Source organism: Heptranchias perlo, chromosome 19, assembly GCF_035084215.1.
Source record: "Heptranchias perlo isolate sHepPer1 chromosome 19, sHepPer1.hap1, whole genome shotgun sequence".
Lineage (NCBI taxonomy): Eukaryota > Metazoa > Chordata > Chondrichthyes > Hexanchiformes > Hexanchidae > Heptranchias > Heptranchias perlo.
Genome location: NC_090343.1, coordinates 8,672,936 through 8,903,502, shown reverse-complemented (window position 1 = coordinate 8,903,502; position 230,567 = coordinate 8,672,936). Strand labels below are relative to the sequence as shown.

The 230,567-nt window shown below is 44.0% G+C and overlaps 3 protein-coding genes and 1 long non-coding RNA gene across 6 annotated transcripts; all 4 read right to left on the bottom strand.

Moving 5' to 3' along the window:
- Positions 1–2,569: 2,569 nt before the first annotated feature.
- LOC137335420 (uncharacterized) lies at positions 2,570–36,958 on the bottom strand. Its single transcript, XR_010966407.1, has 3 exons — positions 36,847–36,958; positions 10,296–10,346; positions 2,570–2,919 (listed from the first exon to the last, which is right to left on the bottom strand). It is a non-coding gene; the product is annotated as an uncharacterized lncRNA (long non-coding RNA).
- A 1,666-nt stretch (positions 36,959–38,624) lies between these two features.
- Positions 38,625–47,878, bottom strand: LOC137335132 (dynein light chain roadblock-type 2-like). 3 transcript variants are annotated; one of them, XM_068000258.1, is made up of 4 exons: positions 47,803–47,878; positions 45,124–45,199; positions 42,645–42,812; positions 38,625–39,931 (listed from the first exon to the last, which is right to left on the bottom strand). In XM_068000258.1, the coding sequence occupies exons 1-4, from the start codon at positions 47,803–47,805 to the stop codon at positions 39,879–39,881; spliced, it is 300 nt and encodes a 99-aa protein (XP_067856359.1). In that variant the 5' UTR covers positions 47,806–47,878; the 3' UTR covers positions 38,625–39,878. The 3 variants fall into 3 exon arrangements, with proteins under 3 accessions (XP_067856359.1, XP_067856358.1, XP_067856357.1); XM_068000257.1 differs by lacking the exon at positions 47,803–47,878 and adding an exon at positions 47,323–47,374; XM_068000256.1 differs by lacking the exon at positions 47,803–47,878 and adding an exon at positions 45,788–45,982.
- Positions 47,879–51,950: 4,072 nt separating this feature from the next.
- LOC137335131 (E3 ubiquitin-protein ligase Itchy-like) lies at positions 51,951–141,131 on the bottom strand. The gene is made up of 25 exons (XM_068000255.1): positions 140,993–141,131; positions 103,773–103,863; positions 100,149–100,239; positions 98,066–98,207; positions 96,400–96,524; positions 94,031–94,168; positions 92,580–92,640; positions 90,630–90,805; positions 87,343–87,544; positions 85,488–85,583; positions 84,060–84,234; positions 81,989–82,049; positions 81,721–81,805; positions 77,431–77,559; positions 75,689–75,761; positions 75,360–75,431; positions 71,500–71,588; positions 70,411–70,570; positions 68,852–68,985; positions 68,279–68,419; positions 67,901–68,021; positions 66,658–66,762; positions 65,985–66,081; positions 60,082–60,154; positions 51,951–59,195 (listed from the first exon to the last, which is right to left on the bottom strand). The coding sequence occupies exons 3-25, from the start codon at positions 100,216–100,218 to the stop codon at positions 59,096–59,098; spliced, it is 2,625 nt and encodes an 874-aa protein (XP_067856356.1). The 5' UTR covers positions 100,219–100,239; positions 103,773–103,863; positions 140,993–141,131; the 3' UTR covers positions 51,951–59,095.
- Positions 141,132–145,829: 4,698 nt separating this feature from the next.
- gss (glutathione synthetase) lies at positions 145,830–222,597 on the bottom strand. The gene is made up of 13 exons (XM_068000253.1): positions 222,493–222,597; positions 205,334–205,471; positions 194,697–194,842; positions 192,344–192,419; positions 188,273–188,412; positions 179,408–179,524; positions 176,278–176,358; positions 173,303–173,380; positions 172,221–172,290; positions 167,343–167,537; positions 165,810–165,891; positions 163,667–163,856; positions 145,830–155,144 (listed from the first exon to the last, which is right to left on the bottom strand). The coding sequence occupies exons 1-13, from the start codon at positions 222,541–222,543 to the stop codon at positions 155,021–155,023; spliced, it is 1,488 nt and encodes a 495-aa protein (XP_067856354.1). The 5' UTR covers positions 222,544–222,597; the 3' UTR covers positions 145,830–155,020.
- Positions 222,598–230,567: the final 7,970 nt, after the last annotated feature.

Here is a 230,567-nt window from a genome sequence, read left to right as displayed (position 1 = left end):
CGCTCGCATTAATTTTTGGCCAGACATCTGGGACTGGTATAAATGCCATCTGTCAACCAGCAAATCCTTGTCCCATCTGGGCACAGCCCCATGTTACAGAGGAGTGTGGATATTTCCTCTGGAAAACAGGTCTTTGCACCTGTTGTGGTTAAGGTCCATGATACTATGCCTCTTGGGATCAGATGAGGCTCAGTGGGGAGCATTCTTGCCTCTGACTCAGAAGGTTGTGGGTTTGAGTCCCACTCCAGAGACTTGAACACAAAATCTAGGCTGATACTGCAGTGCAGTACTGAAGGAGTGCTGAACTGGCAAAGGTGCTGTCCTTCAGATGAGACGTTTAAACTGACGACCTGTCTTCCTTCTCAGGTGGACATAAAGATCCATCACATTATTTCAAAGAAGAGCAGGGCAGTTCTCCCTGGTGTCCTGGCCAATATTTATCCCTTAACTAACATCACTTAAAACAGATTACCTGGTCACTGTCACATTGCTGTTTGTGAGATCTTGCTGTGCACAAATTGGTTGTTGTGTTTCCTACATTACAACAATGACTACACTTCAAAGAAAGTGCTTTGGGACATCTTGAGGTTGTGACAGGTGCTATATATATCCAAATATAAGGACTTGCACAACACCAGGTTATAGTCCAACAGTTTTATTTTAAATCACAAGCTTTCGGAGCTTACCTCCTTCGTATCTCACCTGATGAAGGAGGTAAGCTCCGAAAGTTTGTGATTTAAAATAAAACTGTTGGACTATAATCTGGTGTTGTGCAAGCCCTTACATTTGTCCACCCCAGTCCATCACTGGCATCTCCACATCATATATATCCAAGTTCTTTCTTTCATTGGTGCATATTTGTGCCCATGTTTAGCTAGACTTGCATTAGCCAATAGTTTGACCTAGCTTCAGTAACTCAGGGTGGCATTTTTGCCTTGGCTCTGGGATAAACTCATCTTCTTCTGAAAGTGTTAAGAAAGAACTTGCATTTATATAGCACTTTTCACGACATCAGGACATCCCAAAGCGCTTTACATCCAATGAAGTACTTTTGAAGTGTAGTCACTGTTGTAATGTAGGAAACATCGACTCCTTGTTAGGTTAGGGCCTGCCATCCAGTACCTCACCTAAGAGGCTATTTTTTCATGAGCGGGCCTTGACAGTAACTTTTGTAAGGCAATCACCTAAAATACTCTTTGAACTACACCAAAGAGATAACCTAAGTTGCAGGTGAGGAGGTCACTGAGGTCCAAAACTTAGTGATCTCATTTGCGAATGAATAGCCTACAAAGAATAGTCATAAAAGGTTTTGAGTTGTCCATCTCTTTAATGATTTTTGACTTTGTATGGTAGTGCGGTTTACATTAGAACATAAGAAATAGGAGCAGGCGTAGGCCATATGGCCCCTCGAGCCTGTTCTGCCATTCAATAAGATCATGGCTGATCTTCTACTTCAACTCCACTTTCCCGTCCTATCCCCATATCCCTGCCAAGCTCAATCTTGCCATCATTATTGTGAATGTAAAGCAATGCTCATCATCATCATTATGTTTCAAAGAGGGGATAAAATTGGAACAAAATATATATTTTCATTTTTTTTTAGCAACTTGCCTCACGGACGGATGTTGCAATCTCGGACCCAGTACTGAGCCAACAAACAGCCTGGAGAGAACCTTTTACTGAATGTCAACAGACTCCCTCTAAAACAACTGAGATGTGTAGACGTTGTGCTAAAAGCTGTTGCAGTACTAGTGGCACAGAGCTCCCTTTGACAGCAGGCATTAAGAAGTCATGAGGTCCGTAAGTGTATTGATCTTATGACTAAAGGGATTGCCCCTCCTCCACCCCTGCCCCCGCTGGGTGGCCACCTGCTATCTCCCCCCAAACAGTAGTGCAGGCTGCCCGGCACACAGATGTTCACTAACAATAATAAATTAACACCCACTTACAAGGGCTATTACCTAAAGGCAGGACAAAAGTAAACCTATTAACAAAGTTTACCTATTGACGCCTGGCCTATGAATCTATCATGAGGCCTAGGGGTGGGCGAAGGGTTGAATTGAACCACAGGCAATTAGGAGTGATGGGAAAGAGCCTGAGTACTTGAACTCATTGAGAAATCCTAATTTGTTCGGTGTTTTGCATCTCTCCCATTTCCTCGCCTTCTCCTAAGGCCTCCCACTGCCTAAGCTATTCATCCCGTCTTTTGTTTCTTTCATTTCTTTAAAGCTTCTTTCCATTACTTGACTGAGGTGATCTGTTACGTCGCCCAACAATAATTCCACTGATACGTCCTCATTGTTGCCCCCACCCCCGTCTCCCTTTTACTCATTCTATTAATATGCTTGTTTATCTCTCACTATTCAGTTCTGACAAAATCTTGATTCTGTTTTCTCCGCAGATGCTGAGCGACCTGCATCGTGCTTCCATGTGTTTCTGTTTTTATGTTCAATAATGTCTTTCTTAAAAATAAAGGTATCTCCTGAACATTGACTGCAATTGACTCTAGCAGCACTTGCCACAGTACATCAGTAATGGGGCACTCACTAGGGGTACTCAAGGCTTGGGAATCCCCCATTACCACCGTTTAAATACAAACTTTAGCCATCAGTGCATCAGCAACGTGTGTGTGTGAGAGAGAGAGATAGAGAGAGAGGGAGGGAGAGAATCCATTTTATTAAAGGTTCAAATACTTAAATATGACATTATAATAACTGTTCCTGCTTTGCATTGATTGCGATCTGGTGCTCTCTGCCCAAAGGTGAATGCTGAGTGACAGCAAGGTTGTGATGCTTTCCACAGTCAGACAGCCTTCCAAATCTCACTGTAGGTTCACATATGAAGACAAAAAGTCCACTTTGGAGAGACGCTGGTGGGTACACAGCGCCCGGAGGATCGTACGTCAGCATGAATCACTGCCTTTAGGAGAGGATTGAGGGAGAGTAATTACATAACTAGTATTTCAACCAGATTTAACATCTCATCATCAGAGCCTTTGTGTCACAGTTTTTAAAAATCCCATTACTGTTCGTGGAGAGTGGCTACAGGACGCGAGCATCCAGAATGTGGTGATTAAGAAAAAACTATACATGCTGAAAATATGAAATTTGAACAAAAAGTGCTGGAAATACACCATAGGCCTGTCACTGTCTGAAATGAGGCTTCATCAGGACTGGGGACAGAAAGAGAAAATAGCCTCTTCATAGCACTGAACAAAAACAACGAGAAGGGGGGAAAACAGCAGGTAGAAGTGAAGAGTCAGGTTCGGTAACTGCTGCCACAGGGAATTGGAAAATGGCTTTAATAAAAGCCTGCATGTGGTTTGAGTTTGATCCCCAGAAACTATTTCCTCTGGTGGGGAGAGTCCAGAACAAGGGGGCATAACCTTAAAATTAGAGCTAGGCCGTTCAGGGGTGATGTCAGAGAGCACTTCTTCACACAAAGGGGAGTGGAAGTCTGGAACTCTCTCCCCCAAAAAGTTGTTGAGGCTGCGGGTCAACTGAAAGTTTCAAAACTGAGATTGATAAACTTTTGTTAGGTAAGGGTATTAAGGGTTATGGAACCAAGGCGGGTAGATGGAGTTAAGATACTGATTAGCCATGATCTAACTGAATGGGGCTGAATGGCCTACTCCTGTTTCTATGTTCCTAGCAAAAAATTGGCAAGAAAATAAAATGCAACCTAACTTTATAATGATATAATATTTAACGGACTGGGAAGGTCCAAAGTTTGATTCTTGGTCAGTGCTGTGTTTGCTGAGCCCTAGTTGAGACGACCGTAGGAGAGCCTTAACGCTCCTGGGTCAGGGAGGGGGAAATCAGCCAGGGTTCCTGCTCCTGCTTGTTACCAGCGACCCATGGGTCTGGGAAAAAAAATGACAAAATACACAAAACTTTTGGGTTTCAAAGATTACTCTATAAATAGACAAACGAAAAGCTCCACATACACCAAAACTGTCACAATACATCCTGATTGGTGAAATATGTATCAAACCAGATTGCACTCTGGAAGATGGCTGTTATTTGCCCATGACCTCTTTTGAGGTAATGCCACCAGGTATTGTCTTGTCCAATATTGTCTGGTGCAATAATATCATGTGCTTTTAATACTGCTGTTTACTGAGCTCCTTCCCTACGCCAGGTGTGCCTAATAGAGTAAATATGATAATTAACAAATGAAATGAAACACCCTTTCCAGATGGACTGCCATATGTCAGCTCTTGTGTCCTATTATCAGCCCTGATACAGCAGGATCATCTGCTGGCACAGATCAGCACCTCGAATGATCATTTCTTTCCCCCGCCAGTTTCCTCCCCTCCTCTTCTCCTGAAGACCCTGGTGTACAGGGGTAAGGATCAATGGGTGCTAGTCACCCTCCAATATCTCGCTCAAGGTCCATTATTCTATCTTGGGTGAGCATCACAGCTGAGCTTGAAGCCTGTCTTTACCTGACCCATTGCACGCGCACTCACTCACTCACAGTTGTACACACACACTCAAACTCGCACACTGGTGCACACACACACACACGCACACGCGTGCTCTCCATCACTAAATATTTAGCCTGGGAGCAATAAGGCCAGATTTAGTTTCCCAATCATTGCCCCAGCTGAGATCTACAAACTCAGCACAGAAAGGGAGACATACTTGCATTTATATAGCATCTTTCACAACCTCAGGATGTCCCAAAGCGCTTTACAGCCAATGAAGTACTTTTTGAAGTGTAGTTACTGTTGTAATGTAGGAAACGCGGCAGCCAATTTGCACACAGCAAGGTCCCAACAAACAGCAATGTGATAATGACCAGGTAATCTTTTCTTGTGATGTTGGTTGAGGGATGAATATTGGCCAGGACACCTGGGAGAAGTCCCTGCTCTTCTTTGAAATAGTGCCATGGCATCTTTTACATCCACCTGAGAGGTCAGACAGGGCCTCAGTTTCACATTTCAGCCAGTTTAACATTTAGGCTGGTAGTGTCAGCCTAAATTTTGTGCTTAAGTCTCCGGAGTTGGACTTGAACCCACGCCCTTCTGATTCAGAGGAGAGAGTGCTACCCACTGAGCCATGGCTAACACCTAGCCAGGATACACCTTCCTTGAGTAAGCCTCAGTTACATACTAAAGAATACATTTACCCACTGGGGTCATTTTCTGAAGTCATGGCCCTGGGGCAGAGTCTTGCCTGCTGAATGTATATTGGAATTTGGGGACGCGTTCCCCATGAGTTTCTGTCCTGAATTCCCAATATGCACCCACAGCAGTGAGTCTTTGTGCCAGGAGTGCATTTCATGAAGTTACCATTGATGGTCTATCCATGTGCCCACTGGATGCGAACCTTAGTGAACCTCATAACTTAATGCAAATTGATGGAAGGTGTCGTCGACAGTGCTATCAAGCGGCACTTACTCACCAATAACCTGCTCACTGATGCTCTATTTGGGTTCCGCCAGGACCACTCGACTCCAGACCTCATTACAGCCTTGGTCCAAACATGGACAAAAGAGCTGAATTCCAGAGGTGAGGTGAGAGTGACTGCCCTTGACATCAAGGCAGCATTTGACCGAGTGTGGCATCAAGGAGCCATAGTAAAATTGAAGTCAATGGAAATCAGGGGGAAAGCTCTCTAGTGGCTGGAGTCATACCTAGCACAAAGGAAGATGGTAGTGGTTGTTGGAGGCCAATCATCTCAGCCCCAGGACATTGCTACAGGAGTTCCTCAGGGCAGTGTCCTAGGCCCAACCATCTTCAGCTGCTTCATCAATGACCTTCCTTCTATCGTAAGGTCAGAAGTGGGGATATTCGCTGATGATTGCACAGTGTTCAATTCCATTCACAACCCCTCAGATAATGAAGCAGTCCATGCCCACATGCAGCAAGACCTGGACAACATCCAGGCTTGGGCTGTTAAGTGGCAAGTAACATTCGCACCAGATAAGTGCCAGGCAATGACCATCTCCAACAAGAGAGAGTCTAACCACCTCCCCTTGACATTCAACGACATTACCATCACCGAATCCCCCACCATCAACATCCTGGGGGTCACCAGTGAGCAGAAACTTAACTGGACCAGCCACATAAATACTGTGGCTACAAGAGCAGGTCAGAGGCTGGGTATTCGGCGGCGAGTGACTCACCTCCTGACTCCTCAAAGCCTTTCCACCATCTACAAGACACAAGTCAGGAGTGTGATAGAATACTTTCCACTTGCCTGGATGAGTGCAGCTCCAACAACACTCGAGAAGCTCGACACCATCCAGGACAAAGCAGCCCGCTTGATTGGCACCCCATCCACCACCTTAAACATTCATTCCCTCCATCATCAGCGTACCGTGGCTGCAGTGTGTACCATCTACAAGATGCACTGCAGCAACTCGCCAAGGCTTCTTCGACAGCATCTCCAAAACCCGTGACCTCTACCACCTAGAAGGACAAAGGCAGCAGGTGCATGGGAACAACACCACCTGTACGTTCCCCTCCAAGTCACACACCATCCCGACTTGGAAATATATCGCCGTTCCTTCATTGTCACTGGGTCAAAATCCTGGAACTCCCTTCCTAACAGCACTGTGGGAGAACCTTCACCACAAGGACTGCAGCGGTTCAAGAAGGCAGCTCACCACCACCTTCTCAAGGGCAATTAGGGATGGGCAATAAATGCTGGCCAGTGACACCCACATCCCATGAACGAATAAAAAAAAAATCTACCTCTCTCATCTTATGCAGCCCTGGAGACCTGACCCACCCGATCCCCTTTGGAGCTCGTCTCCCTGAAGAGAACCACTGCAAAACCTGAGTTGGTCTAATCATTTCTTTCTTTCTCTGACCTACTTATTCCCTTACTATCCCTCGATGTGTCTCTTTATCAAATATAGTCAACCCAAAACCCAGCAGAAGAGACTGTATACTGGTCAGGAGCAACAAATTCTTAATAAAGTAAACTGGATCGCTCACCAATATTTTCACTGTAAGTTCAAGTTCACCATGTAAGAAACGTTGAGACCTATGGTTTTTGACATGCTTCATTATCATCTATTTACTTGAAATCCGGATCGTGCTCTCTCATTGTTCCTCTCTCTGTTTCATTCATCCTTTCCTCCCTCATTCTCCATGTCTCACATTCCCTTCCAATCTCACAATCCCTCTCTCCTTCCTCCTCTCTCGTTCCTCCTTCTCACAATCTCTCTCTCACATTCCCTTCCCCTCTCACAATTCCTCACTCACATCCTTTCTATCAAATTTTCTGTTTCTCTCTATTTCTTTTTCGCTCTTTCTCCTTCCGTCCTTTTCTTTTTCCTGTCTCTCACAGATTCTCTCTGTCTCACATTCCCTCATTCCCCTTTTCCTCATTCTTTCCCTCACTCTTTAACTCTCTCATTCCCTTGTTCCCACTCCCTTTTTATTTTTCTCTTTGTCTTTCTCATTCTCTTTTCCTTTCTCTTTTTCATTCCCTTTTCCGTCCTTTCTCATCCCCACTCTCCTTGTCTCTCTCGTTTCCTCTCTACTTCTCTTCCTTGTTCTTTCTGTCCTCAGTCAGCCTTTGCCCTTCTCTTTCATTCTCCCTCTCCTTGCCTGTTTCACTCATTCCCTCTCCCCCCTCTATTCCCAATTCCTTCTATCCTTGCCTCAGTCACATTGTCTCCTTCTCTCTTATTCCATCTCTCTAACATGACTGTTAGCAGCTCTTTGTCTCATACACCCACTTCCGATAACACCATCTGGCTTCTTTTCTGCTGCGGAGGCTGGTAGCACATTGAAAGTTTCTCCTTGTGACAGTAGTGATCATACCGCTCACTTTAGCTGCTTTGCCGGGCTCCAAGACAATGTACACCATCGGCTCCAGCTGGATAGAATGGCACGTTCCAGCCAAAATTAATAAGCTTACATTGCAATTAATTCAAACTACATTGGTTAACCAAGTCAGAACACAAGGAAGTCTATCTGTTCCATTGTGGCTTATTGTGTCTGCCTTGTTATTCTCTGCATCTCTCATGTTGCCATTAAGTGCATGGACAAGCACTGAAACAGCTACATTTCAGCCTCGGAAGAGACATAAGGCCATACCCGATCTACAGGTTTGTCCGCCATGGCTCAGTGGGTAGCATTCTCGCCTCGGAGCCAGAAGGCTGTGGGTTCAAGTTCCACTCCAGAGATTTGTGCACATAATCTAAACTGACACTCAAAGTGCAGGACTGAGGCAGTGCTGCACAGTCGGAGGCACTGTCTTTCAGATGAGACATTAAACCCCATATGTCCTTTCGGGTAGGTGTTAAAGAGCCCATGGCATTATTTCGAAGAGGAGCAGCAGAGTTCTCCCTGGTGTCCTGGCCAATATTTATCCTTCAACCAACATCACTAAAACGGATTATCTGCTCATTATCACATTGCTGTTTATGGGATCTTGCTGTGCGCAAATTGGCTGCCGCATTTCCCACATCACAACAATAAACTTCAAAAGTACTTCATTGGCTGTAAAGCACTTTGGGACGTCCTAAGGTCATTAAAGATATTATATAAATGCGAGTCTTTCTTTCTTAATTGCTATCTTACGAAGACAGCTTGCACTTATATTGCCTGTAACATAGGAAAACATCCCAAGGTGCTTTTATGGGGTGGGTGGGAGGGAGGGGGCAGGCATCAAGCAGGAGTTAAGAGTTATTAGGGAAGGTGACCTGGAGAGGTAGGTTTGAGGAGGTTTTTGGAGGTGGATAGAGTTGTCGGAAGGTGGAGGGGTTTAGAAAGAGAGTTTCAGAGTGCAGGACATGATGTCTGCAGGCTCTGTCACTAGCGATGAAGGGGAGGACACAGCAGTTCGAAGAGTGAGAACTAGGACTTTAGGCTGGAGGAGATTGACTGGAGGATGAGGCCTTGGAGAAGGAAGCCTCTTCTCTACTTGCAATTCCAATTACGATTACCTTTAAGTGTCTCCATTTCAGTCATATCAATTGCTAGCATCTTTCTGCAGCTTGTTGGCACCGGTTAAATGAGAAAATTGATCGGAGAAAAGGGTGACTTGAGGTTCATTAGATAAAACTGTTGGAGCAGGAGATGGAGCCGCAGGCCAGCGAGTGCAGACATCTTGGAAACTGACCCCCTGCAGTTTCCCATATTGCACTTTCAATAGGAAATGTTTAATTGACCATGGCACCAAAATGACTCTTCTCTTAAAAACCCTAAGGCAGAAACATTAAGGGGTGCTTAAAACTAATTAAATGCCACATTCTGTAGATTAAGATAATCCATGTATGAACTTTGTCGTTACTCCCTCCCCCTCACCGAAGATATTAGTTTCAAAACACCACTTAAAGGGGCACTGTTGTCCTTTTCAAAACCAACTCAGAAGTCATTAAGTTGATAAGCAGAGGAACACGCAACAGTGCGATTGGCGTTGGGAGATATAATCATTTCATCGATGGTGTCTGCACTAACATGCTTTAGACTTGTAAGTTAACTTTTATCAAAGCTAGCACAGATTATCAGCTGAAGCTAATGGTCAGCTGTGGCTCAATGAGTAGCACACTTACCTCTGAATCAGAAGGTCATGGGTTCAGGTTCTGCCCCAAAGACTTGAGCACATAATCTATGCTGCCGCTCCTATGGAGTATTGAGGGTGTGCTACGCTGTTGGAGGTGCTGCCCTTCGGATGAGATGTTAAACTGTGTCTGCCCTCTCAGGTGGACGTAAAAGATCCCACAGCATTGTTTTGAAGAAGAGTAGGTGAGTTCTCCCCAATGTCCTGGCCAACATTTATCCCTCAACCAACATCACTAAAACAGATTATCTGCTCATTATCACATTGTTTGTTTGTGGGAGCTTGCTGTGCTCAAATTAGCTGCTGCGTTTCCTACATTACAGCAGTGACTACACTTCAACAAATAATTCATTGGCTGTAGAGTGGTTTGTGAAATCCTGAGGTTGTGAAAGGTGCTATATAAATGCATGTTTTTCTTTCTTCTTTTAATTAGCTGACCTCAGTGCTGCAGTGAAAGTCAGCCACCTCCCGATCTCTATACAAAAGAGCCTTCGCTGGTAATGCATGTGTGAGAGAGAATGCTGGATGAGGACAGGATTAGGCTGGGCTACAGTCACGTAGTACTCACTGTCACGGCTCACAAAGAACAACAGCCATGAGGTCCTGGAGAGCCCCTTGGCCCCCACCACCCCCCCCAAGCATCCTTGGGCTGTTCCGCAGTGAAGGGGTTAACGCCTTTACAGGAGGAGGAGAAGAGAGAAAATTGACAAGTAAAAAAACCTCAAAAATAAAACTGATACATTCCCTTATGTTGGGTTTGTCACTCACTGAGTATCTCCAGCATAGGGAGTTCACCACTTGTTGGCAGCCATTAGACTCCTGAAATGAAAAAGAGATAAACTATCAATGGAAACTATGTGAAGCGTAACTTTACGACCCCAACTCCCTTGCTTCCAGTTTTCTCTCCATCTCTCCTGGAGATAGTTACTGAGGGCAGCTCTGGCTGTTCTCCAGCACCTCATTCAAATGGTCATTCTTAATGTGTGAGCCACGATCGTGTCGGCGGGCTATTCGACTATGGAGAGCCTCACAGGAAAGCCAGTCTTTGTATTCAGAGGGTAGCACTCTCGCCTCTGAGTCAGAAAGTTGTGAGTTGAAGTCCCGCTCCAGAGACTTGAGCACAACATCTAGGCTAACACTCCAGTGCCGTACTGAGGGAATGCTTCACTGTCAGAGGTGCTGTCTTTTGGATGAGGCATTAAACCGAGGCCCCATCTGCCCTCTCAGATGGATGTAAAAGATCCCATGGCACGATTTTGAAGAAGAGCAGGGGAGTTCTCCCTGGTGTCCTGGCCAATATTTATCCCTCAACCAACATCACTAAAACAGATTATCTGGTCATTATCTCATTGCTGTTTGTAGGAGCTTGCTGTGTGCAAATTGGCTGCCACATTTCTACATTACAACAGTGACTACACTTCAAAAAATACTTCATTGGCTGTAAAGGGCTTTGGGATGTCCTGAGGTCATGAAAGACGCTATATAAATGCAAATCAAAAGCAGAAAAATGCGGATACTGGAAACCTGAAATAAAAACAGAAAATGCTGGAGAAGCTGAGCAAGTCAGGCAGCATCTGTGGAGAAAGAAACAGAGTTAACGTTTCAGGTCGAAGACCTTTCGTCAGTTCTGACCTGAAACATTAACTCCGTTTCTTCCTCCACAGATGCTGCCTGACTTGCTCAGCTTCTCCAGCATTTTCTGTTTTTATATGAATGCAAATCTTTCTTCCTTTAACGTAGTAAAACGTCTCAGGGTGTAATCAGCCAAAAATCGAAACTTCCTGATCGTAGCAGCTCAGCCCTGCCCTGGGGCAACGCATTTGAGCCGAGGGGGGAGGGGGGAAAAGCTTTAAAATGTCTCTTTAAAGGGGTAATGTCCAAGTCACCACCTATGGACTCAGCGGTTGGGAGAGGAAACACTTGATCAGATGGGTTGACTTGTCTGTTTGGCCATGTGAGCCCACCCTAGTCACTCATCAATTCCAAAGAAGATTCCCTTCCAGCGACTGCAGACAGCAGAGAGGAGCCAAAGGGGGCAGGTGGGGAGGGTCTTCCCCTGCAGACAGAGAGCCCGTCTTCCATCTGACCATGGGACAGGTGGGGACAGAGGAATGAAACAAAATAATAATAATAATAATAATAATAATACTACAACATGTTGCCTGGATTTGAACAGGTGCTGCACACAAAAGGGAAAACTCGTGGAGATACAGACTGGTAAAGCCTGGTGTTTCAACTCCACAGAGAATTAGCAGACTGCTGGGATCTTTCATTATACAGCAGCTCCGGCTGGGTGTGTGTGCAGAAGGTAATAAGATCGACAGAAGGATGTGGAACAAAAATATCTGTATCCATCTCGAACTCCGTTTGAATCAGAGCCTTGACAGGGAAGGTGAAAGGTCGCTTGCCTGCTGCCAGAATGAAACTGATATCTGAATTTTGTGATGAAGGAAATGTTTCTTTATTTTTTTTTTAAAAAAAAGAAGTTATTTTTTATGCTGCAGATGACACCGGTGTGTCAGTGAATATAAAAGTGAGATTGTTTTCCCCTGGTAAGATATTGTGAAAATTCTTAACTGGGTTATTTCACATTGAATTTACAGCACAGAAACAGGCCATTCGGCCCCAACTGGTCCAAGCTGCACACGAGCCTCCTCCCACCCCCACTTCATCTAACCCTATCCTTTTGCACAACTATTTTTAAGAACCCATTTTGTGTCAGGTGGCTGAGGCTGACTGACTATCAGTCGAAGTTTACATTGCCAAGTCCACACCTTCAGATCAAGTTTTTTTCCCCCCCCTCCCCACCCCACCTCTAGACTCTGACTCCATCTGGGTACAATTCCAAAAGGTACAACAGTCCTTTCACCCCAGACAAGTTATTCGACCATGACTTTGTCCTTATCTGGTATCCACACAGCATGGTCCGCTGTATCAGCTGAATTTTTTTAAAAACCCGACCCCACCTCCCTAGCCCAGTCTGGAGATCAACTAACACACTACAGGCAGAATCAAACTGTCTGATCTGCACACCTTAGTACTACACTGGCCAGTGCTATTACCCACTAGGCCATTGGTGAAGCCTTTTTTTTTATTCGACCTCTTCTCAATGCCCCCCTCCCCAAACACACTGATTTGAACAATTAGGGAAGAGTTACGGTATTGGTGAGTGAAAAACCCATTGCCTTACCAGGACGCGGAGGAGAGAGCAGGGCTTGGGATAGGTGGGTTGAGAGCAGTTTTTTGTTTTGGGTGCTGGTTTTTCTCTCTTGAAACGGCCCCGCCCTACAGACAAGGAGGTATTAACAGGAGGAGGGTGACGTGAATGTGTAAGAGCACCCGCATATGGATATTGGATGGGGGGGTGGCTCGGGCTTGACTGTCGCTGCTTTTATAATTGGCCTTGCACCGCTGGTTCCTGGCTGCTAGGACGAGCTGGTAAGATACAGACATTCCCCACGTCCAGTCTTAGTGAATCCATCAGATTCCACATGTTTGCTGACGACACCCAGCTCTACCTCACCATCACCTCTCTCGGCCCTTCTGTCTCTGATTTGTCATGCTGCTTGTCCGACATCCAGTCCTGCCACAAACTCCGTTCCCTCGCCACCGACTCCATCCCTCTCCCTGGCCACTGTCTCGGGCTGAACCAGACCGTTCACAACCTGGCCGTCCTATTTGACCCTGAGATGAGCTTCCAACCCAAGACCGCCTACTTCCACCTCCGTAACATCACCCGTCTCCGCCCCTGCCTCAGCTCATCTGTTGCTGAAACCCTCATCCGTGCCTTTGTTACCTCAAGACTCGACTATTCCAATGCTCTCCTGACCGGCCTCCCATCTTCCACCCTCCATAAACTTGAGCTCATCCAAAACTCTGCTGCCCCCTATCTTAACTCGCACCAAGTCCCGTTCACCCATCACCCCTGTGCTCGCTGACCTACATTGGCTCCCAGTCTCCGGGAATATCTCGATTTAAAAATTCTCATCTTTGTATTCAAATCCCTCCAGGGCCTCGCCCCTCCCTATCTCTGTAACCTCCTCCAGCCCTACAACCCTCTTAGATCTTCACGTTCCTCCAACTCTGACCTCCTGACCACCCCCTGTCCTTCGCACCACCATTGGCGGCCGTACCTTCAGCTGCCTAGGCCCTAAGCTCTGGAATTCCCTCCCTAAACCTCTCCACCTCTCTCTGCACTTTTAAGACCCCTCCTTAAAATCTCCCACTTTGACCAAGCGTTTGGTCACCTGTCCTAATGCTTTCTTCTTTGGCTCGGTGTCAATTTTTGTCTGATTACGCACTCGCGAAGTGCCTTGGGGACGTTTTACTACGTTAAAGGCGCTATATAAATGCAAGTAGTTGTTGTTTACGTTGGGGTTACCGCCATCTGCGCAAAACCTCCATGTCAGAAACAGACAGCGCGAACACCAATATAAACGCAGATTATATTAACGGAATGCAGTAGAATGACTCAGTCTCTCGGCTCACTTGGACAAAGTACACCCACAGCTTCATACCCCAGCAACACATTCAGGAGTGGGAAAGAGAAAATAGGTAGGGAACAACAAACATAATGTTCAAAATAACTCCTTCAAAAGCCTGTCTGAAGTATTCAGTTACATAAATAAATACTTCAAAACAAAATAAATAAATCCCAGGTCACTGAAGGTGAAATATTGAGAGTGAGGCTGACAGCAATCTGGATTCTGGATTTAATAATGATATCCTTTATTGATAAAAATATTAAGCAAATCCATAGCAGAGCTAAGTCAGCAACCAGCGAAAGGTCCCGTTCTCATGTCTGGGTCAAGTGGGGTTAGTTATTGCAGACGGTGGCTGAAACCACAGCCTCACCTCACTAATTGAACCATTCGCCTCCCCAATTCTGCGCTCCAAATTGACTATTGTTCTGTTGTAAATCTATTCAGAAAGGGGCAAATGACAATCATGAAGCAGTTCTCTCAGTGGCTCGGTTACGTTCACTGCAAGGCTCCGGGTCTGATCCTCCAGGATTGCGTTGAGTTAGCTAATGTCAGCCGGTTGGGCTGTTACGATCGGCCCCTCGATGCCCCCCCAACCCAAGCCAGGCAGGGGTTAAAAAAAAAATCAGCCATCGTTCCCACTCCTGATCGCAATCCATTGTCTGCTGCCGTGAAATGTGTACGGATATTAAGCAAGAGCTGGATCAAGCTCAGCTGTGATGCCTGCCCTCCCCCTTCCCCCTTCCCCCTTCCCCGGCCCCCCATGGTTGAACAGCTTGCACGCAATCACTGCCTAAGCTCACACTTGAAGAATGGCTGCTTCACGAGATGCTGAGGGGCTGCCAGCGTCCTCGGAACAGCATTCCCAGCTCGAGTCAAGGGAAGAGAAAAGAAGAAGAGCGATGGAATTCATAGGTTTTGGGGGATAATTTCAGCCAGCAGTGCCGAAAGCAGGTTCTGTGTCGAATTATTTTAAAAATTGACTGGTGTTGGGCAGTAAATTGTGGGGAAATGAAGAAATGGAGGTTGTTTGGCATCTAGAGATGAAAATGTGATATGGACTGACAAAACTTACAGTTAGACAGTCAGCCAAAGGCTCCATCACTACATGCACGGCCTGGTGTGGTATGTAGTCACACAAGCCAGAAAAGTGCCAGCTATGGTCCACGGTGTGCACTGAATCATCCCATCTCGGCCCAGATGGCGATGGGAGTGCTCCCGTACCTCTCAATGTTGCTCACTTCCAGGCTACTCACGAGCCTTCGGTCACAATCCCAGGCGACGGTTTGGTCGAAAACCGCTCCTGGATTGTCGCTTTTCCGCACAAGCCGTGCTCCCTCAGCGGTTAGGAGCTGAGCCGGGACTAGTCCGTGCGGAGTTAGCCCGCCTCAGCCGGGGGCAGCTACCTGGGCACTACCGTTGGCCACAGTGCTCTCAGGCTATGGAGAAGAAAACCAGGCAAGCTTCCTGCTCCTGACTGCCATCCAGCAAGCCCCACCTTGGAAAGTGTGGGCACCTGGTTGGAGAGAGAATCGGGCTCGGCTGTGATCCGCCTTGCATTCGAAAAGCCTGCCTGTGCTCACCATCAAAGCTCACACACGAGTAATGGGCCACTTGATACAATACCGGTGTTCTGTGGGACCGTATCACAGTGGGAAGTCAGCGCCTTCAGGAGATGGGGAAGCGAAACTATTGAGAGGAAAAACTCGGAACAGAAAGAAAGATCGATGTCTTGTCTGGCATCTGATTGCGGGAGAATTCACGTAGAATAGGCTGATACTGAGGGAGGGCTGCCTCGTCAGTGATCTCGTTCATAGAATGAGACTTTAAACCGAGGCCTCCGTCTGCCTGTTCCACAGCTTCAGGTGGACATTAGAGATCCCCTAGGACAATCTGGATTAGAGCGTGACATTCCTCCCCACGTCCTGGCCAACATTCTTCCCTCAACCAACACCACCAAGGAGCTCGCTGTGCACAAAATGGCTGCTGTGTTTGCCTACATAACAACAACTTGCCTTTATATAACACTTTGAGTGCAACAAACTTTCCCGCAGGGAAAGCCAGGGAGGGAGAAATTAGGAGATGTGGGGGAACTGAAAGCTTGGGTTGAAAAGATGGGTTTTGAGAAGGTTTTTAAAAGAGGACAGAGAAATGGAGAGGGGTTTCGGGAGGGAATTCCAAAGAGCGGGCCTGAGACAGCTGAAAGCTCGACCTACAGCGGTGGGGAGAAGGGAGGGCAAATCCACTGAGGAATTCAGGAGAAACATCTTTACCCAAAGAGTGGTAAGAATGTGGAACTCGCTACCACATGGACTGGTTGAGGCAAATAGCATAGATGCATTTAAGGGGAAGCTAGATAAACACATGAGGGAGAAAGGAATAGAAGGTTATATTGACGGGGTTAGATGAAGTAGGGAGGGAGGAGGCTCGTGTGGAGCACAAACACTGACATAGACCAGTTGAGCCGAATGGCCTGTTTCTGAGCTGTAAAATCTACGTAACACACAAAAGAACCAGAATCAAGGACCAAAAGCTGCGGAAGAGATAAAAGGCTAGAGGAAGTTGCAGAGATAGGGGTATGGCAAGACCATGGAGATGATGAGGAGGAGTTCAAATTTAAAATTTTGGGGGACAGGGAGCCAGCGTAGATCAAAATGGATGATGGTCGAGAGGAACTTAGTACAGGACAAGATAGGGGTGGCGTAGCCGAAACGACAGTCGCTGTACTTTAAAGTAATTCACTGCACGTCAAGCTCTTTGAGACGTTTCTAACACACACAATAAAGCGCGATATAAGCACAGGCCTTTTCTTTTCACTGCGGTAACCATGGTGCTCTTAGAAGATGTGGAAATAAAGCACAAGAACATCTCGACTGCAAAAATGTCCCGAGAAATCCCTCACGGCCCAGGAGCGTGCTCTCCTCACGCTGCACGTTTCCGTGCGAGAGAGCCACAGCGTCGGCGGTCACTGCGTGCAACCCACGTTGCAGGTGCTTGGCGATTGCACGGCTGCTGGTGGGACCCACCTGTGCATGCAAGGGAAGTTACAACCGTGCAGCCAAACGCTGCACACCTGTGCAGAGCCCACTTTGGACCAAGGGGCCGAAATGCACTTAGGAGGAGGAAAATAGTGTTTAAAACAAAAACCAAGAATATCACGGCCTGCTGCAGCTGGCTGTATAATGAATACTGCCGTCCAAAAGCTGCAGGGATGGGGTGAAGTCAGCCAGGGTTCCCACTCCTGATCGTTATCCAGTTATCCTAGCTGGATATCACACCAGAAACGCATCCAGACAGGGTTGGGCTTGGCTGTGATGCTCTCCATGGTCGAATAGCCAGCCAAGACCTGCCGTCTTGGCTCATGCAGGCAGTTGGCACCACACCCTAGCACGAGTGAGCAGGAGGCGAGGGTGGGGGGAATAAATAAAAGCCATACATTTGTGTAGATAAAATTAATTATAATTCAGCTAACAATAACACACCCCTTTATGTTCACAGTCAGCAGCAATCCTGGCAGTGAAGTGTCTCCTCAGCTGAGACTCTGTGGCTCTGCCAATGCCTGAGAGAGATGCCATCTGATTCGGTGCTAATTAATAGTGGTGCATTCTAAGCACCTTCCTTCTCCTCTGTTACCGAAACAATGCTGCATCTTAAATGCTATCACCTGCAACTGTCTGGTTTCCATAGCAACTGCAGATCTGTGAGGTCTCACTTCAGTATGAGGCCAGCTGGCAGCTATTTTGGAATTCACATACATGAAAGGATTCCTTGCCATCTTAAAGGGATATTTTCCCTCCCTAAAATAATAGTCCATTTATTATTATTATTTGAAACCAAAGCTTCGCTCACCAGGCCGTATGATCTGGCATCGCCATTACAGCAGGTATACAGCAGACTATGCTTTACATGCCAGGCATGGTTCAACAGTAAATTGGTGATATGATGAAGGTGGTACTCTCTCGCAGTGTCGGCCGCGGTTCAGTGGGTAGCGCACTCTTGCCCCCCGAGTCGGAGGGTCACGGATTCAATTCCCACTCCAGAGACTTGAGCGCATAAACCAGGCTGGCTCCCTGGTGTCCTGGCCCACACTTCTCCCTCAATTTAAAACAGAAATAGACAGTTTCCTAGAAGTAAAGGGAATTAGGGGTTACAGGGAGCGGGCAGGAAATTGGACATGAATTTAGATTTGAGGTTAGGATCAGATCAGCCATGATCTTATTGAATGGCGGAGCAGGCTCGAGGGGCCGATTGGCCTACTCCTGCTCCTATTTCTTATGTTCTTATGTTCTCAGTGCAGTACTGAGGGAGTGATGCACTGTCGGAGGCGCCGTATTTCGGACGCGACGTTAAGCCGAGATGTCGTCTCTCTCAGGTGGACGTAAAATATCCCATGGCACTATTCGAAGAAGAGTAGGGGAGTTCTCCCTGGTGTCCTGGCCCACACTTCTCCCTCAACCAACAGATTATCTGGTCATTATCTCGCTGCTGTTTGTGGGGCCTTGCTGTGCGCAAATTGGCTGCTGCGTTTTCTACATTGCAACAGTGACTACACTTCAAAAAGTGCTTCATTGGTTTTAAAGCGCTTCAGGATGACCTGAGGTTATGAAAGGCGCTGTATAAACACAAGCCTTTCATTTTCTGCCAAATCCACACTATAGGGAGTTACGTGGCTACGGAATTCACGTCCAGGATTAGTGGCTGAGGCAGAAATCATGTTAATAATCAAGATTAGATTGGATATAAATATATAAATGCAAGTTGTTGGAGAGGTGGATGAAGGAAAGAAAGACATGCATTTATATAGCGCCTTTCACAACCTCAGGATGTCCCAAAGGGTTTTGCAACCAATGAAGTACTTTTTTTGAAGTGTAGTCACTCTTGTAATGTAGGAAACGCAGCAGCCAATTTGCTCACAGCAAGGTCCCACAAACAGCAATGAGATAATGACCAGATAATCTGTTTTAGGCGTTGGTTGAGGGATAAATATTTGTCCAGGACACCAGGGAGAACTCCCCTGCTCTTCTTTGAAATAGTGGCCATGGGATCTTTTACGTCCACCTGAGAGGGCCTTGGTTTGATGTCCCATCCGAAAGACGGCACCTCCGACAGTGCAGCACTCCCCTCAGTGCTGCACTGGGTGTGTCGGCCTGGGTTATGTGCTCAAATCTCCGGAGTGGAGCTTGGACCCACGACACTCTCGACTCGGAGGCGAGGGTGCTTTCAATTGAGCCACGGCTGAATTAAAAACATTTGATAATCTCCCAGCCGGATCCTCAGGCCTGGCGAGCTGGGATTTTCAGTGTGCATTTTTTCTTCCTGCAGGAACTGAAAGCTCAGAATCAATTTGTTGTCGCCTCACCTACACTGGGAGTGCAGCTTTCCTGTTTGCTTTGATTCAAATGTTTACAGAGGTATAATTGAGTGCAAAGAGCCACAGTTTTACTGAAGTGGGGGGGGGGGGGCGGGGGGGACAAAAAAAATCATCCTTGTACCTTTAACAAGAAGCTCTGTTTGAGAATGTATTAAAGCTCATAAATTAGCAGCACCCAATTAAGCTTTCACAAAACGATGGACACATTTACATGTTTCATGTTCAGACTGCTTAAAATATGTTTTACTAGAAGATTAGTTTGATACTGTAACTAACACGGAGCATTGCCATGGTTACTGTGGCCGGTGGTGATTGTGACGACATAATCACCGTTCTCCACCTCATGGTGTCCATGGCAACAAAAGTCTTTTAGAAGCAGCGTGCGGAGGGTTGGGGGGGGCGAGCGCTAATTTGTGTTACAGAGGCTAGAACGGGGCCTTAAAGCCTCAGACTAGGCCCGCGCGCGCCAAGTAACCAAGTAAAGGCCAGGGATTAATTAACTTGTCCTGACAGGTGAAGAGGTATTGCTCGAACCAGTCGAGCAACTCTGCTTTGAGTGTGGTGGGAGTGGGCGGGCGGGAGGGAGGGGGGTGTGGGGGGCTGACGAAATTGGTGTTTTGTGGAACTGCAGGATCCTCAAACTACGCATGTACGCTGTGGGGAAAAAAAACCATACAGAGCGAATCTCTTCTCATCAGAGAGAGTGGGTACCTCAGCATAGCCTCTTCTCCAGTGGGTTAGTATAAAGGTCAGAGTACAGGATACATTGCCCCTGCGCCCCTATGTTATACAGATAATGTTGGTATTTTGACACCTCTTGCTGTTGGCAGTGCCCTCAGCAACAAATCCATTAGGAGAGTTACCCATCCCATAATTCTAGTAATAGTTACTCCTTAAATTATGTTTAGCTTGTGGCCCCCGTAACTGATAAGACATTTCTGCTAGTTTTCTCTTACTGGCTCAGTACAACATTACCTCTCCACATGTACCGAATCAACCACCTCTGTGATTGTGAAGACTTGACTTTCCCTCCCCTCATTTATTTTCTCCCCCAGTGAGAAAGAAAGAACTTGGATTTATCTAGCGTCTTTTAGGTTGTCCCAAGGTGCTTCACAGCCAATGTGTCACTGTTCTGTAGGGAAATATGGCAGCCAATTTGTGCACAGCAAGCTCCCACAAACAGCAATGACCAATTACATTCTTCTTGGTGGGGTTGAGTGAGGGATAAATGTTGGCCGGGGCATCAGGAGAACTCCCCTGCTCTTCTTCGAACTTCTATGTCCACCTGAGAAAGCAGACAGGACCTCGGCTTAATGTCTCATCCAAAAGACGGCACTTCCGACAGTGCGGCACTCCCTCAGTTCTGCACTGAAATGTCAGCTTATTTTATGTGGTCAAGTCTCTGGAGAGGGGCTTCAGCCGCAGCCTTCTGACTCAGAGGCAAGGGTGTTACCACTGAGACAAGCTGACTTGAACAGAACTGTCCGTTTAGAACTCAAAGACCCAGAACCATCTCATGGAGGAAGGAGAGGGGAGATAGAGGTTACACAATGTCATGGGTTTACATGTAGGGTCCAGGTCAAGGCCCATTGAACATTTATGAGAGAAATTTAATGATCCCAAGGAGAATTATAAATGTTTATGATGACGTCATGCCATCTGTGCCAAAATACGCAGGAATAGAGCAGAAACCTCAGATCAGCCTGTAAGACACAGAAGGATCTGGTAGGATGCAACTTAACTAATTGCAAGGAGTAAGGTCAATATGAGAGAGAACCTAGTTGGGTCATATTATTGGTAGCGAAATACCTGAAGGGGAAAAATTTGCATGGCTACGGGGAAAGAGCAGGGGAGTGGGACTGATTGGATAGCTCTTTCAAAGAGCCGGCACAGGCACGATGGGCCGAAAGGCATCCATCTGTGCTGTATCATTCTATAATTCTATATGACATCCAAGGGAGACTCAGACTAAAATGGTGCAGCTCTAACTAACACATAGATTCTGATACCGCACGGTTGTAATGAGCCATGTGGACCAGGAAGGGTCCTGGGTATGGTCAAAATATGGTCCTTTATTAGCCAAGGCACAGAATATAAGAGCAGGGATGTTATGCTGGAACTGTATAACACACTAGTTAGGCCACAGCTTGAGTACTGCTTACAGTTCTGGTCACCACATTACAGGAAAGATGTGATTGCACTAGAGAGGGTACAGAGGAGATTTACGAGGATGTTGCCAAGACTGAAGAATTTTAGCTATGAGGAAAGATTGGATAGGCTGGGGTTGTTTTCTTTGGCTGAGGGGAGATTTAATTGAGGTATATAAAATTATGAGGGGCCTAGATAGAGTGGATAGGGAGGACCTATTTCCCTTAGCAGAGAGGTCAATAACCAGGAGGCTTAGATTTAAATTAATTGGTAGAAGGATTAGAGGGGAGCTGAGGAGAAATGTTTTCACCCAGGGGGTGGTGGGGGTCTGGGACTCTCTGCCTGAAAGGGTGGTAGAGGCAGAAACCCTCAACTCATTTAAAAAGCACCTGGATGTGCACTTGATGTGCCCTGACCTACAGGGCTACGCACCAAGTGCTGGAAAATGGGATTAGACTGGGTGGCTCATTTTCGGCCGGCATGGACACAATGGGCCGAATGGCCTCCTTCTGTGCCCTAAATTTCTATGATTCTACGATCTATGAAATAGCCAATCACAGCTAGAGTGGCCTTTGAAGTGGGGATACAATTGGTTTCAGCCAACCTGAGCGAAGGGGAGAAACTGACTAGAGTTTACATTCCTGACTGCCCTCCTTCAATCCCTGGTGCAAATCACAAGACAGTACTGGATAAAGAAGGCCCTTCAGGCTGTTTGATTTCATCCTTACAAGAATACCAACCCCACTCTCTTCTCAGTACATCATCTAGTTGTTTCTTGAATGAGTTCATTGTCCTGGCCTCCTCCACTCTTCCTGTCGTTATGGCAGGATTCGGGCAGGAATGGTTGCCCCTTCCTGAAGGGGCATGATCCGAACAGGAGTTCAAAATCGGAACGAGGTTAGATTGGAATTTGCTGTGGTCACAACAGATGTGAGATCCAGTGCCCTCTGGTGGTGGAACAGTCAGGCTTCAAGTAGCATTAGCTATTTTATCCCCCAGCTCTTTTCTCACCAATTTGCTCTCCTAAAGGAGGTGTTGACTCCTTTCTGGGGTCTGGTGCCATGAGCTCTGGCCGTGTTCAATCACCTCACCAACCCCAAGTAGCCATTATTCTTGAATAATGGCTACTTGGGGTTGGTGAGGTGATTGAACACGGCCAGAGCTCATGGCACAGTGATCGTTGGCAAGCTATTTAACCATGGGTGCTTCTCGGCCAAGCTTCATCCTGCCCTCGCCTAATGTCCACACCTATGCACTTCCAACAGGGGTCATTAGGTAGCGCTCCTCTCCCGGGCATAGGGGTTCTCAGGCCAATTGTAGCTAACTCAGCACAGACTAGGGATCAAACGGGGATAGGGCAGGGGAGTGGGACTAGCTGGATTGCTCTTGCATAGAGCCGGCGCGGAGTCAATGGGACGAATGGCCTCCTTCCGTGCTGTAACCTTTCTATGATTCTATGAAACCTAGGACCTTTCTGGTCTATATTGCACTGCTACTCACTGGATAAATCTGCTGAAATATTGGCCGGCCACATGTAGCAAACATAAGAACATAAGAAATGGGGATGGGCCTTACCGCCCCTGGAGCCTGCACTGCAATTCGTTCAGATCACGGCTGATCTTTGGCTTCAACTCCACTTTCCCGCCTGATCCCCTAGAGTCCAAAAATCTATCTATCTCAGCCTTGAATATACTCAATGACTCAGCATCCACAGCCCTCTGGGGTAGAGAATTCCAAACATTCACAACCCTCTGAGTGAAGAAATTCCTCCTCATCTCAGTTTTAAATGGCTGACCCCTTGTCCTGAGACTATGCCCACTAGTTCTAGACTCACAGGCCAGGGGAAACAACCTCTCAGCATCTACCCTGTCAAGCCCCCTCAGAATCTTATATGTTTCAATGAGATCACCTCTCATTCTTCTAAACTCCAGAGAGTATAGGCCCATTGTACTTAATGGGCCTATATAGCGTTGATAACAACCACATGAGCGGTCATTGTTTAAGGTTGGGGAACTTCCACTCCTTGCAGAGGATCTTTGTTCTGACCCACTCCTCCACCCCCACCCCACCTCCCCTCAGCTTTCTCCTAGAAGGGAGTCAAAGGATACGAGGAAAAGGCGGGAAAGTGGAGTTGAGGTAAAAATCAGATCAGCCATGATCTCATTGAATGGCGGAGCAGGCTCGAGGGGCCGAATGGCCTACCCCTGCTCCTATCTCTTATGGTCTTATGGTCTAAGGTTCTAACTCATGCTGGAGTTTGGTCCATGGGCACCATCGGCAGCCTAGTCAACCAATGTCACCTGGCTATTCGACCATGGGGGGTAGCACTGCTGCACCTGAGCCAGTCCTCATGTGGTCCTGTCCACATATGCTGAGTTTCCAAAGGCGGGTGGAGTCACTGGACAGCGATTATAATTCATGCAGAGACATGCAAGGCCCTGTTACTACGCTGCCTGAGATCAACTAATCCACGTCAAGGATCAAATCCAGGGACTTGACTGTCCTGTAGGGATAAATACCACACCAGGCACTGAACAATGAAAACCATCGAGGAAGCAACGTTCACGTAACATTCTGAATGTGCAAGTAGATATTTGACAAAATTCTTTGCATTTTACCAAAATTAACAATCGTCCAGTTGACTCCTAACATCTGCTGCTCGTGGTCAGAAGTTTTTTCTGCAGGGGTGTTTTTTAAAAAAAAACATCCAGAGCGTTTGAACCCAGCTGCCCGTCAGCTCTCGTATGACGGGGATGGTGGGCGGTTTCTAGCCTCTTGCTCTGAGTCTCGGAGTTGTACCCTAACGGCAAAGATGGAATTCTGATTGACTAATTAGGTATTCATCTCACTGTTCATGCAGAAAAGGTCATGAAATTTCCAATTCGCTGCGGCAGTCTTTAACCCTTTCAGTTACTTCGCCAAGCTGCGTCCGCAAGCTGCAGCACATTTTGTGGGATGAGCGGGTTGATAGCGGGCAGCACATCGCCAAACCGGCTTCAAAGAATCTGCCCCATTTCTTTGACTCGCCTCGGAGTCAGAAGGTCATGGGTGCGAGCCCCACTCCAGAGACCTGAGCACAAAATCTAGGCTGGCACCCCCCCGTGCAGTATTGAGGGAGTGCAGCACTGTCGGGGATGCGGTCTTTTCGGATGAGACATTAAAAACCGAGGCCCCCGTCTGCCCTCTCAGGTGGACGTAAAAGATCCCATGGCACTATTTCGAAGAAGAGCAGGGGAGTTCTCCCGGGTCTCCTGGGCCAATATCTATCCCTCAACCAACATCACTAAAAACAGATTATCTGGTCATTATCACATTACTGTGTGTGGGATCTTGCTTTGCGCAAATTGGCTGCTGTGTTTTCTACACTACAATACTTTGAAAAATACTTCATTGGCTGTAAAGTGCTTTGAGACATTCTCAGGTCATGAAAGGCGCTATATAAATGCAAGTTCCTTCTTTTGTCTTTCTAGTCCCACCTGTGCTAATTTTTACCAGAAGGATGCTCGATGGAGCTGTCTACACCAGCTGGGTGTGATCTGTGTTCTGTCATACAGAAACCCCCAGGATCTGGCGTCCTAGAGATTGGCAGGTGACAAAATCACCGCGGCTTCACTTTAAATATAAATGCCCTAAGTTTAGAGGAGTGACGTAGATCCCAGTCGATGCCGACGGCTGAGCTGAGCTAAGGTCGAAGCGGGAGAACCTTAGCTGCCCTGGTCTAAGGAGCAGATCAAGCTATTCAAAAGATCCTGGTCCTGATTGCTATTCAGTGACCTCTCCTGGAATGACAGCACGGGGCAAAAGCAGCGGTGGAAACAGCCTCGAACTCTCAGCCTAGGCTCACACACAAAGAGCAGGGTGAGCTACAGGTGGGCACCAATAGAACTGTGTCCCGGCTCCGGAGAGCTTAATCCGTAAATAGAGTTGGCAGTGGGCACGTGTCCAGGTGCCCTCCTCTGAGGAGATGGCTACCTGTTTCCTCACCCGTGGCTGGTCAAGATGAACGGGTGACATACTCCAGGCCGCGAAGGTGTACAAGATCAACCTAGGGTGACGTTCCTTGCTAGCATTTCCCTTTCTCACGGATGCATCAAGACTCAGGCTTCTCGTCACGTAGATGATTAGAGAGGCCAAGACGCCCCGTCCTACCGTTCTGTAGAGGGACAGGCTCAAACACCAGGCACCTTGAACCTCAGGCTCTGCCCCAAGCGAATTTTGCCGCACTTCCAGTGACCGTGCAGCGAGACGACCTAAGCATCGTGAGGCAGGACGGATAAAGGTGTCTGCCGGTTTGACAAGATTGCATGCAATCAGTTAATGTTTGCGCGAGGCGAAGGTGCAGGTTCAAATGCCCTCGCTGCCTTCTCCTAACACACTCTGCCAAACAACTGGCGCACAGCTGCAAGTGCCATCTGCTGCGGAGCGCACTGGACAGTGAGACACCGTACACATCACACACCTAAGATGCTTTGGATGAGCACCAGTAGTAATCTGCCCAACACATACGTCAATCAATGTCAAGTCTCAGAAGGTAACACATGCACCGTCCAAAACACAGTCATTACTTGACTTCTGATGAGGATTTTGCTTTTGGCTACAGATGATAAAAAATAACTGATCCTCATCCCCTGTCACCCTCAGATAAACATGAACCTCCCCGAAGTATAGATTTCTGAGCCTCGATGAACCTTCTGTTCGATCCCACTGCCTGGGAATTCCTGAATTCTACACTTGTTCTGTTTTATCTGACTCCAATTTTCCCTTTGTCCCCTAAAGGGAGCAATCAGTACCAGGTGTGGGTCTGCAGTTGGCCCCTGACCTTAGCCAAGTGGCAGTTCTTCATGTACGAGCGTAGACAGCCAGTGTTGGCAGGCTATCAGACTGTGGGGGGGCATCGTAGCTGATGCCAATCCTGCACTTGCCCAATCTCCACCACACACCGACCTTCCATCATGGTGTACGGAAAGTCACCAGTAGCAGAACCTTGGCTGATTTCCTCCTTCCAGGCCCAGAGATTCTGTGGCCAACTGCTACCGTAGCTATGGCTGAAAATAGCCAACTCAGCACAGACCAAGAATCAAACCTGAGGCCTTCTGGCCTGCGGATCTCAGTTACATGTTGGCTTCACCAGGGGGACGGGAGTGGGGGAGCCCAAGAACCCCCAAGATTGAAGAAGAAAAAAAGAAGGAAGAAACAAAACTGCTGTTCCCATGGGCGGAAGGGTCGAGAACCAGAGGACACAGATTTATGCTGATTGGCAAAAGAACCAAAGGCGACATGAGCAAAAGCTTTTTTACGCAGCGAGTGGTTATGATCTGGAACGTGCTGCCTGAAAGGGCGGTGGAAGCAGATTCAATCGTGGCTCTCAAACAGGAATTGGATAAGTATTAAGGGGAAAAAATTGCAGGTCCACGGGGAAAGAGTGGGGGAACGGAACTAACTGGATTGCTCTTACAAAGAGCCGGCACGGGCTCGATGGGTCGAATGGAGTCCTTCTGTGCTGTAACCATGCTATGATTCTATGCCCCGTTTTCTGTGGATCTAGATACAGGCAGCAGTCAGCCACCGTGGCAGCAGGATACTCTAAACCTTGGCTCTGCTGAGTTAACTGCAGTGATTAAAGGGGTGTTACAATTGGCGTCAGGGCCCAAAGCTAGGGAAGGGAGGAAAGGTCAAGGCAGGATTCCCTCCCCCTAATTAATATCCAGTCACTCTGCCGGAAGAGGGCAAGTGTGGACGGCAGGTGAGGGCAGGATCCGGCTCCGCTGCGGCACTCTCCCCCCCCCCAGCACTGACTGAATAGACTGGCCTTCAGATTTCTGAGTCACTAGTGAAGAAGGAGCACTTTGGTGGTTACCAGGTGGCCAATGGCGCCTGTGGAAGTGTAACTCACGGTGAGTCAGCTCATTCTGGGGAGGAGGAGGAGGAGGGGAGGAGAGGAAAGAAAACCTTTTTAAGGTAATTGGCAAAAAAAAAACGACGGGGAGTTAAGGAAAGGTTTTTTTTTTACGCAGCGAGTTGTTATGATCTGGAATTCACTGCCTGAAAGGGTGGAGGAAGCAGATTCAGTAGTAACTTTCAAAAGGGAATTGGATAAATACTCGGAAAGGAAATATTTGCAGGGCTACGGGGAAAGAGCAGGGGAGTTGGGACTAATTGGATAGCTCTTTCAAAGAGCCGGCACAGGCACGAAGGGCCGAATGGCCTCCTGCTTTGTCCTATGATTCTATGAACTGTAAAAAAAAACTAGGCAGAAGAACGTCTGAAACTACTGTCAGAAGTGGAGACTATTCAGATGTTTGCTAAATTAACCTAACATGTCCAATCCAGATCACTTCAGTTCACGGCTTTCCCCAATAGCTCGGTGAGTTTAGCCAGTGACTACAGACCAGCAAGGTTCCAGATTCATTCTCCAGTCTGTGCTGCGTCAGATGATTTCAATTTGGGTGAGGGGGTGGGGAGATACAATTGGCCTGGGCTAGGGAGAGGGAAACCTGCCAGGGTTCCCACTTCTGACCATAGGATCAAAGGAACAGGAGGAGGCCATTTAGCCCCTCGAGCCTGTTCCGCCGTTCAATAAGATCATGGCTGACCGCCGTCTCTTGACCCCTGCCACATATGCGGGGTAGGATTGGACCCAGTTGTGATGTTCCCTGCAGTTGAATAGCCCGCTGGCACTTACCGTCAGGGGCCAAACGTGAAGAATGGCCGGTTTGGCAGGGCCATTTAGAAGGTGCCTGGTATCTGCAGAAACTGTATCCCAAGAAGTCAACATCTTCAGGGAGGGGAGAAAATGGACTAACGGAGATTTACTAGTCACAGGATGTATCGATCCATGTTACTGCAAATTCATTTGTTTTTTAAAAAGACTTTGATCCAGTGGGTTTATATTTGAAACGTAGACATGGACAGGAACATTTTGAGACACAACCTGTGACTCCAGCTCTGGTGAAAAATCATCGACCTGAAACGTTAACTCTGTTTCTCTCTCCACAGATGCTGCCTGACCCGCTGAGTGTTTTCCAGCATTTTCTGTTTTTTATTTCTGATTTCCAGCATCTGCTGGCTGATGCAAACGCACAGATGCAATCGTGCCCTCGTTACACACATTGTCATCCTAACCCACAGCACTCCACACTACAGAACTGAGACAGAAATAAAGTTTTACAAATGTCAGTTAAAAAGTTAGGACTATACGTAAGAAACCCTCAAATATTCCCTGTAATTCTTATTGCATACTGGGACAGGGGGAGATATTAGAAAAATAATTAGTTTCACTGATGCAGAATATCCAATTGATTCTCTAGAAAGAAAGAAAGACTTGCATTTATATAGCGCCTTTCATGACCAGAGGACGTCCCAAAGAGCTTTACAGCCAATGAAGCACTTTTGAAGTGTAGTCACTGTTGTAATGTAGGAAACATGGCAGCCAATTTGCACACAGCAAGATCCCACAAACAGCAATGTGATAATGACCAGATAATCTGGGGTTTTTTTGGTGATGTTGGTTGAGGAATAAATATTGGCCAGGACACCGAGGAGAACTCCCCTGCTCGTCTTCGAAATAGTGTCATGGGATCTTTTACATCCAACGTGAGAGGGCAGGCGGGGCCTCGGTTTAATTGCCAATTTTTTTTAACCTTATTTATGTCTCATTTCTATAGCGTGGAGTGCAACCCGAGAGGAAGACTCCAGCACCTTCTCCCTTCCCCCTCCCCTTTTTGCAAAGGTAAATCATGCCATGCTCCCGCCTGTCCCTATGTTCTACGTTCGTACATGATCTGTGGCAGGAATGAGCTCGGTGAACAAAATAGCCTCATCACATTTCATACCTCCCCGTGGGACAGGTTGAAGAGGCTGACATTTCATGAAAATGCAAACAGAAAAGGCTGGTAAGATCGGCAGACCTGTCATCACCTGAAGTGAGAATAAATAGGGTGGACACCCTTCACTGGAACAGTGCCCAGTTCTAACAATGGGTTTCTATCCAAAATGCTAACCTACCGTGTCTCATTTCAGACACTTACAGACTTGTATTTCCAGCATTTTCTGTTTTAATTTCAGATTTTTAGTGGCTTATTGCTCCCTTAACTAAAAGACGTCGTCCTGTTTTACGTTTGAATTTCACAGCAAAAAGATCCTCAAAAGGAGAGACTGGAGAAGCTGGGATTGTTCTCCTTAGAGCAGAGAAGGTTATGGGGAGATTTAATAGAGGTGTTCAAAATTATGAGGGGATTTGATAGGGTAGACAGGGAGAAACTGTTTCCACTGGCAGGAGGGTCGGTAACCAGAGGCCACAGATTTAAGGTAATTGGCAAAAGAACCAGGGGAGAGATGGGGAGAATTTTTTGTACGCAGCAAGTTGTAATGATTTGGAATTCACTGCCTGAAAGGGCGGTGGAAGCAGATTCAATAGGAACTTTCGAAAGGCAGTTGCATATATAATTGAAAAGGAGAAATTTGCGGGGCTATGGGGAAAGAGCAGGGCATTGGGACGTATTGGATAGCTGTTTCAAAGAGCCAGCACAGACACGATGGGCTGAATGGCTTCCTTCTGTGCTCTATGATTCTATGAACTGTAAAAAAAAAACAGTAGCCTGAGTGCTATTCCCTACAGAACGTATGTAAACACATTGTGAGTGTGCCGGAGGTTTTAAAATATTCTCCTTGGTGAATCTTTTATCTGCTTCGTGTCTGGGGATTAAACACGATCTGCTTTTATCAGAGGCGTTTGGGGAGAAAACGTTGGGGATTCTATTGACACACATTAAGCAGAACCTGGCACAAAGCAGCGACAGGAGACACCGGCAGATGGATGTTATAACACCTAGACGTGCCAGAACACAGGCCCCTTTTGGAGAAGATCGCACTCTTTCTCTCCGCATGAAACCCTGAACTACAATCTTTATCGAGATTTGCAATTTCTCGAGAAATGCTTTCAGAGAATCATGGAACCATGCAACACAGAAGGAGGCCATTCGGCCCATTGTGCCTGAGCCAGCTCTTTGAAAGAGCTATCGAATTAGTTCCGCTCCCCTGCCCTTTTCCCTATAGCCCTGCAAATTTTTCCTTTTTAAGAATATATCCAATTCTCTTTTGAACGTTGCTATTGAATCTGCTTCCTTTCAGGCGGCGCATTCCAGATCATAACAACTCGCTGTGTAAAAAAAACATTCTCCTCATCCCCCCTCTGGTTCTTTTGCCAATTACCTTAAATCTGTGTCCTTTGGTTACTGACCCTCCTGCCAGTAGAAACAATTTCTCCTTATGTATCAAAATCCGTCATAATTCTGATCACCTCTACTAAATCTCCTCTTAGCCTTCTTTGCTCCAATGGGAACAATCCCAGCTTCTCTACTCTCTCCACAGAACTGCACTCCCTCATCCTTGGTATCATTCTGGTAAATCTCTGCATCCTCCCCAAGGCAACTTCAGTAGTAATTTTTTTTTGATTGTGTAAGAATGGAACAGTCAAACACAGCTGGGGGTGTTGATATTAACTCTGGCTGATAGTCCCCATCCCTAACCAGGGAAGCTCTGAGGGCCTGGTCTGTTTCACTGGTTTAGATCAGGAATTGAACCAGTTGGGAGAGCTCTGTGGCTCAGTTCCCGCACTGGACAGTGACGTTACCATCAGAGAGCCATCAGGGGAATACAAACATACTTAGACAAGCTTAACACATTTGGACAACTAAGAAAGAAAGACTTGCATTTATATAGCGCCTTTCACAACCTCAGGACGTCCCAAAGAGCTTTACAGCCAATACAATACTTTTGAAGTGTAGTCACTGTTGTAATGTAGGAAATGCTGCAGCCAATTTGCGCACAGCAAGCTCCCACAAACAGCAATGAGATAATGACCAGATAACCTGTTTTAATTATGTTGATTGAGGGATAAATATTGGCCAGGACACCGGGGAGAACTCCCCTGCTCTTCTTCAAGATAGTGCCGTGGGATCTTTAATGCCCACCCGAGAGGGCAGACAGGGCCTGGGTTTAACATTTCATCCGAAAGACGGCACCTCCAACGGTGCAGCACTCCCTCAGTACTGCACTGGGAGCATCAGCATAGATTATGTGCTCAAGTCTCTGGAGTGGGACTTAAACCCACAACCTTCTGACTCAGAGGAGAGAGTGCAACCCCACTGAGCTGCAGCTGACACCTATCTGACTACAGTCTGTGTGTCATACAAAGTTAATATCACGCTCAAAGCCACTTACTGCTCCATTCACAACACCTCCTCAGCACTCTTGAACTGTAAGGTTTTGGAAGCGCAGTCACACAGTGTGAGAGCTGAGACTCAGGATAAAGCTGTCTTCAGCACAGAGGGAAGGGCCTCCAACACCAGTCAGAATCTTTTCCCCTGTCCAATTTTCTCCCTGTCCCAAGTTGCTGACTCTTGCTGGGAGAGGGCAGGATCAGGCTCGTCTGTACTCACTCCCTAGGCTGACACATGGGCCCTTCTGGGTGAGGTACACAAATACCATCAGCATCCATGAGACAGAAACACGCACCGTGTTACGTAGCAATGTAAGGAAATGCACTGGAAGCCTTTCTGCTTTAATATCTGTCATGTTATACCCATGACCTGCAATAACTTCTTAATCACAATCATTCTTGCCGAAGCTGATCATTATCGCAAAAGGAACAGTAGGACAATTGGGATTTCCCCATCCATTTTCCTTCCCTCCTGAAGGCATTGACTCATGACAGGTACGGTACGGTACAGTTCAATGGATGTTGCCAATTCTCCTGTAGCCTCGCCCGAATAGTCATTCTTCACGTGCGAACCTAGACAGGGAGGAGGGATTTTCCTTAAGGGCGGGTGTTGCCATCGGACTTCTGCCTGTACTTCCAAAATCACCGTGACTCTGGTGCACTTTCCTGAGTCGGGGTCAATGAAGTATATGCGGGGCAGACTTCGAATGGTACCCCCTGCTCTTCAGTAGGCGTCTGCCATTGCCAGAGAGGAGTGCGTCGTGGCGTTGGAGCGGGGCACTCGCTGCTGAGTCTGAAATGGGTGGGGCCCCGTGTTAGAGGGACCAGGAGCCCCCCTAAAAGTGCTGGGCTCGAAAAATGTTTTACTGCCTTTGAATGGGCCCGGTCAAAAAAAAGAGCTGACAGTTTGAGAGGGTTGGGGGAGGGAGAAGTGGCCTAATTTGAGCTGAATAAATCATTCAGCCTGCCTCCCCACTCTTTCCCCTCTGGCCTTTCCCCTCCATTGGGCGATACAGAGGCAGGAATGGAGGGAAATCAGCAGGAGTCCTAAGTCCTGCCCCCTTGGCATCACTTACATGAAGCGGGCACCTGACACTGGTGACAGTGTGGATGGAGGAAAATCTCAGTGGCCGATTTTATTGGCAGGAAGCCTCCCGACTCCTCGATTCTCCGCCCCAGAACCACCCGCTTATGGGCGTTGGTTCAGACAAAAATCCCCCCCTAAATGTTAATGGATATTCGACTGCCTGAGCCGTCACAACCAAGCCTGAACCTGTCTTCACCCAGTGTCCACACAGGTGCACTCCCCTGCCAAGGTCAGTTGATGGCAATCGGGAGTGGCGTCACTGGATGGTCCTCCAGAGCCAGATTCATTTTCAAGGTTCACACATTAGTAACCCATTGACCTGGCCATTTACATCATAGCTGGTTTTGGTGCTCGGATTGGGGTGCCGTGTTTCCTACATTACAATTGTGACTACTTCACAAAAAAAGTACTTTATTTTCTGTAAAGCGCTTTGGGTCATCGTGAGGTTGTGAAAAGTGTTATATAAATGCAAGGCAGTATGTAGGCAGTTGAGGGTTGAGAGACGTGGGAAGAGATAGAGCTCGGAATCATCAGTGTGGAAGCTGGGATAATATCACCAAGCCTGCGGATAATATCGCCAGAGCGCAGTTAAGGAAGAGAAGTGGCTCAGATCCTTGATGGACCCCAGAGGTGACAGTGCCAGGGAGGGAAGAGGCACCATTTCTGGAGATGTGCTCTGATTTGTTCAGATAGGCAAGGGCAGTGCAGCTGGATGCTGGCGGAGAGACGTTGGAGGAGGATGGTGCGGTTAACCGTACTGAATACGGTAGAAGTGTTGAGAAGGACACAAAGAGATCATGCACCGTGATGGCAGTCACAGAGGATGGTGTTGTCTTTGGCCAGGGCTGTTTCAGTGTTGTGAGAAGGCTGGCAGCTGGATTGGAGGGATTCGAACAGGGAGCATTGGTTTGGAACTGGGAGGACCCTAGAGAGGAAATAGAGGTTAAAGATGGAGCCTTCCGGAGGGGAGGGGCAAAAACTGGAGAGAAAATAAGAACTCAGATAAGCCATCACCTGTAACATAAGCTTAATGTACTGTTGGACATCTGTGATTGCAGAGCAGGATATTTCAGCAAACAAGTCTGCCCAACAGTTTCCTGACATGTGAACATGGCCCCTTTAACTATTGAGAGTAACCGAGAGACTGACTCACAATAACTGGTGATCTGATTCCAGCATGACTGGAAAAACCTGCCTTAAAGGGGCGGTGTCTCCTAATCAAGTGTGTCACAAGACATTTTATTGTCTTCACAAGCAGAGGTGCCAGCACTGGTGGGCCGATAAGGACAATAACATGATCATATCTGTTCTGACAGAACTAAAGAAGGAAAGAAAACTAAAAATTGTTGGATAAGAATGTGCAGTGACGCAACACGGGTAGAGGGTCGCCAACCCTCCAGGATTGCACTGGAGTCTCCAAGAATTGAAGATTAATCTCCCGCACACTGCTGCGAGCAACACCCCGGAGAAAAATCATAGGGGCAATAAAAAAATGTGTTTTTTTTATTTTCTTTGACCACGTGTGTTTATTAGTTATAAAAAACATTGGCAATGGGCTGTTTTGATTGATAGTCAAGAATCATCCAATCGGGTAATGAAGAGTCTTTTCGCTTTCCAATTGGCCGTGGGAAGGCGGTGCACAGTGAGGATGGACGTGTTGGCCGACCAATGGCGAGAGCGTAGGGGCGGGGCGGTTGGAGGCAGGAGGCCATGTGATGAATCCTCCAGGAAAACATTCAACCAGAGTTGGCAACCCTAAACATGAGGCTCCCCTCACGGCCAAAGTACTGAGACCTCATGTGCACACCCTGGGAACCACAGGCACTTCTACATCAATAATGCACTGCTGAGGGCAGGCATGTAGCTCTCCCCTCCCCTTAGAGCCACTCAGTAATATAAAGCTGGTGAACACCATGGCACCAATAGTGCCCCACCCTTCCATGGGTCCTGTGAGCAGAGACTGGAGGCACAGATGGAAGATACCACTTTAGGACCTCATGAAGAACTAGGAGAGATAGCAAAATGGGAGATCAGCTTTTGGGTCGCGGGTCTCATGTGAATAGTATTCTCCTGGACAGCACTAAAAAAAATGCCTTTAGTCTACCTCAGTACTCCTCCCCTTAAATTATTGCTCCTTGTCCACCATGGCTTAATTTATCCTCAGTTACAAGCTCGTGCTGCCACAGAAAGAGTCTTTCATGAAGAAGTCTGTGTGTTCTTGCACAACATCAAGTTTTTCTTTGTAACAAGATTGAGCTGCGTGCTGGTCAAGTTGAGGGATTTCACTGCCGGGAAACCCAAGGTTTTGACACTTTACGATCCAATATCGGGGGACATTTCCATTCTCATCTTGTAGGCTCCTTGGCGGTGAAATTCCTCCTGTTGATTAGTATAAAAACTTGATGCGAGTACAAAATGGGAAATCGCAGAAATTACCCATTGGGTGAATTTCGCTCCCTTTGTGTGAGACTGACCATTTAATGTCAATTAACGGAGAATTTTGCTGAATTTTTTTTTACTGTTTATCCAGGTGGATGTCGGACCTGGGAAAATGAATACATTTTTCTATTTCAGGCACCCAGTCAGTGCCAGCATTAACCATTCCCAGCTCAGCTATATTACTGACAATATATACCTGACCCAGAGTAAAAACTCACTCTGCTCTGCCCCAACAAACACATCCAAACCTCAAGCTCACCAAAGCACTTGTAGCCTTGTCTGAGCAAGACTACTGATTTAATGGCACTGCCTGGGCAGTTTTATGCTGTGAATCCACAAGCACTACAAACTCAGTCAACAACGGAGACAATTATTTCAAGTAGGGCAGTAACAACCAGATGGAGAGACAAAATGTTTGACCTTTACTCTGGGTTGGATTTGAAGTCAGGTCTCTAAAATGAAGAGTCAATTTGCTGGTTCCAGATTTATTCAAGGACACTTCACAAAATCAATGTGGGTGAGGGAGGCCATAAATGCACCAATGTTATCACAACCACTCCATGTGCCAATGAGTTCCACATTCTCCCCACTCTCTCTCTGTATAAAGAAATTCCTCCTGAACTCTTTATTTGATCTGTCAGTGGCTATCTTATATTCATGCCCCCTTGTTCTGGACTGACCCATAAACGGAAACACTTTCTCCAGGTCGCCTCTATCGAGCCTCATAATCATTTACCAGGAGGTGTCAGCCATGGCAGGAAGGTTGTGGGTTCAAGTCCCGATCCAGAGATTTGTGCACATAATCAAGGCTAACACTCCAGTGCAATACTGAGGGATTGCTGCACTGTCAGAGCTGCCATCTTTTGGATGAGACGTTAAACCGAGGCCCCGTCTGCCCTCTCAGGTGGAGGTAAAAGATTCCATGGCAATATTTCGAAAAGAGCAGGGGAGTTCTCCCTGGTGTCCTGGGCCAATATTTAGTCCTCAACCAACATCACTTAAATAAAAGAGGATCTGGTAATTATCACATTGCTGTTTGTGGGACCTTGCTGTGCGCATATGGGCTCTGCATTTTTCTACAACAGTGACTGCACTTCAAAAATACTTCATTGACTGTGAAGCACTTTGGGATGTCCTGAGGTTGTGAAAGGTGCTATACAAATGCAGGTTAATTCTTTCTTAAAATGATATCATATCACAACCAAAGCAGAAAATGGTGCCTGGCTCCTTCTGTTCCTTGAAATAAAACACAGACTTTGACTGCTGCGTTAATGTGCCAGATCATCCGGAAAAAATCAGCTGAGGAAAAATTATAGTGTTTCGAGACAGAAGTACACAAATGACCCCTCCGCCCAGTGAGTGAATTGCAAGCTTCTATTAAACATTTTAGAAACTTGTATTCAGAAACATTGACCTCCAGCAGAGGATCACCAGAGACTAATTTGAAGGACTGCCAGTTCAACCCTCTAAGCGGCTTTATCTTGTTAGCAATCCAGTCTGTTATTCTCCAACTACTTTGCATGGCCTGCATACACAGCCAGTACTGAAGCCTCCAGGCAGCTAAGCGGACTTACCTGTGGCGACAAAGCTACGTCGAGGGTCAACTGATACCACTCAAATGACTGACAAGAGGGCAAGTTAAACCAGCTATCGCTCAAGAAGGTGACGGCTGGCATGTCTGTGTACTGCCCTGCACAGATGTACAAGTATGTAGAGATCATGAGCCCCCTCTGCTGGAGGTACTCAGAATGCAGCATCAAGCACCCGAGAACAAAGTCGAGAGGTTAAAGTGGGAAAGAAAATTCAGATCCGGCTGATTTTTAAATTGGTGGAAATTACAGAATTGTTATGTTTTTTTTTTAACGTTCTTGATTATCGCAACACTGGAACAATTTTTCGAGTGACCTACATCGGCTCCTGGTTCAGGAACGCCTTGATTTTAAAATTCTCATCCTTGTTTTCAAATCCCTCCATGGCCTCGACCCTCCCTATCTCTGTAACCTCCTCCAGCCCTACAAGCCTCCGACATCTCTGTGCTCCTCCGATTCTGGCCTCTTGCGCATCCGAGATTTCCTTTGCTCCATCATTGCCTTCAGCTGCCTAGACCCTAAGCTCTGGAATTCCCTCCCTAACCCTCTCCTCCTTTAAAAGGTGCTCCATAAAACCTACTTCTTTGACCAAGCCTTTGGTCACCTGTCCCGATACCTCTTTATGTGGCTCAAATTTGGAAGCAAGCACCAGGATCTTAAAGTCAATTTGCTGTGGGACAGCGAGCAGGTGGGGTTTGGGGAGGACAGAAGTAATGGGCGATGTGAACAGTGCTGCAGTGTCTTGTACAGTTGCAGTTAGTGGAGGCAAGGGGACCAACACGGAGAAGTGTGATTGGAGTAACATAGCTGCGGATGAGCTTTTCAGTAGCGGAGAGGTAGGGGCAGAGGCAGGCAATGTTCTGGAGTTAAAGGAAAATGGACTTGGTGACGATTGGAAGCGGGGAGCTCCAGACCCTGGGGTACATCAAGTTTCCGCACCTTTGGACTTAGCTGGAAGTGACAGCTGGGTTGGTCGACAGGAGTCGAGGTCGGTGGTATGGATGCACTTATGGAAAGACTTTGATTTTGCCAACACTTACTTTGAAGTCCTGGTTCATCCAGGTCTTAACGACAGACAGGCAGTTAAGAGGGTGGCACAGGTTTGGGGTTGAGGAAGGCGGCAGATACGTGTTTCAGAGCAGTGTGATCCTCAGGGCTGTGAACTGGGCATTAGCCCTGCAGGGATGGCCTTGAACATGGAATGGTGAGGGAGGTGGGGGAATAAACATGAGGCAACAGCGCACTTCAGGACTCGAGAGAGAAGGGGAAGGGTGGAGACCGGGGTGGTAGTTGGTGAGAACGGCAGTGTCAAAAATAGGTTGTTTTGAAGAAGGGGCGATGACAGATGTTTTGAGGGACATACAGGACGTGCCAGAAAACAGAGACAGGTTGACGATCTGGACAAGCGGAGAGCAGTAACAGTGTAGGGAATGGTGAGCAGGAAACAGAGTTCCATCGCTCCATTTCATGGTGTGTTGATGTTCCAATACATTACACAATCCCTACATATCCTCCACTTCAAAACCAACCTCGTCAATTTTATTCTGTTAATGCAATAAACCATGTGTACTCACATACAATAGGTCAACCCTTCATTTAAGTCGCCCTCCCCCGGAAAAAAAATCATTCTTAACTTGCATACTTCCCAACTTCTGAGTTTTTTGCGTTAAAAAAAACACTGCCATACCATAAGCGTAAATATAGTACTTCAAGCAGACATACTGATAACAAGGGTGTTCGGTTAAATAAGCAAGGGACTAACCTTTGTCAAAGCAAGACATTTTATTTTCAATAAAACACATTAATCTTTCACAACCGTCTCTCGCTCTTTCCCCCTCCACCCAACCAACCAATATATCCAAACAACACATTGCAACCTGTTAACAATGACTCCTGCAGCCAATATGTGTTACAGCGCTGTTACGCATCTTTTCAACGAACATTTCTTTTTGGGGAAGAATGAAGAATTCGCAGACGGAGAAAGGTTAAATCCCTAGCACTCTGAGGCTTACTCATTTCAATTACCGTGTGCTCTAGGGTTGCCAACTCTGCTTGGACGCATTCCTGGAGGTTTCATCACATGACCGCCTGCCTCCAACCTCCCCCGATTGGTTGCCGAACATGTCCATCCTTGCGGTGCCTAGTCTTTCCACGCCAATCGGAAAGCAAATAGACTCTTCGTTACCTGATTGACAATCAGGAATCATCCAAACAACTTTTTTTCCCCCATGTCCAATATTTTTATAACTAGTAAACAAAGATGTTTAAAGAGAATTTTAAAAAGAAAGCGATTTATTTTTAAAAACGTCCCTATGATTTTTTTTCTCTCCTGGGTGTTGCTCGCAGCAGTGTCCTGGAGATTAGTCTTTAATTCCAGGGGACTCCAGGGCAATCCTGGAGGGTTGGCAACCCTAGCGTGTTCCAATCCAAAAATATCATTCTTCGTTTTATGAGTTCATTGCACTTCTCCTACCTCTACCCAAATACTTTAGTTATGATTTTAACCCAACCCCATGTGAATGTGAAAATAAAACTGGTTATATATTTATGATTTAAAGCAGTATAATTTTTAATAAGGAGACCATTACGTGCAACCTAGGCTGGGAATTAGTTCTAATTTTCCCAAAGAAAAAGCTGTGCGAGTAATTAATTTCAATACCGACAGGTAAATGTTTAAAATTCAGCTGGAGCTGGCCAATAAAAATGGAGACAGCTTCTCTTTAAGACTCGATTGGTAAAAGACATTAAGCATAAATGAGCAAACGCATGACCAGTTACTAGCAGCAAAGTGCCAGGCGATGCACAATGGACTCATTCAACCACTCGCAGAAGAGACAGGCCCCAGTCACTTGTTTCAGGAAAAACATCACGGAAGCACAGGAGTTATGCAACAGCGAGTGTGGTGGTGGTGGTGGTTGGAGCAGGGCATGCGAAGAATTCAGCGCTTCGAATCACTGTCACGTAAATGAGCGGTTCCTGTGGGCTCGAAACCGGTCAAAAGATTGTCCGTGGTGACATTAGAGAGAGCATTCACTGGGATTCTGGATGACAATCAGTAAATATTCCTTGTCTGTCCGGGAGCAAAAAAAAATACACAAATTAGTAGAATGTTCATCTTGACAGGCAATTCAAAAATAATGCAAGATCTCGGCTCGGAGAGTGTGGAAGTGGGCTGCAGATCATTCCATTCCTTTGTTGCTCTAGTGCTTTATGAGTGAGAACTGCTGATAACATGCACTCTGGATGAAAGTTTGGTCCAGTAAGACTCGATTTATCCAGATGGTCATCAAATCCCAAATCTGTGCCCATCTTTCCCGCAAATCCGTCTGAATCCCTCCAATCAGGTTTCCATCCCACAAACAGCAACGTAGCGGCCCTAACCAAAGTCGCGAACGACACTGTGCCTGTGACCGTGACCATGGTGCACTATCCCTTCTCATCCTCTTCAACCTTTCCACAGCCATTGATACAGTTGGCCACGCCATCCTCCTCCAATGCCTAGCTCGGTGGCATTGCCCCCACTTGGTTCCACTCTTACCTATCCGATTGTAGATATAGTATCTCCAGCAATGGCTTCTCTTCCAATCCCCTTGCCGTTATTTCATGGGTCCCCAAGGATCTAAATACTGCGGCTACAAGAGCAGGTCAGAGGCTGGGTATTCTGCGGCGAGTGACTCACCTCCTGACTCCCCAAAGCCTTTCCACCATCTACGAGGCACAAGTTAGGAGTGTGATGGAATACTCTCCACTTGCCTGGATGAGTGCAGCTCCAACAACACTCAAGAAGCTCGACACCATCCAGGACAAAGCAGCCCGCTTGATTGGCACCCCATCCACCACCCTAAACATTCACTCCCTTCACCACCGGCGCACTGTGGCTGCAGTGTGTACCATCCACAGGATGCACTGCAGCAACTCGCCAAGGCTTAATCGACAGCACCTCCCAAACCCGCGACCTCTACAACCTAGAAGGACAAGGGCAGCAGGCACATGGGAACACCACCACCTGCACGTTCCCCTCCAAGTCACACACCATCCCGACTTGGAAATATATCGCCGTTCCTTCATCGTCGCAGGGTCAAAAACCTGGAACTCCCTTCCTAACAGCACTGTGGGAGAACCTTCACCACACGGACTGCAGTGGTTCAAGAAGGCGGCTCACCACCACCTTCTCAAGGGCAATTAGGGATGGGCAATAAATGCTGGCCTTGCCAGTGACGCCCACATCCCATGAACAAATAATAAAAAAAAATCTATCTCTGGCCCCCTCATCTTCCTCGTCTACATGTTGTCTTTGGACGTTCTTGCCAAGAGACATGGGGTCAACTCCACATGTATGCCGTTGACATGCAATTCTATCCCTCCACCACCTCCTCTGTGCTGTCAGGCAGCAATTTCTTCCAGCTAAACATTGGTAAGACTGAAGCCATAGTATTCAGCCACCACCATAAAATCTGTTCCCTCACCACTGATTCCATCCCTCTCCCTGGCCAGTGTCTCAGGTTGAACCAGACTGTTCGCAATTTTGGCGTCCTATTAAACTCCATCACAAAGACTGCCTACTTCCACCTTCATATCGTCAACTGCTCTGCCCCTAACTCAGCCCATTTGCTGCCGAGATCTTCATCCGCGCTTCTGTCACCTCCAAAGTCGACTATTCCAATGCTCTCCTGGCTGGTCTCCCATCCTCAACCCTCCATAAAATTCAGCTCGTCTATGCCAGTATCCTATCCTGTACCAAGTCCCTCTTGCCCATCACCCCTGTTCTCACTGATTCCTGGTCGCCAACACCTCAAATTTAAAATTCTCATCCTTGTGTTTAACTCCCTTCATCACCTCACCCCTCTTTATTTCTGCAACTTCCTCCAGTCCTACAACACCCCCAACACCCCCTGAACTCATCATTCCTCAAACTCTGGCATGTTGTGCATGGCCCCCTTCTCCCTATCATTGGTGCCCGTACTATCAGCCGACTAGGCCCTACACTCTGGAATTCCCTCCCTAAATCTCTCCAGCACTCTCCCGTCCTTTAAAAGGGCCTCCTTAAAACACACCATCTTTGACCAAATTATTAGTCATCCCTCCTAATATTTCCTTCTTTGGATCGTTATTCCTTTTTTGATTACGCTTCTGTGTTTCTCTACGTTAAAGGCGCTATATGAATGCAAGTCGCTGTTGTTATATCCTGCACACTACCCCATCACTACAATGTCATTTTTTCCTCAATGCTTCCTCCCCTCTTTGGTCAAAGATGGTAGGTTTTAAGGAAGATGTTAAAGAAGAGGGAGGTGGTGAGGCGGAGGGTCTTATGAAAGCTGCTGCCCCATAGTTCCACAGGTGCTGGGAACCCTCAAGGTACCTCGCCTAATTGTTATTCTTCACGGGAGCCCGGACAATGAACATTGACCGGCTACTGGACCTCATACCCAATCCTGCCTCCCCCACGCAAAAGCACTTTCCAGCAGTGTTTGCCGATTAGCGATCAGGAGTGGGGAACCCTGGCTGATATTTATTTCTCCTCCTTACTCCAAGGGGGCATTGAGTCTATCTGCTGCACCCCTACTGCTGTACCAGCTGAGATCAGGTAACACGACGCAGACTGAGAATCAATTCTTGGAGCTTCCTGGTACGCACTGGTCAGCACCACACCAAGGGACGCATTCCCCTGCCAAGCCATTGGAGACCTGATAACATTGATTTAAGAGATAAATAACCGAGCTTTTATCCTGGAGGAAAGCAATTCAAAATATGCCCGAAGATCAGATCTTTAAAAGACGCATTACCGGGAGCAACCATTATTTCATTTTTCTTGCAGCGGATTCTCAGGAACGTGAGGTCATTCTGCGGATCAATATCCCGAATGGTGCTTCTAGCTTTCATGGACAGCTGGTGGATAAGCCCGGCGTACTGAGCTGTGGTCGAATTATCCATGGTTGTCCTGATGGGAATACCTTGGAAAGAGGAGGACAGTTTTCAATCAAATCAATGTACGAAATTGATGGGCAGCAAAAGACCAGCTAGTCCATCAATCCTGCCCATCGTGACTAAACACTTCCTCCCTCCTTCCTTCCTTCCCTCCCTCCCTCCCGTAGCCATGTAATCTCCTGGGAGAGGCATAAAACCAGAGAAAAAAATCCAGGGCCAATCAGGGAAAAAAAAATAATCTGGAAAATTCCTCTGAACCTCCTCCTCCCTCAGATGATCGAAACCAGTCCAGGAGATCACACCATGTTTACATTGCCAGTGTCACAAACGCTGCTTATTCAGAATAATGTTGAGTTCTGCTCGGGAAGTTACGACCAATGATTTGGGCCTTTGTTTCACTCCATGATATCCATGTGCAGCACCCTTGATCTCTTCTCCCCATCCCAATTTTCTTCCTTCTTATTCCCATCTCTCCCGAAGGCGGTGCCTTATCCCGTGATACAAAGACACCAACACTGCCACCTCACTCTAGTGGTCAATCTCCATGCATGAGCCCCAGTGAGCAATTTGACCTGGTGGATACAGGGGTGAATATTGCAACCTTGCCTTCACCCGACATCCATGCACTTTCCGCAAAAGGGATTGGTGGGGTGGGGGAAGTCACCGAAACCAATTTTAACCAAACTGCGCCATCAGGGAAGCCCAAAGTATTGCTACATTAAAAAGATCCCAACCAATAACCATTTCAACCTAGAGGAAGTGATGATGTGGAGATGCCGGTGATGGACTGGGGTTGACAATTGTAAACAATTTTACAACACCAAGTTATAGTCCAGCAATTTTATTTTAAATTCACAAGCTTTCGGAGGCTTCCTCCTTCCTCAGGTGAACGATGCACATCGTTCACCTGAGGAAGGAGGAAGCCTCCGAAAGCTTGTGAATTTAAAATAAAATTGCTGGACTATAACTTGGTGTTGTAAAATTGTTTACAATAGAGGAAGTGAAGCAGATATGAGATCATAGAACAATATCTTTGGAGCGTCTCTTGTTTACCAGTTCAACACCAACATGGAACATGTAAAAGGGCTCTCACCCTATAAAGGAAAAATCCAGGTTAAGACCCTAAAAGGCCTTTTCCTCAAATATTTGTCCAAAAATACCCTCTGCCTACATTTGATTTATAAAACAAACTTTTACAATGCAAAGATTGTCCTTCCAATCACAGTCATCACCTTTGTGCTGTTTCTGAGGCTTGTCACAAGATAGAGATGAGAGAGGAGCCCGTCCAACCATCCAGAAAAAAAAGCTATAGATCCCCCAAATTTTTAAAAGGATTCCAAAGTTTTTGTCTTCACTACCTTACCCGAAAGCCCATTGTCTTTGCATTTGTTCTTGGGATTGCCTATCCCTCGTTGTTCTGAGCTGGTGCGGCTTTTTCTTGAAGCAACTGTGTTACTACTGAATGTCTGGTGGGGCCGCCTCGCAGGGCATTAACACCTGGAATTTCCTCTCTCGATCGGCTGTTGTAACTTTGGTAGAAATCTTATTTACGCAGTGTATCAAGGGTTTCTACTGACCTTCCCGCGACCGATCGGGAAATTCCTGGCCTAAGAGGCAACACGTAGTGTTGGATTGGAATCACATGTAGGCCAGTCTGTGTAGGAGTGGCACGTTCCCCTCCCTTCCAATCCCTGAAGGACATTAATGAACTGGTTGGGCTTTAACCAAAGAACCCAGAGGATTTCATGGCCATTTATCTGGTGTCAACCCACAAATTACCAGATTTATTGAATTCAATTGTGCAACCTGCCATGGTGGGATTTCGAACTCACGGCCTCTGGGTTCCTAGCCCAGGATCTTAACCACTACACAACCATGAACACCAATGCTCCACGTGTTGGTCACTTTGTACAAAAGACTTCCAGATGTTAATTCTAAATTTGCACTTGTAAATATTTAGCATCTGTAACTTGACTCTGTGGAGTTCAGTATTGGTTTCCACCATCCTGCACTGCTGTCTCCCTTTCTCCATTCGAACCTCTTTACATTAAGGTTTAATAAGATTCAATTTATGTCCCGCTCGGCTTGTTATAGTAGACCCTAAAACTCAATAAGATCACGTACTATTTTAGATCCCAATGTTATCCAGTCCTGATGAGGTCACCTCACAACATTTTGACAAATTACCTAAAATGACACCATGACAGCCCAGAGGAAGAAAAAACAGCGTTAAATGTTTTGAAAATTAAATATTCAATCCTTGTTTAACTAAAAGGAATTGGTGCAATGATGAACCAGGAAGATTCAGTCCTATATACAAAAAAAAATTAAAAATACCTTCTGTATTGACAACAATAATTCCTACAACATCCTTCTGGCTCTGAATTCTCTTCAGAGTTTCTTCAACTTCAGCCTGAAACGAGAAGAAAAGTAAGCTAGTTAACACTGCTGAGCAGTGGTGCTGACGAGAGGGTCTTAATATTCTCCCCAGCACCACCCCACCCACCCCATTTTTCTCCTAAGGCTCCAGATAAGAGATTGAGTAGATGACTCAGACCCTTCCGATCAGTTGCTATTAGGACGATTACATGGAATTTACAGCATAGATACAGCTCCATACGAGCCTCCTCCCACCCTACTTCATCTCACTCTATCAGCATATCCTTCTGTTCTTTTCTCCCTCATGCGTTTATCTAGATTTCCTTTAAATGCATCTATGCTATTCGCCTCAACTACTCCTTGTGGTAGCGAGTTCTAACCACTCTCTGGGTAAAGAAGTTTCTCCTGAACGATGAGAGAGACTCAGGGTGTTCCATCTCCAATTTTCCCTCCCTCTGGGAGACGAACCTGCCCCCACCCCTCAGTATTTGGCAAGACATCAGGCCCATCCCTAGCATAGCACATTGGACCGCCAAGCTGTCTGTCCATAACACCACGTTAAATTGCCGCAGTCCTACTAAAAACTATCTTATGCACGCTCTGATTTGTTCATTTTGAATACCGAGGATTGCATCTCTTCTCGTCCTTCATCACCCCCATCCGCACTATTGCTGTGGGTTGAGATGGTTCAATTCTCACAAGTCTCCACTGATTGCTGCTCCTCTTTGAATGACCTCCACCACGCTCGAAAGATGGAGCAAGGCTCCTGCAAAGTGCTCACTCTCAATTCTCAGTTCAACGTCCTCCACACTGACACCACACACTCCTTTAAAAAAATTCATTTTTGTTCTGATTAGTTCTCCCCTATTTTTGGTCGGCCTGGTCGCGGCACCTTTACTGACGGTTGTTGACGCCAACCACAAACATTTATATAGTGCTTTTAATGTAGAAAAATGTCCCAAAGTGCTTCGCAGACACACGATCAAAAAAAAATCAAACCAATGAAGGAGATATTAGGAGGGGTGGCCCACAGAGGTGGGTTCTAAGGAGTGTTTTAAAGGACAAAAGGGAAGTGAGAAGACGGAGGGAATTCCAGAGCGTGGAGCATAGGCAGCTGAAGGCACGGCCGCCAACGGTGGAGTGAAGGGAGAGGGGGATGCACAAGAGGCAGAGGGGTGGAGAGTTTGGGGCAGGGGTTGTAGGGCTGGAAGAGGTTGCAGAAATAAGGAGGGGCAAGGCAACGAAGGGATTTAAAAAAATAATGAAAACTTTTAACCCATATTTATCCCTCACTCCCCCCAAGTCCTAAAGATACTGCTGCACGCTGGGCTGGTAGCCCACCAATATATTACCCAAATGGCCAGTCGTCTTTTCACCTGACATTCTCTCTCTCTCTGTGTCACACACACAGAAGGGCTGCTGATGAACTATCAGAAAAAGCTGTCTTTCCCTCTCCTCAGCTCAAGAACGCTCAGGACAGCTATCATGGAATCATACAGGGCCAAAGGAGGCACTCGACCTTCGTGCCTGCGCCGATTCTCTGAAAGAGCTACCAATTAGTCCCACTCCCCCGCTCTTTCCCCATAACCCTGCAATTTTTTTTTCTTTTTAAGTATTTATCCACTTCCCTTTTGAAAGTTACGATTGAATCTGCTTCCACCACCCTTTCAGGCAGCACATTACAGCGCTGAGTAACAACTCGCTGAGCAAGAAAAATTTCTCTCGGCTTTTTTGCCAATTATCTTAACTCTGTGTCTTCTGGTTACCCGACCCTCCTGCCAGATATTTACTCCATCAGAACCAATAAGCTGAATTGGCAAAAAGAACAAATCTTGGTTCTTCCTGACCTGTGTTAAGGTGTTTTTACATTAAGGTGCACAGCCACTGCTCTCCCTCAGCTGACTGCCCTCCTTGGAATAAACAACCCCATCTGCAGGATAGCATGACAGACCCAAAGAATTGTGGGCCTATGAATTTGCTGTTGAATCAAGCGTCACTCTTTGCACAGGCTAAACCCCAGCAGCTTACAATCGGACTGATGGAGAGCAGCACCTGATGAAAGCTCTAGACCAAAAGAACCTTGCGTGGAACTGACTATTCTGAAAACAGAACCGATAAAAGTGCCTAAACTCAGCACCACACTGACAGTGCATTTACCCAGTAAGCCATCAGCAGAACAGCTTACTCCAACACTACCCACCCCCGTCACACATATTCCTCCTGGTTAACCTCTGAATGTCTTGTGAAGCAATCTAGCAGATGACACAGCCCACTGTGGGTGTGTTCAGCATCACTGTTGATGCTTTTAATTTTCTGGCATCCAAGGTATGCAACCAGCTTTAATCCCTTCAGTGGCTCAGAAGAGCTTTTAACCTGGGGAAAGTCATTAATCGATATTAAAATATCAGCTCTGTAGCCAGTGACTCGAGCCTATTATTAAAGTTCATGTCTGTCTATCTCCCTGTCCGGTTCTCATCCGACAGTCCCTTTGTGCCAATTAATTGCAAACCACCGCCCAGGCCATAGTAACGCTGCAATAAAAAGAAATAAAGAGGTTCGGTTAATTATGCAAAGCAAATAGTTTTCCAGCTGCGATCGTTTTGCTCGCCGATTGCTGCTCCCTGCCCATTAACTCACCATGTCCCAGGTCACTCGCCAGCAGTATCAACCTCAGCCGACGCCTCTCCACCGCGCCTGCGCACTACCCTTCAGCTGGCAATGACATCACCCCCCCCCCGCCCGCCCCCGCACTGATTGACACCCAAATTGCACCAATCAACGTGCAGGAGAGCGCGATGACGCCGTGCCATTATTTTATGAATGGGGCAGAACCTGGTTGGTGCAGAGTTCGCCCAGTCAATCACCTTTGATTGACGTCTAGGGCTGCTTTGCTGGTTTATATTTAGCCACTTGTTTTAATGAATCTTTTAATGTGACAGATCTCAATAAAAGGGAGCACAGAGCATTACAAAAACTTCAGTTAGGTGGAGAGCCTGTGGTCGTTCTCCTTAGAACAGGGAATTTTAAGGAGAGATTTGATAGAGGTGTTCAAAATCATGAACTGTTTTGATAGAGTCAATAAGGAGAAACTGTTTCCAGCAGCAGAAGGGTCGGTAACCAGAGGACACAGATTTAAGGTGATCGGCAAAAAAAACCAGAGGCAACATGAGGAAACATTTTTTTGGGCAGCGAGTTGTTATGATCTGGAATGCACTGTCTAAAAGGGTGGTGGAAGCACATTCAATAGTAACTTTCAAAAGGGAATTGGATAAATACTTGAAGGGGAAAAATTTAGAGGGCTATGGGGAAAGAGCAGGTGAATGGGACTAGTTGGATAGCTCTTTCAAAGAGTCAGCACAGGCATGAGTGGCCTCCTCCTGTGCTGTAACTATGATACTATATACTATTTTCATAATGGGTATTTACATTTACTAATTAAATACATGGGTCACTACATATTTTACAGTAGATTTCACTTGTAGAACACCTTCAACATAGCAAAACGTCCTAAGATGCTTTAAAGAGACACCAAGCAAGATTTAGGACAGAGTTAAAGAAAGTGACTAAAGAAATGGTCGAAGTCTTGAAGCAGCTTCTGAAGATGAGAAGCAACATATCAAGGTGAAGAGGTGTGGGAAGAGAATTCAATTTTAAGGGCATTATGACTGATGGGAGAAAACTTGCATAGTGGACTGGAGATGGAGAAGCAGAACAGGTTATAGAGACAGGGTTAGGCAAATCCATGTAGAGATTTGTAAACAAGGTCCAATATTTTAAAATCAACGTGCTTGGAGCTAGCCAGTGAAGGTTAGCGAGGATAGAGATGACTGAGACTTCATATAGGTTAGGATTCAAGTAATGGAGTTTTGGATGTTGGAGTTTGTGCAGGATGGAGAGCACTGGTGAAGTTATGCCTGCACATTTATAAGATATGAATGAGAGTTTTAACAACAGCAAGGGTTAGGTAAAGACAGAAAGCAAGTGATGTTGGAGGTGTTGGGTTCATTCTGAGTGACCAGCCAGGGAGAATGATGGAATAAGGGGCTAAAGTGCAGACTTTTGGTTGGGAACCAGACAGGATTATTTTTAGGTTTTAGTCAGTATGTAGCACCAACATTATTAGTGATGCAGTGGTAGAATAGCGTAATTGTGCCCCGTTTAATACCCATTAGCATCCTAGCTTGTTGCTATGGCCTTGAAGAATGGTAAACATAGTGCATCTTGCAAGTTAATGGAGATTGAGCTGAGTCTGAACTCTACAATTCTCTTGGAACAGTGAAGTAGCAGAAAAAAAAAATCCAACTCCCCTCCCAGCTGTGGGACTATGCTCCATAGTACTTCATTGGCTGTGAAGCACTTTGGGACATCCTGGTGTCATGAAAGGTTCTATAAACTATAAAATTTCTTTTCTTTCTAAAAAATGTAATAAGCCTTCCTATATATTTATTAAGAATCCCTCCAATGTGATAAAAAGTAAAAGCCCTCAGAAGCTTGGGGTAGGTTTTGGAGATACAAGGATTTAGAAGCCTCGCTGGTAACAGTCTTTTAACTCCAAGTGGAGGTGGTTGCGTCATTCACTGGGTCATAAAATCCAATACATAATGCAATAGGCATCCTAATGTCATGATTTATTTGACAAGGAGCTAGCACGCAATGGAAACAACTAGAGACAAGAAAGAACCAGTCGTCTTGACAGTAATTTTGTCTGGATTTGAAGTCGTAATGGATTTGTGGTGTATAAGGGTGTTCAACCAGTCGTCTATCTGCACTCAGTCCCCCAACATAATTATTCTGTCATATTCAAGGTTCCAGATGCAATCAGATCTTGAATCAGATATGTCCATATTGTTTAATCATCAGTCGCATGCAACAGCTTCCTGAAGAGTGTAAAAGACATTTTACAACTTCTTTGCTTGCACCCTTTCATGGAATTGCACTGCACATTTGACATTGTCTCACTTGAGATGCCTTTTCAGAAATTAATAGTTTGAGGATCCCTACGGTAGAGACCAGATGCATCTGGTACAAGATGAAATACTCAGCCAAAGGTTTAACAGTCACTGGAAATCATCACTAGAGAGTTTCTCGTCCATTTATGTTGGAGGGAACCAAAGACTATTGGGAAATTTAGGTCTCAGCCAGGAAAAACAGGTGTAAGGAATCTTACAACACCAGGTTATAGTCCAACAATTTTATTTTAACCTGGACTATAACCTGGTGTTGTAAGATTCCTTACATTTGTCCACCCCAGTCCATCACCGGCATCTCCACATCAGGAAAAACAGGATCAGTGGAACACCTGAAGGAGTGCCGGTAAAATGCTGATCACTTGCGTATCTGATTAGTGGATGGCTCACGAGTGTTGGTGTTCAAAACTTCAGCGCTAAACAATTACCAAATCAAGGAGCCTGAACTGTATCAATATGCTAGAGGACAAGGGGCTCATATGGAGCATCATGACGTGAGTTTTGTATCCCTTTTCCACTATTGCATACTAATTTTTGGCAGTTCCCTGAAAGTGGAATTGCACTTACTTTCTGATGCCTTCTGCACTGGCAAAGATGCAGCTTTAGACTTCGAGATGACGACACTAAAGCAGATGCAGAATCTTCATTAGGTACAATTAAACATCGGGAAGACCAAAGCCGTTGACTTTGTCTTCCATTACAAACGCTGTACCCTTGTCAACGATTCCATCCCCTCTGGCCATTGTCTGAAATAATCTGTAAACAATCTGTGTGTTCTATTTGACCCTGAGCTGAGCTTCTGACCCCATAGCCTTACCGTCGCAAAGATTACCTATTGCCACTTCAGCCCATCAGCTGCTGAAACCCTCATTTATACTTTTGTCACCTCCGGACTTGACTATTCTAATGCTCTCCTGGCCAGCCTCCCATCCTCCACGCTCTGTAAACTTCAACCAATCCAAGACTCTGCCACCCGTATCCCAGCCCGATCATCCACACTCCTGCCCTTCCTGGCCCTGGCATCCCAACATCTCAGATTTAAAATTCTCATGTTTAAATCCCTTCATGACCTCGCCCCTCCCAATTTCTAACCTCTTCCAGCCCTACAACCCTTCCTCTCGCCCCCCCCACCCCCCCAAACTCTTGTTTCCTCTGATTCTGTCCTTTTGTGCATTTTCCTTCCCTCACCCCTCCACTGGCGGACGTGCCTTTAGCTGTCCAGGCACTTCGGTCTGGAGGTTCCTAAACCTCTATGCCTCCTTTAGGGCTCTCCTTAAAATCCATCTCTCTGACCAAGCTTTTGGTTGCCCCTCCTAATATCATCTCCTTTGGCTTGGCATCCAGTTTTTCTCTGATTACACCTCTGTGACGTGCCTATGGGACATAGGTGCTATATAAATGCAAGTAGTTGTTAACTTATCAATGAGAGCAAGTGATCTTAAACTTTCTGCTCTGATCTGTGCTTGGCATGCATGGAAAGGGGGCTAAAGAATTCATATTCTTCAAAAGCATACTTTAAAAGCTTTGAAGATAGGAAAATTCCTTAGTCCCACCAGCCAGCAGGTTTGTGAGCAAGGAACAACTGTTGAACTGGGCAAATCTCTGTTCAAGTCTCACATGTAAGTTCACCCACCTGCCCACTGAAAACAGGGGAGGAAATAATACAGATCTTTCAGTGAATTTAATTTTTATTGGAATTATGGAACTGGAACGAAGATCTGTGCCTCACTAGAATAGTGCATTAAAAAAATACTATTTGTCAACATAGAACCAGGGAAAGAACACCCAGACCCAAAAATGATCACACTCAGCAGCATGTTGTCTGTACAGTTTTAAGAGAAGCTTTTTATTTTTTTTACAATGTTAACTATTTTTACATAGGTAAACAGGATAAGAAGCTTGTGGCAAGAGGCCAGAATTACCTTATTAGCCTTAACCCATTTCTGAAACAATCAAATTCAGCTTTACAAAAGGATTAAACACAGAAATATTAACATGATTTACAATCCTTAGATATCATACAGTGGAAATTAGACACGATATAAGAAAGCTCAAAGTTCTGAGGAGGCAATTACCTGGATTTCTTTAAATTATGTTGCAGTTTCAGAAATGACATCCATTAAACTTCCTATAGAATTTACTTGGAAATATTTCTAATGCCACTTATTTAAAATACCAAGTATATTTTATTTTAAATCAAAGTAATATCAGTGCTATGTATATAACATTGGGTAACTTGCATGGTGGGCATGAGGTGAAAGGATGCTACACAGATGTTATCCAATGGATTTCTGGGTTCTTGATGGAGGCATAATGCCTAATGGGAAATTTTCTCCTCCTTAATAATGGGAGTTGGAATCGAAGGAAGATGTCAACAATATGCCAGGGACCAGAAGCATGCTACTCAACCACAGGCAGCTGGAGGTGCAAACTGGTTTGGTTTCTGGACGTGACTAGTCGCCCAATCTTAGCTGCCTCACTGGGGAGATGCGGGGCAGTGGTCAAGTACTTGCTAGGGGAGTGGGGAAAGAGAAACGAGGCTGTTCTCCTGCACCAACAGCTCAAGAGCGGAGCTTGGGGGAAGCTGCGGACAGCGCTCGAGGCCACAAAGTCAAGACTGGGGTACGGTATAATTAATTTTTTTGAAAATGAGCAAAAGCCCCGTTCCTTTGTATTAATACAAAATGTTTGGTTACAACTATGATTTAATGTCATCAACTTCAATATCAAGTGCATTTCACCAATAACGTGACAGATCTTGGATTTCACTCATCACACCAACAAAAAAGGATGGAGGGAGTAAAAATAGCACAACAGCACTAGCAATTGAAATATGTGGATGCACTGGGCACTGTACATGGCCCATCAAGACAGGATCAGAAACTTTCACTAATACTTGATGACTGGAATAAGGACTACACAAATTGGTACATGATGTGTGCTAGAGAGAAACAGATTTCCAAATTCTTTTGGATGCAATTTTTGCCTAAATTTTATGGTTTTATTAGTGGTGATTATAGTGGGGGCGAACACGAAACACGCCAGCTGCCGTCTTTCTATTCCCCCACTCTCTGGAAAAGGGAAAAAAAATTACCATGCGGCAAAAATCAAAAGATCAGATTAAAAAGAAAATGCAAGCCATTACCATTGGATAACTAGCTAGGTCTCATCTTTATCTTGCCCACAAAATCAGACTTCAAATCGTCATCAGATGTCAAAGCATCATGCAGATAGGATGAGAAACTGGTTTCCTCAATAATACATAACTTTAAACAAAGTGCAGTACCCGTGGCTTCAGTTTCCAGTTATTTCCTGAACAAAGTAGCGGACATTCAGATCATAATGGTGTTTTTCCCTTCCTCTCTCACGAATTGACACTAACATTTACTGTAAGCTCCAGATCTAATACATTGCTGCCTTTTGTCAATGTTCGCCCATCCTCCTCTTTAAGATGTTGACTCCCACCAGGGTACAGTTCCACAGACACCAGCTGCCCTCCAGCACCTTACCCAAGTGGCCATTGTTGGGGACCCAGTCCCCCATCAGATTTCCAACCAAAGCACTTTCAGCAGGGCTCACTGGATAGCAATCAAGTTTTAGCTTCTTGGGGCGAGTTTCCTTTTCCCCAGGCCAGGGTATGGAGGCATATGCTGCTACTGAACTAAGATCAGCAAACTTGGCATATACCAGGAATCAAATAGGTGACATTCTGGTCTCCATGATTCAGTTACATGCAACCTTTGCCAACTGAGCCATTGAGAGCTATATCCCCATCTCTTTACAAACTGACATCGATTTTATGGGGGAAAAAGCTGCAATCACAAGCCATTACCCTAATAGTTAGAAGGGGGAAAAGCATGAAAGTACCATATAAACACTGAATTTCACCATGTGCACATGTAGACCAACTCATTTAAAATGGGAAAAAATATTCTGCTTCAGCTGTGCAAGTTGAAAACGGATTACAATTTAACTAATTCTGCTGGAATGTACAAGGTTTTTGCTGTGTGTTTGACTAAGCTGTGTGGGTCTAAAACCCTGACAGATCAAACCTGCTTTTTCCCCACCGGAACAAAACCAAAGAAGCCCAGCTCCACTTTTAACCCCCGATATTCTACACTTTACATGCATCAGATTAACCGAGGAGTGGGTAGTATTTTATAAACATGTTTAATCCCTAGTGACAAGATCAATTAAAGTACTGCCTCCCACTAATCTGGCATAAAATTTAAACCAATACGTAGTCTAATCCATGACCAGCATTTCAGAAGCAACGTCAGCACATCCTGCTTCACAAGTAAAAAGAATACAGACAAGCAACACTGCCTTGTAGTGAATTGATCATTGAGGCTAATAGGGTTAACACACATCAATAAACTGTCCTACAGAAATGAATGGCAATTTGCAGAGTCTCCTGGTTAGGTTAAAGGAGGGAACACCTAGTTTGATAATCAAAACAGCCTAGTTAACACGAGCAGTAAATCTCTTACTCCTGAATGAAAGGCTAGGGGCCTGTATGTAACATCATTGAGATTTAACATTCAGTTTGTGGCTGGATAATAGAAAGCATCACAGACAAGCAAGGATGTTACATTTTTCAAAAGGAAGCAGAGAGAAGGGGTGGTGAGGAGTGAGATAGGCAAGCAGGGAGTGGAAAAATAAGCCCGTTTCCATCTTGCTTCACTGAAACTGTGCTGCCTGTTGGTCAGACGGGCCCAGAGGAATCAGCCACCAAGATCGCTGCTCTGTGCTAAGTGGAAGAGACTATGTTTGTAACAGGCAGGTGGCAAGGGACAGAGAAAAAAAATGGGAAGTGTTGTGTAGCACAGCACTTGCAGTCCAAAAATTTGAAGCGATTGTTTCACATTTAATGGGCATTTAATATATTAATTTTTAAGAATTAAACTATATCTCAATTGTGTTATCAGCATCCTAGCCATCATAATGCATATTACACAAGAGAACAGGGATAATTAAACATTAATCAGGATAGTTGGAGCAACAAAATTACCCCGAACAATTTTATTCCAGCCCTCTCCTAACCTTAAAAATATTCTTTCTGCTAAAGGGCTCATATTGAACCCAGCTGACTGGCATTTCTTAGAAACAGGTCTACTCTGTTGATAAAGGTGGAGTGCAAAACAGAGCACTCAAGAAACTCTGCCACTAGAAACTGGTTTCTTTCTGGCCAGTCAGGTGGCAATCATGCACTGAAATCCATGCTCAGTCACCAAACCAAATGACCGAGAAATCTATACAAGGAGAGACCCTGTTTGCCTGAAACAAGAGCGTACAGTCCCCAGTGCGAGTCACACCTAAGCCTAGACAACTTAGATGCAGGTTAGCAAGAGCCAAGGCTTGGGGACCCCAATCGCAAAGCAGTCTGTGCATAAGCCCTTTAATGGTTCCGCAGGCCTCCAGTATCTTGGCAATGTGGCCATTCTTTCTGTATGAGCCAAGACAACAAGTGTCGGCAGGTTCCTCAACAATGATGGAGGAGATTCTGATCTTGCTCTATCACCCGAAGTCCACACATGCGCTGTCCAGCACAGGGTTTACTGGATAACGATCAGGAACCCTGACTGAATTTTCCCTTCCCAGCATAGGGCCACTGAGGCCAACTGCTGTATTCCAATATGGATCAGCTAACCTGGGACTTTCCACTCTCCATAGCCCATCACACAGCAATGTGCAATTATCAACTGAGCCACCAGGACCCTCTAACCCAGCTGGAGACTCACTGATTATTTACAAATGCAAACTGAATTCAAAACTTGCTAAAATGGGCAGATTTTAACAAAAGAATCTATCTACCCTTTGATACCCTATATACATTTATAACTACTGATAAATCTTGAAAATATATCACAAGTATGTCCTCGTTTAAGAACTGGTTTTGTTAAAATTAAGACGACTGAGCTTCCCCACTTCCCCCATCCCAACGTTCTTTCATCCCGACCTGAAAGCGCCGACTTTCTTGCTGTGCTACAGTTCCACTGGCATCTGCAGTCGCTTTTCATATGAGCTTGGACAGTGAGTGTCCTGGGGCAATTCAAGCATGGAGGTTATCAAAACCGAGCTCAGTCTGGTCCTCAATAGATCTCATTACACACTTTTCAGCATGATTCACAGGATAGTGATCAAGAGCAGGAATCCGGGGTGAATTTCCCCTTCTGACCCCAGAGCTCTTGGGCCTATTGTTAGATATAACTACTACCCTCTCCCAGATTAACTAACGCAGCACAAACCAGCAACTTCTGGTCTGTATGGCTCAGTACTACACCATACAATACCTTTATAAAAAAACATTTGGAACGGGAAGAAAAAAAAGGGTTGAGCCTACTGAATTGCAAAAAAGGTAAACACTATTTTATAGAGCAGATGCTGATGGAATAACTTAAATTCTGAATTCAAAGCAAGTGCTTGACCTAAAACTCAAGCCAGAGAGATTATAAATAGCTGGGAAGTAAACTGCACTCAGACCTACTGAACCCCATTCTTCCCCACTAGCTGAATGCATGGTCATGCCGCCATTTTCTTATTCTTTTTAATTGGAAAAGGCCAGATCTTCCCAACTACCAAGAGTGGACAAGCTTAAAGAATCGTTAAGAGTTGCAATCAGCTTCTCAAATTAATATGTACCAAAGCCCTCTCAATAATCAGGGAGGTCCTTTCAGCTAATACAACACCAGAGGTACTGCTGATCCTGATCAGAACTGTGGTCATCGTCTGGTGTATTCCTACACACCACTGCCACATGCAATTTTTTTTCTTCCTCCTTTCCTCAAGCCGCTAACTTATGCTGGGGTATAGTCCCATGGGTGTCAACTGTCCTCGAGTGTCTTGCCTAAGTGGCAATGCACCTGTGGGCCTAGACAGTGAGTGATCACAGGAAACTCGCCTCCGGCGGCATCACAGCCCAGCTCGATTTTGTCCTCACCCAAATCCACATGCACACACTTTTCGGCAGGGCCACACTAGATAAGCAATCAGAAACAGTAACCTTGGCTGAGATTTTTTCATACCCTTACTGGTCCCAGCTGAAACCACCCAATGCAATTTAGATTATAAATAGAACCTGGGAATGCAAATACAGTCTGTATCCCAAACAGCTGGAGGTGATTTTTGGGATATTTATATCTCAGCTAAGTTCTACTTTTGTCCTCTTACACAAAAAATTTAAAACCTGAAAATGGCTCCCTAGAAATTCACTCAAATCTTTTTTTTGGGATTAGGATGGGGATGGGAGACTGAAAAGCGTGGGAAGGAAAGAGGAATGCCAGATCAATCAAAGCGAGTCTCCCATACAAATTGTATGGGGCTGGTTTAAAGCTTCTCATCCAGGGATCGGGGGGGGGGGGGGGGGGGGGAGGAATTCTAGAAAGGAGAAACCTTTTCACAAATGGATACACGAAGCAAACATTTCTGAGTAAAAGAGAATTGTTTAAACACGCTGTCGTGACAATCCTGGGCATTCGAGTACTTAGTCACAGAAAAGTTAGCACTGAATGTTACTATTATTTTAGAGAATGCTCTTTCCGCGCGCCCCCCACTCCATCGACCACCACCCTCGCACCCCACCAAAGCCCATTTCAGGAACTTCAAAACCAATTATACCCATCTCATTTGTAAAATGCTGTACACTGCTGCTGGTTTATGGTTTTAAAACAAACAAGACACAAAGTAGAAATGGAGGTCCAGCCAATGCTGCCTGGAGTGCTGCTTGCCCAAACTGAATGTAAAGGGAGTGTCAGTCACTTTAAAATGCCCTCAAAGAAGGTATTTGCAAAGTTGTGTTGGCAAAAAAAAGACAGCAAATGGGAAAAGCTCAACCTCTAACTGAAGACAACATATTATTTATTATACAGCAGCCCTTCCCGAATCAGAGGTGTCAGCACACATATACCACAAAAATATTTCCCAATCAAGCTCTATAAAACTAGAGCTATGATTGATCTACTTTACTCATTCCTTTAAAAATATAGGGCAAAAGCCTCTGCTTTCTAGCTAACCTTTATACAGAGGAGGAGGAACATATTTGGGATAACATTATGAGCACTACTGGTGCAAGGTGTTTTACAGAGACCCTCTTTTTAAAAAAAAAAATAATTCAATAAAAGGTGCAATGCTAGAGTAGACATCTGTTCACCAAACAGTGGCCTGCACCTATGCTTCAAGTATCAGCAGTGCTGGAAAAAATGTTTTAACAGGAATCTGTCATATGCAAAGGACTACCTCAATCTCACTGCACCTGCTTAAATTAAAATTTAAAACATTGATGCGAACTTAAATTAATCTTAAAATGAAATATAAATACATCTTTTGGCAAAGACAGAGACTGAATCGGGGGAGGGGGGAGAACCCGCTGTAATGGCCCACAAAGAATGTAATATAATCGGAAAGCAAAAGGGAAGAGAAATAAAATGAAAGGATGGGAGGGACATACACGATCTTGCTTTGTTTCTCAGCTCATCGATGGAACTTGCGCCTGGTTAGTTGGCAAGTCAAGTTTTCCAGCTCTGCTTCAGCGTCAATTGTAAGATGCTATTAATTCCAGGAAACCCTCTCCTGACCATCTCTTTAAATTACTGACAGCAGCCAATTGTATTCCTACGTGTAAGTGGGGAGGGAATCAGCTTGGCTGCTCCTTCACATACAACACAAATGAACACACTACAGTTTAAACTGTTTATCACAGCACATTAATTCTATTTAAGCATGTACAATTTCCTCATTATATTAGGTTCTTCAGCTTGTAAATACAGAGTGACAAAGCCAAGACAAAGCTTTTCAGCCATTTCCCACAGGGTTTCCAACACAAATAGACTGTCCTGACATGTCTGGATAAACAGATGTCTACTGGAAAGAAAAGCACGAGAAATGAAGTGCATTCCTCGTGTACAGAACCCCCTAAAACAACAGGCAGCACAATACCCTTTTCTGACAAGATTATTATACAGTAGTTACTCTTGTCCAAAACCTTCAGTTTCTTCTATTGCAAACAACAGCTTTTCCTTCAGTTGCTCAAAGCTCTTGTATGGTGGCAGATCCAAACGATTAAAACTATAGGGAAAAGATGTTAAAGAAAAAAAAAAATCAGAACCATGATGGTAAAACTTGAGATTAAACTCACTCAGTAAGATACTCAACCTGCCAGCTACAATTTACAGCTCATGGTTATAAAAGAGCTAGTTTTGTTTTCTACAGAAGAATTCTCTTCCCTTCTCCCCCAAAAGTTATTTTATTTCAGCCTCCTTAGGTCCAACTGCTCTCTGCCACAAGCAGCACTCCCCGACTTGAATTCAGATTTTTCTCCGAGAGAGAAAAAAAAGCACCTTACTGGTGTCCCACTCAGCCTGACTCACAGAAGAGAGCACGAGACAGGACATGAGCGTGCATGCTCGAGAAGGTTTCTCAAACTAATTATAGGCGCTCTCACACAACACCGCATTGTTGATTGTGTTTTGGGAGAGAAGCTGCCAGGCACCGCTCTTCCCCCTTTTATATTTGGAGTCAGGAGTTGCTCTTTATGGGCATGCTGAACTCTGTTGTACAATAAAGACCCAGATTGCAAATGGTTTACTGAAGTCGCTGGCCTTAACCAGGCAGCACAATCGTAGATCCACATTTTCATTTTCCAGAATGTTTACACTGTGGACCACAGCAAACGGGAAGAACTGTGTGCCTGCCATCAACTGCACCCCTAGAATATAAAAGCACCTGATCATTCAACGGCACTTGAGATTCCTAGGTTGCTTACTTCACAGGACATCACTACAAGATGCTAATGGGGCCAAAATGGAGAATAAGCACAAAGTAGGTAATATAATAAATTACTTCATCCAAGACATGAGCAACATGCACTCCCTAAATATAAAAAACGCATACTATATTTGGCCCACCAACAAAAAGCTGTTTTAGACTCATTTCATGAAATGTTTCAACTCACCAGGTATGGCTTCTTGGTAACCAGTTTTCCTTCCCCACTTTTTCAACACAGAATTTCTGAGGACCATTGCTCCCTATATCAAAACACAAAAAGGAATTGCCAGTTGGTACTTTTCATTTCAGTGAATAAAACAAGTGATTGTACAGAATGTTTATGGATAACAGAACTTTAGATTTATTTTTTAAAAAAAGAGAATGCACGAAAATATTTTGCGCTCCCAAACTGTGGCTGAAAATACCTTTATCACTTGAAAGAGAAGTGTCAGTCTCCCCAAATGGTAAGATGGTGTAGCAGAGCCAATTCTCGGGTTTGATTTCAATCTGTGCAAAGGTAACCAATTTAAGTTGGGCAGCAGTAGGGTACTACAGTTGGTCTCAGTACCCACACACACACAAAAACATTGAGGGTTTCTGATCACTATCCAACAACCCCTGCTTGAGCTATGCATATCAGATTGCATCCATAAGACTCCACAAATGACACATGTAAATTTTGGTTGGTGGGAAAGTGAGGCCACAGACAGTTTGCTTTTCCTACCCATTTTCACTCCTTCATCGTGCCCTCCCTCCGAGGGCACTGACTTCACATGCCATTGTCAGCTCCTCAGGTGCCCAGTGTTCTCCGGTATGTTACCTCAGTGGCTGATCCTCATGCTGGGCCGAGACGGTGAGTCAGTAATTCAACACTGAGTACGTTGCCTCAGTACTTTAGAACCATTATCGGTTCCGCCAACCTGGACAAGGAACCTTTATCATCTTTCATATCACTGCAGGTTTTGTTTTTAAATAAGCTTCAGGTAAGGAATCTGGTTAACTGTGATGACCCTGCTGAAACTCACCATCCAGGCCCACAAATGAGGAACAGCCACTGGGCACCTGAAGAACTGCACAACGGCAGCTGAAGTCATTGCCCTCGGAGGGAGGGCACGATGGAGGTGTGAAAATGGGTAGCAAAAGCAAGAAAAAAAAGCAAACTCTGTGGCTCCACTTTCTCACCAATTGAAATCCACATACTCCATTTGTCAGAAACCACTAATGCAAGTAATGCTGCCAAAGCTTCTTTTCCTTCATTTTCCCTTGTGAAAGGAATTGATAGACAAGCTTGTGAAAATTAATCCAGAGGCAGCTACAATGTAATGAACACACAGACATGTAAATGAGGAAGGGCATGAAGCCAAAAGTTTAATGTTTGTGTCTGTTTTGGCACAATTTAAGAATAATTTGTGCTATTTAAGAACTAGCACACCGTGGATGTACATTTTACACCATTGCTAGGCACTTGACTGCTCTTCTCATTCAACAAATGTAATACTTTTTTATTTGAGTGAAGGATGCAACATTGATATTCATCCCTGAAGGAAAAGCTTATTTAAAAACAAAATCTATTCGCACAGTGAAAGTCACTTATTTTGGTTACAAGCTGAACCAAGTTCTGTAAATTAGTGTCACAAGCCAGTATTTCTGGGCACATAAACACTGTAATTTCCTTCCCACTCAGTATCAAAGATAAGAAAGGTTCCTTGTCCAGGTTGGCGGAACTGATAATGGTTCTAGAGTATTGAGGCAACATACTCAGTGTTGAATTACTGACTGCTTACAGATACAATCTGATATATGCATGGCTCCTTGCAAATACATTTTTTGAAAAGGTTGACAATAGGAAATCACATTTTCTGCAAAAATCTCAAAATGAGTTGATTATGGAGTAATATGTGACTTTACATCGAAAAGAACATACAATTCTTTCTTAAATGATCACGGTAAATGACCAGAAAGGGCATTAGGTCCATCTATCAAGAAAGAGCTGTGTCTCATCACAGCATCCAACTGCTTAATTATAGTCTAGTCCCCTGAATTTCAAAGTCGCTTAATTAGATTTTTTTTAAAGCACTAAATTCCCAATTTGCTGTGCTATTTACTTTGCTTAATTTGAATTATTGAATGATTCTGGAGCAAACAACATATTAATTAAGCGAGCAAGGGAATGACAAATTCTGAGGCTTTGGTTAAAACCTGAAAAGTTCACTGTACCTTTACAACTGTTCAAAAGCCATTACCAAGGTAACAAAAGATTCTGTTGATTCTCCTGGACTGCCCTTGCATTTATAGCTGTCAGTTTGTTCACAAGGCAACATAGCTGATCAACTCAACAGTTTAGGCTGATAAAAACAGCTTTAAATACAAGGATAAATGTCAAGGCTCCCAAATGAAGAATGCCCAAACAGTCGCAGGCACCTGTGAAATTGTACTCTGCATTAGACTGTACCTTTAGGAGAGCCCAGGAGAAAAAAAACCTGAAAGTACCCCACACCTCTGGAGCATAGTCAGAGGTGGCACACCTAATTTTACAGGAGCAAAATCATACCTTAAGCCCACTTTTGCTCAGAATTCACTCACTGACTTTAAAATATAATCTAAAACAATCCGTCGTTCCAAAAACTCTTTTTTAAAAAGCCTACCAGCTTCATGAAAATTTCATGCCTTTGAACTAAGGTTACTATTAGTGGTAAACCTGAATACAAATTCTTCACTTGTTTCTACCACTTTCCACCTTCCCTTCCATCTCACTCTCTCCTTCTATCAGTCTCTTGTGTGTCACACTTTTCCCTTTTGTGTGCTTCCCTCATCTTTCCTTTGTATGTGTCTTTCTCTCCTCTGTCCCTTCTCTTTTTGGCTTGTTCTCTCCTTTTCTGCTCGTCTCTCATTCCTCTATATCTTATTCCTGCTTCCCTCACTCCTCCCCCTTCCTTTTGTTTTAAAACCTCTCTCTGTGTAGGAGAAAGTGAGTCCTGAAGCATCTGACGGGATCAGACAAGGACTGATGAAAAAGGGCCAGAGTGGGTCCAGGACACTGAAACTGCTGAAAGGTCAGAGAGAGAGCGTGAGAGCAGATGCTGGAAGAAACTGGAGGTGGTGAAGAATTGGCCATTGTCGCCACAGCAGCAGTGGAGTTGGAGGGATTGGAAGCAGCAGACTCCAAATCCACAGACATACTGAATAACTTTCCATAAGGCAAAGCAGCACGCTTCAGAAATTGAGCCTTTTCTGAGTTGCTTTGCATTGTGTTCCATATTCCCCTCCATTGCTGCCTTTCCTCCCGGTAGTTAAGAACTGCAACTGCAGTTACTTACTATTTGGGTACTTTATCTACTGGATATTAATATTGGAAATTTGCAATTTAAATTTACAAATTCACAAGAAGTGAATTCACGAAAGGATGCCCACTACTGATATGGAGCCATTACTTTCTTACGTGCTTCTTTTTCCCTGCTCCTCACGTGAACTGCCACTCGGTGGTTCTGCAATGATGCCTGGCTCTCAGTCATTTTGCCAACTAGCAAGATGTTTACAGCCTTGCTGCCAATTATTTTTTCCTTTCCAGTTTTCTGCCCTGGTCCCTAGAATGAGTTGGCTTCCTCACTAGGATAGGGTTCCACAGGCCCTTTGTACACACACACACACATTCCTCACACCACATGAAATATAATTCCAGTGCTCTGCGAAGCCAGTTAAAAAGTGCTCAATGTGGTCCCGCTGGATCTCCCAGATACTTTACAAGCTTACTGCGGAATCTCCTTAATATTGGGAAACTAAGCACTCTCACCAGTATAAATCAGGCGCTGCAAGCTGCGAGTCCACACTCTAATAAATTGACTCTTAACACAGTATAACTGCAGCCTGACAAAAACACAGCTAACAAAAGGGCTCAGAATGAAGTCTTGCAGATCACAACAAGCTTGCCTAGCTGCCATGTTCATTCTCAACAGACCTATAATTCAGTTTCATACAAAGTGCACTCGAGTTCAGAGGAAAAAGAAAAAGCACACTGCAGTGTAATTGAGATTCACCTCTACATAATATTTTGTTTATTAAGTTTAGATTTTACAAACATTCTCTCTAGTAATGTAAATGGTACTTCTGAATTTGATGTTGCCCAATGTTTCAGATTTGAAGACGTTAAAAATTACTCTGATTATCAAGAAAATAAGCTCGGTGTCATCAAGCTGCCCCCTGCACAGAATGGATTAGGCCAACACGAGGTAACATATTGTCACCCTTCAATGTAGCATGCGACAGTCTCCATGAACACCGTCCAGACTGCTTTATAAAACTGGCCAACAAGACACTCTGGCCTTTGTGTTTGAGATGCTACCTCACCCACTGATACTCCCCACTCTGAAGTGGGGCACTCTCCCACTGAGAGTTTCCATCAACCAGCTAGCCTGCAAACATTAAGCAAAAGTGAGATAAAACCGGACTCTGCAGTGTGCAATAATCCAAGTTTTGTATTGCTGAAACGAAAGAGCAGCCCCTGCTATACTCAAGCTCGCAAAAGTTGTTTCCAATGAATGACAACAGTCAGCTTGGCAGCAATATCAGTGTCAGCTGAGTCCACACTCCTCATTGTCTTAGGGCTTTTGGATACTTCATTTTCAAGATGTGGGTGTCACTGGCATATATTGCCCATCCCTAGTTGCCCTGAGAAGGTGATGATACAACTAGGTGGCTTGCTAGGCCACTTCAGAGGGAAGTTAAGAGTCAACCATGTTTGTGGGGGTCTGGAGGTACATATAGGCCACACTGGGTGAGGTGTGGAAAACCATAAAGACCACATTAATGTAGAAATACGTGAACAGCTACTTGACCATAAAAAAGAAAAGAAATGCATGATGGATATTTTACCAATGTTAACTCCTGGACTCCCATACATGGGGTAGCTACAGCGCACACACACACAGAAAGACACAATTGTGTAATTACGTTTAAGCCTTGGTATGTTGATAATTAAGTTGGCTGTCTAGGTGCTTGGTACTGTCTGGCCCCCTCCTCCCCCCGAGCAGATAAGTGTATTGCTGACTATAAAATATAATGAGAATACAGTTTCTTGAGAGGCCATGTGGCCTTGAGACTGACTTCAGCCCTACTGATAAGCCAGCTTCGGAATTTAGGGAGGGTAGTGCTCGGGCCTACGTGCCAATATAGGAATGAGCTATGGATGTCCAGAGGAGGCAGGCTCACTACTTGATTGACCAACTACCTGAACCAATAAAGAATGTACATGTACGCCCATATTCTATGACAGGTGGCATTGCTAATTAAACTGTATAAATGTGAACTGTGTCCTTTGTTCAGTGAAGAGGTTATTCTGACCGTTGTTCAGAATACAGCTTCCCTTGTATACAAGTCAATTAAGTAAAACTTTTCCCTTTGTGATACTGGTCTGAGTGTGTTAGTGCATTGGTATAGTGTTAAGTTTCGACAGAGGGTGGCAGGTTTCCTTCCCTAAAGGACATTAATGGGAGGGATATGCTGATAGGGTTAGATAAAGTAGGGTGGGCAGAGGCTCATGCGGAGCATAAACGAAGGCACAGACCAGTTGGGCTGAATGGCCTGCTTCTGTGCTGTAAAATTCTATGTGATGAACTAGTTGGGTTTTTACGACAATCCGACGGCTTCATGGTTACTTTTTTTGCTATTCCATCGCGGAAGGCATCACAGCCTAGCTGACATTATCCTCTCTTGACATCCACTCAGATTGCACTTTTCAGTGAGGGTCACTGAATAGCAATCAGAAGTGGGAAACCCAGCTGATTTTCCAACCCTCCAATCAGGGCCATTGCAGCTCACTGTAGGGCCCAGCTGCTGCTCCAGCTCAAGTCAGCTAACTCATCACCAGGGACCAAACACAGGTAATTTTTGGTAACATCATGTGGTGCATTTACTCACTAAAACATTGCAGGAGCTCTCATCTCCCTATTACACAACAACCTTGCAAAACTAGATGCTATGAACGTCCTCGACATTGGATACTGAAGTCGATGGCGGCTGCAGACCAAGCAAGCAATCTGAATGAACAAATTCCTCATTATTACTATCACCCATTTGGTTTTGAACGCGGCTTACCCATGAGATCAGCAAAACCACCGACTGGTAAACGGCATGTTCCCGTGACAAACTGCAGCAGGCGCATTCGCTTCTCGTTGTCCATTTCCTTCACAACCTAAGGGAGCAATGTTATGGAGTTGAGACAGATACACAAGTATTCATTTGTGCAGTACGCATGCTTCTTTACCAGAACTTAAATCCACTCAACCCCCCCCCCGTTTGTTTTTTGCTGCAAAAATACATGGCCATTGGAAATTTATGAAACTTGCTTTGACCACTTTAATTACGCATGTATTAAATTCCAAATGTGCACCAGAAAAACATAATTCCCGTAGTATTTTTATATTTGTGCTTGGGATATGGGCAACACTGACAAGGCAGTATTTATTTCCCATCCCTGGTTGCCCAGAGGGTATTAAGAGTCAATCATGTAATGAGGGACTGGAGTCACATGTAGACCATACCAGGAAGGGGGCAGCAGGTTCCCTTTCTTGAAGGACTTGAGTGAACCATAGCGAAGGATGCCTTGTGGGAGAAGCATGCTGATATGCTGCCTGACAATGTGCCAGTGAGAGCATTTAAAAGCATTAATAATCAAAGCAGTTCTATTTAAAATAAGGAACTAGCGAGACATTCCTGCAGTGAAAACACTTGAGCACAACATGTGAAGAACACAGAGCCCTTTCCATACCTGCCAAAACCAGACTATTTGTTTGCTGTTCCTGGTATAGTTACGATAGATTGCATTTCTCTGCCAATCATTCAAGTCTATCTCTTGCATTCCACAAAGAAGTACCTATAAAAAATTTAAACAGAATTAAAAATGCATTAACTCACTACTGAGGGGAGGGCTGGGCAGTAGTAGAATATTGGCACCACCAGAAAAATTAGTCACTTTAGCAGCTACTGGCAATGCAGCCAGTTTCTAGGTGCTCATAGATCTGACCTTCGCTTTTAAAAGGGAAGTGGATAAATGTTTGACAGAATATGGAGAATGGGTAGGGAAATTAAACTAAGTGAATAGCTCTTTCAGAGAACTGGCATAGTCATGATGGGCTGAATGGCCACTGTTGTGCTGTAAAATTATTTTATTCCCAAGGCCATCCAGTACGACACCATGGTTTTGTCAAAAGGTCATCTCATCTGAGCAGTCTGCAGAGGTGTTTCAAACCACCGTGGAGACAAGGGACCCCTCCCCAAACACACAATTACAAACCACCCCCATCCTCTTATCCCAGGAATCTCCTAGTGGGCATTGGCCAAAATGATATAGGGGTGATTTGAAAGACAAATTCTAATATCAACATGAATTCCTGACAATTCCAAAAACGCTGCAAGTCTAAACTGATCACATGGTTAAGAAATCTAAATGTTGACATCAGACTCAAAAATCCAGAAATGAAGTTCAGGTCAATCTGGTTCAGACAGAGTAAGCAGGAGGAATGTATTTTAAGAGTTAGATTTGATGATAACTTTTCTTGAAAGAGATAATGATCAAACGTTAAAATGCTGAAAAGCAGCACGGATAATATGGCTCTCGTTATGAAATGCACTGAACATTCCAGGAATAAATACAAATACAGATGAATAAATACATCACAATGCATCTCTCGTGAATGCAATTGATCAGGGTTAATTATATATTGTTACACAAAATGGATGTCCTGGAATGTTCGTACAACTGCCTTTAGGGTCAGCAATGAAACGGAGATGGAAAATGACAGCACAGATTATGCATGGTGGATGCTGGCTGTACATAGCCCATTTGCAGTCCAATGGCCTTCCCTTGTTCCATTCTTTAACAGAACGTTCCTCTCCAATCCAAGGGGGGGGAAGGACAGAAAAAAAAATGATGAATGCCCACAGTTCACTGTATCGCCACTATCTAGTTAAACACAGTAATGAAACTAAAAGCACTCCACAAGTTACAATACCTCCAATTCTTTGGCATCGAATGATTGAAGATAGTGTAACGGAAGCACTTCATTAAATCCCTCCAAGAACGCCTGTGTCTGTTCTTCAACGCCTCGTGATAGTCGCCACTCAGCTACAAGCCTACGCAGATCAAACCACTTGTATTAATGACTTCTTGAACCATTATCTGCTTCCAGCAAGTTCACAATACAGTAAATACAAGAGATCAGCGATTTTCCTTTTAGTCTACTTTACACTTAATCTGTAGCCTTAGCAAATCTCATTTAGATGGTAGCAACTACAGCATAGCACATTAAGAGTCACTTGGATGCAATGCATTTAGATATGAAATGCTCAACTATCGCTAGCACTTGAAGATACTCTTCACTTCACCTTACCCAATATACTCCTCTTTGTTTTCCTCAGTCACCAGCATATTGTTGCCGTCAGGTTTCAGTTCCTGGGTTTTAATTTCACCTAAAATTTCCTTGTCAACTGAGAAATACATTTCCAGACCACATTCTTCGAGGTTGTTTTCCCTAGAAACAAAACATTTTTCTATAAATAACAATTACAAAAAGAAACAAAACCAAACCAAAAGCGAGCGTAGTCCATTTTCAATGCAAACTGCTCAAAGTGAACCAGCTAACCCAAATATTCTGTTACTCTCCCACATCCAACCCCAACGTCACAGTTTAGAGGCACCCTGTACCTCGCACCCCACCCCCCCACCCCACAAAAACAAATCCAGTTCACAAACACCAAACAACCAAAGGCTGGAATTATTGCCAATAGCATTAGGAGCACATTAAGGAGAAGAGCATCCAGGTTCATTCCATTTGCTGCCAGATTTGCATAGGAACAGGACTGAGGAATGCATTGATTATCAGCCCCCAAACAGTCCCGTAAGAATAAAAAGCTGATGATGGCATAACATGTCAACCAATACCAAACAATATAAAAATACAAACCTTATCCAAATGAGGGAGTTGTAAAATTCCGGATCAATAGATTCCAAGTCTTTGGTTACTATGGGTTTGCTTAGCATACGTTTATAAAATGGCAAAGAGAATCCAGTGTCAATGAATTTCCCATGAAACAGTGCCTATTAAGAAAAGGAAATGCAAAACATAATTTATAACTGATTTCTAGAAATTATCCCACACAAACTATGTACATTGCTGACACAGAAGCCCGTTTGAGTACATTAAGCAGAAATGATAGGCCCTTGGGCAGTTACATTACACTGAACGATACAGTCCCACCATTAAAGCACACTGAGATTTGCAATAAACTTCTACAGTTAGCTCTCATTAGCGTGAGATGACAATAATGCTGAACAATAAAACAAGAGCTTGCAAGTGCAAACTGGTCTGCCCCTGCAGTGATGAGTACTTATTTAGCACTGAAAATACCAGGAAAGTGCTGATGCTATGTCAAGTGCCAGATCTTAGCTGTGCCATTGTGATATTTATTTAGCAGTGAAAATGTAAGGAAAGTCCACGATATTATACACAATTGAATTTTTGTAGGTAAGCTATCCTACAAGCTATATGAGTGTAGGGTCGTAGCCAAGATGCTAGAAGGCACTTGACCACCAAAGACATTTGGGGTAGCAGAAAAAACAAGGGAAGTTAGACTGAATGCTGCTGTGCAGCTGAAGTGCAAAATGTGACAGATGTAATTACTTTTCAAACTGTCAGTCTACATCACTTAGGACATAGCAACAGAAGTAGGCCATTCAGCACCTCGACCCTGTTCAGCCATTCAATTAGATCATGGCTGACTCCATGTACCCGCCTTTGCTCCTTGTCCCCTTACCTAACAAAAATCTATCAATCTCAGTTTTGAAATTTTCAATTGACCCCCAGCCTCAACAGCTTTTTGGGGGACGTTTTCCAGATTTCCACTACCCCCTTTGTGTGAAGAAATGTTTCCTGACATCACTCCTGAATGGCCTAACTCTAATTTTAAGATTATGCCCCCTTGTTCTGGACTCCCCCCACCAGAGAAAGTAGTTTCTCTCTATTTACCCGAACAAATCCTTTAATCATCTTAAACACCTCAATTAGATCACCCCGTAACCTTTTATGAGACAAACACGAGACAACTGGTTAAAAAGGTTGGTTAAGAGGAAGATTAACCATATCTATAGACTTGCAACTGTTGTAAAATCCGTTGTCTAAGCTCTCCCCACCCCTCTCCCTGTGTTTCTGGTTACCATCTCAGTATGGTTAAGCATCACACTATATTACATAAAACCTACATGAGCACATGATTTATAGGCACTCAGATTACTTATACTAATTTTCAGTGTTTGCTAGATAAGGATGCAGTGCCAAAGTTTTAGTGATAACATGGAAGGTGTTATTTGTTGACAAAAGCAATGTTATGTGTATTTCCAAATAACCAATGACAGAATCTAGATTACGGTATGGTTTACTTATCAAATCATCTAACCAGATTTAGTCCAGTATACAGTAAACAAAAGAGCAGTAATGTTGAAGCTCAAGTAACTCCTGGAACTTACCATGGCGATGAATCGACCTATGAACCGGAAGTACTTCAGATGGTCTGGGTTGATGTAGGATGCTGGGTTTATTTGCAAGCAGTAATTTTCCTTCCCAGCATACTCAAAGAGGCAATACATGGGGTTCAAAACTTCATGGGAAAGTAGAAAAAACCATTCTCTATTTTTAAAAAAATATGGATATTAGATACACTGGTAGCAAGACTTCAGTAATTCTTAACATGCAATCTGACTTATTTTTAAAGCCACTCCACTTCCATGTCATCTGTGGCGGACCAAACAGAATTGATGCTCAACCAAGATAGGTAGCAGTCCAGCTTCATTAAATGTTCCACAACAGCTACATTGTCAACAGCATTCACTGCGAGGCTTCCAAGCAATATCCTATGTGAGCCTATGCTTTTGCTCCCATAATTTAGGCTAACAGTATGACAGAAAGTTTCAGCGTGAATTGGGATCAGTTATTTACACTGTCAGGGCATTTGCCAATCACTCTTCATTATTTTCAAGAACCTGCATCTTTGCCAGAGTTCTCTTGCTCTCCTCACTAATTTTCTCCCGTTTCCTTTTCTCCTGAAAGTGTTGACTTCTCACTGGGGTATAGTTCCATGGGCATGCTATGGTACGCTGGCCAAGTGGCTATTATTCCTGTGCAAGTCTAGACAGCTAAGACTGACAGGCCATAGAAGGTATCACAGCAGTACCCATTTCTGTCCTCACTCAATGCTCACACATGCACTTCCGGCAGGGGATGCATCACTTCCGAAGGGTCAGCTAACTTAGCACAGACCAGGGATTGAAGCTGGCACCTTTCCAGTCTGGTATGGCTCAGTTACCGACTATATAAGCTTGCTGAGCAGGGAGAATTTATTAATTTTATTTTGATGCATCTTTAGGGGTCACAGCCAGTGCTTCTCCCACCATTATGTCAGCTACTAGGTGAGCTTTGGCAGCAAGACAGGAAACAGTTCACCTGTGAGGGCCTAGCCGAGATTGGGAACATGACACTATATCTAGCAAATGCTTTCTGCCACTGAGCACCATGATTGTCACTTTGAAGCAGCTTGCTCCTATTATGGAGATACTTGCCTTGCCACACCTCCATAATCTAAGCCTTCCTCTCCTGGAAAAATGATCCACAATCGCCTTCGCAAATCTTGAGCGTTGAAGCTCATAATCTGAAACAAAAAGTAGAGGGCAATCTGAGAATGTTTTTAATTAGTCCGAGTAGGAATCACTTGTCTCACAGATAAAAGAATTCAGTAGCATGCACGCAATGCCACCTTAAGTGCATTTAGCAACAAGTAGGACAGGATTCTTGTACCCAACACCATGAATGGGACAAGAAATTACAAAAATCACATCACATGGCCACACAGAAGGAAAATGAAACTTAATGCAGAGAAGTGTGAACTGATACATTTTGGTAGGAAGAAGGAGGAGAGGCAATGTACAAGTCATGCTACGACTGTACAAGGTGCTAGTGAGATCACACCTGGAGGACTGCGTACAGTTCTGGTGCCCTTATTTAAGGAAGGACATACTTGCATTGGAGGCAGTTCAGAGAAGGTTCACTAGGTTGATTCCAGGTATGGAAGGGTTGTCTTATGAGGAAAGGTTGAACAGGTTGGGTCTATTCTCATTGGAGTTTAGAAGAATGAGAGGAGATCTTATTGAAACGTAAGATTTTTTAAAATTCATTCATGGGATGTGGGCGTCGCTGGCGAGGCCAGCATTTATTGCCCATCCCTAATTGCCCTTGAGAAGGTGGTGGTGAGCCGCCTTCTTGAACCACTGCAGTCCGTGTGGTGAAGGTTCTCCCACAATGCTGTTCGGAAGCGAGTTCCATGATTTTGATCCAGCAACGATGAAGGAACGGCGATATATTTCCAAGTCGGGATGGTGTGTGACTTGGAGGGGAACGTGCTGGTGTTGTTCCCATGTGCCTGCTGCTCTTGTCCTTCTAAGTGATAGAGGTCACGGGTTTCGGAGGTGCTGTCGAAGAAGCCTTGGCGAGTTGCTGCAGTGCATCCTGTGGATGGTGCACACTGCAGCCACAGTGCGCCGGTGGTGAAGGGAGTGAATGTTTAGGGTGGTGGATGGGGTGCCAATCAAGCGGGCTGCTTTGTCCTGGATAGTGTCGAGCTTCTTGAGTGTTGTTGGAGCTGCACTCATCCAGGCAAGTGGAGAGTATTCAATCACATTCCTGACTTGTGTCTTGTAGATGGTGGACAGGCTTTGGGTAGTCAGGAGGTGAGTCACTCGCTGCAGAACACCCAGCCTCTGACCTGCTCTTGTAGCCACAGTATATATATGGCTGGTCCAGTTAGGTTTCTGGTCAATGGTGAGCCCCAGGATGTTGATGGTGGGGGATTCGGTGATGATAATGCCGTTGACTGTCAAGGGGAGGTGGTTAGAACCTCTCTTGTTGGAAATGGTCATTGCCTGGCACTCGTCAGGCGCGAATGTTACTTGCCACTTAGGAGCCCAAGCCTGGATGTTGTCTAGGTCTTGCTGCATGCGGGCTCGGACTGCTTCATTATTTCACGGGTTGCGAATGGAACTGAACACTGTGCAATCATCAGCGAACATCCCTATTTCTGACCTTATGATGGAGGGAAGGTCATTGATGAAACAGCTGAAGATGGTTGGGCCTAGGACACTGCCTTGAGGTACTCCTGTAAGGACTTGCACAACATCAGGTTATAGTCCAACAGTTTTATTTTAAATCACAAGCTTTCGGAGCTTACCTCCTTCGTCACCTGACGAAGGAGGTAAGCTCCGAAAGCTTGTGATTTAAAATAAAACTGTTGGACTATAACCTGATGTTGTGCAAGTCCTTACATTTGTCCACCCCAGTCCATCACCGGCATCTCCACATTGAGGAACTCCTGCAGCAGTGCCCTGGGGCTGAGGTGATTGGCCTCCAACAACCACTACCATCTTCCTTTGTGCTAGGTATGACTCCAGCCACTGGAGAGTTTCCCCGATTCCCACTGACTTCAATTTTACTAGGGCTCCTTGGTGCCACACTCGGTCAAATGCTGCCTTGATGTCAAGGGCAGTCACTCTCACCTCATGTCTGGAATTCAGCTCTTTAGTCCATGTTTGGACCACGACTGTAATGAGGTCTGGCGCTGAGTGGTCCTGGTGGAACCCAAACTGAGCATCGGTGAGCAGGTTATTGGTGAGTAAGTGCCGCTTGATAGCACTGTCGATGACACCTTCCATCACTTTGCTGATGATTGAGAGTAGACTGATGGGGCGGTAATTGGCCGGATTGGATTTGTCCTGCTTTTTGTGGACAGGACATACCTGGGCAATTTTCCACATTGTCGGGTAGATGCCAGTGCTGTAGCTGTACTGGAACAGCTTGGCTAGAGGCGCAGATAGTTGTGGAGCATAAGTCTTCAGCGCTACAGCTGGGATGTTGTAGTGGCCCATAGCCTTTGCTGTATTCTGAGGGGACTCAATAGGGTAGATGCTGAGAGGATGCTACCCCTCATGGGGGAATCTAAAACTAGGGGGCAGAGTCTCAGAATAAGGGGTCGCCCGTTTAAGACAGAAATGAGGAGGAATTTCTTCTCCCAGAGGGTTGTGAATCTTTGGAATTCTTTACCCCAAAAAGCTGTGGAGGCTGATTCATTGAATACATTCAAGGCTGTGTTAGACAAATTTTTGATCAGCAAGGGAGTCAAAGGATATGGGAAAAGGCAGGTAAGTGGAGTTGAGGTAAAAATCAGATCAGCCATGATCTCATTAAATGGCAGAGCAGGCTCGAGGGGCCGAATGGCCTGCTCCTATCTCTTATGGTCTAAATGGTATAATTTTGAAGGGTGCAGGAACAGAGAGAACTGGGGGTGAATGTACACAAATCTTTGAAGGTGACAGGACAAGTTAAGAAACATGTTTAAAAAAAAAATCACATGGGATTCTGGGCTTTATTAATAGAGGCATAGCGTACAAAAGCAAGGAAGTTATGCTAATCCTGGTTAGGCCTCAACTGGAGTATTGTGTTCAATTCTGGGCACCATACTTTAGGAAGGATGTCAAGGCCTTAGAGAGGGTGCAGAAGAGATTTACTAGAATGGTACCAGGGACGAGGGACGTGAGAAGCTGGGGTTGTTCTCCTTAGAACACAGATGATCAAGAGATTTGATAGGTGTTCAAAATCATGAAGGGTTTTAATAGAGTAAAGAAGGAGAAACTGTTTCCAGTAGCAGAACGGTCAGTAACCAGATTTAAGGTGATCGGCAAAAGAGCCAGAGGTGATACAAGGAAACCTTTTTTTTAGATGCAGTGGGTGGTTATGATCTGGAATGCACTGCCTGAAAGGGTGGTGGAAGCTGATTCAATAGTAACTTTCAAAAAGAAATTGGATAAATTCTTGAAGGGAAAAAATTCACAGGACTATGAGGAAAGAGCAGGGGAAATGGGACTAATTGGATAGCTCTTTCAAAGAGCCAGCACGGGCACGATGGGCCGAATGACCCCTCCCGTGCTGTACCATACTTTGATACCAGAAAAACAACTTCTGCAAATTCTTGGCAGTAAGTTTTTAGTAACTCAAGTCAAGTTTTCTGAACTTAAATTCCAGCAAACTGTATTTATAAATTGGGGTTCATCTTGATGTGGTTTGATCTCTACTCCCAATTTTTCATGCATCTCTCTCTTCTCACAAAAAAAAATCTTCCTTCTTTGGGTCTCTCCCATGCCACTCTCCTGCTGCAAGGGGAGATTCTTAAGAATCTGGGTCAATGGTTTCATAGGTTCAGCTCTCCTGCAGAGGGAGAAAAAAATAAGGGTGAGTGACCTTGGGTGTTCTTGCACACCTAGGGGCTGGTTGATGGGAGGAGACATTGGCAGGGGCCTGGGATCAGATTCTCTGCTTATCTTTTCAACCACTGGGAGATTAAAATTATTTAGTTACAGTTTCACCCCAAAATTACCTGCTGAAACGAGTCCTCAAATAAGGTCTTCCTTGTCACAGTTATTTTTATGTGCTGAGGCGCAGCCAGTTGCTAGAACACAAAACAATTCCATTATATCAATTAATCAAACACTAATTCTTCCCAAAATACTCTCCTGCATCTTACGAAGAGGTTCACCTGATCTAACTTCAGCAGAACCACTGGAGAAGTGATGTAAGCAGTCGTTTTTGCTGTTTTTCTCCCCCCCCCCCAGAGTTTCCGTTGACCATTTGCTGAACTTAAGGCAGCAGATCAGGAGAACCCCCACGGAATTTCTTCCCTACTGTATCTAATAAAATGCTGCTTACCTGACACCAGAACTTGAAATAGGAAATTTTGGATCTGAAATCACGTACGTACGCAATGTTTGGACCATTCGATCTGAAAAACACAAGATTGGGGGGTGAGGGAAGGAGAGGAGAGGGGAAGTAAATTGCAGGTTGTAAAGTCCACAATACAAGAAAGGTTTATGTGCATTACACAAGAGACACTTCAAAAGTTATTTATGTTTAACATCCACCTGCCAGTCACTTCTAGCTATTCTACAACAGATGGAAAGTAGGTTAACAAGCCACAGAACAGGCCCTCACTTCCAGTACTGGAAGCAGCTCTACAGCTCAGTCTACAATGGTTAAATTTAGTCAGGGGTAAAACAGATCTCAGAACAGCTCATCTTTCTCACCCTGAAATATACGTTCTGCCCTCAGAAGGTACACTGCCCTAACCCAAGGGTTGAAGTTGGACAAGCAAAACCAAGGCTCCCAAATGCCACAATTCTTATACAAACAAAAAACCCTACTTAAAATTTGCTCTGCACAAGCTAATTCCATCATTGGTTCTGGCCAATCTTGGGAACACAAGCATTTTAACTCAAACAGTATGCTGTGTGCGGACCAGAAGCTTGGTGTCCCTTTAAGCATAATTAGATGTAAATTACAATACATAAAGGCTGGAGTTATTTCCAAATTACTACCACTGCAATGCAGCATCACTTGTGATGCAGTACAGAGATGCACAGCCTACAACTCCAAATCCTAGTAGTGAAATCAGAAGTTGTAAGCATAGCACCTGAGAAAGGCAGGCAAGGCATTCACTGCATTCAAATATTATCATCATTCAAATGTAGGAGGCTCAGATGAGGAACAAGGAGGGTTGGGTATCTTTTTGGGAGAGAAAGGTGTGAAAGCAGAGTGCAGAAGCATGGCCAAAACTGAACCCCTGCCACTTTCCCATTAGCTCAGCAATGCATGTGGTAAGCCATGAGCAGTAACTCCTTCTGTGAATGACAACCAAGGCAAGGGTTCACACTGAAGTCTCTCAACCTGTAGTGTACAACAGCAGGGAAACTAAAGGATTCAACCAAAGTAAGCAAATCTTCTTAAATTATAATTATAAAATTTACAATTTCTGTTCATTAAAGGAAGGACAAGAATAATAATGTCAATACTGACTACTCCCAGATGAGGTATAGAATGGGTTTGATGTAGGGTAAAATTCCCTCATCCCTAGCCCCTGCAGTATCATGGTCACAATTTCATGTGTCACTTTATATTTCCTTTCAGTCCCAAAGAGCCCAATTATGAGCACCTTTGTGCTGTGGGCTTTCACAAACTAGGAAATACGTGCATTTATACGTGCCTTATCACATCAAATTATCTTGCTTCAAACTTTTTTTTTCCAGAGTGCAGCACTTATGCAGGCCAATGGGGCAGCCATTCTGCACTAGCAATGTCCCACAAACAGCAATAAGATTAATGACCAGCTAATTTGTTTTTGTGGGAGAAATGTTGGCCAGAACACCAGGAGAATTCTTTGCAATCATGTTCAAATGAGGTCTTTAAACATCCAACTGAATGGGCAGATGAGACCATAGCTGAAGGTCATCTAGAGGAGACTTTCATCCAGTAACAATCTGTGCTGGATTTGACAGTATTCTTAGTTCATCCAGTCCCTTATCACTTATTGCTGACAGGGAGTGTTCAACAGTCAACATTTCTTTCCCATTAGAAAAGTTATGCATGTGGTTAGATTCGCAACTTTAAAGACTTACAGTGCTGACTTCCCGGTGCGTGGGTCAATGTAAGTTGTCGTTCTCCTGTTATGATCCACAAAGTACGGAATGCCATCAACTGTAAAGCGCATCTCCCATCCATCTGGCAAGGGCTTCTCATTGAGAATGCTGCAGGAATGAGCAAACATGTAAAAGACTGCATGATGAACAATGTCAGAAGGCAACACCATAGACATGCTGGTGGTGACCATCTTGTAAAAAGGTTCTTTCCTCTCCTATAATATCAATGCTCGCATTTTCATCACAATACTCATAGTAACCCTCCATCTCATCACACAATATAACCACAGTAGAGGATTCCATAGATGAAAACAGGTCAAAAAGGTTTTTGCTTGAAACCACAAATGTTGGAATAAAATTTAATTTTTGAAAAATCACGTGCAGATTACATAAAACAACAGGCTGGCCAGTGAATCACAGGATTCCAATAACATTAATAATAATCTCTTAGCTTTCATTTTGTTATTTATGGCATCTGCACATTAACATTATTACAGGCTCCAGCTCTTCAACTCTTTTACCCCCATATCTCTGGTTACTGGAATAACTGCAGTCTATTTAGGTAAACTTCAGTGTGAAAGGAAAGGCACAGGTCTAATTCAGTTTAAATTAAAAAAAATATAACCAAACTTTAAACATTAATTCAGCATTGGTACGCACTATTTTTACTGTCCTCCCCTTCCCAAGTTATTGCCTTATGTTTGTGCTACTTCACTGGTTTCAGTCCACAAATACGATCAATGCTGTATCTTTCTTCACACACCAAAAGGAAGATGAACAGTGCATGAAGGATTCCTTTCATAACCCTATCCCCAGTGTGAATGCAATGAAGGCAAAGATTCAAACACAGATTTGCCATGGAAAACCTAAAATTCTAGGATTGTAGATAGCTGGCCTCTGTGAAAAATACCAAGCCAAATAGAAGCTGTTGCAATTATAATTACATATACTTTAATACTAGCATTGCATATCAAGACATCCCCAGAGAAATACCTAACAAATTAAAGACAACTCATGATCTAAGTAATGAGAGTATTTTATTTACAGGTTGTTTCTCATGCTGTATAGATGATAGTGGACACCCAAGACTCAGAAAGCTGCAGCTTAACATGGGAAATATGGATGATGGTTGTAAACCGAAGTAAATCTCAACACCTCAATAAATATTGCAGGTTTTAGCTCTCTTCCCAGTACTCTTATTTCTCTTCCATTACCTACCAGTTTCCTCCCTTCCTTCCTGGATGCATCAACTTCTTGCTAGGATATGGCACCACAGGCCAGCCACAGTTCTCAGTATCTTTTAATATTATATACCATTTTAAAATTTATATGCTTTGTATTCTGTTTCAGAGCTGTAATAATGTGTAAAAACATTCATAAAAATGGTATTCATGCCCTGTGTTAATGATACCACAGCTTTCAGTTCCACTATCAACATCATACACCAAGGATGTGGAGCAGTTAGTTAACATCCAACTTACAGCCACTGATAGCTCAAACACAATTTGGGAGGAGGGAATTAAACATTAAAATAGGCAAAGATACATCATCAGCCATCCTACTAATTGCTGCTTTGACTCTTGCCCTTAGCAAGATGCCCAATGACAGGCCTCATTACCACCTTCAACCACAGCTGCCCCACCCATTGCCGAGCAGAGGTTTGGATGGAGGAATTCATTTGCAGGGTCAAACCTTTTAGATATGGCACCAGCCAGTTTTCCTTTTGAAAAAGGTTTGGATGTTGGCTGCCAGCTCCAAACTGGTCCCTTTCAATTTAACCGTGGGAGCTTCTGGCAGGTTTGAGGTTTTGAACAGCTCACTTGTTTTAGCTTTTTTGTTACTTTGCACATTTCCTGTAGGGCCCTTAAGGGTCTGTTCAAAACGTCAGGCACACACATACATAACTTTGGGAAATTTGCATATGCAGCGCTACCACAAGGAGTGGTTGAGGCAAATAGCATAGATGCATTTAAGGGGAAGCTAGATAAGCACATGAGGAAGAAAGGAATTGAAGGGTATCCTGATAGGGTGAAATAAAGTAGGGAGGGAGGAGGCTCGTGTGGAGCATAAACGCCGGCACAGACCAGTTGGGCCGAATGGCCTGTTTCTGTGCTGTAGTTTTGATTTAACATAGCATTTCTCAGACTCCATAGTTTTGTAAAAACATCTTAGCTCCTTGCCTCAATCACTTGCTAAACTTCTATATGTACACTTTCTAGCAGAGGTCATTGGACAGTGATGTAGTCAATTTTCTACTCCCTACCTACTTTGGGGAGCCAAGGTGAATTGTAGTAACTACTGAAGCCTCAGCTGAAAATTGGAAACTCAGTACAGATCAGGGACTGAACCTGAAACCTTTCTGGTTTGTATGGCTCAGTACCACATAAAGCAGTACACTTACACAGCAAGCCACTGGAGCAGTTATAAATCATCCCTTTCTATTCAGTGGGTGGCAGTTTTGTCAACATAGAAAACCCCTAACTTATTTTAAGTTGGGCAGAGATTCAAAGTTTTAACACAAACATACAAAAATGGACACAAAAAGACATAGTGGCCCACCTAGCCTGTCCCATATGGTTGTGATGCCCTGTCCATCTTGATAGGCACTTCCTACCCAACTGGAGCCATGTAACTTCCTGGGAGTGGCAAAACAAGATTAAAACTGAAGCCAATTAGGGAAAAAAAAAAATCTAGAAAATTCTTCTCCAATCCCTTTGGGTGATCATAACTAGTCCAGAAGATCACACTAACCCTGATTTATTACAGGGTGTCTACTCTTGTATGAGATGATCTCCACCCGAGCGAGAAACAGGTCCAGCTCGCTCTTGAAGGAGTACAACAAATCAGCATTCGCTGCACGAGCTGGCAACCTATTCCACAGGTCCATTATTCTCTGGATAAAAAAGATCTGCCTAATCCCATATCCTCCCTAATCTATCTAGTTGAAATAATTGGTCCACGTGAATACAATCCAGTCCCTTCATTATTTTTATAAACCTTGATCAAATCGCCCGAGTCTACGTTTTTTTAAAAAAAGTATACAGAACCCAGCTCCTTGAACCTATCTGGGTAATAAGGTGTTTTAGACTGGGAATTAATCTTGTTGCCATCCCCCATCCCCCTCTGCATCCTTTCCAAAGCCTCAATATTCCCCACCATATGAGGAGACCAAACACACCACACATTTATAGTGTAATTTTTGGTATGTCTTTCTGATTGCTTAATACCTATGTAATCTTTCATTATTGACTGACAATGAGATGTCAATGTAATGTATCATACTGTTTTTTATTTGATTAGTACTTCATCAAAACTATTAAATGTTGGCATTCAGAGAGACTCGGGTGTCCTCGTACAAGAAACACAAAGAGTTAGTATGCAGGTACAGCAAGCAATTAGGAAGGCAAATGGCATGTTGGCCTTTATTGCAAGGAAGTTGGAGTACAAGAGGAAGGGAAGTCTTACTACAGTTGTACTGGGCATTGGTGAGACCTCACCTGGAGTACTGCGTACAGTTTTGGGCTCCTTATCTAAGGAAGGATATACTTGCCTTAGAGGCGGTGCAATGAAGGTTCACTAGATTAATTCCTGAGATGAGAGGGTTGTCCTATGAAGAGAGGTTGAGTAGAATGGGCCGATACTTTCCGAAGTTTAGAAGAATGAAAGGTGATCTCATTGAAACATAAAAGATTCTGAGGGGGCTTGACAGAGTAGACGCTGAGAGATTGTTTCCCCTGGCGAGAGCGCCTAGAACTAGGGGGCAGAATCGTAGGATGCGGGTCAGCCATTCAAGCCTGAGATAAGGAGGGTTGTGAATCTTTGGAATTCTCTACCAAAGAGGGCTGTGGATACTGAGCTGAGATGGATAGATTTTTGGTCTCTAGGGGAATCAAGGTATATGGGGTTGGGGCAGGAAAGTGGAGTTGAGATCAAAGATCAGCCATGATCTGATTGAATGGCGGAGCAGGCTCGAGGGGCTGTATGGCCTACTCCTGCTCCTATTTCTTATGATCTTGTGTTATCCTTCCATCTTAAAACTTGAAAATAAAGTTTTTTTTAAAAAAAGCAACAATATTTACCAGGACACAATTTCAAGATGGAATCGAATTTCAGAATTCAGGTGATTGTGGATCAATAGCAGTCAACTCTTGCAAATTGTGAACCCCATGATTAGGCTATCTTGTACTCAAGCTTTGATATCCATCATGCCATATTTATTGCAGACAAGAACTAGTATATATTACAGTATCATTCAAATGTATTACTCACCCCTCTGTCCGAGGATCCTCCCACTGAGTGGTACGTGTTAAGTGGTTTACAAAGTACATTCTACCATTGCTGTCTGTTCTCTTTTCTACAAGAATGACATGAAGTTTTTTTTAATTAGTAAAAATTGGTGACATTCTGTGCTCTATATGAACAGAAATAATCTCTAACAAGCTTTAAACCTATCTGGGTCACGCGCACTGTTACAAATTAATGATTTAAAAAGCAATGTGCATCATTTTTCCTTTATGTATGTTTTGGCCTTACTTACCCCATCCAGTTGACAAGGGGCCAAGTGGATCAAATTCAGTTGGAACCACCTGCTCAGGATACTGAAAATGAAAATATCAGCAGTCAGAAATGTTTTCTTTAAAAATGTGGCTCATGCCAAAAAAGTAGCCATGCGCACCACTAAACAGCAATGACAAATGAAAGCTCCTTCAAGTGTGTCTGAACATGTCACCTAGAACCAAACAACACTATGCCTTAGAGGCAAAGGCGAGGGAATGAAGGAGGAAGGGACAAACAGACAGGCACAGGTTATGCAGGAGGACAACTCAGCAATTCATGCACTGGCAAGTCTCTTTTTCCTTTCGAAATGGTAAACCAGTAGTTCCCGATAAACCACTTGCCTTCTTCACCAACCACTGAAAATGTTAAAATATCTTGTTTGGTTGGAATCCAAATAATTCAAACTGATACCCTCTCACATAGGAACAGGAGTAGGCCATTCAGCCCCTCGTGCCTGCTCCGCCATTTGATAAGATCATGGCTGATCTGTGATCTAACTCCATATACCTGCCTTTGGCCCATATCCCTTAATACCTTTGGTTGCTAAAAAGCTATCCATCTCAGATTTAAATTTAGCAATTGAGCTAATAGTTAATGAAGTTAACAATTTTAGCTGCGTTCTTTGAGGAGGCCCTGAATGGAGACGAAGGGTTTTCCCCACAAAGGAATAAAACTTAAAAGCATAAAATGAAGTTGCCCTGGTTCATTCTTCCACGTCAATTACAGTGTTGCATCAGCACAGGCTCTGGGAGGAGACTGCCTGCTAACCCCATCGGCTGGGAAAATTATGCGGTACATTAAGACCTAAAGGTGAGGTGAGATAGAGGGAAAGTAAACTTTGACCAAAATAGAGGGGACCACCTTCATACAAACAGATTATGGGAACTGTCCGATAATTCAGTCTGATACAATGACTGTTCAGTGTCTGAATGCGTAATCTAAGTAGACCATAAGTAGGCCAATCACAATCCCAGTAAATGCAGCTTAAGATCTTTGTTTTTCCATTGTAAAAATTAAAAGACATGCATTAAAAAAATGTGGCAGCCCAGCTGCTGCTGATCTTCTAGCATCAAATCTAAATATCAGCTGCATGGATGGCCTTTATTGCAAGGGGTTTGGGGTACAAGAGTAAGGAAGCCTTGCTGCAATTGAGCAGGGCTTTGGTGAGATCATATCTGGAGTACTTAGTACAGTTTTGGACTCATTACTAAGGAAGGATATATTTGCCTTGGAGGTGGTGCAATGAAGATTCACTAAATTGATTCCTGGGATGAGAGGGTTGTCCTGTGAGGAGAGGTTGAGTAGATTGGCCCTATACTCTCTCGAGTTTAGAAGAATGAGAGGTGATCTCATTGAAAACGTACAAATTTCTTAGAGGGCTTGTCAGTTTAGATGTGGAGAAGCTGTTTCCTCTAGCTGGAGAGTCTAGAACTAGGGGGCACAGTCTCAGGATAAGGGGTGGGCAATTTAGGTCTAAGATGAGGAGGAATTTCTTCACTCAGAGCTTGGTGAATCTTTGGAATTCTCTACCCCAGAGGGCTGTGGATGCTCAGTTGCTGAGTATATTCAAGACTGAGATCGATAGATTTTTGGACTCTAAGGGGATCGAGGGATATGGGGATCGGGCAGGAAAGCGGAGTTGAGGTTGAAGATCAGCCATGTTCTTATTAAATGGCGGAGCATGCTCGAGGAGCCATATGGCCTACTCCTGCGCCTACTTCTTATGTTCTATAGTAAATTCTACAAGGTATTGGACACCCAGATAAGTTACTTATCCAGTTGGATCATGGACCCAGAATCTCTGGGAAAATGAACTAACACTCAATTGCATTTTAGCTGCTTTATGGAAAACAGAGCCCAACTTCCACACGCAGGTACCCAATTAAAATAACTGAAAGTGAAAAAATATTAGATAAGCAGGGGAAGCATATTGGATCGAGGTGGACACATTTCTTCAACAGGTACCAGAATTATAACGTCGAATTTCTACACATTGGAGTTTCATTTGTCTCTTAAAAGAAATACAAAAAGCAGCTCAATAAGTTAGTTACCGAATAAATAAATCTCTGGTTGAACTGCTGCATGGCTCCCTGAAGCTGATTTCTCTGCGACTGCCACTGCTCAAAATTCCTGACCGACTCTACCGTGGGCCGCTGCCATGTGGTTGTCCTGGTAATGTGGTCAACGTAGTAAATCCTGTGCCTCTCGTCAACCCTCCGTTCCCAGCTATCAGGAAAGAATTGGGGAGGAACTGGTTAACGACAGTAACGCATTACAGCAGCACTGTTAAGAATTGCTGAATGGCAAGTCCCATATTTCCAATTTTGAAGTGACCACTGTAAGTTTTAGTGGCAATAGTATTATAATGGCTAACATAGGTATTGTAATGCTTAACATAGGTATTATGGGTAAATGAAATTAGCTTGAGCTATCATATCTTGACAGTGACGCATCATAGCAGATAGTTATCAGCCCTGCGGAGATAAGAGACGTACCTTCAAGTAAGTCAGCTAGAGAAGGAGAGATAAGATGGACAGCTGATGACCAGGCAACTGAGACAATTTAAAGCTAAGGGTTAAAAGTCATACAATTGAAGTGCTGTAAGGACAGGCTTCAGCTATGGCCCAATGGAAGGGTAATAAGCAGAGAAATTAATGTGTGGTATAACAATAAGGAAGCAGGAAATGTGTAAAGAAATCAAAATCTATTTAATAAAGCAATATACGAGGTTTCTGTACTTTGAGCAGCAATTATGAAAAGTAACTTGTTACATGGTTATGTGGCTTTGAGTTAGTGAGCGTTCATGGGGATTATTGAGACTGATTCAGAATTAAACATCACTAATAGAAATGATAAACCTAGTTAGTCCAATGGCTCAGAAGTAAAGTACTTTGCCTCTGAACCACACAGCTCAGGAAGGTCTCAGTGGGTAGCTCAACATAGTCGAGGAACTGAATCTATCAGCTGGGTTAATGACAAGGACACTGGTTTAAGCCACAGTGCCTAGGGATTAAGAAAAGGAGAATCAGCCAGTGTGCACACTCCTGATCACTATACAGTGACCTTCCTTGGAGGCGAGGATTGGATTGTGCTAGACTGTGATTCCTCTCACCGTCACATGGCTTGTTGACACTCATTTGACCACTTGGAGGTGGTACTGGAGGGCTGCTGAAACACTGAGGGAGGAAAGTATGAAAATGAAAATCATTCCTTTTATCTTAGAAAAATGCACTTTCAATTGAAAGTTCTGACTGCAGTGCAAAGAAAACGTGACCTAAAAGCCTCGAGGAAATTGTGCTAGAAGCATATATATTACAGAAGTCATGAGTAAAGAATTATTTTAAATCGTTGCCACCATGTTATGTTTTGCTACCAGCTAGTGAAGAAAACTGGTAGATCTGAAAAGTAGTCAACCAAGAATTGCCACTAAGAGTGCCACTTACTGATGAAGATCCAAGTCAACGTATTATCTGACTTACCCTGGAGGCAATGCCTGCGGTCGTTCCCACGTAGTTCGTTTTTCAATGTGATCGACAAAATACAATCTGCCGTGCTGATCCATCCTCTGCTCCCAGCTATAGAAAGAAGTTAAGTAAAATCTTGTGTTATACTCACGACGAAAAGCAGCACATGAACAAACAGGTTAAATTTCTCTCTCCTCCTCCCCCCCCACACCAGTATCATGAAAGGGGACTGCTGCCTGCATAGCCTCCATACACCATTCAAGACAGGGTGGAGCTGTGGAACTTCATGGCCAGGGAGGAGGAAAGAGAAGTGGAAATTTTACACAAAATGTGTTCCCTGCAACCTCTTAGAAGAAATGCTGAAGTATAAAGTGCAGGAATAAGACAGGTATTAATAACTAGCTTTCTTCTTTGACCACATTTACAGTTGTGTGATAATTCAGAAGACAAAGGCTTTCCCCTTTAATAAAGTTCATTCCTAAGGGAAAATCGAATGTTTCAGATCTATAACCTCCATTCAATTTTTAAAAAAAAAAATCAATATTATTTGCATGAATCACTGACCTGCATCAAAATCTCTGGAGCAGAGAGAGATACTTCAGTCAGTTGATTCTTATCTTAAAAGGAACTAATTATCAGGTCTGTTTTGCAATTTCATGGTGACTTATGGTTCCTCTGACTTTTCTACACTGCCTATTCTATTATGCAGGTGTTTGGCCCATACAACAGTCACTGCATTTCAAAATGATTTGTTATACATGAAGTATTTTGAGATATTTGAGAAATGTGATCAGATACATTATAATTGCAAGTCTTTCCTCCTCACATCACTATTAAATATTAAAAAATAGCTGATGGAGGACAATAGCCGAAGCATAAGTAGATTTGGGATACTGGAATTTAAGTTCAGGAAACTTGATTTGAGCTTACAAAAACCATATTTAAAAACAAAGAATCAATCTGGCACTTCCCTATTCATCATAGACAAGTACAATAAACGCACATGGATAATCCCTAGTGAGTCCCCAATTGTGTTCAGTAATCATCTCTAGTCAGAGTACCCATTTTATTACATCCTGCAACACTGCTTTTCTGCCACCTGTATCACGACATTTAAAAATGGACCAGCCTTGCAATTTGGATAGATGCAAATAGAGACAAAGTCCATGTTCCTTTACAGAGCTTTCAACATTAAATTCAACATTACCATTTGTATGCAACTCTTACGGCATGCAAGTGATTCTTGGTCAAATTCTCAACCATCAAGATTTCTGTTCACTGGAGTTGTACATAAATAGAAATTAACTTTCGGGATCAAAAATGCGTGCAGATTAAATTTCTCCATGCTATGCTGATCAAAATGGGGCCTACACCACCTCGTGCAGGTGGCAGCAGGGAGTAGAGGGATGGATTTCTTGGGAAATAAATGAAAATAATCTGTACAGGTGCCAATCTAGGTGAGTCTGGAAAATTGGAACCACCCCTATTAAACATTTATACACATGCAGGGTAGAACTTGATGTTTTTTGCTTATGAAATTTAGTATGCATTAAATATATTTGTATAAAAATATACGTATTGCAAATCAAAAGATCAAGAGCCCGTTCAAATGATCGTCTTGGTTTGCCACATGGTGAAGGACATTTTCAGTACATTTCGCTGCATGAAGATCTTAAGAAACATATGCAACAATAAATCTACTTGGAGCTCAAAATGTTTGAAATGCATCAGACTGGCTACTATGAATCCGACCTCCGCTGCCCCAAATAAAGGGGAAATGTTTCAAACTACAATCTTTATCACAGTTGTACTGAGGGGTCGTCTTTTCTTTAAATATAGCATTCAACACATTTTACAAAAGCGGTCCTACCCAGATGGAAGTGGACCCTTGTTCACGGTATTTAATGCACGGTCACCAGGTGAAATGGATACAGGTGGTGGTGGTGCACCATTACTGGGTGTTGCATCTGGTTCGTTTGCTGCAACGGCTGCAGGCACAGTGTTGGTCGTAGATGGGATAGTAGCAGAAGAGGGGCCATCCTCCAAGGGAACTGGATATCCATTTTCACAGGCTGTTGGCAACAGGAGAGTGGAGAATTAGTAAGATTTGTGGAAGTGACAAACATTATACATCACTCAGTATTAGTAGTTTATTTAATAGCTAGTCATTTCCTGATAATTAAATCCTTTTACAATTCAGAACAGCTTTTCATGGTTGACATTCTAAACAGACACTCTGCTTCTGCCACCTCCTCCAGCTCTACATCCTTTGGTCCTCTGATTCTAGCCTCCTGTGCATCCCCACCATCCCTTTGCTCCACCACCAGTGGTATAGCTTCAGTAGTCTTTAACCCTGTAGAGCTCCCTTCCTGATCACCCCTGCCTTGCCACTTCTCTCTCCACTTTTAAAAGTCTCCTCAAAACCTGTATTTTCAACCGTCTCGACTCTTCTACTACAGCTCTGTATCTTTTTCTCCTCAGAAGCACCCTGGAACTTTATATAACAGCAAGTTGCTGTTCAAGCTTTATAAAAATAGGACAAAATGTTTTAAAAGCCGGATTGAATTCTAATCTAAAAAAGGGGGGAAAAAAACTGCAAATGCTGGAATTCAGAGATAAAAATAGATATTAGAAATACATAGCAGGTTTTGTCTGCATCTGAGGTGGCAAGTTAACAGATTTCTGAAGACATAGTTCCAACATACTGATGATTCTTGCATATCCATTTTTGAAAGCAACATAAATGACAAGTAGACAATCTCATCAAGATTGATTTAAGAAATTCTAAAGAATTTTACAGTGTGTTTTGCTCAGTGTTCTGTCTTCTGGTCAGTGAAACTGCACCAATAGCTTGGACAAACACAGGGTAACTACTAATTGCTAACTTTTGTACTCGCCTCCCTTACAGCAGTTTTCATGTGACCTAACTTGCACATCATTTGTCTTAACATGGTTCAAACAAGGAGGGGCCTTTAATTGCTCATTTGAATAATGCAAGAGCAGTAGGTGATGATCAGACTGAAGGGTTTGAAGGGTAACTGGGACAGAGACAAGTGAGCTGATGGTAGCCAAGTTAATTCAGCACTAAAAATCTGAGTTGCTGGCAGGAACACCACACATAGGACATATGGAGTACATGAACTGCGTCATAAAGATTGATTTTATTTACTCCAGGTTCTAAATTAGGTATGTTTGTAATGACAAACAGGAACCGATTCACTAATCCTCAGCAATATAAAGTTAGCGATGAACACTTAATAGAAATGAACCCCCTGGACCTCCTCCTCCTCCTCCTCCTTTAAGTTGCTTCTTTAAACCTACCTCTTCAATAAAGCTTTTGGTCAACCCTAATATTTTTTTCCCCCAATGCTAGTGAAGTGCCTTGGGATGTTTTTTCTATGTTAAAAGTGCAGGTCGCTGTTGTAGATAGTTTTCAGTGTGCCCATTTTATAAAACAGTCCCGTGCTTGAGGATAAGTTAGTTTAAAAAAAGCCTCGGGCGAAAATTAAAAGAGAGTACAGGAATCTATATCATTTTTTTAAAGCAGTTTTGTAAATGGATGATGGGATATCGTTTGGAGTCCTGATTGTAGGTTAGCATTAGTAGCAATGCCAGGAAGATGTCAAGTTTGAACCATGCTTAAAGTATTTTTTCCCTCCCTTGCCAATCAATATAAAATTAAAATTGAGAGTTTAGTTTTTTTTAAAAAAACGGTAATTGGAAGAAAATGTGAAAACGTAATCATTGGTTAAGCAATTAAAAATAAAAATTAGGAATAGCTTCTTGAATGTAAAAATGGGGTAAAACGAAATCAGCAATGAGCACCGCTTTCTGTTTCAGAATATGTTTGCAGGAAATCACATGGTTTTGGGTGGGGTGGAGTATGCGTATATTGCGATACACAAAATCTTGTTTTTATGTTCACATTCGTTTAACTGACAGGAAAACAAATGCTCAGTATAGCACTATTAACTTTAGAAAACAGGCCAATTGGTCAGCTGGAATGCCTCAACTGAACTCTGATGTTTACTTACTGTTGTGCAGACTGATATAGTGCAAGCCGTTCACCCCGACACTACTGTAGTAACACATGAAACAATCAAATGTTGATAAGGGAAAAACAATGACAGGAACTTAAATCGGGAAGAACAAAATATTGATTGATGGAAACTAACAATATAACCCCTGCCTGAAACAAGCATGAAAACAGGCTAAATCAATTGTGTTGTTTCGTTTTTAAAAGCTGCAAAACGTTACTCACTGCATTTTGACAAGTTCAGCGCAATTATGTTCCCAGATGGACAAAGTGATTTTCTGTTTACATGTCGTTTACTGAAACTTGCTTTGGTTCGTCAGAGCAATAATGTCAGAATAGCCATTCTCAAGTTTACTTCTAACTCACATTAATTGTGCTATTTCATGTTCAAATAAATGACCACATTTTAAAAAAAACTGGAATCTATATTAAAGAATATAGCATTACAGAGTTTGGGCTCAGGATTGTTTCCAGTTCCTTCTCCACTTTACATGAAGGTGGTGGGAGAATGGCCTGATGGCCAAAGTTAGAATTTTAAAAGTACAAATCCTTAAAAATGTCCCCCAGAGGTCAGAGAGTCAAAAAATAAAATGTTATAACATATATTGCAATAGAGCAACGCATTTCCAAGCCCAATGCAGCTGAGCCATGGAAGAAGGCCTTCAAGCATGTCAGAGTGGGAGAGCCAAGAGTCAAAAATAAATGTTAAAAGAATGCACAATTTAAAATATACCCCGGAGGCCAGAGGGTCCAAAACTACAACAACTTGCATTTGTATAGCGCCTTTGACATAGTAAAGCGTTCTAAGGCGCTTCACCGGAGTGTAATCAGACAAAAATTGACACCGAGCCACATAAGGAGGTATTAGGACAGGTGACCAAAAGCTTGGTCAGAGAGGTAGGTTTTAAGCAGCACCTTAAAAGGAGAGAGAGGGAGGTTTGAGTGACTTCAATTCAAAAGTATTTGAAATACTTTGGGACATCCCGAGGTTATGAAAGATGCTAAATAAATGCAAGTAGTTTCTTTCTTTTTTTAAATATAATGGAAAAGTTTTACAAAATCTGTTTTATGGCTGGAATGACCCTCTGTCCCGAAAGGGTCAATTCACTTCTGTGATTTACCTGCTGTGCTGGCAGGTCTGGGTGGGATTACAGGTGGAGGTCGTGATGGTCTTGGAGGTCTGGTAGGCTTTAACGATTTTGGAGAAGGTGAAGGAGTATTTCTGCCGTTCATATTACATTCATCAGCAGACCCTGTTTCCACTGAGCCTTCTTGAGAGATGGCATCTCCATTTGCACTAGAAGAGATCATACATCTCTGATCAGAATTCCTGGCACATCAGTGGAAAGAAATGGAACCTAACTGACATTCCCAATGCCAAACCTTAGGTGTAGCAATTAAATTGAAATAAAGGAGACGTTCCAAATTACTTGCAGAATTAGAAGAGATACCAGCTGAGAGGACCTCATGAGAAGTTCTTCAAAAGCTTGAGTAGAGAATGAGACGAGAATGCCCATTTTTTCTTTTTAAAAAATATTATATTGGTTCTTACATCCTTTGCGGTTGCTGCAAGATCTGATTCCAATAGCAGATCACTTACATTCAAAGATTCCATACTATCTTTCTCTCTCTATCGCTTTGAAATCAATTCGAATGTAAAAGCTGCCAGCGATTCTGGGCTCTCTCTACACAGCTGGTTGTTGTACTAATGCACCTTTTACAATAACTGAAGGTTAGATTGATATCTCAGTAATTAAAATGGTAGATGCTTTTTTCAAGTTTGGGAAACAACTTTCGAATTAAGGTAAAAATTTGGAGGAAATGCAGATTTACAAAATAAAATATTGACATACAATCCTCAACATAATGAGAAAATAATCTAATGACAATTCCATTATGAGATTCGTTTTAAAATCCAATGTTTGTGATCAATTCCACATGCTTTTAATTCATTAGTTTCCTCTAATTTTTCATCTCCACAATTTGTGAAAAAAAATGCAGACACAATTAATTTGTGCAAAACCACATTTTAATAGAACAAAAAAAATGGCAAGTAGGGCTGGTTGTGCATATTACTATAATCCACAACAGGCAATGCAATGTCTACTTGAAGGTGTCTGAGGACATTGTTTACAGCTTGTATTCACAGTTTAACCAACCCCATTCATACCATAGGGTGGTTTCACCAGTAATGTCCACTGTGGCAAAAATAATGACCAACACTAGTGACATCCTGCCACACCTGCTGCTATCAGTTAAAGCAGCCATTAAAGCACGTGAAAGATCTGTACATGCACCAAGCACACTGTTTTGGTGCTTGGCCCATTTTATACTAAAAACAGAGCAGCCAGGGTACTGGTAAACTCTCTATAAAACATTTTGATTTGGGGGGGGATGAGGGGGGGAAAGAGAAAAGGGATTCTTTTTTTAAAGTTGTGAAACCCAGGTGAAGAACCAAGCATCATAGTGCAGGACACTAACGTTGAAAAGAATAGAGAACAAAATATGATAAATCAAGTTAGGTGACACCAAGCTTGGGTCTCAAAAGTCTGTAGTGTCGGAGGGACAGAAGACAGGAGGGGGAGGTAAGGTGCCCCAGGCCATCGACAGCCACGGTTTTGACCACTGCCCTTACTTTTTAGTGTTGGGAAAATCAAAGCCACTGCTGACTTCTGGAAATTCATCAAGAAGAGTAATTTAAGCTGGGCTTTGTGAAACTGTACTGTTTACCACAGCAAACTGGAGACAATTCTAGCACGGATTTGGCTACTTACTACTATAAAACTGGGTGTAATTGTACACGAGGAGCAGATCGTACTGCTTCACTGAGATAGATTTCAAACCTACATACTAAATTAGGATGAGGTTCCCTGTTAAGGCCTTCAATGGAATGGTTCATCGACATGGGTCTCTGCAATTTAGCTTTAGTGCTCTATTATTTGCATCTACTACATATATATGCAGCCATCATTATGGTCTGCAAAACTGAATGCGATCTTTTCCATTTTCTTGGAGGGGATGCATGATTTTGAAGAGAATAAAGAAAGATCTCTAGGATAGCCTGGTCTTACCTTGATGGATTTAACACATATGCCTCACTGCCACACCTGGAACTGTCACTTGTTGAGCTGCCTGAAAGAAATCAAAGAATGTAATGAAGTTATGAGAACTAGTTTGTTGGTGATGTAATGGAGGGATGGACATGGGCTCATGCCCATTGTCCATGTCAGCTATCTCACAGACACTAGTCACCTTCCCATCAGGTAGAGCATCACCACTAGGCTGCTTTTTACACACCTTACATCAGTCGTTTCAAGAGGGGTTCAGATCACCTGGCCTCCCTCATGGTTACAGTTTATGCATGTTCTGAGACCAGGAAAAGGGGAGGCCTACCGAGAGAAAATAACTTCTAAAAAGTACATGGGTAGGTACAAGGGGAAAACATTTTCAGGTAGCCAGGAGTTTTATTATTTTGATTTTTAGGAACACAGCAATGAATGGGACCATTGTGGTCCATCTGGCCAGTCCCAGTGTCGAGAAAATATCACCTCACAATAGCGCTTATACTTCAATTCATTTTTCGTCAGGTATTTGTCCAACTCTCTTGAATTTGCCTCACTCTGCAGTCTATTCCATACATTCACCATCCTCTGTATAAAGTGGTTAAATCTAAAATGTCTTTTCATCCTTCCATCTACTTATGGTAGTTTTTGTCAGAACTAAATATAGGCAGAAGAATGCATATAGTCATCCACGATACTGTACTGAACACTCCTACATGGCAAGTGTTAAAGGAAACAGAAGATATATTAACTGTTACACCTGTGTTTTATTCTCAAACTGAAAACTGAGTACTTTGAAAGAGTATTCTACGCACCATTCCATAAATATACTGGAATAACTGCCAGACATTTGCGTTTAAGGATATTTTCAATTATACACATTTGAAACCCAGGCCTACGGTGCATTCACGTCCCAAATAAAGGAAGGCACCTTTCCCCAGAATGCATGCACGCACTTTTGAGCTTTGGCAGCTGCCAGCGAAACGGACGGCTTTGCATTTGAATTATTTTTTCAAATTCAGGAACAGTCATTGTTCCATCAGTGTGCCACATAATTGCTAGCAACCTTCACAAGAAATTAATGACAGTTTCAGTTAGTTTCATCCAGGAGAATAACATTTCATCCAATTAAATGCACTGTTAGTTATTAATTTATAGCTGGTCTTTTCAGACAGCCTATTTGAAGCACTCTTTTTACCATAGCACTGCAGCAGGGACCAAAATACTCCAATCCTACATTGGCTACAACAGATAAAGACCAACTGCAACCAATAGAGAATGACAAACACTTGCATTTACATATAGCATCTTATCAAACCTCTCCAATGTCTCATTTAATGATGTAGACAACAAAGCAGTTTGAAAGGTTCAACCTTTGACCCATAACCAATTACTTCATTGGAACATATTATCCACAGCACATTATGTAGGTGAAATGGGATTCCAATTTTCTTACATACTTGTTGCAGTTGCAGTGTCGCCATTAGTTAAGACTTCTGGATCTACAGTTAACCCATCCAAGGATACAATAAGTTCGCTGACTCCTTCCACAATATCTCTGTCATTGGTGAGTGGTAACTTTATAACCACATCATCAACTGAAAAATTAAAAAAAAAGAACAAAGATTTAGAAGCAAAATTAAGAGTGAAGGATACCACACTTCGAACGATTCATTATTTATCCTCTTCACAAGACTGACTGCATCAATGCGTGTTATGCAGGTCTGCTGTACCAGTAAAATAGAAATGTATCAAAATGCTTTACACCTTTAATCGCTCAGCAGGAATGTTCTCATGCACAAACACCACTGAGTGTACTGATCACCATGAGAACCATTGTTGACAAAAAAGGCCCATACAAAATAAAACTAAATGAACTTCACAATGAAAGTTACAAAAAGAAAATCAAATACAACAAAGCGAATTCAAGGCCGTAATCAGACACTGTATTTCAGTTAGCTGCCATAAAGATGCTCCAGCTTCACTCAGTTGGAGACATGACTGCTTTGTAATTATTCCGAGCTAGCTATTATTACGCGACTGCAATGATGACATTGCAATTTTTGAAGGGGAAGGAAAGGCTAGGAAGAGCCCATTGTTTTTTCCAAGTATCTCCCCGTTTTATAAAGCAGATTCAGCAGAATTTTGACTAAAGTGGGACCCCATTATACCACTTGCTTGGCTAGGAATGCACATTTCCAAGCTGGTAGCATGGTTCCTGAAGTGGTAATCAAGTCAGTGTGAAGTTGCAGCCAATTTAATATGGAGCCACTATGGGATGCACAGAAAGAATCCTCATCAGGGATGTCATGGAGTGGCTTTCTGGTTCTTACGCTGGCAACAGAATTTACATTTTTAAAAAGACAATAAAAATTCTATTGGAGTTAATAATTTCTCCTATAAAAAGTGAGAGTACTTTGACCAAAAGTTACTCCTCTTATATGATCCTTATCTCTCAACCCTTCAGGGTGAATGTCATGCAATGGATTTGGTAAATCTGTACTGACAGCAGCTGTCAATATAAAACAACCAAAACTGAATAAAACCACACAATAAAGTTAGCAACATATAAATGTAAAAAGATTTCAAAGCAATAATCTTTCTAATCTCAGGGTTCAGAGGATAGTTGTCAAAAAGACTAATATATACAAGGGTAAATACGCAGTGTAGTTTGGCAGTGAGCCAAACACACCAGGGAATGCCTAATGTTCAATTGCTGGGCTGTGGCGAGTCTGCTGTTAGGAACTGAAGTGATAATAGAGATGCTATGATTAGCTTCAGTGGCCCTGGGCAGGGTGAGACAACCAATACTCTTAACTCCTGAGTCCTATTCAGCAACTTGTGAGTATGTCAGGTAGACACAGGCTTGGGGTTGGCTGCAGTACTCCCTACGGGGAAAATAGCCCGCTGACACACTCTAGACAGACTCACAGCTGAGGAATGGTCATTTAGGCAAGGTACTAGCAGGCTGTCAGCAACTGTGGAATTGTAACCCAGTTTGTCACTACCTCCAGGGAGAAAGAAAAAATAAAATTCATTTAGGGCACCTGAACCACATGAGCAGATTATGGTCATGCAATCAATCCTATATATTTTTACTTTCTGTTTAAACCTATTCTAGAATTTGAGATTGTTTATTACCCGAATACATCTGAGAATCCAGCAGTTGCCAGACAAAGTAGACTGGGTGACAGGGTAGTGTGGAAATGATCGATAGCAGGGTGAAGATAAATTATGCTTTAAAATAAATTACATTTCAGAACACACAATAAAAACTTTAAGCTTACAAGAATGAATACAAACACAACATGCATGAATGTGCCCAGGTACAAACAATGGGAATATTGGAGGATAGATAAAATGCAACCACCCTCTGACAAAATAAGTCAGTCCATTCTCATTTACATTGAATTCAATGTGTTGAATGCCAACATACCCCCTTCTTACTATTCCTAATGGCACCTCTCTATTACAAAGAATTGCTTTAATTTAAAAAAAAATTTATCTTGGCATCTGATGCTCTGAAATCCATCTCGTTTACATCGTGGGGTTGATCCCAAAGCACAAACAGCAACATAAATGCGCAACCATGTCCCTGTGCAGTTTAAAATTGAGACATGCGTTTCTTCTCCAGTGTCCCCAAATATTGTACCGTCAGTATGTTACAGCTGGGCTGATCCCTCAGCCAACGAAAGGCTCGGCATCAGCAGCCTGTACCATTTACGTTTAAGCAGGATGGGGGGAAAACTTCAAGGAGGTACTCTGCGCAGCTGGTGGTAGCAGAGCCATTTCATCTGCGTAACAGCGCTGAAGAGCAAAACAAACTCACATTTCATGTTATTAGACTTTAACGTCTCACAGACATCCAGAGTGGCACATCCAAGCAGCACATCCGATTTCAGTGTCTGATGGCTCCAGACTCTGAAAGTTATCAAGCTGAATGGTGTTACAATCCTGTGTGAACAAAAACAAGTAGTGAACGAAACAAGTTTTAAAAAAAATTAAACCTTCCGCCCTCACCAAATTTTTTTGGGTCCTCCAACTTAATGTGGGAATATGACTCATTTGTAGGCTTCTCCCAGTAGCAGTGTTCAAGGAATGAAGGGGGAAATCACACAGTGCATATGTCCCCTTCCTTCTACTGGGAGATGCCCCAGCCTTTGCTTCGGGCTTCCCTGATTGGTAACCAAATCAAGAACTGGACTTGAGTCTCTCGCCACTTTATGGCACTCGGCTATTTTCCATTATCTTTATTCTGGCCAATCTTGCACCTGGGTTTACACAAAGCTCTACAACGATTGGCAGTGATGGCTTAGTATTTAGACTCACACAAGAAGGTCATAAGGACAATGTTACGAAGAATGCCCATGGAACTGTACTCCAGCAAGAAGCCAACACCTTCAGAAGAGATGGGGAGGAGAGGGAGAGAGAAAATTGGGGGAAAAAAAACACAACCTCCTTTGTGATTTAAAAAAAATCTCTCCTTGCACCATACAGCTGTTCAACCCCTCAGTGGTTCACGGTGTGGCACTAAGCCATACTGAAACCTATCCTGTGCCAACCTCAGCATGTGGTAACAGAGAAACTATTAGGCTCAGGGCCACAGGGTAAGAAGGGGAATTTTTCAACAATAAAAAAATCAGGCAGGTTGTCACTACGGTGGTGTAGCGGTTATGGCACTGGATTAGCAGCCCAGAGATAGTGAGTTAAAATCCCACCATGACAAGTTGTGAAAGTTAATTCAATAAATCTGGTATTTTGTAGACTAGCACCAGAAAAAGAAAATGTAACAAAAGCTGCTGGATTGTATTAGAAATCGAACTGGTTCACTGAAGTCCTCCAGGGAAGAATCCCACCACCCGTACCTTGTTTGGCCTACACGCAACAGCAGTCCACACGATGTGGTTGACTCGATGCCCTTTGAAGTTGGTTGCAAAACAATTGTTATTCAGGGCAACTAGGAACAGGCAATAAATGCCGGCACTGCCCACTTCCCAAGAACAGGATTTTTAAAAATTCAGTAACCTTGCTAAAAAGTCTACATATATCACTGGGGAGGAGGCGGAGGCGGCAGCTCAGGTGCGATACTCCCAACGGTCAAACAGCCCGTCTAGACTCACACAAAGAATAGCCGTTAGTTTGAGCTGCTGAGATCTCTGTGCCTGTGCCCCAATAAGTCACTGCTTTCAAGTGAGGAAAAAATGCTGGAGAATAACGGTGTATATATATATAAATAAATAAAAAGTGTATGAGGTGCCACAAAATTGGGAAGTTCCAGGTGAACAAAAGTCACTGTTATCTCCCTTTGTGTTCATCTTACTGATGAGGTCATATCTTTTTGTTTGTGTTCAAAAAAAATAATACTGTGATAGTGACCACATATTTATTTTTGCTCTGCAGTTCTCAACTCAGAAAAAAAGAGTGGCACCTATTAATTAGATTTATTTCAATTAGATTCACAGTGACAGCATAAAGTGCCCAACTTCCCAACATACACTGTGACATGCTGTTTCCACTTAGGGTTGTGTGTGTTGGTAACCTTCTCCGTTTTCTTCGACTGGCCATCGACTGCCACTTCCACATAGGGACTGGGCCCAAACCAGTTCTTCTTATTTTCTTTCAGCTTTGCACAAATGACTGTAACAACAAATATAGAAAAATAAACTTGACACAGCTAATCTTTAAAAGGAGTGGTATTACTGAACTGAATTACAATTCAATCAACAATTTGACAATTACACATTTCTAAATATAATTTGCCAATTGTGGATCACTCCATAAATCATCCAAATAGAAAAGATTAATAATAACATAATCATGCACCAACTGGATGAAGTGCCCTGGCCAGTGTCTGCCATGACAGCCGGTACCAGCAAACGACATCCCAAGAAAACAACCATATTAGAGAACAAGCACTTGGAATTGATTACAAGGTAGTAATGTTAGGCTGCAGGAAGTTGTAAATAAACCAAATGTTTCACTGTGAACCAGACTAATTCCTGGGATGGCAGGACTGTCGTATGAGGAGAGATTGGGTCGACTAGGCCTGTATTCACTAGAGTTTAGAGGAATGAAAGGGGATCTCATTGAAATGTATAAAATTGTGACAGGGCTAGATAGGCTGGATGCAGGGAGGATGTTTCCCTTGGCTTGGTGGGGGGGGGGGGGGGGGGGGAGGGTCCAGAATGAGGGGTCACAGTCTCAGGATATGGGGTAGGACATTTAGGACTGAGATGAGGAGAAATTTCTCCACTCAGAGGGTGATGAACCTGTGGCACAGAAGGCTATGGAGGCCAAGTCACTGAATATATTTAAGAAGGAGATAGATAGATTTCTAGACATAGAAGGCATCAAGGGGTATGGGCAGAGAGTGGGAATATGGCATTGACATAGAGGATCAGCCATAATCATATTGAAGGGCGGAGCAGGCTCGAAGGACCGAATGGCCTACTCCTGCTCCTATTTTCTATGTTCAGATGTCATCTTTGATAAGAGTACTGCCATGTAGCATGGCTAGATATGTTTTCTCTTTCTTCAAAATTTCTGATGGAGGCAGGAATTTTATTTTCCATGTGGGTAGAATGAACAGAAGGAAGCTAAGCATTCCTGCCCTCTGAAGCCCCAAAACAGTTTCAAAAGCTACGTATGGGACAGCAACAACTATGAAATCCTCATTACTGAGAATATTACTCCCATTGACCTGGAGGGATATATATTTAAGAAATAAGCTAATACAAGCCTAACAATTTGAACGTTTCTTTTTAAAAAAAACTTCCTGCTAGAACAGATTGACAGCAGACAGGACAATAAACAGCAGCATTTTAAGAAATAAAGTAAGTGAACATCTTGCTCATTCAATTAACAGTGCACTGCAGTCCAGGACAGACTTGAGAGAGGCCCATGTGTTGTCAAAACTTAAAAAGGACAATAAGTCAGAACTAGGAAATTACAGGCTCAATAGGTTGACTACAGTTCAAGGCAAATTGCTAGATGGGATTATACACACTGTATAATAACCCTTAATCTATCAAAGTTGTCAGAAAGTCTCACATGGCTTCAGGAAAATAAGATTGCATAGCAAGCCAAAGGAATAGTTAATAAAGGGAATATTTTGCTTCCTGTATAAATATAACAACTTATCTGCTTGCAATTAGTGACTGTTCTGAGTAATATAGGGATTCAAATAGGATAGTAGGGTAAGGCTCCTATTGACAAGCAATTAATATCAGTAAAAAGGTAACAACATTTGTTGGAATACCAATAAAAGGGCACCACAAAGCACTGGAACAAGTGTTCACACCTACAATTCTTCACAAGCTGAGATCTCAATTGTGGCCACATCTCTGTGGGGAAATAGTGAGCGACAGTCAGAAACTGCAACCTAGCAGAGATGGTGGGGCGGGGGAGTCAGGCCCATGTGCATTTTCTAGGAGCTGACTTAGAGTGACACTGGCAGAGGCCTGTCACAGGTTGCCTTGTCACAGCTGGTGCATCCTTGAGGAAAAAGGGGAGAAAAACAAATACAAAAAAATGGCACAACCTTTCACAATGAATAAATTAATTCTCTTCAAAACCCACCTTTTATTCCAAGTTGTGATTTTGTTGAGTGGTTGCTTGCTGAACCAGACTTTGTACCATTTGTGGCCATGGTTCAGGCTGCATGAGAAATCTGAAAAAGAAAATCAGCTAGGTTAAAAGCACATTTCAAAAAATTAAAGTATACAATTACAGTATTGGCCTAAAATTAATCTGTGTAATGTAATTAGCATCACTGTACACTGAGGGCACTTTGCGTCTGTGTATATTGAGGGCACTGTAGCTATTACAATATATTGAAGTATCAACAGAAAGTGCCATGAGCGCTGGGACAAAGATTCAAAATCCAGTCTGAGTTGCCACTCTCAGCTGTAGGGAGTGGGAGGGTAGGGAAAATCAACTGGAGAGTCACGTCTGTGCCATTCTCGCTCATCTCAGTAATTGAGTCAGAGCGGAGCCTATGGAGGTCTGATGCATGTCCCACAATGAAAACAAAGGCAATCGTAGCAATAAATTACAATTTTTTCTTAGGGAGTTGGAGGGGAAATTTTTTTTTTTAAATCCCTGGGTTAGGGAGAAGAAATATCAGCCAATTCTCACCATCCAGCATCCCTGGTCACTAATCAGGTAACTAATCATGTTGTTCGTACAGACCAGATACGATCAACAATCATAAAACAAAGTAGCCATGTTTGATCTTGTATCAGCTTCCCTGCCCTTTCCCAATTCTGCAACTTCTCCTTCCTGTTTCCAGTCCGATTCACCACTGCTCTTAATTTCTTAAAAATTAACACAATCTCATCAGCTAAATCAGGCTGACATCTACAACCCCCACCAGACCAGTTTGGGCATTCAAACAGTTGCATTATGAAATCAGCCAAAAAAAAACTGCCTCAGGACAGAGACACAGACCTAAACCAGATGATCCATATGAATTGTAACACTTCAACAGGCTAGTGCTGAACCTCAACTGGAAGCATTGGTAGAAAGGAACTCTAACCTCTTCTACTTCCTAAGGTTTCTGTAATCAATTCCAGAGTGGAATACAGGGTCAAAGCCGAGGTCAGCAGGACTGGTACACAAACTGAAACTTGACTAGCTACTGAAAAATTGAACATTGTGGAAACAGATTGTGCTGAGAAGAAAACTGATTTAATAGACAGATTCTTGGAAAAAATTAATTCAAGAGCAGCTGTGGGTTACTGTGGCTTTATAGCAATGACAATTTATATTATATTATATTATATTATATAATTAATTTATATTGAGATTCTTACAAGACAGTTATGTCAGTGTTATTAATGCTATCGGAGCAAATTGCTTTGAACTGTTCAGTAACCTCCTTAGTTGGTCATTCCATGTTACCAAGAGGCAAATGTTAAAGATTCCATCTCAACCAAGGCCTACTGCTTCGACTGTTCTATTGTGAAGTTTAATTTTGTGGTCCTTATAATTGTCTGAAATTTAAACTCAACATTGTGTGTTTAATAATTGAGCAATTTTTAAGCCATAGTAGATGGGTACTGTTTGAGTTATTATATAACACAACAGAAACCATGAAGACAGACAGAAGCTGTTTATCAACAGGTCCATTTAAGGGCACCATCACCTCCATGTTCCCCTCCAAATCAAACACCATCCTGACCATGAGACCCACATCCTGCTTCCTCAACCCTATTCCCGCCAAACTACTGACCACCCACCCAACCTTCCCTTCCTGGCTCCCATGTTAGCTTATATTGTTAAAGGTTCCCACTCCTTAGGTACTGTCCCCCTCCCCATCAAATCTGCCATCATCACCCCCCCTCAAAAAACCCACCCTCAACCCCTGTCCTTGCAAACCATCTCCAAAGTCCTCGAGCGTGTTGTCGTTCTTCGAAAATTGCTCTTGTGAAGCGTCTTGGGACGTCTTCCATGTCTGAAAGAATTGCCCTTCTTTCAGACATGGAAGGGCAATTCCATGTCTGAAAGAAGGGCAATTCAGACATGGAATTGCCCTTCTTTCCCGCAATTCCATGTCTGAATCCCTCCAATCAGGTTTCCGCCTCTGCCACAGTACTGAAAGGACCCATACCAAAGTCACAAATGACATCCTATGTGGCTGAGACCATGGTAAACTATCCCTCCTCAACCTTCTTGACCTGTCTGCAGACTTTGACATGGTTGACCACACCATCCTCCAATGCCTCTCCTCCATCGTCCAGCTAGGTAGGACTGCACTTGCCTGGTTCCATTCTTATCCATCCAGTTGTAGCCAAAGAATCACCTGCAATGGCTTCACTTCCTACTCGTGCACCGTTACCTCTGGAGTCCCCCAAGGATCTATCCTTGGCCCCCTCCCATTTCTGCCCCTCGGCAACATCATCCAAAACACGTCAGATTCCACATGTATGCTGACGACACCCAGTCAACAACCCTTCTCGACCCCTCCGCTGTCTCTCATTTGTCACACTGCTTGTCCGATGGACGAGCAAAAATTTCCTCCAACTAAATATTGGTAAGACCGAAGCCACTATCTTTGGTCGCTGCCACAAACTCCGTTCCCTAGCCACTGACTCCATCTCTCTCGCTGGCCACAGTCTGAGGCCGAACCAGACCGTTCGCAACCGTGGCGTCCTATTTGACCCAGAGATGAGCTTCCGACGACATATCCACTCCATCACCAACACCGCCTACTTCCACCTCCAAAACATCGCCTGTCTCTGCCCCTGCTCATCTGCTGCTGGAACCCTCATCCATGCCTTTGTTACCTCTAGACTTGACTATTCCAATGCTCTCCTGGCTGGCCTCCCATCTTCCATGCTACATAAAATTGAGCTCATCCAAAATTCTGCTGCCCGTATCCTAACTCACACCAAGTCCCGTTCACCCATCACCCCTGTGCTCGCTGACCTACACTGGCTCCTGGTCTGGGAACACCGATTTTAAAATTCTCATCCTTGTTTTCAAATCCCTCCATCGCCTCGCCCCTCCCCATCTCTGTAACCTTTTCCAGCCTTACAACCCTCAGATTTCTGCGGTCCTCCGATTCTTGCCTCTTGTGCATCCCTGATTTGAATCGCTCCACCATTGGAGGCCCTGCCTTCGCTGCCTAGGCCCTAAGCTCTGGAATTCCCTCCCTAAACCTATCCGCCTCTCTCTTCCTTAAAACCTACCTCTGACCAAGCTTCTGGTCACCTGTCCTAATATCTCCTTATGTGGCTTGGTATCAAATTTTCTTCGAAAATTGCTCTTGTGAAGCGTCTTGGGACGTTTTACTACGTGAAAGGCGCTATATAGATGCAAGTAGTTGTTGGACATATAATCGCCATTTCTTCATTGTGGCTGGGTCAAAATCCTGGAGCTCCCTAATAAACAACATTATGGGAGCACCTTCACCAGACGGACTGCAGCAGTCCACCTTCTCAAGGGCAACTAGGAATGGGCACTAAATGCCAGCCTTGCCAGCGATGCCTACATCCCAAGACTAAATTTTAAAAAAACTAATATACATAATGCGTCATACCTTCATGCATTTCTACCATATTGCGGTGTGCCTTATAAAGAATTTACTTTAAAAAAGGCAACCTTAAAATATGGTGCACTAGAAAACAAGAGATTTCATACTTTTAGTCTTCGGAAATAACATTCACAGATACTTGATCTGAATAGTTATATCATACATACCAATCTACCAGTGGATGCCAAATGACTCAGTCTTTCCTTGACATTTCTCTCTTGGGACAGATCTTCTGAGGTGCTGGTTTCTTTGCTCACCCTATAAAAGTTAAACAATGCAGAGTTTCAGTTTATCACAAGAGTTCGTTCAGCAGGGCTACCAAAGTGAACTGCATTACTTATATAAAAAAAAGTTATATGCAGGCAAGTTAGATTCCATTGAAAGCTTTCAACTAGGAAAGAAAAGCTGTTCTGAGTTGAATTAGGGCTGAAGCATCTTTCTACTCATCCCTCAGGAATCTGAGTTCCGAACCAGCATTGTCAATAGGCTCATTTTGTGCACTGGAACCAATACCAATAGGAATAAATGCATTTAAACCGTTTTAATGCTGTGCCAACCCTTCATATATGGCACTCTTAATTCTTTACCTCACATTACTTAACACTAGCACTTCATCCTAGATCAAAATTCTTTCTCCAGATAGGTTTGGAATAATTGTACTTCTGAATGTTTTCCACAGTTCCAAGTGGACATGGTATGATAATATCACTTCCCCACAATTATACTTTACTGAAATCGCAATGATAACACTGTTACCCAAGGAGGCATGATGTTGATGATTCATACCTAAGTTATGTAGACGTAGCCAATTATTCCTGACATTAACTTAAAGAAAGGTTCCCTAAATATGACTAACACAAAAAAGTGACTTTTTATTTATTTCAGACTTTAAATTACTCAATTTTCCTCACTGTTGGTAATGTGGAACTGATGCTTCTAAAGACAGAACCAAATTACATTTACAGTAGATTATCTCATTCACTGCAACCACAGCAGGAATCAAAATATAATGCAGAACTTATTAAAACAAAATGAAGTTACTGCTCTGACCCTTATTTAAAATACAAAAGTGAAAGTTTTTTTTGGTGTGAAGTAGAATCATTCCTTTACATTCCAAGACTGCACTGTAGACTTGGTACATGACTGCAGGCTTCCAAATTCCCAACTTTAGCCATTCTGTGGGGAGGAAGAACTTGTAAGCAGTTTTGTCAGTCACTCTTGCACATCACTTAGCAGGCAACTCAGTATATGCAAGTGAAGGATTCGGAATAGGTTATTCACCTTCTTGGCTACAATTTGAGAGAGACCTAGATAAATTGATTTTTTTTCGTGTGGGGGGTGAAATAATAGAGGGGTAGTATGACCCATGAGAGGTTCCTGTCAAGTTAATGTGGCAACATTTTAACTGGACGCTAGATACTTCCCCCAAAGGTTGGGTGGAGAAGGGCATCAAACCAATTAGGACCACTCATGAACATCCCATCAAGCTGGTGATAGCTACTTCAGAAAAGACCTTTTAGTTAAGGGTGGTGCATGTTACAGAGAAAAACAGAAAATTAGTTCAAGAGGCAATTAGATGCAGTCAGAGAGGGGAACATTTAAATGGACATCTGTCAAAAAGGTTTATTGGGCTTAGTGGAGAATTCTTGTTCATAAAAAATGTGCCCTCAGCACAATTCAAAATATTTTAACACCGTGGCCTCTAAAGTATGCATATCAAATGTCTCCACAAAGAATAATCACTATACAAAGCAGCATTTGATAATCTAAATGTTTGAAATAATTTACATTCCCTAACCTGCATCACAATCCCACCTATAGTGAAAGGAATGGCTATCAAAAGATGTAAAGCTTGATAGTTTGATTTAAAAAATAACCTTTTTTATTCTATTTTCCTCTCTCCCTCCCAACTCCCATCAGCAGACATTGACTCTTGTTGAGATACAGGTCCATGGTTACTCGTACTTTCTTGCCCTAGTAGTCGATCTTTATGACAGCGGTATTGGCAAACTATTTGCCTGTGGGGGCATTACAGCTAAGCCTAATCCTGCCCTCACCCAATGTCTACACACAAGCACTTCTAGAAGAGCTTGTGGGACAGCAATCGAGTGGGCAACCAGGCAGATTTTACTTGATCTGTATGGCTCAGCGACTCAATATGTTAAAACCAGTTCACTGGGGAAAGCCCGAGCTCCACTTTGTAGTAGAATAGAGGACTCAGCCATTTGACTTGTGCAATGTGTCCACGATCCACCATTTCACTGTGAAAACACATACTTGTATGTTAAATTACACAGATATTGGAGCCCTTCTTGAAGCCCAGTCATACGTCCTCAGTCAGTTGATCACTCAACATTCACTCTATAAATACTCCATATCACAAACTGTATTGCCTACACCATTTATAGTTCTACCTCCGATAGAGCTCCATTCCCCTTTAGAAAAATGGTTTTCTGTATCGTCAAATAACAGTAGTGTGAATTTACTGTATAGCAAAAATTCACATTCCTGAGATAACTACAACACCAAAGGTGACCAGAAAGATCTAATAACCAATTTCAATTTTGATACATACATAATAATACCCGTCACAAACTGGCATCCAGGCTCTTTACTACACTCCAGTTTCACAACACATGGAGTTAACTCAACACTTTTTTTCTTTGTTCTACACACATTTGAAGGTCAGCATGTTGACAGCCCCCTTATTTTAATAAAAGAAACGTTTCACTTTTGATGGGGGTGGGGAAAAGTGCAACCCATTTTCACTAAGGCTCATTATCCATTGCCTTTTTTTGGGTTTTCCTTTGCCAACTACAACCCTAACCACCTCCCAATATTCTTCCAAAATAGACACAGAGGAGGTCCATGAGAGTGCTCTGCACTTCCAGACAGCTGCACAGCTTCAATAGTTGAAGGACTCGTGGACTGGTACCCCACTACTGTGTGACTCACTTGAAAGGATTTTGAAAACTGAGGAAACAGGTAAACTAAACTAAATTATACAGTTTATGCCATTTTGCTTTGAGAAATCAAGTGCATTGATTTAGGAAAGGTTACAAAAAAACTCAATGAAAAATGGGACAAAATCAGTTTAATGCTTTTCCCCAATAATTAGTCTAATTATTAGGGAAAAGCATTAAACTGATTTTGTCCCATTTTTCATTGAGTTTTTTTGTAACCTTTCCTAAATCACAAATATACAAATGTCAGTGGTGGAGCTCAGATGTGGGCCTGGTTCAACCGGTGGGGTACATAGGAACAGGAGTAGGCCATTCAGCCCCTCGTGTCTGCTCCGCCATTCGATAAGATCATGGCTGATCTGTGATCTAGCTCCACATACCTGCCTTTGGCCCATATCCCTTAATACCTTTGGTTGCCAAAAAGCAATCTATCTTATATTTAAATTTAGCAATTGAGCTAGTATCAATTGCCGTTTGCGGAAGAGAGTTCCAAACTTCTACCACCTTTTGTGTGTAGAAATGTTTTCTAATCTCACTCCTGAAAGGTCTGGCTTTAATTTTTAGACTGAGCCCCCTACTCCGAGAATCCCCAACCAATGGAAATAGTTTCTCTCTATCCACCCTATCCGTTCCCCTTAATATCTTATGAACTTCGATCAGATCACCCCTTAACCTTCTAAACTCTAGAGAATACAACCGTAATTTGTGTAATCTCTCCTCGTAACTTAACCCTTGAAGTCCGGGTATCATTCTAGTAAACCTATGCTGCACTCCCTCCAAGGCCAATATGTCCTTCCAAAGGTGCGGTGCCCAGAACTGCTCACAGTACTCCAGGTGCGGTCTAACCAGGGTTTTGTATAGCTGCAGCATAACTTCTGCCCCCTTGTACTCTAGTCCTCTAGATATAAAGGCCAGCATTCCATTAGCCTTATTGATTATTTTCTGCACCTGTTCATGACACTTCAATGATCTATGTACCTGAACCCCTAAGTCCCTTTGGACATCCACTGTTTTTAACTTTTTACCATTTAGAAAGTACCCTGTTCTATCCTTTTTTGATCCAAAGTGGATGACCTCACATTTGTCTACATTGAATTCCATTTGCCCAGTCACCATGACGAACCGGATTCTTTCCCCTCAGTCTGGTTCAGCAAGAACTGATTCGAGTACACCGTAAAGTTCAACACAACTTTAATAGCAGATCTTAGTCTGTAGCTTCAATTCAGATTCCTGAGAGAATCCGAACGATTCTAACAGAATAAGGAGACAAAGACAAAGACAAAGACTCATACCTTTATACAAATCAATAGGGGTTGGAATATCATTAACACAAGAGTCAACACCAATCATAAGCCGGGCACAGGTTGCCATGCGGGGTTACATTATTTCTGGCCAATCATAGACAATCCATGTGCTGACCATGTTGCTATTAGACATCAAAGGGGATACTTCCTCACCTTCCAACTTGGAATGTTCTTCCCTGTTCCTTCTGTTCCTTATCTCCCAACCTGGAATGTCTTTCAACTTTGGCTAAGCTCGTTACCTATATTGATCTGCCATAAACATGGAGACATTCAGACCAGTCCTTGACTCACATCAAAGACCTATCATTGATAAGACAATACAGGCCTGCTGACTAAGCAAACATATGGCCCAGCAGGAGGGCCAGGCCACCTGTATCAATCTCAGTTACTAACTAATTAACCCTTTCTAACCATTTTGCATTCTGCTTCTTTGCCACGTAGGCATTTTAATATTTTACCAAAAACTGACCACGTAGGGATTCTCAACCTAATCTATCAATATCCCTTTGTAATCTTATGTTTTCATCTACACTGCTTACAATGCCACCAATCTTTGTGTCATCGGCAAACTTAGATATAAGACTTTCTATGCCTTCATCTAAGTCGTTAATATTGTGAATAATTGAGGCCCCAAGACAGATCCCTGTGGGACTCCACTAGTCACATCCTCCCGATGTGAATACTTACCCATTATCCCTACTCTCTGTCGCCTTTCGCTCAGCCAATTTCCTAACCAAGTCCGTACTTTTTCCTTGATTCCATGGGCTTCTATCTTAGTTAACAGTCTCTTATGTGGGACCTTATCAAATGCTTTCTGGAAGTCCATTTAAATAACATCCATTGACATTCCCCTGTCCGCTACTTTAGTCACCTCTTCAAAAAATTCAACAGGTTTGTCAGGCACGACCTACCTTTCACAAATCCGTGCTGGCTCTCCCTGATTAATTGAAAATTCTCGAGGTGTTCAGTCACCCTATCCTTAATTATAGACTCCAGCAATTTCCACACAACAGATGTTAGGCTAACTGGTCCATAATTCCCCGGTTTCCCTTTCTTAAAAAGCCATGATGTGGAGATGCCGGTGGAGATTCCAACAACGTTCACCTGAGGAAGGAGGAAGCCTCCGAAAGCTTGTGAATTTAAAATAAAATTGCTGGACTATAACTTGGTGTTGTAAAATTGTTTACAATTCTTAAAAAGCGGAGTGACAAGTGCAATTTTCCAATCTAGAGGGACAGTTCCTGAATCTAGAGAACTTTGAAAGATTATAGTTAGGGCATCTGCAATCTGCTCACCTACTTCCTTTAAAACCCTGGGATGGAAACCATCTGGTCCTGGGGATTTGACACTCTTTAGTGCTTTTATTTTCTTCGATGTGGAGATGCCGGTGATGGACTGGGGTGGACAAATGTAAGGAATCTTACAACACCAGGTTATAGTCCAACAATTTTATTTTAAAATCACAAGCTTTCGGAGATTATCTCCTTCGTCAGGTGAGTACTGAATGAGAGCTTCTCAAATAGCATATCTTATATTAGGCTGGGACACCATCACACCAATCAAAGGTGTCGTTGGTGCTCAGACAGGTTAGCCACGGAAAACAGTAGGTCCCAATATGCTGAATACACATTGTGTCAAATTACACAGACAGAGAGAAAGAGACCCGAAAGGCAGAGAGAGAGAGAATTTTCAGTTGTATTAAAAACAGATAACTTTTTTTTCCCTTGCTGGTGGGGTTACGTGTAGCGTGACATGAACCCAAGATCCCGGTTGAGGCCGTCCTCATGGGTGCAGAACTTGGCTATCAATTTCTGCTCGACGATTTTGCGTTGTCGTGTGTCTCGAAGGCCGCCTTGGAGAACGCTTACCCGAAGATCGGTGGCTGAATGTCCTTGACTGCTGAAGTGTTCCCCGACTGGGAGGGAACCCTCCTGTCTGGCGATTGTTGCACGGTGTCCGTTCATCCGTTGTCGCAGTGTCTGCATGGTCTCGCCAATGTACCATGCTCCGGGGCATCCTTTCCTGCAACGTATGAGGTAGACAACGTTGGCCGAGTCACAGGAGTATGAACCATGTACCTGGTGGGTGGTGTCCTCTCGTGTGATGGTGGTATCTGTGTCGATGATCTGGCATGTCTTGCAGTGGTTGCCGTGGCAGGGTTGTGTGGTGTCGTGGACGCTGTTCTCCTGAAAGCTGGGTAATTTGCTGCGAACTATGGTCTGTTTGAGGTTGGGTGGCTGTTTGAAGGCGAGTAGTGGAGGTGTGGGGGTGGCCTTAGCAAGGTGTTCGTCGTCATCGATGACATGTTGAAGGCTGCGGAGAACATGGCGTAGTTTCTCCACTCCGGGGAAGTATTGGACGACGAAGGGTACTCTGTTGGTTGTGTCCCGTGTTTGTCTTCTGAGGAGGTCTATGCGATTCTTCGGAACTGTCGATCGACAAGTCGAGCGTCATATCCTGTTCTTACGAGGGCGTCTTTCAGTGTCTGTAGGTGTCCATCGTGTTCCTCCTCGTCTGAGCAGATCCTGTGTATTCGTAGGGTCTGTCCATAGGGGATGGCCTCTTTGACGTGGTTAGGGTGGAAGCTGGAAAAGTGGAGCATCGTGAGGTTGTCTGTGGGCTTGCGGTAGAGTGAGGTGCTGAGGTGCCCGTCTTTGATGGAGATTCCTGTGTCCAAGAAAGAAACCGATTCTGAGGAGTAGTCCATGGTGAGTTTGATGGTGGGATTGAACTTGTCGATGTTATCGTGTAGTCTCTTCAGTGATTCTTCGCTGTGGGTCCATAGGAAGAAAATGTCGTCGATGTATCTGGTGTATAGCGTTGGTTGGAGGTCCTGTGCAGTGAAGAAGTCCTGCTCGAACTTGTGCATGAAAATGTTGGTGTATTGGGGTGCGAATTTGGTCCCCATGGCTGTTCCGTGTGTTTGGGTAAAGAACTGGTTATCGAAGGTGAAGACATTGTGATCCAGGATGAAGCGGATGAGTTGTAGGATGGCGTCTGGAGATTGGCTGTTGTTGGTGTTGAGTACTGAGGCTGTTGCAGCGATGCAGTCATCGTGGGGGAAACTGGTGTAGAGTGCAGAGATGTTCATTGTGGTGAGAAGTGTTCCTGGTTCAACTGGTCCATGGGTGCTGAGTTTTTGTAGGAAGTCTGTAGTGTCGCGACAGAAGCTGGGGGTTCCCTGTACGATGGGTTTCAGGATGCCCTCAACGTATCCAGAGAGGTTCTCACACAGGGTTCCGTTGCCTGATACGATAGGACGTCCGGGTGTGTTGGCTTTGTGTATCTTTGGGAGGCACATGGTTCATACTCCTGTGACTCGGCCAACGTTGTCTACCTCATACGTTGCAGGAAAAGATGCCCTGGAGCATGGCACATTGGCGAGACCATGCAGACGCTGCGACAACGGATGAACGGACACCGTGCAACAATCGCCAGACAGGAGGGTTCCCTCCCAGTCGGGGAACACTTCAGCAGTCAAGGACATTCAGCCACCGATCTTCGGGTAAGCGTTCTCCAAGGCGGCCTTCGAGACACACAACAACGCAAAATCGTCGAGCAGAAATTGATAGCCAAGTTCCGCACCCATGAGGACGGCCTCAACCGGGATCTTGGGTTCATGTCACGCTACACGTAACCCCACCAGCAAGGGAAAAAAAAGTTATCTGTTTTTAATACAACTGAAAATTCTCTCTCTCTCTCTTTCAGGTCTCTTTCTCTGTGTCTGTGTAATTTGACACAATGTGTATTCAGCATACTGGGACCTACTGTTTTCCATGGCTAACCTGTCTGAGCACCAACGACACCTTTGATTGGTGTGATGGTGTTCCAGCCTAATATAAGATATGCGATTTGAGAAGCTCTCATTCACTACTCACCTGACGAAGGAGATAATCTCCGAAGGCTTGTGATTTTAAAATAAAATTGTTGGACTATAACCTGGTGTTGTAAGATTCCTTACATTATTTTCTTCATTACTGTTGCTTTACTTATGTTAATTTTATCAAGTCCCTGTCCCCGATTCAATATTAGTTTTCTTGAGATTTCCGGCATGCTATCCTCTTTTTCTACTGTAAATAGGGTGGGGGGGGGGGGGGGGGAAGAGAAGGGGGAGGGAGTAAACTTTTACATTCAAAACTGAAGCAGAATCATAGCTAGCTTCATAACAAGAAATTGGATGAAGAAACTAGGCTACACTTACATTTCCCAAAGTTAACAGAGAGTGAATCACTCTCGAGTCTGCTTGTGGCTTGGAGAGTCAACTTACAATGATGCTTCTAAACTGGATGTCAATGTTTGCTTTCATATCAGTTTGAAGCCTTCTTAAATTTGAGTGAAATCTATATTCAGATCACTCACAAGCATCCCTGTTTACACACCAACTTTATCATATAGCAGAGGCTCCCCTTAACTAAATGCTGAATCTATTGCAGATGTAAATGTACCCTTAGAAGACAATTTGTGTAATGCCTGCTTTAAAGCATTGGCCTATCTGCTATGGTACACAGAAGAGAAGGTGCAGGAATGTGGAATGTTAGGTTCATCTCATCACAATTTACTACCATGTAGACCATAAATTTTCAGTGGCTTGGGGCGAAAAAGAACTTCAATTGTTTAAAAAAATATTTTGTTAGCTCCATCTGTTAAATCAGTCAGAAATAATTGTTCCTGTAAAAGCCCCACTCTGATTTTCTTTGTTCCATTAAAAACAAAAACACATGATTTAAAAAAAGTTTCCCAACTGTGACAGCACAGTAACAGAGGACTTTTATTTGATGCAATCACTGATCCATTCCATCAATCACAACACATTCCCACCGGCCCATTACTAAATATTGGTCTTAGTCTAGGAGACCAAGTTTTTGAATTCAGAAACGTAGGAGAGGCTCCCCCAATGAATCATAAAGTCACTGCCTCGGGGCCAGAAAGGTCCTAGGTTCAAGTTAGCTTATCTCATAAGGGCCTGCAGTAGGGAGGGCTACACATCATTGGGTTTAAGGAAGCGAAATTGGATCAAGGCTCCTGTTTCTGATCAAAAATCAGCAACCCCTGCCAGAAGTGCACATGAATGTCAGATGAGGGCAGGCTCAGCTCTGACGTCCTCCAGATAAGCCTGCCAACACTTACTCAAACGTGCATAATGGACAATTGAGCAAGGTAATGGAGGGCCAGTACTTCATATGCAAAAATAAGCTCAGAGTCTGACAAAAAGTTCTTGCAGATATCAAGAGTGTGTGTAATTAGGGTTCCATTGTAATTCATACACAATGACATCTTACATTTATACACCGTTCTTCACAGTTATTTCAATAGAGGTAGGAAAAAAAATTTAAAATTTGGGAAGTGCATCAAGAAAAACAAGTGACTGTGGGTAGCATTTAAACAAACTTTTAATCAACTGCACCCGTACAATAGCAAGGTCCTGAACTTCAGCGCTCAGTCCCCTCGGCATTTTTTTAATATATAAATGCTGCAAATACGTACACATGCTAAACAGAAAGCCACCACAGAAAGCGAGGCTGGATAACTAACAGAAAATGCCAAATATTGTATGCAAATAAACTACATTCCACTTTAGCTGGTGACTTCCAAGTCTCTGATTCACCACTGTAACACACTGTTCCATTATCTTTTCCTTCATTAGATTAACCCATTACGCAGCATTGAAGATTCTCCATATTGAGAATATACTTTGTTTTAAGTGTAAATAGCAGAGTAGCGTAGATTCCATAAACTAATGGCTGAAATTAATGACCTGGCCAGTATCAAGGGGATCATTTCCTTAGAGCCTCAGTAAGTATCAGCTTGGTGTTTGCCCTCGGGGCCCAGAATAAAAAATAGAATTTTTATTTCAAAGTTAAATTGTACTTACTGGCAAAACACTTAGTATTTTTGTGATCTGTAAACATGTATTGTACTCGCATATTAATGTGAATGGCTTAGGCCCTTCATTACTAAATATTTACTAATTTTTCCAGAAGAGTTAGTATGTAACAAATTAATACATGCTTTAAATTGTCCATTCTTCATTCAATATGGCATGATACTTGTCCTAAATTATTAAAAGTTGATATTCACAAATATTACAACATAATTTCAGACAAGAATGGCCATTTGTCCCATCTTAGCTCATTCATCCAGAAAGACCCAAGTTGCAGCATCTAATTTTTAAAAAAATGATTCTAGGGTTTTTGTTTCTACTACTATCAATTTAATTTAAAGTAATAGTCCAGATTTACCTTTTCCGTGTCGTAAAATAACCGTATACCGTTCCAGACTGAAAATCCCAAGCTTCTCCAGTGATTCCTCATAACTCAGATTTCTGACACAGGGGATCAGTCTTGCAACTTCCCTGGACTGCCTCCAGTGCTTGAATGTGTCCCTTGTTTCTCGGACGACCAGAAATGGACACAGTACTCAAGGTTCAGTTTGACCAGAGCACAGTAAAATTTGATCACAGCCTCCTCTGATTTACGTTCTAGCTATTCAGGTTTTGATTATTCTGATGAGCCTGATGGCGGCTTAAACTTGTCACCTCAACACATTTTAAGTCACAGTAACAGCAGTCCTGAAAACTCAAATGTTCTTTATACAAGAAATGTGATGAGTACACCAAACTCCTTAAGCAAGTTTGAGGAAAATTTCCTTGAATATAAAAAGTACAGTTCTTTTCTACTCCTGCTAATACTGCGACAGATCTTATAAAACATTACCAAAAAAAAAATCAATTTCTGTTTGGTCAAATTTGGTACTTCTATAAAACATGCAAGTTATCAACAGTGTGCTTCCTTAATAGAGACCTGCTTTCTACAAGGTTACATGATCAAGTTTTCTCAATTTCTATTTATAATATGCAAGTACAATACAATATTGTATATACCAAATAGTGGAAACTATTGGATTTATGCTTTTCATTTTTAGGCTCGAAGCTTGTTGTGTATCGACTGCTGATGCACTATGAGAAGAAAAACCATGGTACCTGTTGCATTCCTCTGTCTAGTTACCAGCATCAATTTTTTTTTGGAATTCTCTTGAGAAAAAAAACATTAAGTTACAAATCATACAGTCACTAGATGATGTCTTAAAAAAAAAAATCACCTGTACTTATTTAAGCACCGTAACAAGTATCAGATACGTCTCAAATTTTTTCTATATTTGTTCTTGGGATGTGGCCGATACTAGCAAAATAACATACTCCTTACATTTATTGTCCACCCCTAGTTGTCCCGAGGACATTAAGAATCAACCACGTAGTGTGGGACTGGAGTCACATGTAGGCCAGACTAGGTAAGGATGGCAGGTTCCCTTCCCTGAAGTAAGTGTGAAACAGTTGGCTTTTTCTGACAATCCATCAGCTTTCATGGTCATTTTCTCTGGTGCCAGCCCACACACTATCAGATTTTATTCTATTCAATTTGACAACTTGCCATGGTGGTCGGGATTGCTGGTCCAGTACCACAACCACTAGGCTGCCATACCCTCTATTATTACATTGCATATAATGAATTACTTTGAAGTACAGTGACTGACATTACGAAGGCAATAACTTTGCATATAAGATACCATATAAACAGTAATGAGATGGGTGACCAGTTAATCTGTTTTTTTTGGTAAAGGAAAGAAAGAACGTGCATTTATATAATGCCTTTTACATCCTCAAGACACTCCAAAGTGCTTCACAGCCAATTAATTATTTTGAAGGGTAGTCACTGCTGTTAGTTAGCCAAAGGCAGCCCCGTAGACTGCAACGAGATAAATTCGGTGACAGTGATACCACTGAGCCAAGTTGGCACCAGTAACAACTGAGGGAATACAGGGCACCAAGAGAACTCTACATTTCTTCAAATAGTGCCACTGGATCCATAACTTCCACCTGAACAGGCAGAGGTGAGTTTGGTTTACAACTCAAGTGTTAGACCTCACTATTGACAAATTAGATGGAAATCTATGAATTGTTTGCTTAAGAGTACAGTTTAGTGCTTTACAGACTCAAAATCTTCTTGGTTTCATTAAAAAGTCATCTGCTGCACCAATGCTCTGTGCCATGAAGTGCAATTATAGCTTTCCCCTTCCACCCCTCTCCTGAAGGTACGGACATGCTGGAGCACAGTTCCATGGGCGCTGGTAACCCTCCAGTACCTCACTGAAATGTAGACACATGAATGAGGCCAGGTAATGTTGGCTGGTTATAAGAACATAAGAAATAGGAGCAGGAGTAGGCCAATCGGCCCCTCGAGCCTGCTCCGCCATTTAATAAGATCATGGCTGATCTGATCCTAACCTCAAATCTAAATTCATGTCCACTTTCCTGCCCACTCCCCGTAACCCCTAATTCCCTTCACTTCTAGGAAACTGTCTATTTCTGCTTTGAATTTATTCAATGATGTAGCTTCCACAGCTTCCTGGGGCAGCAAATTCCACAGATCCACCACCCTCTGAGTGAAGAAGTTTCCCCTCATCTCAGTTTTGAAGGAGCAGCCCCTTATTCTAAGATTATGCCCCCGAGTTCTAGTTTCACCCAACCTTGGGAACATCCTCACCCGATCAAGCCCCTTCACAATCTTATATGTTTCAATAAGATCGCCTCTCATTCTTCTGAACTCCAATGAGTAGAGTCCCAATCTACTCAACCTCTCCTCATATGTCCGCCCCTCATCCCCGGGATTAACCGAGTGAACCTTCTTTGTACTGCCTCAAGAGCAAGTATGTCTTTTCTTAAGTATGGAGACCAAAACTGTATGTAGTATTCCAGGTGCGGTCTTACCAATACCTTATATAACTGCAGCAATACCTCCCTGTTTTTATATTCTATCCCCCTAGCAATAAACGCCAACATTCCGTTGGCCTTCTTGATCATCTGCATACTAACTTTTTGATTTTCTTGCATTAGGACCCCCAGATCCCTTTGTACTGCAGTACTTTCCAGTCTCTTGCCATCAAGAAAATAACTTGCTCTCTGTTTTTTCCTGCCAAAGTGCATGACCTCACATTTTCCAATATTGTATTTCATCTGCCAAATCTCCGCCCACTCACCCAGCCTGTCTATATCCCCCTGCAGGTTTTTTATGTCCTCCTCACTCTCTACTTTCCTTCCCATCTTTGTATCATCTGCAAACTTCGATATGTTGCATTCGGTCCCCTCCTCCAAATCGTTAATATAGATCGTAAAGAGTTGGGGACCCAGCACCGACCCCTGCAGAACACCACTGACCATTAGATAGTTAGGGCCATTACAACCAAACCCAAACCCTTTGTCCACTCAACATCTACATACTTTCTGTACAGTTTAGTGGTGCCCTTAACCATGTATGCTCCTGCTTTAGAAAACATCATGAAGGTAAAATGTTTTTGCATCTGCTTCACTATAAGGTTCTCAGTTAGAGCGTTAGGTGGCTTCTCTTTGGTCTACCCTCACCACACATCAGTCCCCAGCTGAGGTGATACATTGATATTTTGCTCCCAAGTCTGTGCCGATAATAAGCGAGCCAGTTGTCGTTAGGCACATCAACAAAGCCTTTTGGGGTCGGGGGGAGCAACTGGTCACATGGTAACACATTTCTTCTGATTATATATACACTAAATTTCTGAAGCATTTATTATAGCCTGCATCTCATGAAAGATGAAAAAGCCATCTACTAATAACAGGAAACACTTTTCTGTAAAGGCCAACTCTAAATTAAAAGAAAATAGCTGCTTATGCTAGTCTTCGCACACTACTTTTTGCAATAAATTTCCACACAGTTTTGTGATTTATGACTGTGCACAGGAAAACACGAGAACCTTTTTTGATCAGGATTCTGAGGCCTTAATTTTTTTTAAAAATTCGTTCATGGGATGTGGGCGTCGCTGGCAAGGCCAGCATTTACTGCCCATCCCTAATTGCCCTCGAGAAGGTGGTGGTGAGCTGCCTTCTTGAACCGCTGCAGTCCGCGTGGTGAAGGTTCTCCCACAGTGCTGTTAGGAAGGGAGCTCCAGGATTTAGACCCAGTGACGAGGAAGGAACGGTGATATATTTCCAAGTCCGGATGGTGTGTGACTTGGAGGGGAACGTGCAGGTGCTGTTGTTCCCATGTACCTGCTGCCCGTGCCCTTCTAGGTGGTAGAGGTCGCAGGTTTGGGAGGTGCTGTCGAAGAAGCCTTGGCAAATTGCTGCAGTGCATCCTGTAGATGGTACACACTGCAGCCACGGTGCACCAGTGGTGAATGTTTAGGGTGGTGGATGGGGCACCAATCAAGCGGACTGCTTTGTCCTGGATGGTGTCGAGCTTTTTGAATGTTGTTGGAGCTGCACTCATCCAGGCAAGTGGAGAGTATTCCATCACACTTGTGCCTTGTAGATGGCGGAAAGGCTTTGGGGATGTCAGGAGGCCACAGAATACCCAGCCTCTGACCTGCTCTTGTAGCCACAGTATTTATATGGCTGGTCCAGTTAAGTTTCTGGTCAACGGTGATCCCCAGGATGTTGATGATAGGGGATTTGGCGATGGTAATGACACTGAATGTCAAGGGGAGGTGGTTAGACTCTCGTTTGTTGGAGATGGTCATTGCCTGGCGTGAATGTTGTCTTGTTGCATGCGGGCACGGACTGCTTCATTATCTGAGAGGTTATGAATGGAACGGAACACTGTGCAATCATCAGCGAACATCCCCACTTCTAACCTTATGATGGAGGGTAGGTCATTGATGAAGCAGCTGAAGATGGTTGGGCCCAGGACATTGCCCTGTGGAACTCCTGCAGCAATGTCCTGGGGCTGAGAGAATTGGCCTCCAACAACCACTACCACCTTCCTTTGTGCTAGGTATGACTCCACCCATTGGAGAGTTTTCCCCCTGGGAACAGTTGGTAATAAAGCTGCAATTTAATCCGGGGAATGGGAGGACACCAGACACAGCAAATAAGGCTGAATATAGAAAGTACAGAAAAGTGAAAAAGGAAATAAGAGGGGCAAAGAGAGAGTATGAGAATAGACTGGGGGCTAACATAAAAGGGAATCCAGAAGTCTTAGAATCATAGAAAGGTTATAGCACGAAAGGAGGCCATTCGGCCCATCGAGTCCGTGCAGGCTCCATGCAACAGCAATCCAGCTAGTTTCATTCCCCCGCCCTAAACCCGTAGCCCTGCAATTTTTTTCCTTTCAAGTACTTATCTTTTGAAAGCCATAAATGGATCTGCCTCCACCACACCCCCCCACCTTGGCAGTGCATTCCAGATCCTAACCACTCGCTGCATAAAAAAGTTTTTCTCATATCACCTTTCGTTCTTTTGCCTATCACCGTAAATCTATGTCCTCTGGTTCTTGACCCTTCCGCCAATGGGAAGAGTTTCTCTCTACCTATTCTGTCCAGAACCTTCATGATTTTAAATACCTCAATCAAATCTACTCTCAACCTTCTCTGTTCCAAGGAGAACAACCCTAGCTTCTCAAGTCCCTCGGCCCCATTCTAGTAAATCTTTTCTGCACTCTACACACAGACGCAAAGTACTTATTTAGTACCTCAGCCATGCCCTCTGCCTCAATGAGTAGATCTGCTTTTGGTCCCTGATCGGCCCCACCCCATCTCTTATGACCTGTTTACTGTTTACATGCCTATAGAGACTATTGGATTCGCTTTTATGTTTGCTGCCAGTCTATCCTCATACTCTCTCTTTGCCCCTCTTGTTTCCTTTTTCACTTCCACTCTGAACTTCCTATATTCAGCCTGGTTCTCAATTGTGTTATCAACCTGACATCTGTCATATGCCCCTTTTTTTCTGCTTCATCTTACTCTCTATCTCTTTTTTCATCGAGGGAGTTCTGGCTTTAATTAAATCGATAACATAAAAGGGATCCAAAAGTCTTGAATATACATATAAACAGTAAACGGGCAGTAAGAGGAGGGGTGGGGCCGGGCCGATTAGGGGCCAAAAAGGAAATCTACCCATGGAGGCAGAGGGCATGGCTGAGGTACCAAATGAGCACTTTGCATCTGTCTTTAGCAAGGAAGAAGATGCTGCCAAAGTCACAGTAAAAGAGGAGAGAGTTGAGATACTGGATGAGCTAAAAAATAAATCGATGAAGAGGAGGTACTAGAAAGGCTAGCTGTACTTAAAGTAGATAAGTCACCCGGTCCGGATGCGATGCATCCTGGATTGCTGAGGGAAGTAAGGGTAGAAATTGCACAGGTGCTGGCCATAATCTTCCAATCGACCTTGGATATGGGGGCGGTGCCAGGGGACTGGAGAATTGCAAATGTTAGACCCTGTTCAAAAAAAGTGTGTAAGGATAAACCCAGCAACTACAGACCAGTCAGTTTGACCTTGGTGGTGGGGAAGCTTTTAGAAATGATAATCCGGGACAAAATTAACAGTCTCTTGGACAAGTGTGGATTAATAAAGGAAAGCCAGCACGGATTTATTGAAGGCAAATCATGTTTAACTAAGATCGAGTTTTTTGATGAGGTAACAGAGAGGGTTGATGAGTGAATGTGATTGATGTTATGTATATGGACTTTCAAAAGGCGTTTTGAAAGTCCATATACTGTCAACAAAATTCAAGCCCATGGAATAAAAGGGGCAGTGCCAGCATGGATACGAAATTGGCTAAGTGACAGGAAACAGAGAGTAGTGGTAAACAGTTGCTTTTTAGACTGGAGGAAGGAATACAGTGGTGCTCCCCGGGGGTCGGTACTAGGACCACTGCATTTTTTGATATGTATTAATGACTTGGACTTGGGTGTACAGTGCACAATTTCAACGTTCGCAGATGATACAAAACTTGGAAATGTAGTAAACAATGAGGAGGATAATAATAGGCTTCAAGAGGACATAGACAGGTTGGTGGAATGGGCAGATACATGGCAGATGAAATTTAATGCAGAGTTGTATGAAGTGATACATTTTGGCAGGAAGAACGAGGAGAGGCAATATAAACTAAATGGTACAATTCTAAATGGTGTGGAGGAACAGAGAGACCTGGGGGTATATGTGCACAAATCTTTGATGGTGGCAGGAGAGGTTGAGAAAGCAGTTAAAAAAGCATACGGGATCTTGGGCTTTATAAATAGAGATGTAGAGTACAAAAGCAAGGAAGTTATGTTGAACCTTTATAAAAAAACTGGTTCGGCCACAGCTGGAGTATTGTGTCCAATTCTGGGCACTGCACTTTAGGAAGGACGTGAAGGCCTTAAAGAGGATGCAGAAAAGATTTACTAGAATGGTACCAGGGATGAGGAACATCAGTTAAGTGGATAGACTGGAGAAGCTGGGGTTGTTCTCCTTAGAGCAGAGAAGGCTAAGGAGGAGATTTGATGGATGTGTTCAAAATCATGAAGGGCTTGGATAAAGTAAATAAAGAGAAACTGTTCCCAATGACGGAAGGGTTGAGAACCAGAGGACACAGATTTAAGGTGATTGGCAAAAAAACCAAAGGCAACAAGAGGAAAAGCTTTTTTACACAGTGAGTAGTTATAATCTGGAATGCGCTGCCTGAAAGGGAGATGGAAGCAGATTCAATTGTGGCTTTCAAAAATGAATTGGATAAATACTTGAAGGGAAAAAAATTGCAGGGCTACGGGGAAAGAGGGGGAATGGGACTAACTGGATTGCTCCTACAAAGAGCCGGCACAGGCTCGACGTGCTGAACGGCCTCCTTCTCTGCTGCAACCATTCTATGATTCTATGAAATCAAAACAGCAAATTTTGAATTGTTTAAGGAACTCACCTGGAAACAAAACATCATAGTTTTTCCTTACTTTAGGCATTCGTTTCCACCCTTGACCCTCTTTTCTTATTTCAAACTGAAAAATGGTCAGGGACAAGAAGATTGCTGTAACGTGCCTTATTCCCAAAGTGAAATTTGAGTTTCATAAGAAATCACGTATAGCAGGAGGAGGCAATTATCCATGAAGTAAGACCAATATTCTATCACCAAAAAACATTTCAACTGATCATCTTGTTGCTGTTCGTGGGATCTTGCTACGCGCAAATTTGCTGCCTTATTGGCCCAAGTAGGAACAGCGACTGCACTGCAAAGTAATTCAATGGATGTGAAGTGCTCTGGGACGTCTTTAAAACGTGATAAGACGCTATGTAAATTCAAGTTCCTTCTATCTTGCAAATTGAACAGCAATTTCTATCAAGCCAGACTTGAAACATAGTTTACTAGTCAAATTAGAAAATGAATTTCATGCTAAATATAATTCCATACTTGTACTGTTTACACAAATAAGGATAATCTTTGCTTGCTTAAGTTCACATGCAAAATAGTAGCATTTTCACAAAGAAAATTGTGACAATTCCAGCCGTGTCATTGTCTTGACAACTGGCAATTTCATTAGCTTTTGTTCTGACTCCAGTTAATGTTTACTTTGCTTCTAAGTCATGCATCTTTGATTATCCTTACAAGGGGCATTGAGGAAGTCGGACCACAATTATTGCAGTAGTCGGTATCAAGCCTAAATAGCAAAGCCTCCTGCAAGGTTAGACATTATGCAGCTATGTTGGTAAATATGTACACAGCAGCACACTTGCAGTAGCTGAGTATCTACTGCCTGATGACTCAAGTGCAGACAGAGAGTTGCATTGAGGTTAACAAACCATGTAGTGTCATTTATTATTTCAGCCAATATACAATTGCAAAGTTTATCTTGTTTACACTGGAAATAGAAAGTGGATTGCAGAATGTATCCAACTAGCTAAGTGCTGTCATCAGGATGTCAAGAAAAAGCAATTGTGGGCGTTTAAATTTTTTGCACTATGTCCACTTGAACTGTGAAAACACCCAATAGTGCAGTTAAAGATTCTGTCCTTCAAAACATGGCTTGCGTCTAGAGATACCATCTGGAAGAGTATTACACTAGGATGAAGCACTGGTGGTTACAGGCCACTGGTGGGAGCAATTTGATGGAACAAATTGAACATCATGCAACATTAAGTATACTGATTTGTGAAATTTTTCCTATTGTGTATTTTTATCAAACAATGGAAAAGGTTATATATAAACGAATTTCATCACTTCAGAGAGGAACCAATATATTAACTATGCGCCATGACAACAACGGAGCACTTATCATTATGAATCCTCTCAGTTTAGGCATAAACTAAAACCATCTCATGGGCAGGCATCCTGCCAGTGTTAATTCAAGTGCTCTAGGCTCATTACCCAAAGCATGGCTATTTCCATGTCTGGTCATGTGACCGTGATAGCTGTTCAATTATTTTGAAATCCAAGCAATAAACCCCCCTCCGAAAGGAAAAAAAACAAAGGTAATGAGTAGTGAGAATGCTCTGAACTGAGCTATGCACAGAAATGTAATTTTTTATTAGAATGCCAGGAAACCTCACAAATATCAGAGTCCCAAGTGTCCGATAATTTTTTTTCAATTAAAGGTATGCTTCCTATAAATGTTAAGAATAGGCCACTGTAGCAAGCGACTCGAAAAATATTCCTTTGAAGTACAGAAATAACTGGAATCATTGTAATCATTTATGACTCAAAACTGTCCCCAGTACAATATAAAATTTAAATATATATGCATGTAGCACCAAAAGCTATTAAAAGTTCATTTCAGTGCCCGTGCCTCACAATAGCAGGTAGATTATGTTCAACTGCTGCACTAAATAGGACAATAATTTTTTCAAATTACACTGAAGTTTTTGATCATCTTGGTGATGGACCCATTCCCAGCTTAAGCAAAAATTTACAAAAATTATACAAATTCAGTTTTGCGAATTGCAATTGATGTACTAATACATTTATAAAATGGGTCTGAATAGTCTCAATCCACTTCCAAGTAGATGTGCATCTACAGAACAATGTTTTCCTCACATTCAGTATCAAATGCCAATTTGGCAAAATTACTTTCAGTAGCCAAAAGATTACTGATACATGAGATGTACGAGCCAATGAAAAATTACTTCTTTTAAATGAGGAATGTGTTCCAGAACTAGTGTTTTATTTTACTGTGTATAGTTTAAGAACACAGGACTGGAAAAGACCACTGCAGTCCACCTGGTCAATCTAGAAGTTTGAGAAGTACCATACGCTATTTTCTTCCCCCATCCCCGACTCACACTCTCTCTCTCTCTCTCTCACACACACACACACACTCCCTCAATCACTTCCTCTGCCAAAAAGCTATCTATTTTATTTATTGCAAATAAGGCTTTAAATATGTAAAAAAAGTGTCTGGAGGCAGGCTGCTCAGCCAAACCAATCTAAAATGAATAGTCCAAGACAAAGCTCACAAAATTCATGTGTCTGAACTGCACTCAAGTATCATAATATTCCAGTCCTGTGGGGAACATGAGAATGTTATTTGTAGAATGACAGTCAGTGTCAAATAAGGTGGAGTAATTGTAATAGCAGGCTCACATCCTGGAGTTTTTGTTCCATTACTATCCTCAACACTTTCTGATCTTCTAACAAAATTCAGCTGTGTTATTCAGCAAAGTCAGTGGCATCCCAAAAACATGCCTGATGATTGCCTTACTGTTGCTCCTCGCACGAGAAACAAAGCACATTTACCACAAAGTACCTATACTGTGGCTCCTCCATTACCTGTTCTGATGTTTCCCAAAGAGGGAAAACCAGTTCAACATGACCACTGAAATTAATTCTGCAATTTATTACAACAAAACTGGAAGTTGTTTCAAAATTAAAACCAGTATCTTTGTGGCTCATTGGGTAAATCCAGTGACTGGTGTGGTACTGACACATGCAGACCAGCAAGGTCATGGTTTTAGTCCAAAATCTGTGTTGAGTTGGCTAACTTCTTTCTGCACGGCGATAGAATTGGTATAAATTGCTTCCATGCCCCTAAGCCAGAGAAAAAATAATTAGCTGAGGTTCCCACTTTTGAATGTATCTGGGTGGACGTCAGGTATGAGGAGAGCATTGGGATCAGTTCTTGAAGCACCCCGGAGTCAAACAGTCTGCCAAGTCACTATGTAGGCAGACACTTTAGGGATAGCCATTTGGGCAATGTGCTTCTGCAGTTCAGTAGCAGTCAAATGGCTTCAGGATAAGAAAACAAGGGGGAAACGAGTTACAGTAAACCACAGATTTTTTTTATTACATACACATTTATCCTGACTGTGTTGTGGATTTCATAACCTTTTCACCTGAGCAACAAGACAGCATATTTACCCAACACCATACTCCAGGAATTCTGATTACCCAATCTGACAGCTCTAATTACAGGTGAACAGAAACTACTGTACAGATGTTAAATTTCAATGCCAGGTTACCTCCAACGATCTAGACGAAATAGTGAAATAATAAACTACACATTTACAGCTGTTTTTTCTGTAGTGCAGTGTTCTAGCTACATTAAAGTGAGAATCTCAAAATTGCTGAGACAATTTTTCATGAAGTGATTGAGGATGAATTGGCTCAGGAAGTGAAGCAAGTGGGGCAGTTTCTTTCCCCCAATAGGTAGCTGCAACAGTTTTCTGAAATAACTTAAGCTCCTACTGCCCCTATTTACTGAGTTCCCAATCTTGTCCATGCTATCAGGGGAGAATTAGGTGGAGATCAGGCATTCCCATTTAGAACAAAGGGAAACATTATACAGCAAGTTACGCTGCTGTTCTCTTGCGCCCATCAGCATTATGTAAAGCAATATTGGTATTGGCCTGTCGGCATGCTTTCAGTTAGAGAATAATGCCCAAGATTGAACTGAAGGGTAAAAATAAGCACTCCCGCCAAACAGCGAAAAGCATCAGTTCTATAAAAGAGGAAGAAACACAGGTGCCACAACATTAAAAAAGGTACACATAGGCATGTGTTTGTCAGAGGCAATTTGTAAAAGACTTTGCAAGTTATTTGTAAGAGCACAGTGCAGTGACATACCTGAACTCATGAGCTTTCACAAGGCCATTAAATCAGTCTCCATGGTCACTTGATCACCTCCACAAATACTGGTCTTGATCACAAGTTCATTTCAAATCCTACTTCTATGATCCAAACCCCCGGGTATCTAGCTTTCACTTGAATCTGCCTATCTCATGGCAGCAAGGCTTTTAAAGGGATGCAAACAGAGATGGTAGGACCTTGCATTGCATCTCATATCAGATGTCAACAGACCAGTAGTCCCCACCACTTACACTATCCTCATTTATCCCTGACAGCACCACACCTCCACTACTCGCCTTTAAACAGCCACCCAACCTCAAACAGACCATCGTTCGCAGCAAATTACCCAGCTTTCAGGAGAACAGCGTCCACGACACCATACAACCCTGCCACGATAACCTCTGCAAGACGTGCCAGATCATCGACACAGATACCACCATCACACAAGAGGACACCACCCACCAGGTGCATAGTTCATACTCCTGTGACTCGGCCAACGTTGTCTACCTCATACGTTGCAGGAAAGGATGCCCCAAAGCATGGTACATTGGCGAGACCATGCAGACGCTGCGACAACGGATGAACGGACACCGCGCAACAATCGCCAGACAGGAGGGTTCCCTCCCAGTCGGGGAACACTTCAGCAGTCAAGGACATTCAGCCACCGACCTTCGGGTAAGCGTACTCCAAGGCGGCCTTCGAGACACACGACAACGCAAAATCGTCGAGCAGAAATTGATAGCCAAGTTCCGCACCCATGAGGACGGCCTCAACCGGGACCTTGGGTTCATGTCACGCTACACGTAACCCCACCAGCGAACAAAAGTTAAATGTTTTTTAATATAACTGGTCGATTGCTGTCTTTTCCTTCCAGATGTTTCTGCCTCTCTCTCTCTCTGTTTTTTTTTGTTCTGGCCATTTGTATATTTGGTGGCCCTATAGGTAACACCTATCTGTCTGAACAGTTTGGTTGCCTTGGCAACGGGCAGTTGAAAAGACTATCTGTAATCACCAGGTATTGTTCTGTGATTTATAAATGCGAGAGGTTCGAGGATTTCTTGACATTCACCTGAGGAAGAAGGAAGCCTCCGAAAGCTTGTGAATTTTAAAATAAAATTGTTGGACTATAACTTGGTGTTGTAAAATTGTTTACAAGCATTACTATAGGCATCAATTACAAAGGCACCGCTTGAACCGTATTGAACTGGCTAGCTCGTTCAGGCAGTTCAAGCAGCTGTTCCCTCACCATAGCCAAATTCTTCAGAATCATCTTGAAAGGCGAGAACAATCCTAAATTCCTTTTCTCCACTACCAACCACCTCCTCAGGTCTTCCTCCCCCGACCACCATCCTCACCATTAACATTAATTGTGACAGACAAGCCCAAGTCTGCAACTACTCTGTCCACTCTCCTCCCAACTCAAGTCCCCACTTCACCTTCACTTTCTAATTTCTCCATCTGCCTCTCCAGCTTCATCAAACGCATTTCTTCCATGAATTCCACCACCTGATCCCTTAACTCCTACCCACCTCTTCCTGATCCTATGCTAGCTTATATTTAAAAAAAATTATTCGTTCATGGGATGTGAGCGCCGTTGGCGAGGCCAGCATTTATTGCCCGTCCCTAATTGCCCTCGAGAAGGTGGTGATGAGCCGCCTTCTTGAACCGCTGCAGTCCGCGTGGTGAAGGTTCTCCCACAGTGCTGTTAGGAAGGGAGTTCCAGGATTTTGACCCAGCGACGATGAAGGAACGGCGATATATTTCCAAGTCGGGATGGTGTGTGACTTGGAGGGGAACGTGCAGGTGGTGTTGTTCCCATGTGCCTGCCGCTCTTGTCCTTCTTGGTGGTAGAGGTTGCGGGTTTGGGAGGTGCTGTCGAAGAAGCCTTGGCGAGTTGCTGCAGTGCATCCTGTGGACGGTACACACTGCAGCCACAGTGTGCCGGTGGTGAAGGGAGTGAATGTTTAGGGTGGTGGATGGGGTGCCAATCAAGCAGGCTGCTTTGTCCTGGATGGTGTCAAGCTTATTGAGTGTTGTTGGAGCTGCACTCATCCAGGCAAGTGGAGAGTATTCCATCACACTCCTGACTTGTGCCTTGTAGATGGTGGAAAGGCTTTGGGGAGTCAGGAGGTGAGTCACTCGCCACAGAATACCCAGCCTCTGACCTGCTCTTGTAGCCACAGTATTTATATGGCTGGTCCGGTTAACTTTCTAGTCAATGGTGACCCCAAGGATGTTGATGGTGGGGGATTCGGCGATGGTAATGCTGTTGAATGTCAAGGGGAGGTGGTCAGACTCTCTCTTGTTGGAGATGGTCATTGCCTGGCACCTATGAGCCCAAGCCTGGATGTTGTCCAGGTCTTGCTGCATGCGGGCTCGGACTGCTTCATTAGTTGAGGGGTTGCAAATGGAACTGAACACTGTGCAATCATCAGCGAACATCCCCATTTCTGACCTTATGATGGAGGGAAGGTCATTGATGAAGCAGCTGAAGATGGTTAGGCCTAGGACACTGCCCTGAGGAACTCCTACAGCATTGTCCTGGGGCTGAGATGATTGGCCTCCAACAATCACTACCATCCTCCCTTGTGTGTGGTACGATCCAGCCACTGGAGAGTTTTCCCCCCCGATTCCCATTGACCTCAATTTTACTAGGGCTCCTTGGTGCCAACTCGGTCAAATGCTGCCTTGATGTTAAGGGCAGTCACTCTCACATCACCTCTGGAATTCAGCTCTTTTGTCCATGTTTGGACCCACGCTGTAATGAGGTCTGGAGCCGAGTGGTCCTGGCAGAACCCAAACTGAGCATCAGTGAGCAGGTTATTGGTGAGTAAGTGCCGCTTGATAGGACTGTCGACGACACCTTCCATCACTTTGCTGATGATTGAGAGTAGACTGGTGGGGCAGTAATTGGCCGGATTGGATTTGTCCTGCTTTTTGTGGACAGGACATACCTGGGCAATTTTTCACATTGTCGGGTAGATGCCAGTGTTGTAGCTGTACTGGAACAGCTTGGCTAGAGGTGCAGCTAGTTCTGGAGCACAAGTCTTCAGCACTACAGCTGGGATGTTGTCGGGGCCCATAGCCTTTGCTGTATCCAATGCACTCAGCCATTTCTTGATATCACGTGGAGTGAATCGAATTGGCTGAAGACTGGCTTCTGTGATGGTGGGGATATCTCGGCATTTCTGGCTGAAGGTGGTTGCAAATGCTTCAGCCTTGTCTTTTGCACTCACGTGCTGGACTCCGCCATCATTGAGGATGGGGATGTTTGCAGAGCCTCCTCCTCCCGTTGTTTAATTGTCCACCACCATTCACGACTGGATGTGGCAGGACTGCAGAGCTTTGATCTGATTCGTTGGTTGTGGAATCGCTTAGCTCTGTCTATAGCATGTTGCTTCCGCTATTTAGCATGCATGTAGTCCTGAGTTGTAGCTTCACCAGGTTGGCACCTCATTTTTAGGTACGTCTGGTGCGGTTCCTGGCACGCTCTTCTACATTCCTCATTGAACCAGGATTGATCCCCTGGCTTGTTGGTAATGGTAGTGTGAGGAATATGCCAGGCCATGAGGTTACAGATTGTGCTGGAATACAATTCTGCTGCTGCTGATGGCCCACAGCGCCTCATGGATGCCCAGTTTTGAGCTGCTAGATCTGTTCTGAATCTATCCCATTTAGTACGGTGGTAGTGCCACACAACACGTTGGATGGTATCCTCACTGCGAAGACGGGACTTCGTCTCCACGAGGGCTGCGCGGTGGTCACTCTTACCAATACTGTCATGGACAGGTAGATTGGTGAGGACGAGGTCAAGTAAGTTTTTCCCTCATGTCGGTTCGCTCACCACCTGCCGCAGGCCCAGTCTAGCAGCTATGTCCTTCAGGACTCGGCCAGCTTGGTCAGTACTGTTGCTCCCGAGCCACTCTTGGTGATGGATATTGAAGTCCTCCACCCCCAGAGTACATTCTGTGCCCTTGCTACCCTCAGTGCTTCCTCCAATTGGTGTTCAACAAGGAGGACGACTGATTCATCAGCTGAGGGAGGATGGTAGGTGGTAATCAGCAGGAGGTTTAACATCAACCTATCCCTATCCTCTTGCACCATCCATACCCCTTTCAAAACCACTGTCATCGCCCTCCTAAAAAAGGCCACGTGAGCTCTCTGCTCAGTCTAGCTGTCACCCTGCTCTTTCTCTCCAAGGCTCTTCGAATGAAGTCATCACCACAAAATTCTGTACTCACCTTTCCGAATACCCCTTTTAGTCTCTTCAGTCCAGCTTAAAACCCACGTGCAGTACTGAGACTGCCCAGGTCAAAATCAGACGTGATGCCTTATGTGACTGTGATTGCAGCATATTGCCCCATCTTGACCACTCTGTTGCCATCAACCACTCCATCCTCTCCTCCTGCACTGTCTCTACACCATGGTCTGTCTTCACCAAGCAACTATTCCTATTCGTCCCAATGTAATTAGTATATTTCCTCCTCTGCCTGCACAGTCCACTGTGAATCCACATCTCCATCCTTGGTCCCCTCATCATCTACATGTTACCTCCCAGCATCACCATCTAGAGCACAGGGTCAGCAAAGATAACCAATCAATTCTAAGGCTGTTGTCCCCTTTTTTGACTGTCTGTCATTAAGTCATGGATTTGCCAAACTTTTTTTTCCGTACAACAGAACAATTCTCTTTGGTTCAGACTACCACCTACAAGCCTCTGGCACAACTTACCAGCGCATGCACCTCTTTCCTGCTACATTCCACAGCCCTCCAGTGTATCAATTTCAAGGTCTTTATCTTCAACTCCATCCATGGTCTTGTTCCAAATTGCTTCAGCGATCTTTCCCAGACCCACATCCTCTGCCCCTCTGACTCCATATTACTGCTTGTCCCCAAATCTCTGCTGCATCAGAGGCTCATCTTTTAGCAACTATACCTCCACTCATGTAACTCTTTTCCAAAACCAGTTCTACTTTTCTTCCTTCAAAAACCTTGACGCTCCTTTTCAATTACCTCCCGTGTCGCCTGCTTGGGGTTCTCTTCTCCCCCTCGTAATGTGCTAACATTATTTTTCATGAGGGGCATTACATAAATGCAAATTATTGTAGAAGGGTCATAGAACCATTTTATCCATTCAATTCTACAACATTTTGATGAAACTTTGAAGCCATCAGTATAAACTCAACCTGTAAAACAAAACACACCACTACAATAATAATAATCAATGCAGCATGATCAAAAAAAGCTGGCATACATGAAGAACTGGATGCGAATTCTAACAATAAACCATTAGCTCTGGCCCGAGTCAAAGCAAAACCATCAAGCAGTTTCCATTTCCTACAATTGCCACACTACAAGTAATTAAGTTCCACCCCTTTTGCAAAACGGAAGTTTAAAATGTTTTGACGTCAACACAATTTTCCTTGCAAACCAGATTAAGTGAGTCATGAACAGAGAAGCATTACAAAAATCCTCATTATATATAACAGGTCTTTCAATACGCTTAATAGTATTTATTTTTAAGGCTCCCCGAGTGCTATACATAGTAGAAATAAAATGGAATTGTGCGCTGAGACGAAGTACTGCTTTTGGGAAAGAGAGCAAGTTTTTGAAATCAGACTGCAGCAACATCTGATTTTATAAAGCAGAGGGTTTGAGAAAGAAAAGACTTACATTTATATAGCACCTGTCACAACCTCAGGACGTCCCAAAGTGTTTTACAGCTAATTAAGTACTTAAAAAAAAAGTGGTCACTGTTGTAATGTAGGAAACATGGCAGCCAACTTGCACACAGCAAGGTCCCACAAACAGTAATGTGATAATGACGAGATAATCTGTTTCAGTGATGTTGGTTGAGTGATAAATATTGGCCAGGACATTTTATGAAGTATTTACTTTCAAACACCCGTTATTTTAGGTCCTGCTTTCTAAAATGACTGCCCTTAAAACAGACTTTAAAGCCATATTTCATCTGAATCTTTAGAAGACAGTCAACAGCTGCAGGTTTAAGACTTCTCTTAATCAGATCATTAAGTGGTCTTTCTGTACAGATAGTCCAATAGTGGTTTATATACCTGAGCCCAGACAACAGCTTTGAGATACAATTTTACCCAGATTATTGTTTCTTCATACATGGAGATGATCTGCAATGTAGACAAATTTTCAACAAATATTTTCAATAGTTCAACTGTGAAGAAATCTTGTGTATTCCACAAACATTGCAATGACAACCCCATAACCTACAACAGAGGTAGCACTCCCCCATGTGCTAAGTACATGCAAAAGGCAAACAACACTTTGTACACCTAAGCCAACATTACCTCTGAACTAAAACTGCAAGGATAAATTTTACTGAGACTTCAATTGATAACTAAGATCACCATCTTCTGCAGTATTATAAAATAGTTTCCTATTTGCATTACACAGGTAATACTTGTCTTTACATACACATATCTAAGTGAAATTTTTATTTTGTAACCATGTACAACCAGAAACAGATCAGGGGCCAACATTTGTCTACGATATAGTATTTATCTAAGGGTGCAGTGTTGTGGTGCTGAGCATTAGCATCCTAATGCTTACGAAGTGAGGGGCAAACTAGGTTTGATTCCCATTCTGCATTGCGTCATAAGTCATAAGCAGCGGCTACGGCATCGTCCTGCAGGGAGAACGGAAAATCAGAGAGGAGAAAAGTCACAATCAGGGGCCTGAGTGCTTCAGCTACTGCGGCACAACCTGCCCACTCTCTCAGCAACAGAGGTCAAGGTCAACTGCAGATGGGGGATAACGTACATGGAAAAAAAATCAATATTTAATACAAAGTTTATGAAATGGCCAAATTGGACATTTTAAATACACACACAGGTGAAGCAACAAGTGATCTTCAAAAAGAGAAAAAAGAAAACAACAGTACAACACCCCAATAGAAAAGAAACAGCTGACTCTAAAAGTGAAATTAATTTGGAGGAGCACAATTATTTATGCAATTCAATACCCAAAGCCCACAATCAATTCTTCTAAATAATTTACACTAATTTAAATTAAAAGGATACAAAACAAAATGCTGAACAATTTCACAGCAGTTGCCATCTCATTCCAGTCATACTGCACTCTGTACCTATAGTGTCACAGGATCACAAGTTGAATAATGTGTACCTGAAGTACTTCGCCCAGGGACAGGCAATTATAAACCTGCATCAGTTCCAGCCCTATACCTGTCAAGATGAGAGGCTTTTTTAAAAAAAAACTTCACCTGTGATCAGGAGAACAAAAAGGAAAAATTACAAAATTGGAGCCAACCAAAATCTTCTGAGATTACACAAATTCCCATCGAGTAAAGCAGAGAAATCCAACAACAGCATGTGGAGGAAACATGAAAAAAAAAGATTCACTGCTGACATTTTAGTGCATTTCCCATGATAAAACATTGAAATTATTGCTTAAAAAAAAGTGTTTCTGGAAGTCACAAGCTTAATATGGAAACTATCTCTCCTGAGCAGCCATCTTAAACCCTGTACAAATTCTGTTAATTTTGACAAAGGTTTTCAGTACTGCAATGCATAATCCTTCACCACTAAGGCAAAGGAGAATTATAAATCTGAAAACCTGGAAGGACCTTTAGGTAGTTCACTGATTAGGATTGGAGGTATTGGCTTGCACCATGACCTGCCAAGGAGGTTGTGGATTTCTTCTCAGGGAGCCCCTTAATTCTACCACCAATAATTTTACTTTTTTTTTTAAAAAAAGGAAACTACAAGCAGTACCATGATTTCAAATCCAGGCATTTTCAGCAGAAGAGCTGACACTATAATCAGCTTCTCAGGTAGTGTACAGTACAACGACAGACACGACAGGCTCACTGTCATGATACAAGATCTGGAGACAGGATGGGAGGTGGTACAACCGACTGAAATTGTGAGGGGTAGAAATTGGGCTTCTAATTCTTTGGATGTATTTTTTTTTTCAAAATTAAAAATGTACTTTGAAGATCTATGATAGTATCTGAAAATTTTAATGAAAAAAGCGAACAAAATAGAATAGTTGTGCAAGGCCATTTGAAATAGTCAGGTTTCACATTCTCTAGTACGCTCACAAGAACTGCACATTTATTTAACAAAAGGCACAGAGATTGAAACAGATCAAGTTGATAAGTATTTATTTTCACCCCATGTGTATTAAATAATGGAAGTATGTTGGTTGCATGCAGCCCTGGAATACGACTTGAAGTCTGAAGACTCTGCTCTCCGTCATGACAATTTTGGTACTGTAGATGGGCATTCAGCTTTCCTGCAAGAGCCAACTACGTTAATCCAATTTCTCTGCCTCCCCCTCCCATTCCGTATAAAAGAGTGTAAATGTGAAAACAAGTGAAACATAAAAAGTTTTGCGTAAATAAGTAGTGACGGCCTCACACATTCAAGTGTGCGTATGCGTGCGCATGAATGATGGGAGAAAGAAAATATCTTTCCTCACAGTAAACTGAACAAGAGGTTAGGGAGTTCCTCAAGAATATCACAGAATCATAGAATGGTTACAGCACAGGAGGCCAAATGGTCAGTCGAGCCCGTGTCAGCTCTCTGCAAGAGCGATCCAGTTAGTCCCACTGCTGTGCCCTTTCCCCGTAGCCTTGCAGATTTTTTCCCTTCAAGTACTTATCCAATTCCCTTTTGAAAGCCACGATTGAATCTGCCTCCACCACCTCTTCAGGCAGTGCATTCCAGATCATAACCACTCGCTGCGACTGTCGCCTTTGGTTCTTTTGCCAATCATCTTAAATCTGTGTCCTCTGGTTCTCGACCCTTCCGCCAATGGGAAGAGTTTTTCTCTATCTAGACCCCTCAAGATTTTGTAAATCTCTATCAAATCTCCTCTCAACCTTCTCTGCTCTAAGGAGAACAACCTCAGCTTCTCCAGTCTATCCACGTAACTGAAGTCCCTCATCCCCGGAACAATTCTAGTAAATCTTTTCTGCACCCTCTCTAAGACCTTCACATCCTTCCTAAAGTACGGTGCCCAGATTTGGACACAATACTCCAGTTGTGGCCTAACCAGTGTTTTACAAAGGTTCATCATAATCTCCTTGCTTTTGTACTCTATGCCTCTATTTATAAAGCCAAGGACCCCTTTTTTTAACCACTTTCTCAACCTGCCCTGCCACCTTCAACGATCTATGCACATATACCCCAGGTCTCCCTGTTCCTGCACCCCCTTTAGAATTGTACCCTTTAGTTTATATTGCCTCTCCTCATTCTTCCTACCAAAATGTATCACTTTGCACTTTTCTGCTTTAAATTTCATTTGCCATGTGCCGCCCATTCCACCAGCCTGTCTATATCCTCTTGAAGTCCATCAATATCCTCCTCACTGCTCACTACACTTCCAAGTTTTGTGTCATCTGCTGCATTTAAAATTAAATACCATGCCTAGATAATTAAAGTGTATTTTTAGAAAGAATTACTTGCATTTATATAACACCTGTCAGGATGCTCCAAAGCACTTCACAACCAATGAATTTCTTTTGAAGTGCAGTCACTGTTCTTGTGTAGTCAAATGTGGCAACCAATTTGCACTCAGCAAGGTCCCACAAGCAGCAACGAGATGAATAACCAGTTAATTTGTTTTAGGTGAATTTGGTTAAAAATTAATGCTGGTCATGCCACGGAGAACTCCCTGCTCTTCTTCAAAAAAGTGCCTACAGGATTTTGCGTCCATCTGAACAGTCTGAGATGGTCTTTGTTTAATGTCTAATCTGAAAAATGGCAACAATGCAGAACTCCCTCGGTATTGCACTGGTCTCAGCTTAGATTATTTGCTGAAGTCCTGGAGCTACCAATCCTTACAGACTTTTAATATTAACCAGTCTTCATTCTTCTCAAGTTGCTGCTTGTGGGACCTTGCTGAGTGCAAATTGGCTGCCACGTTTGACTACACAAGAACAGTGACTGCACTTCAAAAGAAATTCATTGGTTGTGAAGCGCTTTGGAGCATCCTGAGGATGTGACAGGTGTTATATAAATGCAAGTTAATTCTTTCTAATTTTCAGGGCTCTATTTAGAGCACTTTACTATAAAGAAAACTCCTCTACTATGGGGGCAATTTTACGTACCAAAACTAAAAACAGTAGTTAGAACTGAAATTTCCAATAGAAAAAGGGATAAAGCTGGGTGCAAGGGGTGCTGCTTCAGCTCTGAATCCACAGTTACAATACTTCAACAATGCTAGTTGCCAGCTGAGGCAACCAGCATTCAACATACATTAACAGAAGATTACAAATAATTTTGATGCAGTCTGCAAATTAGCTGAGTTCATAACTCCTTTGCATTACTGCATGTTAAGAGTTCCTTAAGTTCAATGTAACACCCAGTCCTTTTAATAGAAACTATTTTAATCCTCTCTCTCATCAACCCTCCTCCTAAAGCAGTTCTTGGCTTGGGTATGATTCCACAGGCACATGTCCTCTCGTAAAATACCCATTATTCTTCACGTGTGAGCCTCTACAATGAGTGTTGGCAAGCTATTACTGTGGGAAGCCTCATGGCTGAGCTGTTCTCTGACATCCACGCAAGCACTTCCAGCAGAGGACCCTGAACAGGAGCGCAGCTAATTTTGGGGGCACTGGAGTGCATCACCTTTACCATCATTCTGCACAGACTGGACACTGTATCAGTGATTTTCTTGGTCTGCATGGCACAGCTACTCACAGGATAAATCCACCATGTCACTGGGGAGCCAGAACAAATTTAGGAACAATCCCAAACATTTCTTACTATTCGAGACTGCAAAAAATAAATGAACTCTAAGTTGAAGGAATGGGAGTACACGCTTAATGGAAAGACAGTAAAGGATGTTGCCGAAGATAGACGCCATGGAGTTCAAATACACAATTCCCTGAAAGTACAAGTTAACGTAGATAGAACCATAAAAAAGGTCAATAGAATTTGGGGTTTTATAAATAGGGTATAAGACTAAAAGTCATAATGAATTTATACAAAGCATGTTTTTTTTTAGAATTCGTTCATGGGATGTGGGCGTCTCTGGCGAGGCCAGCATCCCTAATTGCCCTTGAGAAGGTGGTGAGCCGCCTTCTTGAACCGCTGCAGTCCGTGTGGTGAAGGTTCTCCCACAGTGCTGTTAGGAAGGGAGTTCCAGGATTTTGACCCAGCAACGATGATATATTTCCAAGTCGGGATGGTGTGTGACTTGGAGGGGAACATGCAGGTGGTGGTGTTCCCATGTGCCTGCTGCCCTTGTCCTTTTAGATGGTAGAGGTCGCAGGTTTGGGAGGTAATGTCGAAGAAGCCTTGGCGAGTTGCTGCAGTGCATCCTGTGGATGGTACACACTGCAGTCACAGTGCGCGGTGGTGAAGGGAGTGAATGTTTAGGGTGGTGGATGGGGTACCAATCAAGCGGGCTGCTTTGTCCTGGATGGTGTCGAGCTTCTTGAGTGTTGTTGGAGCTGCACTCATCCAGGCAAGTGGAGAGTATTCCATCACACTCCTGACTTGTGCCTTGCAGATGGTGGAAAGGCTTTGGGTAGTCAGAAGGTGAGGCCACAAATAAGAGTACTTTGTGCAGTTTTGGGCACCCCATTATAGTAAGCACATTAAAGCCATAGAGAGTGTAATGTAGATTCACCAGAACAATGCCAAGGCTATATTACAATTTTTAAAATTATAATACTGGAAAATGCCACCAAATAAAAGCTGCACAATGACAATCTAGATCACACACACACACACACACACACAGTTTGACTGCAAGAGACTGACTCTCTTCTTTGGCCACCAAGACATCGGCAAAACAAAACAAAAATGCCCCAGAGAACTGCACCTACAGCTAACAAAAAGTACAATACACATTGAAATGTGTTCCAAGAATGCAATTCATTTTGGAATTAGAAAACGTTCATAAACCTCTCAAATTTTGCATTTATACTTTGTGATAATATTGAAACTCCTTGACTTGTTATTCCACTTACTGCAGCTATTAGAAAAAATTTACAAATATATTACTCTCAAAGTAATCACATATCTCAAAGTTCAAATGACGTAGGAGAACTGTTCAAACTTTACTCTTAGAGTCTGTGGCAATCTAAACCTCTCAATAGGTCAATTTTGTTGCTAGACACTTTTAGAATATGGCACCAGATATTGAAGAAACAAGTTAAGCCAATATATTTTAAAGCCCAATACACTTTTGAGGAACCTGACTAATCATCTCATATTCCTCGCAGTGGTACGTGGCCCAAACAAAACCAAAGCTTGGATGGGAAAAATCTATAATTCCTTCCCATGGGATTGCCCTTTGACATAGCAAGAAGGCTTGCATCCTCCTAGGACCCCAAGAGTTATGTTGGCCGGGGTATAACTCAGGGAAGGGCCACCCAAGCCAGACAGGACGAAAAGTAGGAGTCAAACAAGGCAGTCCACCAGTCCTCCTGGTAGGTGGCTGTGAGTTAGGCTAACGACCTGTCAATGTAAAAGCGCTTTATCGTTATGGATAAGACCCAGAGGCAGGACAAGTCTGTTGCAGTATTGCAAATATAAACATCAACTTGGCACAATCTGCTGGATGCAAGTAAGATAATACTCTGATCAGAGTCAAATATCTTGCCCTGGACCAACAGCAGTAGAAGAAATGGGTCACCTTGTGTGCCACTGGGCATAGGAGACTAAAACTAAACTCTACAATTATATTACTCGGCTTTTTTCACAGATCTGTAGTTGTAAATTGTACAAAATTTTCTTCTAGTGAAGTTACTTCTTTTTTACATTCATACACACAGACTGATTTTCACACTATACACACACACACATCTATATATACCCACATCTATACATTCACATATATGTTAAAAAAGCAAACATATTTGCTACCACTAATTTTATACTGATTATATTAACAGACAAAAATTTAAAGCCAACTGTAAACATCGGACCTCACTAGAGTTGGATGTATTTGTTGCAGCCTCAAGAGAACAAGATACTTTATCCCTCTGCACATTAATGCAAAGGATATTTTCTAAATATAAAAGCTATGGGCCAGATTTTGCTGTGAGCGGCAAACGAGCAACACCAGTCGTTTGTTGGACTTGCACTTGCCCGCAGACTTTCTACTGGGTTTTGCGCGGCAAGTTGCTGTCAGCAGGACAACCAAACAGCGCGGTGCACTCTACACGGCCTCTGGGACCTGTGTGAACAGGGCAAGCAGCTGTGTATCTCCTTAACCAATCAGACTGCAGAATTGTTAATGAGCAGCGCAGAGTCTGAACCAGGAAGTGCAAGTTCGAACAGTGACTTCAATGTCAAATGAGGTACAGAACGCGAAATAAAGAGAGGGGGAAAGAAAGGTTGGATTGAGAGAGATAAGAGAGACAAAGTTAAAACAATTTTTAAAAACATGTTACATCTCCAATAACAATTAGAAGCTGATGGAATGAGACTCCACACTTGTAAAAGTTAATTTTCAGTGCTAAGGAGGTTGTTTGACAGTAATTAAGACTTACCACACCATTAAAAGGGTACTTCGACTGGAATGGACAAGCCCTAATTTTTTGTGGCGAGCTTAGTCCATAACTACGATGTCAGTACAGGAACTTAATGCTCCTCTATACATTTAAATGGGGAGCCAGTTGACGCGTTTTCCCGTAGCTTGCGGAGCAGCAGCGCATCGCGGACAGTAACTTCCAGATTTTTGTGTTTAACTGCACATCTCCGCTCAGGAAGTTGCTGTTCAATTTGCACATAAATAACGGTGAGTGCTGTTAGCCTCACCGTTATTTTCACAGTAAGATGTGGGCCACTGTGTCTACTTGGATGCAATGTTAACAAGTATGTGGGATCATGGTTTATACCCAGATATGAAAGGTCAGTTTAACTACCCAACAGCTGAATATTAGAAAATATTGTCTTACATCAGATAGTAACTAAAAATTGAAGAACCAATGATGCCAGAATTTAAACTGTAATAAAAAAGATAAATCTATCAAGTGAGTTTGGGCAAACAGTACAGATACAATTAAGCATTCAGTCTTTTGGATGAGATGCTAAATGGTGGCCCTGTTTACGTGTTCGGTTGGATATAAAAAATCCCAAGGCACTATTTGAAAACAGTAGGGGAGTTCTCCCAGTGTCTTAGCTAACAGTCATCCCTCAAAACACATCACCAAAACAGATCACCTTATTTATCTCATTTTCCATTTGTGGGACCTTGCAAATTGAGTGCTGCGTTTGTCTACAAACCAGTGACTACATTTCAAAGGGCATTCATTAGCTATAAAGCATTTTGGGACACCCTGAGGACACAAAAGGCGCTATATAAATGCACATTTTTCTTTCCTACTGTAAAGCAAATATATTATAAATTATAACAGTAAAGCAAACATGTAAATACATGTTGACCTCTAGGTACCAGCCTAAAGATGTGGGTTCATTCTGTGCAAGGTCACCACATGACAATTCTGTTTTCAGTAAAATGTAAATATACATTAAAAGTTAATCAAACTTATATGATACCATCAGTTTGCCACAACAACTTGCATTTATTTATATTGCGCCTTTAATGTAGTAAAGCTTCCCACAGCACTTCACAGGAGCGTAATCAGACAAAAAAATTACATTATTATTGGACATGGTAAAGCACTTGAATTAGTACCAAAGGTTTCATCCCTGGTACCGTTTACCATCCAAGATCAGAGTGTTCCTACAAATCTCAAAAAGTCAATTAAACCTGCATCACATTGTTTAAAACTCCTCCAGCATACAGCTTTGGACCTCAGACTATTGAATACAACTGCTGGACTTGAAACAACTATCTGCTTAAACTGTCATAATAAAATGTCTCAGGGCCAGTCTGGGAAAAGCCGCACAAATGAGATGTGGCTCTTATCCTATAAACTAGCCTTGTGGCCTTGTACAAACACGAGATTAAAGGCTGGGAACAAGTGTCCGTCCTTCCAAAGGTCTTAAAGTTTCTATGGACCTGGTCTGAAACTTTCACAGATATGTTTTGGACATATATATATATATATATAAAAAAATATATAAAATCAGCCCCACGACATACGTCATCACAAGTTGTCTGGCGATTTAAATCTTTAAATACACAGTGAACCGCCCCAGCAGACGGAGACCAGAGTACCAGAACCGACCCAGGTCTCTCCCCGCCATTAGACGACGAGACCTGATATCAGGTCCATCCAACTGCCCTCCTCCTCCCCCCGACCCGCGCGCCAAATAAACATTTAGTTTATCACGTCATAAATAATAAGAAAAAAAAAACAAAATACCTGAAATTTCACCGGAGGCCGAAACTTTTACTGAGAGAAGTAAGCGCAGACCCGCTCAGTTTGCGGTCGGTCACTCCGTGACACAGGCCGCTCTACAGCAACGTACTTCCCACCTCCGCCGCCGCCGCCGCCATCTTGCAGCGTCCCTTCACGTGACCTGCTCCCCCCCCCGTCCCGAGTCCCGCCTCCCCCGGCGCCGCGCTATTGGTCGCCCAACGTCATGGAAACCGACTGTCCTTTGGGGCACGCTTATTGGTTCGCGCGCACGTCAATCAACGCCGGAGGCGGAATGTTGCGAGAGGCTGTGTCGGTTCTCTCCGATGTTGCGACCTGTGGGGCAGGTCCCTCTCGGGGTTCAGCTGTTGCGGAAATATAATCCTACTTTGCCGCTTCCGCGGACCAATAATCAAAACATTTTAACAGCACAGAAACAGGCCATTCGCCCCCAACTGGTCCGTAGGAGTCCTCCTCCTACTCTAATTGTAAACAATTTTACAACACCAAGTTACAGTCCAGCAATTTTATTTTAAATTCACAAGCTTTCGGAGACTTCCTCCTTCCTCAGGTAAATGTTTCAGGAGCTCCTTGAAGCCAACGCATTTATACATATAGAACAATACATGGTGTTTACAGACTGCCCCTGCAACTGCCCGTTGCCAAGGCAATCACCGTGTTCAGACAGAGAGGTGTCACCTGCAGAACCCCCGAATACACATTCAACAAAAAAACATGATGTGGAGATGCCGGTGATGGACTGGGGTTGACAATTGTAAACAATTTTACAACACCAAGTTATAGTCCAGCAATTTTATTTTAAATTCACAAGCTTTCGGAGATTTTCTCCTTCCTCAGGCAAATGTTTCAAGATCTCGAAACATTTGCCTGAGGAAGGAGAAAATCTCCGAAAGCTTGTGAATTTAAAATAAAATTGCTGGACTATAACTTGGTGTTGTAAAATTGTTTACAACAAAAAAACAAACAGGGAAAAAAAAAGAGAAAAAAAAACAGAGAGAGGCAGAAACATCCGGAAGGCAGAGAGAGCCAGCAAATGACCCATTATATTAAAAACAGATAACATTTGTTCGCTACTCTAATTACCCCTTCCTACCTAGCCTGCCCCCATGCCCCACTAAAAGCTAACAAAAAAAGACTTGAATTTATACAATTCACGACCTCAGGACGTCTCAATGCGCTTTACAGCCAATGAAGTACTTTTTGAAGTGTAGTCACTGTTGTAATGTAGCAAACACAGCATACAATTCACGCAGAGCAAATGTCCCACAAATGGCAATGTGATAATGGTTTGATGTGGAGATGCCGGTGATGGACTGGGGTTGACAATTGTAAACAATTTTACAACACCAAGTTATAGTCCAGCAATTTTATTTTAAATTCACAAGCTTTCGGAGGCTTCCTCCTTCGTCAGGTGAACGACGTTGGACTATAACCTGGTGTTGTAAGACTCCTTACATTCATTTCAAAGAAGAGCAGGGGAATCCTTCGTCAGGTGAACATCGTTCACCTGACGAAGGAGGAAGTCTCCGAAAGCTTGTGAATTTAAAATAAAATTGCTGGACTATAACTTGGTGTTGTAAAATTGTTTACAATAATGGTTTGAGGGATAAATGTTGGCCAGGACACAGGGAGGCCTTTCTTCGAAACAGCGCCATGGATCTTTTACATCCATCTGAGATGGCAGACGGGGCCTCAGTTTAACATCTCATCCGAAAGAAGGCACCAAGACAGCGCAGCATTCCCTCGGTACTGCACTAAAGTGTCAGCCTAGTATTGTGTCAGCTTGGCTCTATTCCCTTTTTCATGGATGCTTCAAGTCTCCTCTAAAATGCATTATAGCTATCTGCTTCAACCAATCCAAGTGGCAGCAAGTTCCACATTCTGATAGGCCCCAGGTTCAATTCCTGGTTTGTGTTGAGCTAGCTGATCTCAGCTTGTAGCAGGGGGGGGGGGGGGTGTCTCTGGACAAGGGAGGGAGAAAGTCAGCCAGAACGCCAGCCCCCAATCACTATCCAGTGACTCCAGCCAACACTCATTATCTGGGCTGACACATATCGACCGGCCTCTTGTGTAAGGCATCCAAGATCTGGAACATTCAGCATCTTCAGGAGGGGGTGGTGGGATGGGGTCAGAAGAAAGTGTATTTTCAAACACCATGTATGCAGGGTCCTGAAATCCCCCTCTGTTAACCCTGTACTTTACAGAATAACCTCCCGTCAGGACTCTGAAGCAAACTGTTGAACGAGGCTAGTGATTTTTAAAAAAAAACTTGCATTTATGTAGCGCCTTTCATGACATCAGGACGTACCAAAGCACATTACAGCCAATGAAGTACTTTTGAAGTGTTGTTACTGTTGTAATGTAGGAAACGCGGCAGCCAATTTGTGCACAGCAAGCTCCCACAAATGGCAACGTGATAACAACCAAATAATGTGTTTGAGTGATGTTGGTTGACAGATAAATATTAGCCAGGACATCGGAGGGAATTCCCCTGCTCTTCTTTGAAATAAATGTAAGGAGTCTTACAACACCAGGTTATAGTCCAACAGCTTTATTTGAAATCACAAGCTTTCGGAGCTTTCCTCCTGCGTCAGGTGACGAAGGAGGAAAGCTCCGAAAGCTTGTGATTTCAAATAAAGCTGTTGGACTATAACCTGGTGTTGTAAGACTCCTTACATTTGTCCACCCCAGTCCATCACCGGCATCTCCACATCATGGCTTCTTTGAAATAGTTCCATGAGATCTTTTACGTCCACCCGAGGGCAGACGGGACCTGTTTAACGTCTCATCCAAAAAACGGCACCTCCAATCGTGCAACGCTCCCTCAGTACCGCACTGGAATGTCAGCCTAGATCTTGTGCTCAAGACTCTGGAGCAGGACTTAAACCTACGACCTTCTGACTCAGAAGCGAGGGATCTACCAACTGAGCCACAGCTGACACCAAGTACTGTGGTCCTGTTCAGTTATCGGAGTGCCAAGCCTACCACAGAGAATTGATTCTGTTCTAATCTATCATCACCAGGAATGCCATCTTAGAGCCAACTCAACCTCAAAAAGACCCTTTTTATTTTCAGCCTAGACAAGGGAATATTAGTACATATTCTAGGGAATGCCCCATTATAGTCCTTTGCAGAAAGGGGGCAGGCTTTCAGCTGCTAAGTGTGGTGAGATTCACTACTCCAAAGGACCAATCCTGACAATGCTTGGAGATCTACTCCCAGTTCCAAATTTAGAGAATGACAAGGTCAAATTGATAATGGCCATTTTTTTTCTCTCTCTTCTCCCTAGGTCATGGACTTTCACTGAGGTACTATTCCATAGTTGCCAGAACATCCACCACTTTGTTCAAGTGTCAATTCTTCATGTATAAGCCCAGCAGAAGCAACTGGCCCTTCCAATGCAAGGATTATTACAACCAAGACGGATTCCTTCCTTACCCATTGTCCATACACATTTTCTAGCAAGAGTTACTCAGTGGATAGCAGCTGATAATTGGATCCCTAGCTGAGGTCAATTACTACTGCCTCAGTCGAGATTAACTAACTCCAGTACACACCAGATATTGAACTTCAGATATTCTTGCTCTACATTAGGTCTATAGCACCAGGCAGTGCCCCTATTCACTGAATCATTGGGGGAGCTTTTCAATAGTAAAACTGTGCCATTGGAGAGATCAAAAATCTGAGTGGCTACGGTTAATTCTTGACAATTGAGTGGAAACAAATGGCCCTTTACAGCACGGGAAGTGCAAATTCAAAGTTCGTTTTTTTCTTTTATTCTCGGGATGTGGGGGTCACTGGTAAGACCAGCATTTATTGCCCATTATGAATTGCCCTCAAGGTGATGGTGGGCCGCCTTCTTGCCACCTGTGGTGAACTTCACAAAACCTGTAGGCCATGTGGTGAAGTTGCTCCCACAATGCTGTTAGGTAGGGAGTTCTAGGATTTTGACTCCAAGATATATCCAAGTCAGGATGGTGTGTGATTTGGAGGTGATGGTGTTCCCAAGCATAATGGCTTCATCGTAGGTAGTAGAAGTCGCAAGTTTGGGAGGTGTTACCAAAGAAGCCTTGGTGATTTGCTGCAGTGCATCCTGTGGATAGCACAAACTGCAGACCACAGACTACATTGGTGGTGGTGGAGTTGGATGTTTAGGCTAGTGGATGAAGCGGACTGCTTTGTCCTGGATGATGTTGAGCTTCTTGAGTGTTATTGCAGCTGCACCCATCCAGGCAAGTGGAGAGGCTTTGGGGAGTCAGGAGGTGAGCCACTCTCCACAGTATATCCAGACTTTGACCTGCTCTAGTGACCATGGCATTTAGTTGGCTGGTCCAGTTGAGTTTCTGGTCAATGGTGACCCCCCAGAATGTTGATGGTGTGGTTGCAAGCAGATTACATAGGTAATGGTCTTAAAGCTTAGTAAAGGCAGGACTGAACCCACTCCTATAACAGGTCCTTCATCTCAGAAATATTGGAATTAACCAAATGTACCTTGAACTCTGATCACTCTCCTATAATATGATGCAAGCGTGATATGGAGCTCCTACTGAATGTTGCATTCCAAAATGTTAACATAACATCTGTTTGTTTATCCCTAATATAAAAACCGGAATTGGGTAGAGCCTACTCATTCTTTCAGGAAAACAACATTTGTCAAATACTTACCCAGATGGGAAGCTCAAAAAGAGTCAGTGTTGAGCTTCATTGTGCTGGACTTGTATACTGCTTTCCTGTGACCCAATGTACTTGATCAGGAATTAGAAAAAAAGAACTAAACGCACTTCCATTTCACAGCAGTCACCCATGACTCTGATGGCAAAGATTGTAATCAATTGTATGTTTATTAATAAGTATAGAACAATTTTTCATATTATATAAAATATCCAACATATTTTTGATTGAGAAAAGGTCAAACATATTTTTGATTGAGACAATTTGAAACAATGCAGCCCACCCCTTCTACTCTCCCTCCGCCTCTGCAAAGAAGCTTTCCAGTTTTGCCTTGGTAAGTAATTCTACTCGTACCTACTTTATATGGCAAGCAGAGAGCAGGTTTACTCAAAATTACTGTTTGTTCTATATGTAGCAAAGGACCAATTGCAGAGAGAGCAACATTCCATAAATGTCCCATCCCAAGGTCATTTTTTTTGGGTGGGGGGGGGGGGGGGGCAGAAACAGAGATGGAAAAGAAAAGCAGTATTATTTTAAATCCTCACTCATGCCCACTATTGGCAGAAGACCAGCAATGCAGCATTAAAATATTTGCAGCATTGTCAGAGAAACACAAAGTAATATAAATATTAAAGTCTACAGCAATATCCACAAATCCATTTTCCATCTCAGGAGTGCAGTGCACAGCAGGAAACAGTAGTCAGAACCTTGCACGTGTACAGTGCAAAAAGAAGGAAAGACGACTTGCATTTATATAGCGCCTTTCGCTACCGAATGAAATCCCAAAGTGCTTTGCAGCTAATTAAGTACTTTTTAAAGTATAGTCACTGTTGTAATGCAAGAAACATTGCATAAAAACATTATATAAAAAACAAGAATCAACTTTAACAGAGGTTAGGAATAGCAGAATTGTATGGAGACACACTTTTTAACCCCCCCCCCCCCCGGCTTCTTTCATCTATTTCTTCTCTCTCTCTTGACCACATATCATCCTTGGCTGAGAGACAACTGCTATGCTGTTCTGTGATTGTCAATCACACTCGACAGTAACCCATGATGACTCTGAGAAGTACACAGCTGCCCCACAATGGCTGATATTAACAATTCATCTAAACTCATCCTGCTTCTCAGTAAACTGCTTCACAATTAATTAGTTTGAAGTAGTGACCATTATTATCTAGGCAAATGCAGCAGATATGATCACACAAGGTGTATGACCAGTTAATTTGTTTCTGTGGTATTGGTTGAGGGAGGAATGTTGAGCAGGACAGAAGGAGGCCACCGTCGAGTCGTGCCATGGGATCATTGATGTCCACCACAGCAGGCAGACAATGTTTCCATCTAATGTCTCATCTAAAAGATGGCACCTCTGACAATGCAGTACTTCCCTCAGCACTACATAGAGTGTCAGTGCTAAAAATCATGGAGTGAGACTTGAATCCACAATCTTCACTCAGATGAAATTTGGTATGTGCACTCTCCAGCAATCTATGGCAAACAGACCATCTTTTCACCTATTATCTACTCTCCTCTGGTATTGAATTGTTGCAGAGTTGTGGTTCTACGGGCAGTGGATACCCTTTAGGACTTCACCCAGATGGGCATTATTCAAATGAGCCTTGACAGTGAGTGTCAGGAGGCCATTAAACAGCTGCAGGCTCATCTTATCCCAACATCCATTACCATGTAGCGTCAAGCAGGGGTTACTGGAGAGCGTTCAGCAGTGTGGGGATTCTGGCTGACTTTGCCCTCCTTTCACTATATTAAACAATAGCGGCCCGACCGCCACCCCAGCTGAGATCAGCTAACTCAACACTGACCTGGGGCTCTCCTGCTGTCTAAGGCTCAGCTTTGTTAAAATCTGCTGAGTTATATGCTTCATTTTTAATACAGTTAATAGACAACACTATCTCTTATCTTCAAGGTGAGAGGGGAAGACATGTGGCTACCACAGTGTATTCAGCAGCCAGAAATTCAATTTAATCACATCATCCTGTGAATGCAGTCAAATTGCTGACAATCTTGTAGAGGAACGACAAGTGAAGCCTGGAGGTGGGAGATTCCACTCAGCACCACACTTGTTCTGGATACTTTTGCAGCATTTAGATGGGAACTAAATCAGTGCAGTTGTGAAATCAGAATGTGACTATATTGACTGCAGTCACATCAACCAATTTTGGCTTCACTGGTAAGTCACATTTGTTGGTAAATTTAAAATGTCCACAGGTCTTTGGGCTGAAATTGGGATCCAGATGAGCCGACCACAGCACAAGCAGGTTTAAATCATTTATGACCCACACAATTCCTTCTCCGAACACATCCGCATACGATAAAGAAATCATCCAAGTTCCCCCAATAGCATGCATGCAGTTGAGTCATGCAGGTGTGGTCACAGGTTTGACTGCTGGTGCATGCTAGATTAGCTAAACCAGCATAGGGGAGTTCGAACTGACCTGTATCCCTGAGAGAGGTTAAAGAAAATTACATCATCCAGAGTTTCCACTCCAGTGACCTCTGCTAAAAAGTGTGTATGTGTACATGTCATGAGATTAGGCTTCGTCCTACATGCAATGCCCTACATAGTTGAATAGCCTGGCCACATGAGTTAAGTAACAGAAGGCTAATGGTGTCCGTAGAACCAAACCCCATCCTGTCAATGATTTCAGGAGAGGAGGAGAGAAAATGCCATTAAACAAAATTACTTCCATAAACAATTTGAAAAGGTACAATTTTAAAGAGGGTGCAGATACAGAGACCTGAGGGTTTACGTACACAAATCTTTGAAGGTGGCAGTACAAGTTGATATGGCTGTTAAAAAAGCATATGGGATCCGTGGCTTTATAAGAAGCATAGAGTACAAATGCAAAGAGATTATGCCAAATCTTCATAAATCACAAGTTAGGCCTCAGCTGCAGTATAGTGTCCAATTCTGGGCACCACACTTTAGGAAGGCTATCAAGGCCTTGGAGAGGATGCAGAGATTTACCAGAATGGTACCAGGGATGAGGAACTCCAGTTATGTGGAGAGACTAGAGAAGCTGGGATTGTTCTCCTTAGAGCAGAGAAGGTTAAGGGGAGATTTAATAGAGGTGCTCAAAATGTTCATAGAGGGGTTTTGATAGAGTAAATAAGGAGAAACTGTTTCCAGTGGCAGAAGGGTCAGTAACCAGAGGACACAGATTTAAGATAATTGGCAAAAGAACCAGAGGGGAGAGGAGAAGAATTTTTTTTTAAAAACGCAACGAGTTGTAATGATCTGGAATGCACTGCCTGAAAGGGTGATGGAAGCAAATTCAATAGTAACTTTCTAAAGGAAATTGGATAAATACTTGGAAAGGAAAAAATGCAGGTGAAATAGCAGGGGGAGTGGAACTAATTGAATAGCTCTTTCAAAGAGCTAGCACAAGCACAATAGACCGAATGGCCTCCTTCTGTGTGGTATCATTTTATGAATTGGCCGCCATACTGAAAATAGTTAATATTCTGCAGCCAAGATTAATTTCAAGAATGTGTGGATTACATACTGTAGCTGCTTTTGCATTTCATTCTGAGTTTTGATGCTGACCACCAGGAACCCAGAGGCGAAGAGCAGCAATCAGCAGCATAATTGCACACACATAACTGAAACTGACCACCTCTCAAGTCAATTATGGGGTATCAGAGTAATTACCATGTCATAACAGAATTAATAAACAAGGTTCAACAGGTGGCTGTCGAAACATTTTTAGTGTAAGAAACAAACAGACTTAACGCTCTATCATTGTATCATACAAGATGGTAGAAGTCGAATCAAGTGGGCAGTGGTCTTTTTTCGCCTAGCAGTTCCTATGACATCTCTTCACTGCTCTGGATCTCCCTTTCCGGTTCTTTCCTTCGCTAGTTTTGCTCCTTTTATGCATTTCAAACCCTTTATGTATCTCCCAGCATAGTGAGCGCATATAATGGAGACTTCAGCATCCCACAGCTGACCAAATTGCACCACTGTGTTAGGGTGCAGGAGTCTGAGATCTATGGCTGGAAGTATGATTCCTAAAGAGCAATTTGCTTCAATTTAATACACCATATTTTTCTTTAAAAGTCTACTTTTAATTCAAAGTTGCTTAATTCAAGTTATCTAATAATTCATTTTTTAAGCAATGAATTCCCACTTTGTTGTGTTATTTTCATCACTTAATTTAAATTATTGGATAATTCAATCTTTTTAAGTGCAAAAAAACGACTTTGAAGTATCTGTTTTAGATCGAGTTACCCAGGCTGTGTAAATGATGTGCCACAAGGATTAGGGATTTACTGAAAAATTAATTAGTCTGATGGCCGGTCACATAATAGGTGACTGAGTTGTGTCAGCCTGACCTATTCTGTGTACTCAATATATCAACAAACTCCATGACGAAATCTTCTCTAGTGAACAGTGTTGGCCACCAGTAAATTCGACGGGAAATGTTTAAGATCAAGTCAAATACAGGATGGACGACAGAGCATTGGCATACCAACGTCCAGCAGCCAGGCAGTTCTCCCCCAAAAAGTGGGCAAAAAGAGAGATCAGAAGGAAGAGAGGCAGATGAGTCACTGCCTTGCAATTTGCATTCAGCTCCTACCCGCCTCCCCTTTTCTTCCTTGTATTCCTGAAGCCACTGATTGCTTTTGTTCGGTTCTACAGGAGCTCGAGAGGAGTCAGCGAATTTGAAACAGGGCAGCGTGGTGTCCAAATTCAACAGAAAAAAGCAACAGATACTCTTTAGTCTTAGTTCAATCCCATGTAAAATAATGAAATCAATCAAGAATAAACTTGAGGATTATTTGAACGATTAGTAAGTAGCAAACGGCAATCAGCATGGATTAAAAGCAGATCCTGCCTGAATAACCACCTTGGCCTCTTTAAGGAAGTGACATCCCAGGTGGATTATGGAAAGCCCCATGATGTACTGTACCTAGAATTCCAAAAACACAGACAGAATTCCATTACTGTTAGTTAAGCTTAAACTGTGGGAATTCAGGGTGATTCTTAGGAATTTATAAAAACTGACCGAAGGCTGGCAAATAAAAGGTACTTGTCGGAGGAGTTGTGTCAGGGCAAGTGGGCGGGAGGAAGTATGAAGTGGGGTATCCCAGGATTTGGTATTGGGACCACTACTGTGACCTGGATTCTGAAACTCAAGTGTAATTTGGTCAAATGTTTAGATGATTCCAAACTAGGAAAGGTCATGGAATTAGAGGGGAGAGTTCAGAAATTACAGAATGAATTGAACAAAACACAGGAGTTGACAGAACAATGGCAGATGAAAGTTAACGTGCGCAAAAAGAAAAAGCGGACAGCTCACTTACTCCTGGAATGGTATTGAAATAGCAACGGTTGAAGTTGTTAAGAGACACAGTACTCTTCGTAGAATCGATGCTCAATATGTCCAACCAATTCAGAGCAGCAATCAATAAAACCAAAAGAATGTTCAACTACAGAGCCAAAACATTAGAATACAGGACAGAGAAGTCCCGCCAAACTGGATAGTGCTCTGGTCAGGCTGCACCTCGAGTACTGTGTCCAGCACTGTGGGAGAACCTTCACCAAACGGACTGCAGCGGTTCAAGAAGGCGGCTCACCACCACCTTCTCAAGGGCAATTAGGGATGGGCAATAAATGCTGGCCTCACCAGCGACGCCCACATCCCATGAACGAATAAAAAAAAGTTCTAGTCACCTCGGCACAGGCGCTGGAGGCAGCTATCAGCATATGGAATGGACTCCAGACATAGTGGAGGGGAAAACCCTAGAGCCATTTAAAGAACTGAATGTTTCAATGGGGGAGGCTGCAGAGTCTTTCCGGATAGATAAACTAAGATGGCTCAAATGGTCGGCAGCCCTCCAAATACCTTGACAAAATACCATCCCTCATATGTTAAGTCTAGGTAATGAGCATCAACAGCCTCTTTGTCTGCAGAGGAGATCAAGCTGAGCCAAAAGAGGCATATTTTCCAACAAGAGTTCACTGATAGTGACCAGGAGCAGGAAATTCTGGCACATTTCCCCTTTCTACGCCAAAGGCCGGCAACAGCGCCTCAGTTTGGCTGTGATCAACCAACTCCGCAAAGACTGGGGCTCACACCTGGGTTCCTCTGATCTGTATGGCCTAGTGCTACATCAGGCAAGTCTTTACCCACTGAAGCATCGAAGGGAATTATCCACCAGTTTTTTTAATATGGCTGGGGTATCAAGAAAGAAATAACTGTTAATCTCATCCCTCTTCACTGTAAATCCCAAGGAAAGTTGTAGAAAATTCAACCATTTTCAGTGACAAAAAGCTGTGAAAGAAGCATCGGGAGTTGCTGAAGTTCCACAAGATTGAAAGCAAATAAAGGCACTGTAATACTAATTTCAAAAAGGGCAGCAACTTTAGAAACCTTGTAAAAGAATGGGAACTATTCTAGGGGTTAAGCTGCAACAGTACCTGCACATCTGAAGAATGTAGTATTTAAAAGGGGAAGATCCCGCTCGACATTTCCTCCTTGCTTCTTTTGAGGATGCTACAGCGGAACTTCCTATCAATTTGACTTTTCAAAACATTTTCGACAAAGTTCCATGTGAAAGACTTCTAATTAAACTGGTCCACAAGGATCCAGGGAATGACACTGTACTGCCTACGAAGCTGATTAAGAAATAGGAAACACAAGATGGCGAATGGAACCCCTTAAAGTTAGTGTTTGGACCACTGTTGTTTAAGTCATTTAAATGACCTGGAAATTGAAACCAAATGTTAGGGTGTCTAAATTGTAAAAAGTGAGAGCAGCAAAAACAGATAATGCAGGTAAAGTAATCGCAGATTTAGACTGCGCAATTGAGCATACAGCAAATTAAATTTAACATTGCTAAAAGTGAATGCACATTAGTCGAAAAAACATACATCATAAATAAACAATACATGGAACAGAGCTGGTAGACAATGTGCAAAGCAACTGAAAGCCAATAGAAAGCTGGACTATACAGTTTGAACAGTAATTCTTCATTAGGTTATACCGAGGCTTTGCAATATACTAGTCAGACTATACTTCGGACTATTGAGTTCAATTCTGGTCACAATATGACTAAAAAAAACAACCTATCCAAGTACTGGAGAGGATACAGAGAAGAACCACGAGACTGATCAAGTGCAAAAGGGATGAGCCATGAGAAAAGATTAGAGAAACTCAAGTTTCACAGCTTAGAAATGAGTCAGGCTGGGTGGATGAGATAAAAAAAACATCTGGCATGTTCAAACTGCAACTGGATACTATAATGAGAGAATTATGGTATTGACAGATCAACAGTTTTAAAACCTTTTCAAGTACTTGGCTTTTCTGGTATTCTTATCACATTTGGTCTGCAAAACTGTAATTCACTAACACCAACGTAGCAATTCTTGTATTTAAAACTGGATTAAAATCATGGTTGCATTATTTCAAATGGAGTTGCAGAATACTCAGTTAAAAAATAAACCGTAGACAAAAATTTGCTGGGCTCATTTTTTGCAGAGAACTTCAGATGTGTGTTTTTGGGCGAATTTTCTCTCCTCTCCTGAGGTATCATGATCAAGGGACCATTCTTCTTTTATGAGCCAAGACGGGGATTGTTAGCAGGCTATTGAATCATGGAGGGCATCACAGTCATGTTGTCTTCACCTGATATCCACACTAAGTCATTATAGGAACTCTCAGATAGGTTCAAGTTTATTTTGCCGTTTACAGTCAAAATGTGTTTGGTTGCTGTACAGCTAACAAGGGAAATATTTTGTGACAATGCAAGGTTAATTTTAACATGGTCTAATTAGCTTGAGCACCCTGGCTATCTTTTCTTGGTCACAAACTTTAAGGTAATTCTGTAAGCTACTGGAATTCCTTTTCCATCACCCCTGAAGCGAAAGACTTTCATTGGAGTTTAGTTTTGCAGGTGGTAGAGAACAACCAGTCCCTTCCCCCCCCCCAAGTGGTCATTCTTCACATGCAAGGCTGGACAGAGTGCATCAACATGGGAACCATCTTAGCCGAACCCAACCTCACCCTTACTTGTCATCCAGGTATGCACAGCTCCAGCAGGGGGTTGTTGGATGGAACGGAGGAACGGGACTCCTGGCTGAACTTCCCCACCCAGCCCACAGATGTTGAGGCCAACTGTACTGCACTGCACTGCTTGTGATCAGCTAACCCGGCACAGACTGTGGATCAAATCAGAGATGTTCCTGATCTGTATAGCACATGGCCACATCACACAATACATTTACAGACTAAGCCTGACTGTAAACATGTCCAACCAATCAATAAAACCAAAAGAATGTTCAACTACAGAGCCAAAACATTAGAATACAGGACAGAGAAGTCCCGCCAAACTGGATAGTGCTCTGGTCAGGCTGCACCTTGAGTACAGTGTCCAGTTCTAGTCATCTAGACAAGAGGCACTGGAAGCAGTGATCAATTTATGGAATGGACTCCAGACACTGTGGAGGGGAAAACACTGGAGTCATTTAAACAACTGGATGTTTCAATGTGGGAGGCTGCAGAGTCTTTCGGGATAGATAAACTAAGATGGCTCAAATGGTCGGCAGCACTCCGACTACCTCGACCAAATACCATCCCTCATAGGTTAGTCTAGGTAATGAGCATCAACAGCCTCTTTGTCTGCGGAGGAGATCAAGCTGAGCCAAAAGAGGTATACTTTCCAACAAGGGTTCACTGATAGTGACCAGGAGCAGGAAATTCTGGCACATTTCCCCTTTCTACGCCAGAGGCCGGCAGTAGCACCTCAGCTTGGCTGAGATCAACTAACTCCGCAAAGACTGGGGCTCACGCCTGGGTTCCTCTGATCTGTATGGCCTAGTGCTACATCAGGCAAGTCTTTACCCACTGAAGCATTGAAGGGAATTATCCACCAGTTTTTAATATGGCTGGGGTATCAAAAGAGAAATAACCATTAATCTCATCCCTCTTCACTGTAAATCCCATGGAAGTTGTAAAAAATTCATCTATTTTCAGTGACAAAAAGGGGGAAGGGGGGGGGGGAACGAATGTACTTTTGAATTCTCAACACTGCCCCAATCATTATTTTCCTTTTATCTGACACTGATAACCCCATAAACAATATAGATGGTTTACTTTATTCTCCAGTTTTGGATTGTCTTGATTCTCTTGGTCCTTTCAGTCCAAAACTGGAAGGTGGTGAACCCTTCCCTAAAATCTTTGGTCATGAACAGCCTATCCCACGCCCACGCCCCCACCCCACCAGCTCAAGTGAGGAGGATGTGAAAAAATGTTGAACCTCTGCAATTTTAATGCTGCATACTGTACACTTCTGGGGAATGCGCTTCAGGGGATCTATAGTTCAGATAAGATAGGGTGTGTCCAGAACTGCCACCCCAGCAGATACGCCTCCGTCCGCAAACTCCGTGCTCTTTGTGCGCAGCAGGTGGCCAGGGCATTCATTCATGAACATTTTCTGACACTTCCTACAAGACATAAATGTGAAGAGGGAGTCAAAAGAAAACAAAAACACAGATCATACACAAACCTACACAACACACCAAGTAGAGTCTCACAATCAGACACCGTATTTTCCTTTTTCTCTCTTCCCCCAATTTCCTCCCTTCCTCTGCTGAAGATGTTAACTCCTTGTTGGGGTATAATGCCACACATGCTCCCTGCCTCCCCTCTAAAACCTAACTGGCAATTCTTCTTGCGGAAGCCTTGACCGAGAGTGTGACCAGACTCGTCAATTATGGAGCCCAGTTCTGTACTTACCCGAAGTGCGCACACATGCACTTTCAGCAGGGGCTGTCGGAGCAGTAACTTTGTTCGATTTGCCTCTTCCTAATACTCTAAGTATCACCTTGAATTCAGGCGCACAGACTGTTCTGCTGAGGGACACAGGTGAGGAGAGATGGGGCTGCAAATGGCCCCTGGGACACACCGCTGCTACCCAGAAAACATATAAACCACTCTCACTATACTGTGCTTTTCGTACATCCCTCAACAAACCAGTGCAGCATTTCCGCTTCTCTTACTGATCAGAAACGTAATGTTAAGAGAATCAAAAGCAAAATACTACAGATGCTGGAAATCTGAAATAAAAACAGAAAATGCTGGAAATACTCAGCAGGTCAGGCAGCGTCTGTGGAGAAAGAAACAGAGTTCGGGTCGATGATCGTTCATCAGAACTGGAAGAAATTGAAGATTAAACAGTTTTTAAACAGGTACAGAGCCAGGGAAAAGTGGGGGGAAGGAACAAGAGGGAAGGTCTCCGATAGGGTGGAGGGCAGGAGTGTTTAAATGACAAAAGAGATGACGGTGCAAGGCAAGGAGGATGGTAATGGGACAAGTAAAGAAACAAAAGGCCAGTCAGTTTAACCTTGGTGGTCGGGAAACTTTTAGAAACGATAATCCGGGACAGAATTAACAGTCACTTGGACAAGCGTGGATTAATTAGGGAAAGCCAGCACGGATTTGTTAAAGGCAAATCGTGTTTAACTAACCTGATAGAGTTTTTTGATGAGGGCAATGCGGTTGATGTGGTGTATATGGACTTTCAAAAGGCGTTTGATAAAGTGCCACATAATAGGCTTGTCATCAAGATTGAAATCCCATGGAATAAAGGGGGCAGTGGCAGCACGGATACAAAATTGGATAAGTAACAGGAAGCAGAGAGTAATGGTGATCGGTTGTTTTTCGGACTGGAGGGATGTGTACAGTGGTGTTCCCCAGGGATCGGTACTAGGACCACTGCTTTTATTGATATATATTAATGACTTGGACGTACAGTGCACAATTTCAAAATTTGTAGATGAAACAAAACTTGGAAGGGTAGTGAACAGTGAGGAGGATAGTGATAAACATCAAGAGGATATAGACAGGCTGGTGAAATGGGCAGACACGTGGCAGATGAAATTTAACGCAGAAAAATGCTAAGTGCTACATTTCTGTAGGAAGAACGAGGAACGGCAATATAAACCAGAGGGCACAATTCTAAAAGGGAACAGAGAGATCTGGGAGGCAGGGCAGGTTGAGAAAGCAGTTAAGAAAGCATACGGAATCCTGGGCTTTATAAATAGAGGCATAGTAAGGAAGTTATGATGAACCTTTATAAAACACTGGTTCGACCACAACTGGAGTGCTGTGTCCAGTTCTGGGCACCGCACATTAGGAAAGATATGAAAGCATGAGAGAGGGTGCAGAAAAGATTTACTAGAATGATTCCAGGGATGAGGGACTTTAGTTACACGGATAGACTGGAGAAGCTGGGGTTGTTCTCCTTGGATTGAGAGGAGATTTGATAGAGGTATATAAAATCATGAAGGGTCTAGACAGAATAGATGGAGAGAAACTGTTCCCATTGGCGGAAGGGTCAAGAAGGACATAGATTTAAAGTGATTGGCAAAAGAACCGAAGGTGACATGAAGAAAAACATTTTGACATGACACTTGGTTATGATCTGGAATGCATTGCCAGAGGGGGTGGTTAAGGCAGATTCAATCATGGCTTTCAAAAGGGAACTGGATAAGTACTTGAAAGGAAAAAAATTTGCAGGACTACAGGGATAGGGTGGTGGAGTAGGACTAGCTGGATTGCTCTTGCATAGAGCCGGCACGGATTCGATGGGCCGAACAGCCTCCTTTCATGCTGTAACCTTTATGATTCTATGAAAAGATGGGCCCAGACGAGCTGTAAATGGCGACATCAGAACCATTACCAGCACCTGCTGTCTGAAAAATATGGAAGCAGTGGTTATGATCTGAAGTTATTGAAATCAATGTTGAGTCCAGAAGGTTGTAAAGTGCCTAATCAAAAGATGAGGTGCTGTTCCTTGAGCTTCATTGGAACAGTGTCAGAGGCCGAGTACAGAGAGGTCAGAGTGGGAGTGGGACGGGGAATTAAAATGGCAAGCGACCAGTAGGTCATGGTCACGCTTGCAGACTGGTGAAGGTGTTCAGCAAAGCGATCACCCAATCTGCGTTTGGTCTCCCCAATATAGAGGAGACCGCGTCGTAAGCAGCGAGTTCCGACCTACATCCACGGCTCTTCCAACGCTCTCCGCTGCTTTAACAGTTTCCAGTTCCCCAGCCCTAACCGTCTCCTTTTCACCAGTCCCTCTGCTTCTTCCTTGAACGGAGGCCCAACCAGTCCCCATCAACCACCATCCTCCTCCGCCTGGCTTAACTTGTTCTTACGACTTCTCCTTTGACTCCACTCACTTCCTCCAAATAAAAGGTGTTGCTATGGGAACCCGTATGGGTCCCAGCTATGCCTGCCTTTTTGTGGGATACGTGGAACATTCCTTGTTCCAGTCCTAATCAGGTCCCCTCCCTCACCTCTTTTTCTGGTACATTGATGACTGTATCGGTGCCACTTCCTGCTCTCGTCCAGCACTAGAAAATTTCATCAATTTTACTTGCAATTTCCACCCATCCCTCACCTTCACATGGTCCATCTCCGACTTTTCCCTTCCCTTCCTCTACTTCTCTATCTCCATTTCTGGGGATAAGTTGTCAAACAATGTCTGTTATAAGCCCATCGACTCCCACAGCCACCTTGATTTATACTTCCCACCACCCTGCTTCCTGTAAGGACTCTATTCTATTCTCCCAGTCTCTGTTGCATGTTTCGACGATGCCACCTTCCACACCAGTGCTTCCGATATGTCTTCCTTTTTCCTCAACCGAGGATTCCCCTCCACTGTAGTTGACAGGGCCCTCGACCGTGTCCGTCCCATTTCCCGCACTTCTGCTCTCACTCCTTCCCCTCCCTCCCAGAACCATGATAGGGTCCCCCCTTGTCCTCAACTTCCATCCACCTCCACATTCAACGTATCATCCTCTGCCATTTCCGCCACCTCCAGTGCGATCCCACCACCAAACACATCGTCCCCTCCTCCCCTTTCAGCATTCCAATGGGACCGTTCCCTCTGCGACACTCTGGTCTACTTTTTCATCACCCCCAACATCCGCTCTCCTCCCCACGGCACCTTCCCGTGCGAGCGCAGGAGATGCAACACCCGCCCTTTCACCTCCTCCCTTCCCACAGTCCAGGGCCCCAAACACTCCTTCCAGGTGAAACAGCGATTTACTTGTACTTCTTTCAATTTACGATACTGTATTCTCTGCTCACAATGCGGTCTCCTCTACACTGAGGAGGCCAAATGCAGACTGGGGCGATCGCTTTGCTGAACTCCTCCGCTCAGTCTGCAAGCGTGACCCTGACCTGCCGGTCGCTTGCCATTTTAATTCCCCTTCCCACTCCTACTCTGACCTCGGCCCCTTGCACTGTTCCAATGAAGCTCAACGGAAGCTCGAGGAACAGCCCCATATCTTTCGATTAGGCACTTTACAACCTTCCAGACTCAAAAATGATTTCAGTAACACAGCTGCCAGACTGGGCCTGCGGCAGGTGGTGAGCGAACCAACATGAGGGAAAAACCAACTTGACCTCGTCCTCACCAATCTACCTGTCGCAGATGCATCTGTCCACGACGGTATTGGTAGGAGTGACCACCGCACAGTCCTCGTGGAGACGAAGTCCCACCTTCGCAACGAGGACATCATCCAACGTGTTGTGTGGCACTACCACCGTGCTAAATGGGATAGATTCAGAACAGATCTAGCAGCTCAAAACTGGGCATCCATGAGGCACTGTGGGCCATCAGCAGCAGCAGAATTGTATTCCAGCACAATCTGTAACCTCATGGCCTGGCATATTCCTCACTCTACCATTACCAACAAGGCTGGGGATCAACCCTGGTTCATTGAGGAGTGTAGAAGAGCATGCCAGGAGCAGCACCAGGCATACCTAAAAATGAGGTGCCAACCTGGTGAAGCTACAACTCAGGACTACATGCATGCTAAACAGCGGAAGTAACATGCTATAGACAGAGCTAAGCGATTCCACAACCAACAGATCAGATCAAAGCTCTGCAATCCTGCCACATCCAGTCGTGAATGGTGGTGGACAATTAAACAACTAACGGAGGAGGAGGCTCTGTAAACATCCCCATCCTCAATGATGGCAGAGTCCAGCACGTGAGTGCAAAAGACAAGGCTGAAGCGTTTGCAACCATCTTCAGCCAGAAGTGCCGAGTGGATGATCCATCTTGGCCTCCTCCCGATATCCCCACCATCACGGAAGCCAGTCTTCGGCCAATTCGATTCACTCCACGTGATCTCAAGAAATGGCTGAGTGCACTGGATACAGCAAGGGCTATGGGCCCCAACAACATCCCGGCTGTAGTGCTGAAGACTTGTGCTCCAGAACTACCGGCGCCTCTAGCCAAGCTGTTCCAGTACAGCTACAACACTGACATCTACCCGACAATGTGGAAAATTGCCCAGGTATGTCCTGTCCACAAAAAGCAGGACAAATCCAATCCGGCCAATTACCGCCCCATCAGTCTACTCTCAATCATCAGCAAAGTGATGGAAGGTCTCGTCGACAGTGCTATCAAGCGGCACTTACTCACCAATGACCGACTCACCGATGCTCAGTTTGGGTTCCGCCAGGATCACTTGGCTCCAGACCTCATTACAGCCTTGGTCCAAACATGGATAAAAGAGCTGAATTCCTGAGGTGAGGTGAGAGTGACTGCCCATGACATCAAGGCAGCATTTGACCGAGTGTGGCACCAAGGAGCCCTAGTAAAATTGAAGTCAATGGAAATTAGGGGGAAAACTCTCCAGTGGCTGGAGTCATACCTAGCACAAAGGAAGATGGTAGTGGTTGTTGGAGGCCAATCATCTCAGCCCCAGGACATTGCTGCAAGAGTTCCTCAGGGCAGTGTCCTAAGCCCAACCATCTTCAGCTGCTTCATCAATGACCTTCCCTCCATCATAAGGTCAGAAATGGGGATGTTCGCTGATGATTGCAGTGTTCAGTTCCATTCGCAACCCCTCAGATAATGAAGCTGTCCGTGCCCGCGTGCAGCAAGACCTGGACAACATCCAGGCTTTGGCTGATAAGCGGCAAGTAACATTCGCGCCAGACAAGTGGCAGGCATTCAACGGCATTTCCATCGCCGAATTCCCCACCATCAACATCCTGGGGGTCACCATTGACCAGAAACTTAACTGGACCAGCCATATAAATACTGTGGCTACAAGAGCAGGTCAGAGGCTGGGTATTCTGCAGCGAGTGACTCACCTCCTGACTTCCCAAAGCCTTTCCACCATCTACAAGGCACAAGTCAGGAGTGTGATGGAATACTCTCCACTTGCCTGGATGAGTGCAGCTCCAACAACACTCAAGAAGCTCGACACCATCCAGGACAAAGCAGCCCGCTTGATTGGCACCCCATCCACCACCCTAAACATTCATTCCCTTCACCACCGGCGCACAGTGGCTGCAGTGTGTACCATCCACAGGATGCACTGCAGCAATTTGCCAAGGCTTCTTCGACAGCACCTCCCAAACCAGCGACCTCTACCACCTAGAAGGACAAGGGCAGCAGGCACATGGGAACAACACCACCTGCACGTTCCCCTCCAAGTCACACACCATCCCGACTTGGAAATATATCGTCGTTCCTTCATCGTCGCTGGGTCAAAATCCTGGAACTCCCTTCCTAACAGCACTGTGGGAGAACCTTCATCACACGGACTGCAGTGGTTCAAGAAGGCGGCTCACCATCACCTTCACAAGGGCAATTAGGGATGGGCAATAAATGCCGGCCTCACCAGCGACACCTACATCCCATGAACGAATTTTTAAAAATCATAACCACTGCTCCCATTTTTTTTTGGACAGCGGGTGCTGGTAATGGTTCTGCTGTTGCCATTTACAGCTCCTCTGGACCCATCTTTTGTTTCTTTACTTGTCCCATTACCGCCCTCCTTTGCCTTGCACCATCATCCCTTTTGTCATTTAATCACCCCTGCCCTCCATCCTATCACAGACCTTCCCTTTTGTTCTTTCCTCCCCTCCCCTCTTTTGCCCGGCTCTGTACTTGCTTAAAAACTTTTTAATCTTCAACTTCTTCCAGTTCTGACGAAAGGTCAACGACCTGAAACGTTAACTCGGTTTCTCTCTTCACAGATGCTGCCTGACTTGCTGAGTATTCCCAGCATTACATAATGTTGAGGTTTTCTAAACATTCAAATCAATAACAGACAGAGCGTTTGGATTTCTTTTCACTTGCACTCCAGAGTCCACACCAAACTGGCAGAAATAAATTTTGAATAAAAACACAATTTACTGCCGTGGTTCCTTACTCTGCCATCTGTCACAAGAAACACAGAACTGTCACGAGCACACTCCAAAAGACACAATAGCCCTTTGAAAACTTCTTTCTCTATATGCAGTCCTCACCCTTAAAGCCTCCACGCTCAAAATGGGCAGAGGTTTATACTGGCCAAAATGCGCTAACCATTAACCAGTTGCATTAAAGTCAATTTCGAAGTTGACGGTTACAGCATCGTAAGTGCTGCGTTTATTTTGTGCAGAAACAGCTGTGTTTACTCACCAAGTTCGCAGCTCGTTAAGGTGGACTGAATGCAAGAACAAACGTAAGTAAAAAGCTCCGCTTTACACAAAAGGTAATTGGACCTTACATAAGCCCTTCCAGTCCCCTGTAAGTGTTGTGGGGTAACAGTTTGTACTAAGCACAGAATGCAGTAGCAAACATGACTTCAATTGTCGTAATATCGGCCATCGAGTATAGCAGGCAAATCGCGTTCACGTGAACACATCCGCTATAAACGGTAGGGACTGTACGTGCTTTCTCCCACTCTGGAGGTTGGTGGCCCCAAGAGAACTCAATATATTCTAGTCTCTGCACGAGTGATCAATCCCCGATATTACACTAGCCCACTCCAACACATGATCACTGAGCCATGCTCTTTGCTTGGTTACCGTTTTCCCCAGCCAGTAACAAACCTTATGACCTCCTGCACAACGTGCCCACAGTCTGTCATCTTTCTCACAGAATCAGCCTCATCATTTCTCCCTCTTCTTGCGCTAGTTCAATGACCTTCTCGTAAGTCACTCTCATGGTCCATCCATTTTGTACATACGCAAGGAAGTAGTGACAAGGCAGCATGCTGACATGCTTGCATAGATCCTCTTAGAATGGAGTGATCCATGTACAGTTATTATGCCAATATATCAAATAAAAATCCCATTTAGGGCCCTACAATTGGTACCAACACTCCTGGGTTACGGTAACAGCCAAAGCTCCCGCTGCTGCTGGAACGTCCACATTTGTGGATGGATGTTGGCGGAGAACAGGAAATGACACAAACTCCTTCATTTTATAGAAAAACATTGCCTGTTAGAAATGCACAAGTGTGGGCATTTTGGGGGAGGGGTGGGGATTCCTCTGGTCGATGTGCCTTTTAGAACTTTTTCTTGACGATTTTGCTAGAAAAGCGGTCATAGAAAACCCACTGTTTATGATGTTAGCAATATAAAGTGAACAGAAGAATTCTTCTTCCTTGGTGGGTTGGCTGTTCATGGTTGAATAGCCGATCTGTACTCAAAGGACTGCCACTTGAGTGAGGTCCTGGAGGTCTGCTCGTACCTGTGAAACCATAGCACAGCGCGAGTCCCAGAAAGAGACTTTCAATTATATAGTGTCCGCTCTTGTCTGTTGGGGACATTTCAAAGCGCTTCACAAACAAATAATTATTTTGAAAAGCAGTGACTGTTGTTACGTAGGCGAACTGGCCGCCAGATTTCATGCTGCAAAATCCCACATCAGCACTACGATGAACAGTCACAGTAACGTTGGCCATGACACTCGGAGAGCTCCCCGCTAGTCTTCAAATTCTTTATGGGGTGCCCTGGAACGGACCTTATCCGAAGGTTGGCGCCTTCTGCGATGCAGTGTCGACCCGTATCAGGCGCTCCAGAGTGGAGCTGGGGCCCACAACCTCCGGACCCAAAGTAGCCACAGTGCTACCAACTGAGCCAGCACCTTCAGCAGAAAATGGGAGTGGGGAACGGGGGAGAAAGGAGAAAATGTGATTAACAAGAGATCAAGACTTTTCCTTACCTGATGTAGACTCCAAACACTCCCAGCTCAACCACACACTCTGACAATTGCAAAGCTTTTCCTGGCTGCAGTAGGTAATTCTTCACCACCTGTGGCTTGATCCTGTCCATCAGGATATAGGCCGATCTCTTTGGCCCGTCTTTAATGTTCCCAAGAAGTTGCCTGAGCTCTTCTCCAAAAATGTTGTTTCCTGACAGCAACATTAACAGCGAGAATTAAACCATTTTTTGTAAGAAAAAATATATAACATCGACTTCTGCCCACTAATGGCTTTCCCTTTAAAAGGGCAACATGCATTTGGTACCTTTTGATGTGTAGTGAACACCCCAGGGCTTTTCACAGAGGTTAAAAACAAATGTAGAAGAATTAGAGGAGGTATCTGAACGCATGGTTGAACAGGTAGGTTTTGAGTGTGATCTACATCCGTGATGGTGCCCTAAGCTTGCTGCTACTCTTACCTTTCCTAATGCAGTCGGCACAGCTCCTGTAATGGCTCCTGCTCCCGCCCCTACATGGTCACGTTGGATGTAGCCCAAATATTCATTCTTGGTCCACTCCCATTCCTTATCTACATGCTGCCGAACACCAATTTCACTTCCCCTTCACTGCTGATAACTCCTCTACTACCACTCTGTTTATCCTACTGCTTTGCCAACATCAAGTCCTGGATCAACAAGAGCTTCCTGTCAACACAACATCAGCAAGACTAAAGCCATCTTTGTTCACCTCTGGCTAAAAGCTCCCCCTCCCGGACAGCTCCCTCAGACTAACCCCAATAATTTGCAGCCTCAGTGTCGATCCTGAGCTGAGCTTCAAACCCCACCTCCTAGCAACTATCCAGCTCTAAATCCCATTCCTCCAGTGCTCACCAACCTTCAATGGATTCCTATCTCCACACCCCCTCCCCCCCACTCCCCAATGCACCGATGTTTAAAATCCTCATCATTATGTACAAATCCCTCCATGGCCTCACTCCTCTTAGCTCTGAAGCCTCAATCAGTCCTACGTCCCTGCACACATTCTTTGTTCTTCCAATCCTGATATCCTTTGCATCCTCCGTCATCTCCATTCCAACTTCAGCTGCAGAGCCTCGGCCCCACAACCCGCAACAGTCTCTCTAAAGCCCTCCTTCCTTGCTACCTCTCTGCCTCCATTCAAAAAGGCTTTAGTCAACACTACTAATGCTTCCACCACTGCTTGTTATTTTCACCTCTGTGAAGTATCTTGGGCTGTTTTATTACAATTAAGAGGCAGTATAGCTGGAGAGGATGGAAGGTTTGTGGGTGGACATTTTGTGAGAGGGGTGCGGTGACGGCAGTTTTGAAGGGTGGGAGAACTGTGCCTGTGGAAAAAGACAGCCGACGTCAGCAGCGAGCACTGAAAGGTGGGTGCGGTCAGGAACGGGTTGAAGGCGCAGGAGATGGGTCTCGGAGTTGAGCCTGACGAAGGGCGGGGAAAGAAGCTAGAGTGATAAGAGGTCAGGCTGGAGCAAGACAAAAATTTAAAAGAATGAAAGACGTGCGTTTAGATAGGGCCTTTCACGACCCCAGGACATCCCAAACCACTTTACAGCCAATTAAGTACTTTTTTGAAGGGTAGACACTGTTATACTGTAGGAAATGCGACAGCCAATTTGCACACCGCAAAGCCCCACACTCAGCAATGAGATAACCAGACAATCTGCTTTTTGCATGAGGTTGTTAGAGGGACAAATATTGGCCGGGACATCGGGGAGAACTCCCCTGCTCCTCTTCAAAATAGTGTTGTGGGATCTTTTATGTCCACCTCAGTTTAAAGTCTCATCCGAAAGACAGCACCTCCAACAGTGCAGCACTCCCTCAGTGCTGCACTGAAGTGTCAGCCTAGATTTTGTGCTCACGTCCCTGGAGTGGGGCTTGAACCCACAACCTTCTGACTCAGAGGCGAGAGTGCTACCCACCGAGCCACGGCTGACATCAGGTGCTCAAAAGTACTGAATCTCTTCTCTTGCAAGGCGGTGGTGGAGAATCAGACAGGCCCTGTTAAATTGCGTGTGATCCTCCTCACCCAATCTTCCTCTCCGCGCTGCACCCAGGCGGCCCTTTAGGCCCCAGCACGAGGAAAATCTGCCCTCTGATTTAACAAGAGTGCAACATCATCTTACCTCCTCCCTCCCTCTGTGGTTTCAGCACAAAGCCTTCTGGGTCTCCTATTGCCATAGCGATCATTTCATCACCCTCAGGACCCTGTCGCCATAGAGAAAGTTCCAGTTAAATCATTAATCTTTTGGAGGTGCAAAGTCATTGCTGACTTGTGGGTAAATTTTCCTCCATGTGAGGAACCCGTTTTATATTCACACTACTCTAGTTATTATACCTACTTGCTTCTCAAATTTTTCCTCCCCGCCTCTAATCTTCTCCTCCAGTCCCTGCTCGCCCGAAGCAACTACTCTGGCTATAGGTGAGTTTCATGTGAACCGACAGCCCTCCAGTATCACACTCGTGAATGCTTTCCTCCCCCACCAATTCTACCCGAAGGCATCAACTACTTCTTGGGTCCGTCGCTATCCTCTGGTACCTCACCCGAGTAGCCATTTATCCGTGAGCCGAGACACCGTGTTGTTAGCAAGTTTTTTGACCCCCCCAAGAGACATCACAATTGAGTCAGTTCCTGTATTCGCTCAAAGACCACACACACACACACACACACACGCACACAGACAGACACACGAGTGCAGCACAAGGCCAACAGAAGCATCCGTGCTGTCGCTGAGTTAAGATTAGATGCCTCAGCACAGACTGTGGGGCAGGGGGTGACTTGTACTGTGGACTTTCATGACCTGTATTGACTAGATTTGTATTCCCTCGAGTATAGAAGATTGACGGATGATCTAATTGAGGTGTTTAAGATAATTAAAGGATTTGATAGGGTAGATAGAGAGAAACAATTTCCTCTGGTGCGGGACTCCAGAACAAGGGGGCATAACCTTAAAATTGGAGCTAGGCTGTTCAGGGGTGATGTCAGGAAGCACTTCTTCACACAAAGGGGAGTGGAAATCTGGAACTCTCCCCCCCAAAAAGCTGTTGAGGCTGGGGGTTAACTGAAAACGTCAAAACTGAGATTGACAGATTTTTGTTAGGTAAGGGTATTCAGGGATATGGAACGAAGACGGGTAAATGGAGATATGATGCAGATCAGCCATGATCTAATTGAATGGCGGAACAGGCTCAAGGGGCTGAATGGCCTACTTCTGTTCCTATGCATGGGCCAGCTACTCAATGCCTTAAACAGCTGAGCCAGAGAGCTGTAAAATGCTACGGTAAATATTTCTCCTGCACCAATTCCTACTCTATCACAATGCGCTCAGGATAAAATTTACATTTCCAAGGGTGAGACTGACAGGAATATTTCAGTATCACAGTCGCTATGTTTGAAGAGCCCTCGACGAGGGAAAGCTCTATTATCAATACAGTGTGGGAGCTGCTGCAGTGAACGCAAAAGAGCAGGATCAATGGTCCTCGTTTCATTCTATGTGCCTATATTTGTGTAGTAAACCTCTTTACTGCAACAGATTGTTCTTTAACACCAGCATTTATCGTTTGTGTTACCAGTCAAGAGTAACTTCCCCCCCCAACCACTCCCAGAAAGACCAAATATTAAGAACGTGTTGCTGCTGTAAAGGGGCGTCCTTTCTTACCTCATCAATGCTGTACTGGCCCGCAAAAGTAGCCCGGATTCGTTCAGCAGCTTTGGGGCAGTCTGTTAAGTACTTCTCTATGACACCGGTGCGCGATAATTCCTGTTGTACTTTCTTGGTTCCCACAAGGTGGGTGGCAATATCTGGGCATTTAATCGCTTTGGAACGCTCAATCAACAATCGCGCTTCCCAGCACTAAGGCAAAGAGGGGGGGGAAAAAATTGAAATGGATACATTATTCTGTGTTGAAGGACAATTGATATTATTAATAATCTTGCGTACGGTGTGAACTCCCTGTTGTCAAAATTTCTGGTCACGTTTTTCTGTCAACATTCACCATTGTAAACATCCAGGTCAACATTTCCATTTCAATTTTGCGACATCAACCGAAACTATCGAGATGCAGACTCTGACCACTAGGTGGTTCCCTTGAGCAATTTTTCATAAGATCACAACGGCCCAGAGTTTACTGAGAAAATAACGGCGAGGTTCACTGTTATTTACGTGCAAATCGGACAGCAATTTCCGGCAAGCGCACAGGTGCGGTTAAACGCAAAAAATCTGGAGTCTGAGATAGCCTGCTCCTCCAAAAGCTGCCCAAAAACAGGATCGCGTCGTCTGACTCATCGTTCAAACACGCTGAATGGCGTGAATTTCCTGCACTGACGTCGTAGATATGGACTTAACTCACCACAAAAAGTTAGGGCTTGTTCGTTACAGTCTAAATACCTTTTAACGACGTGATAAGTCTTCATTACTGCCAAACAATCTATTTGGCGCTGAAAATGAACTTTTATAAGTGAGGAGTCTCATTCCTTCAGCTTTTAATTGTTGGAGATTTAAAAAAATTTAAAGAGCATTTTAAAATTTTAAAAAACTTTTTCTTTCTCTCTCTATCTTAATCCGATCTTTCTTTCCCCTCTCTACTTCGCTTTCTGTACCTGATTTGACATCGAATTCACTATTCTAACTTACACTTCCTGGTTCGGACTCTGCGGTGTTCATTAACGATTCTTGAATCTGATTGGTTAAGGAGATACCCAGTTGCTTGCCCTGTTCACACAGGTCCCAGATGCCCTGTGTGGGGCGGGTACCGTGCCCTTTGGATCTCTAACTTACAGCAACTTGCAAACTGTGCAAAACCTCACGGGAAGTCTACGGGCAAGGGCAAGTCTAACGAACAGTTGGTCGCTGCTTACAGTAAATTCTGAACCATTATATTTACGGCTGAGTTGGGCCATTTGGTCCATCTTAATTCACACAACCAGAACAATCCTACACTCCTCTCATAGCTGCACTTAGTTGCTTCTTAAATGATTCCAGGGTTTTGCTGCCCCCATTCTACACGGAAGACCACTGCAAGTTTTGATCACTGTCTGCATGACGTCGAACCTCCTGATACTAGTCTGAACCTGTGCTGCCTTGGCCTACCCCCACTGTTTAATTTAGGTTGTATTCTAGGTTAACCTTTTCCACACCATTTACTATCTTCTAAATCGTTCAAGGCTTTCTATCAATCTCAGTCTTGAAAGTTCCAATTGTTTCCCCCGCATTCCCAGCCTTTTGTTACTACACGGAAAGAAATGAAGCCAGGATTTTATCATGGGCGTGTAGCATATCTGGACTTCACTAAATGCGGGGTGAAAAAGAAACCCATTTACTTGAATGTAATTCGAGACCCAATTGATCGACTGGTGTCATACTGTTATTTTGGGGGAAAGAATTCCAGATTTCTACTACCCTTTGTGTGGAAAAAGTTCTTCCTGATTTCACTCCTATATGGCCTGGCTCTAATATAGACAGTGCTCACGCCGTACCAGAGCACTATACAGTTTGATCACGGTTACCTCTGACTTGTTTTCAAATCCCTCCACGGACTCACCCCTCCCTACCTCTGTATCCTCCTCCAGCCCTACAACCCTCTGAGATCTCTACCCTCCTTCAATTCTGGCCTCTTGCGCATTCCCCGATTTCCTTCACTCCACCGTAGGCGGCCGTGCCTTCAGAAGTGTAGGCCCTAAGCTCTGGAATTCCCTCCCTAAACCTCTCCTCCTTTAAGACGCTCCTTAAAACCTACCACAGTGACCTCACCTGTCCTAATATCTCCTTATGTGGCTCGGTGTCAAATTTTGTTTGATAATCGCTCCTGTGAAGTACCTTGTGACTTTTTACATTAAAGGTGCCATATAAATGTACGTTGTTATTGATGATGACTTTTAATGTACTGTTTTGGCTTTGTTGATTGCTGCTTTGCATTGGTTGGACATGCTGAGCATCGAGCCTACTAAGAATCCCAGGTCCCTTAGTTATTTCAACATTGTTCGTGAAGTATGTGTGACCCCCATTTTTCTTTCCTATGTGCAATACCCTACACTCGTCTACAATGAATTTCATCTTCTGTTTAGCTCATTCTGTAATTTCTGGGCTGCCTCCTTTGATTCCACTGCCTTTTCAAGTTTGGTATCACCTGCAAACTTAACCAATTTGCATTGAGTTTCAAAATCCAAGTCATTGGTGTAAATTAAAAACTGCAGTGGTCCCAATGCTGAGCGCTGAGGCCTCCCACACATTACTCCCTACACCCCTCCAAAACATTACAGGGGTGAAATTGGTCTTTGGCAGTCGTGCAAAACGAGCGATAACATATCGGCAGCCCAACTGGGTGGGGTGTAAAGCAGGCTGCCGACTCGCACTATCGCCAAAGACCAATTTCATCCCCTACCCCCTCGAACCAGTTTTCTGCCCTTCAGCCAATTTCTTACCCAAACCCGAGTTTTGCTCAGAGCTCAACTAGTAACTTTTCCTGTGGAACTTTATCAAAATGTTCTTTTTTTGGAAGTCTAAGTACACATTGTAGAGATTACCACAGTCAACTTGGGCGATTGGTCAGGCAGGACCTTTCTCATCTAAAGCCATATTGACTACTGTTCACTTGATTTTTGTTGTACAGATAATCCTCAAGTTTATTCCCGATAGTCTATTCCATTATTTCATATGGAACTGAAGCGAGACTAATGGGTCTGCTTGTCTCTCTCCCAGCTTTGTTGCCACCTTTGTATATAGTTGACCGTAGCAATTTAATAGCGGTTTCAAAATACCGATTACAGGATGCATCTGACGTGGAAGGTATTAGAAAGGGAATGGAGAATTATTTTTCGAACAAAGAAATAGCATGAAAGTATTAGAGAGGGGGAATACTGAAGGACATTAGCCCAGTGAAGGAGTTAGCTGACCTGTTGGAAGGGGTAAGGAGAACTGACTGTCAAAGAAAAAAAAGACTTGCATTTATATAGCGCCTGTCACGACCTCACAGCCAATAAAGTATTTTGAAGCGTAGCCACTGTTGTATTGTGGGAAACGCGGCACCGAATTGCCCACAGCAAGGTCCCACAAACATCAATGTGATAACGATCAGATAATCTGATCTGATCGAAGTTTATAAGATATTAAGGGGAACAGATAGGGTGGATAGAGAGAAACTATTTCTGCTGGTTGGGGATTTTAGGAGTAGGGGGCACAGTCTAAAAATTTCAGGAGCGAGATTAGAAAACATTTCTACACACAAAGGGTTGTAGAAGTTTGGAACTCTCTTCCGCAAACGGCAATTGATACTAGCTCAATTGCTAAATTTAAATCTGAGAGAGATAGCTTTTTGGCAATCAAAGGTATTAAGGGATATGGGCCAAAGGCAGGTATATGGAGTTAGATCACAGATCAGCCATGATCTTATCAAATGGCGGAGCAGGCACGAGGGGCTGAATGGCCTACTCCTGTTCCTATGTTCCTAGAGGGATAGGTCACTGGGAACCCTCCCCATGTAGCGATGTTGGTTGAGGGATAAATATTGACACCGGGGAGAATTCCCCTGCCCTTCTTCGAAATAGTGGCCATGGGGTCTTTTACATCCAGCTGAGGGGGCAGATGATTTAACGTCTCATCCGAAGGACGGCACCTCCTTCAGTGCTGCACTGGGGTGTCAGCCTAGATTTTGTGCTCAAGCCTCTGGAGTGGGGCTTGAACCCACAACCTTCTGACTCAGAGGCGAGAGTGCTACCCACTGAGCCACGGCGAACACCTGTCTGACAAGTTCCAGGTCTTCATATACTACGCCCTCAGCCCAGAAGTCTAAATTAGTGCATTGCTGCTTTAACATATCCAATTATATGAAATCAGCAAAGTATAGCTGCCTAGATCTTCTTGGGTCAATGATAATTTTTGAAGTTATTTTATCGTATAAACTTTGCCATCTCTCCTTAGGGCTCCCCATTGCACTATATATTTTAAGGCAATTGGCAAAAGACCCAGAGGCGAGGCGAGGAGAATTTTTTTTTTTTACGCAGTCAGTTGTTATGATCTGGAATGCACTGCCTAAAAGGGCAGTGGAAGCAGATTCAATAATAACTTTCAAAAGGGAACTGGATAAATACTTGAAGGGAAAAATTTACAGGGCTATGGGGAAAGAGCAGGGGAGTGGGGCTAATTGGATAGCTCTTTCAAAGAGCCGGCACAGGCACGATGGGCCAAATGGCCTCCTTCTGTGCCGTAAGACTCTATAATATAATTTCCCAGCCAAAAGGGCAGGCAGGCAAGTGGCCTGTTTCATGGCCTCCAGCGACAACGCTCCCTAAATGGCTATTATTGCAGTTGTACATTAAAAATCACCAGCGCACCCTGACAAATGCGACATTTGACAGTAAAAGTCTAAAAAGGCTCCATCCCCCTCCCATTGGCTCAGTGTGTTTATCCAACGAATAGCTGCACCGTACGGACCAAGCAAGTCCAGAGTCTGTTCCGAGTTAGTTGACCTCACCCGAGGTGCTACAGTTGGCCTTGCTGGCGAGGAAGAGTCATCGGGAAGAAAGAGAATTGCATACCAACCTCTTCACTGTGGTAATCCTCTGGACTGTATCCAGTCCGAAAGTAAGCAACCGCAACTTCATAGCCATCTCTAAACATTAACACAACATGGACATTCATTACTGTTACAAAACCATTTCAAACTTTAATTTTCAAGTCAGCACAGGGTCAGACACAATAAGGGTAAATTTTAACTTCCAGCCTGGAAGGGAGCAGAGTGGGCGTGAAACCCAGAAGGTAAGCGGACGGATTGCGACATTAAACGAGGCCCCATCAACTGCACTACCGGGTTTCGCGCCCGGCTGTCGGCCAAGGTGGCCTGCTGCAGCCAGGTATCAGAGGGAGCGAGAGAGGGATCGTAGGCCAGGGAGAAGATCAGGTTTGGGGCGGGGGCGGGGGGGGGATGAGGAAGATATCAAGGGGTTGAGGAGATCGGAGGTCGGGTGAAGAGTCGGAGGTCGGTGGGGTCCACCACGGTGGGGGGGTGGGTCTGGTGGGATTCCTGTCGGCCAGGTGAGCACGTTGGGCCTGGATGAAGCACTCCCGCTCCTCGTGCCCACAAGCAATGCAATAAAAGGCACTCACCTCATGGATCCGGCCCTTCCCGCCTGCTTTCACCTGACGTGAATGGGAAGCGAGGGGAAACCCGAACAGGTAAGGTTAAATTTAGTTTATTATTCCAATACACAAAATATTAAGTATCTCAATGGGGAACACTGCCCTTTGAAGTATCGGCCCCGCCAGCTTTAAGTGGGGGCGGGACTTCCTGGTGTCTGCCGTCCACACGCAGACAAACCTGCCTGGGTTAAACCCAGAAGCAGCTGTGTTGGAGCCGGGATGCGGTCCCGCTCTGGAAACAGAGTATTTTTACTCCCCAAACCCACCCGTTCTTGGGGGTTAAAATTTACCCCAATCACTTGCACTTTCTGGAAATTGGATATATTCCCGAGTCTTATGTGGAGAGAAAACCAATGAACTTTGGAAAATGAGTGTTTGTTCCCCATAGAACTCCAAACACAGCTCATTAAATAGGGATTAAAAAGTAAGTGCCAACCAGACAAATTCCTGAATGTCACAACCAGGAAACACCAAAAATAACTTACACGAAAAGTCGTTTGTGATCATCCAAAGTCCCTCTCTCATGTATATCCTCAGTCTCCCTCCTTATTACACGAATATTTCTGTACAAGATAAAGTAAAATTATTGTAGCAATTCATCAACTGTCCTACAGCAGACAAAGGAGTGCAAAAACATAGAAAACAGGAGCAAGACTAGGCCATTCGGCCCTTCGGACCTGCTCCACCATTCAAAATGATCATGGCTGATCGTCTAACTCAGTATCCTGTTCCCGCTTTTTCCCCATATCCCTCGATCCCTTGAAAACACACACAAAAACTTAAAAACTTCAAATATCAACGGGAGATGAGAGAGATTCATAATGTAAAAGGCTAATTTTGCATTCTCTTCCTTCTCCCACCTTATCTTCCATGTAATTCTCTGCCTGTTTATCCATCTATCTCCTGTAACCATCCTTAGTGTACAGATGGGCAAGTGATCAGCCCTCAGGCCTCAATTCACTTTCAGCTGATTGCTAGGAAGTGTGCAATGCACTGTATAAAATGGGATTCACCCTGACACTCCTTAGGTTATTTTTTGTTGAACCAAATAACATAGGGGCATATAATGCATAAACCTGAGAAGGATTAAAGGGCAGTTTATCAACAGTTTATAACTAGTCCTAAAGTGGAAATTGAGGAGGCATTCAGCAACTCAAATTTGGAACGAACTATTGGTGTATAGGCTCTGCAACTCCCAGTACTGTAGAAGCCCCCCTGCTTATATTGCAAGTAGATTTCCACAATATCAGATCCACACTTAAGACATCAAGAAATCAATGCCTTCAACAGAGGAAGGCAGCACAAGTCAAACACTCCATGTTGCAGTGCTCAGTGCTCCAACAAACTGCACTAAAATACAGTCGGTCCTGCTTCCCCTCAGTCAGCAATCAATGTACTCTGGTCAACATGGTGCCTTGCAGGTGAGTAGAAATGCACAAGAGCACTCCGCTGAGCCTGGCTCTATACAAAAGGGCAGAATGGAGTAACAGGAATGCCCTACTTCATTCATAAAAAATTAAGTCAAAACTTTGATACATAGAATGTACAGCACAGAAACAGGCCATTCGGCCCAACTGGTCTATGCCGGTGTTTATGCTCCACGTGAGCCTCCTTCATCTAACCCGATCAGCATAACCTTCTATTCCTTTCTCCCTCGTGTTTATCTAGCTTCCCCTTAAATGCATTATTAGTGATTCTGTCAGGCATGCCAAAGTTACACATACCAATAAAGAAAGAAACCAAACTTGCATTAATATAGTGCCTTATCGTGTCCTCAGGATGTCTCAAAGTTCTTCATAACCAATCGATTAGCTTTGAAGTGTAGTCACTGCTGACATGTAGATCAACGTTGCACATAGCAAAGTCCCACAAACAGCAAATGAGATGAATGGGCAGTTAATCATTTTTTTGATGGTTCTGATAAGGGAGGAACACTGGCCAGGCCGTGGAATCTTGCGTCCACTTCAACTAGAAGGTGTTTTTTAAAAATTCATTCTCAGGATGTGGGCGTTGCTGGCAAGGTCGGCAATTATTGCCTGTCCTTAGTCGGCCTTGAGAAGGTGGTGATGGGCCTTCTTCTTGAATCGCTGCAGTCCGTGTGGTGAAGGTGCTCCCACAGTGCTGTTAGTTGGGGTGGGGTTCCAGGATTTGACCCAGCGACAATGAAAGCCTCACTACAATCTTTCGGATGAGGCACTGAAAACAATTTTACAACACCAAGTTATAGTCCAACAAATTTATTTTAAATTTCACAAGCTTTCGGAGGCTTCCTCCTTCCTCAGGTGAATGGTGTGGACTGAGGAAGGAGGAAGCCTCCGAAAGCTTGTGAAATTTAAAATAAATTTGCTGGACTATAACTTGGTGTTGTAAAATTGTTTACAATTGTCAACCCCAGTCCATCACCGGCATCTCCACATCATCCGAAAGATGGCAGCTCCAACAATGCAGCTCTCCCTCAACACTGCGCAGAAATGCCCACCTAGATTATGACACTCTAGTCTGCGGCGGGGCTTAAACCCATGACCTTCTGATTCAGGGGTGAGAGTGTCACCAGCCGAGCCAAGCTGACACCAGAATTAAGGGGTAGATGAGTGAGAAAGGGAGGGAAGGTTATTGATAATAAATCCATTCAACTATGAAAGCAGTTTTACCACCCGTCCAGTTTTGAATGAGACAGACTAGGGGTTTGAATAGGCTGTCTGCAAATTCCTGAGATATAAGCAGGACACAAAAAAAAAATCTGGGATTTAAAATGAAAACCCCATTTTTTTTCCCCCCCAAGCTACTATTCTCTTGTGATGTGGCAGCAATAATATTTAGATTAGTAGATTTTCAAAAATGAATTTTCACTGCTGGTGAAAGTAAATCGCAGAACTTAAGCCACAATCCAAACACCGACACAACCCTATGCTGCTCACTGTCCAAACTTAGCAGGAGAAACTACAAATTCATTGACATTTATTACTAGGTGTTTTCGACCCTCCCAGGAGATTACATGGATGCGGGGTGTGGGGAGAAGGGTTTAGTCAGGATGCTCCGTTCATCAGGCTTGATGGACCAGCTGGTCTTTTCCTGCCCATCAATTTTGTCTGACCGTACAATGATTTCTGGCTGGTGTCAACACGTGCAATCCTTTGACTTGCCAGCAGACTGCTTAGGTGGGGAGGGGTGGTTAGATTTCACAATGTGTTAGCAACACTGTAAACACAGGATGAAGATAGCCGCTGCCCACCATTTCTAACGGAATCGAAAAAGGGATTTTAAATAATGTATTTGTGATCTCACTAGAAATACTGGGCAAAGCAAACCTTCCTGCTCTGTTTCAGAAGTCATTGAATGTGTAATGACTGCAGTAAATCTGCCCCTGTGAAGTTCTCACCGGTTATTATAATGCAAGTGTGGTCAGAGTTTCAATTAAACTAAACCCAAGCCTTGCTAACCTACCCCAGTTGACACATACTTATGCCACAGCTCCATTTCCAAACAGCGTTGGTCAAAGATATTCCTCGAGACTTTTTCAATCAGAAAGAGAACCACTGCCCTAGATAAAACACAGAGAACAGCACAGTACAGATCAGTATCACACAGCTCTTGGCATTCTTGATCAACAGCAGCTCTTTGGTCTGAAATTGTGGTCTAAAGAGACCACAGGAGCAGCACGCCAGACCAGACCGGGACACTGGTTTGCAGTGACCAAGTTAAGTCAAATTCAGTTTTTATTACGTGGGATTCCAGGATTTTAGCCAGTGCTTTGGGGATCGTTTTCCATGATTCAGTCTGTTTTCTTTTCGTCGTGAAAATGGAAAGCCAGTGGCCGTACCTGGACTATACAAAGCAACTACCTCTAAGGGCCACTGGATTATGGAAATTAATTCCATCTTTATTATACTGGATTTTACCAACTTTGTGGGGTTCACGTTCCATGATTCCATCCATTTTAACGTAGTTTGGTAAATATAGTATTGTCCACCCCCCTAAACAAAGATCATTAATACTGAAGGAAAATAGGAAGTAACAGTTAGTGGGGTCAATTAATGCTCCCCATCCTGTTGAAATTGGACAAATGGAGAAAGAAAGTAAAGAACTTGCATGTTAAAACCTCCTTTCACAACCTCGTGATGTCCCAAAGAGCTTTACAGCCAATGAAGTACTTTTGAAGTTCAGGCACTGTTGTAATCTAGTAAACGCGGCAGCCAATTTGAGCACAGCAAGATCCCACAAACAGCAATTAAATAACCGACCCGATTCTGTTTTTGGGGATGTTGTTTGAGGGATAAATGTTGGCCAGGACAACAAGCCAATAATAAACTTCAGATTTCAAGTTTCTTGCTCTCTCAATGGCTCAGTTGGTAGACAGCCTGTAACTGAGCCACACAGAACATCAAGTCCCAAGTTTGATTCTTGGTCTGTGCCGAGTTTGCTGATCTCAGGCAGAGTTGAGTTTAGGCCACTAAGTTTGGCCTTAGCCTGCCATACAGAAGGAGAGGGGGGGGGGGGGGGGAAAAATTCAGGCCAGGGTTCCCACTCCTGATTGCCATCTAGTGATGTGTTTGGAAATACAATCGTATAGAAAGAAAGAAAAAGACTTGCATTTATATAACACCTTTCATGACCTCAGGGCATTCCAAAGTGCCTTACTGCCAATTAAGTACCGTTGAAGGGTTGTCACTGTGGTAATGTATGAAACGTGGCAGCCAATTTGCGCAAGGTCCCATTAACAGCAATGTGATAATGGCCAGATAGTCTGTTTTCTCGTGATGTTGGTTGAGGGATAAATATTGGCCAGGACACTGAGAACTCCCTCGCTCTTCTTCGAAATAGTTCCACGGGATCTTTTACATCTACCCGAGAGGGCAAACAGGGCCTCGATTTAATGTCTCATCCGAAAGACGGCACCTCTGAAAGTGCAGCGCTCCCTCAGTACTGCACCGGAGTGTCAGCGTAGATTTTGTGCTCAAATCTCCAGAGTGGGTTTGAACCCACGGCCTGCTGACTCAGAGGCGAGAGGCCGACCAACTGAGCCACGGCTGAGACCGGTGCCAAACAGGTAACACCAGACATCAGGTAATCATAGAATCAGGCCTGGCTGTAGCGGCACCCACCATTGAAAGGTCTGCCGACACTTAGAGAGAGAAAAAATAATTGGATAGGGCCTATTGTTGGGCAGGGGTAGCGCAATCCGCTGTTACCCCGCGCCCAATGGCCCCTGCACAGGCAGGACGAGACTTTCGTCAGGCCTGAGGACTTACCTTCGAGCAGCGTTCTGAATCAACGTTGAAGGAGGATTCAATGCAATTTGCACTTTCCACCAGCAGGGGAGCCCCAATCTCTTAAAGGCAGCCTGTCTCTTAAAAATCTCTTAAAGGTAGCTGGTACCTGTCATCTGCTGTCTGCACGGAGTTTGAACGGAGATCAGACATCGCACATGTAAAACACAGATGCAGCTCCCGTCCCTAAGTTTACAAACTGATGAGTTATGATGCTTCCTCTCACCCTTATACATTACGACTGTTGCAAGCCGCCCACCCACAACTCACAGGCCACCCACACTGGCAGCTATTCAACCATGACAAGCACATCACCCAGATACACGTTCCGCTTTCTTGCAGGAGAAGGTGGCAGTGGCATTTAGCACCTCAAGCCTATTCCGCCATTCAATGAGATTATGGAGGACCTGTGACCTAACTCCACATATCCGCCTTAGCCCCATATCCCTTAATACCCTTGGTTCATAGAAATCTATCAATCACAGATTTAGAATTCACAATTGAGCTAGCATCAACTGCCATTTGCAGAAGAGCGTTCCAGATTCTCCACCCTTTGCGTGTGGAAGCATTTTCTAACTTCACTCCTGCACGCCCTGGCTCTAAAGGTTAGGCTGTGCCCCCGGTCCTAATATTCAGGTATAGGAGACCTCCAAAAACAGTTACAAACGTCTCGACAGCCAGAAGCAATAATCCCACCAATAACCTGTAAATCCTGCACGGTCCCTTTAAATAGTGCTGGTGGGGGTCCCCCAGGCATTCTAAGGCATGTTCAGATGGTCGGGGTTAAAACTGTGCATTGAGTTGAGCGTTGAGTCCCAAAATGGTGTCCATCACTTTAAATCAGCGTTTCCCACTGATTGTATCCATTTTCTCCTTACTTTACATGCTTCCGGCGTTCAGTATTTGCGCATGCGCTAACTCCTATGCCAAGATGGCGTCTGGCGCACGTCGTGCTGGAAACGTGCGTGCGCTGCCATGACGCCATCTTGGATGTTGGAGAGGCCGTGTAGCGCTGAAACAACGGCCGCTACACGGCCCAATTTAGCGCCCATATTGTCTTGGTACACACACGAGGAATGACTACTGGGCAAGGTACCAGAGGCCACCCAACATCCGTGGAACCATACTCAAGCAAGGGGCAATGCTTTGCGGAGAAAATTAGAAGCAAAACACTATTGCAAAAAAACACAGGTACCCAACTCAAAATTTGCTGACCACCAGGTGACCAAATTTACTGCTTGTAGACTTGAGCTTCTTTCTCCTGCACCCGTCCCACAACAGTAACTGGTTACGATTCCAGCCTTGAGCTCGAATGCTACTTACTCCGACGACCCGTACATCTGCCAGGCTTTTGTGATTCCATCGACAATGCCTTTTGCTGCATTGTTCGACAGGATCTTAGCTGCTTCGTCAGGTTTCCCCCAGAAGTTCAGTATGTGCCTGCGTGAAACAAAAGAGAAATGGTCACATAAACGTCCACTGCTTCATCAAGTCGTTAAAAACTAGGCACCACTTAAATGGTGCAATTTTAAAAGGGGGTTCACATAGACAAATCTTTGAAGGCGGCAGGACAAGTTGATAAGGCTGTTTAGAAAAAAGCAGAAAATGCTGGAGAAGCTCAGCAAGTCAGGCAGCATCTGTGGGGAAAGAAACAGAGCTAACGTTTCAGGTCGATGACCTGCCGTCAGAACTGCTGAACCTTTATAAATCGCTGGTTAGGCCTCAGCTGGAGTATTGTGTCCAATTCTGAGCACCGCACTTTAGTGAAGGTTGTCAAGGCATTGGAGAGGGAGTAGAGGAGATTTACTAGCATGGTACCAGGGATGAGGGACTTCAGTTATGTGGAGAGACTAGTCCTCTGAAATAGAAATGTTGGATAGCACTTTCAAAGAGCCAGCACAGGCACGATGGGCTGAATGGCCTCCTCCTGTGCTGCTCCCGCTATAATACGATGTTCAAAATTATGAAGTTTTGATAAGAGTAAATAAGGAGAAACTTTCCACTGGCAGGAGGCTCAGTAACCAGACACGTATTTAAGATAATTGGCAAAAGAACCAGAGGGAAGATCATAGAATGGTTACAGCACAGGAGGCCATTCGGCCCATCAAGTGCGTGCTGGCTCTTTGTAAGAGGAATCCAGTTAGTCCCATTCCACCACTCTTTCGCCATAGCCCTGCAAATTTTTTCCCTTCAAGTATTTATCCAATTTCTTTTTGAAAGCCACGATTGAATCTGCTTCCACCACCCATTCAGGCAGCGCATTCCAGATCAGAACTACTCGCTGTGTAAAAAAGTTTTTCCTCATGTCGCCTTTGGTTCTTTTGCCAATCACCTTAAATCTGTGTCCTCTGGTTCTCAACCCTTCCACCAATGGGAACAGTTTCTCTTTATTTACTTTATCTAAACCTTGCATGATTTTGAACACTTCTATCAAATCTCCTCCTCAGAGCAAAGAAGGTTGAGAGAACAGCCCCAGTTTCTCCAGTCTATCCATGTAACTAAAGTCCCTCATCCCTGGAATCATTCTAGTAAATCTCTTCTGCAGCCTCTCTAAGGCCTTCACATCCTTCCCAAAGTGCGGTGCCCAGAACTGGACACAATACTCCAGTTGTGGTCGAACCAGTGTTTTATAAAGGTTCAACATAACTTTCTTGCTTTTGTACTCTATGCCTCTATTTATAAAGCCCAGGATCCCGTATGTTTTTTTAAAAAACTGATTTCTCAACCTGTCCTGCCACCTTCAAAGATTTGTGTACATATACCCCCAGGTCTCTCTGTTCCTCCATACCATTCAGAATTGTACCATTTAGTTTATATTGCCTCTCCTCGTTCTTCCTGCCAAAATGTATCACTTTGCACTTCTCTGCATTAAATTTTATCTGCCATGTGTCTATCCATTCCACCAGCCTGTCCATATCCTCTTGAAGTCCAACACTATCCTCCTCACTGTTTACTACACTTCCAAGTTTTGTGTCATTTGCAAATTTTGAAATTGTGCACTGTACACCAAGTCCAAGTTATTAATATATAAAAATGCAGCGGTCCTAGTACTGACCTCTGGGGAACACCAATGTATACCTTCCTCCAGTCCGAAAAACAACCGTTCACCACTACTCTCTGTTTCCTGTCTTTTAGCCAATTTCATATCCACGCTGCCACTGCCCCTTTTATTCCATGGGCTTCAATTTTGCTGACAAGTCTATTATGTGGCACTTTATCCAACACCTTTTGGAAGTCCAAATACACCGCATCAACCGCATTGCCTTCATCAACCCTCTTTGTTACCTCATCAAAAAACTCAATCAAGTTAGTTGAACATGATTTGCCTTTTACAAATCTGTGCTGACTTTCCTTTATTAATCCACACTTGTCCAAGTGACTATTAATTTTGTCCCTGATTATCGTTTCTAAAAGTTTCCCCATCACCGAGGTTAAACTGATTGGCCTGTAGTTGCCGGGTTTATCCCTACACCCGTTTTGAACAAGGGTGCAACATTTGCAATTCTCCAGTCCTCTGGCACCAAACCCATATCTAAGGAGGATGGGAAGATTATGGCCAGTACCTCTGCAATTTCCACCTTTACTTCCCTCAACAACCAAGGATGCATCCCATCTGGACTGGGTGACTTATCTACTTTAGTACAGCCAGCCTTTCTAGTACCTCCTCTTTATCAATTTTTAGCCTTACAGTATCTCAACTACCTCCTCTTTTCCTGCGACGATGGCAGCATCTTCTTCTTCGGTGAAGACAGATGCAAAGTACTCTTTTAGTACCTCAGCTATGCTCTCTGCCTTCATGCGTAGATCTCCTTTTTGGCCTCTAATCGGCCCCACCCCTCCTTTGACTACCCGTTTACTATTATATACCTATAGAAGACTTTTGGATTCCCTTTTATGTTAACCCCCAGTCTATTCTCAAACTCTCTCTCTGCCCCTCTTATTTCCTTTTTCACTTCTCTGTATTTTCTATATTCAGCCTGATTCTCGCTTATATTAATCAACCTGACATCTGCTATACGCCCCCTATCTCTGCTTCATCTTGCTCTCAATCTGTTTCGTCATCCAGGGAGCTCTGGCTTTGGTTGCCCTACCTTTCCCCCTCGTGGGAATGTACCTCGACTGTACCCGAACCATCTCCCATTGCTCGATTACAATTTTGCCTGCTAATCTTTGCTTTCAATTTACCAGGGCCAGATCCGTTCTCAATCCACTGCAATTTGCCCTCCTCCAATTAAGTACTCTTGCTCTAGATTGCTCCTTGTCCTTTTCCATAACTAATCTAAACCTTTTGATACTATGATCACTGTTCCCTAAATGTTCCCCCACTGACACTTGCTCCACTTTATTCCCCAGAACCAGATCCAACAATGTCTCCTTCCTCGTTAAGCCAGATACATACTGATCAAGAAAGTTCTCATGAGTACACTTCAGAAATTCCTCCCCCTCTTCGCCATTCACACTATTACTATCCCAGTCAATATTAGGATAGTTGAAGTCCCCCATTATCACTACTCTATAGTTCTTTCACCTCTGTAATTTTCCTGCAAATTTGCTCCTCTATATCCTTCCTACCAGTTGGTGGCCTATAGAATACCCCCAGTAGTGTAATGGCTCCTCTATTATTTCATAACTTTAACCAAATAGACTCTGTCCTTGACCCCCTCAAGGACATCCTCTCTCTATAGCACTGCAATATTCTCCTTAAAATCAATACTGCCACCTCCCCGCTCTCTTTTTTTCTTGTTTATCTTTCCTAAACACTTTGTAACCAGGAATATTTAGTACCCAATCCTGCCCTTTTTTGAGCCAGGTCTCCGTTATCGCCACTACATCATATTCCCATGTGGCTATTTGCGCCTGCAGCTCACCAACCTTTATTTACCACATTTCGTGCATTTACACACATGCACTGTAAACCTCTCTTAGAACGTCTCATATTCTCTCTTAGTCTGATCCCACCTAATACTGTACTATTTCTTACTCTAGTGTCATCTGTCAATCCCAATTCTTTGTCCATCTTGTTTCTCCTTCCCAATGCTACATCCTGGTGCCCATCCCCACGAGGAGATTTTTTTTTAAACGCAGCAAGTTATGATCATCTAGAATTCACTGCCTGGAAGAGTGGTGGAAGCAGATTCAATAGTAACTTTCAAAGAGGGAATTGGATCTCTATTTGTAAAGGAAAAATTTGCAGGGCGATGGGATAAGAGCAGGGGAGTGGGACGAATTGGATAGCTCTTTCAAAGAGCCAGCACAGGCACAATGGGCTGAATGGCCTCCTTCTGCACTGTACCATTCTATAGGGAGGGTTGGGTGTTAAGATGTCTCTGGATGGATATATTAAAATGGGCCACCTGTCCTTCCTCGGCTATAATTACCTTATGCTCTTCTCTGCTCTATGATTCTAAAGTAGTCCCAGCAAAATTTACAAATGTATTAGGCATTGGTCACAGGAAGTCTGGTGTCTGGAGCACTGCTCCTCTGTTTAGCTGCTAATGTTCAATGATATTTAACCCGGTCTGTCCCTTTTAGGACACTGCTCAACCACTCTGGGGAAATCATCAAGATAGGAACATCCCAAGGTCAGTGACAAGCTAGCTGCCAAGGCAAATTTTCTGTAGCTTGCAACTCCCTAGCCGCTGCCTTTGGAGAGAGGCCAGATTATCAAGGTCAGAAAATAGCCAACAGAAAATGACCGGCTTTTTCACCTTTTAAAAAAAAGTTAGGCTATGATTCTTTTGCATCTTTACAAATGACATTTGAAACTATTAACTTAGGCAATAAATATCTCCGCACTTACACCAGGTGCAAGTACATGCTTGGCATGTGTGACTAAGTGTGGCACTCTCAAACATAACCCTTTCAGGTGTGACGGCCACATGCTAGACAAGACTCTTGTATGTACTAACACAGCTTCCGTGGCATTGCTCACAGCAAGTGCACCGTTTTATAACGACAGGAGGATTACACTGTGTGATGCATCCCATACTGCTGATGGGCTAAGGCATAGCTGTATTTAACTTAACCTGTCCCTATTTAAGGCCAATTTTGAATTCCTGTAAAATGGCAGATCCTGAGGTCAGAGTTTAATTGCCGTCTGGCAAGTGAAGTTTGTAAATTGTCAGGTCCTCATCATGAATAAAACAACGCAGTTTAATGTAATTATCTGTCATTCTTTATAAAATTCTCTCAGAATTGGTCGCTCAATTGTTGAATCATCACCTGTCTGAGCAATGAATATAGGCCTAGTCGACCCAATCTCTCCTCATACGTCAGTCCTGCCATCCCAGTATTCAGTCTGGTAAACCTTTGTTGCACTCCCTCCATGGCAAGAACATCCTTCCTCAGATAAGGAGACCAAAACTGCACACAATACTCCAGATGTGGTCTCACCAAGGACCTGTATAATTACAGTAAGACATCCCTGCTTCTGTACTCAAATCCTCTTGCAATGAAGGCCAGCATACCATTCGCCTTCCTAACTGCTTGCTGCACCTGAATGCTCGCTTTCAGCGACTGGTGTACAAGGACACCCAGGTCTCGTTGCACTTCCCCTTTTCCCAATCTTTCACCATTCAGATAATAATCTGCCTTTCTGTTTTACAACCAAAGTGGATAACCTCACAATTATCCACATTGTATTGCATCTGCCATGTTCTTGCCCACTCACCCAACTTGTCTAAATCACATTGGAGCCTCTTTGCATCCTCCTCACAGCTCACATTCCACCCCAGCTTTGTGTCGTCTGCAAACCTGAAAATGTTACATTTAGTTCCCTCGTCCAAATCATTGATATATATTGTGAATAGCTGGGGCCCAAGCACTGATCCCTGCGGTACCCCACTAGTCACTGCCTGCCACCCGGAAAAAGACCCCTTTATTCCTTCTCTGTTTCCTGTCTGTCAACCAATTCTCAATCCAAACCAGTACATTCCCCCCAATCCCATGTGCTTTAATTTTGCACACTAAACTCTTGTGTGGGACCTTATCAAAAGCCTTCTGAAAATCCAAGTACACCACATCCACTGGTTCTCCCCTATATATTCTACTAGTTCCATCCTCAAAAAAAACTCCAGTAGATTTGTTAAGCATGATTTCCCTTTCATAAACCCATACTGACTTTATCCAATCCCGTTAATGCCCTCCAAGTGTTCTGTTATCACATCTTTTACAACAGACTCTAGCATTTTCCCACTGATGATGTTAGGCTAACTGGTCTGTAATTCCCTGTTTTTTCTCTCCCTCTTTTTTTAAATAGTGGGGTTACATTTGCCACCCTCCAATCTGTAGGAACTGTTCCAGAGTCTATAGGATTTTGGAAGATGATCACCAATGCATCCCCTATTTCCAGGGCCACTTCCTTTCGTACTCTGGGATGTAGATTATCAGGCCCTGGGGATTTGTCAGCGTTTAGCACCATTAATTTCCCTAGCACTATTTCTTTTTGCTAATACTGGTTTCCTTCAGTTCCTCCATTTCACTAGACCCTTGGTTCCCTAACATTTCTGGCAGGTTATTTGTGCCCTCCTTTGTGAAGACAGAACCAAAGTATGTGTTTAATTGTTCTGCCATTTCTTTGTTCCCCATTATAATGTCCCCCATTTCTGACTGTAAGGGACCTACATTTGTCTTCACTAATCTTTTTCTCTTGACATATTTATAGAAGCTTTTACAGTCAGTTTTTATGTTCCCTGCTAGTTTACTCTCATACTCTATTTTTCCCCTCAATCAATCTATTTGTCCTCCTTTGCTGAATTTTAAACTGCTCCCAATCCTCAGGCTTGCTGTTTTTTCTGGCAATTTTATATGTCTCCTCTTTGGATCTAATACTATCCCTAATTTCTTTTGTAAGCCACAGTGGAGCCACCTTTCCTGTTTTATTTTTGTGCCAGACAGGAATGAATAATTGTTGTAATTCCTGCACACATTCTTTGAATATTAGCCATTGCCTATCCACCGTCATCACTTTTAGTAAAGTTCCCCAATCTATCATAGCCAACTCGCACCTCATACTTTCCTAATTTCCTTTATTTAGATTCAGGACCCTAGTTTCGGATTCAACTACTTCACTCTCCATCTTAATGAGGAATTCTATCATGTTATGGTCGCTCTTCCCTAAGGGACCCCACACAACAAGATTGTTAATTAATCCTTTCACATTGCACAATACCCAGTCTAGGATCGCCTGTTCTCTAGTTGGTTCCTCAACGTATTGGTCTAGAAAACCATCACGTACGCACTCCAGGAATTCCTCCCCGACAGTATTATTGCTAATTTGGTTTGATCAATCTATATGTAGATTAAAGTCACCCATGCTTATAGTTGTACCCTTCTTGCATGTGTCTCTAATTTCCTGTTTAATGCCCTCCCCTACATCTCCACTACTGTTTGGGGGCCTATAGACAACCCCCACCAATGTTTTCTGCCCCTTGGTGTTTCTTAGCTCTACCCATACAGATTCCACATCGTGATTTTCCAAGCCAATATCCTTCCTCACTATTGCATTGATTTCCTCCTTTACTAACAACGCTACCCCACCTCCTTTCCCTTTTTGCCTGTCCTTCCTAAATATTGAATACCCCTGAATGTTCAGTTCCCATCCTTCGTCACCCTGCAGCCATGTCTCCGTAATTGCAACTATATCATAACCGTTAATATCTATCTGTGCTGTTAATTAATCTAGCTTATTGCGAATGCTCCGCGCATTAAGACACAATGCCTTTAGACTTGTCTTTTTAAGATTGCTGGTCATCTTAGTTTTATTTTGCACTATGGCCCTATTTGTTTCTTGCCCTTGTTTTCTCTGCCTTCCAATATTGCTTCTTCCCTTTCTGTCTTTTGTTTCTATCCTTGTTTCCCCCTCCTCTGTCTCCCTGCTCAGGTTGCCATCCCCTTGCCATTCTAGTTTAAACCTTCCCCAACAGCACTAGCAAACACCCCCGCGAGGACATTGGTCCCAGTCCTGCTCGGGTGTAACCCGTCCTGTTTGTACAGGTCCCACCTTCCCCAGAACCGGTCCCAATGTCCCAGGAATCTAAATCCCTCCCTCCTACACCATCCCTGCAGCCACGCATTCATCCGGTCTATTCTCCTGTTCCTATACTCACTAGCATGTGGCACTGGTAGTAATCCTGAGATCACTACCTTTGAGGTCCTGCTTTTTAAATTTATCTCCTAACTCCTTAAATTCACCTTGCAGGAACTCATCCCTTTTTTTTTTAAACTTATGTCATTGGTACGATATGGACCATGACTACTGGCTGTTCACCCTCCCCCTCCAGAATGCCCTGCAGCCACTCCGTGACATCCTTGACCCTAGCACCAGGGAGGCAACAAACCATCCTGGAGTCACGTTTGTGGCCGCAGGAACATCTATCTGTTCCCCTTACAATTGAATCCCCTATCAATATGGCCCTGCCACTCTTATTCCTCCCCTCCTGTGCAGCAGAGCCACCCATGGTGCCACGAACTTGGCTCTTGCTGCTTTCCCCTGATAAGCCATCTCCTCCAACAGTATCCAAAGCGGTACGGGCGGGGTACCGGAGGACTCCCACTACCTTTGTAACCGTAATCGCACAAATTGAGGGGAAAGAGCAAGGGAATGGGACTAATTGGATAGCTCTTCCAAAGAGCCGGCACAGGCAGGACGGGCCGAACGGCGGCCTCCTGTGCTGTATGATTCTATAAGACGCAGTGCCTTCAGGAGAGGGGGAAACAATTAGAAGGAAGAAATAAGACTATTTTGCCAAATATTCAGCGAGTGCTGGCCGACTATCAGATGGCAGAAGACATCACAGCCGAGCCCGGTGACAGCCACACGCGTGTGTCCAGTACGGGTTGCTGCTGAGAAACGGTCAGGGGCAGGAACCCAAGTTTACTTCCTGCAATCCAAGACCACTGAGGCAGACACAGGATAGACGGGGAATCGATCCTGGCTTCATTCTGGTCTGCACAGCTCAGACTCCGAGACATTACATCTGAGCCACTGGAGAGGCAACTCTAATAATATAGGTGAGATGACATAAAATGTACAGCTCAGAAACAGGCCATTCAGCCCAACTGGTCCATGCTGGTGTTTATGCTCCACACGAGCCTCCTCCCACCCTAGATTGCCAGAGGCTATTCGTGTCTGTACACATCAAAGGTCAATTTTAATTTCGCTGCCAAAACCTCTAGTTCAGCTCTTACCGATGCACATCTGGGATTCGGGCAGCCAACCCCGCGTAACCAGCAGCAATGGTGTTAATCTCTATTTGTTTCAGGGAAATGATGTGATCATGTCTGTTGTCAAACATGTAGTCAGATCGGTTTATACCTAAAGTAATAGGCTGAACAAGGAAAGAGAGAAAAAATAAATGCATCTTTAGTTGATTTAAAGAACAAGGGCAAGAGATGGAGCAGTTTCAACACAGAATGCTTCCTCTATTGACTTCCCCACGTATAGATTTTAACAAAGTGTCCGACCCTTTAATAATATGATGCAATTCTGTCCCCCATGACCTCAGCAATTTTCTCCACTCCCTTCCTGCAGAGGTTACTGGGTTGCGATCAGGAGCAGAAACTGCCCGTTCTCTAATGCAGAGGGATTTAGGATAATTATAAAGAAAGACTTGCATTTATATAGCGCCTTTCATGACCCAAAGTGCTTTACAGTCAATGAAGTACATATGAAGTGTAGTCACTGTTGTAATGTAGGGAAATGCGGCAGCCAATTTGCGCACAGCAAGGTCCCACAAACAGCCATGTGATAATGACTGGATAATCTGAATTTTAATGTTGTTGGTTGAGGGATAAGTATTGGCCAGGACACCGGACAGAACTCCCCTGCTCTTCTTTGAAATAGTGCCATGGGATCTTTTACATCCACCCGAGAGGGCAGATGGGGCCTCGGTTTAACTTCTCATCCGAAAGAAGGCTCCTTTCACAGTGCAGCACTCCCTCAGTGCAGCACTGGGGAAGTGTCAGCCCAGATCTTGTGTTCAAGTCTTTGGAGTGGTACTTGAACCCAAAACCTTCTGACTCAGAGGCAATGGGCTAACACTGAGCCACAGCTGACACCCTTGTAGCACTCAATGAAACATATAAACCCCTGACAGGGCTAGACAGACTAGATGCAGGGAGGATGTTTCCCCTGGCTGGGGGGGTCCAGAACGAGGGGTCACAGTCTCAGGATACGGGGTAGGACATTTAGGATTGAGATGAGGAGAAATTTCTTCACTCGGAGGGTGGTGAACCTGTGGAATTCTCTACCACAGAAGGCTGTGGAGGCCAAGTCACTGAATATATTTAAGGAGCTAGATAGATTTCTAGACGCAAAAGGCATCAAGGGTAGAGAGCGGGAATATGGTATTGAGATGGAGGATTAGCCATGATCATATTGAATGGCGGAGCAGGCTCGAAGGGCCGAATGGCCTACTCCTGCTCCTGTTTTCTATGTTTCCAGCGCCCTTACTGCTGGTTAAATCGGCTAACTCAAAACAGACTGGGATTACAACTAAACTGCCTCGACAACAAAAACAACTTGCATTAATTGAGCGTCTTTCATGTTCTGAGTCAGGAAATGTGTTAACCAGCTGAACTGCCAGGGAGAATAATTTATTCATTTTATTTTTACTTTGCAAAAAAAAATAAAATACTCCTCCTAGAAAATGCATATTAGGTGAGGACATGAAATGATGCCCCTCATTCTCAAATATCTTGACAGTCTTTTTTCAAGACTCCCGAACGAACACTTGGGCAAAGTTACCAGAGTGGCCCCAGTGCCCAGCAAGGAGTCTACATTTTCAGAAGAGAATGGGTGAATTATATATTCAAATTTTGGATTTTTTCTAACATGAACGTTTGTGAATTGTATGGAGATTTTCAAGTGAGTTCCCCCCACCCCCTGCTGAGACGTAACCGACAGGAAGTCTTCCAGGAGCAAGGTCCAAGCGCAGCTACAAACAAGCGAAAGGCAACGCATACAGGTGGATGTCAGAGGAGAGGCAGTGCAGCAGGACGCAACAGTCGGCCACGTTGAAAGCAGCGGAGAAATCAAGGAGGGGCCTTGACAGAAATCAAGACTCAACTATGATGTCTCCACATAATGAAGAGGGGGTGGCCGTGCCATGAAGTTATCAGGGTGGATTGATAGCTATCACGCCAGAGCAGTTATCCATTGTGATTGGGAACCCAGATGTGGCTAATTGCATTTCTAATCAGGGTAAAAAAAAAGAATCATAGACGCCATTGTTGCGCACGTGATCTCAATACTCATTGCAACAGCAGTAGGCCATTCAGCCCCTCGAGCCTGTTCCGCCATTCAATTAGATCATGGTTGATCTGTACCTTGATTCCATATATCTGCCTTTGTTCCATATTCCTTGATATCCTTATCCCACAAAAATCTATTGACCCAAGTCTTGAAAATTTCAATTGACCCCCAGCATCCACAGCCTTTAAGGAGAGCGAGTTCTAGATTTCCACTACCCTTTGTGTGAAAAAGTGGTTCCTGATTTCACTCCTAAATGGCCTAGCTCTGATTTTAAGATTATGCCCCCTTGTTCTGGATTGTCCCACCAGAGGAAATAGTTTCTCTGTATCTACCCGATCAAATCTCTACCTCATTTCAAATACCTCGATTAAATGCTCGTTCACATGGCGTTATGTATGTTGTACTTTATCCTTTTTTGTGAGTTTGTTGGTAAAATGGTAAGACGGAAATCAGAGCGTGCCGAGTTTTTTCTGATTGAGTGCTTTGCTTCCTTGGTTACTGAATGGTGCTAGATGTTTCTTGAGTAAATATACACGTGATGTGCATTTACCTGTATTGTGTGCGTGTGTATACAAGGTGTTTTCTGCTAAAGTGAGTGCATGTGGCTAAAACTTTGCCGCCGTAGCCGCAACTGTGACTAGTCAGCAATTTCCAGTGGACAAAACTGCACTGGAGCCTCAGTGTTGTAAAGGGCAAAACTGCGATGATGTCCAATAAAATCTGATAAACAATAGGGGGAAGCAGCAATGTCAGATATGCAGAGATGTTTACAATCGTGGAAGTTTCTGCTACTAGCACTAATTTGAACTAAGCACAACAGTTATTAGTAAGCCCCGTTATCATCAAGCTTAGGCATTTGTCTGCCCATACAGCTATGCCTATCTCAGCTGAGCCACTCAGTTTAGGATAATGCATCCAATTGAGAAAGTTAGAGAGAGAGCAGCAAATTATGTGGCACGAGAGGGGGAAGGCCAAAAAGAGTTTCCTTCTAAGGCCAAGTGGATAATGGTGTAACACTTAACTGAGCCATACAGACCAGGGGGCCCCAGGTTCGGTTCCTGGCCTGTGCTGAAGCAGGTGATCGCAACCAGGGCAGTAATTAGGGTGCCACAATTGGTCTCAACCCCACCTGCACACCCCCCACCCCACCCCACCCCCGCGCGGGCTAAAGGGTGGAAAAATAAACAGTTGGCCGGGGGTGGGTGCTCATGCTATCCGCCAACACGAGCGAGAAAACACATATATATGCCGGGAAGATGACAGGATCAGGCTCAGCTGTGTTGCCCTCCACAGTTGAGCAGCCTGCTGGCACTCGCATTGATGGCTCACACGGGTGAGGTCTTGGGAGAACTCAGGGCACCTGGGGAGTCAATGTATCAACGAGCTGTACAAAAAAAGTCTAGGCTGCGTCAATGACCCCTTCCCATACTGCTCAAATTAACTGCTTGAGATGAGGTTGGCCAACAAGTGGTATAGCAGGACATCGCAGCTAAGGGTTGGAATATTCCATATCCTCAGCCTCGGAAGGTACATCCGGAGGTGGCAGGGAAAGGGGGAAATCAAAATCCCAATAACAAAAGTACACAGCAGCTTCAGGACTCGTTTGTACTTCATTGGCTGTAAAGCGCTTTGGGATGTGAAAGACGCTATATAAATGATAGACTTTTTGCGAGTAACATGGTACCAATACATTCGAGGGAACATCACGCTTCAGCTAATATGCTTTACACTTTCTGCGTGATAACTCTTAATTCATCACTTAAACTGTTCCCAATACGGCCAGTGATGCTGGTGTTGTACAGTTCAAAACCCTCTCCACGCACGACCCAAATATAGGAGGTCAGAGTCTATCAACTACATTGCTGAAAGTCTCCCACAGTTCAAGAGGACGTTCACACACTCAGTTATACGTTTTCATCAAAAATCCCAGTGAAAACAGAACGATACTTTTGAAAAGGATCAATTTCCGCCCCCCCCCCCCCATAAAATAAAACAAGATCCACTACCTGGGCAATACCTTCTTGAAGCACCTGCTTGTAGATGCTGAATAGACTAGCTGTAAATTCATCCACTTCTATGGTGCTGAAAGAGATATCAGGGAAGTCATATTTGACAGATTGCAACAAAGCGTTTTGGTTCCTTGTGCACAGTCATAATACACTGCAATTGAAAAGACGGAATTTATACCATACTCTGCCAAAAGTTAGGCTGCACCAACAAAACTCTTTGGATATATTTTTATACTTTAATCCACAGGTCTGATTTCCTACACATTCTAACAAATTTGCTAAGATGCTGTTCTTGGCAAGCCAGCGGATGCACAGTTTTAAAAAGGACAGATACAGTACACCATAATCCACCTGGAGTGTGGCGTTCAGTTTTGGGCACCGCAACTCAGGAAGGATCACCTCAGCACAGGTCACCGGATAACGATCAAGAGCAGGAACCACAGACGATTTCTCCCACCCGAGTCCAGCGGTTTCGAGACCAAGTGTTGCACCTCGACACGACACTTAAATTAAACACAGTCTTCAACAGCTGAACCAGCAGGGTAGCTCAGGCCACCTAGGAGTACAGGTTCATAGCTCCTTGAAAGTGGAGTCACAGGTGGATAGGGTGGTGAAGAAGGCATTCAGCTTGCTTGGTTTCATTGGTCAGAACATTGAATACAGGAGTTGGGATGTCTTGTTGAAGTTGTACAAGACATTAGTAAGGCCACACTTGGAATACTGTGTACAGTTCTGGTCACCCTATTATAGAAAGGATATTATTAAACTAGAAAGAGTGCAGAAAAGATTTACTAGGATGCTACCGGGACTTGATGGTTTGACTTATAGGGAGAGGTTAGATAGACTGGGACTTTTTTCCCTGGAGAGTAGGAGGTTTAGGGGTGATCTTATAGAAGTCTATAAAATAATGAGGGGCATAGATAAGGTCAATAGTCAAAATCTTTTCCCAAAGGTAGGGGAGTCTATAACGAGGGGACATAGATTTAAGGTGAGAGGGGAGAGATACAATAGGGTCCAGAGGGGCAATTTTTTCACTCAAAGGGTGGTGAGTGTCTGGAACGAGCTGCCAGAGGCAGTAGTAGAGGCGGGTACAATTTTGTCTTTTAAAAAGCATTTGGACAGTTACATGGGTAAGATGGGTATAGAGGGATATGGGCCAAGTGCAGGCAACTGGGACTAGCTTAGTGGTATAAACTGGGCGACATGGACATGTTGGGCCGAAGGGCCTGTTTCCATGTTGTAAACTTCTATGATTCTATATGTGATTTGGAGATGTGCTTCCATGGTCTCAAGACTGTAGCTTGCTGGAAGACCCATTGTTGGCCAATTTAGAGATATACTGGCATCATTAGTGCCCTTGCATCAAAACACTGAAGGAATTTACAGATTTTAAAAAAAAATGTTTATTTCTAACAATACTAGCAGATCTCCCATAATATTGCTCACTTACATGATGTACTGTTTTATAATGATATGAATATTACACCATCTATTGCACAGTGTACTATTCTACAGATAAAATGGAGTGGTGTTTAAACTGGCCTGTCCCTTTAAGGCCAGAAAGACTAATTGCACTAAGTAAACCCAGCCAGGTTATTCAGAGCTTAATTGCTGTTTGGTCAGAAAATTTTGCCGTTTGGCACGTGCTGGTCGGGTGGCTGCTCAGAATTACCCGGCACTTCACGATAGTTTTGCACCTGCAACAATGCCATGATGCCTACATACGCTGAAAACTGCCTTCAGGAGAAGGAGGAAAGATTGAGTAGAATGGGCCTATATTCTCTGGAGTTTAGAAGAAAGAGAGGTGATCTCATTGAAACGCACAAGATTCTGAGAGAGCTTGACAGGGTAGATGCTGAGAGGTTGTTTCCCCTGGCTGGAGAGTCTAGAACTAGGGGGCATAGTCTCAGGATAAAGGGTTAGCCATTTAGGACTGAGATGAGGAGAAATTTCTTCACTCAGAGGGTTGTGAATCTTTGGAATTCTCTACCCCAGAGGGCTGTGGATGCTCAGTTGTTGAGTATATTCAAGACTGAGATCAATAAACTTTTGGACACTAAGGGAATCAAGCGATTATGGAGATAGGGCGTGAAAGTGGAGTTCAGGTCGAAGATCAGCCATGAGCAGGTGCAGCAGGCTCGAGGGGCCATATGGCCCACTCCTGCTCCTATTTTCTATGTTCTTATGAGGGAGCGAAACAGAAAGAGAATTAAAAAACATAGGGCACACGGAACCAATTTACACTCCCCAACCCAAAATAGTACGCCTTGTTCCAAAAGCAGCAGATTGTCAAAGTAATAACGACCGACATTTTTTCGTGACATTAAACGTCTCATCCCAGGTATCTTACCTTGCTAGCGCTTTGGTTAGAAATTCGTGGTCCTGGCTTATTCTGTCAACCAGTAGGTTGAAGTCTTGCTGGACCTCAAATGCCTGTGTAAATAGTTTCTTCGGCACAGGTGACGGGAACAGACTGAACGGTGCATAGCTGGTTATCTAAAAAAAAAGGTAACAGATCGATTCCATTCACTATGTGAGACACTGAAATTGTCAGCATAAAATAGGCATTACCAAATAAAGCATGCCGAATCAGATAAAAGGAAAACAAGAGCAAAATTACAACTGCTGGAAATCTGAAATAAAAAAACAGAAAATGTTGGAAACGCACAGCAGGTCCATCAATATCTGAGATGGAAAAATAGAGGTTGATGTATTGGGTGTAGACCCAGTTCTGACAAAGGGTCTGTACCCAAATGTTAACAACTTGCAATTATATTGCGTCTTTAATGTAGTAAAATGTCCCAAGGCGCTTCACAGAAGCGTAATCAGACAAAAAACAATTGTCACCAAGCCAAAGGAGGAGACATGTGGACAGGTGACCACACGCTTGCTCAAAGAGAGATAGGTATTGTGTCTTAAAGGAGGAGAGGGGCGGGAGGGAGTTCCAGAGCTTACGACCTAGACGGCTGAAGGCACGGCCGCCAACGGAGGGGCCAAAGAAATCGGGGATGCACAAAAGGCCAGAATTAGATGAACGCAGAGTTCTGAGAGGTTTGTAGAACAGCAGGAGGAGAAAATAGAGAGAGGTGAAGCCACGAAGGTATTTGAACACGAGGATGAGAACTTTAAAATTCAGTGATGGAGAGCCAATGTAGGTGAGCACCGGGGTGATGTCTGAAACAGCCTTTATTTTTACATTTTGGGTAAAGAAGCTCTGCTAGAACTGGATCTAAAGTCAAAATATTAATCTGTCTTTTCTCTTTACGCACCTGTTGTCCGTTGCTGTCACTCTCTGTTTTTAGTTCTTGCTGAGTCAGAACAGAGAGAACCTTACTGATCCAAATAGTGCTGGACAAGACTCAAGCACTTGCCCACAAAAGGAGGGCAGTCTGCTAGAGAAAGTTCTCTTACAAACAGTTATAAACACAGCTATCACCAGTCTCATGAAGACAATCAGGCTGCTGCATAATTGTCAGCATTGCATGCAACCCAATGTGCTTTAACAGTGGTGCAGCATTCTAGTCTGTCTCGCTATAAATAGACAGAATTTCATACCAGAGGCAACACACACTGAAGAATATTTTTTTAAATGGTGAGAAACTATTAAATGTTGGTGATCAGAGAGACTTGGGTGCCCTGGTACAAGAAACACAAGAAGTTAGTATGCAGGTACAGCAAGCAATTAGGAAAGCAAATGGCATCTTGGCCTTTACTGCAAGGGGGTTGGAGTACAAGAGTAAGGAAGTCTTACTACAGTTATATAGGGCTTTAGTGAGACCTCACCTGGAGTATTGACAGGTGAGGTCTCCTTATCTAAGGAAGGATATACGTGTCTTGGAGGTGGTGCAATGAAGGTTCAGTTGATTAATTCCTGGGATGAGAGGGTTGTCCTATGAAGAGAGATTGAGTAGAATGGGCCTATACTCCCTGGGGTTTAGAAGAATGAGAGCTGATCTCATTGAAACATATAAGATTCTGAGGGGGCTCGACAGGGTAGATGCTGAGAGATTGTTTCCCATGGCTGGAGAGTCTAGAACTAGTGGGCATGGTCTCAGGATGAGGGGTCGGTCATTCATGACTGAGATGAGGAGAAATTTCTTCACTCAGAGGGTTGTGAATCTTTGGAATTCCCAACCCCAGAGGTCCATTGATGCTCAGACACTGAATATATTCAAGGCTGAGATGGATAGATTTTTGGACTCTAGGGGAAATCAAGGGATATGGGGGATCGGGCAGGAAAGGGGAGTTGCGGTCGGAGATCAGCCATAATCTTATTTTTATTAATTCATTAATGGGATATGGGCGTCGCTGGCGAGGCCAGCATTTATTGCCCATCCCTAATTGCCCTGGAGAAGGTGGTGATGAGCCGCCTTCTTGAACCACTGCAGTCCATGTGGTGAAGGTTCTCCCACAGTGCTGTTAGGAAGGGAGTTCCAGGATTTTGACCCAGCGACGATGAAGGAACGGCGATATATTTCCAAGTCGGGTCTTGGAGGGGAACGTGCAGGTGGTGTTGTTCCCATGTGCCTGCTGCCCTTGTCCTTCTAGGTGGTAGAGGTTGCGGGTTTAGGAGTTGCTGTCGAAGAAACCTTGGTGAGTTGCTGCAGTGCATCCTGTGGACGGTACACACTGCAGCCACAGTGCGCCGGTGGTGAAGGGAGCGAATGTTTAGGGTGATGGATGGGGTGCCAATCAAGTGGGCTGCTTTGTCCTGGATGGTGTCAAGCTTCTTGAGTGTTGTTGGAGCTGCACTCATCCAGGCAAGTGGAGAGTATTCCATCACACTCCTGACTTGTGCCTTGTAGAAGGTGGAAAGGCTTTGGGGAGTCAGGAGGTGAGTCACTCGCCGCAGAATACCCAGCCTCTGACCTGCTCTTGTAGCCACAGTATTTATGTGGCTGGTCCAGTTAAATTTCTGGTCAATGGTGGCCCCCAGGATGTTGATTGTGGGGGATTCGGCAATGGTAATGCCGTTGAATGTCAAGGGGAGGTGGTTAGACTCTCTCTTGTTGGAGATGGTCATTGCTTGGCAATTGTCTGGCGCCAATGTTACTTGCCACTTATCAGCCCAAGCCTGGATGTTGTCCAGGTCTTGCTGCATGCGGGCACGGACTGCTATTAAAAGGCGAAGCAGGCTCGAGGGGCCATGTGGCCTACTCCTGCTCCTATTTCTTATGTTCTTATTTTCACACGCTCAAAGTCAAACCCTCTAACTCACTTCTTCGAAGGATAAGCACTGCCTCCATTAACATAAATCTATAGCTCCCTCTTAACAAAAGTTATTTTTAAAAAAAAATTCATTCCTGGGATGTGGGCATCGCTGACAAGACCACATTTATTGCCCATATCGAGTTTCCCTGAGAAGGTGGTGGTGGGCCGTCCTCTTAAACTGCTGCAGCCAGTGTTGTTTGAGGCTATTTCAAAGGACAGTTAAGAGTCAACCACGTTGGTGCGGGACTGGGGTCACATATAGGCCCAGACCAGGCAAGGTATAAATTGAATGGTACACTTTTAACAGGTGTGCAGGAGCAGAGAGACCTGGGGGTGTACGTGCACAAATCTTTGAAGGCGTCATAACAAGTTGAGCAGGCTGTTAAAGAGCACATGGAGTCCTTGGCTTTATAAATAGGGGCACAGAGTACAAAAGCAAGGAAGTTACACGAAACCTTTATAAAACACTGGTTAGGCCCCAGGTGGAGTATTGTGTCCAATTCTGGGCACAACGCTTTAGGAAGGATGCCAAGGCCTTGGACAGGGTGCAGAGGAGGTTTACTAGAACGGTTCCAGCGATGAAAGGCTGGTTATGTGGAGAGACGAGAAAAGCTGGTGTTGTTCTCCTTCGAGCAGAGAAGGTTAAGTGGGAGATTTGATAGCGGTGTTCAAAATCATGAAGGGTTTTGATAGAGTAAATAAGGAGAATCTGTTTCAAGTGGCAGGGGGGTCAAGTAAGCAGAGGACACAGATTTAAGGTAATTGGTAAAAGAACCAGAGGCGAGATGAGGAGAATTTTATTTTTGTACGCAGCAAGTTATGATCTGGAATGCGCTGCCTGAAAGGGTGGCGGAAGTACATTCAATAATAACTGTTACAAGGGAATTGGACAAATACTTGAAGGGGAAAAAAATTGCAGGGCTATGGGGAAAGGGCAGGAGAATGGGACTAATTGGATAGCTCTTTCAAAGAGCTGGCATAGGCACTATGGGCCGAATGGCCTCCTTCTGTACTGTTTCATTCTATGACTCTAGGACGACATTAGAGAACCAGTTGGGTTTTTACAACAAGGATCACTTTTACTGATACCAGCTTTGCTACGGCGGGATTTGAACTCGCATTCAATTATTAGTCCAGATTACTCGTCCAGTAACATAACCACTACACCACCGCACCCTTTTACAGTAGCAGCAGAGAGACTGAAAGGAAACAAAGTATTTCGCCCCCTGGGTAAAGTACACCACTTTGCTTCATCCAAGTCCCCGTAAAAACTTCTTGCCACTTAGTCAACCTCAAAGCGAAATGTAACCGCAAGAAGTTAAGTCTTTTATGGCTGGTCATTTTGTCCAGCAACAGTGAAAAGTAATCTTTCGCTACATAACTAGCACTTTCATTTTGTTCAACCCTCATCGACTCCTCTTGAAGGCATTGACACTTTGCTGGGGTAAAGCTCCATGGGCATTTGGCTATCTCCAATAATTCATCCAAGTAATCGCTCCAGAGTTGCGAGTCTAGTCAGCAAGCATCAGCAGACTATGAGATTGGGGGGGGGGGGGGGGGGGGAAGGGGGGCGGTAACAGCCTTTCCCAGTCTTCACCCGATGGTCCACACCTGCACTTTACTGCAGAGGCCAGGATCAGAAACCCGCCCCACCCCGGGAACAAAACTTAGGGGCGCTGAGGTCAATTTTAGCATCATTTCTGCTGTCCCAGCAAAAACGTCTGGGACTTCTGGGGTGTGTATAAATTTGAGCTGAGTGACAAAGAGATCTGTCTCGAACTGCGAGAAACCAGCAGAGTGTGAAAGGCCAAAAGAGTGTGGAGTTCAGCCTTGAGGTGCAGTTAGACAAGGGTAGGGTGGTCCTGAGCAACACTGTGGCCCTGTGGAGCAATGAACTACTGAGGGGGTGAGAGGCAGGTAGGCTGCAAGAGGAGGAGAGTGGTGGTGGTGGTGGTGGTAGTGGGACATTCAATAGTTGGGGGATATAGAAAGTCTTTTCTTGTAGTCGTGACCAGAGTCCCAAATGATATGTTGCCTCCCTACAGCCACAGTGAAGGACATCACGTGGAACTATACCCCATGTGGAACTATACCCCATGTGGAAATACTCCTGCAAAGGTAGGGAAAGCAGCCAAAAGTCATGGACCATGTTAGAACTAATGACATGGATAGAAATACACGAGGTTTTGCAGAGGGAGTTTAACGAGTTAGGCACTAAGTTGAAAAACAAGACCTGAAGGACAATAATCTTCAGATTGATTCCTGTTCGGCGCGCTTAACAGGTTAAGGAGAGGAAAATTAAGAAGGTCAAAGATCGGCTTCAGGAGGGAAGGGTTCATACTGTTAGGGCACTGGAGTGAGTTCTGGAACGAAGGAAAGCTATACTGAAGATTAGGCCTTCACCTCAACCAAAACAGCACCAACGTCCATGTGGAGAAGTTAAAGAGACTAGAGGTGGAGGATTTAAACTAGTGTGTTGGGGTGTTTGAGAAAGTCCAGATCTGAGATTAGAGAGGGACAGCAGGTCTAAAAGCTGTTGGAACACAAGCAGAAAAACATTTTGAGAAAAATAGGAGAGGAGAAAAGTAAGGAGAGATAATGGGGTAAATTTTAACTGAGAGCCTGGAAAGAGGGGGGTGCTGAGAAGAAGATCGGGTGAAGAGTCCGGGGTAGGTGGGGTCCATCGTTTGGGGGGGGGGGGGGGGAGGTGGTGGTGGTGAGGGAAAGAGATCGGGAAGGGCCTGTCAGCCAGGTGAGCATGTTGGTCCTGGACGAAGCACTCCTGCTCCTCAAGCAGTGCAATATAGGCCCTCACCTCATGGATCCGGCCCTTCCTGCCTGCTTTCACCTGATGTGAATGGGAAGCAATGGGAAACCCGAATAGGTAGAGTTAAATTAATTTTATTATTCCAACACACAAAATATTAAGTACCTCAAGTATCTCAATGGAGTACACTGCCCTTTTAAGTATCGTTAAGTATCGGCCCGCTGCACTTGTGTGGGAGCGGGACTTCCTGGTGTCTGCTCTCCACACACAGACAAACCTGCCTGGGTTAAACCCAGAAGTAGGCCTGTTGGAGCCGGAATGCCGTCTCGCTCTGAAAATGGAGCATTTTTACTCCCCACCCGCCCCCAACCCATCCGTTCTTGGAGGGTTAAAATTTACCCCAATAACACTGTTGTAGAAAGTGTAAGGGATATCAAAAAACTAAATGAGAAAACCAGGAACATAAGAAATAGGAGCAGGAGTAGGCCATACGGCCCCTCGAGCCTGCTCCGCCATTCAATAAGATCATGGCTGATCTTCGACCTCAACTCCACTTTCCTGCCGATCCCCATATTCCTTGATTCCCCTAGAGACCAAAAATCTATCTATTTCAGCCTTCAATCTACTCAGCATCCACAGCCCTCTGGGGCACAGAATTCCAAAGATTCACAACCCTCTGAGTGAAGAAATTCCTCCTCATCTCAGTCTTAAATGGCTAACCCCTTATCCTGAGACCATGTCCCCTAGTTACAGGCTCTCCAGCCGGGTGAAACAGCTACTCAGGATCTACCCTGTCGAGCCCCCTCAGAACCTTATATGTTTCAGTGAGATCACCTCTCATTCTTCTAAACTCCAGACAGTATAGGCCCATTCTACTCAATCTCTCCTCATAGGACAACCCTCTCATCACAGGAATCAATCTAGTGAACCTTAGTCAGACCGCCTCCAAGGCGAGCATATCCTGACCAAAACTGTACACAGTACTCCAGGTGCGGTCTCACTAAAGCCCTGTACAATTGTAGCAAGACTTCCTTACTCTTGTACTCCAACCCCCTTGCAATAAAGGCCAACATGCCATTCTGCCTTCCTAATTGCTTGCCGTACCTGCATGCTAATTTTCTGTATTTCTTATACGAGGACACCCAGATCTCTCTGAACACCAACATTTAATAGTTTCTCACTATTTAAAAAATATTCTGTTCTATTCTTCATGCCAAAGTGAATAACCTCACATTTCCCACATTATACTCTTAACTGTCACCGTCTTGCCCATTCACTTAACCTGTCTATAACCCCCGGCTGACCCTTTGTGTCCTCCTCACTAGCTTACTTTCCCACCTAGCTTTGTATCATCAGCAAACTTAGATACATTACACTTGGTCCCTTCATCTAAGTCATTAATATAGATTGTAAACAGCTGAGGGCCAAGCACCGATCCTTGTGGCACCCCACTAGTTACAGTCTGCCAACCTGAAAATGATCCGTTCATCCCTACTCTGTTTTCTGTGTTAACCAATCCTCTATCCATGCTAATATATTACCCCCAACTCCATGAGCCCTAATCTTGCATAACGACCTATTATGTGGCACCTTTATCGAATGCCTTTTGGAAATCCAAAATATACTACATCCATTGGTTCCCCTTTAGTTACATCCTCAAAGAACTCTAATAAATTTGTTGAACACGATTTCCCTTTGCCTAATCATATTATAATTTTCTAAGTGCCCTGTTACCAATTTACTTAATAATGGATTCCAGCATTTTCCCGATGACTGATGTCAGGCTAACTGCCCTGTAGTTCCCTCTTTTCTCTCTCCTTCCTTTCTTGAATAGCGGGGTTACATTTGCTACCTTCCAATCCACTGGGACCGTTCTAGAATCTAGGGAATTTTGGAAGATCACAACCAATGCATCCATTATCTCTGCAGCCACCTCTTTTAGAACCCTCGGATGTAGGCCATCAGGTCCAGGGGATTTGTCGGCTTTTAATCCCATTAGTTTCTCAAGTACTTTTTCTCTACTGATATTAATTACTTTAAGTTGCTCACTCTCATTAGCCCCTAGGGAAAAGAATAAGGGTCAATGTTCCAAAAAAATACTGGAGGTAAGATTGAAAGGGATGTCTATGAATGCACAAAGCTCCCGAAACAAAACTGGAAAATTAGAAGTATGAATAATTGTGGAGGGATATGATATAGTAACCTATAACAGAGATGTAGCTTAGGTTTGGTCAGGACTGGGAATTTAATTTCGCTGGTTCTGACATTTTCAGAAGATATAGGGACAGGGGATAGGTGGGGTGGCAGTATTCATAAAAGATTCTATCACAGAGCTAGAACATAAGGATGTCCTGAAGGTTTCTGACAGAATGGACAGAATTAAGAAATAGGAAGGGAAATGGCACCATTCTCAAGTGTGCGCTACAGGTAATCAAACAGTGGAGATGAGGCAGGGGGAGAGATCCACAGATAGTTCAGAGACATATGCAAGAACAACAGGGCAATAATAGAGTAATTTTAATGACATTAAGAAAAAAAAAACTTGCAATTATATGGCACCTTTCACATCCTCAAGATGTCCCATGCGTTCAACGGCCAATTAAGCACTTTTTAGGTGTAGTCACCGTTGTAACGCAGCAGCCAATTTGCACACAAGGTCCCATAAACAGCAATAAGATAAACGACCAGATAATCTGTTTTAATGATGCTGGTTGAGAGATAAATATTGTCCAGGAGGAGAACTCCCCTGCTTTTCTTTGTATAGGAACATAGGAACAGGAGTAGGCCGTTTAGCCCCTCGAGCCTGTTCCGCCATTCAATGAGATCGTGGCTGATCTGAATAGTGCCATGGGATCTTTTACTTCCAGCTGAGGGGCAGATGGGGCCTCGGTTTAATATCTCATCTGAAAGACGGCACCACCGACAGTGCAACACTCCCTCAGTATTGGAATAAAGGTAATGCATGTGGTCAAAATACATCCTAGCATGCTTCCTAGATCAGTACGTTTCTCGTCCATCAAGGAAAGAACCACTGCTTGACTTAATTCTGGGAAATGAAACAGGATAAGTAACTGATATGAGAGTAAGAGATAAACTGGAACGTGGTGACCACAACACAGTCAGATTCAACGCAAGAATAGAAAAGGATAATGAAAAGTCAAAGATAAGGGTGCTGGATTGGAAAAAGGAAAAGTTCAGCAAGATACAGAGGGATGTGGCCCAAATTAAACAGGTAAAAATGTTAACAAATGGCCAAAAGGTCAGCAGTGGGAAATCTTCAAATACGAGAGAGATAAGAGTACAAACAAGGCAAAGAGGAGACACATGAAGGATAGGGTTCTGTAGATAGGGAGATTAAAATTAAACTGACTTAGTAGGCAGCCATATGATAAAATTAGGGCTCTCAGTACCGAAGGTAATCAAGAGGAATATAGAAAACATCGTGGGAAAGAGAGATTAGAAATAGTAAATGGGAATACGAGAAAAAGGCCAACAGAAAGTAAGTAGAAAGAGCTTTTATAAGCATATGAAAATGGAACGGATGGTAAAAGAGAGAGTCGTACCGTTCAGGGATGAAGGAGGAAAGGAAGAAGTAATAGCAAAGATAAATAAATAAATATTTTACATTGGTTTTTACAAATGTTGGTGGAAGTGAGAACATAGATGGGGAATAATTGATAGAGCTAACGGTAGCAAAGGAATTGGCCCTGAAACAGTTTTGTGGGGCTCCTGGTAAGTAAGTCACTGGACTCCGAGAGCTGCCCCTCGGGTTTTGAAAGAAGCAAGACAGGAAATCGCAGAGGCTCTGACCATAATTTTTCAACCCTCCTTAAATATGCACATTGCGCCATTGAGCTGGACAGTTTTCAATGGGAAGAAGTGTGGGGGCTTTGTAGCGTCTGATTTTTGTTTTTGTTTTAAAGTGTTAGAGCAGATTCATAGATAAGCAATAGGTGGAAAATGGATTATTCAAGTCAGGGCGCAGGCAGCTTCTCGCATGTTGCTTGGGGCTTCAGCATTTTAAATGGTAGGTTTGTCGCAGGGTGTGGGGTGGGTGCGTGGTGCATGTTTAAAGGCTCGGTCCTGCTTTTACTGTCTACGAGTTTGTCGATGGGGAGCAGTTCCAGCTGTGCTTGGCTTCAGTGCTTTGGGGAGCAGGAGCGTTAACACGTGGCTGCGCGGGGAACTGCAAATAAAACAGGGGTGCTGCGCTGGAGCCAAGGCATGTGGCGGCTGGCACCCCGTGAGCTGACGAGTGTTTGGACTTCCATTTACAGTGCAACTCCATCGCTCAGTTAATTTGACCCGGGTCTTGGAGAAACAGCAGCAATTATAAGAAAAAACGCAAGAGGAAACATTTTAAAACACGGTAAAATGTACCGAAAAAAAACATTTTTTAAACAGAGGTGAGCGGAGAAGAAACGGGTCAGTGTAGACGGACAATTGGTCGTGGATTTGAGTGCCCAGTCCAGAGACTTGAGCACAAAATCCAGGCTGACTCTCCCAGTGCAGTACTGAGGGGAGCGCTGCACTGTCGGAGGTACCGTCTTTCAGACAATGACACTATTTTGAAGAGGAGCAGGGGAGTTCTCCCCGGTGTCCTGGCCAATATTTGTCCCTCAACCAACATCACTGAAAACACAGATTATCTGGTCATTATCACATTGCTGTTTGTGGGACCTTGCTGTGTGCAAATTGGCTGCCACGTTTCCTACATTACAACAGTGATTACACTTCAAAAGTACTTCATTGGCTGTAAAGCGCTTTGAGATGTCCTGAGGTCGTGAAAGGCGCGATATAAATGCAAGGCTTTCTTTATGGCGAGTTGGAGTCCAGAGACACAGTGGGAGGAACAGGATCAGGTGGAACGGTTAAGCCGATAAGAGGCAAATAACAAGAATAAATTGGGGGGGCTAATTATCATAAATTTGGCTCTGATTAAGTATGACTAAATAGCATAACATTAGAGGAAGGGTGCTCATGCAAAAAATATGCTCAAAAGAACTAACCTCGGTGCTACTTGGTTCCTCTCTCGTCCTCATGATCACTCCAAGAAGAAGAGCTGTATCTTTCGCAGTAACTGTCAGCTGCTGTATAAGACTATTGTTTTGCAGTATTTCATCGGCTGCAACTGGGGGCAGAAGGATCTGCCAAAACAATGCAATAGTAACACAGCAATATTAGAATCACTTCATATCGGGGCATCCAAAAGTATTTTTTCTTCCAATTTTCCCACCACCTTCTCCTCTCATCACATCTTTCCTGGGGAACGATTCCACAGGCTCTAAACACCCTCCAGTACTTTGCGCAAGTGGCTATTATTTGGATGTGAACCTTGAGAAGTGAGTTTTTGTCTGGGGGGGCATCAAGAATGAACCCCGATTGTGTCCTCACCCAACTCCCACATGTCCAGCAGGAACAGTGCCAAGGAGAAAGAACCAGTGTCGATTTGTCCTTTCCCTTACCCTGGAACACTGCATTACCTTGCTGAGATTAATTAAATCAGTGGAGCCCGAAGATTGAATCTGGGACTTTTCTTGGTCTGTAATGTGCTGAGGCATCCCAGAGGTGACCCCAAAGCACTGCCTCGGAGAGGAGCAGTATACATCGCCACAGCTAGTCGGTTACTCAAGGAGAGGTTGTATGCTTTGACGGAGACTTCACCAAGAGACCACTGGGATTCCAATATGCTGCCAGCGACACACTGAATATAAACATTGAGCCGAAACTCATATTGTAATCTCAGGCATTAAACAAGATTCAGTTATGGTAAAGCTCACAATTAAGCTACTGCTATGATTTAGATTCTGTTGATGATTAAGAATCAACTTATATTTATTGTAATCACTGATATTTATTTTGATGGTGGCAATGAACATATCTTTGCAGTTCTAGTTAAATGAGTGTTACTAATACATCCCCGAGTCTACCTTTGACACCAACGTCTCTGGCAAGTCACAATTAAGTTGCACTTCACTCAGCGTCGGACTTTAACCTGATAGTGACTGATTTTATTTTGTCAATGATCAATATCTTCCAAGTGGGTTGTGTTGCAGTCCAAAGCGAGCCAAATATGCATGTTAATATATTAAAATCAGTACATGGGCTGCAAATTCCACTGGAAAATCCTATGCAAACATTCCTATTAAGATCTTCAGATCGAAATGTCCACAGGTAGTGTTGACATTTCCCCCACCACCTCATTGCCATGGGTACTGCTCGGATAGGAGGTCAAATGTTAATCTGATCACTGGCCCGTAATGCCCCCCACATGACAACAGTAACTGCACTTCAAAACGTACTTCATTGGCTGTAAAGTACTTTGGGAGGTCCAGAGGCCATGAAAGGTGCTGTATAAATGCAAGTCTTTGTTCATATACACACACACACACATATATACACACACGTCACTCGGGTCCACCTGCCATTTTGCTATCACTCAATTTGCCTGCAGCTAATTTTTATTTTTCATTTGTTCTAACTTAAATTTACTTAGGATTTTATTGATTTATTTCAACCTCTTGAGGACCACTGCTGATGTCTGTATCAACATCTGGTCTCCATGACCTCTCCCAGCTTTGCCCCACTGTTCTTGGTCATGCTGTCCCATCCCGCTGGTCTCCAGCATCCCCCTCCTTCCCCCTAGCCTTTGTTGCCTCCTCCCTGTGCTCTGACTCACTCCCCAGCTCCTGCATGGCCCACTCATAAGAAATCTCCTGGGTTCCTCCAGACTCTCCCTCCCGCTCCCCACCGCCTGCCCTGTTGCTGCCAGAATGTTCTGTCTCCAGCCCAGCCCCTCTCCCTTTATCTCCTGCCCAGCCCAGCCCTTCTCCCTTTATCTCCAGCCCAGCCCAGCCCCTCTCCCTTTATCTCCAGCCCAGCCCAGCCCCTCTCCCTTTATCTCCAGCCCAACCCAGCCCCTCTCCCTTTATCTCCAGCCCCTCTCCACTTATCTCCAGCCCGGCCCCTCCCCTCCCCTCGCCCTTTATCTCCAGCCCGGCCCAGCCCGTCCCCTCTCCTCTCCCTTTATCTCCAACCCGGCCCAGCCCGTCCCTCTCCTCTCCCCCTTCCTCCAGCCCAGCCCCTCTCCCTTCCATCACTAGCCCACTGCCAAAACTGGAAATAAAGGTTCTCCATCCAGCCCAGCCTTGCAGCCAAAAGCTTCTTTTCTTTTTTTTAAAAAAAATTGAAAAAGTGGCTTTATGAAGGGGAAATCATGTCTGACAAATTTGCTTGAGTTCTTTGAGGATATAACGTTCGGGGTGGATAAAGGGGAACCAGTGGACGTAGTGTATTTGGACTTCCAGAAGGCATTCGACAAGGTGCCACATAAAAGATTATTGCTCAAGATAAAGAATCACTGGATTGGGGGTAATATTCTGGCATGGGTGGAGGATTGGTTATCTAACAGGAAGCAGAGAGTTGGGATAAATGGTACATTCTCGGACTGGCAACCTGTAGCCAGTGGTGTTCCGCAGGGATCGGTGCTGGGTCCCCAACTCTTTACAATCTATATTAACGATTTGGAGGAGGGGACCGAGTGTAACATATCAAAGTTTGCAGATGATATAAAGATGGGATGAAAATTAGAGTGAGGAGGACATTAAAAACCTACAAGGGGATATAGACAGGCTGGGTGAGTGGGTGGAGATTTGGCAGATGCAATACAATATTGGAAAATGTGAGGTTATGCACTTTGGCAGGAAAAATCGGAGAGCAAGTTATTATCTTAATGGCGAGAAACTGGAAAGTACTGCAGTACAAAGGGATCTGGGGGTCCTAGTGCAAGAAAATCAAAAAGTTAGTTTGCAGGTGATCAAGAAGGCCAACGGAATGTTGGCTTTTATTGCTAGGGGGATAGAATATAAAAACAGGGAGGTATTGCTGCAGTTATATAAGGTATTGGTGAGACCGCACCTGGAATACTGCATACAGTTTTGGTCTCCATACTTAAGAAAAGACATACTTGATCTCGAGGCAGTACAAAGAAGGTTCACTCGGTTACTCCCGGGGATGAGGGGGCGGACATATGAGGAGAGGTTGAGTAGATTGGGACTCTACTCATTGGAGTTCAGAAGAATGAGAGGCGATCTTATTGAAACATATAAGATTGTGAAGGGGCTTGATCGGGTGGATGCGGTAAGGATGTTCCCAAGGATGGGTGAGACTAGAACTAGGGGGCATAATCTTAGAATAAGGGGCTGCTCCTTCAAAACTGAGATGAGGAGAAACTTCTTCACTCAGAGGGTGGTAGGTCTGTGGAATTTGCTGCCCCAGGAAGCTGTGGAAGCTACATCATTAAATAAATTTAAAACAGAAATAGACAGTTTCCTAGAAGTAAAGGGAATTAGGGGTTACGGGGAGCGGGCAGGAAATTGGACATGAATTTAGATTTGAGGTTAGAATCAGATCAGCCATGATCTTATTGAATGGTGGAGCAGGCTCGAGGGGCCGATTGGCCTACTCCTGCTCCTATTTCTTATGTTCTTATGTTCTCACCTCCAACCTTTTAACACAACATTTCAGGCTTTTAAATAACAAATGCGAGCACAGTGTATGAGCAGCCCCGTTTCATTTCCATGGCCATTTCCAGCCGACTCTTCTACTCTCCAAACTGCTACTTCCCCCCCCCCGATCCTAAATTCTACCTCTCAATCCCCCCCACTCCCCACGACCTACTACCATCTCAAACACACACTATCTACCAGTTACCTACTAATACCCAAATTCCACAGCTCACTCCCAGTCAACTAAATACTGTCCCTCAGTACCCTCAATTATTTGTCATTGCCTATGCCAACTCTTTTCCCCAAAATACTAACCATGGGATTGGGGGTAATGTATTTGCGTAGACTGAGGATTGGTTAACGGAGAGAAAACAGAGAGCAAGAATAAACGGGTTATTTTCGGGTTGGCAGGTTGTGACTAGTGGGGTGCTGCAAGGGTCAGTGCCTGGCCCTCAGCTATTCATAATATAAAATCAATGAGAGAACCAAATGTGGGGAAATGTGAAATTATCCACTTTGGTAGGAAGAATGGAAAAGCAGAACATTGTTTAAAAGGTGAGAGACTAAGAAATGTTGGCAGCCTGAGGGATTTGGGTGTCCTTGTACATGAATCACAAAAAGGTTAACATGCAGGTACAGCAAACAAAAGGAAGGCAAATGGTATGTTAGCCTTTATTGCAAGGGGGTTGGTATATAAGAGTGAGGAGGACCTGCTGCAATTATACAGGGTTCTGGTGAGACCACACCTGGAGTACTGTGTACAGTTTTGGTCTCCTTACCTAAGGAAGGATATACTTGCCTTAGAGGGGGTGCAATAAAGGTTCACTAGATTGATTCCTGGAATGAGAGGGTTGTCCTATGAGGAGAGATTGAGTAGAATGGGCCTAAACTTTCTGGAATTTAGAAGGATGAGAGGTGACCTTATTGAAACGAATAAAATTCTTAGAGGGCTTGACAGGGTAGATGCTGAGAGGCTGTTTCCCCTGGCTGGAGAGTCTAGAACTAGGGGGCATACTCTCAAGACAAGGGGTCGGCCATTTGGGACAGAGATGTGGAAAAATTTCTTCACTCAGAGGGTTATGAATCTTTGGAATTCTCCACCCCAACAGACTGTGGATGCTCAGTCGTTGAGTATATTCAAGACTGAGATCGATAGATTTTTGGACACTAAAGGAATCAAGGGATATGGGGATAGGGCGAGAAAGCGGAGTTAAGGTAGAAGATCAGCCATGATCTTATTGAATTGGGGGAGCAGGCTCGAGGGGCTATATGGACTACTCCTGCTCCTAGTTCATATGTTCCCTTCCCAACTACTCACCTGTCCAGACCATGAAGTCAAATACGTACACTGGAAAAGAACGACCTGTAAAGTGCTAAAGTGGAAAACAGGAGATGGTTAAATGGCGTAAGTAATATAAGTATGAGGTAATTGGAGGCTTAATAAGAGAAATAAAAGATAATATACCAGATAAAGAACATGCCAGCAGCTAAAGGGTTGGGGCATATGCGGGTGAAAGGGAAGCATGAGAAAGTGGAGCAGGCTGCAACGGCCCAGAAGCCTAGTTGAAGAAAAAAAGGCAGGTCACCAAGGGTGCAGAACGTTCCGCCAGCGCGGGGTTCCGCCAGCCCCAAGCACCGACCTCCTCCTCTTGTTGTGTTCCTTTTTAAATACTGTTCATCTGTAATATCTTCCAGTACTGATGAATGGTGCAAGCCAGTAACGTTGACTGGTTTGTTCTCCTGACCGGCTGAGTGTTTCCAGCTTTTTTTGTGTGTGGTTTTGGATTTCTAGCATCTGCAATATTTTGCTTTTTGTTCATGAATTCTCACATCCAATGTCACTCACCTTAAGTATTTACTATCCCAATCCCACCCCTCCACCCCCCACCAAATACTAACCACCAACAATATTCAATGCTCCCCTTAGTTACTCACTATGCCTGGTCAACCCTTCACTGTTCACGACCCCTCCACAACTCATTTCCCCACCACCTAAATGTTCACATTCAGCCTCCTAAATTATTACAATCCCAACACCCTGCCCAAACAACTTATTCTCTCACTGACCACCACCAAAGCAACACATCAACTTACTTCTGAAACATTAATTACTAATAAATCCAATAAAGAATTCAGGAGAAACTTCTTTACCCAGAGAGTGGTGAAAATGTGAAACTCGCTACCCCGTGGAGTGGTTGAGGCGACTAGCATAGATGCATTTAAGTTAAGCTAGATAAACACATGAGGAAGAAAGGAATAGAAGGATATGTTGTTGGGGTTAGATGACGTAGGGTGGGAGAAGGCACAAACACCTGCATAGATTAGTTGGGCTGAATGGCCTGTTTCTGTGCTGTAAATTCTATGTAATTGCCTTTGACTTCTCACGAGCAATGTCACGGGAGATCCACTAAAATTCACACTACTCCTGTCAAACCCTTCCATAATCTTAAAGACCTCTGTCAGGTCACTCCTCAGTCGTCTCTCTTATAGAGAAAAGAGCCCCAGCCTGCTCACTCTTTCCTGCTAGCTATAACATCTCAGTTCTGGTATCATCCTAGTAAATCTTTTTTGCACCTTCTCCAGTGCCTCTATATCCTTTTAATAACATGGGGACCAGAACTGTTCACAGTACTCCAAGTGTGGTCTAACCAAGATTCTGTGCAAGTTTAACATAACTTCTCTGCTTTTCAATTCTATCCCTCTAGAAATGAACCCCAGTACTTAGTCTGCTTTTTTTAATGGCCTTATTAACCTGCGTTGCTACTTTTAGTGATTAATGTATCTGTACCCCCAGATCCCTCAGCTCCTCTACCCCATTTAGACTCTTATTTTCCAAGCGGCATGTGGCCCTCTTATTCTTCCTACCAAAATGCAATATCTCACACTTATCTACATAGAAATTCATTTGCCAATTAATAAACTTGCAGAATGGGCATGTAACATCTTCCTGTATTTTGTCAAAATCTTCCTCGGTATTAACTATACCCCCCCAATTTGGTGTCATCAGCAAATCTTGAAGTTGTACTTCCAATTCCCAAGTCCAAATCGCTTATGGATTTCTCCCTCTTGATGGTGAAACTGCCCAGCACCGTAAACAGCATAATTTTACCAGTGGCTGGATAAAAGTTCAATAGATACGGTGTAAACAGTGCAAAGGTCAGAACAAAACTCTTGCACTGCAGGCTACTATCTGCAAGTTAACCTAGCAACAAAATTTTGTATTTTCTTTTCTTCCACTTTCCAGCTACTGTTGCATCAAATGGTCTTTTTCACTGTCTGTATGTTAAAAATCTTTCTTCTGCACACACTTCCTATTAACTTTTACTATTATAGATTCCTTTTTCCAGATCTATAATGGAAATTACATACGGAAACTCGTCACATTTGTAATTACAGTGGTGTGAGGGTATAATTACAACACGGCAACTTTATACAGGAAGTTTTGATTATAAATGTGGTCACAGGTATTTACAATGGAAATACAAAAACAAGGACAGAACGTAAATGACTTTAAAATGAGGATCGAATTCCCACTTCCTTCGTCCCACCACTGGCGGCCGTGCCTTCAGTCGTCTCGGCCCTAAGCTCTGGAATTCCCTCCCCAAACCTCTCCACCTCGCTCTCCCTCCTTTAAGATATTGCTTAAAAAACTCTTTGACCAAGCAATTGGTCGCCTGTCCTAGTGTCTCCTTCCTGGGCTCGAAGTCAATTTTTGTTTTATAACTCCCGTGAAGCACCTTGGGACATTTTACTATGTTTAAAGTACTATACAAATGCAAGTTGTTGTTGAATTACATCAGCAGGCCCTGATTCAATTACCCTCCCCCTTGCCCCCCCCCTCTAACCCCACTTCACCTGAAGGCTACAGTTGGATCTTGACTTCCCCATGTGCAACCTCACAGGAGATCAACTCATGTTCCTAAAAAAGTATGCATGATGTGGAGATGCCGGTGATGGACTGGGGTGGACAAATGTACAGAGTCGTACAACACCAGGTTATAGAATTCTTGTATTCAGCATACATCTTCCACAAAGACAGAGCCATGCCCAGATTTGCTCCAATTTCTGAAATGCTCACATGCCTACTTGGTTGGCGAGTATGACTTTTTTTCCTAACAGGTGGCCTCACAATCCACATCTTGCCAAAACTGCACAAACATTATTAACGTGGGCGAGAGAATGAGAACATTCAAATCTCAAGTCAAATCACACAGCTCGTTCCCAGAATAAATCCCAAGAGTAACCCTTTTAAAAATTAAACCACTGTAAAGTATTACGAGGAGCTTTTAACTCGGGCTGGCACGATTTTGTGGAAGAAACAACCTGAGTGGACTGTGGGAAGCCCTGAAGCCTGACTTCCAAATTGGTTTTGACGCAGTTCCACATGAAAGACTGTTAAATTTAAGGGGAAGCTGGATAAACACATGAGAGAGAAAGGAATAGAAGAATATGTTGATAGGATGAGATGAAGAGGGGTGGGAGTAGGCTCGTGTGGAGCATAAAAACCAGCACTGATCAGTTGGGCCCATTTCTGTGCTGTAAAATTCTATGTAATTAAACTCTAAGGTGTGGGGATTCAGGGTAAACCTTGGGAATGGCTAGGAAACTGGTTGAAGGGTAGGAAACAACAAATCATAGAAATTAACGGCACAGAAGGAGGCCATTCGGCCCACTGTGTCAGTGCTGGCCAAAAAAGAGCTAACCAACCTAATCCCACTTTCCAGCTCTTGGACCGAAGCCTTGTAGGTTACAGCACTTCAAGTGCCTATCCAAGTACTTTTTAAATGCAATGAGGGTTTATGTCTCTACCACCCTTTCACGTAGTGAGTTCCAGGCACCCACCTCCTACTGGGTGAAAAAAAATCTTTCAACTCCCCTCTAATCCTTCTACCAATTACTTTAAATCCATGCCCCCTGATTATTGACTTCTCTGCTAAGGGAAATAGGTGTCCCCCCCCCCCATCCACTTTTTCTAGGCCCCTCATAATTTTACATACCTCAATTAAATCTCCCCTCATCCTCTTCTGTTCCAAAGAAAACAACCCCAGCCTATCCAATCTTTCCTCATAGCTAAAATTCTCCAGTCCTGGCAACATTCTCGTAAATCTCCTCTGTACCCTCTCTAGTGCAATCGCATCTTTCCTGTAATGTGGTGACCAGAACAGTACACAGTACTCTAGTTGTGGCCAAACCAATGTTTTATACAGTTCTGATTTTTCTGGTCAAAAACTTGGTGAAAGAGGTGGATTTTAAGGATCATCTTAAAGGAGGAGAGGCGGAGAGGTTTAGGGAGGGAAATTCCAGGGCTTAGGGCCAAGACAGCTGAAGGCACGGCCGCCAAAGATGCCGCCATCAAAATCGGGGATCCGCAAGAGACCAGAATTGGAGGAGCGCAGTGATCTCGGAGGGTTGAAGCGCTGGAGGGGGTTATATAGATAGGGAGGGGCGAGGCTACGAAGGGATTTGAAAACACTAATGAGAATTTTAAAATCTAGGCTTTGCTGGACTGGGAGCCAATGTAGGTCAGCGAGAAGAGGGGTGATGGTGAACGGGACTTGGTGCGAGCTAGGATACGAGTATCAGAGTTTTGGATAAGCTCAAGTTTACAGAGGGTGCAAAGTGGGAGACCGGCCAGGAGAGCAAAACGTAAACAAGTGATTCATCCAAACCAGTCTGTGCAATATTTAGCCTCCAAGCAAACTAATAGTTTCTGCCTCAATCCCTAACCCTGTGAGCTCCGCACCCTCACAACTCTGTTCAAAGCAGTTTCTCTTCCTCACTGTTCTAAATCTCCTACATTTAATCTTGTATCTATGGCCCTTCGTTACAGAATTGGACAAGATATGTAAGTAGACTGAACAGTAGCTACAAATAGGTTGCAAAAATAGATGACGCGCATTGTCCACAAGCGGTGTTGAAATAGCTAATGAATCAGCTGAAAGACGCCAAGGGATCTTAGAAGATTTGATGCTAAACATGTCCCACCATCGCAGAATAGCAACTTACTCAGACACTAAGATGTTTAACTACGTTGCTAAAACAGTACACGTCAGAGGAGGTAGCAATGAAATTTGATAGTCCTCCAGTCAGACTGCATCTTGAAATAGGGTTGCCAACTCTGGTTGAACATAGTCCTGGAGGTTTCATCACATGACCTCCAGCCTCCTACTACTCAATCAGCAACCACCCCCCCCCCCATCTCCAATTTTTTTTATAACTAATAAACAAGTGTTAAAAGAAAATGAAAACTTTTTTTTTTAAAAAGTTCCTCTGATTTTACTCCTGGGTGCTGCTCACAGTGTCCAGGAGATTATACTTCAATTCCTGGAGATTCCAGGACAATCCTGGAAGGTTGTCAACCCTATCTTGAATACTGCATCTACTTATAAAATCATAGACGAACCATACAATCAGAAGGAGGCCATTTGGCCCATCATGCCTGTGCCGACTTTTTGAACGAGCTATCCAATTAGTCCCACACCCCTGCTCTTTCCCTATAGCCCTGTAAATTTTTCCTTTTTAATTATTTATCCAATTCCCTTTTTAAAGTTACTACTGAATCTGCTTCCAGCGCCTTTTCAGGCAGTGCACTCCAGATCATAAAAACTCGCTGCGTAAAAAAAAATTCTCATCTCCCCCTCTGCTTTTTTGCCAATTACCTTAAATCTGTGTCCTCTGGTTACCGACCCTACTGCCAGTGGAAACAGTTTCTCTCTACTTACTCTATCAAAACCCATCATAATTTTGAACACCTTTATTAAATCGCCCCTTAGCCTTCTCTGTTCTGAGGAGAAAAAGATACTTCTCGTCAGAAAGAAACAAGGGAGACATTCTCGCACTGGAGACAGCACAGAGAAGAACCACAAGGCTGATTGCTTAGTGTCAGGAAACTGAATTATGAGGAAAGACTGGAGAAACTTGGACTTTTCACCTTAGAAAGGAGGCACCCGAGAAGTAATCTTAAGAGAGGCAAGAAAGATTGATACGGGTGTAGAGAAAGTTAACCCAGCGTATTACTGGAACTGGGAGACACAGGTTCAAACTAGTAAACAGTAAATTTAGGACTGATATCAGGAAATTCTTCAAAAATGTGGAATATGTGGTTTCTGCAACTGCTGACGTGAGTCCCACATGGTGTGTTGCCTCCCTGGTGCCAGGGTGAAGAACAACACTGAGAGGGTGCAGAACAATTTGAGGGAGGGAAAAGAAACAGAAGCCAGAAGTTGTGTGGGAACCAACAACACAGGAAGGAACAGAGGTCCTGCAGTCAGAGTTTCAGGAGCGAGGGAGGAAGTTAAAAAGCAGGACCCAAAGTAGTAATCTCTGGATTACTCCCAGTGCTAGTGAGTATAGGATTAATAGGATAAGACAGGTAAATGCATGGCTGGAGAAAGGGCTTCAGATCCCTGGGCCATTGGGACCGCTTCTGGGGCAGGAGGGATCTGTACAAGATAGATAGGTTGCACCTCAACAGGGCTGGGACCAATGTCCTCATGAGGAAGTTAACCAATGCTGTAGAGGAGAGTTTAAACTAATTTGACAGGGGGTGGGCACCAGGATGAAACGTTAGAGAGGAGAAACAAGATGCACAGAGGACTGGGAGGGATAAATAGTACTAGAGTAAAGAAGAGTTCAGAAATAGGAGGGATCAGACAGGGGGCAAATGCGAGGCAGACCATGGTGAATTTACTCATTGGAGTTCAGAAGAATGAGAGGCGATCTTATTGAAACATATAAGATTGTGAAGGGGCTTGATCGGGTGGATGCGGTAAGGATGTTCCCAAGGATGGGTGAAACTAGAACGAGGGGGCATAATCTCAGGATAAGGGGCTGCTCTTTCAAAACTGAGATGAGGAGAAACTTCTTCACTCAGAGGGTAGTAGGTCTGTGGAATTTGCTGCCCCAGGAAGCTGTGGAAGCTACATCATTAAATAAATTTAAAACAGAAATCGACAGTTTCCTAGAAGTAAAGGGAATTAGGGGTTACGGGGAGCGGGCAGGAAATTGGACATGAATTTAGATTTGAGATTAGGATCAGATCAGCCATGATCTTATTGAATGGCGGAGCTGGCTCGAGGGGCCGATTGGCCTACTCCTGCTCCTATTTCTTATGTTCTTAATTAGGAGTGCATGTGCGTAAATGCACGCAGCCTGATAAATAAGGTTGGTGAGCTGCAGGCTCAAGTCGCCAAATGGGACGATGATATAGTGGCAATAACAGAGAGCTGGTTCAAAGAAGGGGAGGATTGGGTACTTAATATTCCTGGCTACAAGGTCTTCAGGAAAGATAGGGAAGGAAAGAAAGGAGGGGGGAGGTGGCAGTATTGATCAAAGAAACTATTGTAGCACTGGAAAAGGATGATGTAGTTAAGGGGTGAAACACAGAATCTATTTGGTTAGATTTAAGGAATAATAGAGAAGCTATTATGCTACTGGGTGCATACTATAGGCCACCAATTAGTGGGAAGGAGATAGAGGAGCAAATTTGCAGGCAAATTACAGAAAGATGCAAGAACTATAAGAGTAGTGATAATGGGGAACTTCAATTATCCCAATATATTCTGGGACAGTACCAGTGTAAAGGCAAAGAGGGGGAGGAATTGCTGAAATGTGTACAAGAGAGCTTTCTGGACCAGTGTGTTTCCAGCCCAATGAGGAAGGAAACAGTGCTGGTTCTAGTTCTGGGGAATGAAGTGGGGGCAGGTGGAGCATGTTTCAGTGGGGGAGCATTTGGGGAAACATAATATCATTAGGTTTAGAATAGCTATGGAAAAGGACAAGGAACAATCAAATGTGAAAATACTAAACTGGAGGAGGGCTAATTTCAATGAATTAAAAAGGGATCTTGCCCCAAGTGGATTGGAATCTAAAATTGGTGGGCAAAACAGTAATTGAACAATGGGAGGTCTTCAAGGAAGAGTTGGTTCGGGTACAGAGTAGACACAGTCCTACGATGAGGAAAGGAAGGGCATCCGTAGCTAGAGCGCCCTTGATGACTAAAGACATAGAGATTAAAATGAAACAGAAAAAGGAGGCTTATGACAAATGCAAGGTTCATAATACAGTAGAGAACCAGGCTGAATACAGAAAGTACAAAGGAGATCTAAAAAAGGGAACAAGAGGGGCAAAGAGAGAGAGTATGGGAATAGATTAGCGGCTAACATAAAAAGGAACCCAAAGTTTTTTTTTTTATAAACATATAAATAATAAAAGGGTAGTCAAAACATGGGTGGGACCAATGAGGGACAAAAAAGATCTTCTTGAGGGGGCAGAGGTACTAAATGAATAGTTTGCATCAGTCATCAGTGGAAAAGAGGATGCTACCATTGTAGCAGTAAAGGAGGAGGTAGTAGCAATAAAGGATAGAATTAAAATAGATAAAGAGGAGGTACTTAAAAGATTAGCAATACTCAAAGTAGAAAAGTCACCCGGTCCAGATGGGATGCATCCTAGGTTACTGAGGGAAATACAGGTGGAAATTGCAGAGGCTCTGGCCACAATCTTCCAATCATCCTTAGATAGGGGGAACTGGTGCCAGAGGACTGGAGGATTGCAAATGTCACACCCTTGTTCAAAAAAGGGGAGAGGGATAAACCTGGCAATTACAGGCCAGTCAGCCTAACGTCGGTGGTGGGGAAACTTTGAGACACAATAATCCAGGACAAAATGAATTGGCACTTGGAAAAGTATGGGCTAGTAAATGAAAGTCAGCACAGGTTTGTTAAAGGAAAATCGGGTTTGACTAACTTGATTTGAGTTCTTTGATGAAGTAACGGAGAGGGTTGATGAGGGTAGTACAGGTGACGTTGTGTATATGGACTTTCGAAAGGTATTTGATGAAGTACCACATAATAGACTTGTTAGCAAAATTGAAGCCCATGGGATTAAAGGGACAGTGGCAGCATGGATACAAAATTGGTTAAGGGACAGAAAGCAGAGAGTAGTAAACTGTTGTTTTTCAGACTGGAGGGAAGTATACAGTGGTGTTCCCCAGAGGTCAGTATTAGGACCATTGCTCTTTTTGCTACATATTAGTGACCTGGACATGGGTATAGAGGGTATAATTTGAAAGTTTGCAGATGTCACAAAAATCGGAAATGTAGTAAACAACGTGGAGGATAGTAACAGACTTCAGGAGGACATAGACAGACTGGTGAAATAGGCAGACATGTGGCAGATGAAATTTAATGCAGAGAAGTATGAAGTGATACATTTTGGTAGGAAGAATGTGGAGAGGCAATATAAACTAAATGGTACAATTTTAAAGGGGATGCAGGAACAGAGAGACCTGGGTGTGCACATGCACAAATCTTTGAAGGTGGTGGGACGTGTTGAAAATGCTGTTAAAAAAGCATATGGGATCCTGGGCTTTATTAATAGAGGTATAGAGTACAAAAGCAAGGAAGTTATGCTAAGCCTTTTATAAAAAACACTAGTTAGGCCTCAGCTGGTGTACTGTGTTCAATTCTGGGCACCACACTTTAGGAAGGATGTCAAGGCCTTAGAGAGAGTGCAGAAGAGATTTACTAGAATGGTACCAGGGATGTTCCGTTATTTGGAGAAGCTGGGTTTGCTCTCTTTAGAACAGAGAACGTTAAGGAGAGATTTGATAGGAATGTTCAAACTTATGCAGATTTTGATAAAGTAAACAAGGAGAAACTGTTTCCAGTGGCAGAAGTGTTGGTAATCAGAGAACACAAATTTATGGTAATTGGCAAAGAACCTGAGGCGACATAAGGAAAAAAAAATTTACGCAGCGAGTTGTAATGATCTGGAATGCACTGCCTAAAAGGGTGGTGGAAGCAGATTCAATAGTAACTTTCAAAAGGGAATTGGATAAATGGTTGATGAGGAAAAATTTGCAGGGCTATGAGGAAAGAGTAGGACTAATTGGATAGCTCTTTCAAAGACGGTACAGGCATGATGGGCCGAATTCCTCCTCTTGTGCTGTAACGTTAAATGGAGAGTGGATGGGTGTTAAGATCTCTCTGGATGAGCAATACATTAAAATGGGCCACCTGTCCTTTCTCGACTATAATTATCTTATGATCTCTCCCCTTTCTTCTGTGCGTGCTATTTATTTAAACAGAAAACGTCAAGAGTGTACAGCTGAACCATAACCAACGGAAGTGACAAAAATCACAGAAGAAACATACCAAATGAAATCATTTGAATTACTGCAGTAAAGACATTTTTAAATATATATATATATATATTTACACACATCAGAGTAGAGTGGAGAAATGCTGGGAAACAACGGCGATGCTCTCTGGTGAAATCACTGACCCATTTGATCAGTGGGCCGTGCATATTATGATTTTAACCCCCAAGAACAGGAGGGTTGGGGGCGGGTGGGAGTTGAAAATAGTTGTTTTTTGGGGTGGCGACAGCTTTATTTCCGGGTTTAACTTAGGCGTGTAAAAGTACAGGCTTCCCGCTGGGTATGCAAAGTCCGAAAATTCTGCAGTTGCGACCCAAAAAAAAACAACTATTTTCAACTCCTTCCCGCCCCCAACCCACCCGTTCTTGGGGGTTAAAATCACCCCCTATGTGTCAGGCCGCAACAAGTTCCATCGGTCACCTGACCCCGTCAGGCTTCCATCCGGATTCTTTTTCTCGGCAATGAGTTTTCGCCACAACCTCGACAGAAGGAAAGAAACCCCGTCCGAGCTGCGGTGCGGGCTATTAGTTGCAGACTTTGCTTTTGCACTTGTTAACGCAACTTATATTTTACTTTAACTAAAATGGACTGTCAGGTTAACAATCCCTCCAAAAACACACACACACACACACACACTCTCTCTCTCTCTCTCTCTCTCTGCCTGTAACCTCCTCCAGCCCAACAACCCTCCGGGATCTCTGCTTTTCTCCAATTCTGGCCTCCAGCGCATCCACGATTTTAAATTGCTCCACCTTTGGCCGCTGTGCCTTCAGCTGCCCGGGACCTAAGCTCTGGAATTCCCTCCCTAAACCTCACCACCTCGTTTAAGACGCTGCTTAATTCCTACCTCTTTGACCAAGCTTTTGGTCATCTGTCCTAATATCTCCTTATTTGGCTCGGTATCAAATTTTGTTTGATAACACTCCTGTGAAGCGCCTTGGGACGTTTTACTACATTAAAAAGGTGCTATATAGATGCAAGTTGTTGCTGTTGTAGGGTTGCCAAACACTCCTTCCAGGTCAAACAGCATTTTACTTGTACTTCTTCAAACGTAGTATACTATATTCGCTGCTCACAATGCGGTCTCCTCTACAAAGGGGAGACCGAACGCAGATTGGGTGATCACTTTTCTGAACACCTCCGTTCAGTCCTCAAGCTTGACCCTGAGCTTCTGGTCACTTGCCACTTCAATTCTCCATCCCACTCTCCCCCTGACCCATCAGTCCTTGGCCTCCCACACTGTTCCAATGAAACTCGAGAAGCTGGGGTTGTTTGTCTTTAGAACAGAGAACATTAAGGGGGGAGATTGGACAGGGGTGCTCAAAATCCTGAACGGTTTTGATCGAGTAAATAAGGGGAAACCGTTTCCAGCGGCGGAAGGGTTCGGTAACCAGAGGACACGGATTTAAGGTGATCGGCAAAAGAATCAGAGGCGACACGAGGAAACATTTAATAACGCAGCCAGTTAACGATCTGGAACGCGCTGCCTGAAAGCTTGGCGGCAGCAGATTCAACAGTAACTTTCAAAAGGGAATTGGATAAATACTTGAAGGGGGGTGGGAGAAATAAGGGCTGCGAGGAAAGAGCGGGGAGATGGGATTAAGCTCTTTCACAGCTTGGCACGACGGGCCAAATGGCCGCCACCTGTGCTGGATCATACAAGAGGGAGGGGTGGGGTGGGGGGGTTAAGATCTCTCCGGACGGATACATTAAAATGGGTCACTTGTCCTTCCTCGATTATAATTATCTTCTGATCGCGCGCCTTTCCTCGCTCGGTCCGTGTTTATTTAAAACACAAAAACGCCCAGATCGTACAGCTGGACTACAGGTTCTCATAACCAGCGGAAGTGACAAAAATCACAGAAGAAACATACCGAATTAAATCAGCTGAACTGCTGCAGTAAAGGCATATTTTTAAATATATAAATATATATTTACACACACTTCAGTTTAGAGTGGAGAAATGCTGGGGAACAATGGCGATGCCCTCTGGTGAAGTCACTAACCCATTTGATCAGTGGGCCTTGCACATTGTGTCAGGGCCTCAACATGTTCCGCCGGTCACCCGACCCCCCCCCCGGCAGCTTTCCATCCCCGATTCGGTTTTTTTTTTCTCTCGGCGATGAATTTTCGCCTACAGATTCGGCGGAAGGAAGGAAAGAAACCCCATCCGAGCTGCGGTGCGGGCTATTAGCTGCAGACTTTGCTTTGCACTTGTTAACGCAACTTTATATTTTACTTTAATTAAAATGGACTGTCAGGTTAACAATCCCTCCAAAACACACACTCACTCACACTCTTACCGCCTGCATCATTTCAGGGGGACAACACAACACGACCCGCTCGCTATTCTCTGGGATTTAGCAACTGCGATAATGGATTTTAACCCATTTTTACCGTTAATTTTACTTGCAAATAAAAATTATTCCGCGTGGGGGAATGCATGATGCAGACACGTTTTTTTTTTAATATGCATATAACTGTATTTGTAACCGGTTACCTCGCTGTCTGCCTTTTTAGGCAATGTAAGACTCGGCAGCCTTCTATGCATCGTCTTTATGTCCACGCCGGCGATGGTGTTCAATAAAAAGTCGCTACATTCACGCTCGCTACTTTTCGAATGATTGACAGCTGCTCCAACCACTCACAGCTCGCCGTCCCGCGAAAGGGGCGGGGTGTGTTCCCGCGCGCAACCCCGTCGCCTCTGTGCGTCTGCGCGTCCGTTGCCATAGAGATGGTGTGGCAAAAAAGGAGGCGGGGCGGGGCGGGGCAGGGGGTGTTTGTGAGCACGTGATCCCCATACAACATTGTGGGGGTGGGGGTGCGGGGGGGTTAGTGAGCGACAGGTGTGATCAGATGGAATGGAGTTTTGTGTGTGGATTTTGTAAAATTTTGAAGTCTATTATTAAGGAGACAGTAGCGGAACATTTGGATTAACATAATTTAATAGGACAAAGTCAGCATGGCTTTACGAAGGGGAAGTCATGTCTGACAAATTTGCTTGAGTTCTTTGAGGACATAACGTACAGGGTGGATGAAGGGGGACCAGTGGACGTCGTGCATTTAGACTTCCAGAAGGCATTCGACAAGGTGCCACATAAAAGATTATTGCTCAAGATAAAGAATCACTGGATTGGGGGTAATATTCTGGCATGGGTGGAGGATTGGTTATCTAACAGGAAGCAGAGAGTTGGGATAACTGCTTCATTCTCGGACTGGCAACCAGTAGCCAGTGGTGTTCCGCAGGGGTCGGTGCTGGGTCCCCAACTCTTTACAATCTAGATTAACGATTTGGAGGAGGGGACCGAGTGTAACATATCAAAGTTTGCAGATGATACAAAGATGGGAGGGAAAGTAGAGAGTGAGGAGGACATAAAAAACCTACAAGGGGATATAGACAGGCTGGGTGAGTGGGCGGAGATTTGGCAGATGCAATACAATATTGGAAAATGTGAGGTTATGCACTTTGGCAGGAAAAATCAGAGAGCAACTTATTATCTTGATGGCAAGAGACTGGAAAGTACTGCAGTACAAAGGGATCTGGGGGTCCTAGTGCAAGAAATTCAAAAAATTAGTTTGCAGGTGCAGCAGGTGATCAAGAAGGCCAACGGAATGTTGGCGTTTATTGCTAGGGGGATAGAATATAAAAACAGGGAGGTATTGCTGCAGTTATATAAGGTATTGGTGAGACCACACCTGGAATACTGCATACAATTTTGGTGTCCATACTTAAGAAAAGACATACTTGCTCTCGAGGCAGTACAAAGAAGGTTCACTCGGTTAATCCCGGGGATGAGGGGGCGGACATATGAGGAGAGGTTGAGTAGATTGGGACTCTACTCATTGGAGTTCTGAAGAATGAGAGGCGATCTTATTGAAACATATAAGATTGTGAAGGGGCTTGATCGGGTGGATGCGGTAAGGATGTTCCCAAGGATGGGTGAAACTAGAACTAGGGGGCATAATCTTAGAATAAGGGGCTGCTCCTTCAAAACTGAGATGAGGGGAAACTTTTTCACTCAGAGGGTGGTAGGTCTGTGGAATTTGCTGCCCCAAAAATTGTATGCAGTATTCCAGGTGTGGTCTCACCAATACCTTATATAACTGCAGCAATACCTCCCTGTTTTTATATTCTATCCCCCTAGCAATAAACGCCAACATTCCATTGGCCTTCTTGATCACCTGCTGCACCTGCATACTAATTTTTTGAATTTCTTGCACTAGGACCCCCAGATCTCTTTGTACTGCAGTACTTTCCAGTCTCTTGCCATCAAGATAATAAGTTGCTCTTATGTTCTTATGATTGTAGGATGAGCTTCAGACCCCATATCCGCTCCATCGCCAAGACCGCCTGCTTCCACCTCCGTAACGTCGCCCGTCTCCGCCCCTGCCTCAGCTCATCTGCTGCTGAAACCCTCATCCATGCCTTTGTTACCTCAAGACTCGACTATTCCAATGCTCTCCTGGCCGGCCTCCCACCTTGCACCCTCTGTAAACTTGAGCTCATGCAAAACTCTGCTGCCCGTATCCTAACTTGCTCCAAGTCACGTTCACCCATCACCACTGTGCTTGCTGACCTACGTTGGATGTCGGTCTGGCAATGCCTCGATTTTAAAATTCTCATTCTTGTTTTCAAATCCCTCCATGGCCTCGCCCCTCCCTATCTCTGTAACCTTCTCCAGCCCTACAACCCTCCGAGATCTCTGCACTCCTCTAATTCTGGCCTCTTGCGCCTCCGCGATTTTAATCGCTCCATCATTGGCGGCCATGCCTTCAGCTGCCTAGGCCCTAAGCTCTGGAATTCCCTCCCTAAACTTCATTGCCTCTCTACCTCTCCACCTCCTTTAAGAAGTTGCTCCTACCTCCTTGACCGAGCTTTGGTCACCTGTCCAGTTTTGGGCACCACACTTTAGGAAAGATGTGAAGGCCTTAGAGAGGGTGCAGAAAAGATTTACTAGAATGATTCCAAGAATGAGGGACTTTTGTTACATGGATAGACTGGAGAAGAAAGGGTTGTTCTCCTTGGGACAGAGAAGGTTGTGAGGAGATTTGATAGAGGTATTTAAAATCATGAAGGGGCTAGACAGAGTAGTTAGAGAGAAAGAGTCAAGAACCAGAGGACATAGATTTATGGTGATTGGCAAAAAAACCAAAGGTGACATGAGGAAAAACTTTTTTACGCAGCGAGTAGTTAGGATCTGGAATGCACTGTCCGAGGGGGTGGTGGAGGCAGATTCAATCATGGCCTTCAAAAGGGAACTGGATAAATAGTTGAAAAGAAAATATTTGCAGGGCTATGGGGATAGGGCGGGGGAGTGGGACTAGCTGGATTGCTCTTGTGTAGCGCCAGCATGGACTTGATGGGCTGAACGGCCTCATTCCATGCTGTAACCTTTCTATGATTCTATGATATCTCCTTAAGTGGCTCGGTGCCAAATTTTGTTTGATAATGCTCCTGTGAAGTGCCTTGGGACTTTTCCTACATTAAAGGCGTTATATAAACACAAGTTGCTGTTGTTGTAAGGTTACCAACATTCCTTTCAGGTGAAACAGTGTTTTACTTGTGTCTGGGCTCAAGAAATTAAGTACGGCCACTGACCTGGCAATGTACCGGTGGGCTGTTAACACCAGTGGAGCCGTTCCACAGCTGGAGTCAGAAAAGAAGGGGACAAAAGAAATGACTTAGCAAAAATAGGTAGGTTGTTACTATTCTAGAGCCTGAAAAATAGAATTAAAAGTTTTAATTTTATTTAAAGAGTTTTATGATTTCAGCAAGAGCGGTAAGAAAGGGAGCTTCAGTTTGTCTTAAAATCTTGGGCTCAGGATGGAAGAAATTGGCCAGGGATTCCTTGAACTAATTCATATCCAGCACTCCCTGCTGGAAGTGCATGAGTATGACTCAGCTACAACTTCACCACTGACCTTGAAACCAAAGTGAGAGTTAAAGCAGAAAAAAAAATCAAGTGAGCTCTGGCCTCGTGACCAACCCGGTCTCTCCACATACTTTAATGTATTGACCTCATTTCATCTTCCTCCTCAATAAAACTTGCATTTATATAGCGCCTTCAACATAGTAAAACATCCCAAGCCGCTTCACAGGAGCGTTATCAAACAAAATTTGACATCGAGCCACATAAGGAGATATTGAGAGGGGTGACCAAAAGCTTGTTCAAAGACGTGGGTTTTCAGGAATGTCTTAAAGGAGGAGAGAGACTTAGAGAAGTGAAGATGTTTACGGAGGGAATGCCAGAGCTTAGGGCCTTGGCAGCTGAAGGCACGGCCGTCAACGGTGGAGCAATGGGTTCTAAGGTGTTTAAAGGTGGAGACCGAGGTGGCAAGGTGGAGAGGTCTAGAGTGGGAGTTCCAGTCGCAGCTGAGGGCTATCAATGGTGGGTGAAGAGAGGGGTTGAGTGAATGTGAGTCTGGAATCAGAGGAATGGAGTGGTTGGGAGGGTTTATAGGGCTGTAGACAAGGCCGTGGAGAGGTTTATATTCAGGGATAATGATTTTAAATTTAACACATTGAGAGATGGTGAGGCAGTGAAGATCAGCGAACAGGGGTGCTGCATGAATGGCACTTAGTGCAGGGCAGGACATGAGCGTCAGAGTTTTGGACATGTTGGAGCTTATGGAGGGAGGAGGATGGGAGTCCAGCAAGAAAGGCATTGGAGCAATTGAGTTTGGAAGTGACAAAGAAAAGTGTGAGGGTTTCAATGGTGGATGGGCTGAGATAGGAAAGAGGAGGGCAAAGTTGCAGAGATGGAAGTAAGCAATCTTGGTGATGGATAAGATGTGGGAATTATACCTCAGCTCAGGGTCAAACAGTACTCCAAAAGTGAAAATGATCAGATTCAGCCTGAGCGGGTGACTGGTTATGGCAATTGAGTTAAAAGTAAAGGAAAGAAAGAAAGACTTGCATTTATATCGTGCCATTCACGACCTCAGGACATCCCAAAGCGCTGTGCAGCCAATGAAGTACTTTTGAAGTGTAGTCACTGTTGTAATGTAGGAAATGTGGCAGCTAATCTGTGCACAGCAATATCCCACAAACAGTAACGTGATAACGATCAGATGATCTGTTTATAGCTGTTGATTGAGGGATAAATGTTGGCCAGGACACTCCCCTACTCTTCTTTGAAATAGTGCCATGGGATCTTTTACGTCCACCTGAGAGGGCAGACGGACCTTGGGTTTAACGGAAAGGAGATTATGGTGAGGGCCAAAGACAATGACTTTGGTCTTCCAAATGTCGAAGATTGGATGATGGACAAGTATTCTGACAGTACACAGGCAGTTGAGGGGTTGAACAAAGCGGCAGAGAGATAGAGTTGAGTGACACCAGAATACATGTGGAAGCTAACTCTGTGCCTGTGGATGATGCCACTGAGCGGCAGCATATAGATTTAAAAATTGCATAGGGCCGGCGCGGACTCGATGGGCCAAATGGCCTCCTTCCATGCTATAACCTTTCGATAATTCTATGATTCTATGAAAAGGAATGGGAACTTTTGGGGACTCTGGAAGAAACAATGCAGGGAAGGGAAGAGAAGTCATTGCTGGTTGTGTTCAGATATTTGTAAACAATTTTACAACACCAAGTTATAGTCCAACGATTTTATTTTTAATCCCACAAGCTTTCGGGGGCTTTCCCCTTCCTCAGGCGGTGTGGAAGGGGAAAGCCCCCGAAAGCTTGTGGGATTAAAAATAAAATCGTTGGACTATAACTTGGTGTTGTAAAATTGTTTACAATTGTTAACCCCAGTCCATCACCGGCATCTCCACATCATGTGTTCAGATAGGTAGTGACGGAACCAATGCTCCCATAGAACCTGATGGCGGAGGAGAGTTCTTGGAGGAGGGTGATATCATCGATCGTGTCAAATGCTGCAGATAGACCCAGGAGGACAAGTAAGGATAATGCGTCACAGTCACAGAGGATGGCATTCGTGACTTTAGTACAAATTACTTCAGTGATATGAGTAAGGTAGTAGCCCCAGCTGTGGCTCAGTGGATAGCATTCTTGCTTCTAAGTCAGAAGATTGTAGGTTCAAGTCCCACCCCAGAGATCTGAGTATAAAATCTAGGCTGATACTCCAGTGCACTGCTGAGGGGGTACTGTGCTATCTTTTGGATGAGGTGTTAAACCGAGGCCCTGTCTGCCCTCTGAGGTGGATGTAAAAGATCCCACTATTTTGAAGAAGAGCTGGGGAGTTCTCCCTGGTGTCCTGGCCAATATTTAACCATCATCACTAAAAAACAAACAGATTATCTGGTCATTATCACATTGCTGTTTGTGGGTCCTTTCTGTGTGCAAATTGGCTGCCACGTTTCCTACATTATAACAATGACTACACTTCAAAAAGTACTTCATCGGATTGTAGAGTGCTTTGAGACGTCATGAGGTTGTGAAAGGTGCTATATAAATGCAAGTCTTTCACACTTGAGGGGTTCGAACAGGGAAGTTTGGCAGAGGTGGACACGGAGCTGGGAGACGACAAATGTTCAAGGCCTTTAGAGAGGAATGGAAGTTTGGAGACGAGGTTGTAATTGGAGAGTGCACATAGGCCAAATATGATTTTTTTTTGAGAGGGGGTGATAGCAGGGATTTTGAAGGGGAGAAGTGCAGCTCCTGGGCAAAGGGAACCATTGACGATATCAGCTAGCATGGGGGCCAGGAAGGGAAGTTGAGTGATCAGGAGTTGAGTGGGGAGGGGATTGAGAGAGCAAGAGGTGGGTTTCAGGGGCAACATAAGTGTGAAGAGGGCAGAGATAGGGAAGAAATCATGAACCTCGCGTGGAGAGGGATTCAAGGAAGTGACTGGTTTCAAAAAAGTGTTGGGTGTCTGTACCCTCAAGGATGGTCCTGCGGCAGAAGGCAGATTTGGGTGAAGAGAGTGAGGCACGATAATGCTTGACATGGTCACGCCAAATCTCACAATCGACGACGAGTATTGCACATAATCATTCACAGGGACGGGAATAGATTGAGGGAGTAGAGACGGGGCTATATCGGGGGAAGCAATAGGGATGGGAAATGGTAATTGCTTTGATAGGACTGAAGGGTGTCGAAAACAGAGGTGAGGAAGTAGTTAAATATATCACCAGCAGCAGGAATAGCGACTGGTGAAGGGCTAGAGACAGGGAAATTAGAGGTTAGAGAGTGAGTTCGTGAAGAAGCTGGGCAATTGTCCTTTAGAGGGGTGGGATGGTGACAAAAATGGTAGTGAGGGAGGGCAGGGAGATAGGAATAGAAAAAAGAGTCAAGTAAGTGGTCAGAGATAGCCTGTCAGTGAATGAAAAATCAGAAACAGAGAGGCCATGAGAGATGATGAGGTCAAGGAGATAGCCAAAGATGTGGACCGGGCAGTTAATATGAAGGGTGAAGTTGAGGGAGGACAGGAAGCAGTGAAGTTGGAGGAGAGGTTGTCGAAGGCAATTAAGATGGAGGTTAAACTAATTGAGGATGAAAAGTCGCTTAGTGCAGTGGATAAGGGAAGTGCAAAGGGAGAACATCTCAGGAATGACATTGGACATTGGAGGGCGTTAAATGGTGAGTTTAAATAAGAGGTGTGAGCAATGGAAGAGGTTGAAGTATTTGAAAGAGGAGAAATTGCCTGAGCAGTAAGGGGAGAGGACAAGATGGGACTTTGCAATGGCAGCCACAACACTGAATTCTTCAATTCTTTGCTACTTCCCAAAGTACATTGATACATACTGTACAGAAGTAACTTTCAAATTTTACCGTGTGGGGAACACCTGTAAATATTAACATCCTCCTGGGGACCTTCTGCAAATATTAATATACTCTTGGGGACCTCCTGCAAATATTAACACACTCCTGGGGACCTTCTGCAAATATTAATACCCTCTTGGAGCCTCCTGCAAATATTAACACCCACCTGGGGTACTCCTGCAAATACTAACACACTCCTGGGGACTTCCTGCAAGTATTAACACAATCTTGTGGAACCCCTGCAAATATTGGCAGACTTCTGACCTCCACAGATTTTGAAAACAGGTATTTTGTAAACAGGAATTGTGCCAAAGGATGGCAAATGTTACATTTCTTTTCAAGTAAGCCAGATAATTATAGGACAGTTAGTTTTACCTTCTTTGTGGGTACAGTTCTAGAGTCTACAATATAGAATAAAATTAGTCAACAATTAGAAAGCCGTGTGAAAGCTGCGAGGGTCTTCTCTGGGGTAGGCTCGGAAAGTCAGAAATGCTGGAGGAGCAGTTAGAAGATCTCTTGTTTAATTCCAGTAAGACGACCTACTGATGTGATGAAGTGTTGCATGTTCTTTATTTTTTCTATCATTGTACGAAGATAGATTGTACCGATTGAACTTAGTGAATTTGAAACCGTTGCTCTGTATGTTCACTCGCTGTGAAATAAATTAACTTAATGATTTATACCAAGTCTTGCCTCACCATGGTTAACTTAGTCTGCCTTCACAACCACAAGGGGATGTTATTTTTATATCCCTCGGTTACTCTATCGTACAAGTAGGTATAGGGCAATCTGAATCAACTCCCATAAAAGTAAGATGCTCAGCCTGCTTACAGGAGCGACTG

Coding starts and splice junctions, on each gene's coding strand:
- LOC137335132 (XM_068000257.1), bottom strand. Junction 42,813..45,123: donor TATTGTTGTCAATACAGAAG/GTATTTTTAATT, acceptor CCTCTTTCCAAG/GTATTCCCATCAGGACAACC. Junction 39,932..42,644: donor TGAAATAATGGTTGCTCCCG/GTAATGCGTCTT, acceptor GCTCCCGGACAG/ACAAGGAATATTTACTGATT.
- LOC137335131 (XM_068000255.1), bottom strand. CDS start 100,218: ATGGCCACAAATGGTACAAAGTCTGGTTCAGCAAGCAACCACTCAACA. Junction 75,762..77,430: donor CGCACCGGGAAGTCAGCACT/GTAAGTCTTTAA, acceptor TGTGTTTTTCAG/ATCGAATGGTCCAAACATTG. Junction 66,763..67,900: donor TCGATGCCAAAGAATTGGAG/GTATTGTAACTT, acceptor AATTTTTTATAG/GTACTTCTTTGTGGAATGCA.
- gss (XM_068000253.1), bottom strand. CDS start 222,543: ATGCATAGAAGGCTGCCGAGTCTTACATTGCCTAAAAAGGCAGACAGC. Junction 179,525..188,272: donor CGAATCCCAGATGTGCATCG/GTAAGAGCTGAA, acceptor TGTTTCACGCAG/GCACATACTGAACTTCTGGG. Junction 173,381..176,277: donor GAAATGGAGCTGTGGCATAA/GTATGTGTCAAC, acceptor TATCTTGTACAG/AAATATTCGTGTAATAAGGA.